Source organism: Sylvia atricapilla, chromosome 4 (genome assembly GCF_009819655.1).
Source record: "Sylvia atricapilla isolate bSylAtr1 chromosome 4, bSylAtr1.pri, whole genome shotgun sequence".
In the NCBI taxonomy this organism is placed as follows: domain Eukaryota; kingdom Metazoa; phylum Chordata; class Aves; order Passeriformes; family Sylviidae; genus Sylvia; species Sylvia atricapilla.
The window spans coordinates 9,465,949-9,754,306 of NC_089143.1; the positions used below are offsets into that span (position 1 = coordinate 9,465,949).

General features: G+C 41.0%; 4 protein-coding genes across 16 annotated transcripts; 2 read left to right on the forward strand and 2 right to left on the reverse strand.

Annotated features, from left to right (window-relative positions):
• Positions 1 to 960: 960 nt before the first annotated feature.
• On the forward strand, positions 961 to 111,561 carry APBB2 (amyloid beta precursor protein binding family B member 2). 10 transcript variants are annotated; one of them, XM_066317079.1, is made up of 15 exons: positions 961 to 976; positions 10,575 to 10,684; positions 24,847 to 25,647; positions 47,909 to 48,117; positions 52,997 to 53,059; positions 53,496 to 53,581; positions 53,702 to 53,762; positions 67,587 to 67,733; positions 72,020 to 72,147; positions 101,549 to 101,663; positions 104,140 to 104,227; positions 105,096 to 105,179; positions 105,675 to 105,790; positions 106,566 to 106,745; positions 107,363 to 111,561. In XM_066317079.1, the coding sequence occupies exons 2-15, from the start codon at positions 10,639 to 10,641 to the stop codon at positions 107,528 to 107,530; spliced, it is 2,292 nt and encodes a 763-aa protein (XP_066173176.1). In that variant the 5' UTR covers positions 961 to 976; positions 10,575 to 10,638; the 3' UTR covers positions 107,531 to 111,561. The 10 variants fall into 10 exon arrangements, with proteins under 10 accessions (XP_066173176.1, XP_066173178.1, XP_066173181.1 ...); XM_066317081.1 differs by having other exon boundaries at positions 47,912 to 48,117; XM_066317082.1 differs by lacking the exon at positions 961 to 976 and adding an exon at positions 20,753 to 20,821 and having other exon boundaries at positions 10,506 to 10,684.
• A 2,575-nt stretch (positions 111,562 to 114,136) lies between these two features.
• NSUN7 (NOP2/Sun RNA methyltransferase family member 7) lies at positions 114,137 to 127,476 on the reverse strand. Its single transcript, XM_066317434.1, has 11 exons — positions 126,982 to 127,476; positions 126,377 to 126,435; positions 124,848 to 124,978; positions 123,602 to 123,754; positions 122,172 to 122,355; positions 120,379 to 120,589; positions 119,634 to 119,777; positions 119,009 to 119,110; positions 118,384 to 118,501; positions 116,073 to 116,190; positions 114,137 to 114,481 (listed from the first exon to the last, which is right to left on the reverse strand). Exons 1-11 carry the CDS (start codon positions 127,292 to 127,294, stop codon positions 114,137 to 114,139), a joined length of 1,878 nt encoding a protein of 625 aa, XP_066173531.1. The 5' UTR covers positions 127,295 to 127,476.
• Positions 127,477 to 171,197: 43,721 nt separating this feature from the next.
• RBM47 (RNA binding motif protein 47) lies at positions 171,198 to 249,403 on the forward strand. Of its 4 annotated transcripts, XM_066317075.1 has the most exons (6): positions 171,198 to 171,766; positions 171,920 to 172,062; positions 239,665 to 240,824; positions 242,314 to 242,520; positions 245,955 to 246,157; positions 246,531 to 249,403. In XM_066317075.1, exons 3-6 carry the CDS (start codon positions 239,696 to 239,698, stop codon positions 246,774 to 246,776), a joined length of 1,785 nt encoding a protein of 594 aa, XP_066173172.1. In that variant the 5' UTR covers positions 171,198 to 171,766; positions 171,920 to 172,062; positions 239,665 to 239,695; the 3' UTR covers positions 246,777 to 249,403. The 4 variants fall into 4 exon arrangements, with proteins under 4 accessions (XP_066173172.1, XP_066173169.1, XP_066173170.1 ...); XM_066317072.1 differs by lacking the exons at positions 171,198 to 171,766; positions 171,920 to 172,062 and adding an exon at positions 172,305 to 173,194; XM_066317073.1 differs by lacking the exons at positions 171,198 to 171,766; positions 171,920 to 172,062 and adding an exon at positions 172,305 to 173,194 and having other exon boundaries at positions 242,317 to 242,520.
• A 22,737-nt stretch (positions 249,404 to 272,140) lies between these two features.
• Positions 272,141 to 281,458, reverse strand: CHRNA9 (cholinergic receptor nicotinic alpha 9 subunit). Its single transcript, XM_066317463.1, has 5 exons — positions 281,452 to 281,458; positions 276,281 to 276,426; positions 275,285 to 275,439; positions 274,094 to 274,626; positions 272,141 to 272,834 (listed from the first exon to the last, which is right to left on the reverse strand). The coding sequence occupies exons 1-5, from the start codon at positions 281,456 to 281,458 to the stop codon at positions 272,278 to 272,280; spliced, it is 1,398 nt and encodes a 465-aa protein (XP_066173560.1). The 3' UTR covers positions 272,141 to 272,277.
• Positions 281,459 to 288,358: the final 6,900 nt, after the last annotated feature.

A 288,358-nucleotide genomic window follows, 5' to 3' on the forward strand; every position in this document is an offset into this window, starting at 1 on the left:
AAAAAAAATGATATAAGCTCCACAACAGATGAGATTTGTATCTTTGGTCTTGCATATTTATTTTCTCCACATGGAGGAACAAACAGAAGGTTGAATACCACCCTGAATCCTAGAACACAGTTTGACTGACAGATGTGTTGCAGCTGCTGGAGCATCTTTTGATGGGAGGATAACCTCATTGTGTGAGGTTTTACATATATTTTGGTATATTTGTGATGTTTGATACTGAAAAATACATATATACTTTTCAGTACCAAGTGCAACAGCATTAATGTAACCACTTGCTACAGTGTACAGACATTGCAAAAATGAATTGTATACTTGATGTCTACTGGACACAAGCATAATTGACAACATGATTTTTTTTATGAACTTATTGTTTACTGAGCACTTCTTGCTGCTTTTTCATAACTTGGGCTCATGTCCAATTAATCTATCTGGATTAATTTTCTTCATGATAGTCAGTGTTTGTGCATGGGGAAGACTGCAGGTCAGTGTTGAAGTGTGGGTAGAGAGAAAATTTAAAGCATGCCTTGCAATGTGTCTCTTATGTACCTGAGCTGCCATAGTCTGGAGCAGATCGTGACACTTGCTTGGTTGGGAAAGATCCCTACACTAACATGGATCCTCTGTTCTGCTTTTAGTTCTGTGTGCACATTGCTGAATGCAGATAGTTTTAAGGATATAAACTCAAGGTGGCTGCTTGGGTTAGTCATTTGTCAGTGCTCCTCTGATTCCCAGGCTCCTGCTGCCTCATGGCTCCTGCTGGCACAGAGGACCGCTGTGCAGATTTCTTCTGGTATCCTGCACCTTTGCAAGTTCAGTAGTTTTCATTAATCCCTCTTAACATAGATTAAAATATATGATTTGGGTTTTTTTGCAGCCTGCTTGATTTCTGCCGCGACCTGAGTGGGTGCTGGTGCTCCAGAACGTGGTGCTCTGGTACAGGGCTCTGTCCATCAACAAGCTGTGAAGAGTAAGTAATCTGCTCTGTATCTGGGGATCCTCTAGGGTGGGGGCACTCTTTCTGCACCTTTCATATCCCACATCACGAACACTGAATTTTCAGCACAGAGACTGGAGGTACCTGTATTTCTGTGCAGTATTTGCTTTGTTTACCATGAACAGGGGTGGTCCAGTTCTTCTGGTACTCCAGCAAGAGTTCTTGGTTTATCTGTTTTTGCAGATTAGCTCTACTGCAACTTGCTCTGCCACTTCATGGTGAGAAAAAAAGCTGTGTTCAGCAGAGGTGTTTCACAGTAGTGCTGTTCCTCTGTGGTGTCAGTAATGCTATCTGTTAATGCAGACACCTCTGCTGGATATCAGTGTTCTGTGCAGCACAGAAGTGCAGTCTCCTGTGGTGTATCTAGATGGTTCTCTGTGAGTGTTGGAGTGGGTGAGGGAACTTTGTGACTCCAGCTGAGGGAGGCTGTGTATGTGGAGAGATTATCTGGTGGTGTGCTCCCCAGCAGCATCTGATGCCATGGCTTTCCCTTCTTTCTCACATGAATTTATCAGGCTGGAGATGTATTTCCCAATACCTGGAAAGCCAACAGGGTTTCTCATCTTCTGAAATACAGTGTGTGAGAAGTCTGGAATTGTCTGCCCATAAAGCAAGTGCTGTTAGCTGGAAGACTTGGGCTAAGAATGTCTCTTTGTCTCTGCTATACAAGTAGTTGTACTGGCAGAGCCCTGTGGAGAGGCTGCACTGTTTGCTGATAGAGGCAGGGAGATTTTCCATCAGTATTGCCTTTCCACATTTCTGAACTGCAGCAGCACTCTTCTGGCCTTTTGCAGGTGTGATCTTTACAAGGGTGTTACTTAGTACAGTCCTAATGGATGGAGGTGACCTGGCAGAGCTTTCAGCTGTTTGCCAGCCACTGGGCAAATCTTACATGTGCCTTAAGTTCTTGCTTTACTTTGTGGGATGCACAGCTGCTAACTCTTATCCTCTATGTTCCCTCTTTAGGTGGTTAGTTAATACACAGAGAGAAGATAACTGCTAGTACCTAGACATTGATTTAGAAAATGGTTTTTCATAGTGCATGTTACTTTTCCCAGAGGATTTTCTTACTTCTCACGCAGAAGAATTTCAGAGGTCTTTGTGATTTTGGGTTTTTTTGTTTGTTTGTTTTGCTTTTCTGCCCCAACATAAAGCTACACTGCAGTGACATATTTCTTATTAAATTAGTCTTTGTGCAAAGAGAATGATGGGACTCCAGCCAGCAAGGGCTAGTGTCATGCTTGTATGTAGTTATGTGAGATGGAAATGTTTTAGCCAGTCTAGTAAAGATCTCTTTTAAAGACTTCTGGAAGAGTTCAGGGTTAGTCTTGGTCTTCATGGTTTTCATGTATGTTAGTTGAGCAGACTCAGCAGTGTGTAATACACAGGAAGCTGGGCTAAAGATGCAACTCGTCTTCCCAGGTTGTTGTTCTTAAGTCTCCATACCTACTGGACAGAGCCTCAACTCTTCCATGGGAATGGAGCAGTATTCTTCTAAAACACAGAGTTGCCATGCAAGTTATTAATCAGCTGTCATTAAACGGCTGTCACAAAGTTCCTGTTACGTTATTGTCACTTAAAATCCCAGAACCATAGAATGATTTTGGTAAAAAATCATTCTATGAAAAAATACCTGCTTGTTTGTGGAAGATGTTATTCACAAAATCAGGCTAATTTTCTGGTGCTTGGTTTGGTTAATAATAATAATAGGTTGAGAAGGAAACCCTGGGGGAACTTCAGCATTTGCAAGCCAGCATTGCCTGTGCTTCTGCTCCCAGTGCTGCCACCATTCATTGTTGCTTTTGCCACTGGTAACAGAAGATGTAGTACTGGGTAGTGTAGGACATGATTCATTCTTTTGCACTACCTTAGTATATGATATTTTCAAAAATAAATACATTCCTTGCTATATTGATAGCAGTTGCCGTTGCAAACAAAGGAGACAGTTCTTGCCTTGTGTGCAGGAAGAGGGTGTTGTGGAGAGGAGAGATCTAAAAAGAAACAATTGAATCATAGCTGGTTGATTGTCTTGAGGTGGCATTTCATTGTCCCCATACTCGTCCTATTCATCAAAAAATGGAAAAAGATGCCATGAGTTAGAAATTACCAGTTTTTTAGAAAGTATTAAATAAATTGCTTTTTAAGTGGAATTGTACAATATTTAATGTGATTATTCATGGGTGAGTAAGAACTAGGAAGCATGAGCAACAGCATGAATTTATTCTGCTTATTTTGACAGGTGTTTAAATATTTAATTATTAATTATTTTTTGCCTTAAGAATAAGTTCTCCCATCAAGAAAGGCAGAACTTCTATGTGATAACTGCAGATTATGAACCATATGTTGACATGTGAAGCAGTTAATAAATTTTTCTTTTTGGATGCTGAGAATCCTTTTCCCTGCATTGTCCCCGGGTAAACATGGCACATTGCATCCCAGCTGAGAAAAAGTTCACACTGTTTTTTGGCAGTTGTCAGTACAATATGGATTGTGAAGGAGGAGGGCACCCAGGAATATGCCTACATTATTCTAAATCATTGTCATCATTAGCTTTGCAGAAAGTATCAAAGAGCCCTAACGAGAGTCTGTCTCACTACTCATCTTCTTTATGCGAGAGATTTGGGTGACTGACAGTATGAAAACTGGAGTCAGATGCGGGGTGGGTTCTGTCTCTGTCATTTAACATCCAAAAAGGCTGTCCATATCTACATGCTACACATGGGTTTCAAATACTTTTTCGCTTCAGTAAAGCTACAAATCCTGCATAATATGGTTTGTCTGTCTCTTGTCTTTTGAGGGCTTTCTAGTATCCATGGCAGTTAGAAACACCTTTGGCTTGAAATCCCAGTCTTCAAGCAGTAGATGGGTTCTGCTGTGCTCACTGCTTTCTTGAAAGGGTAGAACACAGGGAATTTAGATTAGATAGTTAAGATTCAAGTGGACAAAAGGGATAAACTGGGAATTTTTGTCTTCAGTAATAATACAAAGTCATTCTCTTACTTTCCAGTATTTAATGAAGGATACCAGCAAAATCAAGAACATGGTAGGTTTGGGATTTTTTTGTCTGGACAGCTGACAAGTTTTGACAAATACAAGGTTTAGCAAATGCATCAGTTTGGAGAGAGAAGTTGTAGCTCTTCAAACTAATTAATTGAGAGTTGGCAAATGCAGAAATTACAGCATTTTTCTGGAGAATCTGGTTCTGCTTTTTCTCAGCTTCCAATTTTTGCATCCGTTCTTGGATGGGTGGCAGCAGTGCTGTGTTCATTCCTACAGGATACAAGGAAGATGAAGGTGGAGAGTAGTGGTGAAATGCTAAAACAGAAAACCTAGCTGTGCTTGGAAAGCTTCCCACAGAAAGCAGAAGCACAGTGGCATCTCTAACTGCAGAAGAAATAATACCTTCTCATTTAGAAATACTGTTTCTACCAGACAGTCAGCTTTGAAAAATACTTTCCATGGATCTTGTTGTAAATGAAGTTCAGAATATATGTCTGAAGTATTGCCCTCTTGGTTCAGGCTTTACAGGGAGATCTGTGTTTCCCAGTGACAATTGCTTTGATCATGTAATGCCTTTGCATTCCCACATCTCCTTGGCTTGCCAGGATTCCTTCTGGCACACAGCCCAACCTGCTGCAGCCTCAGAGGCTCAGAGCACTGCAGGTCTTCTTTTTTAATGTGCAACATTACTTCTAGCTTAACAAATCCTTACCAATGACCAAGTGAAATTGAGATTGTTGACTGATACCAGTTCAGATAGCTGCAGTGAGTGAATGAGGTTAACTGTATTTTTAAGGAACTTGCAAGTGCTATAGACAATGCTTTTCTTTGTGTTAATATGTATATGCACTTATGTAGTTATGCACAGACTGTCCTGATGTTTTCTGTTACTGTTTGGTGAACAAAATCTGCATTAAGATAATATAGAATGAATGTAAAAAGCATGAGTGCTTTACTGAGAAAGTATGTATCATCTGTGCAGGAGACTATCATCAGGGGACCATGAATGTTCTAAATTCAGCTTGCTTTATGTGATCTAGCTGCAGAAGTACTGAAAGGCTAAATTTCAGAAAAACCTGCTTTTGATGAGTTAGGCTCTGTATCCTTAAACAGTAGGAAATTTGTTCAGGTGATTAACAGTGATGATACCCTCCAGAAGAGAGTGGGAAATAATAGCATCCATCCCCACATGGTGTATGGAAACCTCAGCTAGAGCAGGTGGGTGGCACAGTACCTGGAAAGGATGACCAAGAAAAAGAAAAGCCCTCATGAAGTACTTCTCAGTTATGGAGAAGAGGGAAAGCATCCAAATAAAAAACCGGCAAGGGGAAAAATTAAAAGCACAAAGGCAGCCAGGAAGTATACAGGACAGAGAAACACAGGCAAGAATGTCTGCATGTAACAAGAATTTGAGTACTGAGAATTCATTGGAAGGAGAAATGATGGAGTTGCCAGACTTTTTGGGACAGGACTTTCCAGATATGTGAGCATGTCAGGTCCAAAGCTATAGAAGATGTGGCAGGGCTGGAGTGCAGGCAGGACATCCTCTTGTCTGTGGGATTATGCTTGGCTTTCCTGTTCCCGGAAAACTTTAATCCTGTGCCAGCAAACGGAGATGATGGGGGTGTGAGTTGTTTGGAAAGCAGGGTGGCTCTCTGCCTCTCAGCAAAGGCAGGTGGAGGGGACAGCAAAACCTCCTTGATGGGAGTGCTGCCAGACAAAACTGGAAGGATGGATGAGGTCTTTTAGGTAACAGAAGACTTGGGAAAAAAACCTTCATGAAATATCTTGAAAAACTGAAAACTGTTTTTGAAAAACTGTTGGTAGTTATTAGATGAAGCTAATGGTTAGGAATTGTTGATGATCTCCAGGAAGGTCAAACATGCAGTGATACAAGAGATGTGGCTAGTAGACAACACTGTGCTTTCTCCAAGAGGCATTTTGACTTAAGAGATCCATGTGTGATAGCTATTCCTAGTACAGAAAATGAAAGTAGGTGTCTCCAGAAGTCAGCAGCACAACTTCCTGATCACCTGGCTGGCACTTGGCTGCCTTGTTAGAATTGTGTTTTGCTACTGTTGTCCAACGGGCGATGCTGCCAGTCACTACTTTGAATGCAGGCAAAGTGAAAAACAATAAATTTGCATTATATATGGAAATATGTACACAAAATTTATGTGTATATTCAATTGTGATTTCTTAAAATGAGCCATCCACCAGTCTTACAGGCTAATTTATTTTTTTTTCCGCCTAGATTAGCCTCTTTCAGTGTCTGAACCCTTTGTTGTAAAGGATCTGTTTTGTGTAAGGACCTGTGGCCTGTATGTGCTTTCAAAACAATGCACAGCATTCCTCTTACCCATTCCTTAGCAGACCTATTTCCTGGTATTCAGAGCAAGACTTGGAAGGTAGGATTATGTTGTGTGTCAGAATATCACACAGGCTGCTGGAGTGTGATTTCTTGAGTAGCTGTCCCCTGAGAAACATCATGCAGTAACCTTTTCTTTCCCCGTGCTGTGTGCAGCTGTTTCTTGCAGTTGTTGAGTGATGTAGTCAGTCACACTTGGATGACTTCTGTAGCTAATTTGCAGTCATCTTCTCTTTTCATATCCCTTTTCTTGGGTATGTGAGGGTAGATTGTATGAGATTATAGCAGCCAATATGAATGTACCTATATTTATGTTTGGACACAAATGTATTTATAGCAAATGTTGCTTGGAGAGAACCAGGGAAGGTCAAGGAGTTAGCTGACCTCATAAGCAGCAGCGTGCATGAAAAAATAAATTTGGGTGAAACACAACATAGCTTTAATGGCCATCAATAGCATGGAGGCTGGACTATGAATTGTTTGTTCTGAAACAAAAGGGAATCAGTTCAAGCAAACTGGATTCTATGGGCCAGTTGAATTGACAGAACTGATTTGACTCACTCATAGGAACAAAACAAAAAACTCACTCATAGTCACAAAGACTACGAGAATTTAGTTTGTCTTTTGGGTTTTTTTCATAGTATCAAAACATGAATACGAGTAAAATTAAACTTTTGTTTAATGTATGTAGCAGTCATATGTAGCAGTCATAAAACCTGAGAAATGTGGAAGAGTTGCAAGAAAAGCTCTGTAAAAAAATGGCTGAGAAAGATGAGTCTCAGCTGAAAGTCATGGCATCTTTCCAGGATGATGTATATCCTCATTATGTGTGATGATGAGTAGCTGGTAGCTCTGTGGCCACAGCTCCTAAAAGGGACTTGGCCTCAGGTGCCTTCAGGTGCTCCCTGGGTAGTAGGTATGTAGTGCTAGTGCTCAGGTTTTGTTTCCATGGTTCTCTGTACCTGCTGCAGCATGGCAATGGCCACCTGAAAGGAATCAAGGAAGATTATCAGGAAGGGACAAAAAAAAAAAAAAAAAAATCTTCAGGCAGAGCTATATCAAATTTCTTGAAGAGAAACCATAAGGCTGTATGTCCATTTGTGTATATATAGTTATAAATTTAACTATAAAGATAGAAAAATCACTATAAAACATTTTTAAAGCAATTTTGCAGTGTAATAATAAGCAAAAAAACACTGGAAGCTGTTGAGAAACACATTTATTACAGAACAAATGTGAGCCAACAGGTTAAAAACTAATAATATGAAGACTTGATCTGACTTATCAGGTTCATTCAGGTTTAACTCAGATTTATGTGGAGTTGTGTAAATTGTGTACAGTTAAAAACAAAACCAAATCCAAACCTGTACATACATGATACATGAATTTTCCAAAAGCTACATTTGAGAACTCCTTCCTTTTTGTTTATCAGTCTCATGGTTTTATGTGGAACATAAGGGCTGTTTTTCAGATGCTTTAGCTCTGGGATTTGGGTACCAACAAGGTTGGTCACATTTCTGTAAGAGTTCCCTGAGCTTGCTGAAGAGCAGAAATCCCCCAGAGGTTCCCCTTTTTTGGGTGGATGTGTTTAAAGGAAGGGGAGGTTGTTTTGGCTAATCTAGTCACAATTCAAAGATGATTCTTAAGGAAAATAACCAAACCTAAACTAAACAAAACCAACCAACAACAGCCCAGAAAAACCCCAAAATCACACCCAAGCAGCATCTTAATTTGTCTTGATCTGGGTGTGTCTTTGCTGGTACATATAACCCAATATCACTGTTATTTTACGGAGCAGTTTAACTTCACTTACTGTGTGACACTTGCTTCTTCATTGACTTTTGATAGTTGGCTTTAATCCACCTTATAAATCTTTGAAGTTCACATTTTATGCAGTATCTGATGAAACCTTTGCTATAATGAGAATCTATCTTTATGTTGTCTTTTCCACTGAGATTTATGGAGTTTTAAAGTGTGGTATTTAAAAATGGTCATAGCTTTGGGTCCTGACCTCTACAAAGAATGGTTTGCTTCCAGAGTGGGCACACTACCTTAGGTGAACCATATTTAGTTCAGCTGTTTGAGAGCATGACTGTAAGGTTTGGGAGTCTTATTTTTATTTGTTGGGATTTTTTCTTATGATAAGGTGCAGAAGGCCCCCTTTAATACTGTGGTGCTAGGTAGATAAGGAATAGCCTGTCTGAACTGTAGACATTTGATATAATTTAGTGAGATTTGGGAAAGTGTATACATTTTAGAAATACAACAATGCATTTATGAAAAATAACCTTGCAGCTCCATACATATTGATCAAACTCTTTCACAAGCTGTGGAAAAGAAATTGTAAATATTGTCTTCTGGTTGCAGTCTGTTTTCCACCTCAGTAATTTGTTTCTAATCCTTGAACAGCTAAACACTGTTCTGTTGTATTTTGTTGTGAATTATGAATTTGGTCCATTTGGGGTGAGGAGAGGCTTAATTTTTTTCAACTAATAAATATAGATTAGTTTTATTCCTATAGAACAGGAAAGGGGAAACAGCCATCTGCAGGTTTTTTCCTTGCACAACTTTACATTGTGTTGAGCTAGTAGGCCAACAAAAAACCCTTGTAAAGGTCTGTTTGACCCATGGCAAGGACCTGTCCCATATTGTCCTGCAAAAGAAATGCAGAGATTTTTGAATGAAAGTTAATTTTACTGCATACCACTCACTTTTCTTCTTAACAGCCACAACAATTCTTTTAGTGGTAAAAGACCTACTTTCTCACCGATTCACTGAACTTCCCCCATTGAGGGGAGCTGAACAGGACATGCTTTGTCAGCACTGATTTGGGAAACAATGGAGATCTTTACCTGTTGTTTGGACTGTCAGGTGTGCAGCCTTACAGGTGCCTATTGCAGAAGTAATCTACAAAGGCTGTGTAGCAATGTTATGCAATTGCATTTAAAGGAATTTTAAGCTCAGGCTGCCATGGTCCCATTCTTTCCACTTGCTGTCATTAGCTACCAATACTTGTGCAACCACACCATAAGCCATTTCAGGAGCTTAATCTGACTGAAAATATGTGTGTGGAGTTTTCAGCTGTGTTGACTCCCAGACTGGCTCACCAGAGAATTGCATGGATACCAGTATATATAAAAGGCTAATCTAATTCAGGAATAAGCTAGCATTGTGTTCAATAAGGGAACTGACATACTTGAAGATTTGGGGAGATCTCCCAGTTTCAGTGCTATTTTGTCTGTGTCCTGATATTTCTCTTTATTTCCTGGAGAGAGCAAGCTTGTGCTTGTAGCTGCAGCCTGAGGTATTAAAAATCCTTAATGAATAAGGAAAAACACTCCTCAGAATTTGCTGCTTTTCCTGGTGTTTACAGCAAGGGAGTAAATGAAATAAGAGGGAATGTATCTTAACAAATGATGTGGTTAATATTCAATATATAGTGATACACATCTGGGAATATGAAGACTATTCAGGTAAATGAAGAAAAAGGTGAAGCTGAAAAGCAACTGAAAGTTGTAATTTGGTACAAAATCCTACACCAAAGAAAAAAACAAGGGGCCTTGGTTTTAGATTAAAGCATTTTATACTAGTAATTTGACAGCTCCAGTAGCATTTCAGTTAAGACTTTGGATTTGTTATTGCAAACTGACTGTAAGATGTGCCAAGCAATTTTTTGTTTGCTTAGGGTTTTGATAGTGCAAGAAAATTGATACATGGGTGAATAGCCTGCATCCCTGTAAAGACACTGCTGGTTAGAACAGAACAAAGCTGTCAGTGTTATGTAGCATGGATTAGTTTTGCTTCTATAGGAAACAGTTCATAAATGATTGCTTGATGGTTGTTTCACAAAATTTAAGACAAGCATTGTTTTTAAATCTCGCCTACTGACTATCTCTATTAAAAGCCAATAGCAAGCTCTTTCTTGCGGTGTTTGTTGTTCTCTGTCATGGGCCAAAAGAAGCTACTGTATGACCTGAGATTTCTTTGTGTTTTACAATTTATGTGAGCTTATTAATGAAGGCCAACCACCAATAATAAATTTGTCCTGCATCTATAGCACAACAGTTCATCTCCTCTGACATCACGACTGAATAATTTATAGATGTAGTTATCCTGGAATTTGTAGGGGGTTATTAGCATTTTAATGAAAAAGATACAGCCATTGTATTAAATCTTCACCTTTTTTTTTCCCTTCTCCCTCAGTTAAGGGTTTGGATCTGTGCTTTGGGAGCAGCTGGCAGCGTGTGGTGATGTGCTGACTGGCACTATGGGCAGGCGGTACCCAGGGGCTCACTATCGGCCAAGCAGCTCATGTACGTATGCTATCTGTCTAATTTATTTGTTGCTTTATGACTTTTGAAGGCTGCTAAGCCTATAAATTTGGAAGTAGTATTTATAAAGAATGCTGACATGTTCTAATCGATGCCAGCCCTTCTGTGTGTGTACCCAAATGGTAAGTATATTGATTTATGTTTAAACTGCAAAGGTGCTTTCTAGAACTTAAAAAAGTGGCTTGCCATGTGACTTGACCAGATCTACTGCAGTGTGCTGTGGTTTGTGTTCAAGGTCTTCAACTTCATTTATTATAGAGTTCTAAGGTTAGCTGCTATTCCTCTTCCTGTCCATCTCAAGCTTTTCATACCAGAAACCTTCAAATAACGAGCTACTTGAGCTCAACCTAAAATGTCACTGTGCACTATAGCTTCAATTGCTTACAACTGCAGCTAACATCTCCAGTTCAGATTATTTATATTTTTGAGTTCAATATGTTTCTTTCCTCTGAATTGTATCCTATTGGATTGCATTACTTAATCTCTTACTGAAGTTTGTCTTCTGTAGAAGTGCAAAGGGAGCTCCTAGAATTTATCACCTCATTCCTTGCACCAGCCACCACACTGCAGTGGTTCCACTGTGCAGACCATGGGAAGTGAGCTGCTGTGATCTCCCTTGAGACCTGTGGGGTAGCACCCTGTCCTGAGTTGTAGTTTAGGATGTATTCTATCACCATCTTCAGTTAATGGCCCATCAATGCCTTTTGCATGACTCAGAGATAACTCCCTCTGGGAGTTATCTCTCTCTTTAATGGGCCATTAAGGCTCTCTTCCATGACTTATCATCCCACTGTGAGATGCTCCGCCCATGGGAAAGAGCCAAGCATTCTCACCTGGATATAAGCTGGGATTTGGGACAGTAGAAGCAGCCCTCACCCACTGGATTCCCAGAGGACCGGAGCTACCAGACCTTTCTACAAAATTTCTGTTTCAGGAAAACCACCTCGTCTGGACTGTTTCCATCACCCTGATCAGGTTGTATTCTGACTCTGTCAGTGGTTTTTCTTTTTGTGTTTATTTTATTTTATTCTATTTTATTTTCCTTTTCTTCTCATTAAATTTTATTTCTGACTTAGAGCCTCTTACTTAGTTTGTTTTCAAAACCACAACACACCCCACCTCCAAAAGTCTGCTGCTGGTCCTTGTGTGCTTTTTGTTGATCCCTCAGGCTATTGGGGTGAAGTAGGTTAACTTGTGTATTCACTCTTCCTTCTGCTGTAGCAAAAGAACATGATCTCACAAGGCTTTTCTTGGCATCAAAGCCAGCTTGATAAGCTCTCGCTTCTGTAATGTTCTTTCTGTTCCTTAAAAGAATTCTTTGAAACCCCCGACCACTTCAGGCATCTGGCTCCACACATACTTGCATTGGCTGGTTCAAGAGGTAAACTGCAGGGAGAGCTGACAGCTGTGGCAGGACAGGGACTTCTGTGGTGACTTTGCCATTGGACATGAGGAACTAATTAACATGCCTTTAGAACCTGACTTTTGGGGTTTTGCCTAACCACAGGGCTAAACCCTAGGAAGTAGTAAAGTGTGGTTACTTTCTGCTGCAGACTAATCATAGTTATCATAAAGATATGAATTAGGTGGTGCATTAGAGCCAGCTTAGATACTGTGTCCAAAAACTTGTTTGAAGGATAATGTCTATACCACATTGGAGGAAATAAATGGTTGTTACAGTTTTGACAGATCTTTGGTGGTCAGGTGCTGGAGTACTGAGTTGGACTGATCTGTTAAAATTGCTTGGCAGAATTCTAGGCACCAGCTTTCAAACATGGCCTCTTGGTGTACTGCTGGACATGACACTCACATCCCATGCCAGAAGGTCAGACATTTAAGATACTCTAGTGTAGAAGTATCTAATCAAATCCATGACTGCTTAGAGAGAACAAGTGATAGACATTAGATTCTTACCAGAAGAGCTTGAAGTGTTGTCCTGTTGTCTAGTTGAACAGTTTTAGGCATGAAGAAGTAGAATTGTTTACCAGGGAAAAGGCTGGGGCTTCCATCATCTGCCAGGACCAAAATTGTATCAGAATCAATTGGTACCAGAACCCCCTCAGTTTGAAGACAGAGATATCAAAACACCTACTTCGTGACTGCTTTGTGCTTTTGTTAAGCCAAGTTTTCCCTTTCCTTAACCTGTCAGAGTTTCTAAGCCAGGAAATTTTCTTTGTTTTTTGGTTTTGTTACTGTATGATTTGTGCAGCTTCCTGGCATTAAACATAACATGTTTTGGACATTCAGTAATAATGGTATTGAAATTTCCCAGTACTTGGGAAATGTGGATCATACTGAAATCTCTGATAACAGATTAGATGTTGATGGAAGTGCTGGTAAAACACATGATCTTGCTTTTGTGTTCTTTGCATAAATAGTAAGTAATTGCACCGAGTTATTGCATTTCATGTGTACAGTTGTTGCAATCTTAATGTTGTACATCAAGGACTTGGTACAGCCTTAAGCTTTAGTCCGTGACTCTCTCTTCTGTCTGTACATATACCTATACCTAAATAAATCTGTGAAGGGAAGGATTTGGTCTGTGTGCAGTATAGCAGCTATATTGCCTCTTAGGTGGTAAGGTAACATTTCTTCTCTTTATGGCATTGACTGTTTTGTGGAATGATTTCATAAATTTATATAGAATAGTGTGTGGTCTTATGAGAATAACAAAAGGTTTTATAGTTGTTTAAACATAACAGTTTAAATAGAAAATGGCTTATTTGAAGCCTAATGCTAGGAAAATATATTTCCTATATAGGTGCTGAAGGTATAAAAAACTGCAAGGTGCTTAAATTGTGAAATGGAGAGCTATGAATTTAACAGGTGCCTGCTGGTTTAGACTTTTAAAAAGTGTAATTGGAGAGCAATGATCTCCCTTGATTATTGTCAGCAAGCAAAACAGGCGTATCCCTGGCACTGTCTAATGCTGCTTGTGCTGATTGAACACTCCCTTGTGTGCTATTTTGTTGAGTTTTCTGTATTTTCCTTATGAAAACATACAGACCAAGGATGGATATATAGTCTCCACCTACTGAGAAGCTATGTTTTTTAAAAGACTTCTTTGATTAATTTCTCCTGAGCTTATTTATTTATATTTTTCTAATACTTGCTCACAAACTCCACTTTTTTGCATTGGCTGCAGCAGCTCTTGTGAAAACATGGTTCTGTTTGTGATGTTTAGGTAGCCTCGAATTTCATTTCATACTAACATTTTCTTTGTGCACAAAGAGTTTTGTGTGTCTGGAAAAAGCCTTTTTAAAGGGCTTGTCCATGTATATCCTGTCCATTTATTTTAGTTAGTTGTAATCTTTTGCGTGACATTGGATTCTGATGAAGTGTTTTGAAGAAAATGGGTTTGATTCCAGTGCCTTCCTGTTGGCATTGAATGCTCATGAAAGGGCTTAAGCAGCAGCATCAGCAACAACAACAATAAAAGTAATAGTAATAATTAAAAAGATAAAAATGCTGAGTTTTGTGAGACTGCTTTAAAAAAAAAAAAAAGCCCACTTTTTCAAAGGACATTAGAAGTGAGAAAGTAAAAAAATATGTGGGTGGTGGTTTTCAGCACTTGCTGACCTTTGGAGTGTGCGGGGGTGGATGCTCAGTCCTGCAGTGGCACATCAGCCCTCACTGGGAGGAAGAGACTGGCTTGCACCTGGAACTCCAAGAGCAGCCCTTGCTGCCCACAGACAGTGGTGCCACATGTCCCACTCTTGAGTCATCCTCTTGATTTGTGTCAGGTACAGATGGATTTCTGAATTTTTCACCTATTAGTGACTCAGACTAAGGTCCATGTGGAATGATTTTTTAATGTGATTCTGCAATATAATTATTAGAGCTGACGCAAGTTTTATTTCAGAAACTTCTGCTGGAGGGTGACTTTTTTGTCCCAAGCAAACTTTTTTTAGGGACATGCCATTTTTCTGAAGTATTCATAAATCAAGGATGACAATGAAAGGAGGTATTCCTCATGAGATGGCACTCCCCTGGACTGCAGATGGGAGAGGTTTGAGTCTTGGTTCTTCATGATTATCTGCTTCATGATAAAGCTGCTCTTATAAAGAATGCAAAGTACTTGAGGGCAGAGAGAGAGAGCAGGGTTGACTTTATAAACTTGGGGTTTGATTTCCCTTAAGGAACACTCAAATTTCTGCTCTGCCTGTCTATTCAGCTTCCCAAGGAATGCCCAACTGTGCCTTTCTTTGCACTGAGCTTGCAAGGGAGCTGTTGTTTTGTGAAACTGCTGGAAAATCTTCGTTTCACTGCAGTGAGATAAAAAAACAAATGTGAGAATTGTGACATTATAAATAATAGCAAACCTCTGAATGAACACCTGATTTACAGTCTTGCAGCCAAGTTCTGGTAAATACATTGCTATCATTAGTACAAGATGAGTTGGTATAAAAATATATCATTCTGTGGCTCGGTGGGCTTGGAGCTGCTCCTAGAATGACAGATTACTGACCCAAAGAGGCACCAAACCCCAAGGAGGAGGAGTATGCAATGTGCAACTCTTGGTAGAAGCATCAGTAAAATTCTACATCTGCAAAATCCTGCCCTGTATCTCCTGATCTCTTCTTTCCAGCCAAAGATATCTTGGTGTAAATAAGATTGTAAAATGGAAAAGCTTTAGTGCTGCTCAGATCATGCTTGGGCAGGTGACACTCTTCTGTGAATTTTCTTTAAGAGCTCCACATAATTGCTGAGGAAAAGAATACAGACAACTGATGGAGTGGAAATTGCAGAGGTACCCACTGACACATGTTGCTCTCTTTGTTAAAGTCTCTCTGGTTTCTGCCTTTCCTTGGAAGCTGTGTGGAGACTGGCATAAGAACTTCATCTTCTTCTTGAGTGATCCTGGTGAAACTCTAAAGCACATGCTCATGCTGGCAGACAGGAGCTGACTCAGAGTCTGCAGATGAAAAGCTTTCTTTAGGGACTGTGTAGTACTCTGACTGCCTATTGTCACTTTTGCATTTCTTTTATAGCATAATTCAATAGAAGCCCTATCTCAAGACCCTGACAGGTCAATTTCTTCTTCACGAGGGAGACAGATGGAAGGTGAAGATTTTCTTATAATTCCACTTGGTCATAATTCCATATGGTCATGGAGAGCCACCATGATAGCAGATTTGCATCATGTGTTTGTCTCCTTTCACAGAAATTCTAGTTCCCTTGGTATTCAGTACCTTGTGGAGATCTATGAGTTTGTAGATAAGAAAGGAGAACAGAGAATTTTGGCTAGCATGTCAAAACTTCAAGATTCTGTGCTGCATTTCAGGCCAGTAATACTAGTAGTTTGTTCTTTTCCACTTGTTCAATGTGTTCTACAGCCAAGTTTGTTGAAACTGAATCTGCTTTCAGCCACACTTCAGTGTAATTAATATAAATGCCAGTAAGTGCAGTTGCTTTTCGTTATGTTCTCCTTCCACTTTATTATGGATTGATCTGTTTAGTTTATGAGGACCATAAAGCAAATATGATAGTTGGATTTCATTTACAAACATGTGGTTTGTTTTATATACGAGCACTGTGGGCAGAGCCTTTCAGGGAGCTCTGCTGACTGCATCAGGCCAGGATTCAAGTCACTGCTGTATTCTAATACCACTGTGACATTGGGAGAGTTACTGCAGGTTATGACTCTTTTCCTTGGCATTCTGTCAGCCTAAGCAGTACTGCAACACTTGTTGTATGTTTTGAAATGTTTCTGCCTTGTCCCACTGAGGTTTGGTTGAAGACAAGACACAGCTTTGCAGGGAACTTTAAGCCTTGCTGAGGTGTATGTCTGTGTAATGAGCCTTATTTTACTTCAGCCTTTGGTGAAAAAACAGACTGGAAATGTAGAGACCTTTTTTGGTTTGATGTACCCTGAGCTCTGTTCCTTTACTGGAGGCAAATATGTAGGTAGGACATATGAGTCCAATTTTCAGACAGTTTAGCAGATGTAATTAAAAGTGGAGATATATACTAACCTTACCTAGGTGAGATACAGAATGTTTTTAATGTACATGGAACACAAACAATCTTTTCAACATGCAAAATCTTAATTTGCTTTTCTTGAGAGCCCTGATAGACTCACTGTGCAAAAGCTGGCACCCTACTGCTCTTCTCTGTGTCTGAAACTTAGACTTTTTATTTTTACTCATTGGTCTCAACTTACTGTTAGCAATTTGAAATTATTTGCAAAGACTCTAGGAATTAACGAAATCAGATATTTTCTTTGTATTGATACTTTTGATACACACATCCTTTTATTCTTTATTACCATATAGAGTTGTTGAGTCGACTGAAGGATTATTTCCCTTTTTTTTTAATTTTCAAATTTTCATCTCTAGTGCCTAATTTGATATTAAAGTACAACTTTACAGTAAAGACAAAACAATATTTGCCATAGAATGCTCTTTCAAATGCTTTTAAGAGATCAACTATGAGAGAGTAAAAATAGGTGGCTCAAAACTATTGCTACCAGTCTGGGTAATCTGAGGATAAAAGCATTTCCAGATAACCTTATTTGATAGAAGTTTAATGTATAACTAGCCATAAATTTGTAATATGTGCTTCAGAGGGCAGATGAAATTGTAGCAGGTGAAATCATGATTTCAGGCCATCAGAAGTTTAAAATAAATAAGTTTTAAAAGGGAAACTGAAATGTCTTTATTTATGTGCATGCAGTTAGTTCTTGGGGAAGCAGATTGTGCTCAGGAGTGTGCAGCCTTGTTTCTAGGCTTTGCAGAACAGGGAGTGTTTGTGAGCTGCAAATTGCAGGCAAGGTGTGTAGGAGGTGGTTATTGATAATAATCTGTTTATTTGTGGTTTTTTTTTCCAGCACAGCATCTGTGCTGGAACCTTAACCATTCCACCTGCCAGGGTCTCAGTTAACATTCTACCTATTTGTCTTACTAGTGCTGGGACCTGTGCTTAATGTTTTTTCTGCTTTTGGTGCCTGTGTCACCTGATCAAAGTGCTTAGGATTGGTCCTTGCTGTTTCAGACAGCTCTAAAGCTGGTCCTGGACCTTGTGGGTTTCCTTAAGACTGCTGAGGAACTGATCATCTTTTGAGTGGTTCTGTTTCCTGATTTAGGAACTGACAAATGATCAAAGATAAATTTATGTGGGGCTGAAACATCCCTGGTTTGAAATCAGCCTGAACCAGTCGAAGTCATTTTATGTGCCAAATCTGTGGCCCTTGATTCCTTTCTAATGCTTCATCAAGGGTATATGCTTCATCATATGGGTAGGCTGCCTATCCTACAAAACATTTTGGTTACATTTTTTCACTGAGACAGCTTATCCTAACTTTCTGCTTCGTGTGACATTTTGCTTTTGTTTTGATATTTCTGATCAGCTTCGATTACATATTTGTAAGAGTTATTTTTGGATGGCACTTGAGATTGAAGCTGCAGAACATAGAAATCCTTGTTGCTTTATTAGTCATCTCAATTGCAGAAATTCAGGTTACAATTTCTGAGTTTGTGTTTCTGTTTAAGGGAGAATGACATTTATGCTTGTGCCCTGTATTAGCACTTACATTAAAAGTAGGGATATTTGTAAATTAACAAATAAATCCAAGGCACAATCTTTATGACAGAGATTGTGTAATTTATATGACAATTTAAAAGGCTTGTGCTAGAATGTTAGAGCTCAGCAGTTTAATTTAAACAACAGGATTAGAAAAAAATTGCAGCCGTTTACTTAGCAAATGTTGCTGTGAATGTATAGATCCAATGACAGAAGTCTTCTTATCTGTGCTCACAAGTAGCCAGCAGATAAAACACACTCCATCTTCTTGCTGTGACAATGCTGGTTTTGCCAGACTGTTCCATTCTACACATGGGGGAAAATCTAATTAAAGAGAGAAGATTGATTTTGAAAAAGACTTAGCATGCCATCTTGTTTTTTTCCCTCACTAAATGCAGGATTAATTGTTATGGCATGTCAAGGCTATGTCTTATATAAATGAAAGAATTGCTTTTTATTTCTAAAAGTAGTTACTCGATTTAACAGTACTGTAGTAGCACAAGCTGACCCACATTCTCTGCAATATAAAGTTTCAGTCAAGTAGTCAAATATACACTGATAATTTAGATGTATCTATCTTAATTTTTTTAAAAAAGTAGAAGAACAGTGGATCTAGCTGGTTTCGTTTTGTCATTAATATTTTTTTTATTATTATTTTTTTTCTTTGTATATGTTGGAATCTGATTCTGAGAAACATCTTGTGTTGGAATATTTTCTGCATGAGGAGTTTGGCTTTGTGGAAGGGGGAAAGAAAAAAATGGTAAATGGGAAGGCATATTCAACTTGAGTGCTACAACTCACTGAGGATCTGATGGGTTTTTTTCCTCAATTACACCACATAAAGACAGATCAGCTTTATGGATTCCCATTAGTAAGAGCACCACTAGAACAGAAACATCACTGCTGCTAGGCTGTTGCAGTTGGTTGGCAGCATGATTAGCTCTAAAAGGAGAAATTTCATTATTGTGGCAGCAGGGACTGGCAGGGTGCCTCTTGGGGGTGGAGGAGCCAGGACAGAAAGCTGGGTACCAGATGGTGATTTCAGGAGGACTAGGTGAAGCAGGAAATAGCTGGAAATGGGAGAAGCTGCATTTAGCAATCAGGCTGACATGCTGATCTTATTCTAATGTGAGGACATCCAGAGTGGAATAGAGAGGGCTGTAGTGATTACTTGCTAGGGCAATGTTGTTGTATTTGATGTTCTGGAGAGGTCCTTCTACCCTCAGCAACTCAGAGTTGTGTGGAGTCATCTGCAGATAGATGTGAGAGCACCATGCTTGCAGCCTTGCTCCTTTCCTGCTCTTGCATTCCCCAAACTGCTCTGCCCACCATCATAATTCACTTTCCTGGCTCTGCTGAGCTTTCTCTTTCCAGCTTCCCTGCTCAATCCAGCTAAGATGTCATTGATGGAGGGAGCAGCAAGAGGAAAATCATTTGCTGTAGTCTCTGATCTACCACAGCACTTCATTTGAATATTTTCTTTCCTTTTCCATTCTGAATGTTTTTGGTGTTGGCTGGAATTTGTGTAGATATCTAGGTAAGAAGAATCAAACAAAAGAAAGCTTCTAGTCTGGATTCTGATTGCAGCTAATAATGCAAATCTGTGGCTTGTTGGGATGCTTTTGGCTGACATGTGTTTAAATACTACCATTTAGCTGATCATAGTTTTACAATGTATGTTTTAACATTGGAATTCACCCTTTGAAGTGAGTTAGCTGGTGTTGAGCTGCAGTCATTGTATAATGAACGTGTTCTCTACAGCTACTTAGACTTTTAACTGAAGCCCAAGTGTATAAGACTTGTGGCTGTAGCCCCGTGGCATGAAGTTGTTATTAAATGTTTTGTGCTCAAATTTCCCTTGCAGAAGGTAAATCTGCTCTATGAAAAGATTTGTCTTATTTTTTCCTGTTTCCTAGATGCAGTGACAAAAGCACGCGAGTTGTCATGAGTACATTGTCTCTCACTGTGTGTGTCACTCATCCAAACCAGAGACTTAAGTGCAAAATGGTTTATTTGTGAGAAGATGGCCAAGAAAGGGTCCCATACTGGAATTTACTGCCTACCTTTCTTTTTATGATTCCCTCCTGTGAGATCAACCCTGTGCTTCTTAGTTCATGTGCTAGATCTGATTCTGCAAATTTTTTTGTGAACCTGCCTTACTGCTGTGTTTTCTTTTACCAGTGCTGCTGTGGTTTCCTGAGTAAGGTGTAATCTCATATTTTCCAATGTATTTAAGTTTTTGCTACAGTATATTGACTCAAACTGTACAGTATTTTTGAATTTGTGCTCCTAGTAAAGTTGTACATTAACAAAAATATAATAGTTGTTTTTAATTACATGTTCATGTTGCTGCAGACTAGCCCCTCCCATACTTTGAGTGTCAAATATCATTAGAAATTCGGAAGATCCTCACTGTTATGCTGTGAGCTTTATTTAGAGTGTTTAACATCTCTCAGGAGCTTCTAAAATATGGTGTTTTCATTTTGTGTTTTCTTCTGGTTTTAATTCTTAAATGGTCCCTCTTTTCAGATTTCAAATTATAATCTATTTCCTGATGCATTGCTGATGCCCTGCGAGCCATGTCAGAAGTACTTCCAGGTCAGATGCCCTTTAAAAGATTCTGCTATGCAAATATGTGAAGTTTTCCACTTATTTTTCTTCTTCTTCTTCTTTCCCGGCACATATTTTACTTTCATTTTGCCTCACACATGAAAAAGAGAAAGCACTTCTTTTTTTTTTTTAACTGTGCTTTTTTGAAGAAACTCTCTATTCAGCTTTTTAAAAACTTTCCATAGACAATACAATGCAAAAAAGTCATTAGATGGCAAAAACAAATTGGTCATGCACTATTCTGTGTTTGTAATGGCATTTTCACTCTCCTTTTTCTAGCTCTATAAGTTTTATGACAAGAATGAAAAACATCGATAAAAACCATTGGAGTGATAGTGTAATTTGTATTATTATGCTCCTTAGAGAATTTGCACTACTCTGTGTTGAACACATTATAGTGGTAAAAGTATTTTTATCTGTATCTGTAAGAATGTTAAAAATCTACAGTTGAGGCTGGGAGCTCTTTTAAAAAGTAAACAAGTTGAAACCCTTAATCAATTGCTGTGACAGATCTTCTACTGAGTTAAGTGCTGTCTTGAAGAACCAACAATTTAACCATGTTATTATTCCCAGTAATGGTAATGTCCTAATTGTTGTTAGCTTTTCACCAGAGTAGACTACTTTTTAGTGTAGTACCCTACTTTTACTCACTTACAACTCAGTAGTGCTCCCCTACTTAAACTGAGATATATGTATCAAGTCAGTGATTCCTGGTCTAGTTGTCTATTTGTGTTTGTTTTTCAGCAGAAGGTAGAAAAATTGAAAATATGGTGCCCTGTGCCAGTAGCATGGTCCTTGCTGGTGGCCAGGTGGCACAAGGAGCTATCTGAGAGGGGGATGGAATCTGCTTGTGGCAGCCCTGGATGCAGGAATCTAGGGTTCCTGCATTTTATTGAAGTTTTTAATTAGGAGGTTGGGATGTGCTTCCTCTGGGAAGAGTGATGTGTTTCAACCATCGTTGTGTCCTGTATAAAGGAGGAGGGACAGGCTTATTGCTCTTCTTCCCTATGCTGTTGTACTCTGCAATCTTTCTTCAGTGCTCTTAGGCATGACCTGCCATTCCGATTTTTTCTGGTGCTTTAGTTAGTCCTGGTCTCATTGCAACTCCTACCCTAGAGATGAAAGATCTGCCCACCTGTATTTCTTCTCTTTTTTGCCTTCTTTTTCTTTCTCACATCTGTGTCTGCTTCCAAGAGCAGAGGGAAGCTGGCCATGTAGATCCCAGGGTGTGGCTGGGAGCGCAGGGTGGTGGCCAGGAGCAGGCTTGTGGCCCCTGGGAGAACAGCCTGCTTCACTCTGTGCACTCCTTGTGCTGCTGTTTGTCTGTTCACTGATTGTCTGAGCACGATGGTTTGATCAATGGATCACCTGAGATGGGGTCAGGAGGGAAGATGGTGTCCAGTGGAAGGTTTGTTTTGACATTTTTCTGTTCATGGTCATACACCAGCCCAACTTAACACCCAAGTCATAAATACTATGTGGGTCACAAAGACTCCTTGCCTCAGTCGTTGAACAATGTGCCAAAGTTCATCAAATCAATGGAGAACCTTTATCAAGCAGTTTAGAAAAAATGTAATACATTTTGTTGCAATGTTTCCAAGAGCTTATTCTTAGCAGTATTTCTGAACAATGAAACAATAACAGCAGAGGGACAAGCTAAAGATAAGCTGGCAGACAAATACTTAAACTATATGTTTATTATCAGGAAGATTATTTTTTTAAGACATTTGTTCAGTGACAAAAACAGTGGCAAGCATTGCATGAAGTAGCTCATTTGTAACAAAGGAGAAGAATAAATTTCAGTCTTGTTCCATATTGTGGTAATTGTATTTATTGGTGAAAAACATAAATACTTGTTTTAATCTGCTGAAGCATGAAGTAAAATGTAATCTAGTAAAATCCCTAGATACCATGCAGTTGCATGAATTCTAAAGGTCAGGCAGTGGAGGCAGGGAAATTATCCTGCCCTATTACTTTATTTTTTTTATGTGACTTTCATGGTGTCAAATTTTGAGTCATTCAGAAAAGAATACAAAGCAGCCAGTTGACGTGTAGAAGCTTTTTGTTGTAAAACGTTTTGGTAACATCTGATCAGATGTGACATTGCTTACATTAGACCTGGCTGGTTTTAAACAAGATTCAGAAAGCTGTGTGTGCACATATGTGTTTATCTGAGAAGTAATTTATAAAGTTCCTTTAAATTTCGTAGTAGTTGTGTTTTAAAGTCTCTTGTGGCTAAAGTTTGTTTCAGGATGTTTGTTAGCTGTTACCTAAGAAGATGGCTTTTGCACAGCATGTGCATGGGGTGATTGGTCTTCTAAAGAATTTGCATTTGGTTTAGACTGACTGACCGGGGCTTGAGAAATTGGCAAACATGAAAAATTGTAAAATTTAGTTTAAATTCTGTTTTTAACAAGTTTTAGAAATTGTTCCTCCACAGCTGGGTGGGTGATTCAGCAAACAAAGGGTATTATTACCTGATCTGCTTGGTTTCAAATGAACCAGAGTGATGTTTGCAAGTGAGCAGTTTTGACAGCACATCAAAGAGGAGGGAACACTAGCAATTGTGCCTGCATTTAGGTAACAATGTGAAGTGCTCCTCTTCACTCCCTTTATATATTATATGTTCTTTTAAAACCCATATATTTAATCTCTTGGAAATCTGGATAGCAGTCAGTTCTGTCAGATATCAAATTTACAAAGATGCAGCACAGCTCAGCTGGAATGATCTGTCATCGGCTAGCTCAAATTACAGCTTTTCATTCCTGGATAAGCCTCAGATACCTTTCTGTGTGCAATATAAGCAGTCAATGATAACTGAGAATTAGGAACAACAGAAAGGGTGTTTCATGTTGTGGCAGATTTATTGTGGAGTGATTTATTAATTGGCCTCTAATTTAATTGCCACGTATCAAACAACAATGACTACTACAGTAAATTGAGGTGTTCATGGAGTACTTGAACAGGTTAGTGGTAACCATAAATAGACAGTATAGGAACAAATTGCAGGGTTTTTTTAATTAGTTTTTCAAAAGATCTACATTTTAATAATTTTAGTAGTCTAAAAATCTGTTCCCTCAATAAATTTACTATTTTTTCAAAATATGGAGCTGTACCGTTGGCAAGAAAAATCAGAAACTTATTTACAAGCAGACAAAAGAATGGTATTATTTAACAGTGCAGTATGTGTTCTTGGCCCTTGGATGTGTGTTGTATCCTTAAGCTTGAATGTTGTAAGCTGTAGAAATAGTAGAACATCTCTGGAGCCAGCCCCTTTTTTTTTTTTTTTTGAAGTTGATTGAATTCCAGCACAGTATTTTGTCAAGGGATTTTTTTTTTCTGCCCCTGGAAATCAAATACATCTTTGTGAAATAATCTTCTGCTTGTATTCCCTGACCCTCTACTTCCCTTCTCTAAAAAAAAATAAAAAAGGTGGCAGGGGAGGGGGAGGAAAGAAAAACAAATAGCAGAGAAAATGCAGGTGTTAGGAAGGAACAACTGACCAGTGAGTCCAGCTTAGCAATAATAGCACTACCTAAAGATGAAAAAGAAGCAGCATTTGTCTGCGGTCTGCTTAGAAATATTTCAAATTTCTGCTCCCTAGTGATGAGCACATGAGGACTCCTTTCCCTTCTCATCCGAGACAGAGGTGAAATACTGAAACAGTTACGGTAAGATAGTGAGGATCCCAGGCATTTGGAAAGGGCACCCCTGCTGTCCTAGAGCCTGCCTGCAACAGAATCAGTACTGAAAAATCTGCCCTGAAATTGTCTTGTATAGGGTCAAGATTTCTGCTTTTTCTCATCTGTGTGATCCTGATGATCTCTCTGTGTGTTTTCCTGCCTCTGTTCTTCCTTATTTAATAAAATAAGATTTTGTCTCTTCTCTTACCCACTTAGGTAATTTTCCTCCTGTCAAACAATTACCTAAAGTGCTACATGCCTTTACCAGAAGCCCTAGCAAAAGAGTGCCTGTGATGAAGGTGTTTGACACCAGTTTCTTTTGCCTTGCAGTCGACTCCGGTGTGGACGCGCTGGCGGTGTTTATGGCAAGCGGCGGCACCACGGACGTCGTGAACCGCAACAGCCCCGCCACTCCCCCCAACACCCTGAACCTGCGCTCCTCACACAACGAGCTCCTGAATGCAGAGATCAGGCACACAGAGACCAAGAACAGCACTCCTCCAAAGTGCAGGAAAAAGTACGCGCTCACTAACATTCAGACGGCCATGGGTCTTTCCGATCCAGCAGCTCAGCCCCTTCTGGGGAACAGCTCTGCCAATATCAAGCTGGTGAAGAATGGAGAAAACCAGCTCAGGAAAGCTGCCGAGCAGGGACAGCAGGATCCCAACAAAAACCTCGGTACCACTGCGGGTGTAAATGTAACTTCTGAGAAGTTTGAAAGCAATGAGCCGATCCCGCAGGATTCCTCTGGCTGTGAAATATTGCCCTCGCAGCCAAGGAGGACCAAGAGCTTCCTGAATTACTATGCCGATCTAGAGACATCAGCTCGAGATCTAGAGCAGGGGTTTGTTGTGACGGAAGATAAATCTGCACAAAGCAACAGCCAGGCTTCTACTGTTATTGTCAATGGGGAGGCCCTGCCCCGGAAACAGAACAAGATGCCAAGCCCAGAGGATGGCCAGGTTGCCACAGTGTCGTCAAGCCCTGAGACAAAGAAAGATCATCCAAAAACCGGGGCCAAAACAGACTGTGCCCTCCACAGGATTCAAAATCTGGCCCCGAGCGATGAGGACTCCAGTTGGACTACCCTGTCCCAGGACAGCGCCTCGCCGAGCTCGCCTGATGAAACAGGTACACAAGCCAAGGCTCCTCACTGCCACTGTGTGAGAACGGGGTTGCTTTGCTTTTCTCAGCTGCTGCCAGGGAGGAGACAGGTGTTAAGCTGTTTTAGTGGGGAAGTGCATCATATCAAAATACAAGCCCTGGCTTTGCACAGCTGCTTGGCTGTGAGAGAATTCTTGGAAGCTTCCTGGCAGGTTGTAGCAGCTTTAAGAAAGGCACCAGCAGATGCCGTATACAGGGTCCTTGAAATATGCCAACTACACCTCTTGCTATTTTATAAATAATTGCTCTTCAATAATCAATGGGTGCATGTTGTGAGAAGAACATGATTGCTGGGAGATGCTGAACTACTGATAGCTACTTATGTACAACAAAAAAGCTTTCCTGAACAATGATTTTTAGGTTCAGTAAAGATTTTTACTTTGTAATGTACAGCTTTTTAAGTGTGCCCACTGCCTCCCAGTCATCTGATGATGTGTGCCCTCTCTGTGTGCCAATATGGATAAAGAGGAGCTCTCCCAGCTGAGGAGTTGTGCAGTGAGCCCTGGTGGTGTCCATCCTGGAGGTCTGTGATTTTGGGCATGGACAGGGCTCTTCACTGCCACTGCATCTAGGGTAGGAGGACAGCATCATATGGGGAGTCTTTACAGCTCAGTGCTCTCCAACCCTTGCTTTTAGGCTCCAATAATAGATGTTAAGGCCCAAAGAAACAAAGACACTTATCTAGGGGGAAAAAACCAACATGCAGTAGAGTTTTAGTCATATATAACTTCTGGGAAGTGACAAAAAATCCCCCAGTATTGAGAACAGTTAATCCATAAAAGAATGTAGTCCATCGGATACCTGGGGAATTAATACTGTTCAGTCCAGAGATTGTATTTAGCACTTCATTTTATGCAGAAATATTAAAGAAATATGGTTTTCCTGAGGAGACACAGTTGAAAATAACAATATGCTTCTTTCAGGACTTCTGAATTGCTTTGTCTTTCACTTCCCACTACTAACAATATTTCATTATTCGAATCCTGGAAATCTGAATGTTGTTTTGTGAGGTATTTTTGTTCTTTTGTTTCATTTGTTTTCTTTTGGAGTTGTGTAATTCAAAAAGTCTGAAAAATTTATTCTTAATTGATTGCACTGGGAATGCATCATTGTTAGATAAAATCCTCCTGAAGTCTCCTTAGGGCAGGATACTTGTACGTGTGGTCTAATAAAAAGGTGTTTTCAAGAGCCTTGACCTTCTCTCTGAGTGAAGAGGTCAAAAATAAATACAACTCAGTTTAAAGATACAAAGCAACTGACTTATTTAAACAAATGTTAGTGTTGATAAACAGGTATGATAGAATCCATTAATAACGGGCACTGAATACCACAAACACAGTACAGTATAAGAAATGTGTTTTGAGGAAACTCTTCTTTCTTCTCCAGGGAAATTACTTGTATGTGCATCTTGACAAGAACTGCATTGACCTCACCTTTCAAATAATTTTAGTAGTGTTTTCAGCTATCTAACCTTATTTCTGAGATTCAGTACTTCAAAAAAAAAAAAAAAAAAAAAAACAAACCAAAAAAAATAGAACAAGAGTCTGCAGTGATTTTCAAAGCAGAAAAAACCTATAGTCAGCAAAGCAATGGGATGTCATCGAGATCTTAGCACATGCCAAGCCCTAATGGGTTTTCAGGCAGCCTTCCTAGAGACAGGCAGCGACTTGCCACCAGAGCTGATTGACACCCAGCACTGCAGGCAGTCCCCCAGACAAGGAAACCTGCCTCCCTTGGCCTCGGGCACTGCATCTCCCCTGGGACCTTCTGTACCTCTCCAGCTGAATCCTCTGTCATCTGGAGAGGCTTATGAATAACCAGACACCAGCTCCAGGTGGTTTTAATACCAAAAATGACCAGAACTGGGTTCACATAATGGGGAACTCTCCCTCTTTCTCTCTTAAGAAACTTCCCTTAGTCTAGCTTTCAGAGGAAACACATCTTGTGTTATTACACCATCTGCCTCTTCCTTCTCTCCCTCTCTGTGTAGTCATCACTTTCACCTGGATGAATTTGTATGTATTCATTGTATGAATCTGTGTGGTGCAAGCAGCAGCAAAGCACATGCCCCGGAACTCAAACCTAGGAGAGAATGAGGGTGATGTTTTCTGTTTGTGGCTTGCTTTTTTTGTTTGGTTGCTTTTGTTAAGAAGCTCCCTAGAAGGCAGGCACATTTCTTAATCTTCATATCACCTGAAAAACAATTTCAGTGGAAAGTTATTTTACAATAGTAAAGTGCAGTGCTCTGTGTAATAATCTCTAATGAATTAGAAATGGGAATTCTTGAAGAAATAAAAAGAATTCTCTTTGCTTCCAAACCAAGAATAAAACTGGAATTTGCTTTTGCTTTCTGTTTTAATTTAGATAAACCCCCTCCTTCTAGAGCCAGGAATAGCCACATAATTAGGAAAGTCCCTGAGATGTGGGACACATGGTGCTAGAGAGCCACAGATGTTTCTTGCTTTGTGCCAGCTGCCCTTCTTGCTCTCTTCAGGGTTGTGGGAGGATGTGCAGGGGCAGCCTCTGACTGCCTGGTCTCTCAGCCTTTGGGTCACGTGGTGCCTCATTTCTCCCAAGCTGAAATCAAAGGGGTATTAAAACTACAACTGTCATCTTTTTCAGACGTGCTGCTGCTGTGTGCAACTGCAATATTCCAAATGTCTGGCTGCTGCTGGTCTTTGAGCAGATACCAGAGGGCAGTTGAATAGCTGGTTACAAGTAAACGAGTTCAATGCTGTGCAGAAATTGGCAGCTGTGAGACTGGCCCTTAGGGATCAGGAGTGCTGCTCTTGTAAAGAAAGCCCAGTGTTCTGAAATAACAGCATGTCTGGAGAGAATAGCCCTCTTAATACAATAAAAATTACAGTAAATCATGAACTGGTCATAAACACTTACAGCAGTGGTCAATTCTGCCTCTGATTTTAACCAGCATCTTTGAGCAAATTAAAATGGATGTCCTCTTGAAAGCACGATTCTTTCTTTGCAGTACCTATCTGATACAGACAATAGGTCTGTTACTTGCTCAGAACATGTTTTCTGTGTTTCTGAGTGGGGGAAAAAGATTTATGTTCTAAAACTATATTCGATTACATTGTGGATTAACACAAGTTGAAACTAGAGAGAGAACCACCTATAGAGTTGTTGGGTTCCAAGTATACACCAGATTTTTAGATTTTTGGGAATGGCAACTTGTAATATTGGGCTGTTTTATTTTTTTTTAATCCTGCATGTTACTAATAACCATGTCTCAAGAACAGTGCATGTTTTATAGTCTCAGGCTTGACTGTTTGCTGACTGCTTATGAAATAAGAAAGGTGACGATTGCTCTATATCCCCAGTGTGTGTAGGTGACATTCTGCATGTGAAGTTACTAACTGCATGTTTGTCTCTTATTTGCCATCCCTATAGGAAGATTTTAGGGTCAGTTTAAAAGAAATAAAACTTCAAGGGCAGCTGTGGTTACACAGTGTTCACTCACAGTCTACTGGTAGAAAGCTATAAAATAAATTGAACTTGAAAGCTGATTCTCTCAAGTACACATTGCCACTATCAGTTGCACAGGGAGGCTGCTTGCTGTGTTTAGGCAGTCGGGTTGGGTTTATTCTGTGATTCTCAGTGGAGCTACCTAAATCCCTATGCTTGAGTGTTCTGACTTGAAATCTAAAGATTCCACAATTAAGAGTAATAATCAGTACCCTTTTGAATTGAGCTAGAGAACAAAAATGGGTATGTAAAAGTGAATTAATGTGCTTAAATTCAGGAATGGGAAAAGAGGTGCTTTATACAGCAATGATTAACATCCTCTTCCAAACTCTGTTTGCAATTACCAAAATTTGTGACTATAGAAGAGGTTTTTCAGAACGTGTTGTATGGTCACAGTTACAGTTTCATACTTAACCATTTGCCAGAAAGATAACGACTTTTCAGTTGATCAGAGCCATTCAGTTTCCTCCCTAGAGAGAGCTTGGTTCAACTGCCCACCTGGTGTCCCTTGAGATGTCTGGTGGTGTCCCTTGAGATGTCTGGTGGTGTCCGAGGCAGGCAGCATAGAAGAGGCAAGAGCTAGGACTTGCATTTGGAGAAGCATCACAGGCTGAGCAGGATGCATATATAGGTGACACTCACAGATGAATTAACCAGCTGAATAGAGTCAGAAACACCTGCCCTGTAATGCAAAAATGGAATTTGTTCATATACTGTGTTTTTGTTTTAAAAATAGCTCCTTGTTTAATCTCTGCCATGCTGTTCCAAAAGGGTCTAGGATGGTTTGTCATACAGCTCTCTCCTAGCATGCCATCTCTCCTTGGGTGCCCTGGGGCTAGGGGAGATTGAGTTAGAGGACAGTTGCCTTGTGGGTGGCTGTGCTTTGATTACTAAAGCATTGCTGTGGCTAGCTCAGTGCTTTGGCTACAAGTAGAGTCAAATGCGGCCCAGTGCTAACTGACACAGCTTCATTGATTTTTACCTTACTCCAGCTGAACTTCTGTCCACTTGATGGGAGTCTAACAAACTGGGTTGTTTTGCCCTTGATATTTCATTTCTTGTTTGGTGTTTGTCTTTTCAGGGACGCTTCCCATGCTACCTTAGTAATGGGCGTAATTCCTAATCCAGAAAATATCATAGTGCTGCTTCGTATAAAGTGCAGTACTGTGATTTTGAGCATGTTAAAAATGAGTGTTTTTCTATTCAGTAAAATGTATAGTTGTGGGATAAACAAATTTATCCAGGGCCTGCGCCTGGAACATGTAGAATACCTGCATGGGAAAGTAAAAGGTGGCAATGGGGAGTAGAAGTGGTGCCAAGACAACACAGGGAAGTAAATACCAGCATCATACTGCTGCCTGAGTAGTTCACAAGATGCCCAGAGCACTCCACGTTTCTCTTCTTTCCACAATGCACTTTACATGGATGTGTAGTGTTAAGAGATACTAGGACATGCTTTTTGTGTGCTGTAGCAAAATGGAAAACTCTTCTGAGCATCTATAGGGCAGAGTCAAGTTTCAGAAGTGGTAAATAACTTAATCATGTCAGGAATTTAAATTGACAAACTGTTTTTGGAAACTTTCCAAGTTTTTGTAGTTTAGGAATAGAAGTGTGTAATTTTGGATGCTGCATGTCCTCTCTAAAGTTGAATGCATCTTGCTGGAAAAGCTCTTCTACGTCTTGGATTGTCAGACACAGGAGCAGGCAAAGAGAAAGGGAAAAAATCACAGAAGAGAAAACAGAGAAGTTAATGGGGAAAAGTCAGGTTTCTGATTTCAGAGGGATGATAATGCAGGAAGTTTCACAGAAGAAAAGCCACAGTAAACTGACACCAGACTAACCAGCTCTCCTTAAAAAAAAAAATACTTCATAAAGCTGTTCAAGTAATAAAAAATTATGGTTAAAATTGATCCAGGAAACCTCTGCCTCAGCACTTCTGAATGCTGCATAGAAGTCAGGCCAAACTTCAATCCACCTGATTGATGCTTTGAAGTGAGTATAGATACCTCTGGGGAAGGGAAGGAAGAAACAGTATTATTACCTTTGAGAGGACCCTGTTTGTTAAGGCAAGCTGAGAACAAGGTTATATTCTTATAGGTGGGGTCTGTGTGCTCTGAAGCTCTTTGCAGCTTGGTTGGGTGCTTGTTTGTTATCTTCTGCAGCTTGTTTGTTATCTTCTAGGCTCCTGTCTATCAGCTGCAGGTGTGGTAGAGGAATGGTATAGCCACTCTCTAGTCTTTGCAGGGGACCTTGCAGAAGTTGGTGGGGCAGCAGTGATTCACCAGGTGGACAAGCTGGGGTTGGCCAGCACAGTTTGGGGCATTTCCTGCTCAGAAGATATGGCTGCCTCTTTGCACTCTGCTGAGTGGAAACACAAAGCTGGGCCCCTCTGGTTGTTCTGTGAGCACCTGCTGTGGTCCCAGTGTTGGACCCAGCCGTGGTGAGCTGGTCTCCCTGCTGCTCTCACAGGAGACAGCTGATGGGGGAACAAGTGGAGTGGGGAGGATGGGGTGAAAGATGGGAACATGACCTGAGGAGGGACCCACTGGAGAGGGAAGCAAAAGGAGAGTAAATTGTATGCAACTGTGGAGATAAATAAGGTCTTGGCACCAAGGGAGAGCTGGAAGCAAGCAGGCACTAGGTTAGGCAAGCAAGACTAGCACAGAGGTGACAACCGGAGATCAGATGGACTGTTTGACCATAGAAGTGAGCATTGGGGGTTTTGCTTGTGCTGGGATGTTATTTCACAGAAGTTGTGAAAACGTAACACAAAAATGGGGAGCTCTGAGTTATCTAATACTGAAGTACTGCTAAGAGGAAGTCAGTTCAGGCCTATCCTAGTTCAGGCCCCTGTGGAAGGAGATGTCTGCACAGTGTGGGACACAGACTTAAATCCTCCTCAAGTTCCTGCTCTGTTATGTTTGCACCTGGAGGTATTTCTTTTAATCTCCCCAAGTTAATGGCTCCTTTGGACCCCAGTCTCTCAGTGCGCTGGTTCCTCCTGTGCTGAATTCTCACATAAGTCAAGCGCTGGCTGCTTGAAGTTGAATTCAGCTTTAATTAACAAGATGGGATTGGCTGAAGTGAGTCCATTGAGTCACAATGGTGCTGTTCCAAGTTATGGTATTGGACATACAGAAATACCTGGATATACAAAAAGTTCTGGATATACAGAAACCTATAGCATGTGCCACCAAGACATGGAATAGATGATGCTGCAGGCAGCCTTGGGTTTCTTGCTTTTGCATCAGGAGGAGGTGGGTAGATTCAGAGCAGTGCTGAACCTCTCTGTGGGCCAGAAGAGGTGTTGTGTGATATGAGTTGGCACACTGCAGAGACCTTGCTCTGAACTCAGTCCTTGTCTGAGAGTGGATGTCTGGTCCCTGCCTTAAGGGACATGAAGCCTTTTTTAGCAATCCCATGAAAGCATGTATATTTGCTGTTAAGATTAAGATTTCTTTAATTCTGAGAGCCCCTGGGTGCTCAGGATTAGGTTGTAAATGTCCAATATCTGGATGCCACAGAGCTCAAGATAGTGACATTAAGTGGATTCCTTGTAGTGTCAGGATCTGGTTTTGTAAAGGCCAGCAGTGTGTGTCCTTCAGCTTGCAAAGAAAATTTGCCCATGATACACTGGTGATGAGAAATCATTGGGGAGAGAGGGAGAGGACAACTCCAAATATAAAGTATATATTTTTGCTTCCTGCTTATAGTGTCTCTGAGGCATTTTAATCCATTTCTATGTAGTGTTGTGTTACAGGGATTGCTTTTTAACTGCTATGAATTATGTTGATTATTTTATATGTACATATTTTGATACATTGGACTAATGTATTACATAGGCTACTTCAAGGCTTTTGCTTGAAAATCATTCTTAGAATGAAACTGTTTCTTAATGAAGCTATTTAATCCTAAACAATAACACAATTTAACTAAATGCATTTTTCCTGTTTTTTCATTGCTTTTGCATTGAGATGCTGCAGAGCTCAATTTTAATTTTAAACACTGCATCAATTATTAACTTGGACATCATTGCAAGGCACTGAGAGAGGAGTAGCACTGTCATAACCCACAAGTCAGAGCACATTTTTTGTTTGCATGTAACTGATGAATAGTCTGAATCAAAAGTTGTGGCTTTTACTTCTTGAGAGTGGATTTTGGGCACTTCTCTGAACCTGAGAAGCTTTTAGTATGGAACAAAGGACCTCATCCCTCCTCCTCTACTCAACATGAAAGCCAAAAAGCGCAACTCAGATTGGCCAAATAATTTTTATGTTAGAATACGTTCCCATTCAGACCTTAATTTAATTTTACTTGTACTCTGTAAGAAAGAGACAGTCAAGTTATCCTGGTCATTTTGGCTGACATGATTCTTGGCTTTGCTTAAATTATTGATTATAGCAAGGGGAGGGATTTCACAATGAGAACAGCTCTCTCACTAATAGAACAGTGCTCTCACTAATAGAAGCCTTTCACTAAATCAATTTCTACCATTCCTGCAATGCACCTTCTGGAAGTCGGGGCTTTGCAGCCTTAAGAAGAATTTTGTCTTTGAAGAGTGGATCTTTGCTTTACATTTTTTTAAACTTTCCATGTTTATAGAGGCGGCTGAAGAGAAAAAAAATCAACGTAAATCTATTTCCAGGGGCTGATCTGCAGGATGAGGGGCTGTTCTGGTTCAAAGTTGAACTGATTAAATCTTGATTTGATTGTCATCTAAAAGCTTGTGGGCTGAAAATACTGTTTTAAAAGCTTGTCTCCTAAGCAGAGTCAGTCAGAAAATACATCAATGTCTTGCAGACTGGAATGAATTCAGTGGAGGATGCAGTATATGCACACACTGCTGAAATCCATGTATAGCCATCTCTCTCATTTTTTCTTGGCTTATTAGAAAATGCAGTCATTTATACAGTCAACATGTGGTGTTTCCTCTGTTCCATTTACCGGCAGCTGGACGGGGATGGCTTCTCCTCCCTCCCATCCAAAGTACCATTCCTCGTTTGACCAATTAAGTGAGTGTCTGTTTAAACACAGCAGTGTATTTTCTCATTTTTGAGTTGGAGATGCTACACAAAAGGAGAATATGAAGCTGTTGGGACATGTATGTAGCAAACTTAAAGGATGCTGGTAGCAGATCAGTACATGTTGAACTGTACAGGAGCATCTAGTAACTGTAAGTAACACTTCTGTTTTACTTTTTCATGGGTTGACAGTGTCACTTAGGTCTGGATACTTAATGCAATTATTTTATCTGTTAATAAAAATTCTGCTCAGTGGAAGATGAGCTGGTATCTGACAGGTTAGGATGCAGCAGTATCTTCCTGAATGCTCATTATTTCAGTAGTGAATTGACAAGTGTTTTATACTTGTGGTCCATAGAGCTTGAAGATCTTTACATAGATTTAATGTATTTTAAAAACCAGACTTCTGATTTCTCCTCTACACATGACAAATTCTTCCCCTGTGTTTCTCTTGTAGTCAGAAGGAAGAAAAAAAAATCTCTAAACAGTGTAATAGTGGTACCCCTAGTCACTCCCTAAAGTTCAAAGTAAAAGGACTTTTGCAATACTGAGTGTGGGTTTGGGGGTTAGAAAGATGAGGCAGTTTCTAGCCAGTATTGAATTGGGACCTGTCAAAGAATGTTGGCTAATATCTTGGATATATTTTGTCCATCTTACCAGCTCTAAATACATCCATTTGTTGAGGTAGAAAAAGGATGTCTTATTGGAAAGCTGACTCACACAAAACCTTTACACAACTTTTTCTCTTCATTACAGGGGAACAGTAATTAAATAGCACAACTGTATTTGCTCCTTACAGAAACAAACTAATTATAAGAAACAGTTTGGTTTGGCTTTTGTAAAATTATTTGAAATTTAGTTAACTTTTTTCTTTTGTGGGTAGACTAGCATTGTTTATCACACTCCAGCTGTAACAGAATTTCAAGATAACATTTGATGTTAAACTCAGATTGTGTTCTTTTTCTTTTGTGCTTAACTAAAACAAAATAATGAGTCTCCCTTTTTTGCCCATGGAGGCTGCCAGCGGATCAACTAAGGAACTTTGTAGTTTCCTTGCTACATTAATTTCCTTTGGTTAACTGTGCTGAAACATAACTAATGCTTTTTTTAACAAAGATATCTGAAAAGTAGGAAGATGATGTCAGAACAACAGGTATTTCAGGGCTAAGCTTCCACTGGCATGGAAGAGGAAGTTTATTTCATTTTTCTTACAGGATTGTGTTTTTTCCCACTAAAATGGGTGTGTTAGGCTTTGTAGAATTATATTGCCTATGTGTATTCAGGGTAATTACAGGAAATAAGACTTTTATACATCAAAATTAATGTATGATCATTAACAGATTTATTTTCTATAGTTCTCTTGATTTCATGTCACAGGTGAATTCTCTCTTTCACAACTATACTCCAGGTTTCTGTACTTTAAATATACTGGGCTCCTATTACCTAAGCTTTTCTAATCTTACAATGACTTCACATGAAAATGCAGCATCTTATAAGAAGCTGCCTTAGGAATAGTGTGACAGTCAAAGTTTCCCAATTCTGTGTTCCTCCCAGTGGCTTCTGTCCACATCCACTTTAAGTTTCAAAAAGCTGGTCCAGAAAAGCATGGGGCACAGTCAACACTTCCTGGAAGAAATCACCTTTTTTTATGGTGGATAGCTGTCTCTGAGTTGAGGGAGACTGTTGTTAATCTGGCACAGCTTCAGCTGTTCCAAAATAAAACCAATTGAGTAATGGCTCTACCTAGTTGTGGTTTTTCAAGAATGATGCAGAAGGGTGGATTATCTCACTGCCAGAAGAAGTGAAGATGTTACCTATGTGTTCAACTGATGTTTGAGGTTCACTACTTCCAAATTTTGTTTGCATCAGTGCAATAACTGTTGGACAGTATAAAAAAATAATAATAATAAAAAAAAACACAAACAAAATATACTGATTTAAAAGTTGCACTCCCTGCAGACAACACTTGAAAAATACTGTAATAGTAACTACTGGTTGTATTTTAAATATTTAAGTGTACAACAGAAGCTTTATTGTGGGTGAAGGAATACATCTAGTATTGGCATAGTAGACCTCTTTTGTTTTCGTCTGCAAACCACCCCCATCTCCAGACAGGGCAAATAGACAGATCAAGCATTGGGAGTAGAAGAGAGGGGAGGGAGTTTTCACATGTTTCTCCTTTATTAGTAATGCATTTAATTTTACATCCTCGTTTTCATTGCACAGGAATACTTACAGATATGATGCATTTATAAAGGCTAAAGTAGAGATGAATAATTTATTCAGTATATGCCAGTAAAACAATTAAAAAGTTCTTCTTGGAACCAATACACCTTGTCCCAAATTGGAGTTTAAAACAACATGTATTCAAAAGCAAGAATAAAATTCAGGTCATTGTTTATCTTTCTAGGGTTAAGCTTTCCATTTTAATTTTGTTTTTTCAGCTTTTACCCTCTTTTGAGAGGGAAATGTGGGCGATTCTGTGGACTGTAATGAGAGTTTTTTTGAATATTTGTTGATTTGGTTTGTTGGGGTTTTTTTAAGTGGACAAGCTGCAATTTTCCCACTGATTCCAGGAATTAGGAAGTTAAGAAGTTCCAGATATCACAAGACGCAAAATCCTTAAAAATTCTGTCAAAAATGCTGAAAACAAGAGTGAGTTCACAAGAGTAGTATTTCATTTCTTCAGTGTTTTAAAAGTAAACTTTTTGAAAGGAATGAACCTCGCAGCTTGAATTCTGTAGCAATGAACAAATGAACTACCTCGTTTGGTAAAACACTAAAGGTCTTTTGATGGGATGTGGTTTTCTGACTTGCCAAGGATTAAGATGGTGGTCAGAGATTAAAAGAGAGAGAGAAAACTGTTTTCTCCTTCTGGTAACATTACTGCAAAATGGTCAGCGTAAAGGGCACCAGATCAGGTTATTTTGGCTTTTGGTTTATTGTTTTACAGATGCTGTGTCAGAATCGTGTGTTTTCCTGGCCACAGTTTTATCTGGTCTAATCCTATTTTCAGGCAGCAGGATTCACTGACAATTTGTTATCAGTGCATAAACTGAATTTCTGGGTAGCATCTTGCTTACAGTATGTTGCTGTCACCTTTCCTTTCTACTTCTGAAATTTTCTGGAATGCAAATAATATCAGGACAGCAAGACTGTAAACACTTATTGACATAAGAGCTTTTTTGAACTGTAGTAATTGTCGTGTGTAATAATGAAGGCAGAGCTAATTACCTCTCCACAGCAGTTGTCTCTGCACTAATCACTTCCTCAGTAGTTCAGCTATGTTCCCCTTCCCTTATTCATGCAGATATTTAAGACCAACTGTTCTATCTGTCCACAAAAAAATTTATATTTGTGAAATGGTGATAATTTGGTATAAAAGTCGTAAAAATCTTCCTTTTGGATACATTATATTATAAATTGGGGCAAGTGTGAAAATATAATAATATTCAGTCCCATAACTCCTACATTTCTATTGTCATATGAGATTATTCTGTATCTCAGGGTAGGAAAAGGTACAAAGTTGTGTACCTTTGTATTTATGAGAATAAATTTATTGTGTATTTTCCTTCTAGGAATATATATCTGTATTTTCATATAAATCACATAGAGGATTTATCTGATATATTGGTTTGAGAGTTCTCACATCAGATGGGGTTTTTTAATCTGATACAGTATAATTGCTGTGGTAACTTTTATTGAAGCCTTTCAATGATGTTGTTAGTTCTACTATTTCCAAGGTAAGCTAATAGAGTAAGTGGAAAGCAGAGTTTATACAAGGGTTGCAGTGGTTACAGTTCCATGTTGTACATAATCAAATGCCCCTATATAGCAGATCTCAGGCTCATGTAATTCTTTATGGGTCACTTCTCCAACAGGGAGAAGCTTATGGCTTCACTAAAAACACAGACAGGGCTAGCATAAAAGTGATCCTCCCCCTATTACACCTTTTTCATGTTCAGTAATTGATAGTTTCAGGACTTTCAGACTTGATATATCATTCATGTTATCTTCTTTAATTGCCCTTGATAGACTTTTCTAATGTGAATTTGTTTAATCATTTTTTTTTCATTTGTATTTCTAGCATCCACAACATCCTGTGACCGTGAGCACCATAATCCAATTATGTATTATATGAAAAAGTATTTCCTTTTGTTATAAAATTGCTCTCCAATAATTTCATTAGATGCCTCTTGCTTTTCTGTTTTAGGAAGCAGTAAATAACAGTGAATTATGATTTCCTTTCCATCCTTGCCTTCTTCCCACCATTCATGATTTTACAGATTTCTCTGACATCCTCCCCTCCCTGTTATTTATTCTCCAAGCTGGAGAGCCCTATTTTACTAAATGTCTCTTCCAGCAGAGAGATTTTCATCTGTCTGTCTTTTCTAATTCTGCTACATCCATTTTTATAGTGGGGCACATGAAGTGCATGCACTAGTCCTATGATAGTTCAATCCTACGTTAAAACTGTAGGTATAAAGATTTTATCTTGATCTTGGTTCCCAAAATGTAGCTTCTTCAACTGCCAGTGAGTACTAAAATGCTACCTTCAAAAATCTTTGTAACCTTGATCCTTCCAGAGTGACAGAAGGTAATTAATTGCCTGCCCTTGTATAAGGATTTGAAGTAGCTGAAGAATAACAGTAAAGGAACTTGTAAGAAATTGATAAAAAAAAAGAGGAGATGGGTATCTCTGTCCATTGAAGAAAACAGAAAGGTGAAGGTTGTGCATTAAAAACAGCTCTTGAAAATGTGTATCCTAATTCTGTAGGATCTATCTGCAGTCTTTTGTTTTTGCTCAGCAACAAAAGTGAATAGAAATCCAAAAAGGGCACTCTTCTCATCCTACATAACTGATTTTCTAGCTTTCTAAGACGACCTGCAGTCCTCTGATGTGTCCACAAATTGTAAGGTTTCCACCAAAAATTAACTACTGTTTTCTGTTGGGGGAAAGGACCATTCTGTTGCTTGTGCATCTCTTGTTTTACTGTTTGTAAATGTGATGACAAATATCTTTGAGGTTTCTTAACACCAGAAGGTCTTTTCCACAGTGCTTATAGAGCTCAGTGGCTTGCAGTTTATCATGCACTGGAGATTTTGTCTATTGTTTTCCTGTGCTTTGGCATATTTTCATTCTTACCAAGCAAGTGTTTGTGTTTAGGGGTATTCCATCTCAGGGTTCACAATAAAGAAAACTTATCAAGTTGTGCTCTGGGTATATGCATCTTTAAGGGAAATTTATCCTCATTTTCAAAGCATCCATTTTGGTAATAGGCTTTTAATTGAAGGCGGTACTAATTGCAAGTGAAATTGTCTTGTGGTTCGTGGAATATTTTAAAATTAATCCCTTCATTTTTCTTTTTCAAATACTGTCTGGCATAGGACTCTAGCTGTTGTATGTTGGGTTTGTTCCTGGCTATTGTTTGCTAACTTTGACTTCTCAGGGTGATTTAGGCGACAGTTATTTTTTCTGAATTTTCTTCTAATTCTTGCTAGTGCTTACATCAGAGATACCATTTGTATCTCCTTAAATGCAGATTTTTAAGTCTAGCTTCAATTACATATATGAATCCACTCTGTGAAAAATATAAAATTTTAGTGCTGGAGTGCCATGACGTAGATAGGAGAATGAAAATACTGGTATTTCTAATGCTTGATGGATGCTTTCAAAGATGATTAACATCTATGAGATTTCTTAATATCAGGAGGTATTGGGACAGCATGACTAAAGATTTAATAGAAAATTGATATACCTTTGGAGTGATGTGAAATACTTGAATAAACTGCAGGCCTGTGTGCTATCAGCATGCTTCCCTCTCCCACTGCCAGCTCCTCTGGAGCTTCCATCTGCTGTCAGAAGCCCCCACTCATAAAACCTTCCTGTTGTAGATGCTGTATGTTGCACTTCGTGTATGGCTCTGTGCATTGTGCAGGAAAAGGCTTTGTTCAACTGAAGCAAAATTACTTTTGAAAAGGTTAAAGTTGTTTGTTGTTGGCTTTTTTTTTTTTTTTTTTTAATAAAAAGTCTCAAAGTTTGAAGGGTGAGAGGTGAGGCTTGAGTTCACCATTTTACAAGCCCTCAGCATGGGCTGGAGCTGCCTGAGGTTCCCAAGCTCTCCCCTTAGTGTCTCTCACTGCAGGCAGGTCAAGGAGCCAAATCAATGTGCTGCTTCCTAGGCTTGTGCAAAACTTCGTGCATATGCATGACTAAGTGGATTTTCACTATAATAAATTCTCCCATCCCTTCATTATTGCAGCAACATGAAATTTGCAGATGAGGAAACGTGAGCAGTTTTTGTGTCAGTGTTATAGACCGAATCTTTCTGTTTTGTGTGAAAATCCCAGATTATATTTGTTCATTGCCCAAAATGAATGGTTTGTTCTATGGATGGTTTGATACTAGCATACCAATTTGCTTTGAGGAGGCAGGAGAATCAGACTCTCCATTTTAAAAGAGAAATACATAAATCCAGAGCTGCTACCAACATAATTTTCCCATTTTTTCTACTAAATGTTTCGCTGCTGTTGTTGTGACAGATAAATTTTGTGAAGGGAAGGAAAGCTGGACTCCATGCTTTCCTTTGGTGTGCTGTGCAGTGTGCCTGCTGCTGTGACAGTGCATGCACAGGCTTTGCTGGGTGAGTCGAGCAGTCCCTTGGGTGGTTGTGGTCATTTAATTCTTCCTCTTTAGACCAAACAACACCCTGCTCCTAAAACAAGATGAAGTACTTAAATAGGTTATGAACCCAGAACATGAGACCATATGGTTCGTCTCTGTGGGGAGTGGCGTGGGAAGAAGAAATACTATGCTAAAAATAAAAACAGAAAAGCAGATGCAGATGGCTGCTGGACTGGTTTAGCCCTGAGGGTTAACTTGCAATACCATTTTTAGTAATTTGCTAATGATGATAATGAAAATGCTCTTTAACAGCTCTTGATGAACTATTTACTGCTCAGAGTCCTTTGAGGTGAGGAGGTTGGTTGGGTCACAATCACACAAGGAGTGACCACAGCAGATTTAGACCAAATTGGAGGTACACAGTCTGCTGTGTTTTGGACTACTCTTTAGGTAAAAGCTTTTGCCGTCTAGTGGAAGGAATAGAGAACTAGTACTTCAAATAAGCTAGAAACCCACTTACACTGGTTGTATTCTGTACTGTGAGGGTGAGAGCACTGGAACAGGCTGCCCAGAGAGGTTGTGGAGCCTGCTTGTCTGGAGGTATTCAAAACTCACCTGGATGCAGTCCTGTGCAACCTTCTCTAGGTGTATCTGGGGGATTGGATGAGGTGATCTCCAGAAGTCCTTTCCAACCCCAACTATTCTGAAATTCTGTGATATGCAAAATGTATTTATAAGCAGTGGATCACTTGTGAGAACAGTAGCAAATTATTCTGACTGCTTTGAAAATTACATGGTCGAAATTTTCTGAGGTATTGGTGCGCTTTGTTCAGATACTATCTCATTTAAGCACCAAGTTGGTGGAAAAGGTGTATTTATATTCATTTATATGCTGCCCTCACTTGTTTGGGACTGCTTTTCACTCCACCCCAGATGGTACCTGCTTATTTTTCCTGGATCTTAGGTTGGCCAGTATGCTTTGAATTCTGTGGTGCCTTGTTTCCTCCTACCGGTGGGATGGGGAAGAGAAATGGAATAGCAAAAGTGAGAAGCCATGACTCATGATAAAGAAAGCTTAGTAAGTGAAGAAAGAAATAATCATTTATAAGAAGTGATGCAAACACTCGCACTAGCAGTGCCTAGCCTGTCTGCTTGAGGCTGATGACAGAGATGATCTCAGGCCTATGCAAGCACTGCTCAGCAATTACTAAACCACTGGTGTGTTTCTGGCACATTTGGTCACAAATGTAATGTGCAGTACATTACAGGCTGCTAAGAAAAAGAATTAGCCCAATTCCAACCAGACTCAGTATGTCATCTTAGTTGCCCAGCTCTCCTAATGTCCAGCAGTCTAATCAAGAGATTGAGATCTTGTCAAAGTAAAGTTTGTGGAAGAGCCATAGGATGTGTCTCCAGTATAGCACTTTTCAGGTAGCAATTCATCAGCTTTTGCTCCAGCTGACATGATATTTCCTACATGTCTATAATTTCATGTTGTCACCTTCCCCCAGATGGGACAGAGGCTGGCTTCTCCCTGGTCCATCTGTTGCCACAACAGCTCCCTTAAGGCAGCAATTCAGGTCACGTCCAAGTCTTCCTTCCTTACTTTACCAGACTCTGCTTGTTTTGTGGATAGATGTTCTTGGTTGATGAACAGGCTAATCCTCTTGTGTTTACCTAGTTTTTGCCCAATTTCCCGGGAAGAACATACAGACCTTTCCTCACAATCCTACTGCAGTTCTTTTTCCTGCTGCTGCTTTTGGTGTCAACTCCTGTAAATGTAAGCTGTGGTGCTGGCTCCTCACAGCTTCACCTCTGCACCTCAGACTGTATTGCCCCTGAGCAGACAACTTGGAGAGCCCAAACATTCTCCCATTTAATTTAATTTTAATTTAATTCTCCCAGGACAGCTAGTATCATCCATTGCCCTCATCCATGGCTGTCATCAACAGTTCTTCAGAGCCCTCTGCTGAATTCTCTTGCCCTTGTTGTCTTTGGTAATTGTGCTAGTACTGTGGTCCTTTTATTAGCAACCTGGCCTTTGAAAGGGAAAATAAGCCAAGGCAGCAAAACAAGTGGGTTTGGTTGTGGGTTTTGGATTTTTTTCATGAATGTTAACAAATCTGCTTTCCTCTCCTTTCCATTAGATTAGTCATCTCTGCTTGAATGCCTCTTATGCTTGCAGTAACTCAGTTATACAGCCAGACAAACACCACATCTCATGAAAAATGGTACAGGCGATTCATCCCAAACTTCCTTACGAATTTTATGAAGTCATCTTTGCTGATCATGGCTGATTTTACAGTTGTTCAAAACAGAAAATCGTTTTTGGCACAGATGGAGTCTGGTTTGGTGTATGCCTGTAAATCCCACGTTTCAGCATATTTTCCTGGAAAGTGTTAGAAAATCTTCCTCTCCCCGAGTGCATGTGACTGGTGGCTGGTTCAGCAATTCAGCAAGGAGGATGACAGGGTTGTCATGACAACCAGTTACATGCTGTGAGCAGAGATGGTGACAGATGACCAGCTTCTGGCTGGTTTGTCACTCCTTGTTGAGTAACGTTGCCCACATTAGATGTGTCTGGTTTATGATTATTTGACCTATTGACTTGGTTTTTTTCTGTATTTGTTTCGGAGATAGCCTTCATGCTTCTTGCAGTGGTGCTTAGGCAAGGCTGCCTGCTGGCCATCATTGGTGTGAATCATGCGAGTAGGTGAAGCTGTTGATTTTGAGGGAGTGCATAAAAAGTGAGAAGTTCTCTTTGGAGACTTCTTTTCAATAAAACAAAAACAAAACCAAATTTCAACTTGCACATTGAGCCCACTGCAGGAAATAGGTGGGATAAAAATATTCATGATCTATGTTCTTTCTATTGTGCTACTGAATGGAGAATGCTCCTTGAATTTTGCTTGCCCTCAGTCATTAATACAAAATCATCTTCTCCCTTCAGTGCCTGACTTGATTTTCAGTGTGCATATGGGATGGAGGGGAATATGCTTCCCTTAGGATGAAACCCTGGATCTGCTGAAGTCATTGGCATCTCTTCAAAAGGACTAAGTTTCTGTGGCCTTCTCTTCCCTTAGTTTTGCTTTTATTTAGATGCAGAAGACAGAAGTAAAACATTTTCATTTCAAGATTTTGGAACTTCAGAAAAGAAAACAATATTTTCCCTTACCTTTTCCTTCTATTAAACGTTCTTATCCTATTTTTCCAGTTCCTTTTTGTGCTTCCCCTCTGTTGCCCAGAAGGATAGCATCTGTAATACACATGTGATATGTTGGACAGTTCTTCATTAAGCTTCAGCCCAGCAATGAAGACAGACATCAGATATGAAGCTAGTGATTTCCCATTGGTGCCCAAAGGACAGCATGTTGAATACTGTTGCTGTCCCATTCTCTGCACTTTTTGACATATGAAGCTTTGATGCAAATCTCTTATTACAGACAAGGGGCTTTTCAGTTTGAATTCTTCATTTTTATTGTGCATCCACTTCTGAAATGTGAACAATGGGAGGGCCAGAGATTCACAAGTGATTTTACAGATTTATTATTGGCCAGATTATTTTTTTACATTTGGAAAACACTGAAAGTGTTCCTGTTTGTACCATCATGCTCCCAGCCTGGACAATGAACACTCCTTTTCAGTAATTTTTTTTTTTACTGTGGAAGTATACATTTGAGACAGTGATAGGCAATCACAGTCTGGATCAAATCCGGTGTTGGGATGGTGTCCCTTTTCTTCAGAGGATCTTAACAGAAGAAAAATTGTTACAAAACCATCATAAGAATTGAGATAACTAAGCTAGAAGTACAAAACAAAAAAGAGGCATCTCATCTTTATCTCTGTACAGTGTGGGTATTTTATTTCTTAACCTATTTAGATAGTGTAGATCAAGTGTTTGCAAGTATTGTTGAGCCTTGCAGACAAGCAGTCTCACATGAGCATTCTGCTCCCACGCAGCCTCTGGATAATGCAAATGCAGCTCTGTTGGAGTTAGTGGAAGCACTTGACTTTCAGTCAGTCTTTCTAGCTTAAAGAGGGGTTATATCACCTTTTTATGGTGGATAGCTGTCACTGAGTTGAGGGAGGCTGTTGTTAATCTGGCACAGCTTCAGCTGTTCCAAAATAAAACCAATTGAGTAATGACTCTACCTAGCTGTGGTTTTCCAGGAATGATGCCCAAGGGTGGATTTTCTCACTGCCAGAAGAAGTGAAGATGTTACCTATGTGTTCAACTGATGTTTGAGGTTCACTACTTCCAAATTTTGTTTACATCAGTGCAATAGCTGTTGGACAGTATAAAAAAATAAAAAAACCACAGGCAAAATATACTGATTTAAAAGTTGTACTCCCTGCAGACAACACTTGAAAAATACTGTAATAATAACTACTGGTTGTATTTTAAGTATTTAAGTGTACTAAATACTTAAATAACCCATTTTCAAGCTAGAAAGACTGACTGAAAGTCTAGTGCTTCCACTAACTCCAACCGAGCTGCATTATGCAGAGGCTGTGCGCTCACATCTGCTGCTACTGCTTCCAAGGAGGCAAAATCAAATCCTTGTGTTGAAATGAATCCCTGGAAAAGCAAAGCATGTGTCCTGCGAATGATGCAATGATACCGCTCAGATTTCCCTGAATATATTTTCTCTGCTGTCTCCCAATTTTCAAAAAATGTGGGTTTAGCATGTTGAAATTGTCCTGTGGCATAGGAGCTGTTACTGTACTGCACCTCCCAGAAGAGAACTTCCAGCACTCTGGTAGCTCTGTACAGCATTTTTACAGTCTCTGTTTTGAAGTCATGTATACTGTCAAACTCACGCCCTTTGGAGCTGCATTTCCTCTTGCTCAAGAGTGCTCTTTTTGTCCATAAACTAGTGCCCTAGCCATGCTGGTTGGTGGGATTTAGTTTCATCTGAAGAAGAGATGAATGTGCAAAATACAGGTCTGTTTTTCCAAGTACAACCCCCAGTTCAATACAAAATTTATTGTGTTAGAGAATTTATGTTGCCTTACTTAAGAGTATTTTCTTCAGGAAGGAAGTTTGCTTGGCCTTCAGTAAACCAGGTTCCCTCATGCACAAGGACCTAAGCAGAGAGGCACTGACTCTCTGTCCCCACACCTTGCTTATCATCATCACCAAGTTCTCGTGGAAGTGGAGATAACACCAACCTGCTGTGCAACAAAAATTACATTTTGAAATGTCATGCCATTGAATGGGGTCATTCAAATTCAGAGGAAAATAACTTTACTATCTGTAATTCCACATTCACGGTAAAGCCACGCATGTCGTGATAACCTGTAGTAGGTCTCTGATGCCTGAAGCACATTCATCTGTCTTGTTAGATTTTGTATCTTGATGCTTATTTTGTTGTCTCTCTCGTGCTGGTATCTCTTGTGAGGCCACATTACCTTTGACTTGCACACTGAGTGCTTTTATCTGTTAGAGCAGTCAGTGCACCAGGGAGGCTTTCCAGTTCATGCTGGTAGGGAGCCACAGCCTGTGAAAAGGTTATCCCAACAGTCTGCCATTCTGCAGCATGAGCTGGGACACACATATGTTTCTTTTTTTCCTTTTTTCTTCAAGCAGGTTTGCATAGCAAACATGAGGCCTGGTGTTTCAGGATGTTCATGCCCTCTGGTGCTGTCCTGTTCAGCCGCGCTTATCAGATGGTCTGAGGCCAGTCCCTTTGCGTGAGGAACATACACACACAGACACAGATCAGTCATTTGGCAGGGCAGTGCTGCTCTCTCAAAGTCCTGAGCTATGTTAATTGAAAAGGAATCTAATTCCTGTTTTATTTCTCAAAATACAAAAACATATTTTGGTGTGTTTATTTTTGCTAGTGGATACATTTTCAAAATAAATTAGTATTACTCAGCTAGGTGGTATTTTCTTATCTCAGATATTTTACACTATTTCCTTCCAACAGTTTGTTCACATACAAGATAATTTCTTCTCTTGTAACTAATTATTTCAGAAATGTTCTTTGTTTAAGTCTTAAGTTAAAAATCTTATTTCTGCTGTGAGTTTTGTCTGCTTTAACTTCAAAGTAATTCCTGTTTATATCTTTCTGCTACTGCATGTCATTGCAACAATAAATAATAGTATGTTGACTCCTCTGTGTCTTTGGTTGATTAGTTTGAAATTAGTAGTTAAATGCAACCATAGCTTAAGACTTTCCTGACTCTATGTTTGAGTAGCTGTGTATAGATCTGTATGTATGTATTGCAAGGAGAGAAGCTGTGCCTAAACTTCAAACTTAAACTGGACTTGCAGATGTTGCAAACATCTGCAATACTTCATTGTGATTTTTAGATATTTGATCACATTACTTCTTGCATGATGTGGCCCAAATTGTGGAAAGTGTTTTGCTTTTATTTGCCTTTTATGTGGTTCAGAAGAATGCAGTTGATTTATTCAGTTGGAAAACAAAAGTGGGCAAGATTGAAGATGAGTAGGCTCTAAAACATGTAAGACCTTGGAGTCAGGAAGTATGTACTTGAATGCCACAGAGGCCACAACAGGAGACATTTAAGAGCAAATGTTTAGAATACTTGTGAACTTCTGGAACTGATTATGGTAATGTTGCTGATTTCAGATTTGGGCCATAGGTGAGGCTTTTGAGGCTTTTTATTAAGTTTGAATGTAATGATATCATCTAGCATTTTGTCTGCAGAACTTGCTTAGATTAGTCCTCAAGTGGTAAATCAGTAATTTAAGAACTTTACAAGTGGCTATGGGGAAAAAATAGTCTGGTTTGTACCTTGGAGAGTAAGAGTTATTTCAAGTTATCATGACATTTTTGTGTCTGTTTGGGTACCAGAAATGAGAGAGACTCAGAAAAAAGCACTCATAAGAAAGTTCCTAGAAGAAGGCTTCTTCTAGAAGATAGACTAACAAAGAACTTTTAACTCCAAAAAGGGATTAAGAACAGCAGTATAACAAGACGTTATTCATCTGTGATGTTCCATTAAGCCTTGGATGTGTTTTTCTGGTGTTCGTTTGCACAGGAACTGTACAACAGCAATACCAGTGTGCAGATCCATGCAAGAACTTTGTGTCTTTGTGTGATTTTTTTTATTTTCTTGTTCTCAGCAGATATATGGAGTGATCAGTCATTTCAGACAGACCCAGACTTACCACCTGGTTGGAAAAAAATAAATGACATTGCTGGGATCTACTACTGGCACATACCAACGGGAACAACTCAATGGCAGCGTCCTGTGTCCATCCCCACAGATCTCCAGGGCTCACGAGAAGGATCACTTGGTTCCATTACTCCATCTCCTACTCCAGAAACCGAGGTAACCTGCTGTGTCTTCTTGTGGGCTACATACTGTAAGGAAAATTGAAATAACTTTTTGAACCTGCAGGTTTAGCTGTTAGCTAAACTTGCCTGATAATGTCCCAAAGTGTAGCTACTTGTTGATAACACGTTGTAAGTATTGATTCTCTATGGCATGTTATGATGGTGGTGCCTGATGAAACACCCTGAACTCTGGATTTATAGGATGAAATCAGACATGTCTCTGATAAATTAGTCAGGCAGTGCCTGCGGAGTGTGAAACTTTGGCAGTTCTGTAGCATAGGCTGAAGCACTGCTGCATTATATGGATACAGGATACATAGAATTTTTGCAAACTTTTGGCTGGACTCTTTCTTTGCATCTTCTTTTTGGCTCATTTGGTAGGAGTGTCACAAAAGACATATGAGTCTTCATTTGAGACACTAGTTCCTTTACAGGGTACTTTCTACTGAATAAACATGTAGTGTTCTCAGGTGTAAGTCCCTGTACATCCTACCTGTACCAAATATCTATCAGTGTTGCAGTCAGGCTTCAACTAGAAACAGAAAGAGATAAACTCTGTCCTCCACATGTGCTGGAAGAGCAGTATGTGGTACTGCCTTTTAAAATAATGCTGTCAGGCACAATCCAAGGGTTTGTTTTGTGTCATGTAAATAGAGTAAAATCAATTCTCATAAAAAAAAGTACGCTTCAAAAAATACAATGACTTTGTTTTTGTGTGCTGGGAAGACTTCTATGGCATTAAATACTAATATAAGATAAGGTTGGTTTTAAATTATTTTTGTACTGAATTTTAAGAAAAACATCCAGAGCTCTGTCAAGGGAAGTCTTTGTACTGGCTCTGAGTTTTGGATCAGGCAGTTCCTAGGGGCTTGGTTTTTTGGTTTTTAATTTAGAGAGAACATTTTTTCTTGATTTTGTTCATATATGCAACAAACTAACTTACATGAAAGTCCAGAGGAGTTAAAGTCATGCAAGTATGTATTACCATCTTGACCCTGAAACTTTTATCCTGTGTAGGCTTAAATATGTACAGTCTTGTTTGTTATTTTAGAAAGGTTGTTCCCAGGGGTTCATAAATGCTACTTATAAGGTCCACAACATTTCAGTTATGGTATACATCAGTCGAGCTCTCATACTGTACACCAGGCATGCTGGAAATAATTTCTGATGGAATTCATGGAGAAAGAACTGTAACTGTTACCATTCTGGTAGAAGACAAGAAAAAAATCAGGAATGCTGAATGTAAAGTGCCGCACAAGCTTCTAGTATAAATTTCTGTAATGTGAAGGACATAACTTTACCATAATTATTTTTCTTACTCTAGAATATAGAGAATGGGACATTAATTAGTAAATTATAGATGTTTTTACAAAAACTCAGAAATCAATATGATTGGTAAACTGCAGAGGAAAAATGGCATATTTTCATTTGAAATATTTTTCTACTTCTGTTTAAAGTGTCTTTACAGTTAAAATTTCAGACCTGCTGGTAATGTATTACATGTATTTTTAACCTTTCTGATTCTCTCTGCTTAAAATGAAATATAGTTTGTAATTATGAATAATAGTCATTCATTCTCAGCAGCATCACAAGAGTACAAAATGTATTAATTATAGTAATATAGATTTTAATACAGTATGGATGTATTAAGTAAGACATACATGTATGTGAGTACATCGTGAGCTCACCTGAGTTTTGAAATGGCAGTTCTAATTCAGCAAGGAATTTGTTCCAGCAAGGATTTATGCATAGACAATTCTCTGGCAGCACCAGGATCATACACTGTGGTGTAAAGGGTGATACAGAAAATAAGCACATCCCCAAAATTTGTATTAGTATGATGTCATGTAATTATTTTACTTGTAGATATAGGCAAAAAGCATTTGCTTTTTGTCAGTTTCTGCATTCATTGATAAGCATCCTGGTGTTGTTGAAGCAGTACTGGCCTTTTGACTGAGTTCCAATACAATACCACCAGACTTACAGTATTGGAGTTCAAAACAAGAGCATGAATTGGGCTCAGGATTTTGTCCACTTCCAAATACTGAAACAGCTTCAGAGGCTCCAGGCGTAGCTGGAATTATAGTGAGAACTGTTAGGAAAAGTCTTGTGTTTCTTGAAACCGCAGATGCCAAGCTTTGTTTAAAGGAAGTGAAGGAAGAATCCTTACAGAACCCCAGTGCAGAGCAGTCAGAGAGAAATAAGTCTTTAAGAGATAGGGGCGATGAAATAATTTGACAGTGTCAGCTATCATGAATTTTTGGGTTTTAGTCTCTCTGCAGTTGGTACATGCCAGCACTGGATCATCTCCAAGTCACTGGCAGGCAGTATTTGTTTCTGTTCCTGTTAACTGCACTGCTGCACACCCAAGTGCTTCTCCTTGGGAAAGGGTAATACAGATGTCAGTGATAAGGTCAATCTGACACTTCACAGAAGATTGGGAATTCAGTCTAGACTAGGGGCTCCCAAATACCTTTATCCCAGCACTACCACTGGCAGCATCTCTTGTGGAGAATTTCCTCCTCCAAGCTGGGCCCATGTGAGCTGTGTACTCTGTTGGTTCCCTCATTGCTAATGGAAGCCTGTGCTTCAAGATAATGTGTTTTGAGAGGGCTGGTTTAGCTCGTTCCCCCATGCTGGACTTGTGTTGTTCATTCTGAAAAGGTTGGGAGAGACAGAGGTTTTAGGCAGGTGAAACAGTATAATCCAGGATTGAAGACTGGCATGGGTAGCATTTCATATCTGAACCAATTGGCTTCCATAACTCCATAAAAAACCTGTATCTAAGCCACATTTGTCTGTAAAGCATCGTGTGCCAGTCTTGAAATGAAATTATTTGGGCTCTTTCAGGTTATGAATTTGTCAAACAAACATTTAGAAACACCATTTCCCCCTCCCACCCGCCCCAGAATAACACCTTTTTACCCTTTGTCTTGTTTCCTCCTTTTTTTTTTTTCTTCATTTTATTTTATTGTGTCCCTGTCTCTTAAATAATGAAATATACAGAAGCTTTGCTTCATTTGGTAGAATGTGGCTCACAGCTGAGGGCAGTCAACAAAGAACAGATCAAGTCAGCCATTTTTATGTTGTAGCTTACTCTGGATATTTATCATAAAGAAAAACAGTTATTACTGTTGAACAGAAAAAAAAAAAGGGTAGGGAGGAATGATGCTGTCATGCATAGAAATGGCAAAATGTTTTAAAAAGGAAAATAATGTGAAAATGTCTTACTTTTACATGAAGTGCAAGGCAATTTTTTTCACAAGAGAATAGTAAACTTCAATCCAAAGCAATTACGGGCTAAGCATTATGCAAAAATCCTGCTGATTTGACAAAAATGCTAATAAATGCTAAATATGAATAACCTGTAGCATTCTTTCCCTTCCTCCCCCTCAAAAGCATGAAAATGTGTTTTGGTTTTGCATAGCTGTTTAAATTTGACTTAGTTTTAGATCCCTCTTTTCTCTTGTGTGTTGACAAATTACTTCCTTTTTGAAACCTTGTCTTTTGTAACATTCTTTTTCAAATTTTAGAAACTTTGCTGCCTCTTTCCCATTTCCTGTGCAGAGAAAAGGCTGTCGTGCTTAACTTTCAGTAAGAGCTCCTTTGAGATCATAGCAGAATTTGGTGATGGTGGATGTGTTCTTCTCATAGCCTAACTCATCCCAGGTCTTGAACAGCTGTAGAAGTTCTTCTGTAGGCAACATAACCACTAAGAGCTAGTAATTAAAGAGAAGAGACTTGGGAGGAAAAGATAACACCTCAATTAGTTCAAAGGCACATTAGGAAAAGCTTACTCCTGGGAGTTGCTTCCCACAAAATAATTCCTCCAGTGGGGATATACTGAGAATGCTTCTGGGGTGAGAAGTCCATCCTGCAGATTTAATGCAATTGGGCCATATCAATGGGTACCACTTCACCTTGGGGCTGAGCTGCACAGACCAGCAGAGCTCATCTTAGAAAGGGAATTAATTTCTGCATCTCTTTATTTGGTGAAGCTATAAAGAGGTGGCTCTGGGTCTCCCAGCAATCAAATCTCCTGGCTTGCACTGAGGACTGTGGGAATTCTCTCTTGGTGAGACAGAGGAGAGAGGCACTAGAAAAGCCTGAACCTCAGGTTGCTTAGTGCTAAACACACTGCTACTTGCTTGACTGAACCACTGAACACCTCTGAAAATTTTTGAGAAACTTGAATGGACGATGAGAGGGTGGGCGCTTTGTTTGGTTTGGGGTTGTTTTTCAAAAAAGCTGCTAGACTTTTCAAAACTACTTTTTCCACAAGAAATCTCTGCACTCCTTACTAATCCTCCTTCCCTTCCTTGCCCTTTTCTTGTGCTTTCTCTCTAGAAAGATTTGATTTTTACCTTGTATGTATCTTACCTTTGTATATATTTTTTGTGTTTCAGTATTTCTAGTTCCAGTACCATCAGGGTCTTTTAACAAAAGTGCCAATCAAATGGAAATCCTAATGTTTCCCCTTAATTGCTGTTGATGAAAGGCTGTAGCAGCTGTGGCCAACATTCATATTCAGATTCATTTTGCTTGCTTTTAAGATCATAGTTAAGGAGTAATTTCATTGTCTGTTCCTAATTTATATTAACTTGCCTTGTTTTAATCATTTGTTTTGGTAAGTAACTGTTAGAGGCATGTCTTCTCTCCCCTTTCCTCCAAATGCCATGGTATAGTGGAGTAAGTAGTTGAAGTTTGAGGTGATCTGTTCCCTAACCCATCCTGTAAATATCAATGCTAACAACAGTGTCTTGTGTTTTTTTTTTCTTTTTCTTTTCTTTCTTTCTTTTTTTTTTCTCTTCTTTTTTTTTTTTTTTTTTTTTTTATCAATGTGCTTCTTCCTGTGTGAATAATTATGTGTCTAGAAACAGCCATGGAGTGATTTTGCTGTACTGAATGGGGGAAAGATTAATAGTGACATTTGGAAGGCAAGTATATTGTCAGATTTTAGAACCTTTACTACTATTACCCTTGTTTTTTTGCATGGCAGTGGCTGTTTTCCCTCTTTATTTTTCCATGAATGTCATTCATAACCTAGGCCAAAGTGAGTGGGGGTACTGCTAGGGAAGTCTAGCTCACAAACATGCTGCCTCTTCTGATCTTTCCACTTGGAATGGATTCAAGCTAAACTAGCAGGGCAACTGCCATGATATAACAAATAAGATGCCTGCACTGAATGAAATGCAGCTTGAGAAATATATAAATATATATATGCATGCCTCTTTTCAACTTCAGCCAGAAATACTATCGCTTCTTTGCAGGGAGGATTTAATTTCCCTTTGAGATAAGAAATAACACGATGGTGTAGTTAATACTACTGTAATAGTGTTAAAACTATACTAATAGCACTGCCTCTATCTCTAGGACCTGCATGCAGCCACTGTGAACCCAGACCCAAGTCTGAAAGAGTTTGAAGGAGCAACATTACGCTATGCCTCTTTGAAGCTCAGGTACAGTGACTTCAGAAGTCTCAGTGAAATGACCAACTCCCTTCTGTGTTGTGCTGTGCTGTAATTTTCATATGATTTTAAGACTGATTTTGTCTTTTATTTTCTTTTCCTATGTCACAGAAATGGTCCACAATCTGATGATGACGATTCTTGCAGCATCAACAGTGATCCAGAAGCCAAGGTCTGTATGAAGATCCACAATGACAGAGCAATTAAAAATCTAGCACTTTGTAAGCATAAACTTGCAAGGTGCAGAATGTCTCCTAAAGTTTTGAAATTCAGTGTACCCCTCGTCTTGGCACAATGTGGATTGACCATGCAAGACTAATTCCATCAAAGGAATTTGCAGATCTAAAGCTTCATTCAGTTGGGTCAGGAAAGTGTGACTTATTTTAAAATCACATAAGCTGGGAAATTGGATTTTAGAGCTCAAGATTCTACTGTCCAACTGTAATAATTGTCCTCTTGCACAACTAAGTGAGTGTCTGTGCGAGAGAGGGCTCTGTTTTTTTATTCTCTTTGGGTAGCTTCCAGGCCATTCAGTGATAGAATTTGCTCTTTATTTTCAAGTTTGTCGCTTTTTAAAGTACTCTTTTATATGTCTGCTTCAACTTAAACCTACTAACAAGGAGGTTACCTTTTTAGAACAAGAAACTTCATATTTTGGAAGAGAGATTGCAACCTACTTTGAGGGTGCAGTTCAAAAAGAAAAATTAGACTATGAGATTAAGCCCCATAATTAAATCAAGGTTTTTACTATTGTAATCTAAGGGTTTTGAGGAGGAAGGAGCAGCAGAAAGTTTTGAATGCTTGCCTATCTATCTCCAGATTTGTCTTGCTGATAATTTTGCCTTGTTATTGTTTAGTGTATATGATTCTCTGTAATTGAAAATCCAAGTAATTTAAATAAGTATTTTGCCTGTGCCATACAGCTGCAGAAACTGACAGGATCAGAAGCTACTTATTTGCAGGAACAAATATGTATGCAACAGAGCTGATAATTTTAATAGCATTAATGATATATTTTAAGAGAGAAAACACACCGATCAGGGAACTAAATTTTCTTTGTCATCTTGATTATTTTGCTTGTGATATTTAAATCAGATGTAAATAGTTGTACTTTGCTTGGCCCGCTGGTAGTTTAAAAGCAAGACTTTCAGCTGTGCTCATTACAATGACAAGCACTAAATTCTGAGCACAGTAAAAGGATTTGAAGGTGTGAAGAGCATTAAGTTCCAGTCCTGAGGATGATAGAGTTGTTCCTTTCATGATGAGCCTTATGGTATTTGATTTCCAGCAGCAGAGGCTGAGGGCAGAGCTGCCCAGTGCATCTGCCTCTGCCCCAAGGACAGGGCACGTATGTCACAGGAATGGGAAGTGGTCCAAAACCAGCAGGGAAAATCTTCACCTGTGGAAAATGCTCTGGGATCTTTATTTCTCACATGGATGGGAAGGGTATGTGGTAGGTATAGATTCCTTGCTAGTCCATTTTACCCCAAATATTGAGAACTTGAAAGAATTCTGATAGCATTTGAAATTGATGACTTGGAAAAATCAGATATTTTTACCCCTTTAGGCTCTCCCCTGCCATATTATGTGCCTTAACTATCTTTGATTGAAGCTTGCTTTTGTGTGGCAGCAAGCACAGATGAATACTTTTACTTCATTTCATCACAAGAGAAGGAGGGTTTTTTTTAACTCAATAAACTATCTATCAATATCTATCAATAAACTATAAAGAATTTGTTAAAATGACCTTTGCTAGAGGTACATTAGAGATCTTGAAGCTATTCATGACAGCGGGCAGTACATTTGTGGAAAAAACAGCTTCCGTATGGGATGTGTGGTGCTGTATTTCACAAAGGGAATCGTGCCACCTTGTGGAAAACTGCAGTAGTTGTCTTGCCCCGGTTAACTTCTGCAAAGATAGAAGCACCACAAAAATGCCTGTTTTGGGAAAAGCATGGAATATAATTCATGTAATTGTTGTAAGAAAAGCGACTTATGCAGCAACACATTCAAGCATTCATAACTGTCAGTAAAGAACAAACGTTTCTCTTTGTATCATGTGCTTGAGATGCAGTTCATAGTTTCATATCCGTGGTGTCTCAGTCAGATTATCTGCAGAAGGTCATAAAGGAGAAGTGGGAAGAGGAGAATTATTACATCCAGCTTCTTGATTCCAGTAATTTCTTTCGGTAGAAATTTCTTGAAGGGATGGCTCATCGTGCTTGATGAGGATCCTAATTCTGTATGTGAAACATGCACACCCAGAAATGAGTTTTGAATTGGTGCTTCCCAGGAGACAGATTGTAACCTTCCTGGTTAATTTATAGAGCAATGTGTGCCTTCCTAATTGAGTTTCAAGGAAGGCAAAAGATGCTTTCACCAATCCCAGACTATAAATTTTTTTCTGGGTTGTCTTTTTCTTCATTGTTATAAAATACAATGTCTCTAAAAACGTGCTAAAGGTGCTAATTTTTTTCTTATGTCCATATATAGAAATGGATCCTCCTGGAAATCCTGTCACTGTACCTAGGAATGGATGTACAATGGAAAGCCCATGTGACTGATTTTCTCTAAAATCTTTTCCAGATTGGCCTGTTTGGCCTGACATTTGGACATTCCTTTATTCTCTCCTTTTGTCTTCAAGCACAGATTTTCAAATTCCCTATCCATATTAGTCTGCTCAGCAAAGCTTCACTTTTTGAGCATCACCATTTTAGAGCAGTTTTAACTATGTACTGTTGTCTAAGAATGGGAAGAATGTATTTAAACCTGTGGAAATCCTAGGCACTTACTCCAAGAGATTCTTTCCTACTTTAGAAATTAGTAAATGCTCTGGATCTCAAAGGAAAAGAATGAGACTGTATCTAAGAGAGAGAGCATCAGGAGATATTGATAACAGGTATTTAAATTTAGTGATTTACTTGTAGGTGAATGGAAATACACTTAGAGACATGGAAAGTGAGTTGGCAATGAATTTCTATGGCTTACCTGAGCTTTAGGGTTTAAGCAGATGGCCTTTGATAAGCTGACCTTGTGACTGTTGTGAAAGTGGCCTGTAAATCAAAATAATCATCTAAGCACTGTCAAAATAATTTTACAAAATACTGTGTGTTCCCCAGAGATTTAATATCCATATCTTGGCTGCTTTTTCTTATTATGGAAGCATGTGTATGTGTTTTGGAGGCATTGTATATTTGCTTCTTTCTGGTCTTTTCCAAAAGCAAATACAGGATTGCCTAGACACAGGATCATGTGTAAATAATCACCATGTATCCTTGGGGATGGACATGAATTTAATCTGAGAGGAGCTTTTGCCATTTCCAGCAATCCCAAGAAATGATTCTTTTCATACAGTCAGAGTAGTTTCTAGAATTCTTGGTGCAAGCAGGGAGTATTCAGCAGTTTCCAGCAGTACACCTCAGGCTGCATTACAGTCTTCTCATGAGCTCACAAAATGCTGCAGAAAGCCTCGATTCAATGAATTTCAATTAATTAAATTTGAGGAGTTTATTCCATCTGAAGTCTCTTTAGGAAAGTAGATTAAATATAAAGGAGAAATAGGGTATCTTCAACAGTTTTTCTTCTAAAGTGGTATTTTGGCTTGGTTTTGGATTAGGGATTTATTTCTTTCAAAACAATCTTTTGTTTTCATTCCTTAGGAAATAGCACTAGAAGAAATCTTGTACCCATTCCTTTACTCTTAAAAGGGAATTGCAATATATAAATCCATGTATTAATTTCAAGTTTATTCTAAAGTGGTTTTTGTGGGGGTTTTTTCTGCCATGACTAGTCTTACTGACAAACTGATTGAAGTGTAATTCACCATTCCACCTTTGCAGCTCCTGGGTAGCAATGGTGAGTGATGGGGTGGCTGTTTCTAAACTATCTCGTTATTTCTGAATTTGGCAACCTCCCATCTCTAGAGATGCTGCAGGTAAATGATGCAGGTGCTTGAAAATGTTCTGCTTCAAAAGCCATTTTAGAAATAGCCGAATAAAGCACTAAAGCACATATCCTCAAAGATTTATTTTTTTACATAGTCTCTTTCATGTAGTGTATTAGACCTTTCAGACAATGTGTTTGCTTATTTATCTCTGTGCATGATAGTTATTGCTATTGACATCTGTTGTGTCATTAGGTAAAAACTGCTAATATTGTGATGTGATGTATATCATAATACAGATTTCCATCTAGAGGATATTTACTTCCACCTTGTTCCTAAATGGAGTCTTGTTTAATCAAATATGAAGATGAGTTCAGGGCAGAGGAAGATGTAGCATTTTCCCAAAACTCATGGATTTACTTTTTAAGGGCAAACAGAGTTATAGTGTGGTTTTTGTTGTATCACATGTAAAATATAAATATCTGGGATAATGTAGCTTAATTTCTCAAGCCATTCAAGATTATAATGAGAGCCTTCAAAATATTACATGTCTTTTATTCCTGGGAATCCCATATATCTCTGGGATCTAATTAGCTGTGAACCTAACAGCACAATCAGGACATGAGTACCTGAACAGTGGGAGGCATGTAGAGGAGAGATTTTACTTGTAGTCTCCCTTAGAAAAACACATCACAAAGCCATTCCTCATGTGAAGGAGAATGGAAGCTGCTTGGATATTTACCATTATTTTTCCAGGTTTGTAATGTAAGAATTAGGTCTTGAGTTTGGGATTTGTTTTGTTAAGATACATTGTACAGAAGGTTTGCACTGGGCTGTGAGATTTCTACAGGACTGGGAAAAAAGAAGATAAATCATAGGCACACCTTTGTTTCAAATCAAAACAAAATATTTTCATGGCCAGTAAAGTTCCAATATTGACAGTGGCTGTGTCTGCCACAGCTGTGTTGACCAGGAATTACTGTTGGGGTGGTGAGAACACAGATGCCAAATAATGATGCAGATGGGAGCTGTGTGGGTTGTGCTTTGCCCTTGGAACAATCACAGCCTTTGCCATAAGTGGTCAGGTTGTGTGGGCAGTTTAGGTGCACACCAGTGCCCACTGTCCTTGTGGAGAGGCAGCTTCCCTGGTTGCCAGTCAGGTGAGGTGACACTGGAGGCAGCCTTGCCTCTGGAATTGCAACTGTGGGACACCCCATGTGCTGCTGTGGCCTCTCAGGCATGGGATCCTAGGAAGTGCTGGCTATGTTTGAGAAAATATGAATATACCTATTTTTTAATTCAGTTTTTTGTTTGTTTGTTTGTTTTTTGGGTTTTTTTAAATGATGTTGTTTCTTCCATGGTGGTAGTTCCTGTTGCTTCACTAGGTCAAAGTGCCAGTGGCATCTTCAGTACTTTTCTCATGGAGCTGCACAGTCCAGTTTTTCTTGGCTGGAGTCTGTGTACAGCATCTTGCTGTGTACAACCATATAACAAACTGTGGTGGTTCAGTAGAACACACAGAAAGCCCCAGGCTGCTGATCTAAGCAAAATTTATTATTTTTTAAGAATCTTCACTTTCTTACAATTTAATGTTGCTTATTTTAGTAGCTTTAAATCACAATTTATTACTGTGCAACACAGTAAACTTTTCATAGGCCAGCAATACTCTACGTGTGATTGTTGAAGGAAGCCTCAGGAATGGACAGAATGGACAGAAATGATTAAATGGGAGAAGCAGCAGCTCATCACACTCATGTGCCACAAGCAAAAAGTTTCTGTGGCTGTTCTGCAGACCAATGGATTCTGTCAGCAAGCAGCTCTCAGCTCAGCACAGCCTGGGCTGATATTGCTGGCAGACCTCACTGTCAGCTCACCAGCATCTCTGCTAGTACAGTGCAGAGGTAATCACACCCTTCATACTCACCACTTGAGACCAACTATTTCACCTCCAAAGCAATCTATGCAGCCTCTGTCAGCTTCAGCTATAGAATGGCCTGTTGATTGTGAATTGCCTCTTGAATGTCTGTTCATTGTATTGCTACAAAATGAACTGACAGATATTTTTATATTTCTCTTTAATTATTTACATTACCTTGCCAGTTTAGGGCAGCTCAGGGAAATAGCTTGTTCTGGTTTGAAATGTTACAGTGCTTGCCATACCATAGCATAGATTTTTAATGGAAAAAAGTGCTGTTTGTATTTATGTGTATATAAAGAGATGCATATTTATTTATGTTATGTATTGCACATACATGTTTTGAAACCAGCATGATACAAACTTGGTGAGTTATTTGTCTGTTGTGGATTAGCTGAAAGGTGCATTTTTGGAGGAAGTTCATTTAAAAATCAATTAAAGGCAAACATTGAGTTGAATGACAGAGCAATACTTAGATACCTCTAGCCAGCCTATTTATTTATTTTTAGTTCTATTTCTAAATTTCACTTTAAAGAAATGAGTTTTCCTTGTCAAAATTTTCTGCATTTCATCCAAGAGAAAAGGGCTAATATTTACCTCTTAAGAGATGTAAAAGCATGAGATGTTCCATCCATCATAGTGCCATGTTGCGCAGTTATGCATTATTCCATATGTTTGGAGATGATGACTCCATGGTGCTTTGAGGAGACAGTGTGACAGTAAATGGCTCCTCAAATGTAGGAGGTTCAGCAGGGCTCAAGATTTCTGGACTCTGGATTCATGCTTATCTGAGTCTGCTTTGAAAAGTGGGAATTGATCAATAGTGATTTAACTTCATTGACTTTGGATCCCGTTGTAAACATAATTTCTGCAGAAATCAAATTACTTGTAATAATGTTGCTTCTAAAGAGACATGAAATTCTGACTTTAGTGAAGCTGGAAGGTTTTTCTCCATTGATTCGTAAGGTCAAGAGTTCACTTAAAGGTTGGGAGCTCTTCAGGGGTTTTTGTTTCTTTGTGCATTTTGATGGGATTTTTAAGATTTGGATATTCCTTTTCAAATTATGCACCACAGTACTAAATAAAGTACTACTGGTGGCATTAGAAGCACTTGTATCTGTCAGCCTGAAGAAGAGCCTACACTGGGAAAGCACAGCATTTAAGGTTAAGGTTAACAAGTGCAGAGCATTAGTTTTAAAGAAATGAATGCACATGTTCTTTTATGCTCTGTAAACTCCTGCAGGGCTTGTCTCTACTGACAGAGCGTATGTGTGTGTTTGTTGGGGTCATGTTTGTGTGTGAATAGTGAAATCTGCTTGAGTTACCCTAGCAGCTCAGTTACTCTGCAACATAGACCTGAATTTGTACATCCTTTATTAGTTTCTAGTGAAAAATATGCTTTTTCTTAAATGAGGAAGCACAGGTTTTATTTCACTACATTAAAACGAAGCCCAAACCAGCCTTAGCTCAAAGCAAAGTGCATATACCTATCCCTTTAGGATCTGAAGTCAAGTTATCTGTAAAACATCTAAAGTGAAAAGCTGTTCATGCTGAGAAGACTGGAGAAAAGAATGTGATTTTAATTTCTTCTTCAGAAGGGGGTGTTCGGAGAGAGTAGTGGTGTCCAGTTTATTTCTTGCTCAGATGACTGGATTTTAAAAAGTCTTGAACCAGCATGATGTTCCTGCAACATTTTCTTGCCTTGATAGAGTAGATTTGACCTCTGGCTGTAAGCCAGGGGGAACCACTGAGACAGAAGTATTAAGCTCAAAACAAGAGCTTAAGAGAGAGGGACTTTTTGTCATCCTACACATTGAAGTCTGCAGGTCTGGAAAAAATGAGACTGTAGTGGCTTGGAGAATGAGTAAGGGACTGCGAGAGCAGAAAAATTTGATATTGACCACCTTTAAAGAAGTAATTTATAATAAAAGTTATTTTATGGTATTTGTAAATACACTCCATATTTAATTCAAGGGGAGTTTAGTTTATAATCATCTGCCTGAAATAGCACTTATTAGTGATTTCTGAATTCTGTTGTGACGTGAATATTTCTGTGCTTATTTTTGTATTTCATGTGCATTTTCTGTGATTTAAGTAATACAAGATGAACTGCAACAGAAACTGGAAATATTGAGAAGACTTATTAATATGTTTTTGATAAGGCATTTTGATATTTTTTGTAGCCAAGAACTTCTATGTGACATCTGTATTTCTTTGAGAAAGTAGATGCACTGCAGTCTCTTCATGTCAATTAAATGAGAGTGCTTGTTCATTAATTGCATTAGTTCTTTTTATTCTCTTGTTACTCTATCTTTGATCAGTATTTTTATCTGAAATCAGTGTAATCTTTCTTGCTACATAGCAGGCAAATATACTGGAACATACTTCTTCCTCAGAAGAGAAAGTTAATACGTTATGATAATTGATCTTCCAAAGCATAAAATAATGATAGGGTTTTTAATTTCCTAACTATCGAAGAAAATGCAAGTGAAATTTCGAAGGTTATGTTGGCTGTATAATAAGTGGTTAATTATGTGACCTACATGCTGTGTCTCAGGCACAAACCTGCTCAGTGGTCTGTGATAAAAGGCCTTAGTAAGAATTGTAGTGATTTACATATGTCTGCAAGCAGATATAACCTTTAAAAAGAAAAAATATAAAAGGAAACAAAGGGAAACTGCTCAGAACCAAGCAGTCCTGTGAGTTTGGAAGTAAGAGAAGAAATAAGTAGCACAGATTTAAAGCATCAATGCAAACATACTCTTAATACAGATGTGTTTATAGTGGCTGCCAACAGCTGTGTTATATGAAAAGCAATCTATCTGTGGCCTTGTAATGTACATTAGTTTGTTGTTCTCTGTCACAACAGGTTGAAGAATTATAAAAGAAATGCCTCATAAAATCAGGCGTGCTCTATTAAATTAATAGCTGGTCTACAACTCTTCTAAGTGTAGTTAAGCAATTTGCAAGTTCCCATGCAAAAACAGTTGTGGTATGAAAACTCGTTAGCATTACAACCTATTCTTGGGTTGAAAAACAAGTGCACCTGTAATAACAAGGGATTTGTCCCATGAGAATCAGTAAAAAAAATATGTAAACAATACAAGAATAGAGAGATTTGATGGACAAGTAAAATACCTCTTACTAACCAATAGAGTAAGTGGCAAGAAAGCTATTAGCCAATTAAAGTTGCAGGTCTGTAAAAACTGTATAAAATGAGTTGTGAAAATAAAGATTTGGCTTTTCCCTGCATGAAGATAATGGAGTCTCAGCTGACTTATTACAATTCTCAAACTGATGGTCTAATTCATTTTCACCCAAGAGTGGGGTCTTTTCTATGCACACTTTTATGATCTATCTAGTTTCCAATACTATTTTGCCATCAGTCATGTGCACTTGATCTCTTGTCCTCTTTTTAGTAGGGGATTGTATTTGCTTTGTTTTTCATAATTATCATATTTATTTTCTTTAATGCTACATGCTTAGCACTGCATGAGGCAACAGCTAGAGTGTGCATTTGCTTATGGTTAGAACATTATCACAGTTCTGTGTCCCTGCCAAAGCTCCTTCCAGAGTTCCACTTGGAAAAGCTGCTGCAGAGCAGAACCCTGCCCTGTGGTGAAGGGTTTGCAATGCCAAAGAGCAGAAGTGTGATCTGTCCTTTGTTCATTTGTTCATTTCTTAAATCCTAAAGTTTCTCAGCTTTAGGCAATGTTTTTGATCAGAACTGCGCTGCAAGAGAGGTTTACAGCTCTGTACAGAGTACAGATGACGGTATTTATGAGTTTGGTTCTTAGATTACAGATTATTAACCCCGAAACCTTAATTGGATTTGCAACTATTTAAACATAGGTTCCCCAGAACTGTAAAACCAGCCAGAATACCTTTGCTTTCGTTTTTGTTCACCTGTCTTTTCATGGACTAGTGTGTGATAAGATGGATTTTTTTTTTCCTCTGTGTAATTTCTTTGCACAATGTCCTGTGTAGCCAGGCAGGAAATATGAATTCTCTAGTCAAGATAAAAATACAAGATTATTGACTTACTGTGGTTTAAGGGACATTTTTACATTCGCTTCTCTCAGCCACACAATATTTGTGGTAGTATCTTTGATCTTCCCAATCCCAAATAGCAATGTTTGCACAGTATACAATTCCTAAGTATCTTTCAACCTGCTGTATTTATCAATTTATTATGTTTTTCTTCAAACCTGTTTTTCTTTGCCAGCTCTTGAAAAGAGTCTGGGGAAAAGCAGACAGCCTGATCAGGCACAGAAAACCTTCTCTAAGAGAGAAAATAAGTTAGATAGACTACCATAAGACAAAAGTTGGCATTGGGATTACTTTGAAATTATGACAGGCCAGTAATTATTAATTGCCACTAATTATCTCCAAGCCTCAAGTAGAGATGCATAACAAACTAGCATTGGCAGGAATGATGGTTTTACTGAGCTCATAGACCCTTAATGAAGGAAAAAAAAAGCTACACTCTGTTTTTTAGCTTGGCTTGGTTTGCTTCTAGGTGTTAGTTCCAGAAGACAACAGAGTGCATCATCAAAGCTTTTTGGGGTCAAAGGAAATACTTTGTCTCTTGGCTTGTCAGTATCATTGGTGAGAGGCAGGGAACCATGATGCTGTGTTAATGTGTTTGTGAGTACCAAGCAATTCTGCTGTCACACCTAACTCAGCCAGCCATGGTCTAAAAATTAGGTCATATCTGACTGGAGACACTAGATGGTTTGTTTCTGCTGTGTTTTGCACTGTTTTGTTTTAAAGAGAAGTGAATCTCTAAGTCAAAATAAGGAACGAGGTAAAAAGCAACCAACAATAAAGCACAAGGTGGATTTCTTACAATCCAGCTGCTGGCAATATGCAGAGAAGACAGACATGCATGCTCAGACTCTCCCACTCCACAGGTGTGTGTTTATGTACTTTGTTATACTGACACTGAGTGGACCCTGGTAGGTGTCACACATTACTGGGTTGTCCTGTTTTCTAGTTCTGAAAATCTACGTGAAGGTCAACTGTGTCTGCTGAGCCACATCAGCACATGTATTCACTTCACCACAAAGTCCAAAGTTTTCAGTCTTCAGGTGTATTTTGAGTGGAAGAAAGTTACTTTTATATATATATACTGAGGTACATGCATTGCTTTGTGAGTAGAATGTTGAGTCTTTTTAGGGTTTATTGAGAGGTTTTTATTTGCAGTGAGTTTTTGGGAAATGGGTTTGTTTTCTGAAGCACTTTGTTCGGATTATGGTAAGGGCTTCTCGTGAAATGCACAAAAATTTGTCAGGTGCCAGAAGCCAAGGGCTTTCTCATGTCTACCTCACTTGGAAGTGCCAAGAGAAAATAGAAGTAGGGAAGGAAGCCAGGTCCTTCCCATGGAGGGCAATGTGTGGGGTAGAGAGGAGTGTTGCAATCAGCTCACTGTACTGTCTTGACAGTGGGCTGCATAAATACAGTGGATGCTACCACCAGAGAATTTCAAACCTTGAATAAAAAAAGGCCAGGAAAAAAACACCAAAAAAAGGCAAAGCAGTTCACCATCTTTACTAGTAAGAGATTTACCTACTGCCCTACTGTCAAGTTGAATAGATAGTCTTTCATCATTTTATGTCCCTTTTAAGATACACACTGCCCTACTGTCAAGTTGAATAGATAGTCTTTCATCATTTTATGTCCCTTTTAAGATACACTCTGTTCAGTGCAAGGACTGTATAGGTTGGATCTGAGCAGTCTGGTCTGGTGAAAGGTGTGCCTGCCCATAGCAGGAGGATTGGAACTAGACAATCTTTAAGGTCCCTTCCAACCCAAAGCATTCTGTGATTCTGTATTTATCCTTGTGTTCAGAAAGCAGCTAACAAATTGCAGATGTGATTGAGATGTGAAGAGCAACAAGGAAACAGTATGCTTATTATATATATGTAGTTCTCCCCGTCTCTTATGATTTAGAAAATATTTCTCTCTGCTAGTATTCTGCTATTCACTTTAATATTTAAATAAATACTTGTAGAAACTCCTTCTTCTGGTACAGTAAAAATCAGTATTTTTAAAGCTTGCAAAGATAAATATTTAATACTCCAGTGGGTATAGTAGCACTTTTAGCATGATTCATGAGCATCTAATGTGCCTGAAACAAATCTTAAGATGAGACCACCTTAATAATTGCTAAAAAATGTTTTTTTAAGTATCTTGTGTAGCCCTGAAGTGAAGAGCACTCCTGAGTATTGACCCCTCCTTTTCCTCCTCTTTCATCTTCTCCTTTTTGGCCCTTTAGAATGGAAAGTCAGCACTTTCGTGGGTTTCCAGCAGAGCTGGGTTCAGGAAGCAGCAATGTGGGAGAATTTTCATCATGATTCCCTTGTTTGTTAAAAAAAAAAATCCACAAAAAACCTGGAGGCGTGAAAGGCTTTAATTTTTTTTTTTACCTACACTCATTAATTAAAGGGTTTTATGCAATTGCAGAGTGTGTTTGCTGTCTGATACCTGAGATGAGATGCATCATTGGGGTGGGTGCCAGAGGTACAGGAAGTAGGCTCTTAGGCTGGTTTTCCTGCTTGGTGGAGTGAGCCTGGGTGAATGCATTGTGCAAACTCAAAGAAGTCTGAAGGAAGAGAGAAATTTTAAAGGAAGGGAAAAAACTCATTAATCTTTTTATCCACTGGTGAATTTTATTCTTCCCTTTGTTTGCCAAAGTTGACATATCATGCATATTGAAAATACCTTGGTGTTTTGGGGTGGGGAGTTTTTTGAGGGCAGTTGTTCCCAAATGGCACACCAGTGATGGTGAGCTCTGACTTCACAGCAGATTTTAGTAGGTGGCAAGTGAATATTCGCCTTTTGAGCTCTGAAGCTGATTTATTTGTTGCATCTTAAGAAGAAGGATTGGTAACTGCAGCATGGGCCTGCTGTTGCAGCTCCTGGGCTGTGTGGCAGTGTGCTGCTGGAGGCAGCAGGGCTCCCAGCAGTCACCAGGAGCTGCTTTCCTTCCTTCCAGCAGCTCCCAGGATCATTGTCTGCTTTCCCAAGGACCTGCAGGATGCTGCTGACAGCAGAGAAGGCTGTGTGGCACCAGGCAGCACTGCTCAACCATGAATGTTGGTCTGCTCTTGCTGAACCTTTGAGGACCATCTAAAGCATTTGTTGTGTCTGGCCAGGAGGTACAGCAGTCAGCCTGCTGTGCCCATGGCTGACAGTGCACTGTAGTTCAGAGTGTAACACCTGTAATGTTCTCTGGAAGAAGCCTTGGTCTTGTAGACAAACTCCTATTGACTTTGTGTGAGATCTGTATTTCTCCCACCATAATGCCTGAGAGCAAATGAGCAGGTTTTGTTGGTTTTTCAGAATTAACATTTTTTATTCTCTACCTTTGTAGATGTAGGGTAGAGATGGTGTCATTCAATTTCTTCCATTTTGTTTTGTTTGCAGAAAGTACCATATGTGCAAAATAATGTTGCCTTGGCTTGTTCTGCCAGCTGAGTAATCTTCCTGCTAAAAAAAATTATTTTTAAATCCTTTAAAATAAAACCTTTATTTTAAAGGTTATTTTGAGTTTCTTCTCAAAAAAGCCAACTTTCCTCTTATGATAGCTTACCTTCTTCTTAGCTCTGAATTTGTTATTGTTTGCTACCATAGGTAAACTCACTATTGAAGTGATTGCTGTAATCCACAAAAAAGTGTAATTTTCTGGTTAAAAGCCAGACAGTGGATATCTCACAAGAGACATAATTCAGTTGTGTTTTCTTTCTTTTCAGTTAGAGCTCCAGATTCTAGCTAAAATTTCAATTCTACAATTCTACAAAATTTCAATCTATAATTAGTTGTGCTTTTTCCTTTATTGTTTTTATATTTGTGTGCGTCCTAATATTTACTGCTCTCTTGCTTCCTCCTTTATGTTAACAAAATTATTTTATTGGAAGACATTAGTGTTACCTCCACAGACACCTTTTACACCAAGTCATGCATTCTCTTTTGTTCTTTGAGTGTTTTCACTTTGCCATTCATGCCAATTTTCATGCCTAGTCACTAACTGGTTCTTGAACTTCCCAAACTGCCACAACAAATTATATTTTCATTTACTTATCTTTGAGCATAAGCCCATCTACAGGGTCTTATTTTTTTTTCCATTCCAGATGGAGACCATTAACCCTAACTGCCTAGTTGCTGTTGTATGACAGCTGTTTTTGGTTTATTTTTAGTGCTTCGCTGTGCGATCTCTGGGCTGGGTAGAAATGGCAGAAGAAGATCTGGCTCCTGGAAAGAGCAGTGTTGCTGTGAACAATTGCATCAGACAGCTCTCTTACTGTAAAAATGACATCAGAGACACTGTTGGCATATGGGGAGAGGTAAGAACAGTGTGAATTCTCCTCTTGGAACGTCCCTCTTGCTTCATAAAACATCTCCAAGAAACAATTCTGTAGACAACTACATCCATGTTCTGTGTTTGTGATTTCACTACTTTAGCCTGGCACTGCTAAATACATAAAAGGGTTCAGGGAAAATGTTGCCTTTTTTGTTCCAAACTGCTCAGGACAGCAGATGCCACAAAGAGGTCACTTTTGTGTTTCATCTGTGCTAGTACACACCTGTGCAATGGCATTGTTGGAGACTCAAAGGCCAAACCATTGAAATTCAGTGTAAGTCTTCCTCTTGACCATGGGTCTGAAAGTGAGGATTTATAACAGCATTTTCAAAGCATTTTCAAAGGTTTCACAATGACAAAGGGCTTTAAGGAAACCCACACTGGCAGGGTTGTAGTTCTGAAATGTATGAGAAGATTGGAACTGATGGACAGATGGTTTATCTTACGATGATTATTTTAGCAGTGTTTCAGAAAGAAATTAATTATATGTCATCAGTCTGTCTGTTGGCTCCTCTCCAATAACTCTTGAGTCTCTGCACCAGTGTCATCCAATTTTGAAGGATGAAAGATGCCCACACACTGAGGGGAAAAGAACTCAGATTTCCTCTTTCTTGGTTTACTGAAGGGTCAGTGTGCCTTCGTAGACTGAGCCATGGTTGCTCTGTGCTTCTTTCTGAGTTGGCAGCAAGGAGAGGATAACACTGTGGGAACTTGGGGAAAACTGAAGGGAGCCTTGGGTTTTGTGATGAGGAAAACAGGTGTGCTGGGGACAGGTGAGGAAGTGGAAGATGTTGAGGGTCACTAAGTGAAACAAGAAGGGAAAAGGTGGGACATACAGAAGGCGCAGGAGACAAAGCTTCAGTAAAAAGTCTTTGTTATTTGACTGTTCATGGAACAGCTTAAACTTCTGCCAAATCTTATTTTCTACCTCTCTCCTGACATATTTTCCAAAGGGCTGCGCTAATGTGGATTGGCCACACAAGATTTGAACACAAAAGTGAATGTTGCAACTTTTCCTTGTGCAATCTAAGAAAAATGGGATTGCCAAACAAAAAAGAAATCCAAAGAAAGACTTGTCTATATTTCAGGAAAAAATTCAGGAAAAATAGCATTCAGTCTCCCAAGTTATTGTTCCAGTCTATGGCTTGAGTCCACCATCCTGACTATGACCACAGCAATGCCAAGATGCTACAGGGGAACAACTGGGAGAAAGTGCCTTTAAAAGTTGAAATTATGTTTAAAGGAACACATTTATAGTGTTCTATCTATTTAAAATAATTTCAGAAGAATTTTTATATGTAAGAAAAATATATTGTACTTATAAATGAACAAAATAATAATGTTTTCCTTTCTTTCTTTCCTAGACCTGGAAACGGTTTTATTTAGATAATATATCTAGACAAACAATTAGATAGGTATCAGTTTTAGATTTTGGGCTTACTGCTTGCCCTAGGAGAGAAAAAAACCCAAATATCTGTATATGTGTGTAATCTTAGTCATTTTTCAACACTTTGATCAACTTGAAATATATTGATTACTTTGAACTCTGATTATATAAGAGTTAATGTGCACATAGTTTTGTATTTCTCTCTGTCAGTCCCCTTGTTCTTTCTTGGAAACTCTAGCAGATTTTCAAGCCAAGCTGGTGAAAATGTTGGTCCTCTTGAATAGATGTTTAAATTAAGAGTGGAATCCTTAAAAAAAAAAAAATCAGCCTGACAAAACAATAGAGAAACTGTGCTTCAATAGATGGCTCCTGAAGTAAATCATCTTCCTGATTTTAAGAGTTCATTACCTCCAACCACATTTTCCTGCCTGCAATGTAAGGCTCTGAGAGTGATTAGAAGAGGCATGTTTTAGAGAGGAACCTGAAAAAATTGTACTCCATCACTGATGTATCAGATGGAGCAATTATAGCAGGAATCTATTACGAAGCTAAATGACTGCATGTAGGAGTTTTAAGATTGCCTAAAGATTTACTTGAGCTAGAATGTAATGAAAGTGAAATTGGGGTTAGGACTAGCCCCAGGTTTTCATGATTTAAAAATCTGCAAAACAAACCACAAAACCTCCCATGCCCCAGGTGGAATCCTGACCCTGCAGAAGCTTTGTTAGTGGCTTTAATGTGGGATTTCATGCTGTTTGCATGAAATTACCTGTAAATTTTGAACTTCTACTGTTCTGTAAAATCTATAAAGAAAAGCTCTGTTCATCTGTTTGTGTTGCTCTTTGGCCATGAATTACATTTCTGTGCATTAAAATATCACATGAAAAAGATGTCTTCTTGCCATTGACCTATATGTACTGCAGCCTGTAACATTTCCAGAAGAATGTTGGAATTTTTCTGGAAAAAGGCTGTGGGATTGAGCCTCTCTTTCCTTTATTCACTTTCCTTCCATGGCTCTTCCTCATCTCAAACCATCAGGTCTCTGCAGCTCTTCAGCAGTCTGAGACATTAAAGCCTATGTTCAAGCTCCTAGCCTGTCTAAATTCTTTTTGACCTATGCAATGCTTTCATCTCTAAAATAGCTTTTGTATAATAAGGCAACAAAATTTAGCAAAATTTATTGCTTCTGGCTGCAGACGAGTGATTCCCCTGAGCATTACAAGGATAATTTCCTGTGACTTATGTTGCTTATCTGCCCATTCTCCAATTTTTTTCCAGCTAATTTGGATTCCATTTTGTTACTCTAATGCCAGTGTATTTTGCATGAATAACATATTTTTCCTTCTTGTAATGATTTCCTTCTGGAACAAATATATAAGTATAAAATGGATCCAAAAAGCAATCTTTGTGACCCTTGGTTGCATTCTTCACACAATTTGTTTGCTACTTCTGACCTCCAAGCGAATTTCTCCCTTTTTTTCTTTGTGATGTTTCTTTTTCTGTCTGCCACTACCATCTCAGTGCTGCTGGTTTGCCCCACTTTTTGCATGGCTATCACAGACGTGTCTGTTTCTGCTTCCCTGGGAGCAGCCTATATATCCAGCCTTACATCTCAGCCACAAATGTGCTTTTTCCATCAGGCAAAATATGCTTGTGTTGGCTTTGTTCATACCAGGTGTCACTTACCTCTCGCACATCCCTCTTGGTACTTGCACTGCCAGCTGTGTCACAGCTTCCCTTGGAATCCCTGTTAGGAGACCTTGGGTTGGGAGAGGAGATGGGCAGCGCCTGCCCCTTGCTGCCTTGCCTACAAACAGTGGCAGAAAGTCCTCACAGAGTGACATAAATGTATTTCTTATACAGACACAGAATTAGAGCTCATAACGACCTGAGCCACTGTAACCAAGCAGGAAGAGGGTTTCTGTGTCACTGAGGTGAAGAAATTGTCAGTTTTGAAACATTAGTCAGCAGGGATTCAGACCCTTTCCATTCTTTCTGTTCTTGTATAGATTCTGGCAAAAAAGGCAGAAAACAAATTACTCTATATTTAGCTGATAGTTCCCACCTTCTGATCAGCAGGAGCTTGTCTTACTGCTCAGCAATAGGTCCAGGATCATTTCAGTGGGATCTCATGGTCTGAAGAGTATGTGTACAGCCTCCAAGAAGAGGGATATTACATGTGATAGAAGAGGCGGCAGACCTATTACAAAGGCTGTCAAGAGAAGGAAGATAAGCATTTGTGAGTTGTCATCAAAAGGAAAACCATCTTTAAATTTGTTTCCTGTAAGAGAAAAAAGCATTATCCTTGTTCTTACATGCCAAAAGAATTGGGGAGAAGTCCTGGCTCCAAGATTCTGCAGTCACTAGCAGAATTCACATTCAGGTCGTTTTCCCCTTTAATCTTTCTTCAAAGAGTCAATCTTTAGACACATACAAATTGCTGTCTGTTCCTGTTATCCATTGGTTAAAGTTTATGCAAACAAAACACTTTGAAGGAAGGAACTCTGCCTCAAAAGTACAGGTTTTGATATAAGGTTTTACTATGAGGACAGACCATGGCTTCTCGAATATTTGGAAGAATTTACTGAAAAGCAGATAAACACAACTTGTTGAATAGCTCAGTAGTTTGGGTCTGAATGAGATGTATTTAAAAGACATCAAAGGTTTTTGTCATTGGGATTGTTTAAAAATATAGCAGCAAGATAGCATCTTAGATGTTTTTCACACCAGAAGTACATGAAGTTTTTTTCATTTGCTCTTGGAACAACCCAAAACTTTGAGTAAAGATGAAGCTAGTCTGAACAGCTCAGACAGAACACCTTGAGCCCAGCCAGTTTGAGAGGGTGATGTACTGTGTAATTGTACTTTATCTGGAACTGCAGGGCAAAGACATGTACCTCATACTGGAAAATGACATGCTGAACCTGATTGACCCCATGGACCGCACAGTTCTGCACTCGCAGCCCATCGTGAGCATCAGAGTCTGGGGCGTGGGCCGTGACAATGGTCGGTGAGTGTTCCCTCTTGTCTGTCTTGACTTGGTGCTGTTAGGGTCTGCTGATACATAGTACACATTATTCTGTCCCAGGGACTATGAGGAGGTGGGTAAATTCTTCTTTTTGTTGCTGGTGTTACTTTTTAAACTCTCTGCTTTTGGTAGTGTATCACTTATATGCTGTTTTGTTAAATCTGCATTGAACAAGCCTTTCAGATTAACTCAGGCGCATAAAACTGCAAGTGTAACATTGATTTGTTTCAGATATATGTAGTAGTTTGGGATATAAAAGCACGTTTTCACATATGTCTCATAGTGTGTTTCTCCTGTCTGTGTTCCTGCTGGTTCAAGTTAAATGTACTACCAATGCTCTGACTGTATGTGTGGGTTTCTGCTTCTTGAGATATTTAATGTGATGGAGAAAAAAGTTGGATTGAAGGAAAAGTATTGGGTTTAAGTCATTACTATTACTTCGAGTTCTTGACGTAAGAAAACCCCCAAGGGTGTTGCAGGAAACTGAGGTTTGTCCCTGAAATGTGCTGCCTGTGAGCTGAAGAGTTGCTCCTTGTGGTAGGGAGCAACCAGGAGTGTGTGCTAAAGGCCTTCCTGCCCTGGAAGCAGTTTTCCTTAGGTGTCCTTCCTCACTGATCTTTTGGTAGCATTCTTGTTTGTCATGTAACATTGCTGTGGAAACAGAGTTGTGAAAGTGACTTATTTGGAGCAGGACAGTGAGCTGTCTCCCGGTCTGACTGGGCATTTTTGATGTAGTGAAAAACTTGCCGTTCACATCGAGAGTCCAGGATCTTAGGACAGTACCCATCCTGACACAAGGATAGTGAGGATTGAGAAACACTAGCAAGCTTCTGCTTTTTGTGTCCACGTTTGATAATGTTAGATAAGTCCTGCATGACCAATACTGGCTGTGATGGAGTACTCACATCACTGCACAAGGGAAGGGTTGCTGAGCTCGTTTGTCTGGACTTCTGAAAGGCCCTTGATACAGTTTCCCATTACATTCTTCTTTCTAAATTGGAGAGAGATGGATTTGATGAGTGCGCTGTTAGATGGATATGAAAGTGGTTGGATGGTTGCATCCAGAGGGTAGTGGTCAGTGGCTCAGAATCCCAATGGACATCAGTGATAACTGGTTCCTCTCAGGGATCTGTGTTGGGGCCAGTGTTACTTAATATCTTCATTAAGGACATAGATGAAGGGATCAAACACAACCTCAGCAAATTTGCTGATGACACCAAGCTGAGTGGTGCAGTTGATACCCCTGAAGGGTGAGATGCCATCCAAAGGGACCTGGACAGACTCAAGAAGTGGGGAGATGGAAATCTCATGAGGTGTAACAAAACCAAGGGTAGGGTGCTGCATCTGAGCTGGGACAACCCCCAGTATCAACACAGGTTGGAGATGAACAGATCCAGAGCAGCCCTGCCAAGAAGGATTTGGGGGTGCTGTGAGAGGCTGGACATGACCCAGCCATGGGCACTCCCAGCCCAGAGCCAAACGTGTCCTGAGCTGCATCCAGAGCACCGTGGGCAGCAGGGCCAGGGAGGGGATTCTGCCCCTCTGCCCTGTGAGACCCACCTGCAGGGCTGCTTCAGCTCTGGGGGCCCAGCACAGGAAGGACAGGGACCTGTTGGACAAGGCCCACCAAGCTGATGAGAGGGATGGAACACCTCTCAGGCTGAGAGAACTGGGATTGTTCAGTCTGGAAAAGGCTTCAGAGTGACCCAACTGTGACCTTTCAATACCAGAAGTACCTTTCAGTACTTACAGGAAAGATGGGGGGAGATAATTTGCAAGAGAATGTAGTGACAGGTCAAGGGAGAATGGTTTCAAACTGAAAAAAAAGTAGGTTTAGATTACATCTCAGGAAGAAATTCTTTACTATGAGGGTGGTGAGGCACTGGAACAGGCTGCCCAGAGAAGCTGTGGATGCACCATCCCTGGGAGGGTTCAAGGCCAGATTGGATGGAGCTCCAAGCAACCTGGTCTGATGAAAGGTGTCCCTGCCTAAAGCAGGGGAGTTGGAACTAGATGATCTTTGAGGTCCCTTCCAACCCAAGCCATTCTATGACTGTCAAGATATTTGCAATAGTGGGGGTCTGGGTTTTTTTATCTCCAACTTTTGATAGGAGATGTAATTTCAAATATGAAAAATCTTTCCTGGTAAAAGATTTTATGAGACTTGTTTTATCTGCCTCGAGGTTTCTGATTGCCAATGGCTAAATTTCTAAAAGGAAAGGTGATTAATTTTTTAGGTGACTAAAGGTTTCTAATTTTTTTACTTTTATAAATGACTGATAGTAGGCTGGGCATGGGTTAACTGTTTTTCACTTCCATGGGTACAGATTTTTAAGAGATATAAAAGGGACAAATTCAGTTTGAAATGCTGGGAAGTAAAAAGGTTTTAATGAATAAACCATTAGAGTTCTTTGTTTGCACTAGAAAATGGGTGCATTACACATTTCCCTTCAAGTCAGTTTTTGTAGTACCTTGCTTCGGTCAGAAAATAAATAGAGCGTTTTAAGGAGCACTTAAATGTAACACAGCTTTACAGAGTAAAGGGTGCCAGCTTTGATTTTCATTAATTTTTTTAAAGCATTTACAGTTCTTTTCCCAAATACTTGCATTTCTTTGTGAAATAAAATCATTCCATTATGTTCTTTATAAAGTAAGATAATGAATGATATTTCTTCAGGCTGGGTACCCGCTTTTCCTAAAGACAGAACTGGTCATGGATGTTTTTAGGAGACATTTAAGAGAAATGTACCTTTTGCAATCATGTGGCACCAATAACATTGTGTGCTTTTGGTGAGATGTATCTGGGGGTGGGAGACAATAGCAGACTCTTCTAGATAAATAGGGCAGGATTTGTTGGGAAAGGTTGTGTGTGCACAGGTCACTCTGTCTGCTCTGACCTGCTGTGGCGCACCACATCATCTACCAAAAGCTACATGCAAGGCAGAAAATCTCTGATCCCACTCCTGCCCTTTTTCGTGCCATGTCTGGGGGCCAAAGATGAATCACAGTTCTTCCAAGACTTTTGCAGAAACTTATGTCTCTATTAAGAAAAAAAAATGTTTAGATATGGAATATGTGGGAGAAGTGCATGTCCAGTTTTAAAAATACATGCAACAAAATCCCTCAAACCCAGTTCTTCCTTTTGATAATAAGAAGTAGCCACTTTCTCAACTGTTTTCCTGAAAGGAAGTCTTATACATGATGCTGACAATATGGAGAAACTGGCAGAGAAAATAAACTAATTTTTTCTCATGTTTCTACTGTCAGTAGTGGGAGTAGGCTTTTCTCTGTTCAAAGTGAACATTTCATGTTTCTAGCGAGCATGACATTTCTTGACCAGCTGCTGTAAGGAACAGCAAGAAATTGTTTATTAAATTTTAATATATATTGTGTTCAAGTATTAAACACAAAGTCAAAACCTGCTTTAATATTTCATTTGCTAGGACATTAATGTTCTTAGCCACTTTTATTGGAATTTGGGTTTTTCCATCATAAGGAATTCAATTTCAGAACTTTCCTATTCGTAGCTATTTTTAAGAACCCTTTGCTCCCAGGGATAAGGGAGGCCTCTGTTCCTTGAGATGAAAATGACTTCTAGAAATAGAAGGAGACTTTCGTTTTATATTAGAAGAGGCATCTTTAAATGGTACCTTAAAATAAGCAAACATAACCCATATGTAGTATTAAGAAAGTTGCTAATAGGGAGGACTTCACAGAAGCAGGTTTCTTAGGCAGCTGTGAAAATTAAGACCTACAAGAGAACTATTTTATGTTGTTAGTAGAGAAATTCTGTAGAAGCTCTAAGAGACACTTTTCTCCTAAAGAACTAATGAAAGATTATTTTTAAATAGTGAAATTGATTAAAAATCACAAGTTTTGTCTCTTCATGTTGTTTGTAGGAAAGTAAACACTTGAGAAGAGGAGGAGTGTTTTAGAAGTTTCATTTTGGTTCTCATTTTTTTCTTTTACTGTGTGTCAATAAATTTGTCTTTGTAACTTTTAAGTTTAGATTTGCTTTTGCTTCTCTCTCAATCTTATCTTGCTGGTTTTTTTGTGGTGGTGGCAAACCCATCATCAGGGAAAGTTGCTTTTGCAAAAATGGCCTTAGTATTTCTCACCTCAGTAGCAATAGGTGATTTTACCAAGATGTAAAGGACTGTGTGCTAATGTATACATGGAAAGAGCTGCAGTGCAGTTTCCAGCTCAGCAATGTGGTTTTCTCAGCTTGTGTTCTCTGCACAAGATAAAGTAGAATAAACTTTCTCTTCTGCATTAGCAACACGGTCAAGAAAAGCAGAAAATAAAATAAATTAAAACTGAAATGGCATTTTCACCTGCTCTTCTGAAAAGATAACACCTCTCAAAGAATGTGTAATTTCAGCTGAGCTCTTCAATCTCTGAAACACCATTAATCAATATTGCCTATTCCCTTCGGTCCCTGTAACCTTGGGATAAGGACAAAACATACTGTAAGGAATCACTTAAATAGGGCATAGGTGAAGGATTACACTGGAGAAAAAGGATTTTACTGGCTTTTCTGACCTCTCTTCTTAGCTGGGTTTTTACAGTTATCTTTTGCTTTTTCTTATTCCCTAAGCCAGCTGCATTTGAAGATCCCTTTCTGTATGTTTTGGTAGCATTTTCCCTTCTCACTAAGAAATAGCTTAGGTAGTTATTTATGCTAATCTTCCCATTTATATCCATAAATTCTGGCATTATTGTTTGGAGGTGCAGTGTATTCTAGGAGGGAGTAATGAAACAATGCAGCTGTAAAAGGAGTAATCCAGTCAGGCTTACAGAATTAATGGGTTTTAAAGCAAATATGGTCAAGTGAGTGCAAAAAGCTGCATGTGTGCATTCATACTTTGTTTCATTGAACTGGTTTATTTTAGCTTTGGGATTTAATGTGAAAGACACAGTAGGCTAAAGATGCATTGAAATAGGCTGGTATTAACTTGAAATATTATATAATTTAAATAACTTGAAATATTATATAATTTAAAACACCTGTAGTTTTGCACCAATGGTTTTCTGTTGCTGCTGGCTTCAATTGGGGCAGCATCCTCTATCCTTTCTGAGTAATCTCACTAATGAGATGAAAAATTAATACATAGAAACACAGAATCAATTAGGTTGTAAAAGATCTCTGAGGTCATTGAGTCCAACCTTAGAGCAACCTCCACCCTGTGAACTAGACCATGACACCAAGTGCCACGTCTTCTTGGACACCTCCAGGGATGGTGACCCTACCACCTCCCTGGGCAGTCTATTCCAAAGTCTAGTCACTCTTTCTGGAAAGATATGCCTCTTGATCTCCATCCTGTACCTTTTAAAATAGCACTCGAAATTATTCAACTGTAAAAGTTTCAGTAAAGACAAATGATATATCTAGATGTGGACTCCAAATAAGCACTGTGATATAGTCAGGCTGTCACAGTAAGGTGGCATATTGACTGAGTCCCTGGCTTAAAGCCTTTAGATGGATTTGTGCTAGAAAATCTGCGCACATTCCCTGTTATTTTAGCTATTAAACTCAAACACTTTAGGATACAGCTAGAGGAATCCATAAATTTAAGTGGCTATCACAGAGGTCCCTCGAGAACAGCTAAGATGTCTGTGAAAGTGTCTGTGGCTTGGGAGAGCTGCTGACTGCCAGCTCGGGGTGAAAACCTTATGAGTTCTTCTATTCTTTTTACTGCAAGTCAATCAAGCAGATGCTGTGTCCAGTCTGATTTCTGTAACTGCTGCTTCAGCTCCATGGCAAAACAGTTATGCAAAAAGCAGCTGCTGTCCACTCTGTAGCTGCCAACAGAGAGCATCCATCTTACTCCCAGACTCTCTACAACCCGCCTAGATTTCAACACCTAGAAGCTTTGATCTTACCTCAGCCAAAGATGGTTTAAACTTACCGTGTTTACTTTGTGTGGTCATCACTTGGGAGCATACACCTTCTGTTGATTCCTCTCCAAAGAGACTGTGCAAACAAAAAATAGCAAACAAAAACAAAATCTTCCTTCCCAAACCAGTTGGAGTCAATGGAAGGTCCCTGCCTTTCATTCACCTTCTTTATCTTCAGCAGTGCTGAAGTTGCTCTTAATTACACATCTCTCAGAGGCTATATCAGCATAGGGACTGCATATAGAGGGAGCCACCTATGGAATAAATGGTTGTCAAGTAATTAAATAACACTTTTCTTAAAAACAGAACAAAAAAAAACTCAATAGCAACATTTTTGTATTCTTTTGTTCTCATCACAAGACCTTTTCTAGTCTAAGGTCTCTGTAGCAGATGGGAGAAAGGCAAATTAGTCCACTAGTTATTTCACTTTGTTAGTCTAATGTATATTGAAGCTGTTCAGTTAGTATTAAGGTGAACATATAAAAAACCACAGAAAGCATAGGCCATTAAAGAAAAGAGCAATGTTTTATGAAAAATTGTGCCAAGAATACTTGCTGGCTAGAAGTCCATAAAGCTCTCTGCGACTTTGTTTGTAGTATATTTGTATGAGCAGTAAAAGACTTTTCTCTTTGTGTAGTGGTTCACTTGAAAATGTCAACCTTTTGTAAGACATGCAATTACTTGGCTTATTGTTTTCTATTGTAAGCAAAACTTTGAGTTTTGTAAGTAAAAACTGTTACTAGGCAAACAATTTCAGAAAAAATAATGGAGACAAACAAAATACTTTGTGCAGCAGAAAGTATTTAATTCTATTATCTCACTGTTAGGCTAGTTAATAAAATATAAGGCAGTCACAACTTTCTAATTTAGCAAATTAAAAAAGCAAAAGTACAGACAGAAAGTGACCTGTGTAGCCTTTCTTTCTGTCCAAACATCTTATGCCAGTATTGTACTGGTGGGTTAGAGAGAGAACAGGATGTTTCTAGATACACCTTTACTGTGTAAATATTTGTATCCACCTACATAAAAACACTTCTGATGTTTGTATGAGTGTTTTCCTGGTATCAGGAGGATTTGTGACATGTCTGTGCCTTTGCAGACCACTGAATGCCTTCTGGCATTTGCTCTATGCAATAGTAAAACAAGGTACAGGCTTTGACCTGTCTCTCTCTATGCACAGTCACAAACTCGACTACCTGCACTTATATAATAATTTGAAATGTGCCTCTAAAGTATAAGAGGATTCTCTTGCTAGTAATTTAGCACTTCAGTTATTTAAGTGTCACATCTACCTCTGGATGGTTTTTCACATTTGCTGCTAGATGATTGCAATTCAAATATTGTATACGCAGTGCATTTTTATGTAAATCGTAGCATATACTGTCTTATCCATTCCATGTATTTAGAAAGCATTTTCACTTCAGGATCTTAATTCTGAGAATAGTGTGTTGGCTTCTTTCCTAACGCTGGCTCCACCAGGGAAAAGGGCCTTTGTTTATCAGGGATATTCAGCACAGTTTGGCCTCTGGCAATGGAGGTAGATTGCCTGCTGAAGCCTCTTTGATATGTGCAGATTGACTAGCAGAAATTTAAACACTAATTTGAGCAAATGAAAAGTTTTTTGTCAACAGATAATTCAAGTGTCTTAAACGTTTAGGGATTTATTTACTGACTGACTTGGGTTTGTATTTAGAAATTGTTACATTAGCATCTGTATTTTTTTAAATAAATTTGTGCCTAGTGACATTGAAAAAATAGTGTGCATTATACCTCTTCTGATGGCAGTCATCTTCACACAAATGCTAGTCATCTTAATCCTGTAAAAATTATTTCAATTTCTAATCTGAATTAATGCATTAAATGTAGAACTCAATTATCTCTTTCAGTATTTCATTGTTTGAAGTTCCTCTCTTCCCACCTTGATTAATTTCAAAGTTGGCTGCATGTAGACTTGTGCCCCCTGAGTTGTGCCAAATTCCCGTTATAATTGATGGGAAGTTTTTTATTACCTTCACCACAAGTTGAGTTAGTCCATAACTTACAGAGGTGGACCTCAAAGACCTGATTACTGGTCAGCAAAATCAATGTAGTACCTCTGGGAGCATCAGGATGTTACTTCTTTAGCAGGCCTAAGGTTCTCATACAAGCACAAAATAGCAGGAGGAAAAGTAAGGAGCCTACTATGGTTCTTAAAAGAGTATGAAAGAATTAAAGGTCTGCAATGTGGCTGTCTTCAATATTTGATGTAGTATTCTCCTGATCCTATGTTTCACATCAGTAAAGTGAATTTTTCCACTTGAGATCCTGTGAAAGTCAGCTGTGTTCTGGGGTACCTCGTACTGACACAGCAGTGTTTGTCATGATGCTGTATTTGCCAACAGGATGCAGAAAGAGGTAGTGTAGATTGCAGAATTATTTTTTAGTAGCTCAGATGGCAAGGGCCCTCCTGGGTCCCCTTGTGCAGACAATATCAGAGCAGTGAAGGTCCTCCTTTGGCAAGTTATCACAAGTGTAGTTCAGTTTGCTAAGGGTGTATTGAAATGCATTTGCTTTGCAGTTGTGTTTCATCAGTCTTCCTTCATAAACTAAGAAGTTTATTTTCTGCCTGTTCCTTTTTGGCAGTGTCTGAAGAACCTAAAGAAACATCATATATGTATCTCCAACAACGTAGATACGTGTTTAAGATTGATAGTACCCACCCCCACAAAAAAATAAATTACTGAGAAAGATTCAATTTTTTTTTCTTTTCTCTTTGGAGGATACTTGTGTGTATTTATTTAGAGAAATAGCTTTTCATCTCTGCTTTTACTCAAGCACCATCAGGAATATAATGAGATGAATTAGACAAAGCAAACTGAGCAATTGTTCTTGCCCTCTGTTTATTTATGAAGTACATACATGGCTTCAAGGGCCTTCATGTAAAAAAAGACAAAGCTCTTCTGGAGTATTGCCAACTCAGGAATTCACAAATGCCATATTCATTTTGTCACTTTGGAGCCTTTAGGATGCAAGGTAGTATTTAAAATTTTCTTCATCCATCCATGGCTTTTGGAAACCCATTTTGTGATTTGCATGGAGATCCACATATACCTTCCTGAATCCAGGATTTAAACATTCTGAAATGCTTCCTCTTTTGCCTCTCACTTTCTTTTCTCTTTTCTCTTCTTGAAAATAATAGGAAATTTCAGATAAATTAGAAGATTGGCACTGCTGTTACTGCATGATAATTTGTGATGGAAGTAGATGATCACGATGAGGGGAGGTTTGAAGCTTCTAGGTTGTTAAAGACTAAAGAATATTGTAGTGCTCTGAGGTTTGCAGGAAGGACTAATTTTTTGTTTCCTGGAAGTGTCAAAATGTTTTGTGTCAGGGATAGGATGGATGCTTCAGAACAGCAAAAGGCAGGGCTAGTTTGACGGGCATTTGTTTCTCTTCTGTGGGCAGAGGTGGAGCTTTTGAATGCTGCAGTAGAATGAGCTGGGATGCAAACCTGCTTAAGCTTTTACCTCAAGTGTAGGACTGCAAGGGTACAGTTGTGAGCCAGCAGTGTGAGGGCAGCTGCTAGGACCGACTAAAATACACTCTTGGCCTCACAGTATGAATATGTTGCTATAATAAAATTTTCCTTTTGCTCAAACTTAAACAAACTGCAACCTGAATCGAAGTCCCATACTCAAACTCATTTTCTTTATCCCTCAAAATTTTGTGTGTGTAAAACCCTCGGATCCAGTCCTTGCCACATGCTCAGGGTGAGTATGAGGAGAGATCCATCCAGACACTGGAGGTGGTTTTGTTTCTTCAGCCCATCTATAGCTCTGCTAATATTACATGGGCAGTGTGTGAAGAGATACTTGGTATTCACTGTGAGATGCAGATTCTGGCCGTGCAATGGGAATATTTTATCAGTTTAGGGAGAACATGATCCCACCCGTGTCTAGAGGATGAGCTAATTTCATTATCTCAGGTGCCCTGCTGTTTAGTGGCAGTTTAACCTGAGAATTGGGCACGTCATTGCTACCAAGTGCATGGAGATGTGCCCAGATTCTTTGCAGTGTTAATGCCCATTCCCTCATTATGAGCTTGGCTGAACCTCATCCCCAGTGAGGAACACAGCAGCTTGGCAAATAGACCCCGGTGTGGACCCATGAGAGGGCAGCACAGCATAGCTGGGAGAGCCTAGAACACAGGTGTTATTTGTACACCAGGCACGCCCCAAAACACCCCTTCTACCTTGATTTGGCACTTTTGGCAATGCAAGAGTTGGATTTTGTCAGCTCTTCATGAGCTAAGAGCTCCCCTGGGCTGTTTTCACCTTGCCAGGGCTGGCTGCTTGTGATGGTTTTTTCAGTGTAAATTTGACCCATTACTTGCTGTAAACTTACTTCTTTTGCAGCCTGCAGTGCAAAGATCCTTCCTGCCAAGGAATTTGGCTGTAAGTTCACAGTGCCTGGCTGGCAGTGGGAAATGGGACTCACTGTAGTGTTTGCCCTGGAAATTTTTTCACTGTGTTTTCAGTAGCAGTTGTTGCTAGGGAAAGCTTGTCAGCCAAACTTGGCATCCAGTGGAGTGATCTGGGACTTCCAGGACTGGTCTCAAAGCTTATTGATGATTATTCTTTACAATACAATTCATGAAAGAAGACTTCTGTGTGAGGTTTGCCTTTTGTTTTCAGAATAAAGGTATTTGGCCAAGTAAACTGGAAGCAATCAGACACCCGATACCACCACCATTACCCTGAAGCCTGTGCCTAAAATTTCGAATTCATGTTTGAATTCACTTTTTTTTTTGGTGTGATTGAGACTTGGTAAAGCTAAGTTTTGCCATGACAACACAGTTGTAGTTATTAAGCAAATTGTGCACAAATGGGAAGAGATTTGGCTCAGATTGTTTTTGATTTTCAGAAACTGCCTGCAGGTCAAGCCCTGGGAGATTTTGCTATATCTGGTGGCAGAGGTAAATCTGTTGCCCTTTTCATGCATAGCAACTAGAAGTAACAAACTTGGAGGAACAGAGGATGTGGGGCAAGGGAAGACAAAATGCTGAAACCAGGGCAAGTTATTCCTTGAAACACGTTTGTATCTACCAGTATTGTTACTGACAGGTGCACAAGCAGTAAGTGTGGCATCTAACAAAACATCAAATTTTGTTAGAATTTAACCCCAGTTCACTTTTTGAAAAGCCAACTAATTAATAACTTGAAAACTGAGATTTAGTTTTAGTTATACTTTTTTTACAGATTTATAAAGTTTTGCTGAATTTCTTTTTCTCTCTTTGAAGGTGGATGAGAGAAGAGCAGTTCTCTCTTACAAACTGATTCAGCATATTAAAATGGAAAAATCTGGCTTCTCTCCGTAGAAGCCTTCTAAGTAAAAGTCTGGCATTGTCCTCATGAGTGCTGTTGTTTGCCAACTGGAAGGCTAACACACGCTCTTGTATTCTACTTACCAAGACTAAAGGAGGACAACAGCAATGAAAAGGGTTATTGTAATAGTTTATAGTTATCAAATTAATTGTGTCTTCATTTTCAAATGTGAAGAAGTTACATTGAATGCTTATTGGAACCTGGATTATAAATTTAATGCATTTCTATTTTACCACACTAACGAGTTTCAGGTGCCACTTTGTTTGTCCACAAAATTATCTTTACTTTCCCCAGAAGTGAATTCCACACTTGTGTCAAGATTTTCGAGAAGTTACTTGGACAATGCAAAAATTATTACATTTCTTTGAATTCTTAGCACTGAACATTCAGCACATCCAAGGAGCAGCTGGAGCTGCTCTATCTTAGGCAGATTTGTTTATTAAATTCCCTTCTGTTACATCCTGGAAATCAGTGGAAAGCTTTTGGGATGGCACAGGTTGTTGTTTGAGCATAACTGGTCCTGCCAAACCTTGTTGTTGATAAGCTGGAGGAAAGGAAGGAAGGAATTCCACTAGACTCTCAGGGTATATTTAGGGGGTGAAAAAAACATCCTGCTCCTTATGCATCTGTGTGGCTGAAAGAAGCGACTGCCAGAAAATTGTCCTTAACTGCTTTTCAGCCTCTCAGCTCTGCTGGTGGAAATATCCACGATCATGTTCCTTGGTCTACTTTCACTCAGGTTGGGCTCAGGTGATTTAAAGAGACTTGTTGTTGGACATTTTCACGTGGGCTCATTTTCCTTGGAGACAGCAGGTGTGATCCCATAGACATCTCTGCTGGCACATTTAAAAGAGAAATTCTCTTGGGTGGAGAAGAGTGGCTTGCAGGGTGCTGACCAATGTCCTTACAAACTTGGGGTTGTTCCTCGGTCAGAGTTTGCCTCCCTCTAGTCTTCCCTCTGCATTGAGGAGTGATGTGCAATGTTGCAGGTAGCTGTGAAAGCTGAATAACCTGGAATGGGGCTTAAGCCCTGATCCATTTTAAGTGCAGTCCCTGCGAGAAGCAATTCTTTGTTGCTGATTGAGCACATTTGATGGCGAGTTTTGATAAAAACTAGAGCTCCAGGAAGCTTTAGTGGAAGCAACACCTCTAAATTGGATTTACTATTACTGCATGTACCAGTTCTGGAAAATCAAATTATATGGTGTGTTTGTTTTTACAGCTCAAGGATAAATCTCACTTCCAGCATAAGCAGATGTAATTTCATTGAAGTAAATGTGTCCGAATTTTTTGATTTAGCTGTAAATCTTGGTTGCCTTTTTAAGGAGACCGTCTCTCTCTGTTGCATTCAGTACAGAGATACCTTGTGAACGCTTTTGGTTTTGGAAAATCGAGAGGGGCAGACTCCGTGTGCACTTCAGCTTTCCCCGAAAGATTAGTTCTGTCACAAAAGATTAGTCTTTGAAGTTTACTGGCTAGAAACACAATGCGTAGCAGTGAAGATCGGTGACGGGGGAGGAGAGGCGCCTCTTGTGCGGGTCAGAGCGCAGGGAGCGGGCAGGGGATGGGAGGGATGGGAGGGAAAGGCAGGCACAGCCCTGCCGCAGACAGGACCTTCCAGGGAGAGGCACCCCTCGCTCCCAGCTGGGGACACCAAACACGGGCGGGCACAATCCACGGGGAGACTGGGAGCTGACACGGTGTGCTTCAGCGCCATGCAAAATGAATGAGCTGCTGTTCTCAGGGGTATTTGGCCCCCGTCGCTGAAGTACAAGTACGCGGCTGCATCAAGTCCACTTGCATCATCTGATGCCTGCACACACACTAACGGAGACGGGGACCAGGCAGAGCATTGGCTTGGGTGTTTTGTATGACGTGCTTGGCATTTAATTCCTGTCTGCTGCAACAGAAAAGGTAAGAAACTTTAAAAGTGACAAGAAAAAAAACCTAAGCCCTTCCCCCTTCCTCCCCCTCCCAGAAAACAGTATTGCATTAGTGTAGCCTTTGTCTCGAGCTCTATTTTCAAAGCTATGGTCTGTTAGTCTAAAGCTACTGTGTGGATGCCTGCAAGGGAAATTACAGCTCCTAATGTGACAAAGGCAAGTCAGATTTCTTTTCTGCAAGAGCTGACACTTAACAACCTTCAGGAGAGCACTGTAGCAGAAATGTGGGACTGTGTGCTGAGCGGTAAGGATTTGATGCTGTTCTCCTTCTCCTTTATCCCTTTAGATGTTGCTCATTTGAGCAGTAAGCTAACTAATGGATCCTCTTTATTAATCTGTTTGGGGGACTGTGTTCAGCTCAGAATTACATATTCCTAAACTGGCTGTGGTTACTGACTGCATACTGACCAGCCTGGTTCTGTGGAGGCTGATCACAATTTGTTTTTCCTGATAATGCCATGTTAATGTATGAAAAGACGCTGTAGTTAAGAATAGCAGAAACCTCATTTGCTAAAGCAAAGAAAGCTCTGTGTGTTTTCACTCCCAGCACATACCACCTGTATAATTATCTGTGTCTAATTCCCAGCTAACTTCTTGCTGGACAGTCTTTTCTCAGCCCATAATTGACAATGAAGATTGAACAGTCTGAATAAATCTTCAAAAGATGTGAACGTATTTAATGGCTAAAGTATTGAACAGTATGTGGGTATTACATGCATGTTGAATATATTTAGTTGAAGTGCTTAGCAGCTCTTTTGACAGAAGAGGAAACTTCATGATTAAATGTAATCTATTGCCTTAAGGTCTCAGTGCTTGCTTAATCGTATCTGAATTTATAAAGAAATTGTAGCAGGAGAAATTTCATTGATTTGTTAATTGATACATAGCTTTGAATCCTTATTATGCTGGGTGCATGGGGAAGGAAGAGAGACAAGCACATTTATCTTTTTCTTTAAACTCAGCAGCTTCACTCTTTTAGGTTTCTCATGTGTTATGGAACCTCACTGCTGTCCCTGTTCTGGGCAGTAATTTTTGCTTTCTTAAAGGAAAATAGCTGAGTCTATGAGGGGAGTACATGATCTGTTTCATCCTTTAAAACTATTGCTTTAATTATGTTCCTGTAGCTGTTGCTTTGTGGTAATTATAACAACTTGTGAGTGAGGAAAAGAACATTATTTAGCCCTGGGGCATTTCTCAGTCAAAAGTGGTCTGTTTATTTTTATAAGGATTTAAAAGAGAGAAAGGGAAAACCACTGAGGTTTTCTTATATAACACCTGCTATAATTTTTAAGGGGTTTTTCTAAGTTTTAAGTTTTTTTAAGTATGGGTTAGTTTTCCCTTTTACAAGTGGGTGTATATACATAAATCCTATCTATGAAGACATTTTAAACAAAGATCAGCAATACAGATGGAGAGTAAACCATTTGAATTAGTATTTTAGATAATCAAGGTGTGTATTGAAGGTCTGTGGTATTTCTTGTATTGTAGCAGTCTGTTGGGAATTCAGCAAGGCTTTCTGGTTCATCCTTCACAATTTCCCGTATTTCATGCCATGAAGTAAAAGTTTTATAGTGGATGAAGTTCTGATACAGTTGATATTAGAGTGGTAGTACTGATTCAACTGCACTGTAAAACTTGAATTTGTTTTAGAATGTGGACTTTGCTTTAACTTAGTTTAAGATAGCTGAGATAAGTTTATTCTCTGGATAAAGTTAATATAGGTCGAACCCCGAAATTTAACAGTTCTAAATCAGGGATATTGAGTCACTAAAAAGTGTTCTGTTTCATTTTGCCCCGTCCAGTCTTTTCTTAAACACCTCCAGGGATGGAGACTGCACCACCACCCTGGGCAGCCCATTCCAATGCCCAGTCACCCTTTCTGTAAAGAACTTCTTCCTAAATGTCCAACCTAAACCTCCCCTGGAGCAGCTTTAGACAGTGTCCTCTTGTGCTATTGCTGGTTGCCTGGCAATACCCAACCAGTCCATCTTAAATGGTGCTCTAGTGATCTGGGGGAAAGGTAGCCAACTGTTCAACATTCTTTTCATGCTTCCAGAAATGTGTTTGTTTTCCCTAAAAAGCCAGCATGTTCTCCTGAGAGGGAAATGACCTGCAGTGTTTTATGAAAGGTGTCTCTGGTTTACATGGGGACAGGAGGCACCTGGGGTGGCCATGTGCTTCAGGGGGTTCTAAGTGCACCCACTCTTTAATCTCAGGCTTTCAGTAACTGAGTGTGTGCAGATGAGGAAAATCCTGAAGGAATGGTAAAATGACCTGAAATTACTTATTTGTGGAGAATAACAAGGATCTGGCTTGGCTGTCAGATACCAAACTATGAAACTTTTGTAGTTTGGGTGCTAGATGTCACACTGATACCTGACAAAATACCAAAAGCCCTAGTAAGTGGGGCTTACTGATTCAGAAAGTCTGTTCTCTAAAACAAACTCTTCTGGTTTTGAGAGTACAATTTAGTCTTTACAAAATGTGGATTTGTCAGGGCGCCTCGTATTTTCTTTTTATTTTAAAAATAGAATCTGATTAGATTATAGTAGTCTTCATAATATATAATTAGCAACAGAATGCTAGATCAAGCCATTAATTTTTAAGCAGAGCTCTTCTTTGCTACCAGTGGAGAATTGCTTAAAAATTGATGGCACAATCTGGCCCACAATGAACAGGGGATTCATGCAGAAAGCATTAGTTGTAATTCTACTCAGTCTCCATCCTGGTGGTGGCAGGGACCCAGAAACTCAAGACCAGTCTGCAGGTTCAATACTTGTTGGGAGACAAAAGGCTTAAGGATTACTTAAAACAAACAAACAAAAAGCCAAAAATCAAACCAACTAAAAAAAAACCCCAAAACAACAAAAAACAAAAAAAACAACAAAACCCACAAAAACCCCACACAAACAAACAAACAAAACAAAACCTGCTAAAAAGCTACCAAAACCTTAGAAAAATTATAAGCCACAGCTATTTTCCTTCTGTTAAAAGAAACTATTTGTCTAATGGCATACAAAAGTGAAAGACATAATAATTCTCTAAGCAACAGGAAACTTTCAAATGTACTGAAATGAAGGTTGTTTCCTTTATTTTTCCATGTTGCATTGTTGAGGTGTAACTACATTTTACAAAGGGATTTTGTTGCATTAAGTGCTACTAGACTTTGTAATGACAAATTAGAGAACCAGAATAGGTTCTCTGGTGGATGAGAGGATGTGCTCAGGCAAATACTTGTAACTAAGTAAAGATGAAAGGCTCATGCAATGCATTGTAATTTTTAATCAAGTTAAATATGTTTTACTCCATTAAAACTCTACAGTAATTGACAGTGAAGACATTTCAGCTGGTGGTTATCTCTTAGGAAGAGAGATGATCAGGGCTGCTGCTGGTGGCTGTTGTCCCATGTGAAAATGTTGAAAGACCATGAAAGTGGCAGGGCAGACATTTATACTTCCTTATGGTGTAGTTAACACATGGCAGCCTTTTCTTTTCTTTTTTTTTTCTTTTCTTTTTTTTTTTTTTTTCTTTTTTTTCTTTTCTTTTTTTTTTTCTTTTTTTTTCTTTTTTTTTTTTCTTTTTTCCTTTTTTTTTTTTTTCTTTTTTCTGATCTGCTTAAAAAGGCAACTGAGGAAGTTGCAGTGTGCCAGGCTCCAGGGGAAGCTACAGGAATGAAGAGGTGTGAAGTGTTAACTGTGTCTTCACAAAGTTAGCTGAATGCATCAGTAACAAAAATGGTTGGGTTGTAGACCTCTGCCAGGTACAGGGAATGAAACTCTGAACACTGTCCCAGGCTTAATCATCATCCAAGCATGGGAACATCACCTTGGTCCTGAAATACCTTTCTGGAGGTGACAAAAACACAACCTGTCAGGTTTCTTGGTGTGATTTGCTCTCCATCACATTGTAGCCTTACAGTGGCTTTTGTTGAAGTAGAAGACACAACAGTAGCAATTTGTGGAGTATTTGGAGCCCAGGACAACTCCTGCTTTCCCAGCCACAGGGATGGATGTGTGGGACACCTGAGCTGGTGAGGCTCTTGGGCATGTTGTTTCATCCCTGCCAGCTTCCTTCTTCCCTCTTGAGACAGTCCCGTGGGTTGGTCATCTGTGTAACCGCAGCATCACCATGTCCATCAGTACAGCACAGCTCAGATCTGTGCTTTGAGGTGTTTCTGTTACAGAGTCAGGGGAAAAATGTTCTCTGGACTGCAACAGGTCAGCTGGACCAGCCTCCTGCCCAAACCTGGGGAGGGTTCAGGATTACCTCAGAGCCACTTCAGGCTGATATTTAAGAACAGATTGCACAGCCTCTTAGAGTATAGATCTCTGAGTTTACCGACTCTCTTGGCAGAGAAACTTGGATTTGCTCTACTGTTGAAACTCTCCCATGAGCAAGTAGGAGACATTAATTAGATCCTCTCCATCACCTCATCCCCAGGCTAAACAATCCTCCCTCATCTCCAAGCTAAACAAGCATGGCTTCTAGAGCCTTGCTTGCCCATGGCTGGGCTCACTCCAGTTTGTCACTCTCCATGGATTGGTGAACCCAAACTTGCATGCAAAAATGCAGATATAGCCTCATGAGCACCATGTCAGAGGGTGTTTATTCAGCTCTCAGTGAAATCTCCATCACTCTTCTGCTTGTGGGGTGGGCATTGCACATCAGTGGTCAAGCCCCCAGGATACAGTTTCCATCAGTCACTGATGTACAAAACCTGGGAGTGAAGAAGGAATGGTCTTGTATTCAAGCAGTGTCCCCCATCAGTTACAGCACCCTACAACTCTCTTGCCTCCCCTGCATCCATGGGCTTGGGGACTCTCTGGAGGAATGCAGGGATCAGGGAGGCAGGTGCCCTTCCAGTACTGCAGTGCTCTGTCTCTAAAGGCACTAATCAGAAAACAACCTGGAATAGATGTGCCTGGCAGGAGTGATGGGGAGGAAGAGGCTGTTACCACATTCCCTGGAAGGCAGTGTCCTCTCAGGGTTTGCTCCAGGAGCGGGGTCCTTTCTCACACCTCTGCAGGCTGGAAGGTCATGGGCTGTTTTCCTTGGCCTTTTCCCCTCAGAAATGAATCTCAAATCCTGTGTAGCAGCCCTGACACAATTTTCTGGGGACTGTCTTCCCAGGTTATTGGCAGGCTCTTGACCCGTTTTAACTCAGTCAGCTTGGAAAGGGATATGTAGGGCACCACACCGAAGCACTTGTACAGCTGCTCTTGCAGCATTTCTGGCTCTTAGAGCAGTCAACAAAATCTGCCACTTGAACTGAAACTATCCGTATCTACTTTTTACCCTTGGGGCAATTTTTAAAAATTTAAGTTAAAAGGTAAATTATTCAACCATATTTGAGCTAGTAAAATGTAAAGAGAATACAGGCAAGTAGTCTTTTGTATTAAAATAATTAATAAATCATAAGACACTCTATGAGAAGTTGTTGGGTTAATTGGAAAGCTGTAATTAACTGGTTAGAAGCAGGAGGTAGCCTCCCCTGATTCATATGCATGCCACGGCAGCCAGAGCCCCACTCATTTCTTGATGCCTGAGGAAGTCCAGCAGCTCAACTGCTTGTTTTTCTCTCACCTTCCTCAATTTCCTTCAGTGCTCTTTTCTCTGGGCTGGCAGCTCCAGTGGTGATTGTTCTGTACAGTTGTAAATGCATAACAGTTGTGGAATGAATAGATCTCCCTTTCAGAGTTTGCTCCAGCAGGTCATGTTTTGTGTCTCTAAGACATTTCTTTTCCTGTCCTCCCCCCACTATGTTGTGTCTAAAGACACAGGACAGTTTCTCCAATATAATGCTTTTTCTGACAGGTGGAAATCTCTGCTTGTCCACTTCATATAAAGCCAGTAGTTAATATACAAAGAAAATCATATGTTTTACTTCTCATACTACTTAGAAACACTGTGTTTTCTTAGAAAGTGAAAGTGGTCCTACTTTTTCAAATCTGATTTTCATATTGGCACTAACATATAGCATCAACAGTGTTTAGGTTTGAAAGATTTCCAATATTTGCAACAACGAGATCTAATTTTAACCCTTTGTTTTATAGACACTTGTGTTAGCAATAGTTGAAGTGCTTGCTGAATCTGCAAAGCCCTGTAGAAAGCTCATGTAGCTGAAGCAAAGGAATGATCAGGGTTTTGGCTGGGGAGATCCACAAAGGTCACCACTGGATATTGAAAAGGGGAAACTCCCAGTTCAGTCTATGACAGGAGTGGAGCAGATCACCATGTGTTTTTTCTTTACAATGAAGCTAAGTTTCAAGCTTCTGTTGTAAAATTTCTGGGAAAGTCCATTGCATTTGTAAATACAGATCATTTTTCCAACTTGGCTGCTTTCATGGAATCATAGAACTTCCAGATTGGAAGGAATATGAAAACACCATCTGATCCAGCCATTTATGGGAAAGGGAGCCTAAATTAGATAGTCTAGAACCCTGTCCGGTGAAACCTCCTGTGATGGGAGCTCTGACATGTCCATGGAGAGGTTGTTGCAGTGAATTCCTGTTCATCACAAGGAGCTAAGGATATTGAGATTATCTCAAGGGATAGCAGGTACAAGTTGCAGCAGGAGAGGTTTCATCTCAACATGAGAAAAAATTTTATCTCTAGTTAGGGTGGATGCATTAGGGAACCATATGCATGTTTACCTAAAACCTGCTTTAGAAAACTGACATTTATTCCAGACCTAATCACTAAGCCATTTCTAAGCAATAGATCAATGTCTGTAAGCTTGCTGACATGAGATGTGTAATGGGAATTGGATCCCTTCCCTTCAGTGTGCTCTGTCTTTAATCCTAGCCTTATTACTTGAGATGTGATGATTTTTCCACTCCACTTCTTTTTTTTTTAATGTTTTTAAGAGTCAGTTAAAAGCTGGAATGATGTAGGATCCTGCATTTTTTCGCACACAGTGCATGAACCATGCTCAGATGCTCACTAGAGATAAGACCTTCTTTAAACAGGGAAGTTGTGAGGTGCATGCAGGAGGCAGGAGTGGGACAGCAGGACCAAGTAGCTCTCTTCTAAGAATGGCCATTATTCCTGTAGAGACACTGTGCCTTGCATAGAGTGTCATCCAGTGTTTAAGGAGAGGTGCAAAGAAGCAGGCAGCAACCCACATCCTTCCCCAGCCCAGCTAACCCTTTGTGGTAACATCCCAGGAAACTGGCTATTCTCCCCAGGACAAGCTCCAGAAGCTCATGTGTCCCTGCCAGCTCACCCTGCTGGGGTTTCATGGTGGCTGGCATGGTCTGGAAGGCAGAATTCCCCTTCAGGGCAGGAGGCAGAGCAGGTCTGCAGCAGGGGAGCCACCAGCCAGGGGAGCTTGTGCCTCTCCTGTCTGCCTTTGCCTGTGGGAAAGGGATGTTGGTAAAGTTATACCAAGAGTTAGTGGTTGCTGAAGTGTTTTAGAAATGAAAGTGTGTGGTGATTTTATACATCCTGGCTTCAGTTCAATGCTCATGGAAAGTTGTTCCCCAGGCTGTCATTTCTTCAGGGTGCAACTTTCAGAGAACCCCAAGTGACCTTGGGGCATGAGCTTTTGGAAAAGGCATTTAAAAAGCTGATGACAATCTTTCTACTCTTTGAGTTTAAACAATGTAAGGTTTGCACAACCTGAAGAATTATTCTTGTTTCTTTTGTCAGTGTCTGCTGTATAAAATGTTATTTTGGATGTAGGAAGGTTCATGCACTTTCTGTGTCTATTTATACTTTCTGCATACTACTTCCCAGACTTGTGTGTGGTATTTTAAGGTTTATTACCTCCCACTGTTGATATGTCTGCGCTGCCTCGCTGAATTCAGCTGATGCCTGTTGGCTTCATTGCATGTTTCCAAAAATACAAACTTCAGAGCAACAAGATTCAATGAAAAAAGGTGTCGAGAGGAAATAGTGGCCGTATGTTGTGCTACAAACAAACAGTGTATGTTAAATGTACAGCACTTTTCAGCTACCCTGTCTTATCATATGCTGGAGCTCTGTCTGCCTGAGTGCTTTCTAACTTGCTCTTTCTGTTTCTTCATGCTTCCCTGGATTCAGAGAGAGGTAAATTATTTTCATTTTTCCATTTTTGTGTTTATCCTTCCGGCATGCACTGGAAAATGTTGTATTGGTTTGCCTGTATCAGTGAGCAGAAGCTCAACTTCAGTGAGTAAATTCATATCTGTCACTCTTTCAATTTGCTGTTAACAAAATTGTCCAATTGATATTGGCTGTTGGTTGTTTTGGGGTGTTTTCCTCAGGTCCCAAACCTTCTAATAACAGAACAGTTTAAAACTATGTGATGCAGTGGGTTTTATTTGCTTCTGGTCTTGGGAATTAAATTCGTATTATGATGTGCTCTGGAATCTGAAATGCAAGACAGTAGTGTTAAGATCCCAGCTTTTGTTTTAAAAATTGAAAAAAAACCAACATGATACTGAGAGCAGGGGATTTCAGAGTTAAGTTTAGCTAGATTTGAAAAAGTAAACATTTCTTTTCTGGTTTTGGTATTTGTTTTGGGTCCATCTGGGTTGCTTGCTTGTCTTTCAAGTTTGAAGAAAAGTTGTCCCCGGTATGTTTGATTTGTTTGGATGTACAAAGGGATCGTTTGAAATTCTCTACAATGCTTCCTGTTTCATGGGAGCACAGACAGTGAGGCATTGTAGTCAGGTGCTCTGCAGCACAAGGGCTGCAGCCACTCCAAAGGCTCTTAGCAATAGAATTGCATCCCTCAGATGAGATCTGGGGTTTGTTTGCTCTTCTAAATTGCAAAAACTTGAAAGTGAGACTGGGTGGAAGGAATGTGGTTTAGAGTTGCAGACTATTCCTCATGTTTGCTTTGTGGAATACAATGAGAATGGTTTCCAGGCCTGACTTTTTTAATCAGTTCTTCAGGCAGTGTTGGCCTAGGGAAATATTTGAACTTTCTTGATCATGGTTTTGCAGTCTAATGTAGGTTTCATGCATGTGGAGAGTGATGATCCCTCCAGCCTAGCACTGGCAAAAGTGTGCTTCAGGCAGATAGATTCATGGGTAGTGTCTGTGCACAACTGCTGTGTTCTCTGTCTGAATAATAAAGAACAAAGGACTAGAAAGCCTTGCTTTTAAAACAAAACACACTGGAGAGATTAACTATGCTGGTGTGGTCTGCTGTCTTCAGTGAAATCTGTTAGAGAGCTTTGAGCATCTTAACTTGATGTATTTCTTTATTAAATTTTAAATATTCCTTCTAAACAAAAGCCCACGTCTTCCAATTAGATCTGGAAGACAGAAGCATTGTCAAAAACATCTAAATACTAATTTGTCAAAGTCAAATTTACAGCATCTGCTGCAAAGAGGCTGTTCAGAGGTTCACAGGCATAATAACACATTCATTTGCTTAAAGAAATTCAGGATTCATCACGCTGGCCATGCTGAGGAGTTAAACCCCCACTTTACCGTGCTTCAGGGGAGATGCAGCAACTATAATGGCCTTGACAAACTGCCTCATTTTTGTGCCTTTGCTTCAAAAACTGCTGCACAGGGTAGGAAGGCAGCTCCCTGCCCATGCATATTTAAAAAATACTGTGAAGTAGTTAAGGCCAAAACCAACAAAACACCCTGAAAATTTTGTGTTGACCAAATCAGTGGCCAGCGATTTTTCAATACGATCTGTTCCAGAAGTTCTGGTTTTTGTTAAATCCATCTATAAAGCAAGCAGAGGTCTAGCTACTGATTGAATTTTCAGTTTGCCATGCCTGTCTAGCAACTGGTGAGCATCAGTAAGCCTCAACTGACCCCCAGGCACCAGCTGGATGTGACATCGTGTTAGCTGGGCCCCCTTGGGCTGCCAGTCCTACAGGAGCTCCCAGGGCACCCCCTTGCTGATGACCATGGCACATGTTGTCACAGACTGTCCTCCTTGCCGTGGTGGTGGTGCTTTGGCCATGTGACTGTGAGGTGGGGCTGGGAATGAGCAGCAGCATGGGACATACAGTTGAGCTGTCCAATTTGTACTGTTGTCACTGTGCTAACAGAGATGGATCTGGAGAATTGCACTTCGACGTGACTCCAGCTGATGCACATCTGTGGCCCTTTGCAGCAGCAGAATAAAGCCCTTGGTAGTAGAGGGGTAAATGAGTTGTAGCATCTCAGAGCCACCTTTCTTGCTGGTGAGGCAGTGGTGGCAAGGCTGACAGGACTCCTGTTCCCCTGCAGAGCAAAGGGTGGTGGGCAGCACTGGGACTTGGAAAGCCCATCTGGGGGCCCAGCTCATCAGCTGCCTCAGCCCCAGGCTGCAGGAAGGAAATTGGAGTGAAAGTCACACAAATGCTTTCAGGCTTCGAAGTGCTGGGCTCTGAAGGGCTGAGCTGGGTATCAGTCCTATCAGCTCTGAGAGGGTTTTAATAAATTTTGGAAGCACACAGAGCTGTGGCAATGATAAGACATCAAAGAAAAACCGGCAGCTGTGAGTTTTAGGGCTGCCAGATTAAAGCCTCTGAGTATCACACAAAGTAGCCGTAGCTCCTCCTTCAGAGTGAGCAAGTGACATTATCAAGGAATGAAGCAAACAGCCTTTCAGCAGGGGATAATTTGCCCTACAAACTTTATGCTTCAATTAGAAAAACAAGCTACGCTCTGTCAATGCCAGAACATTTGAGGAGAATTTATGAAAATGCATAACTGATGTTTTGCTGCAAGGAAATCCATTTTCAAACTGTGTAAAAACTGAAACAAGGAAAGTCTCCCAAAAATGTCTTATTGGAGAGGGCATTTTAACTACTTGGCTCCAAAATCCATCACCAGGGTAATGTTGTCATGGCCAAGTGTGCCATTCTGGGTTGCAGCTGGAGAGCAGCTAAAGAGGTAGAGGAGCTCTGTGAGGTGAAGTGCTTGGAGTGAAAAAAATTGGAAAGCTTTCATGTGTGTTTAGGATTTCCAGCAACTGTCAGAAACACAGGGAAAATTCTTTCTCCCCCACATCACTTCAGCTCTCATCACTGAGGAGAGAAGGGTAGATGTGGTTACTGTATAAGAGAAATGGGAAGGAGAAGACTTGAGAATAGTTATTTTTCTTCCTCCTCCTCCAGGATTTGATTCCAAAGTGTTGGATGTATATTCACCTGGAGAAGGGGCTGTGAGTTTCATTTGGAACCAGTGGAACGGAAGCAGTGGTTTCACTTCATATCTGTCTGGTATCTGGTAGTTGAAAGTTCCTGAGTAAATCTTTTACAAACAGATTTTGCAGCATCTGGCAGCGCTGCTTGTTTCATCTAGTTATCGCTTCCTTACCTTTGAATTTTTCTCTGTAACTTTGTAGGTTCCTTGGTGTGACCATAATAAAAAGACAAGCGAACCGAACAGAGTCACAAACATTATTTCAGCTATAAGACATTCTCCTTTCTCCTATGTGAATAAGAAGTCTGGATAAAAAGCCAGACATGTTAATCCAGAGGATTTGTAATTTCTAACATACATATTACTGTAGGGTTTCTTGCACCTCATCTTTTCTGCCATTCATGATACTAGAATATTTGTGTGTCATGGAAAAACCCCACCTAAGGATGGTGTTGATGGCATTATATTTACCTGCTTTTATCATGTGCCTCCTCTCCCTTCTCTTGCTTTTCTCCTTGTCTGCTGCCATGGACATTCAAATCTCTTGTCAGTGAATGGCAACCTCCTGCCAGGTATCTCTGACCCTGCCCTGCTATAGTGGTGGCTGCTCTCCCCTTTTTGTTTCCTGCTTTCATAAGTCTCTGGTGAGCTGTTAGCAGGAAAGCAGAGTGAAGTCTGAAAGTTACAGACTCAGGAGATGGTTTCCCACAGCCTGGAGTATTTGTTCTGTTACCCTGCAGTTGCAGAAGTCTGTGCACCAGTACAGAGAAGTCATCTTCCATAGGCTATTCTGGATGAATTTCAATCAATTGTAAGACAAACCCAGAGAATATAATTTTTTGGTTCAGGGATTCTAGTTACAATTTGTAATACATAAATCTGGAAAGAAATGCACAATTTCCTGCATGTGTATCATTTTAGTATAGGTGTTTTAAATAGCAGCGATTTCATTTTATTGAGAAGAGAAAAATATTTTATTTCATACTTTAAGATTAGGATGTTAGTGGTTTTAACCAAAAACAAAAAAAGGATTAATGCAATTCTACATTCTACTACAGTCTTTTGAAGAAATAAGTTTCATGTGAGAAGGTAATGGAGGATGTGCTCCTCTTCTGGGCTGTACTTAATTGGGATGCCTCCTAGGACTTTAGCATAATAGTGGCAAATGGTTATAGCTGCTACTCAAACAGGACAGCATTAGCATAATTTGCTTTTAATGTGATCATATTCATCCGAGGTTGAGCAGCTAAGTGATGCTTAGCCAGGTGTTAAATAGGTATGACTATCTGAGATTTAGTCAATGACTGTAGACATTTGCCAATTAAAGAGAGTAAAAGAGCAAACAAAAAATTAAATTTCCTTCTACTTAGCACCTTATATTGTCTTTTCAACTCTCAAGATTGCTTTTTAAAATGTCTTTCTCTAGTTCTGTATTCTTTCAAAATAAATTACTACTAAATGTTTGACTGTTCAGCAGAGCCAGTTTTGCCCACTCTTGCACAAAATTATTCTTATCTATTTTTCTGTTTTCCAAGCTTTTGTCCAGAATACTGATTTATGTTCCGTTCCTATAACTGGAAATTTATTAATGGATAATGTAGTATGTGTACATATGATTTTAAAAAAATTAAAATTACATTGCATGTGGTACTTCTCTATAATCCTGTATCAACTGATGTGCTGCACTTGTGTTATAAAATTTCAAGAGTATACAGCTTTTTTTGCAACACCATTCTCCCACTAAACACCTTGCTGCTCTCCCCACTGACATGGAATGAAATTTTACTAGGAGCCATCACTCAGATTCCACCGATTTCATGTGCACACACCCCCTATGGAGACAGGCTCATCCATCTGGTTGTTAACCCTGTGCTAGCTCTCTGTCCAGCCAAGGGCTTTGAAATAGCTTTTTAACATCTTTTTTCACCAGTTTTCCCCGCAGAATGTAAAGAGAGAGGAGTGGTAAGAGGAGCTGTTTGCCCTTTTCCATAAATTTCTATTGCAAACACGTTGCTCAGCACTTCTTCATTATCCCAGGGGCCTGTTGCACATAAATCTCACTTAAATGTTAATCAGCTTCAAGTGAGCTGCAATCAAATGAAGGTTTATAGTTGAAGCAACCCAGAAGGGATCTCAAGTGGAAGAAGAATCAGAGACTGGTCTTCTGGCTTACTTGGGATTCAAGGCCTTGGACAAAAAAGAAGCTGGTCCTTTGTAGGGCGACACAAAACTTTTCTTAAGTTTTATTGTTGCTGTAGGAAGCAGATACTCACTCCGAAATGCTCAGAAAGCCATACCTTTCTTCTCCAAGAGGAGCTGTGGAGCTGTTTTCTGAATACCTAGACATGCCTGAAGCAAGGCTGCAAGGCTGCTGCTGGCAGTGGAGGAGCCAGCTGCCACCAGCTGGTAGCCCATCTCCAGGTCTTGGCTGCTGGGCTGCCATGTAGGGCCACTTGTGCAAGCACACAGGCATCTGGGTGATTTCCATGAGTTCATGACATCAGTGGTGCTGTCTGTGCTCTGCCAGCAGGGGGAAGGATGCTTTGTGTGCTAATTTTGATGGATGATTTTAAAACAGATGGTGCTGGCAGGGTTGAGTGTGATGTGGTACCACAGGTTTACAAGAATTCACTTTTCATACTTTGTCTCAGTAGATGCAGGCCCTGATCATCTAAAGCTTTATGTATATTCACAATCCATGAATGTAATTAGCTGATTTACTTTGTTCAAGCTGTTCAGGTACTTAAAGTGAAACCCTAGTGTGTGAGTCTGCAACACCCCCCAAGGGTTTTATTAGCTCTCAGTAGTTGAAACTGATGTACTGACTGGTGTGTGCTTTTCTTCCATAATTGTGTTATCCAGCCTTGTTTATGATTGTGTACCGTTACAAGAAATGTCCAGGAGCTGCAGGACCAAGTGCTGGAGAGGCTGGACACAAGCCTTGCGTGCAGCTCTGCAGTGCTGAGGCAGCACTTGTGGAACTGAGGCGTGGTCCTGGCAGCTCCTTCCCAGCACCCACCACCAACCCCGTGGGGTTTTTTTATATGGCTCCTAGTTTCATGGTTTTTACCTGTAGCTGCTAATTTTTCATAGGCTACAGGTGATCCATACCCTCTTCTCTTGTAGTCCAGTTAGGAGTCTTCAGCTTGCTTTTGATGCACTAAGTGAGGAGGAAACCGTTCTAAAGCAAGGCTTGGCACATGTCCAGATGAGCCACAAGCATCAGTCTTTTTCCAGGAGCAAGATTCCAGCTGAAACTCAGCATCTTGCAGTGCAGAAAAAGGGAACAGCATGCCAAAAGTCTCTTGTGGCCAAGGGACTTGGGGACAGGCTGGAGCTAAGAAACCTTGGGGCACCTTTTGTAATAGACAGCACCTTCCTGGATTATTGTTTTCCTGCAGGCCACCATCAGTTGGGTAAAAAACACTGTCCCAAAGGATGTCTGTGTTTTACATGCTGGCAGGGCAGGGCTGCAGCCAGTGAGAGCCAGTGCAGCCCATGGGCAGCATTCCCCATGCAGGAAGGGTTGAGCTGGCAGCACATTCCATGTGCTGCCCCACTTCCTCCTGTCCCTGCTGTGCCCTAATGTGTGCCATTGCAGGTTGGGATAGCAAGATAGAGAGGGGCCTCCAGCTTTGCTGTGTTTCTGCATGGCTCTGTCATGTGGAATTGCTTTCAGATCTCATGCTCTGATAGTTTTGTGTGGCTTGGGTTTTTTAAAATATTATTCATCAGGTTGCAAAGCACGTAGATGGAGCAACCACCTGTACCTGTTGCTGAGCAGCTCTTACATTGCAAGGGCTCATGAAGAGCAAAATCTGTTGTTCAATTAGATACAGGTACAGTACTTACCTGCAGGACAGTGTCCATATCTTGTACAGAGCAGGAAGGCCAGCAATCCATTTGCCACAGTTTCTGATTCTTCCTGGATAGCTTCAGTGTAAAAAGCTTCAATTCACTGGGCATTTAAAATGAATTTAAAAATTGGCCATCCATGCTACATTAAACCCTGCTCAGAATATTTACAGAATTTATATACAGAAATACTTCAGTTTACACTAAGCCTCTGGCTTAGGAATATCCCTCCTATCTCTTCACCACTGAAAGCTTTGCTGGTAATTATTTCTGTGTAAATATATTATATTATGTATTTATGTGCACTCTTTCAGTGCAGAAAGGCACTGAAAAGAGACTTCAGGCATAAGAGGCTGGAGCGAAGTCCCAGAAGGTAGCAAGCGGGTCACAAAGTAGGAATGAGCTGTGGTTGCTCAGAGGATGTGAAAAAGCAGAGGTGCAAGTGAACAGAGTCTGTGACAGACAGAATGGCAGTTGGGCAGTCAGGCTTCTTCCTGCCTTAGTGTGTATCACTGGCTGTTTCAGAAGAGCTCCTGCTCTTAAGCAGCCTGAGAACAAATAAACCCTGTCATGGCACTTCCTTCATCCATGCTAGAAAGCTATACTGTGCTGTGGTGACTAGCCAGTACAGTGCAAAAAGCTCTTTTCTAGGGCAGCTTTATTTAACTTGTGAAAAAATAAGGTCAGAAATTTAGGGCAATTAGTGTGAGCAAAGCTCAGCAGGTTCACATCTCCCTTATGCAACCAGATCTCTAATTACTATCTGCATATTTTAAACACTTTATACAGTCCTTTGAAATACGATTTTTCTCTGACTACATTGTTGTATGCTCTTTCTTGGGGTTTTTAGCCATTAAGAGCTGCATATGTTTTCTGTCTTAATATGTAATTCTCTCTCTACTTCATCTTCAATAACACATTCGAGTAAATTTTGCTGTTTATTTACAGTTGCATTTGGAATTATGGTTTGTGACTTGAGTCAAGTTGCATGGTTAGGAAACTATAAGGAGCTTTTGAATTATATAGATTAAGCACCAAACTTTAGATATACGTTTCATGGGTAAGCAGTTTATTACATTTGTAGACCTGCTTTGTCAAAGGCATGTATTTTATACGTTGAGAGCTGAGGCATATATCTGTTAAACCGAAGTAGGAACTTGCAGTTTTGGAAATACTACTGATTCTAATGTCATCAAATTTGTTTTGCATGTTTCTAATGTGTCCATTTATCTTGTTTACACAGAGACTTTGCTTACGTGGCAAGAGACAAAGACACAAGAATTCTGAAATGTCATGTGTTTCGATGTGACACACCTGCAAAAGCCATTGCCACAAGTTTACACGAAATCTGCTCAAAGGCAAGTGGATTTAAAGTCAGCTGCATTTGTCTGTTCAGAGGTCCATGAGCCTTATACATGTGATTAGCAGGTGTATGCAGTGTTAATTTAGTTTGTATAGCTGTCAATGAGAAATAGTGTAGAGAATTTGTAAGGGAAAGGATGGAAATTATGGGAGAGTGGGCATTTAGATTTGAGAAGGAGGATATGTGCTTTTGATTTGACAACTGTGTATAGAGGCCAAAGGCTTTCCTTAATAATAAAGGTTCAAAATGGAAAAAGAACACAGAAGTTCAATTAATAATAAACAATTATGGTAAACTCCATAAATAAATCAGACTTTGTTTGAATTAATATCATCCTGCAGGACATAGAGGAAAATAGTTGCTAACTGTATTTAAGAAATTCATCGGGGAGAAGGGGTTTACAGTAGTCTAGTTATGTATACTAAAGGATCTTAGTTCCTGCTCTGATAGTGTTGTCTATAATACTGGGGAGGACTGTTCTTTTCAGTCATTCTGCCTTACAGGTTTGACACCATCCCCTGGTTATTAATTTTGGTCTCCTTGGATGATCAGTCTGAGAGTATCCTCTGTACAGTCATTTCATGCAGCAGTAACTACACAGCACATCCTTTACAGTGGGCAATCTGAATTGCTTTATCAAGAGAAAGTTAAACTAAACTACTTGAAACTCTTTTATTCTTTTATTGAGCTGTGGTGGACTTGAGAGTGCATCCCGCTTTTTAAAAATACTACACTGCTCATTTTGATTTTCCTTAAAATATTTTTGTTTGCATCATATAAAAAGTAGGCTTTGAGGATGAATAATCTTATCAGTTATCCCTGTGTAACTTGTCTCTCTTCATGAGTCATAGCTCCTCTAGAAATGCTAATTAGGAAGCCTTCAGGTTTTAAAATTCTGCTGTATGACTGTCATTTGCTTTTTACATTTTGTCTCCATGTTACTGAATGGAATCAGTGATGCCAAACCCTCCTCTGTAGTCAGGTGTATAGTCTAAAACTTTTTCATTTTTGCGACACTGCAGATGTGGTATTGGACTTGTTTCTGGTGTTTCATGCAATGTGAGCGTTTGCACAGTATGCATTATTGGAACCCTCTGGGCAGCAGGGTTAGGCCTGATGCAGAGGATAGCCCAGCAACTGTGCAAAGCCTGGCAGGTTTGTGTGGGTTTGGGCTCCAGAGGGAGTGCCAGTGGCAGGACTCAGGGAGCTGCTCGGGTTGGCCAAGGACTGTGCTGGGTGAATTTTAACACCAGCACCGCAGCTGGGGCTGACTGGAGACCTGTTACATTCTTCCTAGTTCTCCAACTCTACAATTCACACAGGTATTTCCAGCATGTCTAGAAGGGGAAAATGTGCTACACAGGCCCTACTACTGCTGCTTTTATCCAGTAAGGTCAACCATTGATTAAATGCCATGGTAGCTTTACAAAGGAATATCAGAAAAGCAGAGCTGTCACATAAGTAACTCTGACATGAAACTTCTGGCATTAATTTTGGATAAGAGAACAACTAGGCATTTAGCTAGCCATAGCTAGCAGCAACACAGAGAACTACTGCTGCTACTACATCTACTGCTAATTCAGCAAAAGATGTAATCCTGATTCAGGGAAGCACTTGTGCTGACATGCTGTACCTCTTTACTGAGTCAGGCTTTCTTCCTAAGCTAGTGTGTATAATTTTTCATCAGAGGGGGCAAGAATATTCCCTTGTGACTCTGCAGCTGGAAATACTTTCAGCATATAAAACCTAGAAAGATACGGAGAGGGGCAGAGGAGAGAATTTTGCTAGAAGCATTTTCAGACCAAGTGTCATCTGCTGTAAGACCAGGTATCTTTATAGCTTAATTACAATGAACAGGTGTAACATAAAGAAGCAGATAACTATGGTTCATATATGAGCTTTGGAAAACCTCTGTTAGCTTCCCTGGATCCTTTCTCAGTGATATATTTCCAGGGAATAGCCATCCAAAATGTTTATTTAGAAGTGGAGCTTTATTCTTCTTTTGCTAGTACTACACATTTTGAAGGAACCACATGTGGAATTTTTAATTTGTTTTTTTTTTTAATTATAGAATAAACATAAAAATGGAGGAAAAAATCTACATGGAAAAAGAGAGTTCAGAGAGCAACATGCATAATGGACATTCTTCTGTGTGTGTTAAATATTAATGTTTCTTGCTATATTACTGCTCACTCTAATTTTGCTGTTGATAAAAATGACTGGATTTTTTTTGGCTTCTCAATCTCTCTCTCATCTAGCCTTGGACACCACTTAAGTTCTTTGTGTAGTCAAGGAATGGTGAATAAAGTGGAGTAAAATTAAAGTTGTTATTTAAAAAGAATAACCTGCTTAGTCATGTACCTTCTGACTTACTTCAGATTTCAGAAATAGGGTTGTAATAGGAGTAGTTTTGTAGTTGCTGCTGTACTGAATATTTTTTTTAAATGCTGTATTATCACTGTCTTCTTCAGATTATGGCTGAACGGAAGAATGCTAAAGCTATGGCTTGCAGCTCATTGCAAGACAGGACAAATGTCACCCTTGATGTTCCTCTGCAAGGTACTGTGTGTTACAGCTAGTATCCTCTGGATGGTCCTGTTTTAGACAAATTTTGTTTCTGATGCAGTTTTTGACAAAAATGGAGCATGCTGGGTGGAGAAGTCAGGAGTGTATTCCTGCTTTTTAATTAAAGTATCTGACAGATTGTAATCTGTTCCTGTGTTGCTTTAAGCATTTTTCTTGGTTGTGTTAACAGTTATGGAGTCCTGCTCAGTCATGTCAATTTGTGCATTTCCTCTTTCATTTTGAAATGCAAGTGTTGCAAACACAGTCTTCCTTATTTGTGGGTGCTCAGGATATTGTCTTTTTCAAATAAAAATACCTCCTGACTTGAGACTGCACCAGTTGGCCAAATCTTCCTTAGAACCAGAATATACTCCAGTTACTCACTTGGATTCAGAAGAGCCACAGGAGTTCTCCTCCTAGGTTTCAGCAACTTCTGAGGCAAGGGTGCAAGTGGGTTGTCAACCAGCTTTTGCACACTTTAGTGCTTGGCAGAAGGAAGTTGCCTTTGCATGACTGTGTTTAACATATTAGCAAGGATGGTATTAAAAGTAGATTACAGATTTTTACATAGTTATTGCAGTGAAACTTAGATCTATACATCTCAGACACCCATTCATTGATATTTTCTGCGTTTTAATATGCCAGCAATATAATGTGATTTTATTCTTAGCATAGACCAAAAACTTCCTTTAGAAATTCTTGAGGCTTGTTTTTGTTAGAAGGAATAAAAATTTCATTAAATCGATGCAATACCTTCAGAGTACAATTAATGGGTAAACAGTTTTATGTTACTGATGAAATAGCAGTGCTTTTTCCTGCTGTGAATGCTGACTAATAGAAATTGACTTTTGTTCCCATGCAGTAGATTTCCCAACACCAAAGACAGAACTGGTACAGAAGTTTCACGTCCAGTACCTGGGCATGCTGCCTGTAGCTAAACCTGTGGGTATGTAACACTTCAGTGAATTCCAGAGCACCTTCCTTAAACTCTAATGGCTCATCAACTGCCAGTGCATGATTTTTGAAGGGTAGCCTTCTCTTTCAGTCACATGAAATCAGGCATGAAGACATCTAATATTCAGGGCATCATATGAACATATGTTTTGCAAATTGGGTATTCTGGGAGCTGCCAAGGCGGCAGAGTTTCTTTCTACAGCTTTCTCTGAATATGAGCTCTGCTACTAATGAGATGGGCCCTAAAGAACTGAAGCAGTACAAAAGCTAAACAAGATGCTCTCCTGCTTTTTTTATAAGCCAAAGGCACTTGTTTTGGTTTTCCAGATGGAGAAATACAACTTCACAATGCTTTTTTTCCATGATCAATTTAATTTTAATAAGGAATCCAAAACGCTCTTTTCTATACTGCTGTGTGAAGATTAAAAAAAAATCTGTTATTTTTTATAGATGTTATTTTTCACTGTTGCATTTTATTCTCTTTTAGGAATGGATACTCTGAATAGTGCCATTGAAAGTCTAATGGCTTCCTCTAGCAAAGATGACTGGTTGCCAGTTACCATGAACGTTGCTGATGCTACTGTCACAGTCATCAATGAAAGAGTAAGGCAGACTGTGCTGTTTAAAACACAGTTAAAATAATATGAGTGTTGAAAACCAGGAACACAGAAATGCTAGTGGGGTTAGTTTAAACTAAAATTCATTTGCTTGTTTTGCATTTTGTTTCTTTCCAGAATCTGCAGAGGCTCTTACTGCTCATATCAGCTTCGTTTTTCTTTATCATTCCAAGCATGTTCTCAGAAAAAAAAAATTATAAATATTAATTTGATACTTAAATTTAGTGTTTTCCATTCTAGGAATTTTGAGCCTAAAATGTTGTAGGTTAAGCCCAAAGTAGTAGCAATCCTGAATTCCAAATTGCATTTGCCTTACTCTTGGTATGGAAGCCAAGAGTAATATAAAAATCTGTGTTGCAGAAGAAAATGTAGAGCCTTTTCCATAGAGTTTAATACAGTGAGACTTACTAATGCAGTATTTTATATATGTCTTTTGATGAGGTACTAAACCAACTGCTTTATAACATACCAGTGATAGGGAAGCAGGTTTTGGAGTCATTATAGCCATGTTGTTTTCTTTCTTCACAAAACAAGCAGTTTCTAAAATGCACAACATTTAAAAATTTTGTGGTAACGCTCAAAGCCTCGGTTTTCTGGTGACAGCCTGGAAGTGGAGATCCAGCCCAGGCCTGAGCACGCTTGGTTTATGCTGATAGATCAGAAGAAATTACAATACTTTACCAAGATATCCTCCCATTTAATTGAAACTGAAAGCTCCACAGAGTATCCAGTATAATGCTCAGTCTTTGATCCACGAGCAGAATGAAGAGGAAGTCCTGGTGGAGTGTCGTGTGCGGTTCCTGTCCTTCATGGGAGTAGGCAAAGACATCCACACCTTCGCCTTCATCATGGACACAGGAAACCAGCACTTTGAGTGCCATGTGTTTTGGTGTGAACCAAATGCAGGCAATGTATCAGAAGCTGTTCAAGCTGCTTGTATGGTAAGTGACCTTCTTCAAAGGCATCTAATGGATTGATTTAGATTTTCACTGCCTCAATAAATCATCATTTTTTCAATCTTGCAATTATCTTAATTTCAAGACAGAGAAAATAAAGACAAAAATAGAAATTAATATCATGATATATTTAATCAATTAAAATCCAAACATTTTAATGTTTGAGTGCCAGCTTGGTGAGCAATTCCCCTTTAATTAGTTTCTCTCCTAACTGATGCAACATCTATGTAAACTAGAAATCTTTTCTTTCACTCCAGAAGTTACGTAATGCCAGAAAAAAACATTTTGCTTGGAGTTGTGCTATGAAATCCAGTGGTAATATAGTGAAAATAATCCATTTTCAAGAGTAACTGAATCCAGAAAATTTATTTTTCAGTTTTCAAATGGATATTTATATGATTTAGTACTTGCTGTGTGCTAATGTACAGTTTCTGCCCGAGCACTGACAGACCAATTTCCCATTAACTTCAGCTGAGCTTTTTGTCACAGCCAAAACAGAGGTTTGACTATATTTAATGAGAAAACACTAAAAATGCATTTGAAACGATCTGTGAAGTTATTGGATCCAGCAATGACTGCAGAATGCCTTTGCTTTGTTGCAGTTACGGTATCAGAAGTGTTTAGTAGCCAGACCTCCTTCACAGAAAGTTCGGCCACCCCCACCTCCTGCAGACTCGGTGACCAGAAGAGTTACAACTAACGTAAAAAGAGGAGTCTTGTCCCTCATTGACACTTTGAAACAGAAGCGTCCTGTCACAGAGATGCCATAGCTGTGTGAGAGAGAAGCTTCTCCTACCATCTGACTGAAGATAACAGTAGCTACGCTAAGGAAATGAGTGGACGATGTCTGACCTTCCGTTTCAGTTGCTGATGCTTTCTCTTCAGAGAATCTCCCCCTATCTGAACAATGTTAGACAAGCATGTTCTCTCCTTCTTGCCACCATCGTGTGATATGAAAAGAAGCATGAATAATTTTTTTGCTGTCAGTGAGTTACATCATGGGCAATGGAAGGTCTGTTTGATTGTAAATACATGAACATTACTTAAACTCACACAAAAAAGAGAATATGGCCATGTCCCTCCTAGTGAACTCATGCTAAAGTCCTTGGAGTGAATGATGCCTGAGTTAGAAGTTTCACTTTCTTGAGCTGGATTTGTCACAAACCAATCTTAAATCCTACAGCACTTCGCTCTCTTTTCAACACTGGAATAGGTATCAAGTATTAGCTACAACTGAATTACTGTAGATTAAACACCACGTTTTATTTTTTACAGAACTACACCTGTTTTAAATTGTTTGGCAGCCTTGGTCTAGCAACTACTTTAACATCTCCCTGACATGTTTTTAAATCATAGTGTCATAATGTCATCTTCTGGTTGCACATTATGGTTTTACAGACGAATTGTGTTTAAAACCAAACGAACGTTGAAAAATCCAGAAGTGTTTTCAGTAATTGAGTGATCAGGGGGGATCCACTGAATCTTTTCAGCTTTAAACATACAAATTCAACTGCTGGCTGTTAAATTTATTCTCCTAAATCTATCATTAATCCATCAAAAACACTGTTTGTTTCATGGAGGGCTCAAACCAATCAGGAATAAGAAAGAAGTGATTTTAGTGATTTTATTGTCTTACGACTGTTATAGAGATTAAACTATTCCATACCTTTTCTATACAAGTGTTTGAAATATTCAGTTCAGTGTCTGGTTGCATAATTCCCCCTTCCCCTCATATTGTTGCTGAATACTTAGCATGCCAGAAGAACAACAATTACATTTCTTGTTATTTACCAAATTTCAAGAATTTATGTTATTTTTAATGCTCTTATAACAAAATAAGAAGAGAGTTGTTTTTTAACAAGATAGTGTTTTGAGTACTAGAGTTGGATCTCAGTGCTTTTGCTCCAAAGACTTCATCTGATTTGCTTTACACACCTGCTGACCCTCACAAATCAGCCCAGCATTGCCCTCAACATTGTACCTCAGGCTAATTTTGAAATACATCTTCAGTCTTTCCCTTTGTCATCTTCTGTCTAACCTGCACATTGGTACAGAGTTTGGAAATGGAACATTAAGTATATTTAACTAGTGTTAAAAATGTTTTGCCTCCATTTATAGCTAGGTTCCAAACTGTCTCCCAAGTCTGCAAATTTGTCATACTCCAACGATAAAGGAGCAATGGCAAACTTCTTGTTACAGTAACTCTTTTTTTATTTTACTAAGCAAGAGACTGTTATAAACAAACTGTTTTCTTTTTTTATTTCCTTGTTCAAAGAAATTAATGACCACACCTGGCAAAGTAACTTAGGAACACAACAGGAAAGGAATGATGATTCAAGAAATTTCTGCATTGAGAAATGCAGGAAAATCATTACCAAACTCAGTGTGATGTATGAGCAAGTGTCAGGTGAAGGCTGGCTATGCAACTACTGTAATTAAATTTTGCTTTCTACAATACCCTCTGAAGAGCTGATCCTCTCTGGATCTCAGATCTCTTCATGACCACAACTCTGCACCTCAGGCACTGAAGCAACTGATTCCCCTCTCAAGGCTCACGCTCTTGCCACCTCCTTTGCACCACCTCTGTTGCCTGTCCTGCTGGAGAAGCTGCTTATGCTGAGTACACAGGGAGAGCTGGAGGGGAGGGCGTGCAAACAAACCCACCCTCTTCAGCAGAACCTGTGGTTTAACTGGTCACGGAGCCAGATCACAAGGCATGGGGATGGCAGCTTGCATATAGCTTCTGTAGTTTCCAGTACTGATGCCAGTCCCCTCTGTTAGGAGCAGTGTAAAACTCACATCCTATCAGAGAGTCACAGAACTGTTTGGTTGGGAAGAGACTTCAAAGGTTGTCTAGCTCCAGACCCCTGTCAGGGGGACACTTTTCACCAGAAGAGGTTGCCCATGCAACCTGATCTTGAACATTTCCAGGGATAACTGCTCTCAAACTGTGGTGGCTAACACTGTACCCTTAGGTAGAATTGTGAAGTGAAAAGAGGAAAGTTTCCTTGTTCATCATTGTGCTAGTGATTCACATTTTATTTTATTTTAAATTGAATACTTTATTGGCATCTTTTTAAAGTTCCTGCTGATGTCATGATTTGGGATTGGCAACAGTTGTACAGCAGTGAATTAATTTTCAACAGTATAATTAAATTTTGTCATTGCATCTGTGCAGTGCTGATTCCCCCCAAGAGAGATCCAGACTGTCTTTAACTAAATCAACACTTAGCAAACAGCAGTGTAAAGGTTCTACATCCATGTTCTCAAGGCTTGAACATCTGGTTAGCCTTCATTAGCAATGTGTGCAGCTGCAGGCAGGGCTGAGGAGAAGACAGAAAGATATTTGAAAAGCTGTACATCACTCGCCAGTGTGTGTTTTAAGAGGTTTATGTCTGTTAACAAAATGCTGTTGATTTTGCAAATATTTAATGTGTGCTTAATGATCTGACTATATGTGGCCTTTTTGCTTCGGTAGAGCTCCTTATTCTCCAAAAGACTTAATATACACCCAGGTGTTTGCAGAATCAGAACCTAATATTGCAATGCCTATTACCTTTTGTTTCACAATATATTCAGACACTCTTTTTTTACCACGGCCAAAAAAAGTATGTATGGGATGTGTGTGTGTTTGAGCAACTGCAACTGTTCTAGTTGATGTTATAGCAACCCTTCAGTTATCTATGCATTTTTTTATAATACCTAGTGATTCTGTAGACTGACAGCCATGTTCACTATGCCTTGTATGTCTGATGCCATATTCTAACTTAACCTGTTAAATACGGCTTAAAATATTTTTATTTTATTTATTCTATTTTTACTGAAATATCCTCCATTATTATGTTGATGTATTGTCTTTACTGGATGTACTCTTGTAATATTCTTCACTCTGTATACTATAGGTTGCCTAAAAAAGGCAGGCTTTGTAATTATTTGTAGTCACATTTTTATTGAAGTCTGTAGAAGAATCATGTAAAGCAAAGCTAATTTCTTAATTTTTTTCAATGCAAGTAGTAAGTCAGAGGTATCACGTGTCAGTCAGTCACGTCATTAACATGCTCCCTTGCAGAAGCAAGGAGATTTATATTCAGTCAATGACTAATAGATAAAAGCCTTTCTTTTGAAATCTGTACTGCTGGCTGTAGGTTTTATTTAAGCTACTTACTGCTTCATTTACAGGGGAGCAAGGAGGTGTGGGAGATGCAAGGCTATGGAGACCACCTACAGGGTGGTTAACAAATGGTGGGAATAACAAAAAATAGCATAGGAATGGCATAGAATCCATTCACAGTAAAACAAGGTTGAACAGTATACTTCCTGTGCAGAGTCACCTGTACCTAACAGAAATACTATGCCCTTTAGTGGCAGAGAAACAAAAATTGTGGAGTATCTATAGCTTACACCAGTTCTCCTAAGAGTTCTGTATTTCTTAATTTTATCCAACAGTTAATGGATCATTTACCATGGAATCCAAAAGCGTTAGTACATCACTCAGAGAGAAGAGAACATTCTCATTCCAGGAGCCAGTATGGGCTCAGCATTTCAGCATTACCCCCAAATGCATTCCTCCTTTCTTGGGCACATTAATTAACACATTGCCATAATGTGTGCTGTCCCGTCAGCCAGTGCAGGGTTGATTTAACAGCAGTAAGAAAGAAGGAACCACACCCCTGTTTATCAGCAGAGCCCAGTCTTACATAAAAGTCCCTGACTGACAACAAAAAGGACAATTTTCCCTGCTGTTGACCACTTCTCCACATTTAAATGTAATCTGTTCTGAGAATAAATTTAGCTGCGTAAAGTGATTGTCTCAACTGTTACTGCTCCATGAAACTGTGAAATTATTTTGTTCAAAATGGTGGTTGAGGGAAGGGAAAAACACACTGGTGGTTTAGAGGCAATAGCATTACAGTGAAGAGTTTTGTATCTGTAAAGCTGAAACAAGAGTTTCTAGTTGAAAATTACAAACAGACAACTGGATTACAGAAAAATAGCTACATAAGATACAGTTTTATTGTAAAATGTCAATGAGTGATATAGGCATCTACCTAGAAGCCATCTGAAAGCAGTCCCAGAGGTTGCCACCACGTGATGTTCCATGCTTACAAAGTAAGCTGCTGACCTGTAGTTGAAATATTCACTTTCTGATATTCTTGGTGAGACATCAAGATTCTGATTGGTTTAACCTCCATGTAACTGTGTCAAAAATGTAAATTCCTGAAAGCAAGATGAGGCCAAGTGTGGGACATCATGGCACATATTATGTAAGTAGCCCAGCAATTCTGTTATTAGACACATGTATGTTGTTTTACAAGTAATTTTAACTTCAGTAATGAATGATACAGATCTCGATTTAAAAAAAAAAATCGTTCTTTAACTGCAGAATCTCTTTATTTTAAGCACTTAACAGCCATATTGGGAAAAGAAGAAATCTCCATAATGTCCATTCCATTCCTATCCAACATGTAGAATCTCTCCTCCTACTAGATGGTTTTGAAATAAAATAAGAATTTTTCCAGTTCTACACATAGCACATGTACGTGTCTAAATCTATCCTTAGGCGTTTGTTCACAAATAAGAGTAGAGTTCACCGTGTTACTGGAACAGGTAAGGAGCATGGATTGCTCACAGGGATATGCAGAAGGTGAGGGATGTCTTTGTGTAGGACAGCTGGCTCATGTTAAAATGATAAAAGAAACTGATTGAGTGAAGCAAGGATATTTATCAGATGAACAAGAACCAGCTGTCTACACTGCTGGTGTAGTATTATTCACATCCTTTCTTAAAAAGGTACTGCTGATCCAATGACACTGACTGGTGTGGGTGAAAACAAACCAGAGATTTTGTAACATTTTCTTTGGATGGGTCTAAATCCAGATCCAAATGTCAAATTGGTAAAGTTCCACACTACTGGTGATGCTCCTGCCAACACTCTTGCCAAGTATCTGAAATGGTTGCCTAGAGGAAAATTTCTGAGCCACAGCTACCTTTGCCTTTCTATATTGCTGTGCTGTCTCTATTTCATTTTAACAAGTTCTAAATACAAATCAGATTTATTGTTAAAATTATCTGTGTGCCTCCCTTTATCCTCTGCCCAGATTACAAGACAGTTGTGGATATTTTACAGTTATTTTATCTTTGCCAGCAAAAGGGAGCAGCTTAGAAGCCCATGGCTGTTTCCAAAGACAGACAGCTACTCTGTCCAGTCATTATTCAGCTGACTAGCAGTCATACTTTGACAGTAGGAGCTTTTCTCAACTATGAACAGTTTACATTAAGAAATTGATTAAAAAAGCAGTTATGAACCGTGCTATCGTTTGATGTGACATTATGGTGAAAATTCTGTGGTTTTAGCATGAGAATATTTGACCTATTTTTCACTGTTAGTATTTCAATGCACACTTAAGTAGAAACCAAGAGAGCACATAGTAGAAAGCCTATGCATGGGCTTTAAAGTACTTGGCCAGTTTCCTGCACAGGCTTACTGTGCAAGGTTTATTTTCCATGCATCAGTCTTAAGTGAAAACTCACAAAAATGGTATCTAGCACTTGTAAAGAAAAGCCACTTTAAAAAAAATCATTCTCACTTTAAAAACATCAATTTGAAACTGATTACTTGTACAGGTTTAGGTCATGGTGGGGAGTTGGGTGTATCATTTAACTTGACACTTTGAAGTGTATAACAAGACACAATAGGTTTTTTTACCTCACTTCCCCCAACAGTCTATCAGCCTTAGGCAGCTGAACTCAAATCACTTTAAAGTGTGACTACTGGATTAAAAGTTACTATCTAACATGGATATTTCTACATAAATAGGCAATAATATATCTTTCCCAGGGCCAGATTATCCTTGCATGAAGATATACTGTCATGTAAGAGTATTGCTTAATCAACAGGAATCTTTACCTTTACAAAGGGAGGGCAGAGTCTGAAGGTTCATACAGCCAAGTTGGCTTGACCATTTTTGACCAGGGTGGTGGAAATATCCAACCACTTGGACGCTGTGCTCCAGTCTGGCCATGAAGGTAATGTTGATACCCTGGGTTTGTCCCATTACAACCTTTCATATGGTGTTATCAGTGGAGGCAAAGGGATTGTCAGGGGCTTCAGTACAACCCTGTTCTTTCTGCATGTGCCTTTTGGGCAGGTGTCTGCCTCTCATACACCTTGCCCAGAGGTGACAGATGAGATGTGGGCTTCAGCACTGTCAATGGGGCTTTTTGTGAATCAGGGTTCACAGATTTCTTCAGTTCAACACAGCTGTCTGTTCAGGGCACATTCTTTTGCTGTGTGTTACTGACTGCTGACTGCTTTAGACATGGATATGTTAGTGGCTGCTTTTGTTTGACACGCATTCTTTGTTGTACATTGCTGACTACTTTTTCCGCACATTCTTCTGTGGTGTGTTATTGGCTGCTTTCTTTTGGTGCACATTCTTTTGTGGTGATTTACTGGCTGCTTTTTTTTTGTGCTCATGCTCTTCATGTATCCTACAGGCTGCTTTATACCCAGGAACTTCAGCCTTAACTTTAGCTCCAGCTTGGCGGTGAGGGAGCTTTGCAGCTTTTGGCTTACTATCACTAGCAGTGACCTTACGTTTACGTTGTTTTACTTTCTCCTTTTTCACCTCTTCTTTTGGTTGTTCTTCAACAATGCCATCTAGTAGTCTTTTTGCTGCAGCAGAAGCCAAAATGTCTTTAGGTTTTTTAGATGTATCTTTCTGTAAATTTCACAGGAAACAACAATGAATCTAAGCCACAATACAGACCTTCTCAGACCTTACTCCATGAGAAAAAGACAGCAGAATCTAGCAGGACTTAAGTCACATGTGATAAATGCTAACCAAACTACTTACTTACAAAATTAGGAACTTGACTTGTGTACCGGATGGACTCTTCAGAGGCATTTTCTCGACTGACCCAATGAGGGGAAACTCAATTCTTGGCTCTGTAATGTGTGTCTGACTTGTGTTTAAACCCAGCTGGTTGCCAAGCCCCATGCAGCCACTCACTCACTCCCCCCCAGCAGGATTAGGGAAGGAACTGGAAGAGTAAAGCTAGAGAACTCCTGGGTTAAGATATAGACTGTGGTTCTCTGGGAAGACAAGTGCCATAACTGTAAATGTCCTCCCATATCCTCTTTTCCCCCACTTTATACAGTGAGCATGATGTCACCAGGTCAACATCCAAATATATAAAGAGAAATGATGGAGGAGAAATTATTTACAACTAGCTAAGAAGATGGTTTCTGTAAAGAAGGAATTTCAGATTAAATTATAAGTACATGTTTTCTACTTTGTGCAAAATGTTCATTCCCTGACCTAAAAAATGGCCATTGGAGCAATTGCTTCTTTGTAGTAAAATTTGACCCAAAAAATTACTTGTATTAACTACCTGCAACAAAAGTGTTTGTTTCTCTGGAGGGAGACAATATGGTAGAGTGATGCACATAGCACGATTAACTAAAACTCAGCCCAAGTTAAAAATACTTATTATTGTAAAGAAAGAGGTCAATAATAGGTAACTTGAAAGGCTTTTCATATGTAATTTTCTTACTCTTAATAAAATCTAACTTCCCCCAAGAGGCAAGCTTCTTTCAAGCACTGTGTGACAGAAAATGGTACAAATAACCAAGTAAGATCTCCTATCTTTAATTGGCAATGAAATTAGTTCTTCCCCACAGCCCTTTCACTTTTGGTGGGAAAAATGTGTATTTTTCTAAGAGACAAGAGGAAAATGTTGATGTTTAGAGATGCAAAGTAGCCCTTTAAGGCCTTTCCTCAGCAATCATGCCAAGACTTTTCCATTTATTCAGCAAAAGCCCCCTGCCTTTCCAGCCACATTTGCAGATGCCTTAGCTTGGGAAGGAAAGATACTCATACCTATTTTATTCAAATTATAATAGTGTCACCCAGAGAGATTAAGATTTCGGCCGCTTGGATATCTGGATACTGGAAAATCTTGGTGACACATAAATACATTTACTAGACACCATTTATCATGATCAAGCTGTGTATTTCATTCCAAAGTGTGGTAACAGCAATATATTTCCTTTAGATGTTGCTGGCACTAACTTGCATCAAGGGCCTGCTCTGATCATGAACAGCTCCAGAAGAAATGTGTCACTTCTGGAGTTTTATGCCGAGCACAGCATTAAAAGATGTGCCTGCTCAACTCACCTTTTGGTCTTAAGACAACTAAAGAGCAGCCAGAAATTTTATTTCAAATGTTCCATTTTGTTTATTATTCTGCAGAAAATTGCAGTGCTCATCTTCTGTGGAGTGATTTTAAATGGTTATTTTTGTAGCTTACCTCTCTCTCTAGAACAGCTAGGAAACAACCACTGGAAGTTTCTGAGGGCTCCATTTTGAAAAATATTTCAGTGGAAGTCTCTAAATTGGAGCAAGTAGAAAAAACAGAAGGAATAAGCCTGTAAAAAAGAAATAGAAGACCAGAAAATAATATTTAAGAATAAAAAAGGAGATAAGCAAGGATACATTAAGAGTAATCTTCAAATTATGAATTTCAGTAATAGCTTTATTGTAATTTTAAAAAACTGCTATTCAAGAAAGGCATGAGAATTCGTCTTTTTAGAATTAATTGGATTGTTACATTTTTTTCAGTAATTTCTTTATTTTACCAATTATTAAGTATATTAATCACCAGATAATATATAATCAGACAATGACAAGTTATGTTCTTTCTCAGGTGTGCAATTATTGATTTATCTAGTTGTCCCTGAAGTTGTGGAATGGTCTGAAAAAACTAAGCAGCTTGCAGAAATTGCAGAGGTGTTGACTTTGAGTTATATATGCTCATAATAAATATCTATCTAAGCTAAAAATCTTAGCTTAGGAAAATCTGCTATTTGTTCTAATTGAGTATTTCTTCTCCAATTTTACAGTTTTGCAGTGCATCAGTGGGGAGTGAAGAACTAGCCTCTTCTTGTATTCACCTTGTATTCCAGAAATGCCTGGTTGTTATAAAGGACTTGGCTCATAAGGCTGGGAAACCACTACTAAGCTGTCTCAGTACAGAAAAACACTATCAAAATGTCCTTTTGTAATTATAACCCCCTCCTCCTTTACTGAGGACTGTAAGATGGAATCCTGCTCCTAAATGCTCCACTAAGACTCTTGTGGCAGAGCTTTATTCAAAGATGGTTACAGAGAAATGTATTCAATATTTGAAAGCAATATCCTGATTTGGCTGGCTAATTCACTTTTAATGGGAAGTCTGCAAAACTGTTTGTTTCCAAGTTCTCACCATGATCTGGATTTTTTTTTCTATGTTCCTTGGAACTTGATAAAACAGGCCACAAGGCTCACACCCTCCTTGCATTACTAAATAAAACTCTCATATCTCATGACACGGATTTTTGATTTTAGATCAGCTTATTCAATGGAAAAAAAAGCCCAGTGGTAATCTTTTATTGATGTATACAAGTTACTGTTCACCAGGAATCCCTCCAACGACCCTGAAAAATGATGCAAAATTAATTCTAATTTGATAGGCCAAAGTGAAATGCACGAGTGGTTTAGACTCCTCTTTATATGCACCTGTTTTCCATGTGTGCCCTTACTTTACTAAAGCTGTTCCTGTAAACTCTCACATCCTAAAGCTAAGTTCACCTTAACCAGTGTGAATATGCTTGAAATCACCCTTAAAACTGCACAGCCAGCAGGGATCCCAAACTCCAACAGAGCCTTAATTTGTTTGGCACCACTTCACTACTGCAGAGTAATTCCCAAAAATAAAATGCACATAAGCAAAATTGTTGAAAGACTTTCCTGAAAGCCCTCAATTTTCTTGGAAAAGGGAATTAATGTCCAGTAGATCTCTGATGGTCATACAAGATGTTTTATTGTGATTTATTGTCTCAAAGATACTACTGTGAACATGGGGGCTAGTAACTCTGCAGCAGCCTTTCATTCTATACTGCACTGTTTAGTCAAGTTCTCTAATTAATTCTAAGAAAAGTGTAAAAGGAATTTTCCTAAGTAGTACATGCATCTTAAATGGCTTGAGCTTTCATCTTAAGCATAATCACTGTATATTTTATTTATGGTGTTCTATTACTGTTCTGTTCATGCTGGTTACCAGAAGCTTTATTGTAACAAGGACTACGATGAAACATCCGAGATACTGCATGACAGTGAAGGAAGAAGTGAATCTGAAATTGTCATTTATGAAGCTCAATCAGTCTTCAGTCAGAAATTTGCTAAGGTCTGAAAGAATCCTAATGCAATTTTATTGTCCTTTTCTTACCATCCAAGATTGCCTTTTTAAAAGTGTAAGTATGATTTGGTGGTTTGACAACATTCATGATGCTTCTGCAAAACAGTGAACAGATTTTGGGTTGGCTTTGTGGGGAGGTGAGGTGTTTTACACATGGGGGATTTTTTAAAACATAATTAAAGCTCCAAAATATCAGAACAAAAATATTAGATGAAAAAGTCAATAGAGTACTGCTAAGTACTCTCATAAACAGAAAAAATGGCATGACAGGCAGCAAAAGCTATTTTAATTTCATGCAAAATACACAGCAGTCTAGGATAAGAATTATTCTACAATTTAAAATCATACTTTAATTTTTCTACAGATACAACTACTCATTCTGTACCTATATCGTCGTACTTTTTCTCCCTCTACTCCAGATTCCAGTGCTTTTTTCACTACAAGTTCATTTTCTTCTGGGTAAATTGAACAAGTGCTGTAAACAATAGCTTGTACTTTCTTAACTACAAAACAAAACACATCTTTTTTTACTCTTCAGATTCTTCGTACAGACAGAGGTTTGGTAAAAATTAAATGCATCATAAAAAATACGTCACTTTTCCCTCCTGATTTCTAGTGTTTTAAAATAATTAAAATATTTTCAAATATTTGCAGATTTCAGCACAGAGTCAAAGCTGTCTCCAGTCTTTTCACACAGTTACAAAAAGAGAGAGGAAGAAAGTGACAGCATGCAGATGGAGGGAGACTGCATTTGCAGAATTTCCAAAGTAGATATACCTAAGGCATAAGTTCTCTCACAATAGTGAAGAGTATTGCATTAATGTGTGGTGGACACCAGGACATAGAAACACCATCAGACTGGAGGAAATAATTATTCAGGGGGTTTGGTTACATGGTTTTGTTAATTAATAGAGTAATCAGTGTATTTTAAACTATATTAAAACTGGTGATAATACAATGGAACTGATAGTGCAAAGTCTTCCCAGAAACTGGGAAAGTAGCACACTTACATTTCAGTGCATGAATCAACTCATTAAACTGCCTCTCAGCAAGAACACTGAGTTTATCCTCAGACACAAATCCTTGGAAAAGGTCTCGTAGCAATTCTGCATCTAAAAGCAGAGAGTAGTAAATTTAGTCTTGGATTTTGTATTAGTGTCTGAAAATTCAGTTGTTTGCAGAAGCAGACCTGGTTGTTACTGGTACAGTGGGAAGATAGGTTTTACAAATTAGAATACCAAGGAGTGCCTGATTTATTTGCCTTACTTCTTTACCTGTCATTACTGATGCCTCTTATGTGCTTCTAGTTAATGAAAATTGTACAGTGAAAGAACTTATACAAACAGTCAGTAAAGGAATGTAATCAAATAGAAAATTATATACATGTTGGTATCTTGAAATAAATTTTCTGCCTATAGTCTTTTTACTTTAAAAAAGCTATACACAAACTTTCATAATATCAACCTGAAGCAGTCACAGAATTACGCAATTTAATTTCTATGTTTTATAGTAATTAAAACAAGGAAGGTTTCTTTAACAATATACAATTTACTGAAGCACCTACACTGCCTAGACCACAATACTTGGATCTATTTCTACCAGAAAGCATGAGCTCAATATTGCATCAAAAGTTACCTCCATCTTCACTTATAATAAGCTCCACTGGATTGCCAGCACCCAGTCCAGAGCATTTTGGTAGCAGCAAAATAACTTTTGCCTTTTCAAGTCTTGGGTCTGTTGTTCCAAGCTCAGTAAAGTCTTCATGTAACAACTGAATATCTGAAAAACAGGAAAAACTCAACACTTACAGAATGCAAGCAAGTTTTCCTACAAGTAATAAAGGTGCAGAGACTGTGGTATTACACAGAATTCAACAGAGCTACAATCTGCTAGATTCAGATCCTTCAAAATATGGCCTATGTATTTCAAACAGACTGAAGGGCTGCATCTTCCACTGAAAAAGACAGTTAATGGGGTTGCAGTATTGCTGCATTCTCTCCTGATTGTGTCCTCCAGGTAAACTGAACAAGTGCTTATGTTTTGGATTAACACTCTCAAACAGCTGGAAATCAGACTGGCAACAGCGGAAACACCAAAAGTTCCCCGCTACCAGCTACACCAACTGCTACATAGTAGCTACTTCTACAGAAAAAAATCACCAGTATTTCAGGAGCTTGCATGTATAATATGGCTAGACTGCAATTAACTTGACTATAGCTGAAGAGCTATCACGTCACTTTGTGACAAAAAAGTTGTTACTACAACCCCCAAGCCTCTAAAAGAGGGATCTCTGAGTTCTGATAGAATTAGTCCATATTTACAGATATCACAAACATCTGTATTACAATACTTTTTGAATACCAATCGTTTTATCACCTACTTTCACATCCCATATGACTGAAACTGTTCCTCAGTTCTTCTTCTTTTGCCGAAGATTTCACACCACAGACAAAAACGGTGGATATGCTGGGATTTGTCAGCACTGACATATGGGCAATGGTCAGGTGGGAACCTACGTGAGCCACTATAATGTCACCTCCTTCACTCAGCAGTGCCTGTGCAGAGTGGACAGCAAGGCTGCGAGACTTATCCTGCAAAACATTGACACAAAAATTAACTAAGATCAACTGCTGTGGTTTCTATGAATGCCAACCTTCTTTTCCAAATTAGTTAAGTGTTTCATTGTTTTCATAGCAAATGGGAGTAGAAGGGAGGAAAAAAAACTAATCAGGGTTATCTGCAAATACAGAATTAAATAAATTACAAAACCAAGCAGTCACTCAATAGATTTAAATAACTTATTTCTAAATAATACATAAAAAGCATAATATCTATAGGTGAAAATAAAGTACATATCATCCCTGTAAGGAGGAACTCCTAGCAACAGCTTGTTCCAGAAAAGACAAACACAGGCCACAATTCAGGCAGAATTCATCCTCTGAGACGGCTTAACAGAGAAATGCAAAACGATTCACATAGCTCTTGATGACAATTACAGGAGAAATGTTGCTCTTGTAGATCAAAGATCAAGATTTTGCTGAAATTCAAAGAACAGGGAGGCAGATTGGAATGCAGAAAACATAGGGACAACTCCAAAAGTGGTACAAATGCTCTTGAACCCCTGGCGATTAAGAGAAAACTTTATCAAATTACTTAAAAAGGCAAGGAGTGAAGATACTGACCACAGATACCAGTGGTCACCAAATTTGACAAACTGATGATAAATGGAAAGGGAAAAAGAAAGTGCTAAGCATTTGAGTTCATATCACTATCTATGTACACACAGCATTCAAGCACCACCCCACACCACCACAGAGATGGAGGTTTTGATCGTTTTATTTACTCATTTTACTTTTTATTTACTCATTATACTTCTAAATAATAACACTCAGAATTTGATCCCATTATCTACAGGGCTGTCATCTATAGTTCTTTTCTGTACATATTCTATTTTAAATCTACAAACTGAAATGGAATACTGAATACTGAGTCACTTTTTAGGTTGAGCAATAAATTTTGACACTAAAGTTTTCAGACATCTAGTGAAAATGCTGGTTGAAATGTTCCTGCTAGGCAGTCAAGAATCATCACACAGTTCAGATGATTCATGGTTGTGCTGTTGCATGGTTACTGCAAACCACTACTCTAGAACAGAAACCTCCCACCAAACTTCACTGGGGAGTCTAATAATGGCAAAAAGACAAGTGGGGGTTATGGAGATCAAGGAACTTTGTATTTTGCACAAAATACAAAGAAGTGTGATCATTCCATCACCAACATGCATTTAAAGAGGAAGAAATATTACAATAGCATACCACTATCTACTAACTGGGGGAAAGCATATGGAGTTACATTGAAGCTTTCCACCCATTTTCAGAAGTAAGACTGCCTCTTTTGACCACTTTTTGTATTTAGTTCAAAGCTCTAAGATTAAATTTTAAACATTCTACTACCATAATTGCAGCTATCAATTATAAGCAATGACATTTGTATGCTAAATTTAGTAAGTGGATCAGTCTATAACCTAATTATTACAAATGTTCAAAATCTTATGAGAGTTTGTTGCTGCCTAACAGATTTAATAGAATAGTCACACAACACACAACCTCTTCTAATGCAAAGAAATTATTTAAATTTGCAGATCATCTCACTCAAGGCTGAACATCAACTCACCTGCAGTAAGAGTTTGCAATCTGCAAAAAGATCTAAATTAAGCAGTTCTTCTCTAAGAGAGGAAGGAAAAACCAATACATCGTGGCAATGTTGGTCCACAGCATATGTATAATGGTCAAAGTCTGACACAGATTCAACCTTTGTGAATCCCTTCATCTCCAAATCTCTGATAACATCTTCAAGGCTGTTAACATACAACTCTGACTATTAAATATACAAGACTTACTTAAGCAACATAGTTTACATTGATTAGAAGAATTTTTTACTTCTGTTATTGTGTGTGTATACATAATGCATATATATATAGGTATAAAATGCATACTGTCTAATGCAGGAGGGAAACTTAATCTACTTTAGGTATCTTGGAACAATCAAGTTAATAAGTCTGATACAATTAACTTAAGAAGAGGCATGTGTCTCCAGAGGATGATTCAAAGCATCAAAACAGAGATGGCCATGGGCTCAGGAGACACTGTAGCAAATTTACTGCTGGAATGCATTAGTTCTTTCAATTGCTTTCAATCCAGCCCAGCTCACCAATAATTTTAATGGCTGATACTGAAAGAATCCTTGTGTAAATGTAATGAAGGCATAACTGCTGAGGTTAGCAATTCAAATATCATAAAGATTTGAAGGTATTTTTAGCAAGAGGTGTTTGTTGAAATGCTATTTCAGACAGTGCCATAAGTTTATACAGTACATTAAAGATGGGATGAATGGAGCAGCTTTTATTTATTTCCTATTTAAGGGTTCTAAAGTCACACCTGAAGTAAGGTAACATTATCTTGAAGAGCCTATAACCTAAGCACTGAACACTGGTGCAAGACAAGAGTAGTGAAACAGAATTCTTGAAAACGTTATCAAATTGATACCTGTCTAACAAAACAGATAACAGGATAATCTGGAATGGTTCATGTATCAGTTAGTACAGAACTGGGAACATCAGTGTTACATATATAGTAGTCTACAGAATATAAGGATTTTTAAAAGTGTATTTTAATTTCAAGTTTACACTATCCTTACAGAATAAGCAGCAGATTTAAGTATTGTGTCTTAACACTCTTTGCCAAGGATATGGTTTACACTAATACACCTGCTTTTAAAGACGTTTTCTCTTATTTTTTGTCACCAAGTTAATTCGCTCATATTTTTTCCTAACTTTATTTCCTCATTTATTTGATGAAAGACCCACAAAAGCAACAGAATAGTAAGAAGAACTGTTTCAAAACAGTGTATAAATACCACTACTGCAATATAGAAAAACTACCAAAAAAATGTGACACAATGGCACTGGACTAAGCACAGTTTCCTGTAAGAATTTTTAATTACTGGTAAAAATATAACCTGGAAATTCTAAAACAAGCACGTAGCAAACAATATCACTTCATGTGCAAAAAGATCAGTATCAGATGATACTTTAAAGACCTTACCTGATTTTAAGTGTGTTTATCCAGAAACAGACAGGTAAAGCAGAAGCCCTTTGTTCCTGCTTCCATACAGTTTCTGGTAAAAAGTATTCAATTGAAAGAGCGTCGTATTTGATGCGACATCGTGCTAGTGCAGCTGCCAGTTTGGTCCTGTAACTATAAAAACAGTCACAAGTTTAATTAAAGTTTTATAAATATTTTCATCATCTGTTAGCAAGTAACATTTCTGTTGCAGTACTATCTTGCTCAGAAACCAAATCCAAAAGGGACACCTTCTGCAAGATGCAACAGAAAATAGAGTTACAGAACATTTTATACCCCAGACAACAGTGCAGAACTGGAATTATAACAGGTGACTCTCAAATACATTTATTTTCTCAGACAGCTCAAAAAGAATCTCAGTAAGTGTTTGGAACTGCAATGTGTGGAATACAACCATCAGATTAATTTGCATATTTGAAAATGTAAATGCATATATGTACAGAATGAGCATTTGATGAAAGCTGGCCCCTAAACGTGTAGAGAACCAGTACAAGTATGATGGCAATCAGGAGTCACTTTTGTTATTATTATCACATGATGATCTCCAAGAAAATATTTCCAGATTTTTCTTCCCACAAGTTTCATGCATATTCCTGATACATGGTAATTCAAAATAAATAAAAAATGCTGGTGAACTACTTCAGGTATCTTACTTACTGCCCTCCAGAAATAGCTTGCCCGTAAGAGAATAATGAACCTTTTGGGCCATTCTAAATTTTGTCTAATAAATGCCTTTTGAGTTAGTCAACTGACTGATGGAAGAGATAATAAATATTAAAATGGTTATGTATTCTGGTTTTTGTTCTAATTATTTAAAATAATAAATATTTAACAAAGTTTCATAGTAGGAGTACTGCTAAATAGACAAATGTTATTCCATTCCATGACCTCTTGACTCTGTTACACTTGCAATTATTAATATTTAATGAATATTTAATTTCCTTCCTAGAATTCTATGAAAGTTTCAACAATGTCAAAATGAGATAAGATGCCTGCAAAATAATCCACAGTGTAAGGATGGTTTCTTATCTGTATTTTTCATAACTGTATAAATATGCCTCCAAACTAGGCTCTCATTAAAACAAAAAGCCCGCAAAATTTTAAGGTGAAAGACATGTTTAATAATTATCTTTATCAGGAACTGATTATACAAATCTTCATTTTTGCTAACCTATATCAACAAAAAAATAGCTCTTTGCAGATATACCTGTATAAATAATGCCCTATTTCCTGAACTTCTGCTACAACTTCCTCTTCAGCAAAAATCTTTCGTTTTTGAAACTTTCGGTCTTGTAGGTCATAAAGCATCACAACAAGCAAGCTGGTTAACTCATCTGGCTGCAAGACAAAAGCAGCTGGATAGACAAAGTGACCCAAAGCATGCCTTATTTCTGCAAAAAGATCCATATCAAACAGCAGTCTCCCACGTAAAATATATTAATAACCCTTAAATGCTTACTTGCAAGAATATCAAAGTAATTACTTGTTGAGAGTTAATAAAATACTTTTTTTAAGAAAAGATGTTTTTAAAACTCAAATACATAACTTACAAGTTATTTAGATTATCAAAATGGAAAAACATTCTCCATGCACACAGATAAAATACTGTATCTCAATTTCTAATGTTATCAGAATTGAAACTTTGAAATTATTTTCTCTTTATAAAGTAGTTTGTTAAATAGCTAAGCTAACAAGAACTTCTTGTCTATAAATTTCTCTCTTGTGGGATTCTTCCATATGTAGGATCCGATACACTCAGTTATAACAACCCTTCTGCTTTTGGGAGATATATATATATAAAACCTCCTTTCTCTGTCTAAATATTTAAACCAGGGAGCATCTCCTACTTAAGAACAATAATTATTGCATTTCAGTTACTACTGTCTGCCTCTTCACATAAAATTCTTACAGTTATTATGCTTTCTAAAATTCTCACCTTCTCACAAATATGAGAAGAAATATAACAAAACTAGTTAGAAAACTCAAATTATTAGGGAAATACCACCAAACACAAAATGTTAACATGGAAGTCTTACTTCCTTACGAAAACAAGTCAAAGATAAATGTGCTAGATCATTTGCCTGCTCACATCAACCTCCACAAAAGAGGAGCTTTTTATTGATAAACTCAGCTCAAGTTTAACTTGCAATTTTCAAAGGCATCAAAGACAAAACTGGAAGGAACAGCAGAATATTCTGCCAACTCTAGAACTGCTTTCCATATCAATGCAGGAAAGCATGTTGAGCGAGTAAACTGGACCAGTTTTAGCCAGTACAATATTTGTATACAGTACCGTTTTGACCAGGAAATGAACCATGAGGTTAATGCATTTTTTTGTCTCATGGGATTCACTGTTTTCCAGCTGCCAAGGACAGGAAGGAAACATTTTTTTTCCCCACTCACAAAGGGAGACAGCTGAGAAGGAAAGCACATGGGCATGGACAATATCACTGAGCATGTACTGTGCTGAAGTCAAGTTCATGGCTCGCTCTCCCACCTTCTTTCTTTGAAGGTTTTGACTCCCAGCAATCAGTTGCAGGAGAATCTCACAACAGACCTTGAAGATGGGTGCTTTAGACAACCACGTGAAAAGGTCAGCAGTATTTCAGTCTAAGGCTGTCATGGAGTTCAAAACAACAAAGGTGGTTGTTTTGAAGAATGTTGTAGAATCCTCAGAAAAGGTACTAATTACATCAATACAGAAAATAAAAATGCCTCACAAAAATGTTAACTTACTATTGAGTAGCATGGGTAAACCTTACTGTCTAACAATATTTCTTCAAGAAGATCTTGATCTGTAAAAAGAAGAAAATGTTGACAAGTTATGCCACTCTACAAGATTCTATGGAAGTAAACCTTGTAAATCACTAAACTCTAATTTTAAACATCATGAAAATTGAGGGCAAATTCAATCACTGACAGTAGCAACCCTATATAATACATTTACATGAAAAAGAATAGGCTTTAAATGTTTGATTTCACAAATGCTAATAACACTTAGCTACATTTAAATAGGAGGGACATGAGTAGTCTAGTAAATATATATATTCATCCATATTTAGGATCTGAAAAGAACCACGGAGATGAACTCAGTTGGTCAGAGCAGGGTGCTAGAAACACCAAAGTTGTGGGTTCAATCCCCTTGTGGGCCATTCTTGATGATCCTTGTAGGTGCCCTTCAATTCAGAATATTCTGTGAATCTGTGACTCTGTATTAACCTGAAGCTTAACAAAACCTTCCTCAGATGACTGCTGTCAGGCAGACACTGATTATTTGTTTTTCCATGATTTCTCTGCTGCATCATTTCTGATGGCAATCCTTGGGTAAGTTTTGTACTTACATTTGAGAGCATTGAAAGCCAGTTCATAAGATGCACGCCTGGAATGCTCATCTTTAAAAGCCACCATGGGAGATTCTGAGTTATCACCATACCGCACCTGGCTTTTATCCTCACTCTTTTCAGTACGAATGCCTTGAAAAATCTTAGCTGCATTTATGTATATGGAGTCAGGATAGCCACTCTTCTCAATCTGAGTCACTGTTCTTTTCTCAACAGATCTCTTTTCATCTGAAATTTTCGTTTTACTCAAAACTGAAGTACCATTTATAACATCTTCATGTGAAGACACCAAATTACTTTCAGAATCTGGCATTTTTCCAGTTACTGACTGTGCAAGTCAAAGTCACAAGCCTGCTGCCTCTGCAAAAAAACAAAGTTTGTACTGAATCATGACATTTTCTTTCACTATAATACACTTTTTCCTTCCTTTTAGGGTCTTCAATAGAATTTATTTTCTTTTTCAGGCTCTAACCTTGCAAATACATATATATATTTGTATCATTTATATTTCTATACATCTATCTTATTACAAACATAGAGAAATATTTTTAAGAGTTTTCTTACATTATTTGTTTTTACCAATGCACATGCAAAGACTGGTTACTTGTTTCAAGAAGGCCAGTGCCTTACAATCACTGGTCCTTTACAGACTATACACACAGGTCTGATTCTCAGTGTCTAATAAGAACCATTATTATTGCAGGCAGAATAGTATCTCTTACTAGGAATTCTCCTTTAATAAAAAAGACACCAAAATTTCAAAGCAGACATCATGTCTTTTAAAGAAGAAACATCTCAAAAAGAGCTGCAGTGAATTCCAAATGTTTGTCCACTAAACTGTGTATCTGTTCTTAAAAGTGGAAAACAGAGATCAATGTTAACGTATTTAATGTATTACCTAAACAGCACAATTTTAAATATAGGAAATACATCCTGAGTCTCTCTAGGTATTATCCAACTCTCTTTAAGCCCATGTGCATTTCTTAAATTTTCTACACATCTTGAATTTACAGTAAAATAAAAATTACCTTCCTCAGAGGTGGAATAGGGCTTCAAGAAAATGAAAACATCCCCGAGTAAGCTGAATGCAAAAATATGCTAAAGTTCCACATAAAATGTATTGGATTTACCCTACTCGCTCTGGTTGTGATAACATGCATTTATTATTATGCCTGGAGATGCAGAAGTCATATTAAATGTTCAGAAGTGGGTTAAGCCAGAATGAATTTAAACACAGAATAAAGATTTTTTTAAAAAAATCAAACTAGTCTTCCTGCCTAGGGAGGAATAATACAACAGAACTATGAGGAATTTAGCAGCTATAGCACAAAAAGCTAGGCATGGATCCACTGTTGCTATTCTCACGAGATAGAAGGGGTCTTCTTTTTTGCTACATAATTTAGTTCATCACAATAAAATACATACCTCTTCTTCCCAGTTCAGACATACTTGCTCAGCATCCTTTCTTCCTCTCTCCTTTCCTGCCCCCCATGACAAAAAGCCACAGTGGCAATGGAGGATGGCAGCACACAGATTTGGAGGGGCAAGGAGGGGGACACAAACTGTTGCTTCTCCAGCAGGCAGCCATGAAATGCTCCATGCTAAACCAGCATCCCCCCATTCCAACTCCCTTTCACAAACATGGGTGACACTCAGCCCATCTCTCCCCTCCCCAAGTCCGTGTCTGTCTAGCCCAGCATGCTCCACACAATAGACCAGCATAACTTCCTGCATTCTGGCAACTCATCTGGAGGAGGCCACATCTCACTCTCCTTCACCAGGATTTGCTCTCCAAAACTGAGAACTGTAGAAGCAACTTTTACTGTTACTTTACAGAGGCCTTAGGCCTCAGGCAGTTTCTTCAAGCAGGAGTTTTGCTCCAACATCCCTGTTAGATGCAGCAGTGATGGATCCATGGAGCAAACATAAATTTGTTTTATGAAACAGAACAAGAAGTTGTTAAAAATGCATATTATAAAGTTGGCTTTTTGCAAGATATGTGCTATATGATTAATAATGTGATGAGGAGGTAAGTTTTTATTTCTGCTGTTAGTAAAGAAAATTAGGCATAGTGGTAGTAGTGATATAGTATGCTTAAACTGTCTGTTTGGCTGGGATAACATCCAGTGAACATGTAAAGAAGACTCTGTTATTGATACACCAACTATCAGCATCTCCCATCTAAAGAAAGCACGGACCAAGGCCCAATCTGGAGGTGATAATGAAGACACAGCCAAGAAACACAAATGCTCTAAAAAGGCAGACCCAAGGAGGGGCCATGCAAAACAGTCCCTGGAATACGGAAACTAGTTTATGGAAAAATATGATTATTCAACAGATTGATACAGTAGAAAGGGTATTTAAAGAAAGCCTCTGAAATAGCAGGGTGTGGACTTGGCTGAGTGCTAAGTCACCTGGCCAGCCGTACTTTGCTTTTTTTCTATCTCCTAATTGTCTTATTTTCTATAAAATCTACTTCTTAAAATTTACATAGAAAGTGAACCTTGTTTTTCACACAGTGCTATCAAAAGAAAGCCCTATTCTTCACTAGAATAAAGCACCAGATCACCTAAACCAAATTGAAACACTTGTGCTTAAAAAGGAAAAAAAAAAAAAACATAAATGCTTTCATGATCTTTCCCACTATTTTCACCAACAAATATAAATCTCACAGAAACACGAGCACCATCTCAGAAACCTAAAACTCAAATGTCTTCTCCAGGCCAATTCAAATATTCTGCTTTAGAATATGCAGCAAGTGAACTATGTCTTTGGTGTAAGGACTTCGAAGATTTGTAGAGCTACCAATTACTCTTTGTGACTTCTTTGCCAAAGCCATTTTTGCTGAGCCACAGTACAAACTGCTAAGATGTTATTAAGATGATTTAAAGGATATACTTTCCCAAAAGACAAATGTCACCCTAACAAAGATGAGATGCCAGTGTTCTGTCCTGTGCAGACATGCTGCATGTTTGCAACACTGTAAATCACAGCCTGAATTACTGAATGCCAAGCAGAGGACACCAAGCTGGATTAAAACAAAGCTCATCTAGGAAGAGGATCTTCCCAGACAAGAGAGAAAAGATCCTGCCTTTGCTTGTGAATCTCAAGCAAACTACTCAGTTAACAGGGAAAGAAAACACACAAGGTCCCAAGGTCTTCTAAACCAGAATGGTTTGAAGGGTATCTCCAGCTTTTACTTAATAAACTCAAGCAGACAAAATCATGACATTTATTCACTGCACAGCATAGTAAGTGGTTCACACACAAACACATCCCCCATAAAAATCACTAATTCCTTTGCTTATATATCAGTAAGTGTATTTTCCCAATTTCTTCAGTTATCACTCTACAAGTAAGGAAAAGAGATAAACGGGAAACAGCCCACTGCATTTGTGTTGTATCAGGTACAGCACACAGCCTGACCACCCAGTTCTGATTCACATTTTAAGAAGGACTCCATGAGAAGTGGATATGTGAGCATGGTGGCACACACCAACATACAGTAAATCCTTGACAGAGACACGGTAGTTTTCACTCACTAACTCTGTGGGTACACGGCATGTGCTTCCTACCGTCACTGCGACTGACACTGAGCTTCAAAGCCTCTGCTGTCCAGCCAGGCTGGAGGGCAGCGAAGACTACTGAGAGTCTGGACAAGTCAGCCACGGGACCGCTCCCCTACTGCGCTTTTTTTACGAAAACGGCGGAACTCGACTCACAGGACAGGCATATAGAAGGAGAGAGAGAAAAAAAAAAAAAAAAAAAAAAAAAAAAAAAAAAAAAAAAAAAAAAAAAAAAACAACCAGGCAAAGCGTTCGTTCGTTCAGTGTAACGCTGCCCCAAAGGCCCTGGCACACAGGCAGCTCCCCCCAGCCGCGGCCGGCACCACCGCCCTCAGCCCGGGCCGGCCCCGCGCGGCTCGTACCTGGCCGGGCTCCTGCGGCTCCCTCGGGGCGCTCCGGGCGGGGCTGCGGGCGGCACCCCGGGGCCCGTGCCGGGCAGCGGGGCCCCATGCCGGGCAGGGCAGCGGGGCCCCGCACGGCCCGGCCCCGCCGCGGCCCACACGCACCTGCGGCACCGCTGCGGGCGGCCGGGGACAGCACCCGCCGGGCTCGGGCGGCGCCTCCGCCCGCACAGGCCCCGCCGAGCCGGGCCCTATCACCTCGGCCGGGCTCCATCCCCTCGGCCAGGCTCCGTCCCCTCAGGCCGGGCTCCATCCCCTCGGCCGGGCTCCGTCCCCTCAGGCCGGGCTCCGTCCCCTCAGGCCGGGCTCCATCCCCTCGGCCAGGCTCCGTCCCCTCAGGCCGGGTTCCATCCCTTCGGCCGGGCTGCATTCCCTCGGCCAGGCTCCGTCCCCTCAGGCCGGGTTCCATCCCCTCAGGCCGGGCTCCATCAACTCAGGCCGGGCTCCGTCCCCTCAGGCCGGGCTCCGTCCCCTCGGCCGGGCTCCATCCCCTCAGGCCGGGCTCCGTCCCCTCAGGCCGGGCTCCGTCCCCTCAGGCCAGACTCCGTCCCCTCGGCCGGGCTCCGTCCCCTCGGCCGGGCTCCGTCCCCTCAGGCCGGGCTCCGTCCCCTCAGGCCAGACTCCGTCCCCTCAGGCCGGGCTCCGTCCCCTCAGGCCGGGCTCCGTCCCCTCGGCCGGGCTCCGTCCCCTCAGGCCGGGCTCCGTCCCCTCAGGCCAGACTCCGTCCCCTCAGGCCGGGCTCCATCCCCTCGGCCGGGCTCCGTCCCCTCGGCCGGGCTCCATCCCCTCAGGCCGGGCTCCGTCCCCTCAGGCCAGACTCCGTCCCCTCAGGCCGGGCTCCGTCCCCTCAGGCCGGGCTCCGTCCCCTCGGCCGGGCTCCGTCCCCTCAGGCCGGGCTCCGTCCCCTCAGGCCAGACTCCGTCCCCTCAGGCCGGGCTCCATCCCCTCGGCCGGGCTCCATCCCCTCAGGCCAGACTCCGTCCCCTCAGGCCAGACTCCGTCCCCTCGGCCGGGCTCCGTCCCCTCAGGCCGGGCTCCGTCCCCTCAGGCCAGGCTCCGTCCCCTCAGGCCGGGCTCCGTCCCCTCAGGCCGGGCTCCGTCCCCTCGGCCGGGCTCCGTCCCCTCAGGCCGGGCTCCGTCCCCTCAGGCCAGACTCCGTCCCCTCAGGCCGGGCTCCATCCCCTCGGCCGGGCTCCATCCCCTCAGGCCGGGCTCCGTCCCCTCGGCCGGGCTCCATCCCCTCAGGCCGGGCTCCGTCCCCTCAGGCCAGACTCCGTCCCCTCAGGCCGGGCTCCGTCCCCTCAGGCCGGGCTCCGTCCCCTCAGGCCGGGCTCCGTCCCCTCGGCCGGGCTCCGTCCCCTCAGGCCGGGCTCCGTCCCCTCAGGCCATACTCCGTCCCCTCAGGCCGGGCTCCATCCCCTCGGCCGGGCTCCGTCCCCTCAGGCCGGGCTCCATCCCCTCAGGCCGGGCTCCATCCCTCAGGCCGGGCTCCATCCCCTCAGGCCGGGCTCCGTCCCCTCGGCCGGGCTCCATCCCCTCGGCCGGGCTCCGTCCCCTCAGGCCAGGCTCCGTCCCCTCGGCCGGGCTCCATCCCCTCAGGCCGGGCTCCATCCCCTCAGGCCGGGCTCCGTCCCCTCGGCCGGGCTCCATCCCCTCAGGCCGGGCTCCATCCCCTCAGGCCGGGCTCCATCCCCTCAGGCCGGGCTCCATCCCCTCAGGCCGGGCTCCGTCCCCTCAGGCCGGGCTCCATCCCCTCAGGCCAGGCTCCATCCCCTCAGGCCGGGCTCCATCCCTTCGGCCGGGCTCCGTCCCCTCAGGCCGGGCTCCATCCCTTCGGCCGGGCTCCGTCCCCTCAGGCCGGGCTCCATCCCCTCAGGCCGGGCTCCATCCCCTCAGGCCGGGCTCCGTCCCCTCGGCCGGGCTCCATCCCCTCAGGCCGGGCTCCATCCCCTCGGCCGCGGTTCCAGCGGGAGGCACACAACGCCCGGCCAACGGCACGACCGGGGGCTGTGGGGAGAAGCGCTTCCAGAGGTTTTCCTGAAGGGACCTCTAAGCAAATCCCTTCGCGGGAGCGAGAGCTGCTCCCACGCTCCTTTTGTAATTTTGTTTTGCTGGAATTTGTTTGTTTTCTAAGGGTTTTTTGTGGGGTTTTTTTACCCTTTTGTTTAAAAAAAGAGAAAGGTCCAAACAGCACTGATTGTCGTAAACTCCATGAGCACGTTTACAGCCAAGTGTCACTGACACTAAAAGCATCGAAACGCCACTAGTGACAGAACTGGGAATCCCCCAAGTACAGGAATAGCCCCAGATAAGGTGCTGGGTTTTCACAAGCACTTGAAATTAGCAGCGTGATCTTGTAATGCTTTAGCTGTCTCGGTCAGTGCTTTTATTCAGAGTTTGAAAACGTGATTGGAACATGCTTTGAAGTTGTTTTTAGATGTTTTATATTCTTTAAAAATAAATGGGGGGAAGATTATTGAAAATATTCCAATAATCAATAAATCAGCCTTAACCTTTGTGAAAAACCCAAAATCTGCTTTTTCCCTGTTAAGTTTGTTCCTGTTACATCAATGCGTTCATGGACAACTTTTAATTTTCCTGAATAAGGGGAAAACCCGAGTGGTTCTGTTGAAACCTGCGATGACTTTTGGAGTGTTGTTTCTCCAACAAGATCCTGGCAGCTCACAAAAAGCATGTGTCAGAGGTATGAGTACTATTACACAGGGAAGATAGAAGTACAGACTCTTCTGCAGCAAGGATTTGATACAGGTTGGCTGCATATTTAGTAAACCTCAGTACAAACCTTAGTATAGCCATGTTTTTACAAATTGTGAGCTTACAAGGTTTTTGGGAGCAAGCTGCATTGAAGCACACAAGCCAGTGCTTGTTATTCCTGCCAAAAACTTGGGTGTTGGCCAGATCCCTTTCTGGTATCAATCTTATCAGATATCTAAGGAAACCAAGATGTGACTCTATGCAATCAAGTGCATCAGGACTAGAAAATTTTGGGAGTTTAAAACACTGCTTAATTTGTTGATGGTACAAAGGGACCCCTCTGGTCTGGATCTGCTACGTGCTCCAGTGTGCCTGGTGCAACTTTGACAGCAGCAATTAGTTACAAAGTGAGCCAAATAGTCTGGGTAAACTTTGCACATAGCAGTTCAAACAGATCTTGAATCCTTCCTGATAAAGGGGTAAAATATGTGTTTAGTAGGTTGTGTGGATCAATAGTGCACTATGCTAGCAACAGTGTAGATGGAAAGAAAAATTCTGTGCTGGTGTTTCCATTTTGTCCAAATAGATATGGCAACTTTTCTTAAAAGACCACTGGAAATTGCTGCCCAAAGTTAATTTTATTTATGTGTAATAATATTTCACGTTCATTTTGAAGTAGTTTATTTTGCTACAAGTTCTGTTAAGAATTTTCAGTACCTGGAGCTATGTGTCTTTTGAACAAAATATTAGCACCACTATCTCATTTCCATTTTGTCTGTGACATTTTGAGCTACTGTCCCCTCATAAGAAGTCCCTGTAAAACTTCATATTTTAAGTTGGTCTTTTTAGTCTACATGCTTTTAACTTATTCACGGACAGAGAAAAAAGGAAATGGTGTTCTGCTCCATCTGGGGCCTTTCTTCCCAGAGCTTAGCATGCTCTGGAGTTGAGCAATCTCATTAGGGTTAATTTGATGCAAGCTGAAGTGGCTTGCAGGCTCAGCACTTTAGGTAGTGCATGAATGAATTGCTGACAAAGTTAGAGTAGAACATTAAGAACGAGAATAAAAGATTAAATCTCACTTCCTTCCAGCACAACGTGAAACACTTGAGTGTATTTGTAAGGTTAAACAATGGTGAATTTGGTAAATTGTTTGATTGAAGGGGAGCAATAGAAAACCATTAGGCTGTTCTGTGTAAGATAATGGTTTAAACTATATCTAGTAGTACTCAGGGACTGGATATGGTACAACTTCAACTTGGTGGCTTGAAGATGACACAGTGCATTGAATTGATCTGTGGGAGTGAAATCTTGCTCCTAAGTCACAGCTTTCATCTCAGGTCCACCTGCCTATATTTGAGGCCAGAGATCTTTTTTTCCTATGTAGATAATTTATCTGATTTTTATCTGACCACTCATTTTGTATCATAAGGTCTTTGTGTCCTCATCTCTAATGCCTTCCCTCATGCTCAGTACTCTGAATGCTTTTATGTATTGGCAAACTATCACACCTCACTGCTCCTCTCCTTTTCCAGATTGTTGCTGAACAAAAAAAGTCAGTATATAAATTACTGAAAAACTCCACTGATGACTTCCCTTCACACCTTCCCTTACAAACTTCTTGCCAATTATTCATCCATACTAGGACATCCTTTTGTACCCTTCTTAGTTTGAAATTACAATCCCAGTATCATAAATTATGCAGAGGCAGAAAGATCAAAATCCGCCAAACTGATCATGCCCACAAACATGTACCTGCTGATATTGTCCATGCTGATTTCTGAAACTCTCACTTTCTCTGAAAAAACAAGACACATCAAATATTTGATTTTTCTAGTGAAGTGGCAGGTGCTGACACGGTATAGCAAAACCTAAGAGATCACAGGAGTTTCAATTCATCTAAGCCTTTTACATTGTAGAAGTTTTGATTACTCATTGAATCCACAGGAACTTGGGTTTAATGGCTTGTGAACTTCTTCATAATTAGAGACTAGCAAATAATTTACTCAAAGCAAGTAAGATGTCATTAACATTCTATACCAGGATGCCAACCACGCTGCTATTGGTGGCTATGGAACCTGACCCTGTGTGGTGTTGCTCTCTTTAGATAGCCCCTTCAGACTAGATTAAATATGTGAGAAAGGTTGCCATTTTTATTTGACCCAACACAGGTTGCCTAATTAATGTGTAAACAGACCTATTATGTAGTAACTGGGAGATGTTAAGTGAACAAAGACTTAGCCAATTTTGTCCCTTATAATCACTCTGTAAGTAACTGTGGTTTCAGTGAATCTGGAAATGATTTTGTTGCAGAAATGGTAAGAAATGTAGTTGTTCAAACCATTTAACAAGTACTATGTTTTAAACTTAAAACCTCTAGGGAGCTATACTGGGGAAAACCATATGAGATGTTATCCTAAATTCCTCTTTCTTTTATGTCTTTCCTTCTTGTTGAACTGTTACATTCAGTGTAAATTTCTGAAATACTTATCAGTGTCCTGGTTATGGTCAGCCTTCCTGCCTCAGACTGGCAAGATTTAAGTTCCAGAGCAGCGTGTCTTTCATTAGATGTAGAACCTAATCTGAATTCAGTATAATAACTTCAACCTTAAGCCTTCAGCTGTTCAAGAATACACAAACAGCTGCCTGGATTCTAATGTCAGCTGAGAGCCTAGGACAGACAGAGGAAGTACAGATGATAAACAAATCTTCCTCCTTTGCTTTTCTAGATGATTTGCAAATCCAGTCAAAAATGTAAGGGGTTCATTCAAAACCCATTTTTTTACATTTGGTTTTTCTAGAATATTTGATTTTGTTTTTAAAGGTAATAGCCAAATGAGTTCCAAAAGTTGCTAATGTCTACTGAATGATCAACTCTTCACTGGAAAGCTTGCCCAGATATGTTTTGTGCTTAAAAACTGAGGTTTTATTTAATTTTTATCTCATTACAGTTGCAAGAAACCTTGTATTAGGCTTTATAATAAGGAAAAAAAATTTTTTTTAATATGGAATGTTGTAACTTTATCTCCTTCACTCTTCTGACCAATTATTTTACAGCTGAGAATAACACAGAACAACTAACAGGAGTTGGCTTGAAACTAATAAATGCCCTGGTAGAAAACAGTAGGAAAACTAAAGAATTATTTTAGCAATTGGAAGTGTGGAGGACAAGGGAAAGCTGATGACAAGGAAAGCTCAGGAAGAAATCTAAAGATGAGGCACCAGAATAGTTGCTATTAATAATATGTGTAGGAGCTTGAAAAAGGACCGGAGGAATATGAGCTGCTTCAGGGATAATAGGAGTAAGAGACAGAGGAAACAGAGCCAAAATTTCTAGCCAGAGCCTGTCAGAGAGGAATCAGAGCAAAATAGTGGAGTTTTCAGTCACACAGAAGCAAGGGGTACAAAAATCATTGCAGTGGTAATTAATTTTTGTCACTCATGACCTTAGCTTTCCAAGTCTTCATATATTATTATTATTATTGACATTTTGTAAATACACAGCAGCCAGGGTATTAATGAAACATTCCTCTTCAGATATATTCTTTGATTACAGTATAGGTTATGTAAAGGTATTTCTATAGTTTATTTACCAAGAACATGCAAAACTGAGTTCCTTATTTCTCATGGTTATGATCTCTAACTAATATAGTAATCATTACTTCTAACATTAAGATTTAAGAGTGATTTTCTGTTCACAAGTACTTTTCATAGACAGACAGGCACAAATTTCTGTTGGCATACATGGACAATTATCAAAGTAATATTGTTTAGCAAAGCTACACTTTGACATATTAATGCAAAAAAAAAAAACTTCAGGTACTCTTAATGTAAGTATGTGTGTGTATATATAGATATATATTGATAATTTATTTAAGAATATATATTATAAATCTATATTAATATTTATATTGATACTCAAATATATATTTAGCATTTATATCTGCATATAAATACAGATGTATATTTAAAATATTATTTCTAGAAGTTAGGAACAGAAGAGCAATTTCCAGTACAAATATTTCCTTGTTTGACCTAATTACAGCTCAAGTGTAAGGACTTAACATATAAGTCACCTCAGTTGCTAATGCTTATACTTTACTGACAAAAATAAAGCTACTGCATGCGTTCCATAGACACCCTTTGTGCAAGACAATGTTCACTTATGCAAATAGTAATAAAATTGCAAAGATCTGCCAGGAAGAAAAAGGAGACACAGCACAGAGAAGTAAAGCACAGTTAGATAATTTGACACCGAAAAGCAGCAGTTATGTGGTTTGACAAGACAGAAGACAAGACATTCTTTCACTTTTCAGGGACAACACGTTCTGGTTTTAGTAACATAAACAGCTCCTTTAATTTTCATCTTGTACATAGGTACGCACACCTATACAGAATGGAGAGCCCTGAAGCTGTACATGCATAATGAATCAAGCTTCAAAAGATTTTTTTTTCACATACCTGCAGTTGCAAAATTAAATTATAACCTGCCTCATTAGTACATATTTTGTGGTACATGTCTAAGGTGGTGCTTAACACTTCTGTTGTCTGTTTTCCTCCTTTCTTCTATAACTTAGGTTCAGAGACAATCTGACTGTCTAGGACAACTTGAGCAGATATGAAGAAATGTGAAGAAATGAGACCTTCTCTTCTTTTCCAGCACCCCTGCACAAGGTAACACTAGACACCAAGACAGATTTAAGCTCCTGGGACCCATTCAGCCTTTCCTCTCATAACTTGCATCTGCTGAGCTGAATTTAAGCAGTCCTACTGAGTTTAGTGATACTGGATCAGGCTTTGCCTCTGCACAGGTAATATCCACCTGTCGGTTTTGAGATTCTTAGTTCACTGTACTCATTGTTCCAAATTAATTTCATTCCATTCACAAGGAAATAGTAAGTATCCAGTTCTGTGGAAGAACTGGTGGTGTAGGGTTGTACATGTTCCCTTCCCCACTCTGATGTTTCACGCTGTGTTGATACCCCTCTTACTATGATGGCAGTTTCAGTTACAGAGACCACAAGTCTGTGCCTGCTAGTTCTCCCTAAAATCCAAATTCACTGCTGCCCATATCTCTCCCCTGATCTTGTCTCTGCTCTGTAAATCACGTGTCAAAGCCATGGTAAACTCTAAAAAAGGCATTAAGGTATCTTTGGTCTAAACCAAATGAAGATACATGCTGCTAATGCCCACAAAAACACCAACTTCACTCTGTTTAATATTGTTGTTAGCATAATCAGCGAGTGATAAGCCCAAGAATCTTCTTGAGCTTGGTTATTTTTTTCTCCTTTTTCTGGAGGGGAATTCCAGTTTTCAAATTCCTTCCATCTGCAAATGGGTCTCCAGCCACTTTCTGACAAAACTGAGAGTATCTGCCAGATCAAACAGCTCTTACAGCTCTGGCTGTTTATACTGGGTACCTTGGAAGAGCAGGAGTGATTTAGCAGAAGAGCCTTGCATTCCAGTAGTCTTCCCCATGACTCACTGTCATCTAACAGCACACTTTTCAGCCCAAACTATTTTTGTGTGTCTCAAAAGTTTGTGATATGTGTTAGGCAGTGTTTTAAATTAAAACTGCAGAGCTTAAAAGACAGAGATCAGTACTTTAGGAACATGCTGTTATTACTATTATTGTTGTTATTATTTCAGTCCAGTAGATTTTACAGGACCAGGCAGAAAACTACCATCTTTGTGAGGGTTCTCCTACTTTCTTTCCATGCTGGAAACTAAGCAACATAGTAACCAAGAGTTAAATCTCAATTGAATGTCAACATGCTGACTTTGTAACTTAAGATACACGTGTGTTGCAGACACCTTTCTGATTAAGAGCATTCATCACAGTGCCTGTATGTAATTTTCTCTGCTGATGCAGCTGATTTCTTTTTCAGAAATCTTCGGCATTGTTCTGCAGATAAGAATATTGCAGAGGAATCTGTGAGTCTAACTCTCCTTGGAATGCTGCCAACCATTTTAAGTCTCAAAATTAACTCAGCCCTATTCACAGGATCAATCAATTCTCTCTCAAATGTATTTTATGTGAAGTAGATTTGTGTAAAGTGTTTTTTAAGCAGTGCAGTTTCAATGCAGCTATAGTGACAGTGCATATGCATCATCAGATCATTGCCTGGGAATGAGATTGCTTGATTCATTATGCAGCCACAGCAATAAGAAATACACTGTGCTCCTATTTATTGCTTTTTACCATTTGCAACTCACTTGATAAGTTTGTTTGCGTGAAATTGTCCATTTTCCCCTTTTGAGTACTTTGTCACAATTTTCCAGCAATAATGACAAAGTAATCTGTTAATAACATGAATTGACAAGGTTTTTTAGTATGACCATTGCATTCTCACCAATACCTAGCAGAACTGATAATGATAAAGGCAAATTCTTAGTCCTAGCAAGTCACAGTTCCTTTTTTATGTTCTTGAACAAACAGAAATGAGACAGTCCTCCCCAGCGAAGATTAAAATAATTTAATTCACTCAGCAAGCAGAGGCAACATGAGAGTATTCATCAAAGCCAGGAGGATAAAGAAGAGAAACAGTGGTTTTGAATGACGTTTCTGTTCTGGTATTATGCTGAAGTTCAATGTTGCTCAGGACATTACCTGAAACTAGAATCAGGCTGTCACTGTTTGCCTTCTGATACATCTTAGATTAGTGGCTTTTTTTAGACCTTCTGTCTGTAAAACAGGTAACCTGCATACCCCAATGACTTTTAAAGCTGTCTTTATGCTGTGTGATAGAACACTGCTAGGGCTAGGAGCCTGTCCTCACAGTGCCCATCCTTTCCTCTCTTTGTGTTCCTCACTTTAAGCCTGGTTTCTTTCAGGGAGTGAAGAACAGATGTGACCTGTTATAAAGTCTGGCACTTCCCTAGCCTGCATCCTGCAGTGTTTAAGTACTCTAAGAAATGGGGCAGGCTTTAAAAAACACAGCCTTCCAACTGATTCCATGCATCTAATAATAGCTTCTCAGGCGAGGAATTGTGCATGTGCCTCATGCAAGCGATCACAGTGTCAAAGTAGACAGAACCATACAAGCTACAAGCTAAGAAAAACAGTCTTACAGGCTGCTGATAGGTTTCTGTCTTTCCATGCAGGACAAAGGCATCAATTCAATATTGGAATGGCCAACATGGAGAAAAGAAGAAAATTTTCTTCCCTATGGTTTAAGCATAAAAGGATTTGTTCAGCTCTTACTGTTCTCATTGAGGACTGGCCTGAGTGTTTCTTGCATGTGATTTTATGGCTTGTTTGCTTTTTTGCATTACTCAGTGGATGCTGGCAATAAAGTTGCACTTTCTGAGTGGTTAGATTTGTTAATATTAATAGCTAGAGATTCTAAAATCTGTTGTGCACTGCTGTGATCATAGTAGCTTTCCAAGCCAAACTTTTCTGAACAGAAATAGAAGTGGGCTTGTCTCTCCTAGATAAAAACAACCATCAGGCTTCCATTTAAAATTTCACTGATTCTGCATCTGTATTCCAGTCTGGTTCAAGCCAAAGAACACTGTGTACATTAGCATTTCACAACTTAGTAATTGTTCTCAAACATTATGAGTTTCCGTAGAGACTGTTGGAATTAGATCTATTGCTTTTCATAGGAGAAAAACTAGTTCTATTCAAAATACTACAAGGAAACTAACAGGGAAGTACTAAAAAAAAGATGAGAGTATAAAAGATTGAGAGTATATTCCCATTTATCATAATCTCTTCTTTCCAAATCTTTACTTATATTAAATTCTTTGTGAAGCAGTCATTCAGTTATGATAGCAAAGGATATCATCACATTAACTTGCAAAATTACATGGAAGGTTGTTTCTCCTCTGTTCTTTCACTTTTTAAAACCTTCAGTGATACTGTTAATAATCATAGAAGCACTGCAGGGCCCTGAGTTTTCATCTTTTTATGTAGGTGAATGAAACACTGATGGTTTGATATCAATGTATTTATTGGCAATTTGAAGATTTTGTTCTTCTTGACACAGCCTTTGAATTTCCCTTGATCTGTAGAAGTATCATTAAGAAGAAAATATAGGAATGCAAGTCTAAGAAACTTTTTTCCTTCCTGAAACAAGAACTCCAAAAGGTTTATATTTAAATTACAGGAAGAGTCCTCAATTATTTATTCTTTCTATTCTCATTTATTAAAACCCTGTCTTGTACATCCAAATCAACTCCACTTGGATTCAGCAGTGTATTATTTGCCATAAAAAGCCCTGAGAAATCAAGATTCTACATTAGCTCAACCCAGTCTGAATTGAAAATATCTTTGTTACATGAATTGCATATTTTCTTAATTTTTGTAGTCACATGATTGTCAGTTAGAAAAACTGACGAAGATTTCTAGAACAAATGAGGAGTATTTCACTTTTTCCTGAGGATATTCACCCAACAGATTTATACCACATAATCAGTGCAATTTTTTACTTGAAATGTACCAGTGGGAAGGTGAAACAACTAATAATGGTAATTTTGGTGATATTCCAATAAGGAATCTGAACCTTGTTTTTAAACAGGTAAACTCCTAAGAAATCTTCCAGATTTAATCTCTCAAGTTTGTGTTGCAAGTTCACAGCATGAAGCCCAATGATCCATTCACAACCTACAGCAAAAATGTCATACTCTTTTTATAGATTTGAAATCTGGCCCTTTGCTGCTTTGGCTCTCTAGTAACCCCCTGATGATGTGAAAGCTCCCAGAATGTATGGAAAGGATATCTGTGGGGTAGGGGGCTACTCTCCTCATCTGAAAGATTTCTAGTAGTGGTTTGTGTTATAATTTTAGCCAAGAGAAGAGTTAATAGTAGTTTAAACCTGATCTGATTCTGGTGCTGAATTTCCTGTGGTTCTGCTACTTCCTGACACTGTTCAGAGTCTATCAGTTTATCTTGGAGAACTCAGGCCACAGTTGTATATGTATACCTACATAGAAGGAAATTGAAACATACTGCCATCTATTTTTTTGGCATGACAAGAATTCCAGAGGAAAAGTAATATTCCCAAACTGAATGTTGCCAGAATATTTTTAATTGAACATTACAATAAAATTCTGTAACATTACACTGAATTTATCATACAAAACATGTATAAAAAATTCAATAGAAGCTATTGTCAATTTGGCAGTGTTTCATCAGACATCTTTGCTATCTGATTGCATTAATGCTACATATCCAAATTCTCCTTGTTCTGGTGTTATATCTCTCCCCATTGGAATCCAAGCCCTGAAGTCAAATAAGAAAATATTCCCTACTCTTTGAACGTGTTGGATCAAAGGAATGAATGACATCTCTGATCTCAGAGAACAGAAAAGCACATATTTTGGTAAGATCTTTCTCACTGTTAAGAAACCATGACTGGAGACATAGCACATGATTAAAAGAGTTAGGGCCATCCCATAAAGCCCAGAGCTCAAACTTCATCTGTATCTGAATCAATGTGATTTCTGATATTAATGCTCATTCAGTCCCACACTGAAAACTACAGATCGAACTTTTCTGTGTTTGGAACATAATGTTTAAATATAAAATATCAATAAGTTTTTCTCTAGCTAAACTTAATTTAATCAGAGCCTTTCTGAGCACCTCATAACAATCTGGGGTTTTCAACTACATTCCTGATGCATTGATATCACTTCAACTGCTATGAAAAAAATACTACCTTCAGTCAAATAAAACAGAATCATTAGCTGGTTCAGCAAACTCCTCAGGCATCAAGACGTTGTGGAGTCAAGTGCTGTTAATTGGTTCATTCAGACTGCTGGGGGGGAAGTGACCATCTGCAGCTTAGCGCATCCCAAAATGCTTGTAGTAAATCAGCCCTCGGGCACGCTGGAGCTGTCAGGAGCTCTGGTGGGGACCGGGAGCTGTACCCCTGGAAGTGATGCCTCCTGTGCCGCCGGTGCCCGGCTCGGCATTGCCACCTCCCGGCCCAGCCCCGGCACTCCCGCCCGGCGTTCTGCTGGATTCCTCTCCGTTCCCAAAGAGCCTGAGCGTGGGCAGTGTCACAGGCACTTCGAGTCGCCTCCCAGCGCTGCTGGGCGGGGTTTGCCGCACTCTGGCCATAAAGGAAAGCCTCGTGAGCAGGGAAGGGTGGGGCACAGTGACACTGGGAGTCCCTGCGTGTAAACCTCGTGTGACAGTATAAAGGTGCTCTCATGTATGCGATGTTTGTGGATTCACATGGGACACCACAGTGTTGTGTTCAATACATCCTCACTTGTGTTTTCAAATGCTAAGCTAGGCTGAGAATCCGTTGTTGAACCAGGGATGTCCTCGCCCATCTGCTTCGTTGGCTCTACATGTTGCTGGCTGACTTTTTGGCAAAGTTCAGTATTTCTTAACTAGCACCCAGAAGAAATGAACAGCAGCCTCATTTTCCTTGCCTGTGCTTCTCCATTTATTTCACCCTTCTGTATAATCAATAGCTGGTAGAGACATATGACATTTGTCCGTCACAAAAGTAAACCTAAGCCTAAAACATTTGTTCGTTTGACAAATGGGTTAGAGCTAATGCCTTTTCACCACACTCCTTACCCTAGGATTTCTTATCACCTGTCACGTATCACTGGTGTAATGGCACCTGAACACTGCGGCCATATCAGTGCAAAGTCTGATGGCTTCACTTAAGCTGTTACGCAAGGCAGTTCGGGTGAGGCTGAACTCACCTTCAGGTGAGGTGTGGGTATTGCATAGGTGATAGAAAATGCCCACATATTTTCTTCCCCCAGCAGAACTGAGTGGGACACACATTCAGAGGGGAGCATACAGTTGTGAGCCATATGCACTGACAATTTCTGGTAGTATATTCAGTGAATACTTTTGTGCATGATTTATAACATACTTTTTCCTGGGGGGCTTCATGAAAGTGTACTTAGAGCTTGGCCTTATTTAGAGTCATTCCATTTAAATATTCTTCAGCTTGCTGTGTATGAAACATTTTAACATCAAATTTAGAAAATGCACCCTCCCCTTGCATTTTTATTTGTGGATTTTCTATTTAAAATCTCATTAATACATGAAAACATTAAAGTGCTGAGTAGTTAATAAATATTACAAATCCAGCAGAAAAAGTTATATAGTTAGCATTATATATCTTCTCTTCTGTGCCTCTGATGAGACGAATATGCCCAGATATACAGCAGTCGAAGAGCTGTTTTAATTAGAATTTAAATTAGATTTGGTAGACCTGTGAAGAAGGAGGTAAAAACAGGCCAAAAGATACTACCAACTGCAGAGAAATTCATCGTTCACCAGCAGTGTCCTGGTAAAGATGATAATGTTCTCTAGCATGAACACTGGAGAATGAAAATATTGCAAACTCTATTGCAGAAAGAGTGCTTATGTGAGGACCTCAGACCAGCAGGCATGAAGAGGTTTTCTACATATTTGAACCTCTCAGGAAGACACATAAGACAGGAAAACCTGAGCTATCAGCAGTGTTTTAGATTTCCTGCATCAGTAGGTTTGTATGTCATTTTCCAAATGAAAAATCTAATTTGATGAAATTTTGTAATATCCTATGTCAAAGCTAAGGCTGTTAAAATAAAAAGTTTGTGGGTCTGATGTTTCTCAAATAGAGCAGATGTCATGGTGCTAGCTGATAGGCAAACTTCCCAGATCCGTTTTTTTCCTAGATGCAGGTCGTGGACAGAAACAGCTAGATTCAATGTGCTGACTGGGTAAAAGCATCAACATTTGGAGTCCAACAGATCATAACATTTACTGCAAGGTCAAATGTAATATGGATGCTGACTTTTGAGATGTTTTTTCAATTAGTCACCAGAGTGCTGTGAAACTAAGTTTCTGGACTTAATGTGTGTATCACTGTAATTATTATTCCATTTTGCCATATTTATTTTCTTACTATAGAATCATCACTGAGTATCTAACATGCATGCAAACCAGAAGGCAACATTTTTTCTTCCATAAGGCCTAGTGCTATGTAATTGCACTATTTTATGGCTGCAGATATTTTCAGGCTTTTCTCTTTATTAAATTTTTATTCAGCTCGGGAAAATGACTGGTCTTGGCAACTGCTCCCAGCACAGAGAGCGAGGAGCCGCGCTCTCCTTTTTTCCCTGCAACTCTGCTGCTTTTCCAGGAGGAGGAGCTGCAGGAACAAGGAGCCAATTCCTCTCAGCCTTACACTGAGGAAAAGTACTGGGATCATTTGTCAGCAGAGTTCCCCTTTGTCTAAGCACAACAGGTCAAATACAAGATAATTTTGAGACACTCTTTTATTGTCAATCGATTTATTATTCGTTTTGCAAGGAGTAAAAGGTCTATCGAGTAATTAAGGCAATGTTTTCCAAGCCCCACTGTTGAGTACTCATTTATAGCAAATCTTTGAGTTTCAGCAGTCATTGGTAACTGAGTACATGACAGCTGTGCAAATCCAGGTAGAAGAGGCATAAATATGGTTGAAAGGGACATTATCGGTTTAGCTCTTTATTACTTAGTGCAGTATTTTTAAACAAACAGAATAGTGCAAGTGAGCAAAGGAAACTGAAATGACAGCCTAAATAAATTCACTGGGCATGATAATAGATATCCAACTATGGATAAAAGGAAGATTTGTTATCTATTCAGCATGTAATTTTTCCTGTACTTTTCTTGTATATTGGTCTGTTTCATCACTAAAATGTATTCATCCTGCTGGTGCATCTTCATCTATATTCTTGTTCTTTTTCATGGAAGTTTTTCTTATCATTCATTTGTCTTACCTTAGGACTCTGTCACAACCAGATCCTGTGACATGTTCTCTGCATGGATTTGATTTCATTCCCACACTTGCGCCAACAAACACTTTTTACTCAACAAAATTACACAATGGCAGCAAATAGACAACGTACATGCTCTAAGTTAAGCAAGTGCAAAGCTCTCTGTAGGATTTTGGCCTTATTCATACCAGGTTTATCGAGTAACTTCCATCTGGTTAGGTTTTGCTTGGTTTGGTCATTATCTTTGCTGGTTTGGTCATTATCTTTGCTCCTCCTGTCTCCTTCACAAACTGTGTGGTGTCACAGTGATCTTTTTTCCCTCTCTTATTAGGTATTTTTTAGAGACATATTACCTTTCATTTAGCAAGTTGGTCCCTGTAATAAACTGGGAAATAACTGACCAGGTCCTAAAAGCATTTGACATTTGTGCACAAGGATATAATATAAAGTTATCTGGCACCCCAATACCTGGATACTTATTCTATGCTTTTTGCCTTGCTCCCTTTTATAAATGCTCAATGTGCAACTCTGGTAGAGCTTTGCATTCTGGCAGAGGGTGTCACACTACAACTTCCTTAATTAGTTGTGCATTTAAACTGTGAAACAGAAGCAGTCTCCAGGCCAGGTAGAAAATATTCAGATCTAAATCTTATTGAAGTTTGGGGTTCAAACTTCAGAATGAGTCCAGAACTTCACTGCCTCAAAACTAGTTCTTTTGGGTGGTTTTCTCAGTGCTTCCCCAGAGTTCCAGAGCCATGCTCATGAGCATTGACATGACATTTTGCAGGATATATAACCTTCCAATCATATTCATATGCTCTTCTGCCTGCTGGTTATATCAGCCTAACAAGCTCCTAAATCCACATAAAATAGTAGCAGAATCTTACTGAGGTGAAGTTTGTCTTATCTGCCTGTTTCATCACATGGTCAAAGGATGCATTAGCAACCACTTCACTAGGAATAAATTTATGTTGGTCCTGCCACACACAGAGTTGTTACAGTCAAGAATTTCTTCAGTCAGATTGAGACAGACAAATCCCCTCTCCAAAGAATGGGTGAGGCAAAGCCAGAGCTTGTTCTGGAAGCTTTCCAAGACAGACTAGGCAATAATGTCAGATCCTCTCCTTCCTTTAATCAAAAGAGTGAACTTTCAGCATGTGTCACTGTGAACATATTTATTTGTTTAGTTACTTGATGAAGTGGAAACAGGACATGGTCACAAGGGATAACCACAGAGCAGCCAGGCTGGGAGTGGTCACAGAGCTGTGCAAGTCTTGAACGAAAAAGGAAGAAAATATGAGGCTGGGCTGCCTCTGTCTCAAAAGGCAGAATTACCACGGGTTTGAGAGATAATGAAAGGAGGCTGCAGCTGCACATATGCCACTCTGGAGGGGTTCTAGGAATTTCCCCACATATGCCTGCCCAAGATCCTGATACAAAATATTATGGAACTCCTGTGGATGTTTGTGTTTAAGTAGGAAACTGAAGATCCAGTAGGTTTGTTGTCTTTTTTTTCCTGACTTCTAGTACCTTTCAGGCAAGAATCTTGGGCTGGAAGCAGGTGGATCTTGAGGTAAAAATCTGGTAGCGTTTCATCCTGATAACTGCATGCACACACATGCAATCTGGGCATTGAAATGCTGGTGTTTGAAAACATGGAAGGGGAAAAAATGGACCTACATTTGATAGCATTGTTAGAAGGAATTGCACTGCTTCTAAAGATTGCCTTAGGTCTACACTTTTTTTAAGGTCAGGGCAACTAGATTTTTTCCAGTTTCTATGCCTGAGTTAATGTGCCTAGGGAAGCAGGGACTCTGTCAGTCCTATCTAGTTGAGACTCAGGGATAGATGCCCACCATTATCTTCCTCACACTCATTCTTCTGGAGGCTCTTCCTTTGTTTACTGTCCCCTGAAACAAAATTTTCCTGTCACCCTGTTCAGACTACAAAGAAAGTGATTTTCATTCCCCTTTCATCACTGGTATTTTTTCAACTATCACCTAATCTCCAGCCTGAAAGGTGGTGTCAGTTGTGTCTTCATTTGAGTATAGCTTCAGGCTTCCACTTAAAACATTACAGACATGATACTTTTGAGTCTGTTAAGAGCAGTGATCCTGCTCCAGTGATTCTTTAAAATATGTAAATATAAAAAGTCCAGGATCAGTAAGTCCAGGACCACCTCTCTAAAATAATTATCTATTAGATTTTTATCAAAGATAAGAATGCTTAATTATCTCTCTGGATATATCTAGGGCTTACACACATTTTTTCTTTGCCAGTGTTCTAATTATGTAAAATAGATATGAGTGAAAAAAAACCATATTTTCTCATTACTTAGAAAAATACAGGTAGATCTAACTAAGTATAATATCGCATTTGATTTTGAAAAGTAATAGATTTATCATCAAATGTAAGATAAACTCAGAGTTCAGCTTGATACTAGGTCAATTTCACACATTTGAGGCAATAAAACATAGGTTCATGGACTATCATTTTAAATTACCATCTTTGATGAATAACAGTTTTAAGGAAATAATCCCTGTATCTTCTTATGTTAGATACAGTTAACTGTGTCAAATTTCTGAAGAAATATTGCATCAAATGTGTATCTGTTGTTAGGTTCCCCAAGCTTGTAACAAACTACCTAGGCATAACAAACCAGACTGTTTGGTTTTAATACAAAGCAAAAGAATAGTGAAAGTATTCTTATTGGATACAGATTCTTGTAGTGAATGGGTATCACCATCAGAGTGGAGTCTTACTCTGGCATTTCTTGCTAGAATAAGCAAGACTTGTATATTTTAGTGGAGTGTCTCTATAAAATAGTCCACACAAAGGTGGAGTCCCTAGTCCTACTGCCCCATTCCCCCCTGTCCATGAAAAGGATAAATTACTTCTATGTATTTACTACAGTTTTTCTTTATCTTCATTTACTACGTGCCCTTTAACTCCCTGGAAGGTAATTAATAATATATTTGGTCTTGGGGTTATTTATATTTGTAACTTTACTCTTGGGGAATCTTAACCAGTTTGAACTGTATCTGACCTCATTTTTCAAGTTTTTCTTAAGAGCAAAGTTATTAATCTTGAGATTTCTCAAGCTAAGTCACGCATTAATGTTCTCAAAGTAACAACCACAAAAAGTTCTGGCTAGCCTTTCTCTTTTTTTTATTTTTTTTACTTTGTTTGGGTAGATACCCTACTACCTAACCAAGAAAGGTTGTTTCATGCTGTGGCCTCATAGCATTTTTTTTGCACTTGCACTTTTGCTCTGATGTCATAAGCAGTACAATGCTGGAGTAATCAAAAGTATAATCATGTCCTTGAAAGCTATTAAAATCACTTATGCATTCCTTAAACCATGACAGACATACGTGCGTGCACATATGCACACCATGCATGAGGGTAAGGACTTTGCTAGTTTGGTAGGAGTCTCTGTAGGGATGCTTGTTATTAACTAAAACCTTAAAATAACAGTAATAATCAATACTGGACTTTCAGCTACATTTTTTGTACATCATTTGTATTGATATGCTTCATCCTTTTTTTTTTCTTTTTCCCTTTTTTTTCCCCTTTTTTTTTTTTCCTTGCCACAGAACTAGCAAACACCACTCTTTTCTAACATGAAGAGAAGGCTGAGCATTAATTGTTTGAGTGGAACATGGGGATAACAAAATTACAGTGATTCCCAGCATGTATTTAGTGATCCTGAAAGCTGAACATCAAAGCATTTCCCTTTGTTTCAACATTCTCACAAAGCAAATCTATACAGATCGTTGGTGAATGTAATTTTTCCCCCTTTTTCTGCTGCAAAGACTGTTCTGGCTTCCTGCTATTACTCGTGTTCTCCATTTTTGTTCCCATGCCTGCTGCATGTCTGTGCCATGTCCGTGCCATGTCCGTGCCACTGACTGCTTTTGTTGGCTGGTCACATGTGCTGCGTGTTGCCACACAACTCCTCCCCCTTCAAAAACCTCTTTCACTCCACTTTCTCCTCTGATAACACAGCAGCATGCAAGCAGCTCCTTATTTTTCCTATTTAAACCACCTAGGTTGTGTAAGAGGCACAATATTGGTTGCCACTACTTTGCAGAGTTCTGTGTGGTGGCTTTAAATACAGGAAAGCACAACCTGCATGTGGCAGAAAAGGCAGGAATGAGATCTGTTTACCAAAGTAATCATTACTAGTCTGACCAGCTGCACCAGGTCAATGAGTAAACAGTCCATTTCTCTCTGTGCCTGTCTTGGCAAAAATATACTGTGTGTATGTATATTTTTTGCATGCTAGTGATCCCATTAGCATTTCTGATTTCACCCAAATTCATGTAGCTTGGGTATTTAACCATGCATTAATTTTGGAGGTCCCCACTAGTGGTGGCATTACAAGGACAGATTTCTATAACTAAATCCTACCACAAATTCCTCAGAGGCAGAGAATGCCCATATTCCAAATCTCTTCCTCTCCAGCTCAAGAGAAAGTGGTTAGAAATCACTCAAGATTTGTGAAACTGTACACCAACTACAACCCCCATCTGCTAAAGAGCAGGAAACGTGTCAGTGGCCTGAGCTGCTCTATGGGAAAAGGTTTGCAAGGAAAAAAAAAAAAAAAGGAAAAAGAGAATGATCCCTATTTATCTCCTCCAGAACTGACCAAGCGGCTGTATATCCTCTTTAGGGGGTCATGCACAATCAGGATGGCAGGAGCAAGCTCAGCAGTTTCAGAGTTGAAACCTCTTGGGCAAGCAGAGGCTTTGCTGGTAGAAGATGTAATGTTTGTGCTTCCTTAGCTTGCTTCAGTGAATCCTTTCTTCACTGCTTGTAACCTTCAAGTATTCTAGATCTTGCTGTTCTTCTTCTACAGACCTTTATTCCATGACAAATAAATGAAAGTTGCAGTTTGTGACCTTTTTCTGCCTCTATACATGCTGAATTTGAAATTACCACTACAGTAGACCCAGGAACATTCATGTTAGCTCATCCCAATTAGATAATAAATATATCTGCTAGTTCCTGCGCATGCAGAGGAGTATTAGAAAACTGAAGTGTTTTCCTGTGTTTACCCATGGCTGTTTATATTTGGGTATGCCTCCCCTACATGTCACTATGGTCTTGCTTTGAAGTCTTGGACTAAAACTAGTACTGCACTGATCTCCAAAGCCTTTGTGTACATAAAAGAGTTGCTAATGATGCCAAATACCACTAGTAAATGCTGGATTTCACAATGCAGAAGAGATGGGCTGGAACAGGTTCCCAGGTTTCCATTCTAATGCATCATTCAGATATCTTCTTAGGAAGCTGGAGAAGCTTTTAATTTGAAAAAAAAACCCAAGGCAAGCCTTTTTTATGAACTTATACAAGTCAGAGACCAAATGTCTGCACTTCACTTTGCTCTTAGGAATCTGCAAGTTCTGGTGCTCGTGAAGCTCAAGGACCTGCATTATGTAGCTCTCTTCGCTTTTCAACAGATTTCTCTTAATATATGATCTTCCTTAAATATCCTAATATCAGACAAAAGAGCCATTGTTCAGTAATGTTAGAGAATGAGATGGGGATTAGTATTATTCCACCAGTCTAGTATATGCCTGGATAAGAATTTTATTTCTAGTAAAATATTGAAATTCATTTGCAAGGCAGGATGAACTTAAACAGAGAAAGTTGAACCATACATTTTCCTACATACTAACTCAACCCCGTGCAGCTCCAGTGCAACAGAAATTTTCAATTGGACCTATTTTTAATTTCACCTCTTCTTTCTTCATAGATATGCTTAGGTGCTCATTCCCACAACTGTACAGTCCCATCAGTTATGCCTGCAAACCTGAAATTTTCTATGAGGGCTGGAAATGAGCACCAGAAAATTAAAAAGTGGGACAAAATGCTTATGTTTGCAGTGATACTGAAGAGAAGACCTGCGGAACCACAGGTTTACAACGGTACCTGGACAGCTGTGAGACCCTAGTATGTTTTTTATTGCAAACCTCTTGCTCCATGGAAGGTGGACAGACAGTGAGAGTTTCTCTCTTAAAAGGCAAATGTTTGGCTACCTCTTCTGTAGGAATTTTTGACTACTTTATATCATCTCAGGAACACAAATACAGAAGTTTGAAGCCAAAAGAAGTCTTCCGCACAACATCCAGAAATGCTCAATTGCTTGATACTTTACAGCTCATCAAAATCTGGCCAATTCTTGAAAATAATTAAGCCAATCTAAGTCAAAATTCAGAAATATTCAGTCAGATTTATATGTGACAAAATTTCACCTCACTGGATCATGTATCAGCTCTGTAATCAAGGAACGGCTGTTATGCTGCTATTTGAAAGTGCTGTTATGCCAGATGAGAAAACCAGAAGTGCTTCCACACATCACTCATTTAGCAAAGCTTCCACTAACTGCAAGTGACCATGAGAGATGCCTTGAGGTAAGGAAGGATTCTCATGTCTCTGTGCACTTGATTCTCACCTCTCTACATACATTTGGCATGTCTTCTACATGTTCTGTTTTCTAAAATGGCCTCACCTTCATGTGATCATCTCACCTGGCTTAGCAGGAGAATCCACGCAGCCTTTGTGATGGGCTGTAATGTACAACAGGGGCAACATTGAGGTTCTGGGTTCCCCCAGAACTCAGCTTCATTTATCTTCTGGATGGTGTCCACTTCTCTGCCAAGACATCTCTTCTGATAGGCAGCAGAGGCTGAACTGCCAAACCTGAATGACAGCTGCTACCCAAACTAGAATCAAACCAACAATTTGCAGGAAAAGCATCCTGTTCTGAGCAATCAGATTCCAAATTTTAGGAAAATTATCTGTGACACCTTCATATAAGGCATATGCCAATTTTTTGGATAATGAACACAATTTTCTGCCATTCAAGTTTTCCAAAGTCTTCCATTTTATGGATCACCTAATTTACTAAATATGGGGAGGGAAGGCACAAAATTTCTGAACCTGTGTTTCCTGATGGTGGTAGACTTGACATGTGTTCTTTTTCTATTAAATTACAGTTAGCTTTATTTGTGTTCTCAACTTTTGTATAGGATGTTGCAGGATTTGTTAAAAGGCCTTTGCTACTCACTACAGCTGACTTTGAATAGCTCACTTGTCTGCATTCACAATCTATCTTTCAACAAGCAGCACAAAAGAAAAAATCCAAGTAATGCTGCTGGTTAAAAGTTTCCCCTGTTACTCATCAAAAATAAGCACATCATTAGCTTAAAGCCAGCTGAGAGTTTTGAGAAGAGTGGATGGAGACTGCAAAGCCCTGGTTAAAAATAAAGGGGAAAAACCAAAAAGGTATATATCTAGTTTTTACAATAAAAGGTGTATATCTAGTCTTTACAGATGTCAGAAGGAATTTAAGAAAAGGGCACTAGGTCTTGTACCTTGTGTTTTTCTTCCACTGAAGTTTCCCCACATACCTTACAAATGCTTGCTTAAACTGATGAATTTAAGACTATTATTCAATACAATTATGTGTTTTCAAACACTGGAAGGGAATGCTTTTCTCCAATGAAAAGGGTTCTTTTACATAGCTGTGTTTCCATTCTTTGATGTGGGTGAGCTAACCTGTACCTAGTCAGTGCTTTGGAGTGTTTAAAAAGTGTTTACCAAAAATAAGAAATAAAAATCTTATAGATTTTCTATATATTAGATCCTTTTTATTCCCTTGCAAGATGCCAAGAACCTAAACAAAAGCCTGTCTATCTATGAGCTATCAGGCCTAAGAGGGTCTCACTGAGCTTTTGTTCACCTTTCTGGTTTGTCTAAAGCCTTTCATGCGAGTCGTATTTCTGAATTCTGTTGTTCATGTTTTATGGGAATGACTAGCAGGTTGTACTGGGTTTGCGAAATGCCTGCAGATAAAAAACCAGGTGATCATTTTAAAGGCTTTTGTAAAGGAGCTACTTTGAGATCTAGCCCAAGTTGACAGCAATCTTTTGCATTTGGGGCTTGAGACTCACTGTGTCCTGTGCTGTTCCTGCAGTGTTTGGGAAGGCACAAAGGCTGGAGTTCCCCCTGTTCCACCCTTGCTCCCAGGGATTAGCCCTTAGCAGCAGTAACTAACCACAGAGGTCTTGCAGAGAAGGCAAACCCTATAAGCACAATTTGCATTTACACTGCACCCTGTTATGGCAAAGGAGTGCAGCCCTCTTGGTTTTGATTTCCATGTCACCCAAATGAGTTATGACACTATTATATGATACAACTCATTATGAGGAAGATAAGGTTATTCTCCTGCAACCTGAAGTCTGTGAGTTACATTGTTTCTGCACAGCACTCTTAAGTCAAACTTGATAAACTTGCCTTAAATAGCCATGCAGATAGGGATTTTGAACGGTCTTCTGTTGAATACAGAGGTTTCAAATTTGAGGAGTCTTCTCTGGGCTTGGCAATACATTGTCAGAGTTCATAGTCCTCTAAAGAGCTCACATTCAAACGCAGCTGCTTCTTCTGAGCAGCTCTGTATTGCCATCAAAGTAATACGCCAGTGGTGATACCCACTCTCAAAATCATGGACAGGAAAAAAGAGTTTTAGATCTGCATGTGCCTCTTCCAGTTATTCCCAGACAGCTTTGTCCAGCTCAGGGCAGGAAAACAGAAGGTCTGTCCTACCATTTCATACAGCCACATGATGGACTTTGTGGGATGACACCATGGGGTTTCATCTGCGATAACCCCAAGGCCAAAAGGCTGCTGTGTGGCCTGCCAGAGGGTTTGAAGGGATATTCACACCCTTAAAAACAAAAGACCTTTCTTGTCCTGGTGTAAGGGGACAGAGAGAGCATTATCATCTCAAGAGCTCCTCCTTGACCTCCTCCTGGCCCTGGTCAGACTGATCTCACATACCAGCAGGAGGAGAAAGCTGTGTAGGCACCTTGGTGACCTGTATCCATACCAAGTCCTCTTGAATCCCTGTGCAGATCAGCCCAGTGGTGGCCACTGCCTCTCTGGACAGCTTCAAGGAGTTGTGGGTGCTCTCAAGGATGCTCTGCTTGCTGTCTCGCTCCAGTCTTCTACAGATCAATTTTTGAGCTTGTGTAAACCTTTTGAGTTGTAAACCTTTACACCCTCTCCCTTTTTTCCCACTTGTTGTCTCCTGAAAACAGTTTTAGTTTGGGGGTTTGTGGGTTTGGTTTTTGATTTGGGGTTTTCTTTGTATTGTTTTGGGGGTTTATTTAAGGCCTTTCCTTTCTGGGAAGGGCTTGAAGGTTTTGTTAGAGCCAGGAGCAGAAATTATATGCTGTCCTGGGTGCAGACAATGGTTACTTGGAGAACCGGGGAGCTTGGCTGTGACCCAAAAGGCCTAACCTGCCTGGAGATAAGGTGCTGGGCTCCTGGGGTTGGCAAGAGACCAGAGTGTGGTAAAAGCTGAAATGCCCAATCAGGCTGAAGGGGCAGGAGCTCTGCTTGCTCCAGTAGAGATGGGAGGAAATGTATTGCTCTTTTGAAACTCAATAGTTCTGTCAGAAATTTTACATCCCAAGAGAAGTGTGATCTGTGTTTCATAGTAATTGTTTGGTGAGCATTATGGGAAAGAACATGGGAATTTTCACACAGGCAGCTGTATTATGGGTTTTCCTGAGGTTGGTCATGGCTGGGATTTGGCCCATGGTTTTAAGATCCCAGGCCAGAACACACAGAAGAAAATCTTCTGAACCTTCAGAAGGTTTAACCAGAATGACTTTTTCTTTAGTTAACATAAGTGAGGTCAACTCTCAGATATGAGATTTCCATAAGCAGAAGATAACCAGCTCAGCTGAGAAGTTTGCACTGGAGATGTCACGTTCAGCTGGAAGTTTATATCTGGCACATTTTCAGTTTGCTGAAACTCAAGAAGACAATTTCCCATGTGAAGCATTTGAGATTCTTAGCCTCAGACTATACTGCTGGATCTTAATGTTCTTTGGGACATTTGAAACTAGTTGGGGGCTGGAAAATATACCTGCAAATCATGCAGGTCATGTTTGACAGTGATGGAATTTCAGTTTTTGTAGCAGCCACACATACAAGTAGAGTGTAACTTGTACCAGTGCTGTGTGCATGAGTTTGACTGGTGCATGTCTTCTGCCAGACCTCATAGTTAAATGTATGTCTACCTATTTAAAACACCATGGCAGTTTTTAAATATAGGGTGGCAACTTTACTCAGCAGTTTTCTGCAAATAATAGCCACTTTATTAAGAAAATTCCAGATCAGCTTACAGCTTAGCCCCAGTCATTGACAACCATTTATAATAACAAACCTCTACTTTTCAGAGAATGAGACTTGTGCAAATTATTGAAAGATCAAGCTTATGGCTGACATACTTTTTAAAGGTCTTTAAAATTAGATACCTCAGATATCCTTGCAGAGTGAAGTCAAATACAAAAGGTGTTTTAATCCTTCTGCAGGAGCTGCTTTGGCAGCATGACCATGTCTTGGCCAGTCTTGGGAGACTTGTGAACCCTCTGTGCATCCAAGCCCAGGGTGACTGCTCCTATGCAGAGGGGTGCAAAGCAGAGGTCCCACAGCCATCACTGGTACAGGTGTCCTTCAGCCACAATGATAGATGAAAAAAACCCTGAAGATTGCTCTTTGGGACACCTCCCAAAGGAATTTTTTTGGCAGGTCTGGTTATTTCATCCAGACATAAATAGCTTTGTTTTATCTTCTTCCCATCACTGCCAAAAGTTCTGAATACTCTTGTGTGCCAAAAACCAGATTTATTTAGACATCAAATAATTAAAATAAAATAGAAATCATTAAAACTTTTTTTTTTTTTAAGCTTAAAACCTGTGAGCTGAAATAAGCAGGAAATTTATTCATTTTTATGAAATGGCTTCTCCAGTTGATAGGAGTTTGTAAATATTCTTCAGGTACCTACGATCTGCCCGTCTCTTAATATCTCCACCAAGAATTGATGTTAATAAATGGAAAAGACATTCATTTCTTCACTCACAAGGACTCATGTTGCCATATTGTCACAACATCAACAGGGGCAAATTTTTCTGGCTTCACAATGCAAACCCAACCACCCACATTAGCTTAGAAACCTGTTTGCACTCAATGCTCTTTCTTTTTTCCAGCTCATTTCTCAAGACATCTTGTTCTTTGAATGATGGCCATTTTTGGAAGTTTTTCTTTGATGGTCTTGGGCTCAACAGGTTGCTAGTGCTACTGTGAACCAGGCCTTCCCCAGAGGGGTTCTGCAGTGGGTGAATTGCTGTAACTGCAGCAGTTTGAGTCCATCATTTTCTTCTGAAATTTTCAGAATTAAATTATATTGCTCTTCCCACAGTTTTTCCTGTTGAAGCCTATGGAAAATTAGAAGTAAATTCACAAATATAGCTCTTCCATTGTAGACAACAAAAAACCCTTTTGAGGAGAACTTGAAACCACACTGATATTGCTGTATTTAATCTCTCAAATTACATTTGCTAACTAATTAGTAATTTAAAGGAAGTTTACATCAAAACTTAGGTACTAGAGTATTATTATACCTGAATGCTGCAGGCTTATATGCAACAGCTAAAATATACTTTTGATCATGCCCTTTAGCAAGCATATCAGGCTGGCCATTTAGCATCAGGTCTCATGTAACATAAGTCTCCTAAACCTTATGGACATAATCTTCCATTTTGCTTATAAATCAATAATAATGGTGTGCTTGACTTTTAATATTCTATATTTTTCTGTTTCAGAACTAGGACAGCAGATAAATGCACAAGCACCTAAAGGAATCCCAGTTCCATCTCAGACTGTCTCTTTTCATAAAAGACTGCATACGCTGACAAAATACATATTGTGACCTTCCTTCTGCATTTCTCATTTATGAGGTTTCTGGAGATGCACTCCAAAGGTACATTTCTTATTTAGAAAGAACAATTTTATTCAAAGAGCAAATAATGACTCTGAACGTTTGCTTATTCCAAAAATGTGCTTTTTCACTTGGGATCACAGGGCCAGTCTCTCCTCTGTAGCAGCACCAAAGCAACCTTTCTTGCTGTTAAATTATTACATCTTCTCTCTGCAAAGTTTGCCACCAGAGAACTGCACAGGGAGTGAAGGGACAGTGACAGATGTGTGATGTACCACAGGTAAAACACACTTCTTCCCACGTAAAAAGTGCAAAGCAGTGCCCAGGAGCAATTCTGGTAGTCAGGAACTTCATGGTCCCCCTCCACTCCCAGTGCACGCCTCAGATCCTGGTTCTCCTGCTTGCAGCCAGCAGTGGCTGCCCCTGGCGCCTGGGCAGCATGGTCTGACAGGCAGGGATTTCTGGGCATGCTAAGGAAGCTAAAACAGAAACTCTTCCAGAACAGCACAGTGCAATGGTTCACAGATACACTTCCACTACATTATCAACCATCCCAAGCGATGCCTATGTCTCGTAAATTTAGGAGCATTTGTAGGGGCGTCCTACAAATTCTGTGTGTTTTCTCTTCCTCCAAACAGGGGTTAAAAAAATGGCCAGTACAAGACAAATTAAATCACCTCTCTAATTACTTCTGGAAAGCCAAACTCCTCCTCTGACTCTTAAAAGCTTTATCTCCAGCTGTGTCTTGGCATACCTCCTCTGTACTGGTTTGCCTATGCCCTCCTTGGGTATATTCTCAGCATTCCCTGAAGGTTGTCCCCCAAAACATGCCTTGTGTGGCATCTCGTGTTGGAGCTGCAGCTCAATAGCTTCCTCTCTTCCCTCCATTTGGGTTTCTGCTCTCTGCCGGGATTTGCTCCAGTTCTGCTTATCCCGGGGATTCAACACTGTCTGCCGTCTAGTAGCTATGAGTTTCCCCGAGATTACTCCCAGCTGTGGGAATTGTCCCAAAACATCTCTGCTGTTGCGACTGCCTTAGCCAGCATCTCTTTAAAATGCAGGCTCCAGGTGATTGACTTCCAAGTAAGAGGAGCTGAATAGGTTTAGACAGATTAACATTCTAGCAGTAAGTGGCAGTCATTCCAAGGAGCTAAATCAAATTCTCAAGTGCTCATTAGCAACAGGGGAGAAAAAAGGGGGGGAAAAAAACTAAGGGAAAAAAATAGTTTGAGAACGTAAAAAAGAACGAGCACACAATGGAAAGACTTGGTGGAAGCTGTTTTTTTCATTAGAGTTTTTTCATTGATGGCCATCTCCCTAAAACACCAGGTCATGCGGTGCTGCTGCGTGGCCTTTTCTGTTAACACAAAGTACGAAGGTGCAGTTGACCCAGGGTCACTCCAAGTTCAGAATCAGCCCGGTGAGTCTGGCCGGCAGGATGTGTGTTAGCCGTGCCGCTCTTCAGTGACAGGGGGAAAACTGCCATTTGCTGTCCAGCCTCGGAAGGACTGCTCTGCACCCTGAAAAACAAAATACAAGTCTGCGGTGATGAGTTCACTCGGGTCATCCAGGGCTCTTCGTGTGCTCGTAATGATCTGTCTGTTTGGAGTGTCCTAATAGGACAGAATTGCAGCAATCGTTGTGAGGGGGAGGTGAGGAGGACGCTCACCACTTAGCAATCCGGACAAGAAATACCGCTCTGTCTCGGGGCGTGCAGGGACAGTGACTGCACAGCAGGTTCTGAAAGGTGCCCTGACGCTGGCCTTTGCCAAACTACACGCTGAGGAGGACGGCACAGGCGGCCCCGGCACGGCATCCTGCGCTCCGCTCCTGGGGCGGCACCGCTCCCCGGCCCTCCGCTGCTCCCCTCCCGGGCACCCGCCGCTCCTTCCCCTCCTGCCGCTTCCTCGTCCAGGCTGAGGAGCAGGGTGAATCCTGGGTCCGAATCCTACTAGTGAGTAGTTTACATTTATACAAAATATTTACAGTTTTTTCCCAAGCTTGTTTTCCTAGAGTTCTGTAAATCGTGCAAACAGATTTTTGCAGTTTAGGCAGTTGCACTGCAGAACTTCACCTGTTCTCACTAAAAGCATATGAAAAGGAGTAAATAGGAAAGATCTGGAATTTTTAACAACTTGTCCCATAAAAGTAAAATCAGCTCTACCTGAGTGCAGAGGAAAGTCCCTATTAACCTTTTACATTTCAGAAAAAGCAGAGGCAAATCCTGCCCCAGGTTCCCTTTGCTGCTTGATTTACTCAGAGAAATATTTTCACTGCTGTTTCATACAGCACTAATGAGTTTAAAACTCAGTGGGTTCACAGCAACTGAACAGCAGCGAGAGCACAACCCTGAACTGTACCCAGCTACAGACTTGCCTGCAGAAAAGGAGGAAAACCCAAAATCACTCCTTAGGCTTGAATGCTTGAAGAAAAGTTGTCTAAGGGTTTGTTTTAAATCAGGCACCCGCACCTGGCTTTGTACATATCAGAGTTCCTGATGCCAGAGCCCTCCCTGGTTCTGCTTGGCTGCTGGCTCATGCTGCTTCATTCCCTGCACTCTCCACCTGCTCTGCACAGTGTGTTTTGCCTAAGTGAGGCTCACCCTTGGCACAGGAGCATGATGGAAAGTGCCTGGGTGTTCTGGCAACAGAGTCAGCATTAAGCCTGGAGACAGTTGAATACATTCCTTTGACTGGCACCAACATTTTTCAATGCCTTTTAGAAAGCGGCTTTCGCTGAAAAAAGAAAAAGCAGCAAAGAGATCAAGATGTCAGGAAATGCTTTTGCTGACTTGGTGTGAAGAAAATATTTTTCTTATCCAAAGCAGCAGAAGAAGCTAAGTAAGTCACTTGACCTTCCTTCCTTTCCTTACTCTCTAGGCCTTCTGCCTCTGCAAAGGACATTTTTTCAGCCATTTGCCATCCTGTCTAGCACATTTCTTCATTTCTTTTTCTTTACATAGTCAGATCCTTGGACTACTCAAAACACCTCTTGATTTGCTCCTACCTTGCACTGATGGGCGTGGCAAAGTCTTCTGCTTGGATCCATCACGCACACTGTGGTTATAGAATTTTGCATAAACAGTAGGTGAAACGAGAGCAAGTGAATTTTCTTTCTGGTATTCTGAATCTCTCTGCTATAGTCTCAATAGTTTACAGGCTGCAAATTTGTGGATCTAAGCCCATTATGCTTGAAAGCACTGCATAGTGCAAAATTCGTGCAGGAATTTGAGTCATTTTGCTAGGAAGTGTCATGCATAGCTCTCATGATCACTATTACGAAGTATGATCCTAATTAAAAGAAACTCGAACCACAAAAAGCACCTTTGTGTTCAGAATCCTGGTAGTTTGGTAGTGTAAATTATTGTTTCTTCCCCTTCTCCTCTGGATTTCTTTGATCATCTAAGCCAACACAGGTAAGGAGCAGAAAGCTGGACCTTTTATCTACTATACCATGCATTTTGCACTGCAAGTACAATCCTCACTGCAAGCACTGTGGGCACAACATAATCTCCAGGCTCATAATTAACAGTGATGATTAATGGCAAAGTATCTGTCAGAAACTGTGAGAATAACTGTCCATCCCTTAAGGAAGGGGGATGCACAGAATGACCTCTCAAAGTCTCTTCCAGCACTGTGACTCTGTGACAACACAAAGACAAAAGGCCCCCAGCTTGTTTTTCGAGTAGTCAGCTCTTTGCATGGCTGCAGCTAACAGCTAGGAAAAAAACCATCCTTCCATCTGCAAGCAGAGCTCATTGATAGGTATGCAAAATTCTCCTGCCATGTAAAATTTTTATAAATATTTATTTTCTTCTAATTATTACCACAATTGTACTATGATGCGAGCTGCTAATGGCAGTCTCTCTGTTCAAAATTATGCTTTTTGTGACAGCTGTAATGTCTGGATCTGGAAATGGAGCCCAAATTGCAGTAGATGTTCTGCTGTCTCCTTTGTTTAGAGCCTTCAACCCAATGAACTTTTTCAGAATTCAGTCCAATGATAAAATTACTATTTTCTTAACTGTTTCAGTGGAAACAGGTTTATATTAGAGAAGAATGGAAACACCATATCTCAGAGATTTAGAATTTTGTAAAGCTATTTTCATCATTGCTCTTCTACCTTCCACAAGAAGACTACAAACAAGAGCAGACAAGTCAATGAAAATTTCAATTTTTAGTAAAGATTCACGCCTTGAAAGGGGAAAATTTCCATGATGAAACTTTCCATGATGCTGATGTGAATGGAAGAGTGATGGCATAAAACTGGTGCCAGTGCAGTAGCTTGTGAGCATGAACAGGTTTGTTCCCAGGGGGTGGCCATTCCTCAGTAAGTGGGTGTTTCCTCCCCTGCTGTCATCAGTAGCACCGCCCTGGTAGCTCAGGGGCTATTTTTGCTGAGTAAGGTGACTCTGACCAGAACTACATTTTGGGAGTGTTACATGATTTCTCTGTCAGCTCAGCTTCAGTTTGTACCAACAAAGTGGTAGCAGATGAGAGAGAATAGGGTCAGAGCACTCCAGATTTTTGTGTGGTTTCTGTCTCAAACCTTTCTTGAGTCTTGGGTGCTCAAAGCCTCCTAGATTTGCCTCCTCAAAGCCTCTTGGGTGCTCAAAGCCTCCACTTGCCCCTGTACACTGGGTGGAAAGATTTCCATCAATATTCAAAATCTATGATTTTTTTTCTACCTGCAGTTTAAACTGGTGAATTTTGGGAAAACTGCAGCTGAAAAAGGAAGAAAGAAAGGAAGGAAGATAATTAAATGTAGTAAAGGTTATGGAAGTAGAAGAAAAAAAAAAAAAGGGGGAAAAACAAACAAAAACAACCCCACAATGCAAATGCCCAAAAGCACCTTGGCCATTGTAGTAAAAAGTGCTGCTAAAACCCCAGTCATATAGCATTGGCTAAAGGGAAGGTGCTTCTGACTCTGTGCACTCTGTTCCTCTCCATCTCCCCTGCTTAAAACAATACCAGCAGATATTTTGGCTGTGTCAAGGTTATTATTAACAAACCACTAATTACTTAGCTAATAGAATTAAAAGAAACACCCCACAATTAAGGCCTATAAAATTCATATAATCTCTCTACTTTTGTAGGAGCAGTCTGACAGGGATGGCAGAGCCCCATTACATGGCACAGAGTGGCTGGGTTCCAGGCATTGTAAGTCATCAGATCTGTGGCAACTTGTACTTCTTACTGCTGTTGTTAAGGGACTATTTTAGGGCATGCATATTTATTTGACCTTCACCTACTAAGACCAGACTAAGCCATTAGTTTTTCTTCTGGTGAATCCCAAAAATTAACCTGCCAAATATTTCATCAGAGTTCCTAATGGGAAAACCTACAGAGGAGCTAATGTTTATTATGGTCACTAATGCAATTTACCTTACTGTAGATCTGGAGAGACTTGGTATGGGATCAGGATCCTGTTATGCTAAATGCTTCCAAATGTGGATCACATCCCATGGTTTTCCCCACAGAACTTATCATCTGAAAAGACTTTGTCAACAGATCTTCCTTAGGGTAGAGTACACCTGGACTGGAAAGATGAAACAGCGATAATTGCCTTTTTTGTTGTGAGATATACTTGAACTATAACCATAATTTTAGAACTCATACTTATATAAAAGTCAAACCAACTGTATCTGTGCCTGTGTTTGTGACTCTGTTCTAAATTCTTCCACTTGCCATGTTATGTATAATCAGAAGTCATAATTCTATTTTGATCTTGTTCTTATTCATGAACTGATATATGCAATGCTAAACATTTGCTTCTAGATTAATTTTTTAAAGAAAGGTGAATTGCTTAGAATGTTGCAACTAAGACTAAAATAAAGCATGAATTTTAATGGACCATGTCTTTTTTCAAGTATATACAGTCCTCATTTTTCTAATAGGCTGGGTGAATTTCACCTTTACACTGTACATTTGCAATTACTTTTCAGCTAGAGAGGATTTAATTGCTCTTTAGAACCGACTTGTTTGAACTCTCAGGTTAAGCTGAAAAGATGCTATGAAATATTGAAAAAGAGCAAGAAACAGAAACATACAAATGTTCATCATTAGCTAACTGCAGGACACTGCAAGTAGGGAAATTAAGCTGATAAATATGCTTTCTGTATAACACCTCAAATCCATGTTGTACTGTTCATCTTGCAGCGATGAATCTGAAGGGACTGGTAAGAGTAGGGATCTTCTTTCAATATTGCAACGAGACACTTTGTGCTGCTGTTATATGATGACCAGTTATAAAATTATAACCATAGAAATTTTCAAAACTGGACTTCAGTGCTACTCAGAATATTCCTACCTGAGCTGATCACTGTCTCTAGGTTTCAAGTGGACTACAGTCAAGTGGAGTATTTTTAGATTTCCTATATCCAATTTTGAGACTACCCAGTGCAAATCCAGCTCTTATAATAGTTTACAGCTCAGTTAGTCTTTCAACATGATGAGGTATTGTAACATTGTGTCCTTTTAGGAGTGCAGTTACAGCTTTTCTAAATCCCAGTCAGCCTCTCCGTAGAGAAACTGCTTGAGGAGTATTCAGGCAGCAATCAAGCTCACACATCCACACACGGTACCAGGCTGGCTCAGCAAGGAGGCAGAAGGCTCCCAGCCCCAAATTAATTTCCAGCAAGTGTTTATTCCGATGTGCAAAAGGTGAATCCGAGGCCAGAGAAGGACCATGTGGTTTTCTCAGTATGTATAGGGTCTCAGGTTTGTAGGTGGTACAGGGGGCAGGGCAAGGGGCAGGTGGCCATAGGGAAGAGAGGAACAGGACACAGGCCCCATAGCCAATGGGGAAACAGGGAAAGGGGATACCACGGGAGGAGTGATGGACTTGCGAAACCCAGAGAGAAGATTGCACTATGTCTGCAAGGATCCATGGGGGAGAAGCCCTTGTTACACCTGGGAGGGGTGTCTTTAATCTTCGCTTTTCCAGGGCAAGGCACTTGGAAAGTCCTTTAATGGCACAAGTAACTACTCCACATGGGATTTGTGCACGTTTTGTCTTCTCTCAGAAAAAAAAAAAAAAAAAAAAAAAAAAAAAAAAAAAAAAAAAAAAGTGAGAGAGAGAGAGAGGGAGAACAGAGAAAATATTGTGGCCTCAACTATTTTCCCATCACACAGCCTTCTGTTCCTATTTCCCAGATAGGTGTGTGGATCTTTTTAGTTACTCCTTCTGTCCCCATTGCTTATGCTTATCTTTCCTAGTAGTCTGCATCCTCTTCTTTACTTGTGCATCACCAATTATTAATTATTATGTCCTTTTTGGAGGGTAAGAGACATGGAGCTGGATGCTGGCACTTGCTGTTTGAGGTTAACTCAGCAATGGAAGAAGGCAGCAGCTGCCCAAAGCTTGGGATGAGTAATGTTCAATCAAAGGTGATCAAGGGCCCAATCTTACTTTTCTTTTTGCCCTAACATGGCACCATGGGAATATTTTAAGGAATTATTTAAAAAATTAGTTTGATCTCTTGGAAGTTAGTTTCTGACATCTGTCACCCGTTATTGAAGGAGTTTCTGTACCAGAGTGGGTGTTAGAAACAAGAACAATCTCCAAACTTGAGTATTGACCCAGAACTTTGATGGAAGTCAAGGCAAATGTAAAGGTAACTATAATTATCTGCTGAAATTTGTCTTTGGGCAAATCCAATTCTTCTGGGGTTAGACAGTCAAGAGCATAACAACTGAACATTTTTACAAAAAATATTACTTAAAAGTGTTAAAAAGTTTCAGAAAATGTTTTAAACTGAAAGAGGGTAGATTTAGATTGGATTTTATGAAGAAATTCCTCAAAATGAGGGTGCTGGGGCATTGGAGCAAGTTGCCCAGAGAAGCTGTGGATGACCCATTCCTGGAGCAACCTGGTCTAGTGAAAGATGACCCTGCCTGTGGCAGGGGGTTGGAATTAGATGGTCTTTAAAGTTCTTTCCAACCCAAAACATTCTATAATGCCATGATTACTCATGGGTGGGTACACTGGAGACAGCTGAGGGCTCAGAAGCTGCAAGCCAATGCACAGAATAGAGAAGAAAAGCAACAGGTTACAGCAATGCAGGCAAACAGTCCCATCAAAAGCCTGCAGAGGAGCTTTCTGATTTAGCATCATCTGTTGCTGAAAGAAACTATTTCATGATTATCTGATTCCTCCTATATCCAGAAAATGCCTAGTTTTGCTGCAAATTAATTAATAAAAAAAAAACCAACCAAAAAAACAAAACCCAAAAAACAACACTTTTAACCTGGTTATTTAAGTCAAAAAGAATATCAGTGTTTATTAACATGAGGCTTATGTGGTACAGGGATCTCGTGTGTCAGGGTGACCTTCCTGTTTGATGGCTTCCTTTTCTGCATTATAATCCCACGGCCCATGGCCCATGTCCTGCTGGAGTATTTCTGTCCATTGGAGCATAGACAGGGTTCAGCTCTCACCATTATTTTCAAGTCCCTGAGTCATCTGAGCCCTTTTTTTTTCTGGTAACCACCCATGACTATTACGGGATGTTTGTGAACACCCCCTCCCTCCCACAGTCACAAACCTTTCTGGTTGTTCCCCTGACCTCTACACAAGCTCACACCCAGCCGAACACACAAGTGTCTACATGAACCATGGTGATATCTGATGTTGTCTCGGTGGCCTGTCAGACCTTGCTGCTTATTTATGCTAAGAGATAGAAGTGAATTTAGGCCATGTCTTTTCTCTCCTCCCTCCCCCTTCTTACAAGGATTAATAAATAACTGAATTCTACTTGGTTTGACTTTTGTTCTGTTCTTAGGGCTTGCTTCAGTACATAACGATAATTTCCTGCTGAACTGCTTCTGCTGCACAGTGCCTGTTTCACTTCCCCCCAGAAGAAGTGACTTCAGAGTAAATACCAGACCAGAACTGTGACTCCCAGCCAGGGTTAAATCTGACCACAGAGCCTTGTGATTTTACTCAGCTTCTGATTTCACCAGTGATGGCTTCCAGTTTTGACCTAAAGTATGTTTCGTGTGAGGACAGTGCTCAAGTTTTTAGCTGTGAATTCTCAACAATCTGCAAAGAACGCAACTCTAAGATAACCTGTGCAAACTATCTACTCTTCTGAGCTGCAAAACTGTGAGAAAAGGGTAATACTACATTCAGAGTGGTTTGCCCTTGCTTATTCAGGTCCTCATTTTATTATGAGGACTGGAAAACAACTTCATATGTGTGAGAGAGCTCAGTATAATAATAACAGAAATGGCATGACTATTATTTCTGTGCTAGAGGTGGTGCTGCCTGTGGCTCTCCACGAAAGTGTGGAGCTCTCTTCCCCCCAAAGCTTTAAAAAAATCAAGAGGGAAGAAGAGCAACATCTTGTTGCAGTACTCTGTGAGTTGTGGGTTAGGCTGGAAGGTTATGTAAGGGCATGTTTGCATACATCCAAGGTGCATTATGCAGACAGCCCTGAACTAAAACACCCAATATACACCTCTGGCCAGAAACCCCCAAAGACTATTTGCTAGCCAAACGCAGCAGGAGCACGTTGCATCTATACCAACATGCCAGCTGCCCTGAGTGAAGGGCTTACATCAAAGAGAAACAGCCACTGCCATCACAGACAGTGTAGCTGTGACACCCCCAGCCCTAGGCTGATGGGGACAGAGCCCCTGGCAGCTCACAGGCCCTGGGCCAAAGGGAGCAGCTGTGGAGCTGCTGTGGCTGCACCTCTGCTGCTGGGGCTCCTGTACACAGCAGATACAAACCTACTGCTTTGTTCCCAGCTCCCACAGGTGTAAACAGTGTGCACAGCGACCTGGAGCCGGGACCTGGAGGTGGAGGAGAGTTATTGCAGAGGGATGAAGGGCAAAGAGAAGACAGCAGCTTCAGAACAGCCAGGCTGCTGTTCTGAGGGCACACCTCCAGGCTTGTCATCCCCATCCCAAAACACAGCACTGGGAATCTCACTGCTGTCACAACAGATAGCCTATAGGAGGGACTCAAGGAAAAGACATCAGTGGTTTTACCTCGTCGTTTTGTTTAGGGATTGTATTTGGTGTGAGGACAGCATGGAAGAACACATGAAGTTACTTGTAGAAAAGCAAATATTACCATGACCTGGGCTGGTGCTGCTGGAGTTGTAGAAAGGCAGAGGCAAAGTGCTAAAATGGATACATGAATGAGAAAGGCTGGTAAATGAAGAGTTCAAATGAAAGCCTGAACCTGAGATGTGTGCAGAGGAAGCAGCTGTTGGGAGGGGTAGGATGGTCAAACCACCAAGTAGGAAAGCAAAAAATACAGATTGGGAGGAGTTGTTGGGGGGCCCACAGTGACAGAGGTTGCAAAGACTGCATGGAAGTGTCACAAAGAAAACAGGACCTTTCTGAAGAAGGTGCTGTGTTTCAGACTAAGCACAATGAGATCTTTTACATAGGGGACCACTATCAGAAATTCTCACTCTCCAAACTTCAACTTCAACTGGAAAAAAATCAAATGCTGTATTATTACAGACTTATTTACAGACTCTTTGATTACTGAATCATATTCAAATGTTGAACCTGTAGTAGGAAACATTCTGTGTTAGAAAACTTGAACAAAATTTAGAGTGGAAGTAGAGGCTTTTTAATTTTTGAGATAAGTAGCAAGTGTTTTACTTGTCCAATTGCTTTTCAGATTATTAGAAATTCATTCTTGGGTAACATATTCTCACTTTTTCATAGTTTCCCAATTAGAGAGAGAGGGGAAGAAATTTTGTCATAATCTCCTTAATGAAATGCAGTCACCAAACTTTGAACATGTAGTTTTCTTGCTGCAGTAAAGTCAGGAGTGGGCAGGAGTGATAAACTCTACAATAGGTATTTAACATAACTGATAATACAGTAAGCCATATTCAGAAAGAAAAATTACAGTCCAGGAGATACAGCTCTCCAGAAAACACCCCAAACCCCCTGACATTTTTTACTGCAATTTTAAGATCACTTTTGGAGGACACCTTTCTTAATCAAATACTATTTCCTTTAAAGATTAGTGTTCACAGCCTAATCATGCTGCACTTAGCTTAATTTGCTTTGCTATGGACTCATTAAATTCTTTGTTTTGGTCAGAAACCCTGCCATGGCTTGGCAGAGAAACAGGAAATCTCCTCTCCATCTTGGAGGGTTGTGACTGCTCTTTCATTTTAACACACAGACTGGAGGGTGCTGCAGCAAATTACCTGTGGGTCACTCATTCATTCCTATGTAAGTAACCCATAACCCTTAAAACACTTTGTCAGCTGGACAACTGGGACAAGAGGGAGAAAAATAATTCTTGTGTCAGAAATGTCTCAGATTGCCATTATAGCAGTTAGATCTAATGGTTTATTTTAGGTTACCTGAAACTTCAACGGCAGCAATTCGTACAAGCGATTGTTGAGGCTGCTTTCATCCCATCTCACCTTGTGATAGATTCAGCATTTGGTGGTCGAGAAGAGACTTTCCTGAATTGCTACTGTCATTTGTGCTGAGAAAGTGCACTTAAGGAACAACTTGGCACCATTACCTGTTATTTCATCTGGGATCTTTGAATCAGAGCAAAGTGCAAGTGATAAATAGTAGAGGTTTGGCACTATTGTTTTGCTGGCAGATGAGGAAATTTGGATTTCCTCACCAAAGTTTGGAAGTCCATTAAAAAGTTGCTAGCAGATGTCCCATGATCACCCCTACACCTGCAGGAGTATGCAGACAGATGTGATACCTTGCAGTCTCACCTGGGTCCGTGAAAAGTGTCTCCTCCCACAGACAGTGAGCAACAAGGAGTGTTTTAATTGCTGGATGAGCTTCTGCCTGGCATTAGGTCTAATTAGACATCCCTAGTGCTGTCACGCACTTCACCTTCAGCTGAACAGAACCAAGAAGAAAGTCAAACTCTTTCCTATTTGCATCCTGCACCAGAAAGGCAGGAACTGGCTTTCAGAGGTAAGATCTACAAGCACATGTGAAGAGTCAGTAGAACAGGCAGAGCTACACTTTTAGCAGCATACCTTAAAACAGTTAACTTTACCACACTGGTGCAACCATGGCTTTTGGTAGTATACCTGTGTTCTGGACACGGAGGAGAAGGCACTCTCATGTCTTTGCATTTTCTGTACTATTCAGTATATTACTGAGGTGCTCATTTAGAATTAATCTGTACATGTTGGCAAGGAACTACTTCTGCCCACTAATGCCAATTTGCTCCTTTAAATGGAGCAAATGAAGCATAGGTTCTCTCTGTTTGAGATGGATTGCCTGAGAGCTTTATTGGCAAACTTATCAGATGAGGACACTATGGGAATGCCTCCCTTTGGGCAAATGGGTCAAGATTTTAAAGAATAGTACTACAGAATACTTAAGAGGTTTTTGTACCACTAAACCCCTCATTATTTACTATTCTGGACTATTTTTTTCTTAAATAATTTAACTGCATAATGTTTGCTGCTAATGCTGAACTCTCATTTTAATTCAAGTATCTTACAAAAATTTTCCCCATGATTATTTGCTCATTGATGAAGGTAAGTTCTGAAAGATTTTTTTACTCTTGATGCATTTTCTAAAGCTGGAATCACATGCTTTTATTTGCTTTTAACTTTTGAATTGCAATAGTTTGGAGAGAACACACTGCTAACTTGAACTTTGCAACATTTGACTGTGAGCTTTACATATTATACCAATAGTAGTTTGATTCATTGGTTTCTACCTGCAGCAAAACTCTCTTACAGAGTGAGTGTGGATTTGCTTAGGTAAAACTTGTGAGATTTTTCTGTACTTGAAATAGAACACAATTAGAGAGATTATCGTTTAGAAGGACAAACTGCTCTCAAAAAGCATAGGAAATATCACAGAAAAAAGGCAGCATAGTGGATGCCCAGCTCTGAATAAATCTTTTAAAAATTAAGAAGAATTAAGAAGAATTCTTAATTAAGAATTGCTAAGAATTAATTAAGAATTAAAAAATTAAGAAGAATTATGAAAATCATTTATTTCACTATTTTGGAGCTCAAATATTATTTTTTCTTTAAATATTTAACTTGCAAGACTTCTAATCTACTGTTGGGGGCTTGAACTGTCCAGTTATCCTAGATGAAGGTCCTCTGTCTACTCATCAATTACAGATATTAATTGGGGTGAGGGTCATGATACTAATCAGTTGCACAAATTACCTACATGGGGGAACAAACAGATGAATAATATCTCTGGATCGCCACTAGTGGTAAATATTGCTCTGTTAAATATTTGCATATGCATGATGGAACATTGCTTGTTTGTCTTGGGATTTTGTTTGATTGGCCGGGTTTTTGCTCTCGAGAAAAAATAAAAAACAAACCAAAAAAACCCAAACTCCTGCATTTGAACAAAAGTGATTGAAGGGAGGAGCAAAACTTTTTTCTCTTTTTTTCTTTTTTTCCTTTTTTTCCGTTTCATGACTATGCTAGCAGGAATTAGTACTTTAAAAAAAATCTGCTGGTGTGTGCTTCCTGTTCCAGTTTGTTTAGTCACAAGTCTGAATTAGATCTATCTGTTGGTTGGTTTCATTTACTATAAACAGGTCTTGTGCTTTGTTTCAATACATCAAAGCCCATAGCCAGGCACAGACAGGTAACGTAAAAGGGGTAAGAAAGTTTACAGTCTTGCTTCATTGTTTCTTTAAGCGTTCCAGACAACGGTCAGAGGGATCACGGGGAGTTTAGAAGAAGGCTTGGTTGGGGTTTTTGTCTATATAAACTGGTTTCTCTTTTGTTCCTTTTCTAGAAACCACATGTAACTTTAGGTCAGAAAAGTGTAAAATGTGGCACTTCCTAAACCAGTGTTACCGCTGCCTTGGGGTAACCGGATCAGGCAAAGGTGCAGGCTCCTCTCCCTGCTATATGCTGATGCCTGCTGCTGTCCTTCAGGTGAGTAACAGAGGTTTATTTTCTTTCCGAATATCCGTGCACCTAAAGGAGGCAGATGGCTGAGAAGTGTATTTTCTCATGACACTGACACTGCCCGCTCCCCCCCAAAAAATATCACTGTTTTAGCCCTTTAGAGATAAATGTGAATTACTCCCTCCCACAGTATTTTTAGTAAAGCTGCTCTAAAAGTTTTCTTCCTTCCAGCCCTGCATCTCTACAGGTTTTCTTCTCTTTTTTTTTTTTTCTTTTTTTTTTTTCTTTTTTTTTTTTTTTTTTTCTTTTTTTTTCTGTTGGCTTTTTCGGCCTTTTTTTTTGGTTTTTATTTTTGTTTCTGGTTTTGTTTTTGAGGTTTGATGTTGGGATTTTTGTTTGTTTGGGGGGGTGTTGCTGGTGGTGTTTTGGGGGAGTTTTTTGGGGGTTTTGTTTGTTTTGGTTGTGTTTTTTTTTAATCTGCCCTCTTAAAACAACAGGAATGCTGGCTGGCCCTCAGCCAGCCAGAACTCAGCAAGCAGGGTAAAATTTCAGTTCAGATTTACGGGAAGGTGTTGGGAGTAAAAATCTGGTTTGGTGAGTTTAAGGCAGGGAGTAGTCCAGAGACAACCTTGCTACTGTGAGCGTGGAGAGAAAGAGAGGAGGGGGGGAGGAGGATAATAAAAACCACCCAGGCTGGAGATTAGAGACCAATTTTTCCCCTGTCCGAGTTTCAGTGCGTGTTCCTGTGCTGCTGCAGCCTTATCGAGTTTGCAGGCAGAAAGCCGGGTCTGGGGGTGGAAGAGCTGCGCGGTGCCGGCAAAGAGCTCAGCGCCCCGCTCAGCGCCCTGGAATGTGCGGCTTAGGGCAGGGGCGAGCAGGGGCTTTGGCTTAGCTGGTACTAATTGCAAGTGTTAGTGCTCACAAACTCTCTGAAAAAAAAAAAAAAAAAAAAAAAAAAAAAAAAAAAAAAAAAAAGCGCAAAGACGCGAAGAGCCAAGAGAAGGGGTTAAGATTGGGAGAGCTGTTGCTCCAAGCAGCAGTGCAAGGAGTTGCTCAACTCTCCCTTAGCAGCGCGGGTAGGAAGGACAATGCATTAAGGTCGCTACCCCAAAACGCTGCCGCCGCCGCGAATGGTGCTGGGCGCTGAGGTGGGCTCCAGGTAGGTACCGCCGCTTCTCGGTTTGCTCGGCACTTCCTCCGTCCTTAACCGCGGATTGGATTGGATTTACTCTCCTGTGATTGGGTTGACAATGTAAGCGACCAGAAGTTCACTCAGAAAAATATATTTGAAAGTGTTTTTTACGGGGGAGAGGCAAATGGAGAGGACGGCAGAGGTTTTCGGTGGAGTTTTGTTGACTCTTCCCAACTCACAGATTTCTGGTGATTCTGAAGGAAGGTGACAGATGAGAGGCAGAGGCAGGTACTAAACAAGGACAGATTGAGAAGTGATTTGCAGATCTGAGAGTTTTAATTTAAAATATGTGTTTCTCCATGTCAAAGAAAAAGCACAGCATAACTTGTCTAATGTCTTTGGAGTCAATTTCGGAAGAAATGTTTCGTTTTATGGCTGTTTCTTCTTTTTGAACACTTAAAATGCTGTAGTTTGTATAGACCAAGAGCCGTGGCACAAGTGACAGGAAGGTGACAAGAGGGCTCTGATTCTGCTGTCTGTTATAGACATTAGCATACGAATGGGGTCTTATCTGTGAAAAGTTTCTGAAGACCATTTGAAATACATGTTATCCATCAGGTGGTCAAGCGTCTTCATGCTGAGATATGTGTGATATACGAAGGTTTCCTCACTCATGTTAACAGAAACAGCAAATTTTAATTTTTTTTTAGAGGTAAGGTTACACAGGTCATTTCTTCTTAGGAACTTAAAATAAAATTTTGACCTAAAGGCAATCTATTATAATGATTAAAGACGGGCTGGGACCTTACAGGTCGCAAAATCTCTACTACGTTTTATCGGCTCCACCGGGCTGACCTGGCAGAAGGCAGGAGCATTAGACGGGGCTGAAATGAGCCGCCTGAGGCTAACGCGGGCTGAGTATCGGTGCCTTTACGTGCCTTCCAGACTTTGCAAATGATAATTTGGACAAGCCTGCAATTATTCTCTCTCCCGGTGTGGCCGAGCTCGCCCGCTGCGGGACGGGCACCGTGCATTTCACAGGCGGGACGGGAGGCGCAGGGGCGGGCTGCCGGCGCAGGGCCCGGGGCCAGAGGTCGCCCGTGGTGTTAAGCGGAGCCTGGTAGACAGCTGGAAAGCTGGAAGGCGGCTTGCCTCTTCAGAGAGGAGGTGGAGATAACGCCAGGAATGGGCCGCTGCTCGGTGTCCGGCAGACTCGCAGCTAAAGCTAACAGAGTGCTGTCTGCGAGATAAACGGAGACAAACTCTCCTTTTGCGCCTTCGTTCTCTCTCCCTCCACTCCCCTGCATATTCCCGGCCTGAGAGAGGTTGTTCTCCTGACTTGTTTCGAGGCTGTGCATCCTGCCAAGAGCAGCCTCGTAGCCCGGGGAGAGCCCAGCTCCCTCTTCTGCTTTTGGGGTCTGGCCTCTCTTGAGACACAGGCTCCGGGCCCCAGGTGTTGTTAGGGAAATATTTGGAATTGACTGACATGTAAATAGGGTTGCTAATAATTTCTGAGTGTCCCTGCTGCAGCCGAGGATGCAAAATCTTTGTCTGAAGTTTTAGAAAATAAAAGAATGTACTGCCTTCAATACAACAGATTTTTTAAAAGTTGAAAACATTGCAGTAGAAACATTTATGTAAGCAGTGGAGATGGTAGAGCTTTCAGGGAATAGTGTTTCTATATCTGTTTGGTCTGAACCCTTGTCTTGCATGGCCCTCACATGTCTGGCCTCAGCAGCCCTAGCCCTAGGACTGGGGTCTGCTTTTGTAGCTTCCCACATTTTGGAATCTTGGATTCCTCCACATGGCAGAGCCCCCTCACTTTGCTACCACTCTGTGAAATGCTGCACCCTCTTCTGTGAAAGCTGTGAGAACATCTGACAGCTAGAGAAGACCAGGGTTACCTTGGAGTGGTGTGAAAGTCTCTGTTGGGTTACCATAAGAGCCCACAGCACTGCTAGGGTGACAAATTCCAGCAGATGTTACATCACATTTATAGGTGAAACAAAAATGTAATCTTACTTTTTCATTCAAATGGCCCTGATCATTCGTGTGCAGTTTCCTGAATAAATATTGCTCTGATTTACTGAGAAGTTTAGTTGGGGCAATGTGTGCTTTGTGAAGAAACATTGCCAGATCCTGTTCCTGTTAAAAAATAAGTCAATGATGAACATACAGGTGAATATAAAGATCAGATTGGATTTGTAGCAAGGAAGCAGATCTAACAGATTAACTCTAAAGAGACTATCTCCATGTCTGTATATGCCTGTATGTAGTTGCCTCTTTTGTCAGGAAGTTGGAACCTCCAAATTACTAATGACTTAAACCAACAAACCCTTCCTTATATTGTAGTCACTTTGAAATTTGTTTTGATAGGGGATTTTTAGGTGCAATTTTCAAGTTTGTAAAATGGATCCCATGAACAGGATATTTTTTGTCTTCTCCCTTAGCAGAGGGAAGGATTCTGACCTTTATCTTTCCAGTATGAGGCCTAAAATAATATTTCTTTCTGCTGTAGTAATTTTTTTTTCAATAAAATGCTTCTGGGTACACCTAGCTCTTGCCAAGATCAGGAACATCTCAGTAGCCTTGCTGAGACAATGCAGGCTTTGTATAGCTATGGCTGGTAGGGCTTTGGTGACACAGTAAACTCAACAGAGGAAAGCAACTTTTTAGTAACTGCAAAGCTGACTACCTGATACTTGAGGGCATTTTTGTCCTTTCCAGGCTTTCATGTGCCCTGATCCCAAGTAAGATTTTATTTGAAAAGAAGAAAGAGGTTTCTGGTATTTTTAAAGTGTATTTTACAAAATGTGCTTAAAGTCTGCACGTTATCTTTTGCTTGGGTAGGTCATAAAGCTGAGACTGAGTCAGCACAGATGGGCTTGTTTGCCATGAGATGGAAAGAAATTACAAAGGCATGAGAATCCTCAACCAATAATAATGTGACAACAGTAACTTTCATGTATTTCCAAAGGGGGAGCAGCTTAACCAGCCACTAAAATCTGAGAGGTTTTCTATCCTGTTTGCTAATGTGAGAGCCACTGGGAGGTTTACTCTGGAGAAGCAACACCCCAGGTGATGCAGCTCAGACTTTGCATTCATGTTTTGGCCTTTTGAGTACCCAGTGGATGGGTTGGAGCTGTGCATCAGAAATAAGCTGAGATACTGCTTCTGCCTTTTTCACTTTTATTAGAGAAACTTAGTAAGCTCCACCACAAGTCAGGGTGTAGGCTGAGTTTCAGCAATGCGAGTTCCCAGTAACATTCAAGATGTCATTTATGACTGCTGTGTCACAGACTTGGGATTCCTGACCTGGGTGTTTCTGCTGTGCAGACCTGCTCATACAGGTGCAGAGGAAGGGCTGTCACTGCCGTGTGGGGTTTATGCACAAAACAGCTGGTGAGAGGCAAGAGATGGGATAGGTGCTGGTGGAGCACAAGGAAATGGTGAGGGGTCAGCTGGATACACAGTGAGAGCAGCATGCCAGCAGACTGGCTGCTCTTGTACTCTCTCAGTGGTAAGGGAGAGATTCTAGAAGGAATTTAGCAGAGGTGAGCAACGTTCCTCTGTAGTTGTGACCAGGGAGGTAGTCCCAGTGAGGAATTATGAAGGAAAACAGAAGGGCATAGGATGGGAAGCATAAAGTGGGTGTTCATAAACTACAAGACACCTGTTTGTGCTATTCAGCTCTGCCTGCCTGAGCAAGTACTGTATGTAAGGACACCTTTTATTTTATTTGTTAGGAAATGGAAAGAGGATCAACAGGAGCACAGAAAATGAGTGGCACATTCAAAGCTATGAAAATGACTCTTACAGAAATATTTTGAAGATGAAACAGTGGATTAAGATTGTAGGTCAACAGTGGACCAAATTATGAAAGAGCAAAAAGGAATGTTACCATTAATGAGCTAATGTGAGGGTGAGACTCCAGGGAAGTATTTAAGTTTTGAGGGCAGATAGAACAGCCAATGTCTTTGACACACATGCAGAAAGCATCAACAGGTCTTAGCTGTACCTTGAAAGAAAGGCTGCTCAAATAAAAATTGTGCCCTGCCTGCAAACAGAGCAGTAATAGTCGCCATGGAAAGGAGAGAAAAGAGACTTCGGGTATTCCTTGAGAGAGGGGCAGTATTAGAAGCTCTGCTTTATCCACACATAGCTGGAAGTGATGGCTGGGCTTTCAGCAGACAGTCTTTTAACCTTTCTAGCAGAAGAAACAACTGAGAGGTGTTGGTTGGGCTGGATTTTATGGGGAAGAAAATTTAAAGAAATTGAAATGTAGAGATAATTTTGCAATTTAACTTGGTACAGAGATAAGGTCTAAAAGCAAAAGAAAAGTCATGAGAGTTGATGGAGTGGAAATTGCAAAAAGGCTGAATGGTGGACGTAGTGGAGGAGGCTAATGGATGGTGCTGAGTGGGACCAGTTGTAGTTTAGTGCAGGATTATCTCAGCAGTAGATAGCCTCTGGACAGTGCAGGCCAAAAAAACATACTTTTTTATGAGGAAAATAGAAGGATTGGGGCAACAGAGGAACAGAATCGGTAAAATGGACCCAGTGTGACAAAGAGGGTGATATGGGTCATCAGCATAAATCAGCAACAATAAGAAGACAGAAATGAGGAATCTAAACCCAAGGAGGAAGGTGATGGACTTGGTGAAGGGGAGGCATTTGCAGGGCTGGGAAGAGAAGGGAAGGGAGAAAATGAGAAATGAGCAATCCTTGAAAAGAGGAGGAGGAAGAGGAGGAGGAGGGAGACAGGGGAGAAAAAGCTCAACTCACTGAGTCTGATCCCAGTCAGGAAAAAGCTGAGACAGAAGTACTTCATTATGGTTTGAAAGCTGTGCTCAAGATTTCAGGACCTATAAGGGTGAAATTATGAAGAGACTGTAGCTACAAGGTCTTTAAAGCTGGAAGTTGTGCTGGGGTGACAAACAGAGAGTATGAGGTCTGAGCAGAAAGCAGGGTGCAACTTTGGGACCTCTTATGGCTGGGGTGGGAGGAAGAGCCAGAGTGGGGAAAAAACATGAAAGGCAAGGAGAGAAGATAGAGTCAAACACGATCATGCATGCAACGACATGTCCTCTAGATGTTTTTGAACAAAAGAGCACATTCAACTCACCTCAATTAAATATTAACATTGTTACCATGACTTAAGGCCATGTTTCTGGCAGTAAAATTTCTGTTGACTATGTATGCTGAAATTTCACCAGAGTTCATACACTACTATCCATATCCTAATGTGAGTGTTAGTACCCACAGGAAGCATTTCACTGTCATTGGCATTTTCACTAAAGGTAGCACTGGTATGGTACCTGAAGCTCACAGGAGCATAGTCACAGGTAAAGCTGCAAGCAGACCAAGACTTAATTGGTGAGTGTATTCAGACTTTTGGGACTGCAGTAGTAGCTCCTGAAGATGGATTCTGCCTTTGGCTTCTTGGCCTCATGAAACAGGCAAGAAAAGACACAACTTACCTGACTTACTGAGTGCACACGTTCGATGAATGTGGAGGTGCCTCTGTCTGGATCAAGGAGATCTGAATGTGCTTGCTGTTGCTGCCATTTGTGGTGTCTTAGTCAGTGTTTACAAAGTAAATGGGATGAGTAGATGCTACTGACAAAGTTGTCTGAGCACCCTGAGCACCCGGGCCAAGGGTGGCTGTAGATGTACCCAGCGGCATTGCACAACCCCAGGGCCCAGAAGCAAGCTTCAGCCTGGGCAGGGCTCAAACAGGCCACAGCTGTCCTGCATGGAAGGAAAAAAAAAAAAAAAAAAAAGTGATTTTCATAGAGGTTAATTGTATTGAGCAACAATAAACAAAAAGGCTTTTACATGCTTCATCCACATATTGAAGTCCGACGTCTCAACTTACCTCTGTGAGTCACAGGTCAGACTGAATGTATGCAGAATAAATCTTCCTAAGCACCACAGGGGTGGCAAGAGGTATCTGGGATGTCAGCACAGCGCCCTGCCTCCTGCAGTGTGTGATCAGTGAGAACAGGGTCTGAGACAGGCAGCAGCTCCTGAACACAGACCTGTGTCTGTGCTGCTCTGCTCCTCTCTGCCTTGCCAGCTGGGAGCCCTCCCCGATATTTTAAGGTCTGTTCTCTGGCCTGTGTTTTACCACAGGTGTTTGCAGGTCCTTGCTGGAGGTGCTGGGAAGATCTTCCCATGATCATCTCTATATTTCTTGGAAAGCTCTGGTTTTCTGCAGGGAGTTGTCTGCAAGCTTACATTTTTGGTAAGCAGCAAGACCGACTGGCAGACAATTCTAGTTTTTAATGTTTGAGTTTCTAACGTTATGAGTCTAAGTAAGAAAATTCCTATTCAAATTCTTGCACAAATTCCTGGCCATTCCCATGGCCACCTGCCTCAGGGAAAGTTTATCAGGTGCACTGTCTGGTTGATATACAGGGCACTGTATAAAACCTACAGCTAGGAGGAATGTGGAATGAACTACCAGAAGCCCTGAGTAAATACATCAAGTATTGCTAAACTAAAGGCACTGGTGGCCTGTCTGTCGGCTTTTGCATCAGAGTGAGAAAAGCCCAGGGCAAGCATTTTGCTTACTGAAGAGTTTCATCTATCTAAAGCATTATCTAGAGTTTCAAGAGTGGCTCTTTGATTCCTGTCATCTCCCAAAGATGGGTTTGTGCTGGTGTGCTCGTGGGAAGAGAGGCACCATTAAAAACACCATGGATTTGAGAGGCGTTACCAGTGATCCTGCCAGTCCCTGGGCTGTGAGGTTGCTGAGAGCAGGTTGTGGTGTCCATCCCATTGGCCTTTACCAAGGGGACTGAAATCTGAGTCAAATCCTAGCGTTTCCATCTGTAGATCGCTGAGGTTTTGGTTTGTTTGTTTTTAAAAGGAAAATATATTCTTTCTATTTGTATATTTATACATATGTATAAACAGCACGTGCATTATAGGTATCAACACAAATCAGTCCCCATGCTGGATTTTTAGATCCTAAAGCACTGTCAGTAACCATCTTTATCTCTGCTTTAGGGAGATAGTCTTATGGGATCATTTTACCCAGGGTGTCATAATTTTTTCTCTCCTCCTGTATACCAGAAATACACTCTTGAGGAGTGCCAGCAAGAGATGAGCTGTTAAAGATTATACTACATATATAAAAGAGGTGAAGCATGAAGCATCTCTGCCTCTGTATTTTCCAACAGATAGAACAGGTTTTTTTCTAGATAAATAAGCTGTGTAGAAAATACAGGTTCTCTGAAGGAAATTTAAGCAAAATAGGTGACAATGAGGTCTACTTACCAATGGGCAGTGTAAGAAACTTGATTTTATGGAAAATGCCATGTACCTGTAAGACTAGAAGGTTAAGTTCTCAATGAAGCTTCATACTGGTAATAGTGAAAATGAGTTAGAGACCTCGACTCTCAGTGCATGCTGCCAGTACACAAGACATGGACTGAACAGGGGGTTTGTAAGCTGGGATGTAAGTTTATAGTATCTTTGGGTACACCTTCATGTTTTTAATACATATGCAACTGTATGTTCTCTTTTTTGTTGTACTCCAAAGTAATTGAAAAGGATCTTGCTGCAGTTTGGGAGCTGTAGTTGTGTCACCACAGGGTGGATACTAGGTTATCTGTCCCCTGTGCCCTAGGAATATCCACAAACTGGTTGGACAAACCCTTTGTAGAGCTGAGGCTGGTGCAAAGAGGATTAGATAAGCTTGCTAGTTGTTGTTGTTGTTGTTATGCAAGTTTCTTTCAGAGTTCTGTGTTCAAAGCTGGCTCATTGCTTCCCCATCTTCAGAGGTTCACCTTTGCCTTCTGTCACTGGTGCCATGCTCTCTGCATGCTCTGTCTGTGTCAGTCAGTGAGTCAGCACATGATACATGCTCTGAACTGGCCTGTGTGTGCCCTGGTGCTCCACAGACCACCCACTCTGAATCTTTGCAAACACTAGACAGCTGGATGTAGAGATGTTGGAACCATGGAAAAGCAAAAGGGGTGAACCCCCTTCTGGCCAACATCAGGAGCTTTGAATGACAGACAAGGTAGATGAACCAGACTTTCCTTTTCACTGCATTTCTACATTGTTTGAATGTGGGTTTCAGCCACAGTACCAAAACACAGAAAGGGCTTAGCTTCTGCCTGAGCTCTGGTGAGGGGACACTGCTTTTGTGTCTTTGAATCAAGCACTGTAACATGAAGAGTGTGAGATGAACATGCTTGTTGGTCCTTCTGTAGATCCAAACCACTTATATCACGTTTCCTCTTCATCTAACTTTTTCTGCCTTGTGTTGCAATCCTTGCTGTGCTTCTCTATTTCCAAACCAAAGCAAAATCTTTCTGAAAAAAAAAAAAATCTGAAAGCTGACGACGCCATTTTGAAACGTGGCCTTTTTCAAACAAAGAACATCAGGTGGTGGTGAACATATTGGTGTGTTAATCCTTACCTGGAAAGTAACTGGTGCCAAAATCATTACATTCTTAAAGCTCCTGCAAATGTCAATCACTATTAAATAAAGGTTTCTTCTGAGTTCACACGTACTATTGTATGGATATGTGCAACAGGGTGTAGAACAAGCCAGGCAAGAAGCAAAAAGTATATGAATGACTGGTTTTGCAGGAAAAGCACCAAAATAAAGCTTAGGAAACCTGGGTTCATGCCCCTGTCTTGCTACAGAAAATGACATGCATGACTTAACAACGGTACAGTCAAGTGGTTTTTGTTGATATCTGTTTTGTGGTTGTTGGTCTCTGCTGGTGTAGCTGAGCATCCCACCAGGTTGTGAGGTCTACTATGGCAAATCTGTGAGGATCTTCAGCAAATCTCAGGGATTTTTCTGTGTTTGGCTTATGCCTCCATTTAGGTAGGGTTGAGCCGTTGTACTGTGGGAGTCCTGGGGAAGGATGAAGGAAGGTGCCAATCACAGCTGGACACCTACCCTGAACCTCCGGCAGCCCCTGGGCACCTTTCCTCAGCTCCTCTTTCTTCAGTCTCACATCCCTGGGGTGAGGGGGGCTCAATGAAGCACTGCAATGGCACAAGCTGTCAAGGGACGGGGAGGGGGTGCTTCCAGCAGGCTGCATTTCATGATCCACTGTGTCCATGTGAAGTGAGAGTGAGGTCCTGCTGACAGAGCAGTGAGCAGCACTTGCTGTAAAACTCCAGGGACAGGGGAGAGCCAGGAGTCCCCAGGATGCTGGTGGGACAAGTCCCAGGTTTCTGCTTCAGATCACTGGTTTTGGAAAAGCAGTTTGAAATGTACGGCTAAAGTAGCTTTACTGTTGATAAATAGATATAACTGTTGAGCTCACTCCAGAAAAAAAGTGTCCACACAACATAAACTACAGAGATCTGGGACTGTAACTGCTCCAAGTGCATGATATTTTGCACCCAAAAGTTTCCATTGCACAAGCAGATGTAAAAGGAAGAAGACAGATACACTCTGGGTAATAAGGATGTCCTGCATTTTCTATCAGGAGACTATTTTTATTTGCTTATAATTTTGCAAAACTTTGTATTGCATGGCAAGATGCCTGAGGCCTGTGAATTGTTCTGCATTTACCTGTATAGAGGCCCAAGAGTCACGTACCCTAAAAGTATTGGACAATTTCTGAAAATCAAAGCTAAAGAATTTGCTTTTTTTCAAACTTTTGTAACTTCTTCCTAAGGTTTCCTAAGTACTTGACCTCAGGCAGGGAAGTGGCTTTTCTGCAGGGGTCAAAGCAGGATATAAACCTTTGAAAACAGTTTCCATGTGTTTAGTGGAAACTTCAAGTTTTAACTTCTAAGTCCCCAAACCCACTGTTGACACTGCCTGTGCTCTGAGAAAAACTTGAATCAAAGCTCTAGCATGAGCCTGCTGGGCTCTCTGCCCTGAGTTCAAGAGCAGTCTATAGGGCATCTGAAGATAAAGAAAACAAAGAAACAGGTACTGGGGCATGGGGCTCCTGAAGAACAAGTTGGATGTAGTGGGAAGGGAAGAGAGAAAAGAGAAACAAAGAGGCGGGAGAGGGAAGACCACTGTCTGCCTTGAAAAGCTGATGAGGATTCAGAAGGCTGATGGAAAAGGGGATTTGATAACTCAGACAGAAATGACTGAGAATTGATGGCTGGGCAGGGAGACAGCACATTTTGGAGCAAGGTCTGACATGGGGGCTGCACTCAGAGCCAGCCAGGCAGGGGTTCTCAGGGCTAGAGACTGACAGGATGAAGGAAATGTGGGAGTTTGGGGCACTGCTATTGGACAAGAGCATGAGCACAAGAAAGGACAAGTCATCTAAGGAGACTGGATGCAGCCCAGTGATGTGAATCCAAGGGTTTTCACCACTCCAACTTTCCCTCAAGAAGCTGTAAGGGGTCCCCCATTCCTGCCTCTTCTCTCCTTCTCTGCTGCTGCCCTGTCTTTGTCATTTACTGTTCCTCCGTGGAACAGAAGTCCAAGCAGCAAATATCATGTGCTACCCCTCTGGTGACACATGCATCAGTAGGATGCCTCATGATGGAATTTGGGGTTGGGTTTCAGTTTACATAAAGAAAAAAAAAACCAGGGAAGCTTAGGAAACCATGCACATATATATCCTATTCATTAAAAATATGAAGTGCCAGATTTATAGTCTGTACAATCCTAGTTTGCCTTCTGTTAAATGAATTATTATAGTATGATGCTTTTTTTTTAACACATTCAGTGCTGATGAGGTTTTTTGAAGGAGGCTTGCCATATGTCATCCATAAAAATGAGGGTGGGCAATGAACCTTAAATATTTAATTTTTTTTCTCCTGCTGTTCTGGATGTAAATGGTTCATGTTCTTGATATCCTTTGCTCTGAAGAGAGATTTATTACTCTTTGGCTTTTTAGTGGTGCTCATTGCTATAACATTTAAATACTTACAAACAGTAATGAGATAATCTGCATAACAACCATTTGATAATTATTTACTAAAAAATAGGGATACAGGATATAAATTAAGACATTTGCCATAGTTTTGATTATACAGTTTAGGATGCCAGGGCCAGGCACAGGTGAACTTGCTTAGTTAAAGGTCATCTTCACTGAACGGTGTACTTAAGGATAAACAAGCTCTAGCTATGGGCTTATGTCAAGCTAAGAGGTTATTTTGGGTGTTCAGAAATACATGTACACAAATAAATTGAAGTGTTATTTCCATGTTTTCAAGATTATGTAATCTTTTTTTTTTTTTTTTTTGCTTTAGAGTGAAATTTCATTTAGAAAATGTCACCAAATTTAACAATAGAAGTAGAGTAAAGAATTCAGAAATTGAATGTTTGCCTTGAGGCAAAACAAATTGTCTCCTTTTCTCGTTTTATTTGCACTTCAGCTAGTAGTATGTCAGTCACACTGCTTGCCTCATGACTCTACTTCCCAGAAAACTTCGTTTTGCTTAAGATCCACATTTTCAAAATGCATTTCCCAAACAGTTCCCTTGCAGCTCTAAGTGCTCATTGCTCCTGCAAGCAAATTGCAGTCCAGAAAATGTTCCCATCTGAAAACGAGGAATACGCCACTGGTCACCATCTGTACAAAGTTTGGTTTAAATGACTTGGCCAGTGATATGACAGGATACATGTGCAGACTGAGGGCAGAAACTTGTAATCAGGAACCTCTTTATTTGCCTTAGCTGTGGGTTCCCCTTTCCCGTAGTGCATCCCCTTTTCCATAGTGCACATTTCCCAATGCTCTCATCTCCGTTGTCTCTGGCAGAATGGTGGGGACAGCAGCCACTGTTGGTGTCTGAGCCCAGCTTGTCTGCAGGAGCAAGGCCACCCTCTCTACTGCATGGTAAGCGAAGGAGGCCACTGTCTCCCACGAGGATCCAGAGCAGTATGAGATCAAATTTGCAGCACCCACATTCCAAATATGAGGTGCTCCAGGGGAGCAGCACTTTCCACCACTCACTCCCCCATGCAAGGTCCACCCAGACCCAGTTGGCACCTCCATTTGGTGAAACATGGGAGTGAGGGCAGTGGTACCACTTGTCAGGTTGGAGGGTACCCAAGGAAAGCCCTGCCATGCTTTTGTCCCTCCTGGGCTGTAGAGCTGTGCTGGGGTACACCAGAAATGAGTGGCTGGGTTGGGGAGATGCCATCCTCCTGCCACTGCATTGTCAGGGATCTGTGGGGCCAGGAGGAAAACTCAGGGAGAAGCATCCTCATCACCAATGGCTGATTAGGTATTGGGCTGGGAAGAGGGGACCCTGGGTTGTCATTTCTGTGCCATGGCGGCCCCTTTCTGTGTTTTATCCCCATCCCTGCACATTCATGGGGTAAAAGAGGGAGGAATGAACCGTGGCTTCTCATGGGTGGGAGTCACTCACAGTCTGAACTGTGCTGGCTTAGGGGTTGGTTTGAGGATGCAGTGGTCCCACTTCCATCCCTGCTGGTCAGCTGGAGATCTGGTGAGACTGGCAAAGCAGGACAGGTAACCAAATGCTTGCAGGGGGAGCCTCTTTCATTGAAAGCATTGCAGCTGAAAAAAACAGCTGAAAACATAAATGAGGCTGGTGTCCTCTACATTGTAAGAAAAGATAGGGGTGTAAAGAAGGAAGACATTATAGAAGACAAATAGTGAGGAGTGGGCTGAGGACTGGGATATTAGTCATAGTATGTGAACTAGAATTAGACATTTCTTTGCATAGGGAACATCTTCAGCATGGCTCTGGCCACCACAGTGCATCTCTTCTAGGGATCTGTTTATTAAAGTGGCCTGTAAAGTGGCAGAAGTCATATGTAGCAATTCACCCTATGCTGTTGGGGTGTTTTATTCTCTTTTTCCTGATGGATGACAGTTACAAGTGGTAGCTGCCTGAAGTTAAGCTGTTTTCAGGTGAGGAACAGGAGACTGGTCAGAGACTGAGCTGATGGGACTCAGGGTTGCCCACCACACAGGGCTGTGCTTCTCTTTGCACTTGCCTTCGGGCAGCTTAGGCCTGAGGCACAGCTGTACAATGGAGCTGCTTTCCTTCTCATCAAACCATCCCAAAAGCAACTGTGACTCAAGAAAGGTGCAAGGTTTCCCAGCCAGTGCATACTGGAATAGGTTTGGTTCTTTTTAAAGCAGAAATGGACAACTGAGAAATGCTTGTTGAGCTGGGTACCACAGATACCAGAGGGAGGGCATCCCCTGGTCCACCAGCTTGAAATCCAGAGTCAGAAATGAGGCATGCAGAACAACCTCCCTCATTCATAGTAAATGGCTGAAGATAAGGACGAAAAGTCCTGTCCTGGGTGGACTGCAACACAGCAGATCATGCTACAGCTTTCATTGAGCAAACCTGAGGCATGAACATGTTTGTGGAAATTAATGGGTGAATGATTCATGAAGACAGAAAAGGACCACCCAAAAAAATTGAAGAGTATGCACCTCTAATAGGGGACAAGGCAATTAAACTCTTCTCCTAACCCATGATGGTAGCAGGACATTCCTTTTCATGCACCTGCTCATGCTCATCTGCACTTTCTCTGTCCTTCTGCAAGGCCACAGGCTCTGAGGAGGACCTGCAATACCTGGTGACTGCTTTGTAACACAATAGTAACTTTTCAAAAGATGCAGGAATTATATTATCATTTAATATCTGTCCATTCTTCTGTTCATTTAATAGAACAATCATAGAGAATGCCAACCACCCTCTTTTCATCTTCAAAGCTTTTCTATCAGTTCTGTAGGCTGGCCCAGCTGTGTTGGCCAGATCACATTTAGTTCCTTCTCTGTGTGCTTCACCCCTGCTTTCTCACACTGCCAATAGCAGGGGCCATATCTGACCACCATACTAGGAAACTGTACTGGCCAGATTTCGCCTCTCTAGGCTGTATGTGAAGTGTGCTGATATAACTAAACAGAGAAAACACAGTCTGAATTTTGTGTGAGCCAAGGCAGCTTGCAGTAGTGACCACCAGGCAGCGGCTCACAGCCACTTGGGCAGTCCAAGGCTAGCAAGGAGCGCCTGTGCCTGCACAGGTTATGCCTTCTTACTTGAAATTGGTGAAAATCAGCCTGTAGTTTTCTGGCTTTCAAAGCTGAATTAGTGTCAACCCCCCTGGAGATAACATGCATTATTACTGTTGTACTTGAGCAGGGTGGGTTGTTTTTTTGGTGTTGTTTTTTCTTTTACCCCTGTATTCCCTCTCTATTCAGACTGTGATTTAATATTCCTTCTCTCCCTCTGTTTCAGTTACTTTGTGTCTTACAGCTTAGAGATTTCCTGCCCTTATATTGAAAGTTTTTAATGAAGAATTTCAGCAACTCTCAGAGTTACCAGTAAAAGCCTTCTGCAGATTTTGACAGAAGGAGTTATATGAAATTACTTCTAATCTCTTTATCCTTGTCACACCACTCTGCTATGCAGTAATACACCAAAGAATTTCCAGAAAGTGAAGGTTGGCGACTTACAATACCTACTCACTTGGTTGAAAAAATAATTAAAGGAATTGGGAAGTGAATTCAATCTGCTGCTTTGTTAGCTGGGGGACAAAGGAGGGGAAAACTAGGGAGAGAAGACTGGAAAAAGTAAACATTTTTTCAGTTTAATTTCTTTTTCCAAATAAGAACTTGAGGCTGAACAAGCCATTTCCCTCAAAAGTTTAGATCATGTTCTGAAAGTCAAAAAAAATGAAGCATTTTGGTTGACTTTATCATGGCAGCTATCAATGGCACGTGGTTAATCTCTGTTAGAGTGGCAAACCTGCAAAACAAATAACAGTATGTCCTTGAATGCACCAGTCCTGTGCCTGACAGGTTTTCATTTTTCACCCCGTTGCATAATGCTGGCACACACATCCGACACGTCGTGTATGAAACTCTCTGAGCAGGGGCTGCTCCTGCCTCCATTCAAGTCAATGCTCTTCCAGCTCTCAATAGAGGCAAGGTCATGGCGTGTGCTGGAGCTGACAGCAGCCCGATGGGGAAGCCAGGCAGGAATATTTTGTAATAGGTCAGCTGTCTCCTACTCTAGTCCACTCTTACCTGCACTTGTGTTAGGACTTTGCATTTGAAATCCCATGGCAACTAATGACCTTTGACGCTTGTTTTCTCAGATTTATTTCCTTGAAAATACAAACAAGGAGAAAGGGGGGGGGGGGGGAATGCCAGATATTATTTCCTACTGAAATACACACGTACAGAAGACAACATATTGATTTTCTTGTAGTCTGTGTTTGTCAATCTTAGCCAAGCATTGTGTGTAGGAGTAATGTGATTTAAAAAATAAGACGAAATGTGGGTGGGACTGAAAATGCAGTTGCTATTATTCATCTGTTTATGGCATCACACACATGTGATCAGACTGTGATCTTGTGCAGCAGCCTAAGAACCTATGGATTGCTTGAATCATGATCTGTAAAAGAGCCAGGAGATTTGTTATTTAATACTTCTACTAGATCAGCAAGATCTGTATATACTACATTTGTATTTCATAGCTAGTGCCTGTCTCATCCCACACATGTGATGAAACATCAGCATAGAAATCCATACTCATACTTTTTTTCCTTACAATATGCAAGCTCATCAGGATTCCAGCTAGGATAAAAATATGTGTAAACAGCTTACATACTTACCAAAAGTGAAGATTTTGTAAAAATGAAACTATTTGTAAGTTTGGATTGAGTTTGCAAAACAGACTGACCTGTATAAAAATTAAAATTCCAAGGAAAATATTTCCAATTTTCAATTGTGAGAACTTTATGTGGAAATTGAATAAACCTCTAAAGTGTTGGGGAAAAAAATTAAACTGAAATTGAGGAGTTTTTTTAATTTGGTTGAGAAAAGCAAGTAAAAAGAATTTTTCTTATTGCTGTTTCTGGGGTCAACTTGTGATATATATTAAAAAAAGGTTGTTTCTACACCTTTAGTTTTGATACACCTCCTCAGAAGGAGTAAAAATGCAGCACTGGCACTGGCTTGCCAAGCCATCCTCAGCAGGCTGGAGTAGGGAGTTTTTCCATGGGAGTCCAGTCCTGAATGCTCCTTCAGCTCTATGGAAACTTACCTGTGACGTATGCCGGCCATCCAAAAATCTTGGGTACAGATCCCTTATCACGTTTTTTCAGGCTCAACCACATTCCTGCTTCCTCAGAGAGCAGTTCTCCTAGCTGCAGGCAGTACAAACTTGCAGTGCTAATTATTTGATCGTCCGCCTCAGTATTTCCAGATGTAAAAGATTCCTTTATTTCCCTTGTTAAATAAGGAGTTTGGTTTTCTATCTCTGCTCCCCATTAGCTACATCTCTGCTAGTAAATCAAAGGCACCCAGGATGGCTCTCTGGCACAGAGGCTGGTTGCCCCCAGAGGAGGATGCTGTGTCACCTGCCAAAACCAAATGACTACACCCACACTGTGTGTAAGGTACGACCCAGAGCTCACCCTAACCCTCGCTCTGTGCCTGGGAGAATGATAATCTGCCCTCTGGTTTGGGCAACTGGTATTTAAATGACATGGGTCCAAGGGGTGTCAGCTGTTCTGGACCTTAAAAGGTGCAATTGGTTTCCGTTTCAACACCCAGGAATGCTCACTGATGTGGTTTTTCTCTTACTTCTGTGGAGGTAGTTCTTACAGCTCTCCCTTCTTCATTGGCACCCATCAGCTCAAGAGCTTTCTTTCAGAGGCTCCAAAATCAAGTGTATACTTATGTCCCCAAGCAAAGTATTTATATTCAAATAAAAGTATAATTAATGCTAGCAGCTTTAGCAGGTGTTCTATAATGAGGCTGGTAGGGGAGAATGAAGCCATCAAGATAAAAACCTGGGATCCATGGGATGTCTGCCCAGGAAGGAGTGAAACAAGGCAAAATGACAGGTAGCAGCAGATGCTGATGGAGAGGGCTGCTGGCTGCTGCTGAACTGAACAGTTTCACTGGGAATAAAGTCAAGAATTTCTAAGCGAGCGTAAGACATGAGTCTGTTTGCAGAGGGAGAGAAGGAGGAGTCTGGAGGCTCTAATGGCCTGGGTTTTGTGGGGTTTTTTTTGTGGGGGGAAACATTTGTTCAGCACTAATATGCTGTGGATCCAAGTTCAATTTTCCCTAATCTATTCTTACTGGGGATGCAATTGCAAGCAGTTCCCTACTGGAAGAAGAATTCTTCTGATTCCTATGAAAATGTAAAATCTTCTGATTCTTTGTAACTGAGACCCCCCTGAAAGGACAGGGTAGAAAGTCTTTGAGGCACTGACTTCCCAGCCGGTCAGTACAATGGGATTCGTCCAGTTTCTCAGTGTAGTAGCAGACAATGTTTCTGATCAAAGTGTGGAGTTGTGTTGTTCTTAGGCAGCTTCTGGTGCTATTTGTATGTGTGTATGGTGTTTAGTCGATGGGCTACAGTAGTAAACCTGTAGAATAATAGAAAATGCCTACATGTCCTTTGCAAGAATAATACAAGAGATCAAGACGAATTTTAACTAAAGCTGGTTTGGCCATCTGTATGTAGAATAAATATATTCCCTTGTTACATTGCAATATTGAATTCAAGGAAGCACTTTTTCTGATGGTATATACCTGTCATCTGATACTTTTGTTTCTCCTGTTTATTTTGTTATCCACTCCTTTCACCCACACACAGTGGGGTAGCGTTCTTAAGAATTAACAGCAGCAACTTTGTTTTCTCGGTTATGTCTAGTTTAACTAACATCTAATCTTCTTAGCTCTTATACCCTCACAAACAGGGATTTGTTTGGCTAAAAACTTTTAATTAGCCCAGTCACATGGAGCAGGTATTTAACAACCCCAAGGCAAACCCATTTCAGACATCAGAGGTGTCTCACCACCAGATTGGGAGAGCTAATTCTAGGAGCCTTTTGCTGCAGGCTACAGAACTTGAATAACAGGGTTGGTGAGCGGCTGGCACCCAGTTTTTCTACATAAGTGGGCAGCATTCTTTAATGGCAATTTGCTGACTCCAAACAGCATTTCATGATCCTTCACTAACCCCTCGTCTCTGCTCACCCTCCAAAGCATCCCCTCAGTTTGTGCTTGCACTAGTCAAGCCAGCTCTGAGGAAAGGCAAGGATCTTCTCACGGGATTGTTAAGACCTGCGAAGACCTGGCAGGTTACTGGAACAAATAAACACATAAACAGACTGACCGAGGGTAGAACCTGCTGAACTTTTGATCCTAGTAATTTGAATCCAGGAGGAACATGGCTTGAGCAGTATAGAGGTCCTAACCCAGGAAGCACAGGGTCACTGCTGCAGGGCAGGCAAGGCTGGGGGAAGAATGCTGATGCCAATGGGACCTCTGCTCCTGTGGTGCGTGAAATCAATGAAAAAAAGGAGAGGCTATCACAGAGCGGAAGAATGGATACTAAACATGCAATTACTAACTTGAGACCAGCTCTGCCACGGGGCCCTGGCTGTGCAGAGCCCACCCGTGAGCCCATCCATAAGTGGTTCTCAGGTCCAAGCTGTTTCTCCAGCAGTCTCTCTCAGAGAGATCCTGAGGGGTTATGTGAAGTATTTAGCAGTGCTCCTCCAGCAGGCCCCTGGGGAAACCAGAGCAATACTGTGATGGGTTGAGAATGGAGGGAAAGGCTGTGAGCAATGACTCACAGGGGTATCACTTCATTGCACTTTTACAGCAGTATTATCTTCCTCTGCTGTGTCTGCTGCCACTGTGGTGTTTTTGAACCACCTGTGTCAGTAGAGTGATGCTGATCAGGTCACCCTATTGAGTGTGCTGCCATGGAGTTATTTATGGTCTATACTATCATCTTAAATTTGCTTTGGAAAATCGCTAACCATAGTAAACACAAGTAAGTAAATAAGTGAGAAATAATATCAGCATTTTCTATTTAAAGTTGCGGAGATGTAAGCCATATCTGCTACTTTCAGCCCTGAGTTTGCAACATCATGAGAGCTTTCCTAGAAATTAGCTTCAACTGATTGTCAATTAATCGGAGGTATTTGATACATTTGTCCCACCATTCTCCACATATTCATTCCTGGCTCCAGCTTCTCTTCTTTAGGATGCCAGTACTTACTCTCAGGGCTGGGTGGCCCTGCCTCAGCAGGGGAGAAGATGCCTGGAAGGTCTGCATAGTGAGCAGGGCAGGATATGCTTTTGGGATGCTTCACAGGCCTGTGAGGAATATGACTGGCCAAGCTGATTCTTACAGATGTGGTTATGATGAGCTGCCTCTGCTGTAAATAATTAAAAATGCCCTCTTGACCCAGTATGGGAGGTAAACTGGGTAGCCATATGGTGCACATCTAAACACGGGTACCCTGTTTAAACACATCTGCTTGTGTTCTAGGGAGACATAAAATCAGTTTTTAAAGCAAATGATTCTGATGAATGGATGTATAATCAATTGAAGTTCATGTTCCCTGAACAAGATCAGCTTGATCAGGCAGGATTTTCATTCCAGCTCACTTACTGAGAGACACTAATACAGCAAAAACATGGAACATTAGAAATTGTTCCTTATGAACCCAGCTTTTAAAATGTTGGCTGACTGAGCTCATCCTGAATTTTTGGCTTTCAGAGGGCAACTGAAAAACTTAGTAGCATCACATGCAGATATTTGCAGGTAGCAGTAAATATATGAGTGCTTGCAGTGCTAATGAACATTAAAAGTTCTGTTTCCTGGCTTACTTACAGCTAACTGAAAGCAAGCCATAAGGAAATTAAAATGTGGCAGAATGATGTGATGGAAGTGAGACATGATGTCAGGTAATATAATTACAAGCTACTGAATGCACCTAGGTGATGAAGGGATCTTAGCTTTAATATCCCAAACTTAATACACCAGGTGAAGCAAAATCTTTGGTACTCTGCAGAGTACCACGAAGAGAGCAATCTAGCACTCACACTCTGGCAAATAAATATTTGAGGCCAGCAGCCCCACACCAAGCTTTGTGTGGCTGTTGGGCTCAGTGTGCTCAATGTCTAACCAGTGGATGAGGGCTGAAGTTTTGCCACAAGGATGTGCAGAGACCCTGAGCAACAAGAACATTTTAGTTTACCCAATGCAAGAGGTAGTGACTGTTAGACAAAGATTTAGGAGCCATGGTCAGAATAAAAAGAGACATTTCATCATGCAGAAAATGCTGGATTTGTGAAACTGTTTACTGAAGGGTATGACAGTTGCAGTAATTTTTTTCATATGCTCAAGGGAAGACTGGGCAAGTACTTGGAAGAGAGGTCCACCACTGGACAATCTGGGTCAGGCTGGAGGAGTCCCCTGAGCTGAAACTGGTTGAAGGCTGGGAGATGACTTGCAGAAAAGACAAATAAGTTCATCCTATTGTTGCTATTCTTCAGGGGTCAGTTTTTCATCTGTTGCAGACAGTTTACTGGGCTACATGAGCCCCAAAAATCTGAAATAGTAACACTGTTCTTATATTTTTATTTGAATTGTGAGCCAGTTGTATGTCAGTTTTCTGATGTGTAGATGAATTTATGATGCTCTGTCTTCCCATCTGTGCCTGAGCTGGAGGAGAGAGCACTGCAGGGAGCAGTGGTGCCACAGTACCTCTGGGAAGCAGGTGGTTCTGTCAGCTACACCATGGCTACAGGTACCAGATGCATGGGGAGACAAAGGAGTAAGGCTCAGTGGCAAGAGCAGCATTGCATGATAGTATATTTTGTCTGGGGTCCAGTAAGTTGCAGGCTATGCTTTGTGAAGCCATGAGCTATAGTTCTTTCATTTACACTAAGATGGTTTTTTTAACCCTGTTAAACTAGCCTGACAAGATAGCCCTAGCCAAGAGGACCTTCCTCTCTGTCTCTTCTGTTCCTCTTTGTCCCTCTTTCTCTGCATAGGAAGAACTGAGATCTGTGCTTTCTTTTATGAAACTAAAACAATTTTTGAAAAGTTTGTGGATTAACAAATGAGCCCAAGTTCTTCTTTTGTTCTCTAAATAAGTAAAACAGACATCACAGCAATACAGCAAAACTTGGATTGCCCTTGTGCTTGAGAACATATAGCAAGAAACATTATACTCAGTTTAAATTAACTTGCTTATCTTCAGACTACCAGAAAAAAAGTAGTATTTATCCCCCTCTCTTATACTGCAGCAAAGATAAGTACTTTGTTTAAAACATCAGTGCAATTCCATTGATTCTATTGCCTTAAAGTCTGAAGCTGTGAGGAGGGGAAGCTCTGACAAGCTGCTTCTGGCCCACAGTGTTTTGTGGGTTTATCATCTGGGTGCCAATGTGGCAAAGTACAAGCAATATGTGTTATGAAGAAAAAACCCACTCTGATATTCCTATGTCTTAGTAGTTGTAGAAAATAATTTAAATACACATTCTATAATTTTAGAACTATAGTAAATATTTTTTTATTTACAAATACTTTTTTTAAAGGGATACTGCAGTTTCTGTGCATGCATATATACACAAAATCATGAGAATTGTGTCAAATGTGTGCACAGATGCATGTCATCACAAGATGAGAGCTTTTCTGTGGCTGCAGGGAGCTAAGGCATGTTTTCCCATGGGCTTTTTTTGAGATGTGTACATATCTGTGCTGCCTGGAACACAGGCTTTCATAAAACTTTTATAAATTGTATATGCATTATTTAAGGTTTTATATAAGCATTAACTGCTATAGCACTTTTAGGTTTTGTTCCAGAGGGGATAAAGCAACTTATTCCTGATATTATTCACATTGCTTTAAGCTCTGCTGTGAAGCCCTCCGAAACAGTACCACTACCTTGACTCTAGTGGAACTGTGCCAATTTGCTTTAACAAAGAATGCAGACTCATTAGGTTAAAAAAATTTGTGTCAACCCATGATCTGATATCCCAGGAATATCAGTGGATTCTGACTGACACATGAATTTGCATGACTGAGCATGGTATTTTTCTTTAGGTTAAAAATGCAGACATTTAGCTAGCATATCCTTTCAGCATCTTAGTCACAAGGCAAAAAGGATCTTGGAGGCACAGGTTTCTAAAAGAATGCAACCAAAATATGATAGGGCTGAAACCTCTTTTTCAGTGGCTGCCATAGTCCCACCTTTTCCTTCTTCACTCAACTAGAATAAAATCAATAGAAAATTTAGTTGCTATAAATCAGCTTCCCAGGAATGTGTTTTTAAGAAGGTCATGAGAATTCCTTTCACCTTCTCTGGAACATCATTTATCTTCTTTCCTTCCTTGCATATACTACTTCACATAGGCCTATGGCAAGGGGGGGATTTTGGCAGAACTAAGACAATAAAACTCCCTTGCCTCCATTGCCAGTTACCATATAGAAGGAACAGAGCTCCAGGACTAAACAGGACACTGGAGACATGGATTCTCTGTGTTGGCTTATCCCATACAACACTCAAGGGATGTTAACCCAGGGCATGGGACATGTTAGACTGTTTGCTCACTAGAAATAAATTCTCTCAGAATACCCACCAGCATCTCTTCAGAAGTCCAGAAGCTTGCAGAGCTCCTGATAGTCGGCAACATCATGAGTAGTACAGGGATGGAATGAACTTTGTTTTAACAGTGGCAATTCCTTGTTACAGCTCTGGGCTTATAAATCCATCTGTCCTTTGCTTCTCCCCTCAGCGATACAACATCACAGGTGAGAGATCTGCACACCAAAGGAGCTACACACAACGATTTTATTTACTGTTCCTTAACAAAGAAAGCAATCAGCAAGATGCTAACACCCAAAACATTGACTAACACACTGATGAGAATGAAGTTTCAACAAGACTTACTCCATTTTTGTGCAAAGGATCACTAAAGGCTCTGCCACACAGTCCACGGGCTGATTAACAGTCTGGAATTTCAGGCTCATACACAGTGTGATCCCACAAGCTTATATTCATTGATGCTCTGCCTTGTTCATGGTTTTAGTGGGTTTAGCACTGAAAGAAAATTTTCACTGATGATTTACTTAACCACAAGCCCATGAGATTTTATTCAACCTATCAATAAAGTAACATCAGTGAAGGACAAGAAATGGGCTCAGTTACTTGGATTCAACCAATAACTGAACCATGGCATCATTGTAATAACATCTAAGTGTCAAACGTGCACATGAAGAACAGCAGCAAATCCAAAAGGTGCAATTTTCCCTCCCTCTGTGCTTCTATTTGTTTGTTTAGATTGGCTGAGTTGCCCTCACTTGTTTGTATCGAGGAGTGACGGTGTTCCAACATGCCATTGCCTCCCTTCCTGAGAGAGGCCTCTCGTGAGGAAACACCTCACCTTTCCCCTGGATGTGCTGGGGTTACACCTCTGCCCTCCTCTCGGGCACTCCCCAGCTCTGCCCGCTCTCCCTGCAGCCTCGTGGCCATGCTGGGAGTGAATGCCAGGCTGGAGGCAGCATCACAGGAGATCTGCTGCTGGAAGGCTCTCAGGTTGAACAGTGCCCCAGCCTAGGAGTGAGCTTGCAGACAGAGCGAGGCTGGCCAGAGCTGGTGCCAGCTGGGAGGGCAGGCTCATGCTGGCTACGTGCCTGTCGTGGTTTCACATTCGCCAAATTTCATTTATCAACTGGGAGGTAGGGCTTTGGGAGAAAAAGGCAAAACAGGCACAACTTAAAAGTAAAAAAACAGATAGATTTTATTATTATACACTACTGAAGAAAAAGAGAAAAATATTGAGACATTCTGAGACATTCAAACACCTTCCCCCCCTCTCCAAACTGTTCACTTTCCCACTCACTATGGAGAGAAAACCATGATTTTCAGTCAGTCACCACCATTTAAACACGATCCTACATCACCTTGGGAGAGGAGCCTCTCTAGAGTTACAGAGAACATGCCACAAGGAAAGGTCTGGTGGCTTTCACAGATCTGCAACCGCCAGGAATTTCTGCAGATTCTGTGCAGTCTCACCCATATAACAGTTTTCCAAACTGTTTTTTGGGCTTCCACGTGTTTGAGGTATTGTTTTAAGAATGCTTTTCTAGTACAGAACAGGGAATTTTTTTATCTCTAAATTCACCTCTATAGAAATACAGACCTCCTTGTTCTTTCCCAGAAGCCAGGAACATATTCTATTCAAAATTCTCAGTTAAAACTCCTGTGTATTATCTCTGCAAGATTATTCGTGCTAAACCACCACAGTGCCATATCTCTGCAAGAGATGCTGCAATGGCAATTCTTACCTTGGCTCAAGCAGACTCAGCATCTGGCAGGAGATAATCTATTTCTTCTAATGAAGTAAGGATAAATGGCAAATGGGAAATTTTTAGCAGCCTTGGCTGGCCCCAAACAAAACACAGCAGAGACATTTCTCCTTATTGTGTTGGACCTGTTCTTGTTCTCTGCTGTTCTTCGCTTTTGAGCACTCTGGTGTCCCCACTGCCAGCCCAAGCAATGGGTGAAGGTATGGAAACACTTCCCATGATCTGGAGCCCATTTCAATTTTAATAATTAAATAGATTATGACTATTTGCATTCTGACTTTTGCTATGATGAATGGTGTTTGCTGCTGGTACTTTTTGTCTGGAGACAGTATTGTCATCTAGTAAGAAGAAAATCATTAGAAGTGGCCAAGACATTCAGTTTCCTGTCCCTACATTTTTAACCAGTATCTGACTAATGTGTGAGATCAGATAAATGGCTATCCTATCACTCAAAATGGTCACAGTAAGCTTAGGGAAACCAAGCATTATTTTTTAATTTTTGAGTTTAATAATTTCAATGTTCTCCTTCAGAGCTGACTATCAAAGGAGGTGAAAACATCATGTGAAACCAAGGGGTCTGGGATTCCTTCAAGGGAAAGGCTAAGGGAATGTACACCATTAAAAGGATTTGAAAGCCCGTAAGTATGTAGCTGTGACATGAAATACTGACTATCACTGCAGAATACTTCAAGAGTACTCCAAACTACCAATCAAGTTTAAGTCTAGATTCAGATGATAATTTTTTTTTTAAAAAAAAAGGTACCATCAATCATGAAAAAACACTGCTAACAGGCTCGTAGCATTGTTCTCACACAGGACAGGACACTAACAGTTTGGGTTCAGATTTTGATATTTTGATGGTGATTAATTGAGTGACTTAGACTCTGCCTAGCAATCTTTTCTAAGGTATCTTGTAAGACCTTTCTCATAACCAGGTGATGCTTGGAGTCTTGGAAATCATGAAAATATGATTCATCCTCTCCCTTCAAAGTGGTCTATAACATCCATTTAGGACTCGATGTATGTTATTTCTGAATGGCTGTTTCCATATATCTATTCTGATGTTTAAAAAACAGAAAAAAATATGTAGCTTTTCATGACTGATGTGCAGTACCATAAAAATGACCCAGCTAGGAGTCCACAACACAGCCAAAATTTCAGTGCTCCTCAATATCCTCATGGAACAAATGGAGTTGTGTTGAATCAAATTAAATAATTTCAGGAGTTTAAATCGTCACTGCTTAGGGGACTGTTTTGAAAGCAAAAAGCCAAAGAGTGCACTCTCAGCAAATCTGCAGATGGCACCAAGGTGAGTCATGCAGTTCATATGCCTGAGGGATGGGATGCCATCCCTAGGGACCAGGATGAGCTCAGGAGTGGGCCCGTGGGAACCTCATGAGGCACAATAAGGCTAAGTGCAAGTGCTGCATCTGGATAAGGGAAGCCCCTGGTGTGAAGACAGGCTGGGGGATGAAGGAATTGAGAAAGGCTCTGTGGAGAAGGACTTTGGGGTGCTGGTGGATGAGAGGTCAGACACGAGCTGGCAATGTCCTCCCAAAAACCAGTAAACCAACCACAGGCTGGGCTGCATCAAGAGAATTGTTGCCAACAGGTCAAGGGAGGTGATTCTCCCTCTCTACTCCACTCCTGTGAAACCACACCTGCAGTGCTGCCTTCAGCTCTGGAGGTCTCAGCACAGGAAGGACATGGACCTGTTGAAGCAAGTCCAGAGGAAGGCCATGAAGATGACCAGAGCCTGGATCACCTGGAAAATCTGAGAGTTCAGGTTGTTCAGCCAGGAGAGGAAAAGGCTCTGGGGAGGTCTTATAGCACCTTCCAATAGCTAAAGGAAGAAAGATGGGGACAGATTTTTAGCAGGGCCTGTTGCAACAGGACAAGGGTAATGGTTTTAAAGTAAGAGGGTAAATAGATATAGATATAGATATAGATATAGATATAGATATAGATATAGATATAGATATAGATATAATATGCAGATTAGATATAAGGAAGAAGTTTTTATGATGATGGTGGTAAAATGCTGGAACATGTTACCCAGAGATATGTGAGACACTTCATGCCTGCAAGTGTTCAAGTTCAGATTGGACAGGGGTCTGACTAACCTGATCAAGTTGATGTATCAGTTCACTGAAGGGGCTGGACTAAGTGTCCTTTAAAGGTCCCTTCCAACCCAAATTATTCTACAGTTCTGTAATTCTAGTATTATAAATATTGCCGTAGTACAGATGAAGCTAGTCTCAAATGCAAACTGTTGTCCTCTAAGAAGGTTTGTTCTAAGCAGGAGACTTGCAAGAACAAGGTGGTCCTGAGAGTCCCTCTATCTTGTGGGATTAGAGAGAGCACAATGTGTAATTTCAGTTCTAATATAAATTAAGTCCAAGTCTCAAATGTGAATTGTAGTCTGCAGCTAAGACGGACTGAGACCCAGCCAACCACAAATATCTGTGATTGTGCTTATAAGTAGACAGCACATTTTTCACTGAACTGCATGTACAGAACAGCTCCTGATTTCATAGCAGTGAGCAGAGCAGGGTTCTGTACGTCAGCTCTCAAAATACATTGTCTGCCTAAGATGAATTGTTATGAAATGAATTCTGCATAAGCTGGTGATAGGTTTTTAAATTCTAAAATCTTAAGCAAGAGCAAGATGAATTTTGTAAGTTGGGAGTTTGAATCATGATTTTCTCACTAGCCATGCTGCCTGCCTCAGGACAGCCAAATGGAAGATCAGTTTGCCACTGAGCTCAGAAAATGTATCAATTTGCTTGCCAGAGTAAGCATTACAGATTTTCTCTTAAATAATTTCTTTGCATGGAAAAACAAATCCACTTTCACTGTTACTGGAAGGTTTAAAAAATAGAAATGCCATAAAATTACTCTTGGGAACTGATAGACTGGCTAAATGCTGCAGTTTTCTGGTACAGAACATTGTGTTACTCAGCTCTCCAACTTTCATACAATAGATGGGAACTCCACAAGCATAAACTATTACTGGTTGTGTGTGCATTGGAGTGAATGATATCTGGTTTTAGTCCTTACACAGAAAAAAAAAAAAAAACAACCAAGTTTAACAACATATTTTGTTTGCACATGTGGTGTAGCTATTGTAGAGAGGGTACTGCTGGTTCTGCTAGGCACCTTTTGTATGAATATTTTTAATTAGTATGAAAAATCTGCTTGAGGGTATTTTTATAATAAACAGGAAAAATGTTCATTTTACATTTTGCCTCCTCAACTGTTACCCCCCCAGTTTTCACTGCTCCTTTCACCCTGGCAGCAGCAGGACCTGCCCTCCCCAGCCCTCCCTGTGCCTTGGCAGTGGCCCATCCCCAGCAGCAGCCACAGAACCTGCCCATTCCTGACACTGCACCACCGATTGTCAGCAAGGGTTAACAGGCTCAAGTCCCTGCAGCTTGCGCCCAGCCCTGCCTCTCTTTCCTCCCCCTGGTCAACCACCTGCAGACACGCTGCTCCCCGTTGTTTTCCTCCTCAGATTTTGCACCTCAGCCTCTCTCCAGCTGCCCCCAAGATCTCTCATTTCTCAGCACAGTGACTGTGATTCAAGGTCCCACGTCCCTGTTAGCATTCTACCTTCTCAGCCTCACTGCTTTGCTTGAATTCATGAAAGTTAAGCAAGACTTCACCCTGGTCATAAAAATGCTCCCTAACTGACCAGATCCCCATAGGAAGTTTATTTTCTGATCTTTAAACCTCTGAGCTCTCATCACTTTGGTTTTCCCACCAGTCCCTCTTGAATAGTTTGCATCCTTCCAGCCTCATTGCACAAGGAATTTTGTCCCTAATATCCCTGTTTTAATGTCATCAGGCTGCATTGCACTGTCCTCTCTGACCCTTTTCCAGTTCTCTCTCTAGATGGACTCCATTTCTTCAACTTCTGAGCAGCATGGCTTCCAGCACCCAGTACACTGGTGCCAGATGTGCAGCTTGAAAGCACACTACCCACCAGTTCTTCCCTCACCCAGGGACTAGATGTCTTTTTGGTTATGTTCTTCCAGTACACTATTATTTTACCTGACTCACAGGCATTCCTTCAGAACCATCATCTGCACATCCTGTATTTACTACTTCCTCTTTCCAGTTCAACCCTCATTTTCTCCCTTCTCACAAGCATTACTATGTCTCATCAGCTGTCCATCCAACACAACTTACTTCTGGGTTGCCCCATCCTATTTTTTTTCCCTTCAGAAATGGTGGATTTCCTCTTATCTCTTCTACCACAAGATGCCTTCCAGCTCTATCCCACCTTCCTCTGAATCTATCACTCACCCTGTAAGCAGTTCCCAATGGCCTGTTCCTCTTGAACCATATTTGTTAATCTCTGTGATTTTCTCTTCCTTTCAGGCAATTATCAAGTCACTCACTCTATCCTTGGCATCCTCAACTAACTCGTGTTTTTGTGGTAACCCAGCTACCTTCAGCTGTGTCTCAGCCATTCTGCTATTTCTAGGCAGGAACTCTTCATTGGGTTCCATCAAAAGAGAGAAGTGAGAGGCAGCCAGACACTTCTTACAGGCAGATGATAGGAAAACCACAAAGCAAGAGGTCCACTGTGTGGGTCCAACCTTCAGATCTTCATCCCCCTCATCTACAAATGTTTTTTCTTGCGCCTTGAATTTGGTAATGAGGTGGATGTGCTGTAAAAGGCATCTGTGTACTGAAGCTTTGGGATGTTTTGGACTGCATGGAGATAATTAAGTAAATAATAGCTTCCAAATACGTAAGTACAGTCCTCAGGAACTGGCCTCACAAAGATCTGTATCAATATCTCCTCTGAGATTTTGAGTAAAGCAAATAAGAATAAAAATATTTCATTCATCATCTTGGCAGTATATTCTGGAAAGGTTTATTCAGACCCATTCTTTTCCATTCAGCTATAAAATCTCTGTATGTACTATCCTCTTCAGTGTTATTTTAAATTAGAAGCGTTATTTGTCTCCTGAGGTTCATTCAAGGCAACTAGCTATACTTGTGGAGTCTAATGAAGGTGCTTCATGTCATCAAATGTTAGGAACTGAATTTGAGAGCAAATATTTGCCCAAATTTAACATAAGGTGCTAAGGACAGTGTAAGTAGAATGCTCAATCCTAAAATGGCTACTGGCTAGTTTCAGTTCCAATGTTAATGCCCAAGAAAGTAGAGTTAAGGCACTGTTAGCAACACATGTATTCTCTGCTATTAGAAAGTCTAACTTTTTAGAGCTCCACATGTCCAGTCAGCTCTTACAGAGCATTTTTAAACCTAATGTGTATTGACATAAGGATAGATAATAGAAAATAAATTAATTAATGGTCCCTACACACCAATTCCCCACAGACACTACTACCTGCAGCCAGTGCCATCCCAAAGTCTGCCAGGGAGGTGTGCCTGCCAGGCAGTCCTGGTGCCACAGGACTCCTGAAGGCATCTCCTCCCACACCTGTCCATTTGCTCCTCTGCACCTGGTCTCCACAACTGGATACAGGGATAAGATGAGAACATTGTTAAAGCATCCAGACCACAAACACCCCTCCCAGCTGTCCAGTGAAGATCCTGACTAAATGAGCACCGGCAAAGCCTGAGTCTGAGATTCTTCCTTTTTACATAAAATTGTCCCATCAGCGAATCCCAGAAGCAGCTTAGCTGAGAGACTTTTGCATTAAAATCAAACCCACAGGTTATGTACATCCCTGATTTGAAAACATCACATTTCCCAGACCCTTTCCTAAGAGTGACTGTGGGTGGCATCACAAAATGCAGCAATACATGTAAAAGTGGTTTAACAGCTGTGTGTTCAGAAGAAAGGAATATTTTGAAATATTTGTCCGCAGTGTGAAGTTGCTAAATCACTAGTGTAGTGTGGTCTTACAAAACAAGATAAAGAGTAAAAATAGGCAATACTCCCTGAAAGCTTTGGATGATAATGTTTTGTAATACTACTTCTGTAAAAAAAAATAAAGCTGCAAATAATTGAGTGAACAAGAAAAATGGGATAGGTTGGTTTGTTTTTTGAAAAAAAGCCTCTTTTTGTAGGGTGTTTTCTAGCCTGACATATGATTTTGTACCAGTGTTGCCCATTCTTTGAAGGCAGTTCGACAGAATCTGCTTGTAATGTTCTTTCCCATCAACATCTGGTTTCTCTGTGAATCATGAGCAAGCTTTCTTACATATCTTGTGTATTTTGCAAGGTCTGCTCCCTCTAAGGGAACATTGATGACTGAAACTCCTATCCAGTGAAACCACAAGCCAAACAGCTCTGGGATCAGGTAGCAGCAATGTTTCAGTTTCCTTACCATCTCTTTTATCATCCAGAGGAGTACTTTGTCACGTGCTGAGGACTCATTCTCCAACAGATGAATATCTACAGGGCATTTTGCTCTGAAAGCTCAGCACAAGACACTAAATTACGGACCAAAAGGATGAGTAGGTATGGCAGGACTGTAGATCTTGCACTGCTGGCATGTCCAGGTGGGATTTCCAAGAACACAACAGCCAGTCGAGCACACAGCTGGAGAGGTGTCCTCACGTATGCACCATTCAGGCCACTGTTGAAAGAGTGCTCTCAATTCTTACTTCAGGTCTCTGCTGTTTTACTGTGATTAAGATCTTCCACAGCTCACAGCGATTGTTTTTCCCCTCCCACCTGTTTCTTAGCAGCAGGTAGTTGCTAGTCCTTGTGCTCCAGAGAAGGGGACGTAGCTCCTGTCAGAGGAGACCAGTGCTATACCAGTAGTTCCTGGGGAGGTGGTTTCGACACAGTGTTTAGGGATGGGTCTAAACATATTCCTAATAGCCCCATGTGCTCAGGTACAGGTTCTTTACTGGGAGTGGAAAGTTTTCAAAGCCTCTGCAGTAGCCCCTCTGGATCTGCCTGTACTCTTTTCCAAAGTAAGTGTTGCCCTGCAGGATGAAATACAAATGCCTCTGTTGAAAGAGAACTGGAACAAAATTAGACCCTATTTAAGATTCACAGAAATTTCCCCTCTGTTACCTGATACCCATGTTTTAGTTTTGTTGTTTGGTCTCTGTGTTGTTAAGGCTGTTAACAATTTGTAAGTAAATTGGGGGTTCCTTCAAAGAGCTTTGTGAATTTTAGGTGCTTTCTCACTTTTAATATCCCTATGTATTAGTTGCTCCCGAGCCAGTATGAAGTTATATGATGTCTGTATTAAATTAATGTTTGACTTTACAGTCTGTATGCTGTCCAACCCGGCACCTCCTCCATTTGCAGTAAGTAAATATGCAAGTGTTACATTGCCCTTGAAACCTGTGCTCTGTGACAAAGGTTGTGTGCTGAAAAGAGGCTGATATGTCAAGTCTCCATGGGCCCCAGTCCCTTTTGTGAGCCGTGTGTTAACCAGAAGCCCACCCCCAGTGATCTACAAAAGCGTGGTGCAGCACACTTCAGACTAGCTGACACCAGGGCAGTCCTGGCCGCCTCAGAAGCATCCACCTCTCACTGAGCCCTGTGGAAACCTCATCTCTGAGAGAGGAAAATGTGTAAATAACAGACTGAGTTTTCTCAAGGTGATGGCTATACAGGGAAGACTTTTTTTCAGTTCTTGTGCAACAATGAGGAAAAGGTCTGGTTTCCGTTGCTTTATATCAGCTAATCTACAAGGACAGATTTTGGGGGAGGACCCATCAAATTTTCCACTGCTCTGTTTCCCCATGGGGACATGATACAACTTAAGATGAGCTGTAGTAGAACCATCATTTTTCTGTGGTAGCTATACTTGGCAGCTACAACTCATAACTGAGTTTCTTTGAAGTCCTCTGGCCTGGGAGGGTCAACACTATATACACTATTTGACTCTCTCAGGCTTGTACCAGGCTAACATGATTTGTAGAAGTGTTAGCACTGTGGAAAATTGAGTATTTGTACAACCTTCCTATAACAGGCAGGAACCTTGTCTATGCTGCCAGGCAAACTAAATTTGAGCTGGCTCCATAATCCGAGTAACCAGTGTGCTGCTCTTCTACTTCCACTCTCACCACTACAGCCATAGTTTTCAACTTGCCAAAGACCAGACCATGACATGGAACACAGCAGTGACAAAAACTATATCTGACAAAGATGTGTGGCCAGGTCTCCTCCAGAGTCTTCTGCTGAAATGCTACTGCAACTGGAAAACATCAAACTGGCAAAGGCAAATCTTTTCACAGAAACATGGTCTTTTCTTACAGGTTTTTTTTTTTTTTTTTTTGGGGGGGGGGGGGGGAAATCTGAGAGATCTTGAATGGGCTCCTTATCCAAACTGAAGAGAGAAACAGCTTGGCTGGACCTCCTCTCTTGCCTATCTAGTGCACCTCTCTGAAAGCAGCATTCATTACCAGGTGGAGCAAGACTGCCATGAGAAGTTCCTGCTCCCTGAATCTGGTTACACAGGGTCTTAAGCCCAGATAAGCTCTTTCAGATAAATCCCCTCCTTCTGCCTGGAGGTCTCAGAGGTGGTAGCCACAGCTGAGACTCCAAGCAGCTCTGTTGAATAGCAGGATGTTCTTACTTCTGCTGGGGTGTCAGTAAGGCACAAAGGGGCTAAAATGATGTGGCTTACAAGCCTGAGAAACTGGCATAAGATGTGCATCTCTCTCCTGCACAATTATCACACTTTTCCTCACAGGTTGGGAGCAGATGCTGTAAAGCAGCTGTGAGGGATTTTCATCCAGAGGGTATAGAAATTGATGTCAAGAATTCATGAGGTTTATGCAAAAGATATTGATCAGTCTTGCAAGTTGTCCTAGAACAGCAGGATTGTGTCTAGCAGCTGTAGGGAAGTCCATATGCCTTTTCTAATCATGCCAGCATCCTGCCCATTCCCAGGAAAGAACCATCCTAGCAGACAGTCACAGGCTGCTGCCATGGTGGCATAGTACCAAATGCATGAGACATGCCCCTTCTGCCTCTCCTTTTCCAGGCAAAAGGGGAGGGGAGGTGAATGCAGACTGGCATAAGTGAGCAACACACCTCAAAACACACGGAGTAAATGGACCTTGGAGAGCTGAGCAGACTTTGGTGTGCTGGGCACACTGGGCACGTAGTATTGGCTGCAGCCACAGGGCTTGTGTTGTTGGAGCAAGTGGCCATGCATCAGCCCCTGCAGGCTTGCCCTGGGCCCTCAGGAGTCCTGGCTCAGGGAAGGCACTCCCAATTCCAGTGACACTTCTGCTCGAGACAGGCCACAGCCCATTGCTGAAGCAACGGTATCACATGTGTGCGCAAGCTGTTGTACTGGATGGAGCTGTGCTGCTGGCCACCTGTGAATACACACACAGCAGTGTACCCAGCAGGCACAGAGTGCCTCTCCAGCCTGACTGGACTCAGCTGGTGTCCATCAGCCCAGCATCACTGGGTATAGACATCCCCACCCCTGTGCAAGGCTGTACAAGGTCCAGATCAACAGCAACCCCATCATAATGAATCCTGTTACAGTGATCATTGTTGCACCACGTGGCAGGTCTTAGCAGCTAATCTGACTAGCTGGAGCAGCTGTGGTGTAGATTTTCTCCTTAAACATTTACATTAAAATATGTACTGTTTAAGTCTGGGATCCAAATTAGACAAAATTAACTGCTCTTCCCTAAACCAGGATTGAAATCCCACGACAGACAAAGCAGTTATCATAAAACCAGAACATACAACATAGCCCACATTTTCCCATTGTTCCTCCATGAGCAAACATCAGCGTACCAGATCCAGAAAATGTCTCCCACGTTGGAAGCAGCCACTCCATGTCGAGTCCCAGCCTCTGGGTGCTTCCCAAGTTCAGCAGCTACCCTTTTCTCCTCAGGGAGCAGCAGTGTCACCTTATCAGTGCTGTGCTCCGTTGCCAGCCCATTTCGTCTGCCCTCTGCGTGTAATTGTTAACTTCCCGAGAGCAGGAAATCTCTGTTTACCACAGGTAGAGCTTTAACTCTGAGGCACTCCTGAAAAACCAAGACACAGGAGTAGAGCAGGGCGCTGCAGATTGCTTTGGCCATTTCTTTCCCCTGTCTTCGTGTTTACGTTCCCTTTGCATTATTTCATCATGCAGTTCAGGTCTTTTTGTTATGATTTCGGAGTTTCAGCTGTCATTTGAATGAGCGATCTCTTATGCCAAAGATTTACTTGGAAATTTATGTACTCCCACAAATTAAGCGTTCCCTCTCAGCTCTCAGCAAGGCACGCCTAGGCTTGCCTCCAACCTTAGAACAATACAGAGGAAAGTTATCATGACTTACCTGCCACAAATTATCTATTAATAGCACCACTTATGTGCCTTTTTTATTTTTTTTTTACCCTTCATGACACGCTTTCCTTAGATCCCCCTCTTAGCAGGTTTCCCTTTTCTTGCGCGCTTCGTTTTCCCTTTCCTTGAGCGCTTCGTTTTTCCCTGTGGAGAACAGGGCAGGTAGAAGAGGAGCGACCTTTCCAGCCCTGGCTCTGCCCCCGTGGCCCCGGCACTGCCTTCTCCTGCAGATGTTTGCCAGGAGGGTGGGTCACGGGCTGTGCACAGCCTGGTAAAACATTGACCAGCGCAGGCAGACGAGGCGGTGGAAACACAGGACTGCCCGGGCAGGCAGCGAGAGGCCAGCGGCAGCCAGCACCCACGGGAACACTCCAGCTTCTCCCCAGGTACCGCTTGACACTTTCATTTTCCTGGCCTCGAAAGGCAGAAGGTGCTGGGTTATAGGGTTTGCCAAAGCTTGTCTCCCTGGAAGAGGAGTTAGCCTCGTTGTTTTGCAGTTTGCTTTTTATCAAACTGTAGTTGGCTGAATGGTGTCGTCTAGAGCGTGGGTTGGTTAACTCGTGCTGGTTGTTTGGATTTTGTTGTGTCTTCAAATAAACAAAATAAGTGCGTGATTGCATTTGAAACCTTCATTGTCTTCCAAGAAAACCCAAGCCTGGCTCCTGCTCATCTTCTAACTGAGGAGTAGGAACAAGAGTCAGAGATTTTAATGAAAATGTGTAATCCAGTTATTGCCACAGGGATGTGGGTAGTGACTCATGTTGAAAAATACTTGCTGATTTTTGACTGGGCTTTGCAAAAATAGGCAAAGTGACTAATTTTTTCAAGATTATTTCCATGTTCCTTGGAACATGGGCAGTAGACACAGAAAAAATACCAGGATTTGAGTTCCTAGTATGCGTGTGCCACTCAGAGAGGTGAAGATGAATAGATACAAATAATTGTTTCAGTTTTATTCAGTGACTGAAAGTTTCTGCCTGCCAGTGGAAACTGACTCATTCATGCAGGAACCATCCTCTGTGTGTGCTTTGCTGGTCTGGATGTGTCTTTAAAAGTACCTATCGTGACTCCTTAAAAATTACTTTTTACACCCCAGGCAACTGTCAAATAATCCTGAAGAGGGCTCAGTGTGAAGTGGGAAGTGAATGACATATTGTCTGTATTCGTGACTTATCATCAGTATGCTTTGTGTGCTAAACAAAACGCAAGAGATTTTTTTTTTAAAAAGAACCTGTTGCTTCCAGTTTATCAGTGTCTGGCCCTAGCTGTGCTTGCTTCATGTCTAAATCCTCTCTGATGTGACAAGAGATTTTCTTGATGTGTTTGCTAACTGTGCTTGCAGACAACATGATATTTATGCTCAGTACATGCTCCGTGGTGTTAAGTTGTAGTGAAGTGTGGTAACACATTTACTTTATTAGAGGTAGTCTAAGTGTGGCTCCAACTCTTAGCAGTACTAAAATTCCTAGAGCAAAGTGCAAGGAAAGGTTGCTGGAGAACAAAGCAACTGGCTTCCCACAAATGGCTGCTTTAAAGGACTGAAATATGATTCAATAAAAATTTTGGTAGAGGCTGCATCGTAATTTCGGTCTGTTAGTGAATTTGTAGACATAAAGCATGACTATAATTAAAACCTGTGATTTTCATCTGTGTCACAGTGTTGTGAAATTCTTGCCCTCTCCTCCTAGGAACAGCATATGACAGTAAATTGCATATTCCAGCATCTCACAGTAAATTGGATTGATGTAAAAGTTTCTTTTGCAGTAACAAAAAAACCCCCAAAATAATAAAAAACCAAAATAATAAAAGGTGGTAAAATCTTATCTGAGAGTTCACAGAGACTGAATTTTAGAAAATAAATATTTAAAACAAAAGATAGTGATGACAAAATTATCTTGTCTGTTTTCACACAAAGATAGGGTTCTAGCTGGTGACTATAAGGGAGATTACTTAGCTTAAATGGAAGGAATAAGGCTGTTGACTAAATCTGTTCAGTCTAAGTCCTGTTTGAGACGGCTTTCAGGATAAGGAAGCCATAACAATCTGTAAATTATGAACAATTTAAATTGTCTCAGTAAATAGTAACATATCATTGCATACTAAAATGAAGCAAACCTGTTTTGTCCCCTGTGCTTGGTTTTCAGCCCAGCTGTTTACCAAGTTTCAGTTGGTTAAACCTGTGTACATAGACTGAAAGGAGCAGGGCTGTGCAGGGATCATGAGGACAATCTGGTCTGCAAATTTTTTTCTGGATAAGCAAGGCAAAAAAGATTGAGACTAGTGTTTAGGCTGGGCTAGTCATAGAGTTGCTAGTTAAAAACAAGTCTCTCTTCACCCTGAAAGGCAGTTCCTGTGACATAAGCATTAATGCTAAACCTGTACAAAATAAAATGTCCTGGATCCCACAAAGTTCACATAGTGACGCTATTTTCAATTTCCAATCTATATTTGAGCCAGAAATTGCCATGTTAATGGGGTATATTAAGTGAGAATGATCTCTTCAGATACTTTGGGAGTGATGATCTCAATATAAGCGCCAGATATTCGAATGGCAGAAAAAGAAACCCTGCCAAACAAAAACCCTCATGCAACCAGGATTGCAGAATGGGCATTGCAAAACTCTGCTGTCTCCTCCCCGGAAAGTGTCAGGATTTCCCAGCTTGCCCATGCTTGCCAGGGCCCCACAAGGTGAGCAGTGCCCTTTTGGAGGCTGAAACAGCCTCAGTCCCTGCTCTCTGTGGGTGAGTGACAGGGCTGTCACTGGGAGGGTGCCAAGAGGAGCATCCAGGCCCTGTTTTTGGTGACCTCCTGCACTTGAGTGCTCGTTCCAGTGGTTTACATTTGCTTACTGCACTTGTTTGTGTAGCAGCTATCCCACCACTGGTGAGATTCCCCATTACAAAGTTGTTGACAATAAATCACCTGAATCGGATGGATAACTTGAGTCTTGCTATGCTGGTTCTCTTTGTTGAAGAGCCTACCCCAGATGAAAACTTTGTAGTTACTATTTTTTCCCCTGGCAGCCAAATGGAAGCTGATTACGGCCATTGCAAATGCTTTGTGCTGAGGCAGAAGAGCAAGAGCTCTGCAGTCTCTGGCAGAAGACTCATTCATCCCTTCTATGAAGAAAAGCTACTGGCTTTTCTTTATAATTATTGGACAATCTTTTCTATAGAAGTCTACTTGCACACCACCCACACGACCAGAAAAACTCTTTGTGTCACTTTGGGAGCATTTTATAACACTGGCATTCCAGTAGTTTATTTCTTAAGGCAGACGTGTAAATCTTACTGGAGGACACTTTCTTTTCAGGAGTAAGAGTTTTTTACAGGAAGCTATTTACTTTTTCAGAGCCAATTGAAGAAGCATATTTTTGAGAATCAGGTAAAACGCAAACATTAAAAGACAGTGATTAGAGACAAGCAAACATACTTTTGCACATTTCTAGCTGAGCAGAAGTGCAGGTGATGCACTGAAACCCCAGCTTTTCAATTTTGCTGAAATAATACAAAGTTAACCTATGAATTGCAGCCGAATGCAAAATATAGTTTCCATAAAATGTAGTCACTTTAATTATTTTAATTACAAAAATTATTTTGTGCTGCATGCATGTATATATGTGGATCCCAATGGTGCCAAGGAGAAACGAGTGCTTAGACCTTGATTTAGCTTTTCCTTCTTTGAAATGTGTACTTTCACTGTCAATATATCTTAATGCAATTTGTCCTTCCTGTAATAACTTCTAGAACTTTTATTTCCTCAGAAATCAGATGTTGAACTCATAGATCAGAGTGCAGTATATAGCTGACGATTCAGCATTTCTGTCCTGATGAATGGCAGTTCTGCCTTCCCCTCCCTGGTGCTGGGTCACAATGTTTCTCTTTAATTCCAGCAGTAAACAACTGTCAATATCAAACACCATTTGCTTGCACATATAGAAGGCAGAAGTAGAAGTAATAACAAATAATTGTTCATAGATGTTTTTTAATGGCTGAACTTCTGATACCACAGTATTCTGACTCACAGATTTACCTTTCTTCTTCCCTGCAACTCCCAGGCTGTAAGAGTGAAAAGCAAAAAGGCACTGAACAAAAGTGCAGTAGTGCCATTGAACCTTTGCATCTTGAAAGGAACAAGTTTGAGTCATCAGACTGTGTCTCTTGCATCTAATGAATATTTGAATTAAAAATGAAAATGCATTGCTCAAACCAAATCTTTTTGGCTCTTGAGTGAAGAGTCAGCCTCTACCAACTTCTCTTTTGAAGAACTGCAGAAAGCAGCCATTATTCCAGTCCTTCCTACCTCCTACAAAGCTGTCATCTGACAAAATGCTGTGGTACTGTAGCAGCAATGTAGTTTTTAACGGTCTCCAGAAAAATTGCGTATCTTCCTCTTCCCTTCTTTCCTCAGGGAAGTCTCTGTTGCTGCAACTGGAAGCAGCCCCCACAACAGCCCTTACACGAGCTGTTAGCTGGTATCATGCTAAGCCTTACTGAACAGAGTACTTTCACCTGAAAAATTTGGGATGCTTTAAAGGGAACATTGCTATGTAAACATTCTGTAATACACAGAAACAGCTTTTGCCAGGCTGGTTTATGGCACTTTTGTTAATGTTTCTCCAAGTCATGGCCACCCTATCATGAAGCTCTTCCTTGAATGGTTCTCAGAGGTGATCAAACCACACCTGCAGTTAGCTCTTTGTGGGCAGATAACTTCATGAACTTGAAACTAAGGACTTGACAATAGAAAATTCGTGAACAGGCGTCTTCCAGATGAATTGAACAGGGTTGCTTGGTCCATTGGTGTAAATTAATGGGAATAATAGATAAAATCTTGATTCTGCAAACCCTCCTCTGTATGGAGGCAGGTTTATACCTGCTAACTTTTTCCTGGGAATATCTCAGCAAAGGAGATGCTGTTTGAAATTGATGTGAAAATACTGAAATAATGGTGTCATTATCACAGCACAATGCCTGCAAAAACCAGTATCACAGGCAAGACTGGGAGATGATCAAATACATCTATCCAAATGAGCACCAGAGATCTCTGTAGAGAGGACTTGATATGGTGGTGGGCATGGGGGAACCATGCTGCCTTTGGTTGAGGGAAGGCTTAAAGGCAGGAAAAGAGCTCTGGAAACCTGGTGTATCGGGACAACATTGGGAAAAAATCCATGGAAGGGAGCAACGTTACAGAAACAAACGAGGAGAGTGGCGGGAGAAGGGAGTGGGGGAGCAGTAAGATGAGCTGATGACCAGCTGCCTGGACTTCAGAAGAGCTTCTTATTTCGAGGATGTATCACAGACAGGTGTCATTTGGCTGGAAATCCAGGACTAGAGTGCTAAGGAGCAATATTAAGGGCCTAAACAAGGCTGTATCTCTTGACAAGGGGCAACAGGCTCCTCTTTTTCACTATATGGAGATAAGGGGAATGGTCAGTACGTCCAGTGGAATTCTATTGTGACAGGCTCAACAGCCTACAGTCCTCTTCCTCAAAGCCCTGATGGGGTTTCACCCTGAGCTAGAGTCAACAAAGACCCTCCTGATCCATTCTGTGTTGTGCAGTTGCTCCAATGAGGCTGAGGAACATTTCTTTCTCATCAGCCAGACTGAAAACCACCACTGTGATTCTCTACCACCACCATAATTTATAGACAGCCCACATTAAAGCTAGAGTCATGCACAGCTGTTGAATATGCTACTGTTCTATACGCTAAGTTTTCCACTCTAGTAATACTTTATTTTGTGCTGCAGAATATTTTGATGTAAATGGGAAGTTAGTGTTGATGTTGGATACAAATGCTATGACTTTCACTAACTGGAATAATGTACATGTCTGCAAGTGAGCCTTATTCAAAGTGACTGCTTTCTGCACAGGGGTAAAGGATATGTTTTGATGAAGAATGTGTTTCTTTCTAGTTGGTCTTAAAAATGATAAATGGAAAGGTGAGCAGCCCTCTGTAAATAGAAACAGGATACACAGAGCAATTTCTTTTTAACTTCATGATGACACATCTTCTTGACAGAAGAAAAGAGGAAAGGCATGGAAATTAAATCCAGTTAAAGGATTTCAATTTATGTTCATTCAACACTGTAGGCTCAGCTCTGCTCTTCATTTGCATTTAAACAAGGAAGTTTCAATAAAGGAATTGTTGAATTACTTGGGAGTGTCTTTAGGGCAGTGTGAAAAGACAGTGAAAAGTCTTCTGTTCATTAACCACAGCGGTAGGAAGTTTACTGAGACTTCTGGCTACATTTTGGGAGATGCAGGGAGGGTCCACCCCCAACAGCACATGTGCAGTGTTAGACACAGTGTAATTGTGTTAATGGGATGAGATTTAAACTGTTTTCACTTGCTTAGCTATTTTGCTGCATCAGGAGTCTAATTAGAGCTTTGTTTTGTGGAAAACTAAAGAACTAGGTTAAAAACAGGTCAAGAAGGAATTATCTCAAAAAAGGTGTAATTCTCATTCGTAGTCAAATTTTAGAATTTCTGATGGACAATGGCAAAACTGATAAACTTTCATGAACTCTTCCCTCTCTTTCCTTATGATGATGAGCAGCCCTCTCTAAACTCCTACCCGATAAAGTGCAGGGACTCTGTGGTTGCATCACATAACAGAACTTCATGGTTCAGATCTCCACTAGCCCTGGGTATGTAGGACACTCCAGCAACCTCCCTAGACTTTGTGTCCAGAGTCCATGGTTGCTTTCCTTGGCAAGTTATTAACTGGCACTTAATTTTATAATGGTGCTGGACTTTGAGGCCTGATTGCTTTGTTCTTGAATATACCATAAAGATACTTTTAAAAAAGAAAAGGGGGGGGAGGGGATGGGGGGCAGGGGAGGAAGGTTTTTTCCAAGAACTCAGATTTTTACAGGGTTTTTTAGGAGGTAAATTTTTGGAATAGAGCTGTGCTAACCGCTGTGCTAACATGCCAGGCTATGGGAGATAGGATCTGTGTCTTCTGTATTTTCTTTTTTTTTTTTTTTTTTTTTTTTTTTTTTTTTTTTTTTTTTTTTTTTTTTTTTTTCCTGCTTGTCCAATCCAGTTCCAGGGATTTTGCTGTTTTGTTCAAACTCTAGAGTTGTAAATACGTAAATTAATTAAAGTTAATGTTATATTTCTGTGAGTGAACTGCAAGCAATTCAAAAAAGGGTTATTCTGTCTTGTAGATTAGTTTCTGTGTCAACAGAGCAGGCACTGGAAAGATCTCTGGTTTTTGTCCTTCAGGCTGTTAGCAAGCAAGATTTGCGAGTTTGTGTGCGGGGAACATACACAAGGACCTGACAAACAGATGTCCAAGCAAGTCCCTCTGCTCCTCCTCTTTAATCCCTCTGATCACCTTGACTCTAGAAAGCAGTTAATATTCAATACTCCTATGTCTGCAGGTGGAGTTTTGGTATTAGAGATGATGGCAGTTCCTGACAGAAATGGATTGCACATAGCACAGTAACTGACCATTCCAGATCTAACTTTCACCTGATCAAAAAAGCAAAATGATGCTGTTTGTTTTTTAGTTAAGCAGCTTTACAAATGCTAAATATTTTTAGCTGTGAGGGCAATTTTTTGAAACCTCAGATTAGCATATTTTATTGGTGGTTTTCTTACATGCAATAGATTCTCCTGTTTGCTTATAAAAATATCTAGGAATGGCAGGTTTTAGGCATAGTTAATTCATAGTGTGTGTAAGTCTCCTGTCATCTCTACCAGAAAGAGATCAATAGAGTCAAATATTTGGGTTTTGCTGGAGTTTTTTTGAAAATTATTGTGGAATTGAATAAAGAGGCTGGGAGGTGATTTTTTTTTATGAAAACCATCACCAGAACAAATGTACCCATCTGGATTATCTCTTCAACTTTCAAATAGGATTTATTTCTGATTCCTGAACACAATCTATTTCTCATTTATTCCTCTGGCTGCTCATGTGAAAAAGAACAGACACAGATATTGGGAAGATGGGACACCTTCCCCAGCCATAAAAGCAAGGAAAATTCACAGGAAAAGACAGGAGTGCTGCAGCCCTGGTCACAGTCCCAGCTGCCCAGAGGGCATGTGAGTGGTGACTCCATACCCTGGCCCATGACCAGATAGATCCAGTGGAGAGAAAGCAGTTTTGCCTTGCTGAGGAGGACACAGTGCACAACCATGATGGATGCTGACTGGGCAGGTGCTGAAGGGGGAAGCATTCAACCCTTTGCAGCTTCTCAGATTATTATACAGCAATTAAAATAGCTCCCCCCATGTGAAAACATGCCATCAGATAACATGCAGGACACTCTGACTCATTAAATGGACCCTTGCCAAAAGTGTTTCTGGAGTGTTCCAGTTTCTTGCTTGGGTCATGATGCTAAATCATTCCTTGCACTCAAGTTCGATGAGCCAGCTACTCACTGGTTGAACAGACCCATAAACACAGCTGTGCTGGCGGCTACCTTTGAAAAGGTCTTCTCCAAGCATTGGGCTTGACTTTTAAAAATAGCCTGTTTCCTTTGCACAGCCTCTCATCTTCAAAGCATGACCCTCTTGCTGAAATCTGGTTGTGAAATACGACTTTCCCATTCACCTGCTAGCAGTGGGATGCTTTCTGTGCAAGCCAGGTCTAATGGCACAGTATTTCATTCCTGTTTGGTGATTTAAGGCTCTCAGCAGCAGGATGTGCCATGATGTGCCTCTCTCTCCTCTGCTTGCCTGTCTCTTCCCAGAGGAAGATGCCATTTCCAGTTGTGTTTTTAACCACTTGCACTGCAAATGCCTATTAGAAGGGGGCAAACATAGGGATGTTTTCAGTATCTTCAAAGTGGTCCAATGCTAGATGCAATTTTCTGCACATTTATAAATGAAATAACCTTTTATTTACTGGCCCACTTCTCATACAACTACTCCACTTCTGAGAAAACAGAAGGAAAATAAATTTTGTCTCACCTGACCCCAGGGTAGGTTTTTCATGGCAGGTTTCAGTGGAATCACAGAGTCATTTGGAAGTATGACACCAAGCATGTGCAGCTTGCATCTCAGGCTTCCAAACTTATTTTGCCTACTAGACATTAGGTTTTTTAGATAAAATTTTGTAACCAGCATTTTTCACTTATATTTACTAACTATGCTGTGTTGCTTAAGGAAAATAAAAGTGGGTAGCAGACCATTTAATAATTTAAATTAATATAAATTTATTATTTATATCAGAAGCTGGGGGTGGCCTGCTAACCTCTCTGGAGCAGGCTGGCTCATCCATATAATAGGTGTCCCATGTCTTCTCTAGGATCTATGATGACCCTCCTAATTCTGAGGCATAATTATTATTTCTCATATGCTTTTTGTTTGCTGTCAGCTCCTGGAGTATAGCAGAGGGGTATCATGAAACTGAAGGTGTGCATTTGACCAGAGCATAGGGTCACACAGGGTCACCTGGCAGTGCAACAATACTCTTAGAAGATTCTGCTGCATCAGCCCAGGCAACCATTCTTGGCACTAGTTAATCCATTTTGGATTTCCCTGGAGCCACACTTGGACTTTGGTCAGGAAGAATTGGCTGATTCTTTCTAAAAGAGGAGCCAAAAGGGAGCAGAGGGTTTCATTGGCTGGGAATGGACAGAACACATCCCCTGCTGTCTCACAGATCAGATGGAGGTGCAGCACAGGCAGTGGGCCACCAGGAATCTTCCTCCACCAGGAATCTCCCTCCACCAGGAATCTCCTCCTAGGAGTAAAAGTGATCCTTGTTCAGAAGGGAGTTTCTGCAGCTCCTCCTCAAGAGATGAGAGCTAAGACCAGGTGATGTGCTTATGTTAGGGCCTGTTGAGAATTTTTTAAGCAATGCACAGTTTTGGTGCAGAGCATATATAATTAGAAATGTTCTTTTAAGGACTCAGTTTCAATTGAACTTTCATGTCCAGAATATAATCTGTGGGCGAAACCAAAAGAACTGCTGCAAAGTAGGGCAGAGAATCTATGTGAGTTGTGAGACCCCAGCAGTAACCTCTATCCCAGCTACAAAATTAGGGCTCATGTGTCACTCTACACTGAAATGCAACATATTCCTTTTCCCCCTGCCACATCTCCAGTTGTTGGCTCCTTTTGCTGAGCTAAGAACTGACACTGAGTTTTATAAAACATTGTGCTCCCAGCTTGACAGGCACTTAGAGAAACTCCTAGCAGGTTTTGCTGCTGTTATAAATTTGCCCTGCTTTCACAATGTTCCTTATTTTCTTTGATAATCCCAGACTAAACGTATAATTATATTCATTCTGTCTGTGCAGCTGAGGAAGAATTGACTTCCCTGTTCTGATGAGAAACAAGAGTATTGTTTGATATTAAACAGTACGTTGTTTTGGTGCTTTTGCTGCTTTTGGGTGTAAGGACGTCAGAAACAAAGCCCTGTAATAGGATAATAAATAAACTGTGTTTTCCCTTTGCTGAAATAAAGGCACAGTAGCATGCAGTACATTAGCTGTCATGGGTTTCCAAACCAACAGGCAGACAAGCAGTGAGATTGTTCCTTTATAAATCCTTATCTGAAGATATCCTCTACTCTTCAGATTTCTTCCTGTCCTTGGTGTTTCTTCCTTGTTTCATTATAAGGTCAGCTCTTCTGGAGTACGTTTCTTTAAGTCTAGGTGAATTTAAAAATGTTATATGCTTAATGAAATAAAGAGCAGCATAGTCTCAGAGAACTGATTTTTACTCAGGGTTAGAATGGAACTCTGTACTTTTTTTGATAAAATTAGTGTGACCTGGGCAATATAGTGATTAAAGTTTGCGTTTGAAAGACAGAACTGGTTTTTCATACATTATTGCTTTAAGACATGAATAATTAAAGTCAGACCTCCCAAGCCCAGTATCTAGGCACCCATACAGTCTTCAAAGGCTCTTGAGCATGCTTAGTTCCTACTTATCTCAGTGTGAATTTGACAGACAAGGACTTGGAGGATTTAAAATCATTATAGAAGGCTGATCTATGACTAACACAACTTATTAAATCTGCTTTTCTACAATACCACTGTAGGAATGCGGAGCAATTCCAGCTTTAGTCCAGGTTCCCAGTAACTCCCATCCTCCCAACTTTTGCCCTCCTCCTGTGTTCCTCTCTGCACCGTGTCCTGCAGGCTGTGTGGCTGCTGAGGCCACAGCTGCCATCACCTGCATCTTGTACAGCCCTGCTGGCCACTGCTTCCCCAGATAGCATTGGAGGAAAGCTCACCTCTGGCTGCTTCTCCCTCAGCTTCATATAAATGTAATCTGAGAGTTAGTCCTGGTTTTCCCAAGGCTGCATACATTCTCTGAGGCCTCTCTCCATCCCTGAGAGGTTTGACTGCACCTGGTGCAGAGCTCCACAAGTGGGAATGTGGAGATAAGACTGGCACACAGGTCACGAGTTCATAGGCCCTGCAGGGGCAGGGTGTGGGACCATTTTTAGGAAACCAGGATGGGAACACCACACATTCAGCAAAAAGGAAGAGCATGCAAGAGTTAGGATGTGCAAACAGGGAAATTAACTCCGGCAAAGACAATGAGTCTATTATTGTCTGTTTGCTCAGTTACAGCAGCAAACGTGGTTTGTCTTCTGTGCCAAAATGCACTCTCTCGTCTTCCAAATTTTACAGTAGTTCCTGTGTGTGCACTTTCAGTGTCACAGCAGCTTTACAGCTAGAGCACCTGCCATAAGCCAGAGTGGCTTTAGCCTTTTAACCATGAACTACTGCTGGACTTTGTTCGCTTTGACGTGCTAACCTTTGGCCAGCTGAAGTAGGAGAGAAGCTGGCTGCTCTTGGCGAAACACGGTCACAGTGTACCCAGGGAGGAACCTTTTGTAAAGTGCCCTTTAATCAGCTCCAGTCATCATTAGGGGTTGTAATGATTTAGGTTTCGTTGACAGTTTCAGTTAAAGAGCATCTGAAAAGCATAAGGTCTGTCCTGCTGCTTCTCCGTGACCTCCAAAGTCCCTGGCTGAGGTCTGGAAGCAGTGGACAGCGTTGGGGACACAACGCTGACGGAGGCACCGGTGTGGGACGGCTCAGCAGGGCACGAACCTCCTTCTGCCAGCCAGCTGAGGAGCCACCAGTAGGTCAGTAACCGTACCCCATGGCAATGTTGTGGTCGTGGTCATGTTTCCTATGGTATTTAGAAGGGGTTCAAGCTGTGTCAAAGGGAGCCTGGAGACCGAGAGACCTGTTTGCGTCTCTTGGGAAGTAGTAGATGCCCTAAAACACAATGTTCATTGAGGAGGTGGTTACGGAAAATCTTGTTTGAGAAATCTGTCTTCTTAGCCACTAAATGCAAGAGACTGTCTTGTGCTTTAGATGGGAAAGTTGATCCTTTTGTGAAGCTCTGAGCATGACTGAGAATCCCTGCTAGAAACAGGCAGTCATTGTGGAGGCTCCTGTTCTTCCAGGTCACCAGTGTCCTGTGCCACAGCAGGTACAGCAACCCTCATGCTGTGCTCCCCAAGTGATCTTTTATTGTTGTGTTTCATCTTCTAAGGTGATTAATAACAGATCAAAAGTAACCTTTTCAAGAGTATAAAAGGTTTTTTTCTGGAGTAAATCACAAAGACAAAATATTACATTTTTTCCTCTCTGAAATTATATACCTCAGTAACTGCATACAGAAATTACTTTTCCGTTGTTGGCATCATCAAGGCAATTTGAATCCACTTAGATTTCATTCCCAGCAATAATTGTTCGTAAAAAGTTGAGAATTTCCAAAGAAAAGCAGTTTAAAGCCTCAGGATAACATTGCTACTCATCATGGTTCGTGTGGTACATCTTCAGAAAATAACTTTGCTTCACTTCTCAAAGGTCGGAGATTAGAACAAGGCAAACCTCACCACCTGATAGCTTTATTTGCATTTTCTGGAATGTGCTGTCTTGTACATACCACCAGTTTCATACCATGAAGCATATTGAGAAGTCAAATTAAAACCCTGATGTGATATAGTTCATGTCAAGCATGATGATGTGGCACCAAGAGTGTGTTGGCTTCATTCAAATAAACTTAAACACTGACAAAATTTCAACCACCTCTTCACGTACACCTCTAAATATAAAGAGAACCGATACTTTCTTCTACAGATAGAAAATTCAGACCTCAGAGTTGATGTGAAAGTCTAAGTATTTGGACAGATGACAATCTGGTGGTAGTCACATTAACCTATGTGCTAGATAGCAATATATTACATATTCATATTCAGATATTCTGTGCTAATCTTTTGGAATACTCACCAGTGAGGTAGCAGAAAGGACAATATCCTCATGCATAGGTCTCTGCCTATCTCCTTTGGTTCTCTGAAGACAGCACACAGCCCTACAAAGGTCACATTTCAACCATTTTACCTTAGGTATAGACTACTGCAGCTCTTTCTCTGGATATTTGGTAGAATGCTTACTTTGAAGATGTGACCTATACATGTTCCCACCAATTAAATATGCTTCCTTTAGGAGTGAGTGTACCTTGCTTATTTTTAGGAAGGGCAAAGTCACCACGCTTTTAAAGTTCCTAAGAAGATTTTTAATTTTTTTTTTCCAAAGAAAGGGAGTATCTCTGCATACTTACTGCCATTTGTCATTCATTTAAGACACTGACAAGCTACAATTTCCTGTTTAATTGCAGATGCATCGTTGCAAACCGCTCCCATCTCAGGTGCATGGTGAGCATTGTTTCTGCCTCAGAGCCCAGAACAGTTGATCACATGGGTTGAATCTCTTCTAACAAATGAAACATGCTGAGGTGTTTTCCCTGAACCCAAAGACTGCACTGCAGATAACCTTTTAGATGAAGTCTCCTTCCCCCCCAAAACAAGGTGGCCTCAACCACAGGGCCTGACTTAGGCAGTCCAAGTGTCTACATCCATCCTGCAGAAGAGAGGAAATCTGAGAGAGAGACACAGCAGAGCTGAGAGTGCAGGTACTGCTCAGAAGAACTAATTTTGTGGCTCCAGCCCCTTCTTTAGCCTAAGTAAAAGTGTCCCCCTGTCTCAGGATGATTTCATGTAGCTTCCAAGTCTGAACTTAAGGATTTAGTTATTGCCAGTTTGGAAATGTCCTCTTGAAAATACAAACCTTCTCTTAGAGATAGGAAGTGTGGGGCTTAGGTTCTTCCTAAATGAGAAATATCTCCTGCTTTGGTGTTGTCAGTGGCTCAAGAGTGGCAGATCCTGGGTTATTGTAGAGATATTTTCTTTAGTGAGAAAGGGGAAGAGCAGTTTAGCTAGTGGATTTGATAATTACTGCCATTCAGACCATTTTTTTCATTCCTAAATATTTCAGCTATTATGGTCCTTGAAATCACAGACACTCTGCCTGGTTTATCTTGTCAAATATCTATTGAGGCAAGTTATGTCAACAGCACTCTGAGATTTTTCTTTGAGAGAGAAGTGTTTTATAGCAGAAGGGTAGTTCTGTAAAAAAATCACCTCAGTGTGGTTATTGAGAGCAGCCCATTAACACAACCTTTGAGCACTCCCAAGGTTAATTAGACTGGCTCTACCCCTCAGGGTGACCTGGGTAGCTCTGTCAGTCAGAGGGATGATGCCTGAGAGTCCCACACCAGCAGTGGGCCCGTGCCCAGAGGCAGCTGCAGAGGTGAAAGTGCCCTTTTACTATTTAAGCATGTTTGCTTAAGGTGGGCGTTTTTACCACAAGGTTGCAAAGTTTCTATCAAGAGTCGCTCATGTTACACTTCTGCTTGTGTGCTGTGCAGGTGCCTTGGTGTAGATGTAGCTCTAGGACTTGCCTGTGCTGTATGTAACGTTTGGTGGGATAACAGGCAAATCCATCCTGTTTCCTACACTGCAGAAGCACATCTTAGACTGGCAGCATAACTCAACTCACCCCAAAAGAGTGGCTCAGGAAGAACATGCCTGCAGCTTGTTGCTGGTACAGTGTTGGCTGCTGAGAAGAAAGCTGAGCTGGAGGCAGGTTTGCAGCCCCAGTCCTGCCTGCCCATAGGGAATGTCAGCAGTGGAGAGGAGCAGACAGGATGCAGATGCTGGCAGAGGAGGAGTGCCAGGCTGAGGTTAGGTGAAGCAAGGACACATGATAGCATGGGTAAATCTGTGCTGGACCACATGGACAAAATCTTCCATGCCATGAGCCAAGAGATGTGACCCCACTCCTGCCTCATGGCAGCACTCACCACTGATGGGTGACTCAGTCATCGCAAATCCCTTCCTTGTGAAGACCCATCACAGGTGTTGTAATAAGCATGGGGCTGGTATAAAGGTCAGTCTGCTTAACACAGACTTCTCTGGTAATGATGCCTTTGCTGTGCGTGCCAGTTCAGACTCTGCTGACATCATCAAAAGCTGCTTTTTCTAATCCTGATAGTATATCAATTTTCTGAGAAAGGGAAGTCGTGGACATGTAATAAAATATAATTATAAGAGATGCTGGAGTTAATGGATATTGTAAATTCCCCAGCAGATCATTCAGTCTCATGCAGTCTAAAATTTTCCTTCAAGTTACTAGGAGGCAGAAAAAATAAATTTGCCTTCCTAAAGGAAACTCTATCAATTTCCTTACTGGATAAACTCTTTTTACACACAATTTCCATGTGATGCTTATTGTTTCATTTTCAATAAGACATTAAGAATGAAAATAGAAAGGCTTATGCCCTGACCAAAGATGATGTCTGTTGGCTGGAGGAAGACTTTTTCTCTTAATATCCTTGTACTCTACTGTGAGCTGTAAAAAAGCAGAACAATTACTGGAAGAGACTGTGTGTGTTAGCCACACTCATTTTCATACCCTGGTTCTGAAGGTCACCTATAAATGTACATTTGGAGGTCTTTATTCTCCTTCTTGTGAGCACGTATCACAAAATCTTATGGTTTTCTTTGCAAAAGGGCCCGTGAAGGAAACCGCAAGAATGTTGTTTGCCAGTAACCTTTTAATTATCAAAATTGGTTGGTACATGGTTGGCTTGTGCTGCTTGGATATCCGTGCTAGCCACAGCAGGTGGCCATTGGGTACCTTTTGGTGACCTGTTGAGCTCACACTACTGTCCTGACCCTCCTTCCTGGATTCCTCCAGGACCTTCAATCCCTCTGTAGCTACAGTGATAAAATTCACCAGCTAAATACAAACTCATAAAGAGTTGGAATTTGCTATTCTACCCTCTGGTCTCCCTGGATGATTCAGTGAGCTCCTTGGTGATACAGAGAGGCTGTCATTTACTCCACTTTGGAATCTCATTGGCCTCTTCAGAGGAGGAACTGTGCTGTGAAACTAGATTCAGCAGGTCTTAAAAGAATCCCTTCCCCTGTTTTCCCATGAATTTTCCCAGGAATTTTCCATGAATGCTGGTGACCCAACAAATGCCTTAAGCCAGCAATTCTGGCAGAGGGACAGGCCCCATTCTCTTTTACCTCTCTAGCAGCACAGGTGCTCAGGTGGGTGCATGGTGCAGCAGCACAAATGCTTGTGGCACACATGCAGAGGCTGCAGTAAGGATGGAGTGGAGTCCTGTGTAGACAGCACCAGTTTAACGTGTTGGTGGAGCTGTGGTGTGAACAGTGGTCTGGAGCAGCCACATGGGGCTAGCGAGGGCAAAACCTTTTTCCTGTGGTGTGTATGATTTACTCTAGGACTGAAAGGCAATTATTGTATTACCCTCCCTTGTAGATACATCTATCCAGAACCCACCCTGTATTTATTTTGATAGAAAGCAAACATGCCACAGAAATGTGCTATGTAAAAAACCCAACTTTGTGTTTTGCTGGCTTCCTTCTGTTTTGTGTGCTAATTAAAATCTATTACACTCCATAGGTTTATTCATTGTCTGTCTTCTTATATTTTGGAACCTAAAGCTTGCTTTCAAGTTTAAATTGAAGCACAAAATTCTACATGGGGAAACTGAGCCTGACTGTTACACTGATCCTCAGTGCTGACTTTCATTGCAGAATGACAATAAAATAGATTTTCGCTAAAAATAGAACAAATCCTTTGGCTGGTGACCGTAAAGGTTATCAGAGCAAATCCCACTGCCCATTACCCAGAGAAGCCTAAGACTAAAAAATAAAACCAGAAAGCCCAAGGTGTCCTTGGCCACATTCCCCCCAGCTGGTACTCCACCTTCAGGTCCGTGACTTTGTCATCTCCATGGGGGAAATAAGGCATGTGCCTTGGCTGGCAGAATAGACTGAGAGTCCATCTTTATAAGGGCAATTCTTTGTGATGTGGCAATGTAAAGATCAAAACGTTGACATAGGTTATGTGTAGAGGAAGCTTGGGTGTGAGAGAACTTGGAAAGCTCTACTGGTTCCAAACTTTATGTTCTCTGAAGGATCTCCCCATGTTTTGGTCTGCAGTAGCTTAATAAAGTCAGAAAAATACAAAATCTGCTGTATTAACTCACATTGTACAAGAACAGGTGTAAAATAACATGTTATTAATTTAAATAAAGTGGTGTTGTCCCTTTAAACATTCAAATAGGCAATAAAATTGTTCTATAAACATGTGGGAACCTGTCCCAGCAAATACAGAGTGGCTTTGTTAAAAAAAGAAGGAAATTACAGAGAAGGGGAAAAAATGCTGTTTGTTACATTATGTGATCCCAATTTTTGTGGCTGTATTATAGCTGATACTGGGTTTATGTGTGAATATACTGATCAAGACTTTCTGAGATTGAGATTAGAGACTTTGCCAGTCACTTTTAGATTCATGTGTCCTTTTAGTGAAATATTTTACTTGGTGCATTCCTTTCTCATTCTACTTCAGTCTCTCGGTTGTTTCTGAAGACCAAATAAAACCATAAAGGCCAACCATAGCTCACTCCTTACTCTGCCCTCTCATTTCACTTGCTCACATGTCTGTACTGTCACATAATGCTAAGTTTCCATCATGAAATATCTCCTGAAAATCTATTTATTACCATAATCATCAAAAATATTCACTCTTATCTAGACAATGACATCTCTCCAATAAAATGATGAGCCTGTGGTCAGCCTGTGGATCTCCCAAAGCATTTGGGTTTGATCTTTCTAAAAATCTCAGAAGGCAGATCCAGTGCTTCATTAGTGCTTGTCATCACACTGAGGAGCCTGGTGCAATCCATCTGTAAATGCCAGTTGATGTGTCTACTTGTAGAAGAGAGAGAGCTGAGGGAAAGCTGTCTCTCCTTGAAAGAGTCTGCGCCAACTCCTTGGAAGTCTTTTCTGCCTCAGGGAGAAGGTCCTCATTCCCAATCATTACCATATTCCAATGAATACCACTTTTTTTCTTCCAATATCCAACCTTTTCTATCACTGTATTTAGGAGAAAAATTATTTAAGAAAAATCTTTCACCTGCAATCCTGCTACAGGAAAGAATAAAGGGCAATGGAAGGTTTAAAGGAGACATGGACATGGACTGGTCTGGACTGTTTTCTTTCACAACTCTTAAGATTTAGCCCCTGCTTCACTGTCAATAATTAAAATGACAAAGCAACTAAATATATATGTTATCATTGTAACAGTGGGTGGGTTTTATTTATTGTAGTCAGCTGTACATTAGGAAAGAAGTGCTTATATTTTTTCCCCAGAGCCATGGATGCTGTATGAAGAGAGGAACATGTGGTGTATATACAATCCCTCCTCCCTGTTGCTTATATGGCTCTGCTCTTAACACTTTTCCACTCTTCCTTACCTGCCATCATAAAGAAGTATATAAAGAGTCATGCAATCATTATGAACACAGTGAGTTTGAAGTCAAAGGAAACCAGGTTTCTAATGTCAGGGAAAGCTGGGAGACACACTGCATAATTCTGCCCAAACATCTAAAGTTCCTTATAAAAGCACAGCCTGAAGGAAAAATTAATGTATTTTTAAATTCTGCCATTCTGGGAATAGTAACACCTCCGAATACCCTGCAACAAATGATCTGTTGATGATCCTTGCTTTAAACAATAATGGGAAAATAACTTGGAAATTAACAAGAGGATGCAGCTAAAAGTGAACATATGAAATGAAAGCCAAGAGTTCGAGACACCTCCCTACATGATGCTAATTGACACAGCAGTTGAACAGCCTTCTAAAAATGAGCCCATCAGCTCACTAGCATCAGTGCTTTTTCACTTACACCAGAATAGTCCTCTCTGGGTGTTCAAGTACACTCACAATTGCCGCTGATTGGATTCACTTTGCAATACATTTAGCTATAGGTTTGATTTATTTTCCAGCAGAAAAATATGAAATAAGAGAAAGATATTGAATTTTAAAAATCAGTTAATTTGATAGAGTTTTGCAAATTCATAACTGCTGATGTTTTATACTCATTTCCTTACAGAGATCAGTGGAATTGGGGCATGGATCTTATTGGGCAGAATCTCCTAGATTTTATCCCCAGCTTTGATACTGATTTTTCCCATAGTCTTGGGTAAAACATTTAAACTTCCATGCTGCAGCTTCCCTGCCTGCAGGGCAGTAGCTGCTTCTCTGCAGCACATGTAGCTAACGGGTTAACATTTGCAGGGATGAATTCTGAAGATGAAAGATTTGCACAGTAGACTTGGGCTGCCAGTGCTTTGAGACCAGGATCCAGACTCCAGGTGTGTTTGTACAGTGCCTAACACACCACAGCCCCAGTACAGTGGATAAACAAGTATAAAAATCCAGAACAGAGTGATTGCAATCATCCAGTCATTTGCAGTGTAAGTAGAACGGCTCTCCTTCCTGTTTGCTTTCAGAAACCGCCACAAAGATGCTTCTTTTGCCAGTCTTTGCCATCCTCCACATTCTTCTCTTTTAGACCTTTCTAATATTAGAGCACTTGTCTCTACACCCACTGACTCCCCTACCCCTCTTCCCTGTTGACCAGCCTCTGACTTGGCAAGATAAGGTTGTTTCTTAAGTTTTACATGCCCAGACTAAAAGACTCAGAGGACAGGAATAAGTTATTATGTAGGACCATCTCAACCAAACTGACAGTGCTCCCTCTGCAGAATATACCTGTATTTAGGGTTTGTCAATGAGAGGCTAAGATACTTTTCCTTCCAGATGTGGATGCCCTGAGGTTGTTGCTTGTATGCTGTTTGGATGGAGGTTTGGACCAAGCTTTCTTTTGGGGGTGGAAAAAAACAGTAAAAAAGAGAAAGACGAAAGGAATGGTTATGCCAGTAAAAACCACCTGGGAAAGGACTGGAAACTGTAGTTGTTTTGCTACTGCAATGTGCTGTTTGCTTTTCACCTTCTTCAGGCTGTCTCCTTTCCCAGAAATTAGCCATCTCCCAAGGTATGCCCTGCTCCCTCTCCTCCCGCCAGCCGGTTGTGCCCGCTGCTTGCCAACCGGGCAAATCTATCATCCAAAGAGTGTTTCAGAGCAGTTCCTCCTCTTGGCTGCTCGAGAAGGTGTGTTGTTTGCTTTGCCTAAGTGCTCCCAGGGCCTAATGCTCCGTTGTTATGTACAGACCATTTCTACTGTCATGAATCATGTTTTACCACCCCTGTGCTTTTACTTCTGCACCAGGTGCTTTTTTTCCTTTTGAGCAAACACATTGGAGTTTCCGTGTTTACTGCTGACACAGTGCATGTCGGGTACACGGCATAGGCTGAGTTATTCCTACCGTCCCACCGCCGACATGATCCGTAAAACTGCTTCTCTCTCCGGGAGCTGCAGACCCTTTGTTTTTCCTACAACCAAAGGTAAATTGATTCAGCGCGGCCTGAAATAATTTTGCCAGACGCGCATTAAGAAAAAAAAAATTTTTCACTGAGAAAGCCTCATGCAGTCAAGCAAAATATGCCCTTTTCTTATCTTATCTGTTGTGAGTAACCCAAGCTATTTGCACAACGCCTTGTGCTAGGAAGGAGTTGTTTGTACATGTTTCAATCCTTTTTTTTCCAGGTTTTGGATTTTTAATGAAATCTTTCTCTTCAAATTCTTTTTACCTGTGAAAATGTTATGGTTTCTCTTTCCTATGCTTCCCTGAAGGTTGGACCCAGCCCTCCCTCCAAAGATCCCTTCATTGCAGATAGTTTTCTATTAATCTTCAAACCACTCTGGAGAGCTCTCTGCGTCTGGCAGCACTAAACATCCCCTCTCCCTCCCGTCCCACCCACTTAGCCTCAGCCTAAGAGCCCTTAACAAATGACTCCCAAGGAATTTAAATGGCTAACGCTCGCTGACCAATAAAGAGATGCAAAACTCTATAACCAGGTTGCACAGCTCTTGCCATTAGGAAGAAAGGTTGCTCAGGCAAAGGCGCGAGTCCCCTTAACCTGTTGCACTTCGATCGCAGGAGCAGCGAGGTAAGGGAAATCTTGTTTGCTCTGTAGGGCTTTTTATCTGGTTTTCATTTATCAGGGAGTTGAGACCAAAAGTATGTCATCATCAAGGTATGGGCTCAGGGGTTTGCCCTCCTTTAGAGGGTCCTAAGGGGTTGTTTGAGAATTAAGCAACTGCTTGTAAAATTAAACTGTGAGATCAACGTGAATATCTAAAAGAATTTGCATAGCAAATACCAAAACTAATGTCAGAACAATGAACACTAAACCACTGATATTTTAGAGGAAAACAAAATCATGTTTCAGAGATATCTTCTCTGCTATCTTAAATTAATGAAGTAAAAGGTAGCCAATTGCAACTGCTTGGCATTGTGTTTTCAATCAGTCTGTCTCTGCCATTGTCTGTGCCGCCTGGTATTTGTTCTGCTCTTTAAAGAGATTGACAAAAAAAATATCAAACTTTAATAAAAGCGGATTATCAGCTTTTGGTGTGGAATTTGAGGCTTGTAGATTGAAGGTGGCTTGGAAGGTTTAAGTGAACAGGATATATATCCAAGTATTATTAATATAAATGTAACTATATAGCACAATCTGCATACTGAAAATTCAACAGCATGTAAAGAAAGTCAGCTTTGATATTATTCTATTCATACTCTACTTAAGCAGGATGTGAAATGTGTAAGGCCTGTATGTGACATTGGACACGTGACATTAATCTGTTCACCCTTATTTATTTAATTATTAATTTATTGCTTTATTGGGGTCAGTGCGTATAGTAATAGTGAAGTTTTAACTTAAACCAGGAAAAAAATAAACGTAGTTTTTGCAAGTAAGGTGCAATTAAAACCAATGACAAAAATGTCCATTTACATGTGGACCAGATGTAGCAGCTGCATTATAATGATGTCCTGTCCTGAGCTAGGTGGGATTGAAACCATGATTCAAAATGTATCTGTAAAGTACTCACTTTCCCTTTGCACATCTGAGCTTGCCATGGATGACAGCCTGTGCTCAGAATATTTGAGGGAAATCATGGAAAATGTTGCTGCTGTCCCCTGCAGTGCTCCATGGCCTGGCAGACTGGGTTGCAGAAAGGACATCTTTTTCAGTCGTATTATCACAGCTGATCTCTGAAGGCCTTCACACCCAATGCAGTCTGCAGTTGGTGTTAGCTGATGGTGTTGCACCAAAGACCTTGCCAGTGTGTATAAGAGTTGAGAGAGGTTTTTAATTAAATTGACACGGTTAATCCAACAGAACTTTAAAATATGCTCTTTATGTTTGCAAGACAAGACCACATGACTGTCTGTCAAGAACTTGTTGTAATGTTGTTGGTTTGATTATTTTTCCATGGGTTTCTCATACAGCTTTGCACTGTATAACCAAGATTAGATAATACGTTGCATAAAAATAAAGTTAACAAAGGAGTCACCATTTTGCTACTCTTTTTAATAATTTCCATTCAATTCTGAATTTCAGCTGCAGTCTTTGCTGAAGAAATGATATTGAATCAAATTATCCTTGTCTTCTTTCTTCACCTTCTAATTAAAAAAAGAAATAATCTCACTTAAGGTCAACAAAAGGTGAATTTCAAATTATGTCTGTCTCAAACCCCACTTCTTTTCTGGAGTGAACAGAAGTTTCATTTCAAAACCATAGGTATTTCCAAGTGAGCTGTAATTTCAGTAGACTTAAATTGTCTTGAATTAACCCAGCACAGGAGAGTTGCCCCCTGAGAGAGTTCCTACCTTAGTTAAACATTTTTTTCAATTTATAATATTAACACTGGGCACTGGTAACGAGTGCTGAAAATCTCTTCCTTGTACTTGCAAACCTTGTTTCTCAATTCTCCAATCGAGCGTTCAAAGGTCTGTACAAACTTCTTAGATCAGAGGTCAGGTACAAATTGCTGCACTTTGCAGCTCCTTTCTGCCGATATGACAGAATTTCACAGAAAGACATTGGCTTCCAGCCCCCACTCCTCTGCGCACACGCAGCGCCAGGCAGTTAAAATGGTGATATGTACAAGTCAGCCATTGGTACCTGAGTTTAATTAATAACTAACTGGGTTTCAGTGGTGCAAGGTGCATATTATAAAAAGGGTCAAATGTCGGTGCACAAAGGGGAAAAAAAAAAAAAAAGGACAAAACCTCAGCCACTGACTAAGCCAAATGCTTTGAGTTTAATGTACTTTCAGCAGTGAACATTCACATCCCAACTGTGGTTTGCTTTATGCTGATTTTCATTTCAGTGACCTGAGGGGGAGGGAACATGTTGAGCCACTTTCAGCTTTCCCTGGAATCTCTGCCTCCTGCTGCAAGCAGGGTTGCAGGTTGGCCCCCCTGTTGTTGCACTATTCACCTGGTATACACAAAGCTTAGAATGTTGCAATAAAAGCAGTGCATGGGATTAGGGTAAACTGAAAATTCTGAAGCTATTTTTATTGTAGTAAATTTGACTAAGCAAGTGGATTTTGTATAAACAGGCAGGATGTGCTATGCTTCACTCTGGGATCTCCAGGAGAGTTACAGGAAAAAGTTTGATCAGAAAAGCTGAAAAGACAACTGTAAGTTATGAACTTTGTAAGATACTACTGGTTGCACTGCAGAGTGGAACATACTACTGTAATATTTACGTGGACAGACAGATAGATAAAGTGTCCTGTGTTATAAAAAAAAGAAACACATGCACATGTATCCCTGCACTGCAGAGTTCAGGAAAACCTTTGACAGACATTTTCTATGATTGAATTTAATCACCATGTTCATATATAAGGTTTTTCTTCAGAAGGACAAGAAGTGAAATAAGTGAATGTGTTATCTTTCCTGGGTAATGATTAACAGATGAGTCTAGTTGTGGTTTTGTTTTTCAGTTGCAGAACATTGCTTCTCCTGTCCCTCTTATGGCAAAAGCTTGTGAGCTTCTAGTCCCTCCTGAATGAAACTCTTCTCCCTTTCCAAGCTGAATGCTTTCTAAAGCAGACAGTTAATGAGGAGGACACACTTACCTGTACCAGCATCTCTGCAGAGAACAGTGTTTAATCACATTTTTGGTAAAGAAACACTGCAAAAACTTTCTCATCAAGTACAGCTCATCCAGAATGGGAAAAACTACACTGAAATTCATATATCACACGTTTTGTTGTCTGGTCATGATAGACTTAACTGACTAGAATTGAAATACAGGAATTTGGGGAGAAGGGAATGGTTGTGCTGTTTCCTGATTTAGACAGCTGATAATAGTGATTACACAAACCATGTCTCATCTTCTCAGTTTTCCTCAACATGTGGCTTCAGTATATTGGAGGATAATAACTTCAGCCTCAGCCTGTAACAAGTCCTATCAAAATAAGTGAGAGTTATGAATCAATTGGAGTGGGTAAAAGATGGAGCCGGGGCAAACAGGATAATACAGGGGTTGCACAACTTGTTGGACAAAGTTCTGAATGACTTGCAGAAAAGTGCATATAAAATAAGGGAGGAGACTGGGTTTTGCTTACCCAAACTTCCTTCAGAAATGGTTTAAGTTGAGGTGGCTGGTTTGGCACTGCAGTAGCATATAAACACTCAAGAAACACACATTGCATTAGCAGAATTCACACTGCAGAAGCAGGGTCATGTTAGTAAGATGCTCTAGGTATTGGTGGTGCTGTGATACATCAATAACTTTTTCATCAGTATGGGTTCATTCTTGCCATGGTAAAATCATATATTCATTACACATTTTGATTTGTGATCATCAAAAGGCCGTGGCAGGAAATGAAGCTATGCTCAGAAAAGTTTTCTTGCTTTATTATTTGAAATATTATTACTCACATCTCATTGAATATAGTTTTTGCAGTTTTTGAGCAGGATTTTCTGTAGCACTCATCCCTATCTTAAATATATCCCTCTTGCAGCCATTAGAATCTCATAACTGATATCAGGGGAGTAGTGATAGATGTGAGTACTCTTAGAAATATCACACTTTATTTTCTGTCCCTTTCTTTGAAACAAATACAATCAAAAGTCAAAGTCAACAGGTTTTGGTGAGTTTTAAATGGAACTAACCATTTTTAACATGTTTAGCTACTTAGGACAAATTAATGCAACTGAAAGCCATTCACAGACCCTCTCCACAGTAAATCCACCCTGAAAACTCCTTTTCATGCCTGAACATTATCTCGCCCCATACAAAGTGAGCATAACTAACTGACCAGAATAAAATCGAAATTTAAGCATAAAATACAAACTCTTGCAATGAAATCAGTGGTCAGAACTCTGATGATAGGCTCTAGATTAGAATGCCAATTGTAACCATGGCGGAAGTTAATAAAATCAGAGAATCTTTAGATTTCTAAGATCGTTGAGTCCAACCATTAGCTGAATACTGGCAACTCCATCAGTAAACCATGTCCCTAAGTGCCACATCTACATGTCTTTTAAATACCTCTGGAGATGGTGACTCAACCACATCCCTGAGCAGCTTGTTCCAATGCTTGACAGCCCTTTCAATGAAGAAATCTTCCCTTGCCTGGTGCAACTTGAGGCTGTTTTCCTTTTGTCCTAATTTCAGCAGCTAGCCTCAGGATTTAGTAGGCTGATTTTATCCTGCCTCTCAGGCACTATTACTCTCTATATTTAAGTATAGTACTTCTAGTGGGCAGAGAGCCTCTGCTTGTACATGTTCTTGTCTGAACACACGTGGGAAATATGCAGTGCAGCAAGTGCTGCTCCGTGCGCATCTCATTGTGTTCTGTGCAGCACCTGAGCCAAAAAGTTCCTGACCCTGACTGGAGAGGGACAAGTTCAATGACCCCGTTGAGGCATGCAGATGATGATGAGAATAAGCAGTCCTTTAGCGCTGCTGGCAGCAGGATAAATTGCACAGCAGACAGACATGTCATTGTCAATTATCTCTGAGGTTACTTTCTTCCAAGCTGCTCATCACAAGCTACTCATCAAGTCTCTTGCCAGCCGTTGTTCCTGCCCCTTCAGGTCTGCTGGTGCAGTACCACAGCTTTTTCCACAGTTTTGCCAAAATGGTCCAGATTAAGAAAATTCATCCTTTCAAAATGTTTCACCTAGCCTGGCACAATTTCTTCACTCAGTTCAGCAGCAGGTAAAGAAATGTACCTGACATACTGCAGACATTGTCATGGCCTGTTGGTCTCAGGTATTGCTTTTTGTAAAAAGGTGAAGGTATCATCCATCCCACGTAACCTCCCCTTTCCTGCCTGAAAGAAATTCAGGAAAGGGCCTTGGCCTAAAATCTGCATTGAAATGCTGCACTCTCTGGGACTGATGCACCACAAGTTTCAGCTTTGGACACCTGCATTTCATTAATGGCAGAATGTAGGAAACCAAGTGTGATCCAGTTCCTGTTGATCCCCACACTGGCCATAGATCCTCCAGTGGGGCATGTCATGGCTCAGCTTCAGCAACAGTCTCAAAGACACCTGCTTTATTCAGCTCATTTATGAAAATAATGAAGAGAACAAGAGGGACAGTCTTGGAAGAAAAAGCAAAGCAATGTATGATGATACTGTAATTATCTTTAAACATAGAGGTAACTTGCACGTGAGGCTTGAAGCAATGCATGAGTCACTACCTTATTTAGAATTGATGAGGCCATTGAATTTTTCTGTTCAGCCAACAGATCTCTAAACAGGCAAACTGCATTTTCAGTAGGAGCATTTCTGCAGTGTCTGATGTTGGTGATAAAATCACACAGTTGTTCTTAGTAAGCTGTTGGTTTTGTATGCATTTTATGAATATAAAGTTGTCATGAGACATCTATGAGAATAGAGAATAGAGATTTGGAAATAAAGAACTTTATTTGGAAATAAAGAACTTTAATGACAGCCATGCTTTTAGTGCTGCTGCCTATCATCATCATCAGTATCAACATTTTCCCTTCTTATTTCCAGTAAAATGCTAGGAAGGTCACATTTAAACAAGTAGCTGTTATTTCCCTCTGCCAACAGGGTGTATTTGAAATTTCAGCAACTGTCTTTCCCTCTGTGGTTTAAAATGCAAAACTGTGGCAGTTTCTTGAAGGAAACTGTAGCTGTGCTGTGTCCATGAGCACACGCCCTGTCAACTCAGTGGGAGTTTGTAAGGTACAGGGTCTGCAGGTGGGGCACAGGTGTCCCCATCCCAGCCCTGGACAGTCATCACAGGGACAGCACATCTCCCCAGTCTCCTCTGCTGCCTGTGGTGGTGCTGGCACCTGTTCCTGGGCTTTGTGACTGCTGGCAGTTGTGTCACCCACAGAAGGACACATGATGCCACTAAATCTACGTAACACAAAGCTGGAAGGAAGAATTAAGTCAAAACATAACCAACCTCATTTTTGAGGAGCACGTGGCTGAAGTGGACACACAGTTACTGCCGCAAGGACACTGGCTGTGTCCCTGTGTTTGTAAAAGCCTATTTGACCACACTAGAATCAACAGAGGAGAATGTTTCTAACTTCACAGGGCACCGCCCAGTGCTGGACTAACCCAGGGATAAGTTGATGTGTGGACTTTGGGCATTGCTCTCTTGCTGGGGCCCCAGGCTGCCTTTGCCCTGGGACAAGGGACATCACCATTTGGCCCTGTATTGTTGTTGATCGAGGTGTGGTATTTCTGCTTAATAAAATACCTCTCTCAGTTAATCAGCTTGCTTACAGTATGCTTTAGGTCAGTCACTGCCAACACAGTAAGTTTGAGATTTAATGTTCTGGGATGTGGGGGGAGAAAAGTACCTTTAAAAAGAAGATAATTAATGTTTAGGGCAAGAACTGTTTACACCCTTCCTACTGGCAGCAGAGGGGTTTCATAAGCAAGGTGAAGTGAAATTTGAATGCTTTCAGTGAAACATACTGAGTGTCTCAGAGTTCACCCGTGCAAGGAAGAGTCCTTGGAACAGAGATGCTGAACTGAGGGGCTCGTCAGCCTTGCTCCTGGTAGGCTGGTAGATGTTAGCATCCATCTAACGTGGTGTTGAACAATCAAGCAGGATTTACCTTTTCCTAAAATGAAACCAAGGACTTGTTTCAGTCTTGATAATGAGTCATTAAAACTTAAATGTCTCCAAAACACAACCTTTCTTGTTAAAAATATTTTTGTCTGTGTCTCTTTTTTGAATCTATGTCATCAATATCAGATGTACCCTCCTCCTCAGAGTCTAGGAACCAAGCACTTTATATTTCACAAGACACTGCATTTTAATGGAGATTAAATCTTGCATTTTCTTGCATTAATCTCTCATATCAGATGTTGGAAATCAGCTTGGCTTTATAAAGCCCACTAGATCCATAGTACCAGCCCATGCCTTGTGTTGACCTACCTGTAGTAGCAAGTTTTCATGACCAGTTTGCTGTTGACTTTAAAAATGCACAACCAGGTTTGAACACTTTAGAAACCAGCATTTTTGAAACCTATTTTCTTGAGAGGGATTGCATTTCAGTCTGAAAAGCATTAGGTTGTATTGGTAGCTCATTTTGAAAGGCAGTAACAACAGGAGAGAAGAGCTCTCAGGCCAGACAGCCTGTGCATTTTCTCATCAAGCTACAGATGATCACTGATGATAAATGTTCTGGTAAAAGATACCTGAACTTAGTCAAGCTGTTGATGGTATAACGTGGCAATGAACAAATTGTTAAGTGTGTATTTAGTTACAACAATTAGGGCTATATGGGCTCTGTAACTTTCTTAAGTAGTACCTATTTATGAAACCCAGCTCTGTGTAGCTGCATAGGAAAAAAAACCCAAAACACATTTGATCATGGGTCTTGATTCCAAATAAATTACATAGGGATAAATGCATTTTAGGTTCACAAGAAATTTTTAATAATGCACTGTCACAAATGGTGCTATCACTATCACTATCACAATGTCTGCAGCAAAGTTGGCCAGCAGCACTTAGAAGCAGCTTCATGTAAAAGTTACAATATGAGAAATCATCCTGCTGGTGCAATGAAAAATGCAGGAGAAAATGCAATCTCCTGCATGGCCATTGAATTACCAGCTGGTTTCTGGGGGTCAGAGGAGATTCTCCCCTCAGTTTCATCTCCCCTCACTCCACTTCAGTGATCATCCGTAGCTTTCCAGACTAAAGCCTCAGACACAGAGCCCTGCGGATAACAGAGATATAGAGACTTATTATGTAAGTTGACCTAAAACAAGTGGTTTGAATGGAATTGCTAATTTTTAACCTTAGCCAAACTTGGAGTGATAAGTACTTGACATGCCAACAGGTGGCCCATGTGGAGGTGATGATAATTTCCCACCAAGGTGTTTGTATAACTAGCTTTGCTTTTATTCCAAAAAAGGTGAAGTTACACTTCTGGGAGCAATTTGTCAAGGGAAAAATGAAGCTGTTTTACTCTACCTTAATTTTCTTAACTATTTCAAATATTTCCCAGGAATAAAATTAAAATGTCTGACTGTTGAAGGGTAATGTTTGAATCTGAGAGAAACATCTATCAACAGCAGTTCAAGAAGCTATCCATGACACACCTGGTTCCAAACAAATTGTGCTTACTAAAGTATTCCTTGAGCATCAGCATCATTATTGCTGCCCTCTACTTTCTTTATTTTCTCCTCTGCTCTCCATATTTTTAGATTAGAATGGCTCACAGGCATTAGCATGCAACACTCATAGCCCAAAAACACATGCAGGGTCAGGTTCTACCACAGACCAAAGTTCAGAGGTCTGGTTTCCCAATCCCAAATGCATTTAGGAGATGAACCAGGCTCAGTGGTGTTCGCCCTTGCTGCAGAGGCACCTCTGGGTATAGGCCAGCACAATTCTGGGCAGCTCAGGAGCTTTACTGTAAAAATCTGAGGTGCTGAGGTTACTAGGATTTAAATGGATTTTATGAACCACACAAATCAGACTTTGGTGCCTAAAATCTGTGCCGATATTTTTGTGGACTTGGTCTTGTTATACTAATGAAAGATCTTCATTGTGGTAAACAATGCAATGGCCAAATCGTTCAGATGAAGGATATATATTTGAGTCCTTATGGGCCAGAAAGAAACCTGTGTCTTGCTAAATAAAACAACTATATAGAATAAATAAATCTCTCTGAAGCTTCATCCTTTAAAAAGAAAAAAACAACCTGTCAAACTTATATATTGGGAGCATTTCTTATGGTGGTTTGCAGTGTCTTACAAGGGTCAGTGTGTTTTGACAGTTCCATCAACAGACTGGTGATGAATGCAAATCATGACAAATAAATCAGTGAAGGAAAGACTGATGGAGTTCTAAAACACAACGGGAAGGAGCCAATTGTGCAACATGCAATAGGTGGGATCTACTCCAAAGGCAGTTGGGATAGGGCTGAATGCAAGGTTGTGGCATTCAGGAGTAATAAACACAAGTCGTGCCTGCTACATGGGACATAACCAGAGCAAGTGGTGCTTCTATAAAGGATTTGAGATTAGCATTGAAAAAAACCCCCACCCAACTCTGTGTGACTTGATACTGAGAAGGTGTGAAGAAACAGGCTTTGTCAAGACAGAGACAAAGAGAAAGAGGGATGATCTTCATCCCTGTATATAGCAATGGTGAAAAAGGCTGAAGCTCTAGAGAACTGTCCAAAGACCAACAAACAAGAACTTCAGGTGAAAAAATTACTAATTGTGAGCTCAGCCTGCGAGTTTTATTCAAAAAACAGAGTTGTGTCTTGATTAAATGACTTAAATATCACTACAAGGCATAAGCAGAGGTTTTGAAAGACTCTTTAGTCTATCTAATCCTATCTGGAAGCAAAAGTCAAACAAATTCTCGTGAGAAATACTGCACACTTGCTTGTATGATGGAGTGGTTAGCCAACAAGCCATAGAGGGATGTGGCAGAGTCCACAGCTCTTTGATTCCTTAAAGCCAAGGTCCTTGTGGAATGTACAATTTACTCGGATAAATGCTATAGCACCTAATGTGCAAATAACACTAAAATGTAATGTCCCATGTCATATACAATCACTTGTGTTAAATTGTCTGATGGACCCTTGCAGTTTTAAAAGTCAATGAACTCACTACTCTCAGAGTCCCAAGATGTCTTACTGAATTGTGCTCAGAAAGAAAGCCCACTGTCTTGCAGTTTTGGTCATTAGCATGGTCATTTCCTGTATGTCTGCATTTCCTGCTCCCTGCCTGTGTTCAAATGCAGAAGGTTTCTGAGATTTGCCTTCCTCTTGCTGGTTTGCAGTGCTGTGCTGTCTGCTTGACCTAAAGCAAACTTCTCATAAAGGAGTGATTCTGTTCAGCTTTTGTCAAGTCCTACTGTAATAATGGAAGAGACAAACATGTCAGACATTGTAACACAAGCAGTAGGCAACTCAGAAACTTGTCAGATCACCCTTTGCACAAAAGGACAAGAATTGCCCTCCACCCCCACTGCTGAAGTGCATTTATTATTTCCTACTTGACAGTTAATGCAGAGGAGCAAAGGGTTGTTATCAAATGGAAACTATCTGGTGCTTCTCATGCATTTGCCACCTTTCACCATGGAATATGGCACTTGGTGCTTGTGCTGTTCAGGAGTAAATGGATTAACTGATGAGTGACTGAGAGGGAGAAGGCTCTGTATGTGAGTACCTCTGGCTTCCTGTCAGTATCTTCTCTCTCAGTTCTGTGTAATCTCCTTTCTGCCATTTCAAAGAGAAGACAAGGGTCTCAAAGGTCTTGAGATTCTGAGGTACTTGGTGGCATCTTTCCATGTGCCTTTGGTGTCCTGCGGCGGCAGCAGCTCTTAATGCCTGGGATCTGTGGGCAGGTGATCCTCATTCGTTCTCTCAAAGAGGAGCTTTGCCTGTGTCCAGGATACACTATTCCTGCAGTATCATTCTTCAGGCTTGTTCCTCTGGTGTGGCATGTTCCTCTGTTCTTCTGCAGCCTTAGTCCCATTTTGAAAACCAAACTTGCAGAACTACAGGAAAATGAAAGAGAGGTGGAATTCTGATGGTAACTAACAGCTTTTAATGAGTCCTCCTTCTTCATTTGCCCAGGTTTTATCACGCTGTGAATGAGTTTGACACCATGACCGCTGAGGATTCCACTGCAAGGATGAGCAATGATTCCACTAATGTGGCCACCACAAAAGTCCCCGAAGGTGTTGCTGGGGCACCCAACGAGGCTGCTCTGCTGGCCCTCATGGCCCGCACTGGATACAGCATGATCCAGGAGAACGGGCAACGCAAGTATGGGGGCCCTCCTCCGGGCTGGGAGGGCCTGCACCCTCCTCGTGGCTGTGAAGTCTTTGTGGGCAAAATCCCCCGCGACGTCTACGAAGACGAGCTCGTCCCCGTCTTCGAGTCTGTGGGCCGCATCTATGAAATGCGCTTGATGATGGACTTTGATGGGAAGAACCGTGGCTACGCCTTCGTGATGTACACACAGAAGCACGAGGCAAAGCGTGCTGTCAGGGAGCTGAACAACTACGAAATCCGCCCCGGCAGGCTGCTGGGTGTGTGCTGCAGTGTGGATAACTGCCGGCTCTTCATCGGAGGCATTCCCAAGATGAAGAAGAGAGAGGAGATCCTGGAAGAGATTTCCAAGGTGACAGAAGGCGTCCTGGATGTCATCGTGTATGCCAGCGCTGCAGACAAGATGAAGAACAGAGGCTTTGCCTTTGTGGAGTATGAGAGCCATCGAGCAGCGGCCATGGCCAGGAGAAAACTCATGCCAGGAAGGATCCAGCTGTGGGGACATCAAATCGCTGTTGACTGGGCAGAACCAGAGATAGATGTGGATGAAGATGTCATGGAGACTGTTAAAATCCTATATGTGAGGAATTTAATGATTGAGACCACAGAGGACACCATTAAAAAGGTGTTTGGTCAGTTTAACCCTGGCTGTGTAGAGAGAGTGAAAAAAATCCGTGATTACGCCTTTGTGCACTTTACAACCAGGGAAGATGCCATTCATGCCATGAACAACCTTAATGGTGTTGAACTAGAAGGCTCATGCCTGGAGGTTACTCTGGCCAAGCCAGTGGACAAGGAGCAGTACACTCGCTACCAGAAAGCAGCAAAAGGAGGGGCTGCAGCAACCTCTGAAGTAACTCAGCAACCTAACTATGTTTACTCTTGTGATCCATACACACTAGCATACTATGGATATCCATACAATGCCTTGATCGGGCCAAACAGAGATTATTTTGTGAAAGGTTAGTAAGCACAATTAGGGGACGTGATGGGCAGATTTGATCTTAAGCTGATGTGAAAGGTCTGCTTCAGCCAAAGGACACCTAGTGCCATGCGATTTTTTCTTAATACTCTTTTAGAGGGCTTTTTGTCATATTTCTGTTTGTTCTTACTATAGTTTATGACTATACGAAGTGTATTTATGGATAAATAATTGCTAATGTAAGATAATTGCTAATGTAATTGCTAAGATAGTATGGGAGGGGTATCAAATACATGGTTAAGAATAGGTAAAAACCAAGCATGGGATGGGGAACGGAGGGATTTGGGATTTATGAGTGTTGTGCTAAGTCTGACCAAGTCTAAGAATTCCAGCTTCTGGTGTCTCCTTTCAAAGAGCTGGATCCTATGACAGCAACTCTGGAGGCATGGATATGGTCACCTCTCCAAAGAGAGGGGGTTAGGGAAAGCCTTAGTTAGGAACTCTCTAGGTGTCATTTACCTTCTGCATTAAAATGACGGTAATGCTGTCCTTTATGAAGTCATTTGAGAACTACAAGCAGAAGCAATCACGTGAGTGAAAAATAATTCTTTTATTATGTATACCTTAAATAGTTATCGGTTACAGTCATTAAAAATTAACCAAAAATCACTTATTCATAAAAAAACCCTAACAGCTATAACTGATATTATAATTACAACTGTCCTGTACTTACAGGAATTAGTTTCTTGAAATTTGATGTGTATTTCCACAGAAGAAGCAATTTAGCATAAATATATTCTTAATGCACCCACATAAACCAAGAAGTACTTTTAACCCTAGTTGTTCAAAAATTTCAGCTTCTCAGTTTCTAGGTTTGTAGTTGGAATGAACTATGACAGGGTTGAGTAACAGTCTAAATATTCAATAAGACCATCATAAAGCACATCAGTACTGCAGTGTTCAAAGTACTGTCATAACACATGTGGAGCCACTAAGATGAATAAAGGCAATATTTTTGGAAATGGGTTATGTGCACCTAATAAAATAGCAGAGAAAATAATTAAACAACCTAAGTTAAAATACATGCAGTGGTGGGATGAATTTGGTTAAAGGGCAGGTATGATGTCATGCCATCTCCACAGGGTCCTATCACACCAGCTGACAGCTTGGGTCTCCTCTGGAGATCAGCAGACAGCAGAAGCTGTTCCTAATGCACAGAAATCACCCTCAGGATCCACTTGCTGTCTACTGACTGCATTGAGCCTGTAACACTTGCCACAAGAGTTGTACCAGTATAAGTGAGCAGTTAATATATGCTCACAAACATCAAAAGCTAATCAAGCATAGATAAACTGGATGCTTCTTAGGCACTTCTGTTCTCCTAAGAGGAATCACTAGGACTCAATCATGCTGACTTCAGCAGCCACATTTCTAAGCGCAAGCCTCCAGATTTCAACCTGGGGTCACTCATGCTCCCCACAGGGCTGTCACTCTCCATTATTCATCATCTTCTGTGTTGTTATCATAAGCAGGCAGCATACGAGGCAGAGGACGAGGTGCAGCTGGCAACAGAGCTCCAGGTCCCAGGGGCTCCTACCTGGGGGGATACTCCGCCGGCCGTGGAATCTACAGCAGGTACCATGAAGGCAAAGGAAAGCAGCAAGAGAAAGGATATGAACTGGTGCCCAGCTTGGAGTTACCTGCAGTCAATCCAGTGGCCATTAAGCCTGGTGCAGGTTAGTATGTGTAAGGAGGGAAGGAAAGCAGGGGTGGTGGGCAAACCCTCACTCCAAGCCCTGTCTCAAGCATGTGAGGACCCCTCCAGAGCCAGTCCATGACCACAGCTGTGGCAATGGGGACGGCTCCAGAGTTGGGGCTCAGTGCTCCCTTGTGCTGAGTGCCTCCTGGCCCTGGCCAGACTTTTCTTCACACAAGAGGCACACAACGGGATAGGGTACACAAATATCTGGGAGCCCTTCAGGCCAAAGAAAAAAGGACTAAAGCCATGCCCACTCCTCTTGTCACCTTTTTGCTTAGGGGGAAGCAGACTTTCCTCTCCTTCTAATCATGTACACCAGAACACGGTGACTAAGAGCAATCTTCCTCTCTTTTAACGTCTTAAATGCTAATTTCACCCTGAGAGATTCCTATCCTAGATTTCCAGCCAGACTGTAGCCCTCCCCTGTTTAGTCCGTATTTCTCCAGTGGTACAAGGCAGGGAAAAGGATCTGGGGCTTTCCCATTGCAGGGAAGTCCCTGGCTGAGGCAAGCTCCTCCATCTCCATCACTGGCATGGGGAAGGAGCAAGGCAGGGAGCCCTCGGGGTCCACCTTTGCAGCAGTGCAGTGCCTACAGAGTGCTCTCATCTCTGCTGGGCTCTGAGGAGCCAGTCCAAGGGCTGGGGCAGGGATTGCCCCCTCCTGCAGCTTTGTCAGCTGAGTACCCAGCCCTTGCCATTCTCAGGTGGACAAGATGAAAGCTGAAGCTCTGCAGTTCCTCAGGATACTGTTTGAAAAGATTTTTATTTGAAAAAGTAACCTGAGAAAGAAGGTCTTTGGAGGTGATGGGGACCAGCCCTCTGTGCAGAAGTCCTGATGTCTCTCTATTTCTCTTTCCAAGTAAACTCTAATGGCAGGATGTAAGCATTGCTTACATTGTTGTTTCCAAAAACATGTTTCATTTATGTCAGTGAAAATTACAGCTTGCATCTAATGAAGTCTGTGAAGAGTTCTTCATAACAGCTAGATGAGACAATGCCAGAAGAAATCTAGAGACAAAGAAAGGCTGAGAGTTAGAGAAAGATCAGACTTCCTGAGAAAACTACCCACTCACCACCAGAAAATATTACCACTATGTGTATTTGCAAAGATACTTTAGGAATTCCAGGTATTACTAAAGGATGCTTGAAAAGTGAGCTTGGAAATGCATGTTATTAGTGGTGTCTATATTTTATTCAACTGCCAAACAAAAGCTAGAAGCTCAAGTCAAAATGTTTCTATGCTTGAAGCATGTTGAGATTCAGGGTTTTTTATCAGACCTTCCCCTATTGTATGGTTCCAGCGCAGCTTCTGAGCACAGAAGTACCTGGTCTGCTTTCCCCAGTCAGATTAGCTGATCTAATAACAGATACCACACACAAGACTTACCTCAGTTATGAAGAGGGTGTGACTTCGAAAGCACCTAACCAGAATAAAGGAGTAGAAATGTACTGGCTGCAAAGTTTCCTGTCTACTGCTTAGATCAACTTCATTTCTTTGCAAATAGTTGGAATACTCCTGCAAGGTCACCCCAGTACCCCAGATGCCTGTTGCTGTTTTTCTGACAGAAGTTATTGCAGAATGGAGCATGTGAGCTCCTTGCCGAGAAATTATCCAGGATATTTAAACCAGAGATAAAACTGGTTTGACCTGACCAGGTGGACTTGGTGTAAAAAAAGAACTGGAAAACCTCATGACTTGGGGAGGTCTCTGCTTGAGGAAACAGTGGTAGTCCACTGGTGGAGGACACATCTCTGCTTGAAAGACACCTGATCAGCTTCCTTGTTGCACTCTCCAGGATCAGAGCAAGAGTGTTGCTTTCTGTCACCTCCTTCCACCAGGCATAATTGCACGCTTTAACATTGCAAAGTTTCATTGCACAGAGAGAAACCTGTGTACATATTTGGCTTCATTTCTGGCATAGTGGCTGCACCTCCCATAAATGCTCATACCACCTCTTAGTCCATCATCTATCATTTAGCGATGATGCTTTTTTTTCCTTGTGAATAACCTTACAGCTAAAAAGCTCACAAGCTGAATGCTGAGGTATGCAATATGAGGCAATGATGGAAATCATAGAGTCACCAAATGGTTTCCATTGGAAGACACCTGAAAGATCATCTAATCCAATGCCCCTGTCATGGGCAGAGATGCCTTTAACTAGATCAGGTTGCTCAAAGGCCCATCCAACCTGAACTTGAATATTTCCCATAATGAAGCACACAAAACTTCTCTGACAACCAGTCCGGTGTCTCATCACCTTCATTATAGAATATCCCTTTCTTACGCCCAACTCTTTTTCAGTTTAGAACTGTTACCCCTTGTCCTGTCACTACAGGCCTTACAATAAAGTCTTTCTTATAGGCCCCCTCTTCTTATAAGTACTGAAAACCTCCAGTACAGGTCTTTATTCCAGAGGCATCTTTTCTCCAGGCCAAACAACCCCAACTCTCTCAGTCTGACTTTACGGGCTTATTTTACATCCTCTGAACCTTCTCCAACAGATTCACATCCTTCTTATACTGGGTGGCCCAGAACTGGACACAGCACTCCAGGTGGAGTCTCACCTGAGCAGAATAGAGGGGCAGAATCACCTCCCTCAACCTGCTGGCCACACTGCTTTTGATACAGCCCAGAATACAGTTGGTTTTTCTGGAGTACAAGTGTACATGGCCAGATCATGTGCAATTATTGTGATTATTTGAAATGTTCAGCAAAGAATGTTTCTTCCCTAAGCAGGCCATGAAACTCCGTTTTGGACTGTGTACCATCCTGAACAATATTATTCAGACCAGAATGTTCTCCCTTTGTCTGAAAGACCATGGCTCTAATTATATCATGTTGTCCAATTTTGGCATGAGGGAGAATTCCCTAAAAATAAGTTTGATTTTTTTTAATGTCTTCAAAGTAGATTGATCCTGACACATGGGATAAAACATATTTAGCCGAGCTGAGCTGGTGCTGGGAAATGCTGGTAAAAGAGCTGATATTTCACAGGGTTGGCCAAAGGATGGCATGTAAAACAGACTGGTTGCTGCCTGTAACATCTGCAGTACAAACCACAACTTTCTGTCCTGAAGCAGCTCGTCCTATGGCAGCTACATAGTCCTTAATGTCAACAGCTGGACCAGGGACCTCATTGGGACATTACACACTCTTATTCCTTGTGTTCAGGCCACACTCTCGGCCAGTGGGAAGGACAGCAGTGGTCAGAAGGGGTTGTGGGTGCATCAGCTCAGTGTTTCCACACATGTGGAGGGCAGAGCTGCCCCAGGTGCCCTGCCTGCACACAAGGCTGCCTCCTCTGATAAGAGCAGCACAAGATCACTGTGGAGAGTTGGTGCAGCTGGGAGGGAGAGCTCTTTGACAAGAGGTCCTGGAAATTCTCTCCCAATATATCTGGTCTCTCCTAGTGGCCATCCCTGCCATTGGTGCCCAGTACTCCATGTTTCAGGCCGCACCGCCAGCCAAGATGATGGAAGATGGCAAAATCCACACTGTTGAGCACATCATCAACCCTATAGCTGTCCAGCAGGACCCAGCCAGTGCAGCAGCTGCCGCAGCAGCTGCAGCCGCAGCTGTAATACCAGCTGTCTCAACACCTCCTCCCTTCCAGGTGAGTTCAGCACAGAAATTGGCTTCCCATACCTCCAGCTCCCCATACATCCTGCAGTGCATACCCAACGTGGGGGGAAAGCCTAGCTTCTTGCCCTGCTTCCATTACATGCTCTTGAGGATGTCACAGTGCCCAAGAGCCCTGAAGTCCATCTGACCCGTCTTAGACATCTGCACATTGGACAGTTGCTTTCCCCACTATGGGGGACCAAAACTGTGAGGGGGAGCAGCCTCCCATGACAGCATAACTCTCAACCAACAGGGCACGTACCGCCTGCCGTCCCCATCACCTCCTTCCCTTTTGGGGGTTTGCGTGGAAGCGGGATGTCGCACCAAAGCACTCTTTTTTTGAGGCCTGAACCCTTTCCTCCCAGGGTCGCCCCATCACGCCGGTGTACACCATGGCTCCCAACGTGCAGCGGATCCCCGCCGCCGGGATTTACGGGACAAGTTACGTGCCGTTCGCGGCGCCCGCGGCGGCCACGGCGACAATAGCCACGCTACAGAAGAACGCCGCCGCTGCCGCCGCCGCCTACGGAGGATACGCCGGGTACATCCCACCGGCATTCCCGGCCGCCACCATCCAGGTGCCCATCCATGACGTCTACCCGACGTACTGAAACTGTCCGGCAGAGGAAGGTGCTGGAGAAACACACTGAAGGAACACTTTACTATTTATGAAGAAAGAACTGTTCTGCGAAAGAGTAAACATTTGGGCTTTGGTAAAACAATGCAGGAAGTGAAGAATGTCATAGAAAAAACGTGTTTGAAATATTTTCTATGTTTGAAGTTTTCACTAACTTTTTTAGGCTATTTTTAAAAATTTAACATGCCTGTACTCGTACATTTCCAAAGGACCTTGGTGCATCCAGCCCACCACTGACGTGCATTTATATGCATTGTAGTGGGGTTGCATAGGGTCTTTTTTTTTTTTAGCAGTTATATTTTCAATATATTTGTGGTATGAAGGTTATTTTTTAGTAATTTCTGCACTCCAGAGATGTCTATTTTGTAGTGCCTTTAATAATATATCAGCTATATATTAAAAAGCACACCTGAGCAGCTAGGGAAAGTTTTAACAATATATTTTGAAGAGTATATTCAATATTTAAAGAATACATACCTTAGTGTTTTGTTTTGTTTTGTTTTTTTTAAGAAGAAAACAACAAGTATCTTATTTAAAAATTATACTGGAAAGTGCAATTTGAAAAATGTGCAAGACCTCTGCATTTTTGTGCTGGCATTAATACAATCTGCTCATTCTCATTTGAAATCACAAGTAACTAATATTGCCTGTTTGGAGGAGAGAAAAAAAATGCCTCCTCACACATACCTCTTCACAGTGTGATTTGCTGGCTTTTTTTTAGGTGAAGAAAGGCTCCAAGTTTTCCTTAGCAACTGGATTTTCTATTTATTAAAGCTACTTGTAGTTGGAGCATGTACAGAAACGAGTGGCTGATGTTTCACACGAGGTGTCTTGACTTAGATCTTCATCCAGTATAAAGCCAAGGCTTTTTTTTCGATGCTCTTCATTTTGTTCTTTGAAGTATATGTTGTAGTGACTGAGAACGTCTGCTGCTGTTGGCAAAAGTAGCCACGCTCTCGCCGAGAGGATGTGCAGCATTACTTAACCCATTGCTCCATCATGTTCCATGAGAAATTTCAAAGGTACTAGGGGTGGTAGTGATACTGGAATTAGTGAAACAGGGCTAGCCTCCCTCCCAGCCTCCCTTCCACTCTTAATTCCCCTTCTCCACAACTGGAGTTGTACATGCACATCAGGGGTGGGAGTGATTAGACCCAATGATTTTAAGACATAGAGCTTGTAAATATCTTTTAATATACATTTTTAAAGTCATTTTATGTTGCAAATTTACATGGTATGTGGTTTGCCACAAAACAAAAGCATTTTATTGCAATATTATAAAAAAGTTTGTTTTATTAAGAAGTAAATATGTTATTGCAGTGTTTTGTGGCCTGTTTAAAGGCTTTTATTTAGTAGTGCAGTGAATGTAAAATAGAGTAAAATGGTAAAAAAATATCTTGCCCTTTGTATGAAGTGCATCAGCTCTGCAAACACAAGTCTGGTGACAAAAGGTGAGAAGCAGGGAGTCAGTAAACAATGTTCCTTTACTTTTTGTGGTATAAGTACATACCAAAGGAGTTTCACGTTGGCCATATTTTGACAACTGAACCACTTCCAAACCACATCGAGCTCAGTTAAGTGACCTTTTTAATACACTTCTTTTGCTTGCCTCAGAACTGAGCGGTTGTATTGTAGGTGCTCTTGCTCAGACAAGCTGAGCTCCCCTTGACCCCGTCGACCCATTAGCAAAAGCACTGTGAGGTTACCCATTAGGTTGGACTCTGTCCCCCCACACCCCTTCCCAGGAAACTTTTATTGTCTGTACCTGCACATCTGAAAGCACACCCAGACCTCAGCCCCAAGGTCCTGCCCTTGTGTAGGGAGAGAGAGGAGGAGATCTGGGAAAGCCCCCAGCCAGAGTCCAGCACTGCCTCCTCCAGTCCTCCAGCCTAAGGCCTTACATGGCTCCACACTAAACACCAGCGTGGGTCCCTGGGCCATGCACAAACACCCCTGGGGCCAGGAAAAGGCAGTCCAGTGGTTCTGGGCCTCTGCTGGCCCACTTCCAGCCCCATGCCACGGCTGACCCCAGAGGAGAGAGGAAGGCTGATGGCTCCTTTCCCACTAATGCTCTCCCTGCCAACAGGACAAGGGACCTGCCACTCACAGAGATGGCAGGAAGAGAAAGGAGCCAATGAGGGAAAACCGTGAGGTGCCCCGGCCAGCCGTGGGTGCTGCCTGTGCCAGGGTAGCAGCAGGCAGGACTCAGGGATGGAGGCAGGACCCAGGGATGGAGGCAGGACCCAGGGATGGAGGCAGGACCCAGGCATTCAGGCAGCCAGGTCATGCTGTGCCTCCTGCCCATGCCTGTCTTGACACTTGCTTCTAAACCATTTCATGTACACTACTACTGAGGTAAGTCTAATAACTTGAAATGTGAACATCGTTAGGTTAAGAACAAACTATTCTAGGAAAAAAAAAAAGTATAAATAAATAAAAAAAAATAAAGCTAGTGTGCCTTATTCTCAAAAGAGCTGATATTTTAGGTATTTTATTGTATCTCTCTTCTCTGTATTGTCAGAAGTCTCTGAGTTTATTTAGTTCTTGCTCCATTTACGGTACATTTCTAGGATGTAGTGAATAAAGCATTCTTTAAAAACAGAGACTGTTACTTCATTGCAACATCCCACTCTGCCAAGAGTGCTCCCCTCCAGGCTGGGAAGAGGGTGTTTGGGGCAGGAGAGGAGCAGGGCACTGCAGGCAGCATCCCTGCAGGCTCCAGCAAGGAGGAAAGATGAACTGTCCCACTGGCTCCTCTGTCCCACCACCTGCAGAGGACAGTGACCTTCCCTGAATGCATATTGGGCATCTCTCCATTCTCCCAGCATCCTCTGAACAACCTAAATCTCTCTTTGCATGCCGTTTAGAGTCGGTGCCTAGACGTGGATGGAGCTGTAGCTAACATCCCTCTGTGCTTTCCATCCACCCTGTGCGCAAATTCCTGTATCTCTGTTGCATTCCTCACTGCCAGGCAGGAGCACTGGGAACCAGTCCATCCTTTTCATTTCAGCATGGTCCATGCTTCAAACACACAGAAAGCTGAGCTGCACCTCATCTGCAGTGCTCTAGACTCCCTGGCATTTTCCTTGGTGTAAATACACCTGGAAAAAATTTGTTGCAAATACCAAGTTTGTGGAGAAGAGCAGTCTGAGGGAGCAGTCCTGGCTGACCAGAGAGGTCCCAATTGCTGGAAGATTCCAAATCTGACAACTATGGAAACTATCAGGAGCGGCCCAGTTGGTGAGGGAAAGGCTGTGGAAGTTGTCTAACTTTATTTTAGTAAAACCTTTGACACTGGCTCTCGCAATATTCTCCAGGAGATACTGGCTTCCCATGGCATGAAGGAGCACACCATTCACTGGATAAGAAACTGTCTGAATGGCCAAGCCCAGAGTTACATCCATGGATGGATTACATCCATGGATGGATTACATCCAGCTGACAGCCAATCAAGAGCAGTGCTCAAGGCTCAGTATTGGGGCCAGTCCTGTTAAGTGTCATTGTTGATGACCTGAGCAAAGGGATTGAGTGCCCCTCAGTCAGTTCATAGATGACACCAAGCTGGGTGAGAGTGTTGATCTGCTGGAGGGCAGGAAGTCTCTGCTGAAAAACCTGGACAGGCTGGATCAATGGGCCAAAGCAAATGATATGGGGTTCAGCAAAGCCAAGTGCCAGGTCCTGCACTTGGGTCACAACAAGCCCAGGCAGTGCTAGAGGCTTGGGGCAGAGTGGCTGGAAAGCTGACTGGTAGAAAAGGACCTGGGGGTGCTGGCTGGGAGCTGCTGAACATGAGCCAGCTGTGCCCAGGTGGCCAAAGCAGCCAATGGCATCCTGGGCTGGGTCAGTGTGGCCACAGGACCAGGGCAGTGACTGTCCCCCTGAACCCAGCACTGCTGAGGCCACACCTCGAATCCTGTGCCCAGTTCTGGGCCCCTCACTACAATAAAGATGTTGAGGGGCTGGAAGGTGTCCAGAGAAGGGCAGTGGAGCTGGGGAAGGGTCTGGAGCACAAGGCTTGTGAGCAGCAGCTGAGGGAGCTGCGGGTGTTTAATCTGGAGAAAAGGAGGCTCAGAGCAGACCTGATCACTCTCCTCAACTGCGTGAGAGGGGATTGTATCTGGGGGGAGGTTGGTCTCTACTCCCAAGTTACAAGTGACAGGACAAGAGGAGATAGCCTGAAGATGTGCCAGGTGAGACTTAGATTGGATATAAGGAAAAATTTCCTCACTGAAAGGGTGGTCAGGAATCGGAAAGGCTGCCCAAGGAAGTGGTGGAATCACCACTCCCTGGTAGTGTTAAAAAAGCATATGGGTGTGGCACCTGGGTACATGGTTTACTAGTGAACATGGCAGTGCTAAGTTAGAGGGATTTGATGATTTCGAAGGTATTTTCCAGCCTTAGTGATTCTATAATCCACTTGGATGAGAAAGAAACCACCAGCAAACCATAGCCCTTTATAAATATTTAAACATGAGGCATGACCTTCACAAAAAGCAATGTTTTCCAAATGAGATGAGCTGTGCCACACTGAAATGTGTTCTGCTCTTTCCTTTTTTTCTTTATCCAAGCTACTCAAGATTAAAATTAATCTACACAACCTTTTCTAAACATATGCTTTACAAGATAATTTCTTTATTTTTCTAGACAGCTGATTTCTGTCTTCAGTTTTGAGAGATCTTAATTAATGATTAACTCTTCGTAAGGTTGAAATATGCAAGTCATTCTCAGGATATTAACATAAACAATGCCAGAGAAAAGCAATTGTGCTTTCAAGATGACCTTGCTGCCTTGGGAATGTCAGGAGTTCTGCTGAGGCTTTGGGCACTGCGACAACTCAAAATGCTGCCAAGGTGATCCCATTCCCTTTTTTAATGTCTTTCTTCATGGTCTTGAAGAGCAGATGTGCTCTTCTCTGGCTGGTATCATCCTATAAACCATGCTAAAAACCAGCTTTAGCTTTCTTTAGGAAACACCATCCAGCAGCACAGCTGTGATACAACTATTATATGAACAGATTTAGAAGAAACTCAAGTGCACCACTCTTATATGGCAACATCTCATTTATAAAAATTCTCCTAATAAATGCAAAATACATGCATTTTTCATAATACAAAAAGGTAGATGCAGTACTTCATCCCCTTCTCTGTGGCTGGTGTTACACCCCTAACACTTCTGGTCTGAATGAGTCCTGAGCACTTACAGAAAACTCTGCTCCCTGGATGCCAATCAAAAACTGACCCATCATGCTGACCTGTAAAATAAATAAACCCAAGACCTACATTGTAACAAGAGAAACTACCTCTGCTGTGCATCTAAAAGCCAGCAGAAGTCAGGTTTAATGCTCCAGTGTGTCAATTAAATGCTGAATCACATTTGACTGAGTTTTAGAGCCAAGTCCTGCCTGGCAGCAAGTCAGAACGGTGTGAAAGGGAGAAGCTGCAGGCTAGGGAATAAAAGAAGGTAGTTTTGTGGTACCAAGTCCTTCCCTTTTGGCACAAAGACAAGCTGTGCCACGCAATTATGATTGTTCAGGTTGCCAAAAAGGAAAGAGACTATGGAAAATTTTAGAAATTTGGTACTGTAGAAGTATTTCCACATGAAATACTTTCTGTCAAGCTGAATGAATCAGATCAGAACTTTTTTCTCTAGCCAGAAGAGAAGAATTGGAGTTCACTTGGTTCCTAATGAAAGAAGGTGGAAGTTCTGTCTGACAGTCCTCACTCAGGCAAAACTGCAAACCCTGGATGTGGGAGGTGACCAGACAAGGACTGCACCAGAAAATTCCTAAGGGAAAAATGCTTAGGTGTGCTCAGCTTTGTCCCACATGTACCAAATGTCTGTGTCTTCCCAACGTGGTGTCAAACATATTTTTCTCTTGTCTAAACAGGCTGTGTCACTTGTCAGATGCCTCCATCTAACAGAGGGTGAAAGCTAAACCCAAATCTGGGTTGTGGGCTGGTCCCCACCCTGATGTTCCTGCACTTCAGCATGTGAATGGTTTGTGGCGTGGTGGCTGCCCTGGAGGAAGCTGGTTTGGCTGACACCATTGTACTTTTACTGTGAAGAAAAATATGCTTTTGTTCCTTTTTTTTTTCCCCACCTCTTTCCAAACACACGTAGAATTTTTGCCAGCCAGGTTGCACTTTGAGCCCATCTTTCCATGTTTTCGCAATGTCACAGAAGCTCATCATCAGCTCAGCCAATGCCTGCAATCTGTGCACTGGTGGGAAGCAGGAAACCACAGGTAAGCTGGAAGATTTTCATGAAGCATGAAATAACCCCTGCAAACAGCCTACACCACCCACAGAAGTGACCTCGAGCTAACCAGCAGAGAGAAAAATGCACTTAAGTCAGTCAGAGGCAAAACAGCCTGCCCTTGAGCAGGTCCTTTGTTCCAAAACTTTGAAGCAATCACTACAATAAGCAATTCTCACTCCTGTAACAAATCTGTAAGTTAAGGACCAAGGTGTCTTACAGTCACTCCAAAGGGCATGCAGTGACAAGGGGTTGCTTATTAAGCTCGTTATGCATGCACTGTCTGTACACAGGGCATCCTTAGTTTCTCAAGTCTTTGGCTTTTCAGATGCTGTCCCTTGGAGGAGGCCTTTCTGCCACAAGCTAAGTATTCCCTTGAAGCTTGGCTTCACTCCAGAAGATGGATCCCTTGGCTCACCAGCCTTTGTGCAGGACACAGAGGGACACACTCCTAGTCAGCAGCTGCAGTGTTGGCATCCAAGCTGCAATGGGGCAGCTAATGAGAGCTTAGCAGAGCACTGAAGCTGCTTCCACCACAGCAAACATTAACTGCTGCTCATGGAAAAAAAAAATCATGATAGTCTGCTATAATCTGTAGCTGGGAAGAAAAATCAAGTTTTGTATGGCACTGTACTGTGTCTGAGTTCCAAACTCCATCACCCTTAGGAGCCAAATTCCCAGATGCTGGTTCAAACCACCAATCTCAGCGTCCACCTTGTTCAGCCACCTCACCTTTGCCTAAGCCTCCTGCCTGGGTGTGTAGGCACCCCAAAAACACAGGGACCTGCACTGCTCTTTTCACAAAAGGCTACATGGTGCACGAGGGTCTCACCTTGCATTTCTGGACCCACTCCTTGCAGCTCGTGTGGGGTTTTGAGACACTCTCAGATTAAGTGACTTTGTTACACACTTTGGCTTTTGTACAAGTTTTTTTCAGGCTGCTCCTTTTGGATTTGGGACTAGGAGAGCACCAAGGTCTGAAAGGGTTAGATTTAAGCATAATAAATGCCACTTTAAATTGACACTAAACAAAAAATCTGCCTGCTGAGAAAATTAACTTCCTTGTCTTTGTGTGACATCTTTGTGAGCAATAGGACGGGAGGGAGAACACGGAAGTGTACAACACTTGGCACTGGCTACACCTCAAACTAGTATTTCAACATTTTACAATCAGCTTTGGCCATGTGACCTATGTGGAAAGATAAACTGAGATATTTAATCCTATTTTTCTTGTCTTTCTTTTTTTTTTTTCAACATAAGGAAGTGAATTTCATGTGGTTGTGATCATTAAATTACAGTAAATGATTTGCCCACAAGAGAGAAAAAAATTACAGAATTGTTTAATATAAGTAAGGCTGGGACTAGGCAGCTGTTTGTGACCAAATACTCTTTCCTATCCTGGAAATTCTCAGTGAGCTTCACTATTTCTCCCTGGCTGTAGCATTTAGGGACATGTCAGCTCATCACAGGTGAGGATTGCCCACCATTTTCTTCTGCAAGCAGAGTATGAATAACAACTTCCCAAAAGCCAATTGCGTTTTGAGATAAAGCAGCAGCAATTACTATAATTTCTGCCCCATCTCCAGAATATCACGAGCTGCTGAAATGATCACTGAGTGTTTGGTGAGCTGCAGACTCTGTTATACTGTAGTAGGGAAAGCCAGTTCAGACCAGCCAGAGGCACAGGTCTGCCACCACCCTGCATCAGGAGCATGGTCCAAGAATGTGTGGAGATGCCAGGGTACACTCAGCAACTCCTTCCTCATGGAGCACACCCAGGGACCAGCATGCAGCCCTGAAGTGACAAGGACACTCTTGGCCTCTGAGACACAGTAGTGAGGTTATGAGTAGGGGACCATCCTTGGCAAGACAATGTTTAGTGAGCATTGTCAGCTGAGATGAGGACACAGGTTGGGAAAATCTAAATGGGGACAGAAGATGCCCAAGAAACTCTGCAGACTGTGCCCACGACTTGCTCTGGCACAGTCAGGAGGGTACACTCTGATTTTCCTGTTAGCACAGAGAACTGACCTCAAATGACTGAGGGGTGCAGTTGTCAGAGTGCCAGGCACTGGAGATTGTCTCCTTCAGCACCAAGGCTTGTGTGCCTGCTGATTTCTGAGAACTGCGGTTTTTTGGTTTGGGGGTTTTTTTGTTTGTTTGGCTTCACTCCCAGATGCTAACACATACCAATATCTTCCTTAGGGCGACATCAGTCTCGTTATACTATTTAAACAGCTTTTTGTTGCAGTCTGCTCAATCCATGGAAATGTTTGCCTAAGCATGATAACAGCTAAAGATGAAAACTACCTTTGTAAAGGCACTGTTGCAATCTCCTGGAGCCTTTTAGCTGGACATCTGCACAGCCTAAAGCAGGGCTTTTCATCTCAGGTGTTACGAGAGAATGACATCCATGTCTCCAGACTGGACCTGGCTCAGCTTTGACCAGCCCGGAGCGGTGGCAGGTGAGCCACACACCCCAAGTACCTGTGACCAAGGCTGTGACCAAGGAATGTTGACATACCTGTGACCAAGCCTAGAGAGCCACTGCTGCCAGCCCCAGCCCACAGCGGCCAGGACGGAGCGAAGGGGAGGAGTGAGGGCTGCTGTTCAAACCAGCTCAGCTCCCTGATGTGGTCTGCCACGTCCCCACGGGAACCACTGCACTGGCACAGGCAGGAGCAGAGGGGTGAGCTGTGCAGCCCAAGGCAGTTCTGCAGGATCAGCCCAGCATCTGCTCCCGTCTCAGCCTGCCTGCATCCACGGGGCGATGGTGAGGGCACAGCAGCAGAAGCACACCTAGCAATGCCCTGGCAGGTAAGCATGGCACGGCAGAGCAATGGGAAAGCCCCACCTTTGGCACAGAAAACATCTTGTACATGAAATTGGGCAACGCCACGATGCACCGTGACTCTGCCTGTCAGGCTACTTCTGATGCTCAGCCCCAATACTTTCTGCTGTGAGCCTTTTTTATTAACTGGCAGCTCTCCTGCTCCCAATTATTCTTGTGAGTAGGTTTATTACTAAGATAATTCTTGGGCCCAGCACAGCCCCCCCATTCCCTGACAATTTACTCCAGCAGGCTCCTTTCATCTCTTCTCCTGACTGTCCCATGGCTTGCACAATGACATTATGGATCTCCTCGGGGTTTAGGAGGGGCCAGCAGCAAGAGCCATCAGTGACGGGAGCACTGAGCACCCAGCGGCTGCTCCCTGCAGCTCACCCCTGCCGTGGGCTCAGCATCCTGCCCATGGCAGTGCTCCCACACACACCGTGAACACCGCTCACCTTTGAGAGGTTCACCTCCAGTTCACCTGAGAAATGGATTTTCATGCCCGCAAACAGGGAAAGCATGAGGAGACCTGGCCTGGCTGTTGTGATCCACAGAGGCTACGCTGCCTGTAACAGGGAACAGACAAAAATATTAATGAAAAACAAAGGATGAGCAGGCTTCCTTGTCATCACTCCTCTGTGGTTCTGATTTGACTGGTATATCAGACTACACCTGTATATTCTTCTCATCATACCACAACCGTGGAAAATTCCAACCTAGGAGCATTTCAGGATTTGACTTTGACAGAACTTAGGGACACCCTGGAAACAGACTGTATAAGATAAGAGATCACATGTAATAGTCTTCTCTACACACAACTCAATGTCTTTGTGTATTTCATGTCCAGTCTTTAAGAAGAGATTACTAAGACATCCTAGCACCACATGCTACACTGGAGAAAAAAGAGAATATACCTGCTAAAAAGATGTTTCAGAACAGCTTTCTGATACTTCAATCATAAACTTAGAGGTATTATTATAAATTAAGCCTGACAGGCTTTCTGACAGTCTCTCCATGTTTTCCCATTGTTGATTCCAGTCTTACCAGTACAGTAATTTTCTTTTTTCTTTTTGTTAATTAGTTATTTCTTGGCTATTTATTAATCAGTAAGCCCCTAAATGAGTAGAAGGGATGGAAATATAGTCATCATCTGACAAAATTCTATCTACATGCACTACTAGAATGCTTTTCCTTGCAGTCTGGCATTACAGCCTGGGTGTAATGAGCAGGACAATGCCACAGGGTTGGACAGGGCTTAGAGGTCTCAGGTCTTGTTCCCTGTAAGTTTTCCACTTTTGTTGAGTTTCATGTGCAAGCAACACAAAAGGGCCAGCACATGAGTGCACATGGAAACACACACCCCCCAAAACAAAAGATGAAAGCTATTCTTCTAATGAAATCAGAAGGGGGAAGAAAGAAAGTGAAGGCAGAGTGGAAAAACCTGTAAGAGGTCAACAAGGAAAACAAAGGGCAGCTTTATGCAAGCAGCTATTTCACTTCAGAAATGGCAGGGCAGGCTAATCAGCTGCTACCCAGTGTTTTTAATATAGAAATTCAATGTAATTAGGGCTTTGCTTTTCCCAAGAAGATAATGGCAACCCAAAAGATAAGATTTAAGAGTAGATGAAGCTTAAGAGGGTGGAGAAGACAGAAAATAGACAAGGAATAAGACTTTTCTTCTCAAAAAGCAGAGGAATGCTAAGGAAAATGGAGGTGATTCTCCACATTTTACTTTTCCACTTTGATCAGAAGGAACAAAAGCTTTTAATGATTGTTATAGGATCTATTGATCAAAGATAAAAACCAGGTCCAAACGAGCTAATATCTCTGATTGAAGGTTAAATATAGCAGAACAAAATTTTCTAATAAGAAAGCAACTTTTGGACATCTAGCAGATGGCATAAAAGGCTCAAACTGATGAAAGCTAGAAATAGTTACATTTAAATTGACATAAAACTCTCAATAACAAGGATGAGCTGATACAGGAACTATGATACAAATGATAAAGCTGGGCAAATAATTGTAAAATTTCTGCCAAAAAGCTGTTCAGAAGCATCCACTCGAGCTGCATCCCAAACAGGACAGACACATTGAGTGAGCAGTGCTGCATTGAGCAGCCGCAGCGTCAGCCCCAGTACTGCAGCCCTGACCCAGCACTTCTGCCCCCATGGGTTTGAGCTGCCAACACCTTCCCACCTGGTAAAGAGTTACCCTGGCAGCTTGCTAGATGACAGCTTGCTAGCAGGCTGTTGCCAAAGTGACTGCTCGTGTGAAATTTTGATTTTTGGTTGGACGTTCCCACTATGAGGAGCTTTATGCAGTGGCTGTTCTGGTCTCCAGTGCACTGGGGGGGCTCTTTTCCAGAACAAAGACAACTGTGACTACTGTAAACTCTTACTTCTACATTTGCTCAGCCCAAACTGCAAAGCAGTTTGAATTTACTCAACTTGTTTGCTACTAAAAGGAATGCCAAGAGAGGAGATGGTATTTCAGAGTAGCCCAAGATGAGTGGTGGAGAAGAAGCAGAGTGATAGATTTGCTTTCATACCTTTTACAACCTGGGAGGAAATACATTAACTCCCCAGGAAGATCTTTCCATCTCTTTAGCAGCTGCACAGTTAAAATTTATGGGTATCTGTGCTGAGGCTTATGCAGGATCCATTTAGCCCAAGATTTAGTGTCCACCACTGTTCAGAAGTCAATAACCAGGGAAGGGAAAGAACAGGACAAGTTTATCTACTGTTCTCCAGCATCCCTGCAGCCTCCAGGTAGTTCCAGCTTGGGGGATTTCTGCAGATGAACATGTTTTCTGTTTATTTTGTAACTGTTAACACACAAGTACTCTCCCTCTCAAATAAAACAGATGGAAGCTCAGCCAAGATATTGTTCCCTTTTATTTTTCATGCTCCTTTGTACACTCCTTTTACCTTCCTGTCATTACTTCTATTTAAACTATACATGACTTTCCTGGGCCTGAGATACAGAAGGAGAATAATGTCTCATTGTGGGGAAGGTGGGAAGGAACACTCACCTTTGGAGACTGTAGTAGTTACTCTGACATGCTTACCCATCTAGCAGCATTTCTTCTGCACTTCTGAAGATTTAGCCCTCATTCTGTCCTGGTTTTTGAGACACTAAACTCAGTTTAGAGCCATGTGTCCCTGAAAAATCTCATCTTGAGCATTTCTGAAAATGTTGGTATTTGCTGTCATTGGTTTTAAGGAAGGAGTTATGGACAAAAGAGCTACTTTCCACAAGGCAATTCAAGATAAGCACATTGAGAAAGAGCAGATACACTCTGTCCAGAGGAACAAATAAAGCTTACAACAGCCCCAATATTGCAAAAAGCAATTTGTGTTGGCAGGTATGTGGCAACTTCAGTACCAGGAGTTGCCATAAGTGTTCAGACTATTCAGATCATGCCCAAACGCTGCTCTGGTTGGGAATATAGCCTGACATCTGGCAGAAATGCAGCAGATGTAGTGGGCATAGTGCTGCTAATGTATCAAGTATGTCCTGTGCACAAGGGGCAACGAAGCCTGGCTCCAGCTGGGAATCTCATGTGTCCAAGATCAAGCACAAGGACATGCTGCAAATGATTCCCAAGTTGGGAAGTGATAGAGCAGAGGAGATATGATGCTGGGCTTTCAAAAAATGAAGTGCAGTGACTAAGTAAAAAAAGAGGAGACGTGAGGACTGGATGTTCTGGAAAGTGAAGGCATCTAAAGAATAATTTTGAATGTTGCCTTTAGATCTTGCTTGGAGGGCCTTTTTCTTAAAGCTGCCCTTACTTTCACTACAGTGAAGTGCCAAAAAAGCTGCTTCAAAAGTACATTTAATTATTGCATTCATAAATTCTGTGCTAAAACATAATCCAGCAAAGGCATTGGAAACAGCTGAAATCAGTTTTTTCCCCAGTACAACAGGACACAGATGTTCTAGTGTACATTTCTTCTCCAAATTATCTGCAAAACCCCCAAAGGCTTGGACTTGCATGGAGAAGAGCAGCCAGGGGTGAAAAGGCAGCTACAGCACCCTGGCCCCAGCCCCTCTGCCTGAGCTGGGGATCAGCACTGGGAATTGGATGAGCTAGAGAGCTGGAGAGGGACTTTTTCACAGGGGCATGTAGAGACAGGAAAGGGGGGAATGGCTTTGAACTGAGAAAGGGTAAAATTAAATTAGGTATTAGGAAGAAGTTCTTCACTATGAGGGTGGTGAGGCACAGAAACAGGTTGCCCAGAGAAATTGTGAATGACCCATCCCTGGAAATGTTCAAGGCCAGAGTGGACAGGAACTTGAGCAACTTGGTCTAGTGGAAGGTACCTCTACCTGTGGCAGGGGCTTGGAAATAAATGATCCTTTCCAACCCAACTTGGAAGTAGATGTCCTTTCCAAACCAAACCATTTGATAATTCTATAAATGCAATGATTATATCTTGCCTTGTGATTTGTATAGCCTATTATATAGCCAATGTCTACTTCATTGCCTATTTTTAAACTCATAATCTACATTTTAGAGCTACCACAGAGGCTTTGTTGCAACTGCCTTGGAGTTGATCTTGGTAGGAAAGGTAAGGCTGCAATGCTAGTCCATAGGGACCCCAGACCACAACAAGGAGATATTTGAGGCGTCCCTGTGTTGATCACTTCTGCAGGTAGTGGCCTTCTCTGCTGCAGTGGCTCTGGGGAGCTCTCTAAACTCCAATAAGTGTCAGCACGTCACCACAATCAGCTATACTCCAACAACTCCAGGAGAGCTGCAATGCCATCTTTGCAATGCTCTACCCGGTGACAAAACACAGTCAGGACCACCTTGGCAAGGAAAAGCAGGAGGGGACAACACACAGAAGTGACAGGGGCATTTGCTTTTACACATCCCCCCCAACAGCTCGTACACAGGGCTATTCTACATGATCTGGTATTAACCCAGCTGTCCCCACCCTGCTGGACTCTGGCAGTGTGACTGTCAGGAGCAGCACAGAGATGGCCCTGTGCATTTCAGTGCAAGGGAGCAAAGGCCAACCAGGAGTGCTGGATGTAAGGAACAGTGACAGACCGGCTTTCTGTGACAGCAGCCTGGTACTAGCTGGCTCCTGGTTCCCTCAAACAGTAATAGGCTAGTTTAGGGCACTGGATCCCCTATTTGCACTCAGGTATAGCTTTGGAAAGTGTATCCTATGCTCAGAAGCACTTTGATGAGTGAGTTTTCTGCAGGGGCTAGAGTGACCCTTGAGTTTATTCTCAGGGTTTTTTCCAGTTCCATCAGCCCACAGGTGTTCCTAGCAAAGGCAGAAAGTCTAGAGGGAAAACAAAAGCAGCAGCAGGCCTTCCAGTCTTATGAAGTAGAGGAAGGCATCTATGCAACACACAGTTCAGGATGAGGTTTATGTTTGACAAACATAAACTCTTTCTACCATCTGAACTTGCTGCAGTAAAATTAGAAGTTCCTAACGCAGCTCTGAGATATGACGCAAAAAATTGGATGGAAGTGAACTACAAAGGCAAAAGAGCTTTTCTTTATGATGAAACCTCAGAAGAGTAATTAATTTAATCAGCAGACTTCAACACCGCCTTTCATAACCTGAGATGTGCCAAGAGGTTAAGCTATGGGGGCCAAGTTATCTTTGTGACCTTTACCACCAGGAAAATTTACAAATGGCAATTAGTGGATTCAGAGGCCAAAAAAATTAACTCAGACAGAGAGCATGTAATAAACCTCTGGCATTTCAACTCAGCAAGGTTGAAAGCAAAAAAAGCCAAGAGAGAAACTAGGCTGTGCAACATCCAGCAACAGCAGCAAAAGGAATTAGCATTGATCTCAGAAGAGGTATGTAAAACATCAGTTGTTATATGCTGAGGTCATAAAAGTAAACCCACTTATTTCACATGGGATCCAGAGCTGTTGGACAGTATTTAAGAGAACAAAAGCAAACTACAAGTGATTGTATAGATCTTTGATAAGATACTTTTTCCTCTTAGTTTTGCCATGAACTTTGGAACTTCTAGCTCCCTAGCAGAGCAAAACCCTTTTCTTTCAATAGCATGCAATTAGATTAATTATCTGGTATAGATAAAGCTGCTCTTTGGAGAGCTCTTACAGTGAGACAGCATGATCCATAGGAGCAATAAAAAGAGGGGACGCTCACGTACCAAGTAAAGTCAGAAAATTATAACAAAGCTGTGTTTTGTTCAGCACACACTCTCCACCACAGCTCTTCCTGGATTAAATGAAGTCTCTATTCTCTTTCCCTCCAGATTTAATCCATTTTAAGGGAAATCTTTATCTCTGTAATAGAAATTGCCTGTGTTTGTTTATTCAGCAGTAATGCCTGGGTGCACCTGAAGGGTCAACACTGAGAACTGCAGAGCTGTAGGAAATCCTGCCACATTTGTGGGATAATTCCAAAGTGGTGGTCCTTGCTACCAGGGCATGAAACATCTCAGCAGGACCCAGAGCTTAACCAAAGCAGCTATTCTAAAACGATGCTCTAATTCTACAAATGCCATCTCTAAATTTGTCAAGAGATGCTTAATTTTGAAAGAAAAAAAAGCTACAGTCATTAAGTAAAAGGAATTTGGAATCACTACCAATACACAGTGTCCTAGCTGAGCATCCCCACTAAACACAGCGAAGCAGGCAATGAAAAAAAACCCAGGATCATTCTGTTCTGTCTTGTATTTACCCCCATCTAGAGCAATTTATTCATACATCCTGCAAAAGAAAAAAAACATAGTTTGCTTGCTGATATGTGCCTCAGTCACAGCAGGACAGGCAGCAGCAGGACCATGGCCCAGAGCTATATTAATAGTTTGCTGCCTCATCTTTAAATAAGCATCTCATTAATAGATGCCACACCACTGCATAGGTTCTCTCCAGTCTTTAAATAAAAATAAAAACCCCATCATCTATGGGAAAATAAAAAATAAAGCCCCATCATCTATGTGCAAAACCTGCAATTTTAGGTCCCAGTGCATCCCCAGAAGGGGATTTTGAATTCATTGCTTGTAACTTTTCTGTCCAGTATGGAGAGGAATTTCTGAAATCAGTAATTGTGCCATGTTTCTTCTCTATAGGCAGGGCTTTGTGTATTTAATGGATTTAAGGTGACATTGATACAGGTCTGAACAACATTTTCCTTCTTGTTCCAGCTATTTTTTTCTGTTTGTGGGGGTTTTTTTAAAGAAAATACAAGTTACAAAAGAGCAATGTGACAGTCACAGCAGCAGCACAGTGGAAGTGAACAAGATGAAGTTGCTGCTGCACGAGATGAAGTCCTTCCCCCCAGGCTGGTCATACCACCACTGAAGCAAATAGACTGATGAGAGTCTGATAAAGCCTGCAGCCATTCTGCCTGCTCTGCAGGTGCATGGAGAGCTTCAGGTCTGTGTCCCTGTGGGATGGAGAGGGAAGGGGAAGGGGTCACCTGCCTGGCTGGGCTCAAGAGGACCACCTACAAAGCACATTGGCAGGCACAATGGAAACAGTGTCATGGGGCAAGGTTAGAGCATAAGGCAGGCCCAGGCAGCAGTTTAAGTGCTCTGGGTCCCTCGAACTGGACCAAATTACCTCCAACACAGTCTTACTACATCTATTACCTCACAGGAGCAGTTGCAAGAGTCTCTATACTTCAGGAATCCTTCAGAGGATGGTAACATCATGCAACAGTGAAAGTTTAAGTTGGTATGGTGGGTTAAACCTCACTGGACACCAGGTGCCCACTAAGTCAGTCTTACCATTCCCCTCCTCAGCAGAACAGGGATGGAGAAAATATGACGGAAAAAAACCCTCATGGATCAGGATAAAGGTAGTTTAATAAAGCATGGAAGCAAAGGGAACAAAAAAAATTATTCTCTACTTCCCATCAGGAGATAATGTCCAGCTTCCTCCTGGGAAGTAGGGCTTCAGTATGCATAGCAGCTGCCATGGAAGAAAAATTCCCCAGTCCCTCCCTTTCTCCTTTTTCATAGCTTTTGTAGATTAGCTGATGGCTTATGCTATGGAATACCCTTTAATCAGTAGGTCAGCTGTCCTGGCTGTGTCCTGTTCCAAAATCATGCTCAGCTCCAGCCGCCTTGGCAAGGGGAATATTGGAGAAACAGACTTAATGCAGTGAAGCCCTGCCCAGCACCAGCCAAAGCTCTGGGGTGTTAGCCACACTTTTCTAGCCAGCAATGCAAACCACAGCTTTGTGAGGACTCTTATGGAGAGAATTACCTCCAGAACCTGGCCAAGGGCTCAGGTTCCTCCTGTCATAGCTCCCAGTGCCTTCAGCTGGCATTCTCTCCTAGTCCCAGCATTTTCTCCTGACCAAGTGTAGGGACCGACTTTCGCTGCCCATGAAACCTTCAACCTGCAGCGCCTCGAGGTCTAACAGCCTACTTCAAATCAGATCTATTCCCAAGACTGTTAGCCCCTGAATCACACTATAAATTAAAGCACATCTTCTGAGGAAGTAATGAAGCAGCCTTTCAGAACAGCAATCTTTGCACTTACCCATAGGATGGAATAGTTCATTTACTCAGTCTGTAATAAAGGATTAACAGAAATGGCTGTGCTAACAAGGCTACATCACTTACTGTGTCTTGGAGAAAACAGTACCTTTAGGCTTAAGAGTGGGGATTTTTCTTTAAAAAATTGCCTACAAGCATGGCCTTGAAGCACCCCAGCAGCTAGAACAGCACTTGTATGACCTCTAGAGGTCTCAGGATTTAGGTGAAGAACTAACTCCTCAGAAGGAAGTTTTGCAAGGTGCTTTCACAGCAGACACTTGGGCCCTGGACATATTCTTTCCAAAACCCTTCACCTCTCCATCATTCCCCTAAGGGAACCCAGACTGTTTTTCTGCTCGTGCCTCAGGAATCTAGGGTCCCAGGATAACACTCCCAGAGACAGAAAACTTGCTGGCTTGAAGCACTGCTGAGAATTCGTGCAGCCCAAGGGATGCAGTCCCAAATAGCACATTTATCCAGCCCACTTTGAACCATGGTGTTGAGAACGCTTTTTGTTGCAGGTCAAACAACTTCTGCAGGGTAGTGAACATGGCATTCCAAAGCAGAACGGAGGCTGTTCCTGAAAGTGACTATACCCCTGAGGTCATTTGTGCTCCACTACAGTTTCAGAGCAAGAGAGTAAGAAGCCTGTCACCTTTGGGTTTGGGGTGTTAGTGTTAAGCCTTTGTCATAAAGTTTTCCATAAACTCTCATCCTTTAACTATGAGGAAAGAAATTATCTTGTGACCACCATTCTGTTTTCAGCTATGTTAAAAACATTAGATAAAAGCAACAGAAGTTTCATTCACCACTTCATATCTTGCTGGCATTCATCTAGAATATTAAAATGCTAATCAAAAGCAGGCACAACCTGCAGGATAGGAAAATACACCTGTAACAGCTATGAATCATGTCAGGCCTCCTGTGAGGGAAGCCACCAACTTTCTGTTGTCTGTTTCCATATAAGTGACAATCTTCATAATGAAGGCCACCAGACACCTACTTTTGGGAACTGAGCAGAGAGACGAAATGGAACTGTTTTACAAGTGGGTGATGACAGTGGGTCCTCAGGGGCCCACCAATCCATCAAGCTAGTGAAGGTTGGACACGTCATCATGATTCAGGGTAAGCTGGCACCCTTGTCCTTGATGAGGCAGTAACCCCTTAGCCCACAGCTGACCCACAGCTGTGATGCAGCCCCAGGGTGGGTAACATCCAGCCCTGGACACAGGCTGGCCAGTGAATGAGACATGTGAAATTAAAGTAGCTGTCTCACAGCTTGAATGTGCTTACTGAACTCACAGGTGCTGAACTATTGTCTCAGTAGTTTTATATTTTTCACTTCGTGTTTGTTGTGGTTTGAAAACAAACCAAGTGAGAGGCTCCAAGTCAGAAATAAAATTTAATGAGAAGAAAAGGGAAAATAAAATAAAATAAAATAAAATAAAATAAAATAAAATAAAATAAAAGCAACAGTACAAAAAGAAAAACCACTGACAGAGTCAGAATACAACCTGATCAGGGTGATGGAAGCAGTCCAGATGAGGTGGTCTTCCTGAAGCTGTGATCCCATAGAAAGGTCTGGTAGCTCCAGTCCCCTGAAAATCCAGTGGGTGAGGGCTGCTTCTACTGTCCCAAATCCCAGCTTATATCCAGGTGAGAATGCTTGGCTGCTCCCCGTGGGCGGAGCATCTCACAGTGGGATGATGAGTCATGGAAGAGAGCCTTAATGGCCCATTAAAGAGAGGGAGTTAAAGAACTCCTGGAGGGAGTTCTCTATGAGTCATGCACAAGGCACTGATGGGCCATTAACTGAGGATGGTGATAGAATACATCCTAAACTACAACCTAGGACAATGTTTAGTTCACTTTTACCATCTTTCCTCTTCTTCATTTTGCTGATATTATGTAGCATTATTTTGCACACAGCTGTGTCTGCTGCCATCCTCTAACCAGTCGTGGTCCTGTGCAAGTCAAACCAAAACTTTCATCCCCACTGAACATGGACTCCACATTCTAGCCAAATGCTTTCTCTGTAAAGGTCTTTTCTGGAGATTACTCCAGGTGACTTTAGCATCTATTTAACTTTATTTTTAGGGTACACTTTCACTACATTGAAACATTAACAAAAAGTACTCTTTTCACTGAAAAATCATAAGCAGCTTGGTAGTGCTCAGCTAGAACTGCAAATACAGAATGAATAAAAGAGACAGATCTATTACTTCTCCATGGCACACTAACAACAGAAGCATGCAAATGTGTGCATTAATGCAAGTATCATTCTTTGTTTGTTCATATTACATTGTCTCAAAAAATTTCCTGCTAACTTGTTGTTAAGCATGCTAATGGAGAATTCAAAAGCAAACAAAACAAGAATATGATGTGATTATACAGTATTTAAGACTGCAATTAATCAAGTTGTCTGTTAGTGGAGACAGACACATAGCAAGCAAATACCCTGTGAATTGTGTTTAATAATTTTACTCACTGAAACGTTCTGCCTACGATAAGCTGTGTTAGGTTTAAGTAAATTTTTTTTAAAGCATGTGATTTTTTTTTCTGCACTCTTCTTTTGCCATCTCTGTCACTGAGTTAAAACTAATCAGAACTAGAGCATTTTTCAAACCAAAGTGAAATGTAAGACTGGTGTGTAGTCTCCCCAGTACTCCCAACATCACAGATAAAACCTTGTTCAGTCAAGAGTGATATGAATAAAAATGATGACGTACGAAAATCTGTTTCAAGTTCTTTTAAAATAGAGATAAAGATTTTTTGTGAGTAGCTGTGTGAATTCAAGACACAGACCACAATAATAGCAGAGGAAAAAATCAACAGTACCTGCTCCCCAGAAAAATCCATAATCCTAAATGGGTTACTTAAAAGGTAGTACTGGACTACTTTTTAAATAAATGTCTTCAGAAAGTAGAATAAAAACCCTGCTTGAAATTGCAGATGCCCTTTTTTAATCTCAATTTGCATTTTCTGAGTATTCACTAGACAGACTTCTACTCTAAAGCAGGAGCACCCAAGAGGAGACCACAGCAGTTCCAGATGCCAGCTTTTTCACAGAGCATATTTCCACCCTGCTCTGCTCCCCATAAGCTTACATCCCACCCTCTGCAGTTAGATTTGTATTTCCTTCTGATCCTAAGGTACCTCTGGATCACCTTCTCAACCACAATGGCTAGAACTGACACAACATACTGTCATGGCCAGACAAAGCAACTCATGTGATTTAGGCATGACTTAGCTCACTCCCAAGGTCCATCCCTGCACCAGAAGGCCCCACCTGAGACACTCACCTCTGTGGTGCAGTGTATTCTTGGTGGCCTTGCAGATCTTCAGTGGTCTGCAGACTAGGAATCAAATGTACAAAAGTATTTAGAAAGACTGACAAAAGAACCAAATCGAGCTAGGTACTTGCTGTCTCTTTTATTCCTTATTGCAAAGGTAAAATGGAATTCTTAAAAGGTGTCTGGAGACAATGAAGCCCTAATTTGCACAGCACAAACTAGATACAAACACCTCCACTACCTCTGATCCCTTCCACAGAGGTGGACTTGTATCTAGCAAAGAAGAAAGATTTCTCCTTTTTAGTAGACTTCAGAGAACAGTGGGAAGAAATGTCCAGCTTGCTCCCCTCCTTTAATTGAGCTCTAGGTCACTCACTCTGCCTGCAAGAACAGAGGAGGTGGCTGCACACGAACTGCAGAGGTCACCTTTGGTCCTATACACTGTCACTGATGAAAAGACTTTAAGAAAGAAAGCAAGAGTCAATATATTCTTTCTTCAATGAATAATAGAAGTTTATAAGAAAAGATGGATTCTTCACACTTTTATAAACAGAATGACAGTTGCCTTTCTCCCCATAGTCTCATTTTCCTGTCTCCAAAACAATCATAGCCAGGTCTTCGGCTTCTCAAATTGGGACTGGTGCACAATCAGGAATTCTTGCCACACTCCTGCATTTCTTGAGAAATGACTATGAGACACTTATCATAATCCTGGCAGTGTAAGAGAACCAAGCTTTGCTAACCAGTGGACAAAAGATGTAGATGCTTAGAATGTGACATCTGAATTCCTGAAACATGGGAAAAAAACTCTTCTCTCTTAGAATGTCATGTATGGTTCAGGATGATCCTTTTTGGTTTAGTCTGGACCCTCTTGCTTCAATTTCCATGAACACAAACAGATTTCCTGAGTTAGGAAAGGCCACCTTCTACCTTTCTGGACCATTGAAAATTCAACACCCCAACATCCCATTACACTTCAGCTCTGTAATTCTGTTTGTGAAAAGAGCAGCGAAGGCATCACAAGAGACAGTTTATATTTTTCCTGATTTCAACACTGCAGTGACTCAGCACAAGAAAGGAGAGTTGATATCTCTGCCAAGAGATGGTACAACAAAAGAATCTGTCAGCTCATCCCTCAAAAGCCTCTGCAGCACACAGATCTAAGACAGTATTTTTACAGCATCTTTGTCTTCCTCAGTAAATATAAAGTCACCTTGCTGCCTTCATGGTAAACAGAGTTACTCAGTGCATAAGTAGCTAATTTTCCCTTACTGTAATCATAGTTATTAATAATTTCTGGATTTCATCTCCCTCAAAGATTATTGGATCTAAGCACAAGGCACACAAAGGGAGGAGGAAGAGATCAAGACAGACAGAATTAGATGAAACAGTCCTGTCTCACTCAGCACTACACTGTCATGTACAGTGCTGCCTGCTAACACACAAGGCTGATTTAGAGTTTCTTCTTGATGAAATTTCCTCATGGAAGAGATTGTCAAGCTTTGGCATGAACTGCCCAGGGAGGTGGTGCAGTCACAATCTCTGGAGATGTTCAAGAAATGACTGGTCATTACACTTGCTGCAATGGTCTAGTTGACAAGGTTGGTGATGAGTCAAAGGCTGAACTTGATGATCTCAAAGATTTTTCCAACCAAAATGATTCTGTGATTCTGCAAACACTAAGACCTAAGCTGCTGTTCCTACACTTTATTCAGAAACTTGTGAGCTATCATTAAACTAGGTAACCCCTGCATGGCAGCAGCATGGGTCAGCCTTGTTACCAGAACCATGGCCATGCAGTGTCACATCATGTTTTTCCCCCTGAATGATGATCAAGTCCAAAGACGTGACTCAAGGGCCCTAGCATCACAAAATTTCAGGGACCAGCTTCTACTGGCATTCATCATCCGCTGCTCACAATCTTGATCAAGTCCAGGGCTCTTATGAACTAAAACTGGAAAAATCCTTTTTTCAAGATCAAGAAAAAACACTATTTGTAAATAAAGGGTGAAAAAAACCACTTGAAAATGTCTGGTCATCCAAAGAAAAGGATAATGATTTAAAGGCAAATTTAATAGTAAATAGGTTCATATCTTTAGAACTATTTTTCAAATCATACTACTGCAAGGAAGGTATTTCTTACACATTCACATCTTCACAAAAAAAAATCACTAGGGAATTGGAAGGCGTGATTTCAACATCATCATGCCAGCATGCAGAGTACTGAAAAATTACCAGCATGATAGAGGCCCACAATCCATCTGTGATTGCAAACTTTCCCTTACACGTGGAAAGCCTACAACTGCAGCAGTTTGTTTTGAACAGAGCAACATGGACAAAACCTGAATTTATGAGTCAGATATTCTGAGTCAGACTAAAGGGCTGTCTAAATCTTGAAGCTGCCTCCAGTGGGTGCCACCAGTGGGATGAAGAGCACTGAGGAATATGTAGTCATGAATCCCTAAAATATTGCTCCGCCTTTAAATGCTTGGTGACTGTATTTGGAAGTATGCCAATAGATTTTTCTTTTATTTTTTCCCTTAAGCCTTGAAATCTGTATAATCCTTTGGTGTTCACCAGTCATATTGCAAAAAGTTGCTCAGCCTTATCACATGTTGTACAGTCCTCCACTGCCACACACTGTGTACATTTCATGTACCCCCTTCCTACATTGTAATAGACTGTGAACAGTAGCTCTTTATGCCACCCATAGCCTTAAGTAAACCCTTGGTCATCAGTTTTCCATGCTGAAGACTCATGTTCTGAATATTTTACCTTTATCTTTAAATACCTTACTCCCTCAGCTCTACAGACAATAATTTTTTCCACAACAAAGTGCAAACCTGTTTCCTCAAGCAGGCAGTGTAAGTGCCAAACCCTGAACTACGTGGCAAATGGGTGCAATAGTTTTTCTGCACAGTGAATGAAAATGAACAGCTTGTCTTCTAAAGGAGCTACTCGAAGTTACCCTGGTTGAGAGGGAACAGATAATACACAAGGAACACACTTGAGACTTTTTCCACATACTGAGTTTATTCTTGGCTAGACACCCAGTTTAGCTTTACATTAAAACCTGGACTTTAAGGCTTGCATTATGTATGAGAATCCAGGTAAGTTTACAGTGTTAATTATTCCATGCAAAAGAAAACCGGCCATTAGCAATTCAATGCATCATTTACATCATCAAAATAAAAAGAACAATTATCTTTCTTCTAATAAATTTGGGCATAACAACCGCATCACTTTACCAGTTTAGCTCTTTGCTCTTAAGTTACTGATTCACAGGTATGCTCCTATTAACTGTGACAATTATGAAAATGAGTTTTATCACATGAACTTTTGACTGGGATCCATTACAATGCTATTCTGCCTCTCCCAGTGCATCTAGAATGTCATGGTTTCAAAGTTCAGGGTGCTTTGCAAAAGCAATTTATTTGCTATGGGCATGCCCCGGGTACTGCTTTCTTACTTTACCGCAAGAAACATCCTCCAAAGCTCTGTCAGTCTGAGAGGGTTCACAGAAATTAGCAGAAGAGGGGGTTTTGGTGTTGTCAGTAACAAACATTTTCCCATACATATAAGAACTAAGGTGCTGAGCAAGGAGTGTCCATTATGGCACTACTTTAAGGAGTCTCTAAGATCATGATTTCGTGCTAAGTAATGCACAGAGCAGCCTTGACATTCCTGTAAACTGTTTAAAATTTAAGTATCAAAGAGCTTGTAAGAGTGAACAAGGGGCACAACGGGTGAACACTGGTAGATAAATACAGTTAGAGAAGACAGAAGTTACACCCTCCTATTTTAACAGCCTCAAGTAGCATTTAAAGGCACATCTTGCACCAGTGCCCAGGGCAATGTGACATGCAGAAAGGACAGGAGAAGTTCTTCCTACTATTAGGCTCAAGAGAAAGAATTTAAAAGAAGCCCTCTAACTCAGTGAGGAAGAAATCCTGGGAATCTGGCTTTCTGGAGCCATGGTGACAATACAGTGACATTCAACAGCGGAAAATGATAAAGAGGAAGATCATATTCAGTAAGTTCAACCATGTTAGAAGCCAAAGGCACAGCAGATAGAAGACATGTAGAGCCTATGAAATTATAGGAATAGTGATCAGTGAGCTGTAAACAAAAAATGTAAGTTTTCAAGTCAAGCTAAAATAAAAGGAAAAGAGCGAGTGCCGTGAAGAGATGATCTCCAGAAAATGTCACCATGTCACAAATACACCTTTTTCTCCCTCTGGAAGAGAGAGGGCTGGTCAAATTACAAGGTGCAGAGATGCAGCCCTGTGAATACACAATTTCCTGCTAGGCTGTCTGCTCCACTGCTGCAATGCTGTGGCCCAAACAGCCTGAAGTCGTGGCCCGCACTCAACACTGGCTGCTCATCCTCATCAGCACATCCACACTAAAAGGCAAGGACAGTCACCAGCAAAGTCCTCAGTTATGCAGGGTCTCAACTCACTGTCACAGCCTACAGAATCAGTTTGTTTATTATTACAGAATGCAAGACAAAGGTCTCGAAAGCACCCCTATCACAGAACTCCTCCTAAACAAACTAACATAGAATAGTCAGATTTACAAAAGGAACAATAATTCATTTTCAGTTAAGCAGCTTTCCCAATGATCAGCACACTCATAAAAAACACCATGATAAAAAAAATCCACATGAAAAACCTGTCCATCACTTTTGCAACTTTTTTCCACTCAATTCCTTTGGCCCTGTTTGCTTTGTGGTCTCTAACACAATTAGCAATATACTCGATGTTTTTAATCAGCATTTTGTAACAAGAACAGCAATTAACACTCTCCCTAACATTTTCACCGTGGACTCCATAGCTTTTATTCCAATTTCCATTGAGTTTCTCCTTGAGACTGCAGTCATCATTCCTAGTGGAAAGAGGACTCCTCACTTCTTTGTGCCTCCTCTGACACCCATCATCCCCCTCTAATCTACGTTCTTCTTCCTTTTCTCTTTTTGGACTTGTGCAATTTTCACCCACATCATAAACAAAAAAGATTTTTGACATATAATCCAAAATAACCACCTTGGCCCACTGTGGGACAGGCTTTGCTTCTGAGCCACAATGATGAAGATTCATGATAATGATTGTCAATGCAGTGGAAGCTGTGATCATGGTCATAGTCGCTATGTAGTACTTTCCTAGAACACAAAATAAAATCATATTAAAGGTGTTACTCTAATTTAAAAAATGCAATGAGATGTAACAGTGTGACAACATCGTGTTAAGCACAAATGCAAGTGAAACAAAGTTTTAATAACCATAATTCTCTTAGATCACAATTCACTATTTAAAAACAAAGATAAAAGCCATTAAAATAAAATCTCATACTCATTACTGGCATGTCTTAATCAGATGAGTGTGTGACTATTGTATTTGGTAAATATTTGCAAATTAAAACCTCTGATTACTTGAAACATCCATTCAGAAAGCAGCTCGAGAATGTTTCTCCAGAGCCTTGCTCTTTTTGTAGTGTCTGCAAAATCCCCATGCCAATGGCACCTTGGAAATCCCACTTCCTCATGTATTAACAATAGTGTTAACACTTTGTTTGAGCTATTGGTGCCCCCCACACCAGCAGGCCCATGCTTTCACACACGAGCATGTCAGTGAATATGCAGACAACCAGTGTGCTGCCAGCCCCGAGGTCAGAGCACAGAGCTGAAGAGAACACAAGCTGTGCTTTTGGCAACTGAAGCACACAGCTGACCACCCAACCAACCTTTGCAGACAGGCAGCCCCCAGCTCTGCTCTGCAGCCTCTGCAGGAAAAGCGAGGGCTGACAGCAACACCACAGACAAGTGTGACATGAGCCCAGTTTCAAAGGGACTGGAGATGATGGCAAGGGAAAGTGTAGGAATAGAGAAAACAGACTAAGCTAGGTTCCTTTCATTGCACATGAGCTTTTCTGAACTCCCAGACATCAGTTAAATTTCAGGATAATGGATTCCCAGGAACCATAATGCAACGTAGCAATTGTCAGATATTAAGTGAACTGTGAGTATGCCAGCCAGGCCATCCAACCATCTGGATCTGACAGAAACATATCTTGAAACAGTCTGACCTTGTACTTACAGCTCTTGATTATACTTCATGTGTTAGTTCTAGAATTGTTTTCCATTAGTAGCTTTATTTCAAGATGTGATACCATAATTCTAAATATCTAACTATATTTAATAAATATAAAATAGCTAGACAAAGTATAATTTAAAATAAACACAAAATAACTCCTAAAAACTGCAGCATACATATACCAATTCCACACATATTTCAAATACTTCACTGTGTTTCAAAAATGTAGCAGATTTCCCTTCCCAGAAATCCCAAATTACATAAAGATTCCCTGACATACATGGAATGTTAATAAATCATGCTTAAAGACAAAGTGTGTAAAGCTCACCTATCAATGGTACATTTTCAGATGGGGGCATGATCTCTGCAACCATCAGCTGGAACACAGTCAGAGCAAGAAGAACTGTAACACCCAGAGACACTTTCTCACCAGAGTCTGCAGGGAGATAAAATCCCAGTGGGGCCAGGAAAGAGATCAAAATGCAAGGAAGCAACAGATTAAATATGTAGAAAGAGGACTTCCTTTTCAAAATCAGCGTGAAGGTCACATCTGGATAAGGCTCAGAGCAGCAGCCATAAGTGATAACATTCTTAACTGCTGGCATACCATGAATCTCCCATTCCACATCTTCTATGAAGTCAGAGAGGTCACCACTATCAAGAGAATTGATGATGTCTACCTGATTACCATTATAGGTCCAGGACCCAAAGGTAAGGTTGCACTGCTGGCTGTCAAAAGGAAAATAAGACACATCCACTACACAAGAGCTCTTTGTGATAGCAGGGGCATCCCAAGTGATTTTTCCGTCGTATCTCAGCACGACATTAGTATTCACTGGTTCTGAAAAGTCATCATCAGCCCTAAAAGGCAGAAAAATTGCAATCAGGATTGACAGACAGAAACTTAAGGGTGTGGGAGAAGGTGGGCAATAGGGAACAGCTTCTTTTCCCACCATTAAAAGCATGCTTCCGAAATCCTATTTACACTGAATTTTAGTAGGAACTTATTTTTAACCATTAGTTACAGGTATGAGTGCCCATGAATGCCAAAGTCAGTGCTGCTAAATTATGGTGTATTTGTTGGCCACGGTTTCTTCAAACTTGACCTCAAACAGGAAACAGTAGGATAAGAATCTATTAAAAGATTAGTACAATCTGCAGGTCATTGTTGACCTGGGAGACCAGACAAGGAGTGCCGCCTTTATGTATCATCTTTTGGTGAACAATCTTCCAGAGTTCTCTAGGAGCACCAGCAGAAAGCACCTCAGGCATCCAGGGTATTTAATTCCCAGTGCAGAAGAATTCAGAAAAGCTTTCTAGTGTAGCATAATTTTCAGATCTTGTCTATAGCTTTATTGCCAAATATTCAGATTATCAACAACGAATGTTAAGACCACAAACATATCCCTTGCTAAGGTAAGGTAGAGATGAAAGTTCAGACTCCATAGGCCACTTACTCCTTTAACCCCCTCTCCCCCTCCCTCAAATATGCAAGCTGATTTTCTCCAGCCACACTCACTTGTTATATAGGACAATATCTGGTCTCCAAACCAAATTGCTTGGAATCCTGATAGAATCCAACCCATCATATTTATCTTTGTCCCATCTGAGGTATGCATCGTACCAGCTTTGTCGAATCCATAAGTAAGCTGACAGAATTTGGTTCCTTTCATCCTGCATGAAAATGTAGAAATATTTCTAGCTGAAGGTGACAAAATCACATCTTAGACTCAGCATTTGTGATGTGGCATTGATGGAGTGCTCAAAACAGGCCAGGATACTAACAGGCCACAAAATAATTCTCAGACAGGCATCTAGCCCCACACACTGTTCAGGGAAATCACTGGTTTGGACTTTCACTTTGCAAACCTTCTTCTCTCAGCACCCTCCCTAGTTTTAACCACAGTGTCTAATGCTCCCAGTTCTTCCTAATTTCCTTTTGCAAGCTTCAGAATAGCAAATAGCTAACAGATTCAGGCTAAGAAATTATTTGAGAACTTGGAGAGGCCTTGAAATTTTAATTCAGAAGTCACGAAAATAATCTTCCCTTCTTCCAGACACATTTTCTTTTGCCTTAAAAGTGTATCTAAAAAAACCATATTTATAAAAGTTACTAAAGGCTAATTTTAGGGATTTTATGTAGAAATTAATTGCATCTTAGAAAAAGCATTTGCTGTATTTAAAACTCAGCAGAAGTTGCCTGGAGGGCATGATACCAACACCTAACTACAAAAGAAGTCTTAAAAATTCAGCAGCTCTGTTTCCAGACTTAAAATGGAAGCCTTAAGTGTTGCAACCAGAGAAGAATGTGCAAAAAGCTGGAGACCAGGACACACTCCCACCCCCTCAGGCCACCCCCTCTCCCCCAGCCCTTGAAGAAGCATTTCTGAAGTTGTCACAACAAAATGAAGGCTGCCTTTCCTACTCCAAATAAAAGGCTTACGTCCAAACAAAAGGCTTATGTCTAACATAGTCCTGCGTATTTTTAGAAAAACAGAACTGTATTTTTACTCACCATGTCTTTAATTTGGGACAATGTGATCTGAAGGGTGACATTCAGTACTTTATCTGTGTCTTCCACTGGTCTTAGAGCATTGGAGTAGTCTTCAAACAGCTCATTAAACAGCATGTGAGCATATTTTCCTTTGGCTGATTCTACAGCTAGATAACATGGTTCAGTACATTAGATTAAGCAGTGATCAGCATCAGGAAACACCCTCTTTCTACTGCTTCAAGAAGTATTTACTATATTTATCATTCATATATGGCAGAATATCAGTTCAGATACAAAAGTGTGTTCCTGATGAAGTTATTCAAATAAAGACAGCATTCACCTGGAGCAAATGAATAGCTGACTTAAGCTATTCACACTGAAAAACACTCTGTATGCAGCAATTCTTACATTTTTTGAAAGTAAATACTTTCAAAATACATTCAAATCCTTTCATTTTACCAATGGCTTTCACAGGCAGATATTAGTGACTTCCAGTCAAAAAGGTTTGAAATCACACTCACTCACAGGCTAATGGCTTTTGGTATGTCCCCAAATGCAGCACTGGTAAGATTCCTGCTACTTCCAGAATTTAGTCTTTTTCTTTTTAAACTACCACCTGTAAAATATCTGAGCTGCTTTTCTTCACACAGCTGGCAATTGCATAATGTGTGAATACATCTGTGCACCATCATCTTTTCCAAACCACGTATTTGGAGATGCTTCCTGCTATCCAGACTTAGATACTAATGACAATTGACTGAAACTTGAGGTTTTAAATGACGCTTTTGCTGTTTCATATTGTTTTGTACATCACAGTTTCTCGTGGCAGCCTCTGTATCATCTTCACATAGATTCACAAATTTCTGCAAGCAAGGGGCAAGGACCACAGAACCACTCTGTTACAACCCAGCCTTGAAGGTGAGGTAGCTGAGGTTCTCCTTAATGGATCCCTAAGAGTGAAACAACACTGAATGATTGGTTATGTATAAATACACGTATTTATGTATGGCAGGTTTATTTTAGAGCAATTTGGTTGCAATGGTGTCACTGAAACTACTGGAAAACCAGAAACTCTCCAACATTTTTTCAGTGTTAGAGAATTAGGCATTACTTTATTCTGGGCAGGATGTTATTCTGAGCAGGACATGCAATAGAAATTATTTCATCCACACATGCCTGGGTTGTGCAGTGAAAATCATTCCATTATAGGTGATTCTTTACCAGACTCTTCACCTATTTATACATAAAAACCCCGAAAAAATTCACATCCACTCATCTTAAATTACACAATTCTTACTGTTCAGTCTTCTATTGATTATTGATCCCTTCGATGCTAATTCAATCTCACTCCTCACTCCCACGCTCTTGAACCAAGAGAACCTCACTTGGTTCTCTTATCAGTCTTTTCCCAGACCAGGTGTCTCGGTGGGAGTTATGTTCGTTTATCTCCTGTGTACCTTCTGGCTACTCCCCATCTGGAGATGTTAAACTCATCAGACCTCACTCGGTGAACAGCCTTTTGAAGAGAAACTTTAATTCCCCTCCCCTTGGGCAAAGGTGAACAAACCTCTGACTAAAGCTATAAAAAATATTTTAAAAGTTGCATCAATTCGAACGATGGGAAAGAGGTACTTAGTGGGATCGGTTATTATCTATAGAAACAAAGCAATATAAAGGCATAAGAGATGACACTTCAGAACATACAGACAGAAAATAAAGAAAAATAAAGGAGAAGAGTAGATAAAGGAGAGGACCGATATCACCATACATAATAAAAAGTATAATCCCATCTCACAGGATCTGCTTCTTATCTGTCTTCTCCCTTATCTGGTTCAAAACAACCCGGCTTGTTGCTAAACAAAGGTTAATTTGTCCTGGCGATCTCTGGTGATGGGTGCTCACCCCCTTTGCACCTTTGGCGTGTTCCTATGTACTTTCAAAACTTGTCCTCCCCCCCTTCGGTTTTGGGGTGCAAATCCGGCCTGGACAACATCGTGAGCATCATGAGCATCACGAGCATCATGAGCATCATGCCCACGCCCTCAGCTTCTGCAAATGGCCCATTTGTGAGTCGTTGTCACTTCAGCATTTCGGTCTCTCACACACTCGCAAGACTTGCCCAAATGCCGGGTGGCGATATGTAGGGAACAAGGGCTTCGGAGTAAATTTCTCTCTGGTGATTCACACCGACTTCTGGACTAATTAACAGTTCAAAGCAAATCTTCCTGACTAAAAAAGTATCCCAACAAATCAAAGCTTCCCGAAGAGCACTGCAATTCTGGTCGTACATGATCGTTTTGTCTATGCATCAGTGAGGCAAAGTAAAACCAAACAAATTCAACACTTCTGGGGCTCAGCCATGTAGGGTACCTCAGGTCACAAGTTTCTGTCTGAATAAAATAAACCTCAGTGCAACATTTAGCTAGCAAGCAGTATTCTCACCTTTGAGCATCACTGCTGTAAACAGCAACCACAGAGAGACGTGAAAGGAGAGGCTCCTTGTCTTCATTTCTGGACCTTAAATAAAACCGTTCACCCCAGGGTACAAAAGCGTTTACCACCATCCAAAGCTATCCAAAAAAAGTAAATCAAGGTGGTGACACGGTGCTGCGCTTCTAGAAGCAATTCGGTGCTCCCTGAGCGGTGTCCGAGCCCTGCAGCCTCACTGGCTTTGTCCCTGTCCCCGCCTGGGCTCTGCCAACCCCTCCTCTGCTGGAAACCTGAGCGCCGCCTGCTCTGCAGCTAACGCTGAGACAGAAACCCGACAGACTGGCCATCAGGGCCAAAACTGTATTCCACGGCATTCTTACTGCGAATGGCAGATTTCGTCCAGTTTATGACAAATCCTTTTACAGTTCTTCGGAGGGCTCTGTTTCACTGTGCTTACGTTCTGCAATAGCCCGCTCAGAACCAGTTCTGTGGAGTTTGTGAACCTTCACAAAAAAGTGATCCGACTGAGCACTTTAACAGGAATAGTCATCCTGGACATCACACGTCCAATACCACACAGGAAAAAAAAAATAATTTAAAAAATAGCCATGGCTACAGCCTACCAAAGCATTGCCACATGGAAGAGATTATGCAGTTACACCAAAGTGAGAAAACACACCTAATATTTGCAGTAGCCCAATATCACTGTGAAAACAAGAACTTCAGCCGGTGTAAACAACTTGGAGACCAGTACTCAGCACAGTAAATCTGGAGTAAAATCGGACTTCGCAGGTAAAATGCCATTTCCCTTATACACTACAATTTTTCACGAGTGAACTTGACAAAAAAAAAAAAAATATATATATATATATAGTCACTGGACAACATTTACATTTAGCCAAAAGAATTTCAGGAGAAAAATGTGAACATGAAACAATACCTCACCTGGCCACCTGGCCTTCCATCTCACCCTGATGGTCAGAACTTCAATAACTCTGTCTATATTACTCATGTTGTCAAGTTGGCTTCCTAGTGCCACAGACATTTTCTTTCAAGTTTCTCAGACAAGAGGAGATGACTTCCTCTTTCCACAGTCCAATCCATCCTTCCTGATATACTGCAGTCCATTTTGCCATCCTTTTAGAACAGATAACAGATAACATTCACTAAAACTGAAAGTTAAAATGTAGGATGAGCTACCAGAAGAAAAATTGGTCCTGAATAATCCTGGTCCACAGAAAACATAAAATACTGTTGCTTTACTCTTGTACAGTCTTTTGACTAGAAGAAAAGTTATCCCTCCATACACATAATTTCTACACACCAGCCCTATAAGCAGTCACTGGCTAATGTTTGTGCTTTTCTGGGATTTATAAATAATTTACATTTATGGCCAGGTTTACTAGGTAAGCAATAAATAATTTCAGTCAAAGCTCCTGTAATGAAGTCCATCTCCATCATTTCATTTGCTGAATTGTCAAAGGAGTAAAAAAGTGGAAAACTGTTTAGAAGTCAAAAAGGTCAGAACAGCCCCTAGGCAGTATGTAATAACCTGCATTCTCCATGGGATGAAGGTATATGATGCTAGAGACATCAAAAATCGTGGACAGAGGACAACAGATTATTGGATACAGTCAGATAAGTGCATTCTCAGGGAATAATTTCAGTCTACAGTAAATTGCCATTCTGTCAGCAAGGAGCTACTGCATAGCATCTCTTACTGTAATCACAGGAGTGATCAGGGGTACTGTTTTAAGAGAGTTGCTATAAACACTGCTGGAACCACGAGCAGCCTTGCTCTGCCACAGGCTTGGGACAACCGTGGACCTGTTTCCTCAGCAATCCACATGTCAAGCAGTGTGGACTGATGCCCTTTCATTTGCACAAGATCATGTATATTAAACAACCTTGGACATGTACTGTAACAAAGTCTTCTTGAAGAGATACAGCAGGTTCCCAATAAAGCCATAAAGCATGTTTGCATGTTGTTTACCCAATTTATTCTCTACTCACATACAATTCCTTAATATTAATTATAAACTTGCAAACGGATAGACCATGAGCTGTGATTTATAACCTGTAATATTTTCAGTCACCACATTGGACACACACAGACAGGTAAACATGTGCACACATATATCAGACACGTTTGTTATGTTTGAGATGCCGCATTGATTGCATAGTGGTTGCAAAAGTAAACTAAAATACATCCAAAAGTCTTTTCAATATTGAAGACACAAGAAGTTTAACAATGTTAGCATGGCTTCTTTGTGTTTGCTCACATATTTGGCTTCTTTGTTCACAAGAGATCTGATTGGTATTTTTAATCAAAATATCCCGAATGTATACATTTTGTATGAATGCCGAACATTAACGTTAATTTCTCATCGGTCTGAGAGATTCACCTACAAACCCACACTTCCTCAGAACACAGTTTTAAGATTTGGCACAATCTAAGGCAATACTAGCCCCAGATCAAACATCTCATTTGACTTTTGATTGGAGCTTAAATTTATACTTATAGAGTTGTCTTTCCTTACAGTTAAAAGTTCTGCCACCAAGGCGGACATTAACACAAGATACGACGCCGCTTACAAAGACAATTTAAGAAGAGTCACGAGTGTTTGGAATTTAGAAGGAAGCCACTACCCACTGCAGAAGCAGGGTCGCTCCCGGCAGAATTCCCGGGGACGCCTCTGCCAGCAGATGGCCCTGTCACCCAGCCTACTGATCCCCGGGAGACGCGGCGGCTTAGCGCAAACATCGCATCGCGCTCTACTCAATTCCATCGCTTTCGCAGCTTGTTCGCCTTACATTTGATGTAAGACACGGTGAGACGAGATGTTCTTTTGACGAGAAAGATAAGCAGGAGGAACAAAAGCGTTTCGTGGCTGGATCCGAGGTCTCGGCAGGAGCTGGCTGCCCCGGGAGCGCTCACGGGAGGTTTGAAGGGAGCAGCCCCGGCCATCGGCATCGGCTGTGAGTCGACACCAAACCACGTTTGGGGCACAGGCTGCTTCTGCTGATGCACAGACTGATCAAGGCCCATGGCACAAAACCCAGCCCTGCTCCCACGTATTTTGTTCCAGCGTTTGGCTTTGTGGGAATGAGTACGGGCTGTTAACAGAGCGCTGTGTTCCCGCACACACTCAGCGGGACAGGAGCGACCATTCATTAGCGCACCCAGCTTGTACACCGCTCCCGTAACACAGGTAGCTTTTTATGCTTCTACACACATATATACTCCTATGTAGACATCATCAAAAAATCTAAATTCGGTGTGCTGCCATGTGAGGGAAGTTTGACTTTGCATGTGCTCCAAGGACAGACTGAAGTGGAGATGACATAGGAGAGATCTCTTTCATATTAACACATCCAAAGTTAGATGTTTATCTTAGCCAAACTATAAGCAATGTAGGTAAGAAGTGTAAAAACATATTTAGAATTTTGTTCTTTCAATCCTTCTTCTCCTGCATAAAATAAAAATTTGCTCTTGAGCCTAAGGTTTTTACATGAACATTTTCAGATTTTTTTAATGGATTCTTACCCTTTTTTGCATAAAAACCATTAAAAGTTTTCAAGCCTTCAACTGAAAAGCTGCAGATACTGTACTATCACAGGCCTCAAGGCCGTCTGTACCATTTATAATCCATCCCTTCATCAGAGAACTAAAAAGAAGAACAGATTGGTTTCTAAGCACAGTTTGTAAGAAATGTCTCACAGTCTGCTTCCACTTGCCTTCCTGCCAATTTTTCCTCACAGAAGCTGTTGTATTCACTTTCTTTACAGCATTTGCTACTGAATATTATCTTGTGATAGGGTCAAGCAGCACACTAACTGTTCAGAGTCAGACTTCTCTCCTTGGACTAACTGGTCTTAATAGCACGGGTAACAACAGCTCCTGCTGCCAGCAGAACAGCTTCACCGAGCCTGCTCTAGAGAACACACAGAGAACACTTCATTTACATGCAACATGTTTCTCTCTACCTCATTTTTTCTCACCCACCTACTGCCTCCTCCTTCCTTCTCTGTAAAAATCCCCTACCGCCCAAAACCAACATACTCATTCATATTTTCTTCCGCCCTGCTGAACACATGGAAGATAGGAAATACTTCAGGAAGTATTCACAATTCTAGGTCATGAGATAATGTAGGATATTAGCCACATTTTCCAGAGATGGGAAATCCTCATTTGCATGTTACAGTTGTGGGGGTTTCTGAATATAAATTCTTCGGGTTCACTTACACAGACATCTCTGCCAGCCACCTCCCAGCCCCTGAAGGGAAACTTTCTGAACCTAGAAGTCTGGAATTACTTAATATACAGTCTAATATGCAGCAGGTTATTTCATTTTCCACCACAATGCTTACAAGCTCATTAGTATTTTGTCCATCAGTATCTGGCAGGGTTAAGGACAAAGCTAGTTTATAATTTTAGATATCAGAAAGCTATTTTATACACAGCTCTTTCTCATTGGCATAATTGTAACATGCCTTTGAATGGCCAGTTACAGAATCTGTGCTCTACACAAAGCCAACCTCTGGGCCTAGACACAAATCACAACTTTGCTCTAATAGGCAGCCTGATGCTCCAAACCAAGCTGAATTAGAGAAAAAAATCCTACTCTGTTACAAGTGTGCTGACAGACTCAAACATCTTCCTCTTGATGATCTCTCTTGAGCCATGGAAGGCAGAACACCACCTCAGCTTTTGGAGTAGAGGGAAATCTCACAGATACTATTGCAGACAGCTCTAGGTGGCCCAGGTTGTATGCACATCACAAAAAGACACCCCAAAAAAACAGACATTAAACCAATGTCTGAAGAGGCAAGACTGAAAGGCAGCAGTTTAGACACTTAACTCAAAACTGAAGTTTCACTCTCCAAAATTTAGAGGTGGATATTAGCATCCCTTTAAACCACTACCAGAACTTTTCATGACCACAGGAGTACCTGCATAGAGGGTTTGGCATTTCCTGAAAACATATGCTTTCCTGGTGAGCTCACATCCACCTTGCAACACAAAATATGGCACAACTACATGGGGGAGGACACAACTCTAAATTACCACAATGCATTTAGGCCCTAAAAAACCTCCCTGTGGGATAAAGCAAGCAGAACTACTCCTCTGTGAGGGAAAAAGCTTTTGATAAATCATGGGTTTAGCTACTGAAACATCTTATGGTACATAGGTACTGACATTCTTTAAAATGTCCTACCATGAATACACCCACATTATGCTGCAGTTTAAGCAAAAAATATTTCCTCTTGAGCAAAACACTGTAGTAAATTTGTTGATTTATTCGAACTCTGCAGCTACACTCCTTCTGGCACAAGAGAGTCCTTTATTTCTTGGGAACAAAGCATCACCACTTCAGCTGAGAACGACTCCCTTTTCTTAACTATCTGTAAGCACAGTAGCTCAGTTAAGAGAGGCTGTATTCATACTGTCAGTTTTCATCTGCAAAATTCCAAGCAATTGTCCAAAGAAATGATATTGTTTTCCTCTTTTCAGCCCATAACAAATGTACTGAAATGAAGTGCTTACAAAGGAAAAAAAAAAAGTTGAAGTGTTAATACAGGGAGTCAGAACCAAGGAACATCTTTTCTTTGGCTGAGTGGGCTGAAAAAGCTTATTTTGCCAATAATGACATAGGATTTGCCATCTAAAAGTGTTAGTCTACAACACTGACCTGAATCTTACAGGCTTAAGCAGCTGCTATTTTTCAAGTACTGTGGAAGGTGATATGAGGTATAAAAGCTGTTAAGGAGAAAAAAAAAAAAAAGTGTTTTAACATTAAATTACTACTATAACGACATATCTGATTGGTTTGTGTGCTTTGTAAAACATTTGCTCCTTGCTTGCCAACAATTGGCAGGGGGCTGTGAAGTGTCTTTGCCAATTGCTCAGCTGCCTTCAGCTTAAGGAAGTGCATTTTATTCTGAAACAGAACCAAAAATGCTGGACATAATGCAACAGGGATTAGTGCAGTTTATAACTATAACAGAGCTATGAGAAGTCAGACTATCCCTACAACCATCCTGTGGTTATTGTAGCTTTTGGGAAATGTGTATAAAAATACAAGAACCAGTTCCTCAAATTAGTAGCAAGTAGTAGAACACTCCTAGACCACGGAACAATTTTAACAACAAATTCCATATTGGCTTTCCTCCTGGGCTCTAACAATATTACATTGCCATTTGAGACAGCTGCTTCTTATCCAATGGTTTTAACGACTGAGGTACCATCTACATTGGACTCTGATGGATAATTGGTTTGCTCTTGGTGGGAAAACATACATGAGGAAAAAGGCATGGGATTTGTGGCACACATTGTTCTATCATTCTCTTCTGCCAGTATTTTAAGGTAATATAGGTACCTACTATGGTTAAGCAGCACATTGCAGAGAATACACTGCCAACCTCAGAGAGCAAGACAGCAACACATTATGACATCTCACTGGAAGAGATTCAGGTTCAGTGAGCAATTGGTGCACTTGGCACTTGCTAATGCTTCTAGCCAAGCTTACATTACCACCTGTGAAACAGCCTTTTTCACCTACCTTGTCTGAAGAACACTGCTTTTCCTTTAGATATCTTAAAATACATGTAGTTTCAAATTCTATCCAGTTTCCAAGTCTGCAACATTGGTAATTACAAACCTCCCGGGGTGGAGTGACTTAAGAATATGAAATTAAATGAAACATCTTCAACAGAAAGCACGAGCAGGGTAAGCAGAGCACTGGTATGTTGTGCCCAGCATGCTGCTACTACAGCTGCTGCAGAGTATCTCTGTCCTCCTTTCCTCCTTCCTATGGAAAGGAATCATCCAGTCTCTTCAATGCACCGGTAACATCACAAGTGGTGGATACAAGTATCTGAAAGCAAATAGAAGGAAGAAGTCAAGGTGATAAAGACTTCTGGGTAGATATGTAAAAGCCAATCTGGGGATGTTTCAAGTAGCAGATCAATGCGACCCCTCAGTCTACAAGGGGTTCCATCTTCTCTTCTCCTAGCTACATTTCATCCAGGTGTTGGTCACAGACAAGAAACAAATATGGGAGACACAATTGCTTGCAATAGCAGTTTGACTCAAAAAGTCTTCTCAGCACTTTTTATAGTACAAATAACCTTCCATATAACCACTGTAAAGAAAACTGTAGGAGGTTTAAAGGCATTTGGCTATTTATTCTCCATTTTCTGGACTTGTATCTTGGCTATCAAAGGACACAGAATGCTGCTTAGGCAGACTAACAAAGGACGCTTTCATCCTGCAAGCAAGAAATACTCATGGATCCCAGTGTGAAACCTGGCAGATATCTGATTCTATCTACTTCATTTTCAGTAGATATGAAAATAAGTAAATATTTTCAAATTTCATCCCTTTCAGGCTTATGGATTCTAAGGTATAATTTAAAAGATTAAAATTTTAGCTGTGTAAGGACATAAGATTTACATTTGTTTGATTAGTACTGAAGCAACGAGAGGCAACATTACTTCTGTCACTCTAAGGAATATGTATTTGATATAAGCATCACAATTAGAATGGAATCAAATGCATACCAATCAGGTATAGAATAAAAATTTTTAATCTTTTTTTGATAAAAAAGAACCTTAAGCACGAATATGTAAACCAGGAAAGGAACCTCAAAGAAGGTGAAAGGCTATGATGAAAGGCTAAAGAACTGGGTTGTTCAGTCTAGAAAGAAAAGGCTTAGGGGTAACTAAATTGTGTCCTTCCAGTACCTGGATGAAGCCTTAAAGACTGAGAGGGATTTTTTACAGGAACATGTAGTAGCAGCCCAAGGGGAAATGGATCCAACTAAAAAGACAGTAGGTTTACATTAGATATTAGGGGAAAAAATTACTTTGAGAGTGGTAAGGTACTTCCAGAGTTTCCCTAGAGAGGCTGTGAATGCCCCATTCCTGGAGGTATTCAAGGGCACGATGGATGGAGCTCTGAGCAACCTGGCCAAGTCACTAAAGGTGTCCCTGCCCACGTCAGAGAGGTTGGAACTGGATGGTCCTTAAGGTCTCAACACAAACAGTTCTGTGATTCTATTATCCTATTACTTCCTCCTCATTCTTGAAGAGTCTAACTGCTTAAATGAACAATTATAAATTCTAGAAATTTTAAGAACTTGAGATACCACATGAATGATTCACCAGTATCTGCACATAATACAGTGAATTCCCTCCCACAGCAGAGAGTCATCAGTAATAGAAGAGTTTTTCAGCTTTTTCTAGAGTCAGTATGATAAAAATGCATGAAACTCTTAATTAACATGGTAGGAAAAAAAGTGAGTTGAAATAATTGCCCATTTTACACCTTGAATTAAATATCCTTCTTCTCACCTGTTCTTTTTCTGATATTTAGAACAGCTAAATGAAAAAAAAAAAAAAAAAAAAAAAAAAAAAAAAAAAAAAAAAAAACCTAGTGTATTGGGTTTGCATGGCCAGGTTTTGGTAGCAGGGGGCTAAAGATGTGGCTTCTGTGAGAAGCTGCCAGAAGGTTCCCCCATGTCCAGCAGAGCCAGTGCCAAATGGCTGCAGGACAGCTGTGCTGCTGGCCGAGGCTGGGCCAATTAGAAATGGTGGTAACGACTCTGTGATAACACATCTCAGAAGGATTAAAGTTATTGTGCAGATGTAATTGCAGCCAGAGAAGAGTGGGGTAACAATATGTGAGAGGAACAACTCTGCAGATACCCAGGTCAGTGGAAAAGGAGGGGCAGGAGGTGCTACTTCTAAGTTTTTACTTCGACTTAGTAGGGATACAAGATCAAAACTCTCGCTATAATTACAGAATGTAGACAGAAATAAGAACAAAGATCATTTTCTGCTTCATGTACCAGAGACATAAAAATTACAGATAAGGCAACCATTTTCCCGGTATTCCTGAGTAATCATCATGGCATTTTTTTGCCAAATACCAGGTTCCCCAGAAAACAGACTTACCTAAAAGCTTTCAAAATGCCTATATCAAAACACCTATATTAAAGGTGCAAGCATTAATACAGCCATTCCTGTCTGCTAGGACAACTATTACACTCCTAAAATACTGGCAAAAAACTTTCCTGTATCCCCATTTGGGAAGCACAATTTATTGCTGAAATCAATTAAATGGGAGAGTCCTAGGAGGTGGTTAAATGGTCAGGCACATTCACCGTTAAAATATTTGGGTACTGGGAAACAAAAATATGAACGAGCAGCCACTTTTTTTCTACAGAGGCCACCCCTGCAGTCCCCCCTCCCACCACTACTAAAGCCATGCCACATACACAGACCTCTCACAGCAAGGCAACAGACAGTGCTAGAAACTGGCCTGTCTAGGTGCTGCAAAGCCAGTGAGCAGACACATCACATGCACAGGGGACAGCAAAAACTCAAAGCTTCCACAGAGCACAAAGCATTTCCTTATGCGGGTATGTTCTAAGTATCTGCTCAGGCTTACAAGCAGCAGCTGGGGGGGAACCTCAGAATAATTCCTAGGGAGATGCTACATTTGCATTATCTTGGCTCTATTGACACGTTAAGATTTCGTGGACAGAAACAGAAATTACTGTGCAAACTAGCAATTCAAGGTGAACAAAAGAAAGCAATGAAAAAGACAGCTTTTAGCTGATATCTCTGATATCAGCATAACCACAGAAGTGTTGTTGCACTGTA

Excerpts from the sequence above, each read along its gene's own strand:
- APBB2 (XM_066317079.1), top strand. The coding sequence starts at position 10,639 with ATGGGCAGGCGGTACCCAGGGGCTCACTATCGGCCAAGCAGCTCAT. Across the intron at positions 104,228-105,095 it reads CCTTGATGTTCCTCTGCAAG|TAGATTTCCCAACACCAAAG; the intron begins GTACTGTGTGTT and ends GTTCCCATGCAG. Across the intron at positions 106,746-107,362 it reads CTGTTCAAGCTGCTTGTATG|TTACGGTATCAGAAGTGTTT; the intron begins GTAAGTGACCTT and ends GCTTTGTTGCAG.
- NSUN7 (XM_066317434.1), bottom strand. The coding sequence starts at position 127,294 with ATGCCAGATTCTGAAAGTAATTTGGTGTCTTCACATGAAGATGTTATA. Across the intron at positions 119,111-119,633 it reads TATTATAAGTGAAGATGGAG|ATGCAGAATTGCTACGAGAC; the intron begins GTAACTTTTGAT and ends CTCTGCTTTTAG. Across the intron at positions 114,482-116,072 it reads TAGCTGTTCTAGAGAGAGAG|AAAGATACATCTAAAAAACC; the intron begins GTAAGCTACAAA and ends TGAAATTTACAG.
- RBM47 (XM_066317072.1), top strand. The coding sequence starts at position 173,166 with ATGGTGCTGGGCGCTGAGGTGGGCTCCAG. Across the intron at positions 173,195-239,664 it reads GGCGCTGAGGTGGGCTCCAG|GTTTTATCACGCTGTGAATG; the intron begins GTAGGTACCGCC and ends TCATTTGCCCAG. Across the intron at positions 246,158-246,530 it reads CAACACCTCCTCCCTTCCAG|GGTCGCCCCATCACGCCGGT; the intron begins GTGAGTTCAGCA and ends CTTTCCTCCCAG.
- CHRNA9 (XM_066317463.1), bottom strand. Across the intron at positions 275,440-276,280 it reads TGTCCCAAATTAAAGACATG|GATGAAAGGAACCAAATTCT; the intron begins GTGAGTAAAAAT and ends ATTTTCATGCAG. Across the intron at positions 272,835-274,093 it reads TGAAAATGTACCATTGATAG|GAAAGTACTACATAGCGACT; the intron begins GTGAGCTTTACA and ends TTTGTGTTCTAG.